Consider the following 288,358-nt stretch of genomic DNA (forward strand, 5'->3'; position numbering starts at 1 on the left):
TATTTGGTTGATATTTTTAATAAATTAGTTCAATATGATTTTAAGCTTTCTACTTTGGTACCTATTTGATTGAAAACATAAAAAAATCATCGAATAAAATGCTTTTCAAATGAAGCGAATAAAAATCAAACTTCGAACACTAAATCAAATTTCGGACACTTTATTTTGTAATTTTTTGAACAAAAATTACATTGCACTTAATTATATTTCATAATCAACTGCGAAACACTTACCATGCAATCACAGTAAACTGTTAACGGTGGTGAAAACTGATGAAACACGGGAGAAATTTCAATATTTATGAACGGGTAAATTCTACGTGCTCACGCTAAGCAAACGTCACATAAACGATAATGAGTAGTGTTGATAAATTTTTGCCGATTATGTTATAATTCAAATGTAGTTCTCATAAGAAATGATCGTGAAACCAAGGGATTACTCTAAAGAAGCAATTGTGATATTAATTTTATAGTTATATCATCAATGCATTGAGCATTTCAAGATATTAGAACAAAGTGTTCGAAATATGATGTTGTCCGAAATATGATTCAGAACGGTAGTTTGTTCCCAGCTTTTAAAAAAACAATATCAAGCTCAATTGTCCCATGTTGATATTCTATTCTTAACTGTCCCACCATGTATTTTTTTGTAAATCCTTATCGAATAAATCGGTTCAAGTGAAAGAATTCCATGTTACACTTTCAGCAGGGCTAATGCACTCATTCCTGGTTTTGAATAACGAACTAATTCTCAAACAAATAAGAAAAAAATTACCAGAACACATTGTTAGTGAATTCTGCGAGGTGTTGCAGATCACTCATTTTTTCATAAAACGATGTTTCTATGCATAATCTTTCGGAAAAACACAAAAAAAATATTGTATATCAAAAAACAACATCAAGCTCAATTGTCCCATGTTGATATTTTATTCATAACTGTCCCACCATGTATTTTTTGTAGATCCATATCGAATAAATCGGTTCAGGTGAAAGAATTTCATGTCACACTTTCAGCAGGGCTAATGCACTCATTTCTGGTTTTGAAGAACGAACTAGATCTCAAACAAGAAAAAGTTTACCAGAACACGTTGTTAGCGAATGCCTCATAACAATAAGATTTATATTCTGCAAGGTGTTGCAGATCACTCATTTCTTCATAAAACGATGTTTCTGTGCATAATCTTTCGGTAAAACACAAAAAAAATTATAGGAGGTTGTGTCCAAGATACGACCGCATTGTTGATGTAGAACTACGCTGTTATTTTATATAAGTCGCTTGTTTATACCTTCGGATATTATTCTATAGTAGAATAATCTCTGAAATGATTTTTTCATTGTAGAATCAGTTGACGATAATTGATTGATGATTCATTCTTGCCCTCGCAAAACAATCGTATGTCACAATTTATTTCATGTCAATGCATTGAAAATTTACCTCGAAGGCTATTCCGGTGGCCTTTTTCGAAATTGACATAGACTCGGCTAAAGTCAATTATATACATGTTGCACCAGCACCATTATTCTATATCCCATAACTACATCAATATATCTTTGGCACCGCATGTAAACAACAACAATGACAACACTTGCAAGTATCAAATATCATGCTACATGTTATTTAATATTGCCTCAAAGGAATCGCACCTCTAGATATCGTTCGTACAAACTAAGCGTAAACCAAGTACCAAACAAGCGTTCACCATAGCATGCATACAGAGCCATATACTGGTGGCTTGAAACTACTAGCAATAAAAACATTTCTCATCATTTTGCGCTATTCTCAAAAGAAACGCTTCTGTTAATTGTACTGGCATCGAAAAGAGTTGCATTACTTTCTCATGCTCGAGATAAGCGCAGCTGTCTTCCTTAGTGGAGGAAGTTTTGCTACTGGCAAGCAAAACCTAATCACATACAAAATTCCAGAACATTTACTTTCTTGATGACTAAACAAGAGAAATAAACTCTTTTTGTTAATAACAACCTCGAAAACAGTAGCAATGCTTCATTTTGATCAATATTAGCGCAAATGCAATCCTAGTTGAAGGCAGTTTTGCGACTGGCACGCGAACCCAAATAACTTATAACATTCCAGTAAGACATTCAAGATGCTTGGTATTCCCAAATATTTTTTTGGTGCACAACCTTACCGTCTGCTTCGCCATAACGTCAGTTTAATGCATTGATGCATTCTCAAAGGCACCAACGAAGCCCTTATGAAGACGGAAAATAAACAATGTTAACTGCTTGGAAAAAGACTGAATTATGCCACACAGCTTGTAACACCCATCGATGCGTATTCGCTGATGAGTTTGTCAAGAGCGACCGCCTTCACCACCAGCGGGGGGAGCTTGATTTTGGTTGCTGCCTGGGCGTTAACATTTTCGACCGACGCGCCGAAATCGCCTACTTCGCTGTTGTTCGGTGCGGTGTCACATTCGCGAAGGCTCGGTTCAGTGCGAGCGCTATTCACTGCACCAACACCGCGTGCATCATTAGATGACGCTTACCTCGAAATTTTATTGCCCCTGGCAATGCGTTCGTTTTTTGCAGGGCTCGAGCCTGCCTTCTTCTTCTTCTTGCCCATCGCACACTACGCGAAGCGTCCAATTTATGACGCGGAAAGAAGAACACACGATACGAATAACGCGAAAAACGAACAGAAAAATCAAACGACGATTTCCAAGTTGGATTACCACTGGTGGGGTCCAATCTTAGAAGTTTGCCTCAACGAGATCCACTGTTTATACTCTAGGCAAGTATTCCCCTTCATTCTTCTTCTTTTCCTTTGTTCACGGAGACTTTAAATCCTACAATTTCCCCTTCCGTTGGTCGTCGATAAGTTGCTCGTTATTGAGAGCTCTGTTCGGGAAAGCACTCAAACGGACAGAACAAATGTATGGGGAAATAGAAACACTTAAAGTTTTCATGAATTTTAACCATTTACTAACAAGGGGATTCTAATGTATGGCATATTAAACAAATCTTACGGAATTTCCGATTCGTTTAGTATGTAAATCGCCAAAATCCGTTCGCGGCAAAAATAGTTATTAACGTTAACTTTATTTCATAAAAACGTGACCAGTTTCCTGATTTGACACCCTTAATGAAAGACGTAGTTCTACGTCAAAAATCTATCCACGCATATGTTCGAATTTCAACAATGACAGAGTTATAGAACTTTTTTCTGTTTCGGACTCTGTTGCCTCAAACTGGCTCTACATTCAAAAGTACGCCACGGAAGACGATTCTGTTGATTCTGTAGTGGATTTTAATAACATTTTGGAAGCGAAAAACTTAAAAGTTAATAATTTGTATTGTGTTATTATAAATTTTATCCTAAAATATATATTGAACAAGATTGTTTCTACCAATTAAGCTCTCTAGCCGCTCTACAATTTGTTCTTTGACACCCAACTTCTATCTTTGTTAATTTAGCTGCAATTTTGATATAAAAATTAAAGCAAATCTTCGGAAATCACTATTTTTACCCCACTGTACATGTAATAGCCACTTAAATTTCACCTTAACGTGGAAAGGTTACATTTCTTCTTGAAGTACATAAGTCATATTTGAAATATAAAAAAATATTTTTTTTTCCAAGCTGTATATAATCGAGTTTAAAACTGATATAATCGAATCACATATAATCGAGTCCGTCCTGTATTGAAAAGTTAAGCGTGATTTGATTCCTATAACGTTCCTGTAGGACCTTTCAATACAGAGATATTTTGTTTGAATACAAATTTACCCTTTGTCCCCTATAATTGTACACTAAATAATGATCGCATCGCAAATCGAAAGACAGTCTTGAAAACTTTTTTGGAATCGATGCAAAAAAATGACATAATTTGAATGAAAATTTGAGCAACAAAACGAGTCGAAATCACAAAAAACCACGTCAAGGTCGATCAAAAGTGAAGGTAATGCAGATTGTTTTCATGGATATACGTGGTGTTGTTCATTCGAAATTCCTTCCGGAGGGCCAAATGATCCATTGGCGTTATGAAGCGTTTGAGAGAAAAAAATCGTCGCAAAAGGCTGGGTTTGAAAAATAGTATAAATTTAGATGATGAATAAAGCATTTTCTTTAAAAACATATATTCACGGTATATATTTGATAGAATGTATGTTGAAGTTCATGTGTGTTGATGAAAACGTTCAGAACGTTCGTTTCAACGTTATGAAAAAGATTCAAAGATTCTGCACGATTAACGCATTTTGGATTCTCTGAAAATAACAGAAGCCCTTTTCTAAAATCCTATCTGAAAATATACCGTGTGGCACCACCACTCGTATTGACACTGCTATGCTATGCTTTCATCATCTGAGGCAACAGCGAGCGAAGCAAAGTCTACCATGTAGTCAGGTTGTTACACGTGTTTGCACAAATTAGGCTAATTTTACTGTGAGAAGAACAATAATTGAATATGTTTATTTTGCATGCTTCACGCACACACTGTTAGGACAATAGAAGTCCCATCACAGGGCTTTCCAAACAACTACCAGGCATCATCCGAGCGAGTAGGAACACGTCTAGCACATCGACTTACATCTGCTGTCATGGGAATCTGAGATTTGCGTCTCAGATGGGAACGAAAATTCGGGGCGTTACAACGCGCGAACTGAAGTTTACACAATCCGTACGCTTCGTACGCTTTCCCACGCATGGCAGCGGTACATTGAATTTTCCGCTCGAGTGCTCAGTTCCTTATCGACGATGATTGGATATGAATCACTCGGAGCAGTACTTACCTTTAGCTGATCCGTTTTTTTTCGTTCGAATAAAAAACGAAGTTGAATTGTTCGAAAATTAAAACATGCGGATTTATTGAATCGATTCTACGTTTATGGCGGCTGCTGGTGAATTCCCGCCGTCACCGTGATTGGTGTGCGAAATTTAGCCAACAGCCTTGCTTTTTAAATCTGTTTCATTTAAACTAACAACAAGCATTACTTTGGTTTATAATTTGCTTCATTTTATATCAGTGTATATTTTCAATGAATTACTGCGGTTTATATTCATCATGCAATTTGAATCTTTTGTATTGATAAATCCATTATCCAAGCGGGTGGTGGAAGTTGAACCAGATTCACCAACAACAACTGGCAACACTGATTCCATTCTCCCATCTGACCTACTTGAATGATGTGTAATATTGAAATTTAATTTTATGACTATCGTTTGTATGTTTTCCGTGCTTGCATTTCTGCTGTTAACATCCTATCGGATTAATCATTTATTTATGGGCTACATGCTCTTTTTTTGGCTACTTTTTATTCATGGCGCACACATATACATACCCCATCGAACAGGTTTTTTTCGGAATTACATTTACTGATTCTCATTCTCTCTCTCTGCCGCTGTTATTTGTTGCTGATCCTGCCGAAAGGATATTCTTTTTCGTTCTGCATTAATTGACATTTATTATTTTTTGGCTTCGGTATGCTCGTTTCACCTTTTCACTGCAATATTCTTTTTTCCAGCATGTAAGGGATATATTTTTAATAATTAATTTATTCATTTCCTTTCGGTGATTTTAATTTCAATTAAATATTCCGTTTCCATTAAACAGCGGCGATGTGTTCCGAATCAGCGGTATTTATCGAAGTGTTCCGTTTACGATTTATACAATTAGAGACACAGCTTTTTTTTTTTTATTACTCGACAGACACTAATAGTGAACAGATTGTTGTTGTTGTTGCATTTAGGTGCGGATTTTAATAGGTCTTTTTAATGGTCATGATCTACCGGAACACACTTATTTTTTTGTCATTAGTATTTACTCAATTGGAATGTTATCAACTACGTTATTATTGACCTGCTCGTTACGCACATTTAAGTTTAAGCATAATTTTGAATTTAATGTGTTTTGTTCGTATTTTTTAGATTATTGACAAAAGCGGAGTCAGGTTTCCTTGATATACATGTTGTTTTTCTTTTTACCGTCGATTCGGATTAGGAGTGGTGGGAGAATTCGATTGCACTGCAGAAAACATTGGGTTTTTGTGTTGTTCTTTATGGGTTTATGAATGTAAAAAACATTAAAAAACAGAACTTGAATCCGCATGTCGGAGAAGTGAAACTCATAGGAGCATCGTTGGGGATGAGAGAACTAAGTTGGCATATACAAACACGCGTGGAAAATCCTGTTTTGTTTGTTTCCCAACAATTTGATTCTCCGGTTTCGTAGCGTAGGAAAATAATTAAATGCAAATATTTGATTGGTTCCGCTCTGAAATATGATAAGCTCTGTTGTTTCTTCCAGCTGCTGGAATTTTCATCCTTCCTGGCGGGGACTCCGAATACAGCACACATTGATGGCGAACATGTAGATTATCTCATTTATTGAATTTTCCGCCATAAAAGACATTGTTTGGGGGTAGACGTACCGCGAAGTGATATACCACCCTGGCATCTCTTGGAGACGATTTGGTTGGAAAACTGTCAACGAATTCCAATTAAATTTTAGGTTTAAGTCGATTAGTGTTATGAATGTTAACCCTGGAAACTGCGATATGTTATCATTGTTGACAATATTAGTTTCTTAATTAAAATCAACTGAAAGCAGTTGGTTCCAATTAATTATGCCCGATTTTTGAAGTTATTCGTTCATCAACTAATCGAATATTTTTCAACTATTTGTGATTCGATACGACCCAGATTGAAATGGATGATCAATTTATCGACCTAGTATTGACCAACATTCCGGGCCTGCCTTCCCTCGCCTATAGTTTATTGGTTGAAAATACGGAATAATTTGTGAAAGGAAACTACATCACTGTTGATTCTTTTTTCTTTTCCGTTAAACTGTCGTCTCACACCAAAATAACTTGACCATCTAATACTGCTTTCCACTGCAAGGGGAAAAATTATCCGCGGCAAGGAGGTATCAACGTTCTACGCTGAACTCGAATCGTCGATTCGAACAACTCGGATTTACTAATTCCGCTGTATTGTAATTATATTTATTTGTATCTAAAAGACACATAATAAAAACAAAATTATTCATGTATTTTTTCTTTTTATATTTCATTTCATTTCAATAACAAACCAATAACGTTTGCATTGAAAAAATGGACAAAAATTGCCGCTATTTCATGGGTTTACGCACTGAAGAAACTACCCAATCATAGTAACCCATGAGTCAGCTGAAAAAAATTGACAGCTCTATCAGTCGAACTCTAACCGTGATGGCGAAAACAGTGACGCCACTCCGTTCAGAAGTGTACGCGTTCAAAGAACGGTACCTCGCCGCGTCGAAAATGGACATCGTGCGGCACATTGTGGACGCCGGATACGCCCGTTCTGGCATCTACAACATCTTGGAACTATTGGACAACAATCAGAACATGGACATTAGGGTGCCAATGAATGTTGGGAAAAAATCGACCCTAAAATTTCAAAAAATTACCCTATACAAAATGTTCACCATCTTGAAAAAATACCCTATGCCGAATTTCAGCTCAATCGGACTCAAGGGAGAGTGGCGCAAAGCGGTCAAAGTTTGAGTTTTTTTTGAAAATAGAAAAACCAGCCAAGGGGGGAGTAAAGTGGGGAGTTTTCGAAAGAAATGTTTTGATGCAAAATGTCCTAAAATTGCATGAAACGCCGAGATGTAGTGTCATCTCGAAAAAATTTTTTTTTGTCAAAAATCGGCATTCTGGGACGAAAAGTATGATTTTGGGTGCCAATGAAAATAGTTATCTCGATTTTTCATTCGGAACTTGCTACGAAATGTTGATTTGCACGATAATATACCCTATGCAAAATTTTAGCTCATTCGGGCTTCATTTACTGGTGTCACAAACGTTGAAATTTGAGTTTGTTTGAAAAACGAAAAATCACCGAAAATCGAGGTTTTCAAAGAAAAAAAGTGATGCCAAATGTCTTAAAATTGCATGACACGTCGAGATTTACAGTTATCTAAAAAAATTTTATTTGTCAAAAACCGCATGTAAATAACAACAATGACAACACTTGCAAGTATCAAATATCATGCTACATGTTATTTAGTATTGCCTCAAAGGAATCGCACCTCTAGAGATCGTTCGTACAAACTAAGCGTAAACCAAGCGCCAAACAAGCGTTCACCATAGCATGCATACAGAGCCATACATTGGTGGCTTGAAACTACTAGCAATATAAACATTTCTCATCGTTTTGCGCTATTCTCAAAAGAAACGCTTCTGTTAATATTACTGGTCTCGAAAAGAGTTGCATTACTTTCTCATGCTCGAGATAAGCGCAGCTGTCTTCCTTAGTGGAGGAAGTTTTGCTACTGGCAAGCAAAACCTAATCACATACAAAATTCCAGAACATTTACTTTCTTGATGACTAAACAAGAGAAATAAACTCTTTTTGTTAATAACAACCTCGAAAACAGTAGCAATGCTTCATTATGATCAATATTAGCGCAAATGCAGTCCTAGTTGAAGGCAGTTTTACGACTGGCACGCGAACCCAAATAACTTATAACATTCCAGTACGACATTCAAGATGCTTGGTATTCCCAAATAATTTTTTGGTGCACAACCTTAACGTCTGCTTCGCCATAACGTCAGTTTAATGCATTGATGCATTCTCAAAGGCACCAACGAAGCCCTTATGAAGACGGAAAAAAAACAATGTTAACTGCTTGGAAAAAGACTGAATTATGCCACACAGCTTGTAACACCCATCGATGCGAATTCGCTGATGAGTTTGTCAAGAGCGACCGCCTTCACCACCAGCGGGGGGAGCTTGATTTTGGTTGCTGCCTGGGCGTTAACATTTTCGACCGACGCGCCGAAATCGCCTACTTCGCTGTTGTTCGGTGCGGTGTCACATTCGCGAAGGCTCGGTTCAGTGCGAGCGCTATTCACTGCACCAACATCGCGTGCATCATTAGATGACGCTTACCTCGAAATTTGATTGCCCCTGGCAATGCGTTCGTTTTTTGCAGGGCTCGAGCCTGCCTTCCTCTTCTTCTTACTCATCACACAGCGTCCAATTTATGACGCGGAAAGAAAAACACACGATACGAATAACGCCAAAAACGAACCGAAAAATCAAACGACGATTTCCAATTTGGATTACCACTGGTGGGGTCCATTCTTAGATCGAAGCGCAGCGAAAGCAAAGTGAACTGGATTACTCAACAGTCCGATGCCGAATGAAAGTTTGCCTCAGCGAGATCCACTGTTTATACTCTAGGCAAGTATTCCCCTTCATTCTTCTTCTTTTCCTTTGTTCACGGTGACCTTAAATCCTACGATTTCCCTTCCGTTGGTTGTCGATAAGTTGCTCGTTATTGATATCTCTGTTCGGGAAAGCACTCAAATGGACAGAACAAATGTATGAGAAAATAGAAACACTTAAAGTTTTCATGAATTTTAACCATTTACTAACCAGTGGATTCTATTGTATAGTATATTAAACAAATCTTACGGAATTTCCGATTCGTTTAGTATGTAAATCGCCAAAATCCGTTCGCGGCAAAAATAGTTACTAACGTTAACTTTATTTCATAAAAACGTGACCTGTTTTCTGATTTGACACCCTTAATGAAAGACGTAGTTCTACGTAAAAATTGTTTTGCTAAAAAAAGTGGAATTCATGCGTGACTCCTTACGGAATTCATTTCATTTTCTAATAATTATATTTTTTGTAAAGCAAATTGTTCCATGAAGTCATTTTTATTACACATCCATGCATGCATTACACCCATTAAGCTTCATTCGTAGAGGGAATATCAGTTTTCTCCAAAACATTAACCCGTTTTATGCCAAGCGTTCGAAAAATCGAACAGTAACTTCGATAATTTTTCATGGCTTTGGAAAGCAACTCTATGGTAAGGCTTTGGCATCAAATGATAGCTTAATCTATTAGCTACCACTTACTATCAATTTCATTCAAATTTGTATCACTTTATTGGGCATAAAAATCGATTCGAAGCAACTATGTGTGGACTGACGGCGCCAGTGGTTGTGTGGTTAGCGTAACAGCCTCACAATCCGATCGGCCCGGGTTCAATCCCAGCTGGCGTCGTTGGGATTTTCTGAGGCGAAAAATCTCTGGTTACGTCTTCCTTCGGAGGGGAAGTAAAAGAAGTTGGCCCGGCTCATGAGTTGTTGAGTCTGATAGGTAGGAACAGGTGGAGTCGCCTCCCTGATGTCGGTGATTGGCACTGAAGTGGCGGAAATAGGCCGACGAAAAATAAGCGAAGATAAAAAAAAAAAAACTATGTGTGGAAAGTACATAACCTCACATATCCTAACAAAAAACAAAGCCTTACCAAATATGAAAATATGTAAACTTTTCTAGAATATTACTTTGATAAAAGATCACACATTGTGTTGTAGGAATAAAAGCATTGGATTGAACCTCACATAGGAACAAAAACGTAGGTATTGGCCAATGTTTTTGTTTGGCGTTTTTTGATTTTTTGTCATTTTCCGGGAAACGGAAGAACGGAAAAAAAATAATTCTTGAAGATTGGGGTTTCTGTAACGTCAATAATCAAAATTACACCAATGGCTCTCGTTAAAAAAAAATGTTTACCGCTTGGTCGTTAATGGGTTAACACTTTTGGAAATACAGATATTTAAAATTTTCATAGCCGATGTCTCAAAAAAAGATTTGGCATCCTTTCCGTAGTGCTTTGTGAAACATTTCAAACTCGTTTCAAAATATTTCATTACTGCCACTGACATTCGAGCAGAGTAACGAATCGAGCTGTTTTCCTCGATTTCTATAATTCCAGATTTTACTCGGTGTGATAGTGATAGTGATTGTATCGAATCCTCGATTCGATTTCTATAATAGGGCCCATAGTGTCGCAAATATAGAGCAAAATAAAGAGAAAATCCGACATATTTTACAGTACTACTATGATAAAGGCAAAAATGCATCTCAAGCTGCCAATAAAATTTGTGCAGTTTATGGACCCGATACAGTTTCCATTTCCACCGCACAACGATGGTTTCAACGTTTTCGTTCTGGTGTAGAGGTCGTCGATGATGCGCCACGCTCCGGAAGGCCTGTCGTCGAAAATTGTGACAAAATCGCTGAATTAGCCGAGAAAGACCGGCATAGTAGCAGCCGTTGCATCGGCCAAGAGCTGGGGATAAGTCATCAAACCGTTATTAACCATTTGAAGAAGCTTGGATTCACAAAGAAGCTCGATGTATGGGTGCCACACACGTTGACGCAAAAAAACATCTTTAACCGTAACGACGCATGTGAAACGCTGCTAAATAGCAACAAAAACTACCCGTTTCTGAAGCGGATGGTGACTGGTGATGAAAAGTGGGTCACTTACGAGGACGTGAAGCGCAAACGGTCGTGGTCGAAGTTCGCTGAAGCGGCTCTGACGGTGGCCAAGCCCTCATTAACGGCCACGAAGGTTCTGCTGTGTGTTTGGTGGGATTGTCAAGGAATAATCTATTATGAGCTGCTTCCCTATGGCCAAACGCTCAATTCGGACCTGTACTGCCAACAACTGGACCGCTTGAAGGTAGCACTCATGAAGAAGAGGCCATCTTTGATAAACAGAGGCCGCATTGTCTTCCATCAGGACAACGCCAGGTCATACACTTCTTTGGTGACGCGCCAGAAGCTCCGGGAGCTCGGATGGGAGGTTCTTTTGCATCCGCCGTATAGTCCGGACCTTGCACCAAGTGACTACCACCTGTTTTTATCCATGGCGAAGGAGCTAGGTAGTCAGAAGTTAGCCACAAAAGAGGTCTGTGAAAATTGGCTATCCGAGTTTTTTGCCAATAAGGAAGCGAGCTTCTATAACGGGGGTATTATGAAGTTGGCATCTCGTTGGGAACAAGTCATCGAACAAAACGGCGCATATTTGACTCAAAACAGATGATTGTAACTAATTTTATGAACAAATGAAAATTCAAAAATAATACCGCAGGACTTTTTTGACAGCCTAATATATTCAAGGTGGTCTTATAGAAGTTGGTCAGAGTGGATTGTGTAAATGATCTTGATGAATTATTCGTTCGCTTCGATTATCGGTTGCATAGTAATCGTTCGATTAATAATAGATTTTTGTAGGAAGTATTCGAGGATTAGATTAATCGAATGACTACCAGACATCTCTAGTTTCAATCATTTCTGTATATCTATACTGTTAGTCAACTGTCTGAAAAGCCACATTACATACGACTCAAAACAATATAATTGATTATAGAACACTTTTGGTTTGCCCAAACATTTGATCAAGCATTCGGTTACGCATCAATAAAAAGATATGGATAGTGAAAACACATAATATCGTCAATAACTCAACCACATCTCTGACCTCAACCAATCAGAGCGCGCACACAGTCCATCACGACTCACAATCATAAAAGACCGCAAGATCCATTTCCTTCGTCACCGACTTTCCCCACTACTAGGACAAATTTTATTGACCGAATAAAATCATGACTTTAGAAAAACACCCACCCCATCATCAGCAGCAGCCGTCAGTCTTCGTAGCATCGAGGAGCGATGGTAATAAAAGAAAATAATATTTTCCCCGAACAACATCGTAACGAAGCGAGAATCGATTTGTACGTACCGCACACAAGTCCTTTATCCCCACCACTTTTTTCCGGCCGTGTCAGCAATTGCATCTGTGGAAATGTTCCTCTCGTCTCGTTTCATTTTAACGATATTGTTTTTGTGATCCACTTTCGGTTCGTCCCTTCCGTCGATGACGTGCGAAAGCTTTCCTCCGCTTTTGTCGTTTATTTAACCGGAAAATATAACGATTGATTTACATCTAAAATTACACTTTGTTAGTTTAAGCCAAGTGAAGTTAGGTTTAGATTTGGGTGAGTTTAAATGTTGCCTTTCTTCAATGAGTGCTTGTTTTTAATGTTGTGTTATAGTTCCAGTGTTTTTAATTTGAGCAAGTAAACATGTTTCTCAACCTTATTGTTATATTAGCTACTTTTGTCAACACCAATCTGAAAAAAAATCTGGCGTCGGTGCAATTTACGTTTACTTGTTTATACTCTGTTGTTATTCTCTTCCACGTTCTTTGGTTAATTACATCTCGGTTTGCAGTATGTCAATTTTCATATAAAATATAATGTTTAATATTGCCCATATAAAATTCATAACTATGATTCATTTACTCTGGTGGAGTTTGTTTTTATGAATATTCTTGCTCGTTGTTTGATCACTGTTCATTTAACAAAACGAGCTTCCCTTTTGACTAGTTTTTTTTTCTTTATCTATAAAATACTCAATTCTTCTCAGATCCATTAATCAAACTTCAACATATTTTAGCTTAAACTGTTGGTGCCAATACATTTAAAATGTTTCCCTACCATTCCCCTTCCTCTTATTAAATATGCACTCCACCCCAACAAGGTTAAAATTCCTTTTTAATATTGACTAAAATTTGCATTATTTAATTTTTTTCTATGCACGCTTCTGACTTCTGCGTCTTTGGTTCAGGAAGTTTAAAAACAATAACATGCGTCGTCGTCGTTGTGAGCGGTGAGTGGTGTTAATTGGTTGTCAACGGTCTTGACGCTTTGCATTCTGGGTTATTTTATGGTACACTGTTTTTTTCTTGCCTGACTGAAACCTTTGAAAACATTAAAAAATGTGTCGTTTGTGATTCTTCCGCTTGCGTTTTTTTGCCTTTGTGAGTCGCCTCTTTGGTGCTTGTTTAGGGTTGCATCCCTTGTGTTTTGGTGTGGGTGTGTGTGTTGTGTTTCGTAAATGTACACGGTTTACTACTATTTGTCAGTATTCTGGTATATACTTTATTCGGGTTATTCGGGTTCTTTATCTATCATTGATCACTGTTGCTAGCATAGCTCTGTAGAAAATATGCCTGAAAAAAGAAACAAAATGTTGAGATGAATAATCTGTGGATTTGCTTTTTTGTAGATCAAATATAATTCTAAAATTTTATACAAATGTTTCTCTTCGACTGAAAATTTCTTCGTAGAAGCACAGAAGTACAAGATTACACTAAAACTCCCGATTGAAGAGAGCTGAGGAAAAAATGCTCAGAAAAGTTTATGCGGTAACACAGTAAAACTATTTTTTTGCAAAATTCAATTTTATTACTCAACATAATTGCCCTCGAGGGTGATACAGCGATTATAGCGATCTTGCAACTTTTCGATACCATTTTTATAGTACTCTTCCGGTTTCCCTTAAAATAGACCTCAGACTCGGTAATCACTTCATCATCGGTCTTCAATCTCTTGTCAGCGAGCATTCTCTTCAGGTCTGTGAACAGAAAATAGTCGCTGGGGCCAGATCTGGAGAATACGGTGGATGCGGAAACAATTCGAAGCCAAATTCATGCAATTTTACAATCAATACATGAAATTCGTATTTTTCCATTTTTTTCACAATAACAAAAGTTGCTTCACTCTCAATGCTGTAACTCACGAACCAATCGACCGATTGCTGTCAAATTTTGACACGTATCTATTGAAAGATGGTGCTTTGTGATAGTCAAGTAGGTTTTTGCAAGAGGCGCCAGACTTCAACCTTATGAACTTTTCAGCCGAACTGTTAACTGGTAAGTAAAGTTGGGGGCACAACCAGAGAGATGTTTCAACTAATAATTTCCCATCAGAGAGACGTTTTTATGATACTTTTCTTCAGTTCTATGCCATCATTTATCGCTCCCAAAGACACAATTCTCAATTGAATATTTCACAAATTATACTACGCAGCAGCTTTCACATAGCGGCAACAGAAAATCCGAACTGAGTCGTTTTTGTGGTGACAGCGAAGGCGTTTGCTACCTCAGCAGAACGAAGGTTCATCTTCAGTCTTCAACCGAAGAACATAGCTCTCACCGCTGGAAACTACCTTCTTCCCATTCGACTTGAAATGTGCAGCTTTTTGACTCCACTTTCAGCCCGGAAACACTGCACGAAATCGCAAAAATTGAATGACCGACCGGAAAATATCACCAAAAAGCCTAAACTCATTTCTATATTCACATAAGCTCTCTCTCTCTCTCTCTCTCTCTCTCTCTCTCTCTTTAGGCAAAAAAACGGTGTATGTCGAGAAAAATGGACGCGTCTCTTCCTTCTCTGCCGCACGGTGAAAGTCCATCATGAGATCTATACTGATGGTCGGTTTTGCTCGTTATAAAACGGTAAAATTGGGGAGGCAAAGACCTGTGAAAACGCTTGATTTCCGTTTCGATAAGGCTTGATATTTCACAAATGTTCGATGTTGATGTATATGAAATCACGAAGAGTAAGCATTTGTCCTCTTCAGTAGAATTATTTTACACAATGGATGGTTTCGGACAAATGTGAGCCAACTTCATATCGCGATTCCATGATTGCACGTGAAGCATGAAAGGAATCTCTTGAAGAGAGCGCGTACTAAAGATAAAGATTTGCATCGACAAACAAATTTACAAATACGCTCATGCACACTAAAATAATTAAATGACCAACCCCTACAGTGGCTACGTGACATTTTGAATGTTTTGAATTATCTTTCAAGCCGGCTCGATAGCCGGATAGAGACTAGAATTAATAATATCCATATGGAAACGAAGTGTACGTAAATAGTGAACTTCAGATTTCTCCTTTGTTTTTCTTCGAATGCAAGCTCAGTACTGTACAATATTCTTTGTGCACATTCTGAAAATGCATTGTGAAGTTAATAGCTTTGCGTGTTCGTTCAGCACGATAGTAAAACATGAACTGAAGAATTGTATGGTATGGTATGGTATTGAATTAAAGAGACTTTAAACTCTGAGAGTTCATTCGTCTCTGAAGAATTGTTGTTGTTGTGTTGAATTATATAGACCCAATGAGGGAAAAAACTAAAACGGGAAATATATGAAAATTGAAAAAATTGGAATTAAAAAATTTTAAATTGAAAATATACAGCATTGCCTTCAAAACTACGAAAATTTAATTCAGTTTTGAACTCAAAATTGATGCTTCATTAACTAAATAAACCCCGCGTTACACGCATTTAGCTTGTAAATAAATGACAATATCGTTATATGTTTTAGTTAGTTTACAAGCGTTCTCGTTGTATTTATCCATTCCGTCCAGCACAATCTGCTTTCCACCTCTATTCAGTTCAGCTGCACTCATTCGAAAACAGTTCGCTCGCAAACAGTTCGTTCGGAATCAGTTCGTACGGGATCAGTTCGTTCGCAAACAGTTCACTCTCAGTCAGTTCGTTCCTGAACAGTTCACCCTCAATCAGGTCGTTCACAAACAGTTCATTCCACTCGCAAACAGTTCGTTCGGAAACAGTTTGTTCGCAAACAGCTCACTCTCAGTCAGTTCGTGTGGTGAACTACCGTTCTTTAAAAACGAACGACCGTTCGTTCGCTCTTTTTGGCGAATTAGTTCTTTCGTACCGTTCGCGAACGGCTTGCCCATCTCTAGTTGGAGCAGACACTGCAGGCCATCCGGAAAAAAATGAAACGTACAGACAACGTTCGAAAGAAATTAGAGGCCGGACAGTCGGACTGGAACCAAATAAAGAACACGGACTACACTCAAAGTTAATTTTAAGCACAAGTCATGGCATCCCGATTTATTATATTAAATGAGCTGAAAAATAACAGAAAATGATTTACTCCCACATACATATATAACATTTGTTTTATATATATATATATATATATATATATATATATATATATATATATATATATATATATATATATATATATATATATATATATATATATATATGCTAGAGCCAATATGAGCGAGCGAAACAGGAGACACATATAAATGAAAGCATATGAAAGCTTTTCGTATGGTTTGCCCAGACAGAGGAAGATATATTCTCGTTCATGTTCTTCTTTATCCACTTAGAAAACACTTTCCAACTTCATTTTATGATGAGGTGTGATATTATCACGCTTCAATATAACAGCGCTGACAGCTACATGGATAGCGTGGTCGTGTGAAATAGCTTTGCTTTCCAGCCGGCCTTGGTTCGATCTCCATTGACGTCTAATGGACTTTTTTTGGCACAATTCCAAATGAAATGAGAAAAGAAAGCAGAAAGAGATGTCTGCTCGCATACATACAAACCGTTTTTAAGTTTTTAAAACAGCTCATTATTTGCGCATTTGACTCTCCAGCACACGAAATGCCATCATTTCTGCCAAAGATGAAATGTTTTCTGCCAACGCTAGTTTGGGTGTAGGGATACCATCTACCAGAGCTGCGGTAACACACACGAGCTGACGGTGATGCAGAAACGGATGTCCCAAATATAAAATCCCTATTCAAAATATTCACTGACCCTTGCCTAAATTCGTTTTCCTACTAGCACACAATAGGGAAAATACCGACAATATCCTCCTTCCCCAAATTACATAACAACCCAAAGCTGATCACTAAAATATGCAGTACCAGCAGTACTAAAACATTTACTTTTCCTCATTCACGATCTTCCGAAAGTGCTGCGCGTATGCATGAATGTACCGTGACAACATGTGTTAATGTTTATAAACAGATGTTCACCATAACCTCGCCTCGGTTGGGTAGACGGGTAAATTGTTAAGCTAACTCGTAAAATAATTGGTAAGCTAGAACACAGTTAAAGTTTAACCAGAAACTGAGTAACGTCGTTTCTCACCATCCGAAACGCCGTGCCCATTATATGGCGACCATGACAAGAACCTGTCGCGGTCCGCGCGTCCGCAGTACGTAAGTCATTAGTGATGCATAGGAGAACACTTTTTACGTTGTGTGTTAAAAAAAAGAACTTGTTAATATCACCTCGATCCCATTATGGAATGGAATGTTTCATTGCATTATATGGCGACCGTGACAGGACTCTGCCACGGTCCGTTCATGAGTTAATCAAAATTGATCAGAGATGAATTCTGATAGTGAAATTTATCAAGTCATGAACTACACCAGTGCAGAGAACAACGACGAAATGGGTGCAGTGAAGGAGGCCATAATTCAGCTTAAGAGCCACCACCGCTGGTAAGGTTTGTCCCGCAGCGGAACTTTTCGAAGGAGGTCCGGAAAAACTTGTCGAGTGTGTGCCCCGGTTGTTAGTCAGGATCTGGAATATGGAACAGCTACCGGAGGAGGGGGAAGATGGGGTAATCTGTTCCATATATGAAAAAGAAGCTGGATTGTGGGAACTACTCTTTCGCCGTCTATCGCCAATAGCAAACAAATTTGTGAGAAGTCCATCAGACCGGTTTCATGCCCGGTTGTTCGGCAAGGGACCAGATTTTTGCACTGCGGCAGATCCTTCAAAAGTGCACGGCTTTCCTCGAATGCTGACAAGACTGATTCAGGCAACGATGAACCATGTGCGGTGCAGTGTACGGATCTCAGGCGATCTGTCGAAATCGTTTGAGACTCACAGATGACCTCGACAAGGCGATGGACTCTACTGTCTGCTCTTCAACGGGGCGCAGGAAGGTGTTATGCGGAGAGTGGGCTTCAACATACGGGTCACGATCGTGAACACATCTAGTCAGTTTATCTGCTTCGCCGTTGTAGCGGACTTGTATACAAGACTGAAACACGGAGCAGCTTGAGATCAATACGTCCATGACTGAACACATGCTAGCAGGAAGGGCTGATCGTCACAGATTATTTCTTGGTAGTAGTGTTGACCAGATTTTTGCACTGCGGCAGATCCTTCAAAAGTGCACGGCTTTCCTCGAATGCTGACAAGACTGATTCAGGCAACGATGAACCATGTGCGGTGCAGTGTACGGATCTCAGGCGATCTATCGAAATCGTTTGAGACTCACAGATGACCTCGACAAGGCGATGGACTCTACTGTCTGCTCTTCAACGGGGCGCTGGAAGGTGTTATGCGGAGAGTGGGCTTCAACATACGGGTCACGATCGTGAACAAATCTAGTCAGTTTATCTGCTTCGCCGTTGTAGCGGACTTGTATACAAGACTGAAACACGGAGCAGCTTGAGATCAATACGTCCATGACTGAACACATGCTAGTAGGAAGGGCTGATCGTCACAGATTATTTCTTGGTAGTAGTGTTGCGATCGACGGCGAGGTGGTCGACGAATTCATCTACCTTGGCTCGTTAATAACAACTGATAACAACAACAGCCGTGAAGTTCGAAAAAGCATAGTCAACGGAAGTCGCACCTACTACGGGCTCCGCAAATCCTCGGGCTCCAACGAACTCCGTCCCCGTACGAATTGTACCATGTACAAATTCCTGATTCGACCGACTGTTCTCCATGAGCATGTGGATGCTGGGTTCGCAGTTGAATTGCGCCAGTTCGTGATTCATCCTCTTTCTCAATACTCCGTTTTCCTGTACACCGTATATTGTGCGAAAGAAGTGGTTGAACCAGGCGAATCAGGACTCGGCAAGAATCAGGGCGACCGGGAATTGGAGAAAGTGTTCCCGTGGCCGAGTGACTAGCGTCACACATTATCATGCTGGGAGTTCGGGTTCGATTCCCGTTTTGGCCGGGGGATTTCTCGTCAACGAGTTTTTTTCTCCAACTTTCACTGTCGTCACGCGTATTTTAGATCTTGCCACTCCAGAATACATTCAAGGCGTGTTATTCGGCATAGAAATCTCCACTAACTACTACTAATATAAATAACGCAAATAGTACCTACGTTGAGAAGACAAAAGTTCCACTGGGATCGTCCATCCAAGATGAGGAAGAAGGGAGTTGGAGAGCTGCAACTATAAATCGGGTGTTTCGACGGAACAATGTTATGAATAAGATCCAATCTCTCCATGGGATGTAGCATCATTACAAATAAATAAATAAAAATAAAAAAAGGCATTTTTTATGGGGTTCTATTCAGATGGGTATCCAGACTCAAAGTTTGAATAGATTTCTGTAGGAAAATTAAACCTCTATCTGGAAACCAATATATTGCATGTTGTTCCGATGCAAAATTTAAATACACTGATCGTGACATATGATCCCTTCCTGAACATAACTCCCCCGACCTCCATGACGGATTTGTCAAATTTTCGTCAAATATGTGGCAAATTTTGTCTTGTTTGATGATTCTGCGCTCCCCTTCTTTGTTCGACAGGATAATAATTTGTCCTCTTGTAACAGAAACAGTATGGCTTTTCTCTCCAGTCTGTTTATTTGGAAAGCTCATTAACTCGATGTTATAGAGACAAACCCCACAGGATAGCGTGTACCCAAATCAAAAAGAAACGCACAGCAATAATGTCCGGACGTGGTTATAATTTCTCGGTATTCGCAAGAAAAAACAGTTTAAATTTCTGCGCATAATGGACTGACCCCTCAGTAGCAGTAAACTTGAAGTGGGTGGGGGAAAATGAGAAAAATATGCAAATCGAGCGCTGTGTTTTGAATATACTGTTTTTGTTAGGAAGATGTGTGTGTGGGGGGCAAGAATTGGTTTTGTGGTAATTGATCCTGCCGGATCCCATTTCTTTGGCGGATGGATGGGAACGGACATTTGCATCTGTTAATGGAGTTTATAAGTATAACATTGCCGTAGATAAATTTGAATAGAATTTAATTATCTTGGTTTAGAGCAAACGACAGAGCTCTAGATCTGAAAATGATGATTATGATGTTGGATTACGGTCAGCGAACGAATCTTTTTATATTGAATGACTATAGATCATACTGCCCAAGAAGATGACGAACGTATAAGGTGCTGTCCACATACCACGTGGACAACTTTAAGGGGGGGGGGGTTGTTTGTGGGTACGAAAATGTCCACGCTTGTCCACAGTGAGGGGGTGGGAGTACAGGCAATTTCCACGTGGACACGTTCAACAGATGTTTTTTAATACATTCAGATCTGTTCAAATAAATTAATTTTTTTCTGGCATTTTCCACCCATTTTGGGAACTCTATATTTATCCATAAAATCCATAAAATCCATAAAAATCCATAAAATTATGTCGAATACTTTTCCATATCATCGAACTTTTTCACTGAAATATGTATTCTGCATAAAATTCACATGCAACATTGAGCCATCAAGCTTCCATTGGTAGTGGAGGATCTTTGTTTTCAACTTCTAAGCTACGTCATATTTGAGCATAAACTGAACTCTGTGTTCTAAATCCAGATCTACGTGAGAGTAAATTTGACATAGCGAACTGCTGATACATTTGTATCTGCAGAGTATATGTGGGATGTTGATAATACGATGAAATGACCGGAATATTATTAGGATTTTCCAAATAATTTGAGAAGGGCTTAGCGAAACGAGTGCGATCTAAATTTTATAATACAAGTTCAAAAAATAGAGTTCATGTGCAGAACTCTGTACTGAAAGAAGCAGATTCAGTCCACCTTTTCTGATGGGTAGTACCCAAATATTTCTCGAATTTTTAGCATCCATTTTGCGACGTTATCTGACGTTAATGACGCATTGATACAGCTGCGTAGCACCGGAGATCAGTTTTTTAACTTTGTCCTACCGATCGAAAGATTGTGATGTTACAAATGAAATTCCCGTGGTAAACGACAATCGTGTTTTTTTTCAGAGGGGCTTTGAATCCGGGATTAGATTACATATTCTACACCGCCGCCAAGAGGAAAACCCTATCAATACGCTTTATGGAATAAAACATTCAAAATATTGTTTTCTTCGTTCTAATTTTCGCTTCAATATATGAACTAGTATCTTGCAGTCAAAGTTAGTAAAGAAGTATGCCTAAATCCATTGGTTGTTTCTTCATTTGAATGCTTTCGACACATTTTCCTCAATAGTCCTCGATTAGCTTCAAATAAAACAACATTCAATCGCACTAAACAATTGCAGAAGTCTTCAGAAAAACTCAGAATCTTTTCGATAGACACTCGTTTCTCAGAGATTATCTGCAGGCGAATGATTTTATTGTTAAAAAAGTTTCTTCAGATGTTATGTCATGCTTAATTGTAAAAATATTCGCTTGATTATGCAGTTTTACTGTTGTACTGTCCTTTGAAGTCACCGAAGAAATGTTTCTAATTTCAGTTTTTACTTTTGCTTTGGAAACAATCTCCAAGTTAAAACCATTAGAAAAGCAGATATGTATTTGACGTTGATTCTCTCGAATGTTCTCGAAAAGTGCTTTGAAGAAGTAGCAGTTTCGGCAGTTATCATAGTGGGATTTTTACACAAATCATTAAATAGATTTCCATACGCATTCAAACAAATGGGATGAAAAAGAACGAATTTTGGTGGGTTATACAATTAACAGAGCGTTACCCTGAAGCCAACGATTTCACATATTTTAAAACTCTCAAATATATTGATAGGAAGTGGTATAAGAAATACTACATAAATAGAATTTGGAACAAACTGAAGTGCGAAACAAATAACTTTTTCGGGCAATGTTAATGAAAGAATCAAAGAATAAAAAACAACCGTTACTACTAATAAAGACCATTTGCATTATTATTTTTTTCAAAAAAGGTTATTTGATTAATTATTTCCTTTTTTGCAATTACAATATATGGAAGAATATTCACGTGGACAACTGAGAGGGAGGGGTATAGTCAATGTCCACGCTTGTCCACGGAGGGGTAGGGGGGGAGTCTAAAAGTTTACTTTTTCTGTCCACGTGGTATGTGGATAGCCCCTAATGTCCATTAAATATTACCATGGGAGCCAACCGAGAAACATCAAATTGTCAGTACCTCTCCGTGGGGTAATTAATCAACCGGGGAAACTCGGTGTTCCGTATAGGACGATAGATGGAATTGCGATGAAGTGAATTTGCATTCTAAGTTGCAGCTCAACCAGAACTTTGCACCTGTTGCTCAGAGTGTTTGGAAAACATTTTTAATTATCAAGTTTGTCGAGAAGTTTACCAGATGAAGTTCCTTTAGTAGAAACCTTAGTAGCATTTTTCAAATAGAAACAATCTGGTAGGAGTTTAAATTTAAGTGGAATGCAAAAAGTGCTTGTTCGACATGTGCTTTTGTAGTACTTTGAATTTAGGTTGAAGACCTAGAAATAAAATTCAGATCTCAGATTCTTATTCCAGATTTCAGAATCCAGAATCTAGATTCAGATTCCAGATTCAATTTCCAGATTTAGATTCCAGACTTCATGAACTATTAGAAAAACATATCGATTATTTTTTTGCAGTTCAAAGATACTCGTGAAACATTCAGAAATCATATTGCGTTCACAACCCTTGTTCCAACACTGGAAAAAAATGGGTGGGTTATATCCATGATATAACCGCAAGGTTGACGTGGGGCTACCTTAGCTTAGCAATCATTTGTTTGTATTGATTTAATTTTTGATTGAATGAAACAATTTCCGAATTCAATTGAATTCAATATATTTGCTTTGTGAGTGAAGAGATTGAATAAATGCTATGTAAGGTAAATTCATGCATTGTGATAGATTATGTTCTCTGACAGTCCTTTTACGGTTGGTATGTTGCCTAGGACAAAATATGTGAACGGAAGAATTATCAAATGATTATTTTATTTTACATTTCTCTGCATCAAAGTCAAAGCGTTGTGTTCGTACCCGCTTTCGTAATCCGTGTTAGGAAAACACTTTTCGGAGTGCAAAAAAAAAACATGTGGGTGCAGAAGTACCCCCGGCTTGCATGAATCAACAACTTCAACTTCTACTTTTTATACTATAGAGGCTTAAACTTGGAAGTTCACTCGCCTCAATTGGCTGCAGGATTTTCCCATGTACCTGAGTATATAAGACCGTGTTAAGGAAACATATTCTAGTCTGCACAAAGGCAAGCGAGTACAAAAGTACTCGCAGTTTACATTTATTTGCAAAGTCGATTTCCCCAGACACCTTGGTTTTGAAGCCTGTGTTAGGCAACACATTTCAGTCGGAACAAGAATACCCCCGACTAACAAGTATTTGCTATGCCGATTTCCCCACGCTCCTTGGATTTAACCCTTTAACGGGCCGTGAGAACTAGGCATGTAATCAAAGCAAAATCCATTACAACGACGTATTTACATGTTCAAAAACACACAACATTTTTTTTTCAATACGACAAACAATCAAAAACATTGAAAAAATTGGTGGCAATATGTTGGTCTCAATATAGCTGCCATCTGCCCGTAAAAGGGCTAGTGTTAGATGTACCATATATTTGCTACCATGTATTTGCAATGCCTATTTCCCCAAGGCTGCTTGGTTATGATGGCTGTGTTGGGAAACCGTAAATCGGGCCAATCAAAAGGAGGCAGTTAGGGCGTTTGGATAACGCTTAACATTTTACAGTTATTCAATAGTTTATCTAACGAAAAATAACATTTTATTAGTTGCGACAGATGCGTAGAAATATTCCCTATCAATTGATACAATCATCTTTCCGATCCAGTAAGAAATGTTCGAGTTATAAGCATTCGGAATCTTTCATTTTTTCCAGCATTTTCTGTGTTTAGGTTCGCTTAGAGGTAGTCCCACGTCAAAAACAATATAGGAGGTTGTGTTTAAGACACGACCGCATTGTTGACGTAGAACTACGCTGTGGTTTAATCCAAGCTGCTTGTTTATAACTACGGATATAATTTTATAAAGCTACGAAAATTTAGAAATAACCATTCTACCAGTTTGGTCGCCCGGAAGTGTTTTTTTTGTAGAATCATTTGACGATAAATGTTTGATGATTCATTCTTGTGCTCGCAGAACAATGCATGCTCGAGATAAGCGCAGCTGTAATCTTTAGTGGAGAAAGTTTTGCTACTGGCAAGCGAAACCAAATCACATACAAAATTTCAGAACGACATCTTGGTGACTAAATAAACGAAATAAAATCTCAACAACCTCGCAAAGAGTAGCACTGTTTCATCATGATCAAGATTAGCGCGAATTCAATCCTAGTTGAAAGCAGTTTTGCGACTGGCACGCGAGCCCAAATAAATGAATAACTTAATATAACTTATTGAATAACTTTGTATTCCCCAAATAGTTTTTTGGTGCGCAATCGTAAACATCTGCTCCACCATAGCGTCAGTTCAATGTATTGATGACAGAAAAGAAATAACGTCTACTGAGGCAAATACTCAGCCTTTTGCCAAGCAGTTAACTTGGCAAAAGGCTGAGTATTCGCCTCAGTAGAGGTTCATTACTAATACCCTAGAGTAAATGTGTCCCTCCCACTATCTCCCTTCCTTGTTTAAATTTATTATTACGACTGCATAATTTGCAACACCAAACAATCGTCAATCATAGTATAAAAAAATTAGGCGATTGTACACGGGACAAAATTCCAGAACATTTATTTTCTTGGTGAGTTAACGATAGCCTAGGTTGATGATTCCCCACACAGTTGTGTAGCTCAGAACCTTAATGCAATGGCGAGTGAGTAATTTGGTCGCGTCCACAGCTCAATCCGAAACGAAGACATGTTATAACGCAAAACAAGGAAGAACAAGCGATATTCATTGCTTTGAATACAGAACGATACTTAAAGTTTGCCTTCCTTCCTTACTTGAGGCTTTAAACTTCTTCAGTTCATTCTTCTCTAACCTTCAAAAAGACCCTTGAAAAACTCCGTCCGTCATATTACTCCTCCACCCCCATTGCCTTGAGAAAGGCATTCGATCCATCGCTGTCCAGCTCGCTCTCAGCGAGATCGACTATTTATACTCTAGGCAAATATTCCTCTTCGTTCTTCTTCTTTTCCTTTGTTCACGGAGAATTACCATCTCACGATTTCCCCTTCGTTCCTCGTCGATAAGTTGCTCGTTATTGACAGCACTGTCCGGGAAGCACACAAATGGACAGAACAAATGTATGAGGAAATGGGAATGTTTCAAATTTTCATCAATTTAAACCATGTGATTGGGATTGGGATTGTAATGTATAGCATATCAAGCAAATCAATCTTAGGGAATTTCCGATTCGTTTGGTATGTAAATCGCCAAAATCCGTTCGCAGAAAAAACAGTTATTAACGTTAACTTTATTTCATAAAAACGTGACCTGTTTTCTGATTTGGCACCCTTAATGAAAGACGTAGTTCTACGTCAAAAATCTAGAAAAAATGCCATCGGATTTTCATCCCCCCGGAGCTGGTACTTACCTCTAATGTAACCTACTAACACATTGAAAGCAGTGTCTTTTGTCGTTTCATTTGCTCCCATCTATGTAGACTATCTTTCTCTCTCTCTCATTGTCTCGCTCGCTCTCATTCATCCCGTGTGCGTCCACGTGATCTGTTCACGTAATGTTATCCGATGCGCTTAAGCCCCTTGCAGGATGTTTTCCTTCTGAACCGATCCGGTGCCACTGGTCTGCAGCAGATCGAGTGGAGGTTGGAGAATTAGTGGCGATGTAATCACCTGAATCGGTCTGTTGAATGGAGTTTATAGGGAGATAAAAAAACAGAAAGGAATGAATGGGGATGAGTGGGTGACATGGAACAAAACACTCACTCTCCTATGGGAGCATTCGATCGGCTTCCATGCATCGCTTGGGCGGTCCGAGCGCGGGCAATCAGTGTCATCACGGTTCGTTTGGTCGGGTTCATGCTGGACCTGGGACCACCGAGCAGTGGTCGTTTTCGGGCTGTAATGGTTATTGTTACCCAAAATATATTGGTTTCTGTAGAATTAATTAGATTGAAACTTACCTAAGCTCACCGTTTTCACACCTCGCAGCGCCGGGTGGAGAAAAGCGTTAGCAGATTCCACGAAAGCCAGGGTCTGTGCTTCGATATCTGTCGTTGGCAGGGCTGACGAAGAAATGAACGAGAATTATTTTCAACATGAATTATCGTAGCTCAGAAATAATGCTACGGAAGGAAAGTGATATTTTTGTCTGTTCAAAGAATGAAAGAATCACTACGTAATATCGTCTCTCTGACGTCTGGCATATCGTAATCACTCAGCATCCCCTTAATAATTGGTAGGTCACATTTTATGGCGCATCATAAATCGAACTTTCTGTGGGACAAAATCCTTTTCTTACGCAAGAAAATCCTCTTCGCCCAATCTCCTCTTCGCTTGGGTGAAATTCCATTATATCATAAAACTTACATGCCATACCGTCATGTACTTCATATATAATTCGTGTCGGTCTTCCGTACAAGGGAAATGCTGAAATATGGAGTGATAAAATGTGGAACTTTCTCCTTCATTAGTGAAGCAGCCCGATGCTCATTCCCAGTTCGAGCAGACCGACCACAAACGAGGAATAACTCATTTAATATGCAAACTGTGACTGTGAGAGAGGGGGCATCTTCCTACTGCCATTTGACCCGACCAAAAGGTAAAAGGTTCCGGAGGCCACAACATCATCGACATACCCACAGCCACACGCATGGGAGAAGTTCGTATCACTTCTTTATTGCCTCCATTTGAGCATTTTATCATCCTAGGCATTCATTCTGCCGCCATTCCGAGACGGCGAGACGGATGCGAGAGGTGCCGACATCCGGTGGCCGTCATCATGTTCAGTCTTTTATCCGCATCTACCGGTAGCTCAAGATGAAGATGGAAGTGTTGTAATCGATAGTGGTGGCATTCTTAAAAGATTCGCATGCTCCCTCGTAGGCTCGAAGGTATGCCATTTATGAGTGGCTTGATTATGCACTTGGACGTACGAAAGTTATTCGCTTCTATGAAATTCAAATATTTCTGTCTATTGATTCCGTAATAAATTAGTTTTCATTGAGCGGATGCCACATCGACAAGATTCAATTAGCGATTTCAACTATTTCCCGATGATTGACAAAAGGCAATAGACCCACATCTCGGTTTTGTGTCGGTCATCAATGTGGTCGACTCGACTGTTAGATGCTTATTAAGGGGAGTCATTGAAAAGTCATCGTTCGGTCTTAAATGGCTAACATCCTACCGAAGATCGAATGTGAAAGATAAGCAAAATCCTCGTTATTTAACTTATGTGACTAATTTCGCAATCATGTGAGGGTTCTGCCATTGGTGAAATATGCTCTTTTGGGAAATGTTTTCGATTTGACGTTTTGATTCCTCTGGTAAAATAATGATACCACCCGAAAATATCAACTATGTTTTGGACAAGTAAATTGCTACAAACGATTACTTCCTTCCTTCCTGAAAATATTCCTGTATTGATATATAGAGCTATCATCGACCTTCTTCAATAAAATATTGATATAATTCCGAAGAGTTCGATAGCTAAAGGGTGTGTCACATCAAATTGCATCACGGAAAAAACGCTGTAGAAATTCGCCCAGTAGACCGATCCTTTTGAAAATTTTAGACAGTAAAATAAGCCTGTATGCTCGCACCTTCCTCTTTACCCCGTCCATAAGGTTCTGTACAACGTCAGGTTGTAGTTTTTTTTTAACAGAAATCCATTTTCTCTTGAAGTCCGCCTCCGATTTGACAACTTTTGGGTTCTTCCGGAGGGCCTGCTTCATAATCGCTCAATATTTCTCTATTGGGCGAAGCTCCGGCGCGTTGGGTCAAACTGTTCAAGTTGGGTGGGTTCATTTCCTTTGGCACGAAGGTGACCCCACTGGCTTCGTACCACTCCAACACGTCCTTTGAATAGTGGCACGAAGCGAGATCCGGCCAGAAGATGGTCTAAACGTCTAAACTGCTTAACTACGCGCTTGTGATCTTTTTCACTGACGGAGCATCCATTTTTGCCGTTCTTCACCTTCCGGTCGATGATTAGGTTCTCGAAGTATCGTTTTAGTACTCTGCTGACCGTGAATTGGACGATTCCCAGCATCTTACCGATGTCCCGATGTGACAACTCCGGATTCTCGAAATGAGTGCACAGGATTAATTCACGACGCTCTTTTTCGTTCGACGACATTTTTCCAAATTTGCGAAAAATTTACAGTGAAGCATGGCCAACGTGATCTATACACTCTTATCTGATTATAAGCGAAAGCTGAAGATATAATTCCTAAAAATTAAATTTCTACAGCGTTTTTTTCCGTGATGCAATTTGATGTGACACACCCTTTAGTAGTGATGTGAGTTATAATTTTTTTGTTTACCATGTGTATAAATGTGGAGCCGGACTTTACACGAAAATAGTTATAAATATTAACGTGTGAGGTTGAAGTAATATCGATTGTCATTTTTTATGTTTTTGACATCTGTAAACAATATACAATTAAAAAACTCCGCCTGTGAATGACGGATCTCTATGGTAGCTTGTCCGAAAAAGAACCTAAAACTATTGAGAATCGCAGCGAGGGTCCCTCATAATTAAATAATAAATTCCTCACCACAGTGAAACCTCATTTTAACCTCTCCCCGCTAACAACTATCCCTTCCTTCATAATAGCTAGGGAACCATGCTCTAGAGGCGACCATATCTTCAGAGAATTGTTTTGTTTTGGTTTGCGTCCTTGATATTTTCCTTTGGGAAATATTTCAGAAACGCTTAAATATATGCAATTTTCGAACGAACACATGTTCGTTTGTTTTGATCAGTATTTGTTTTACGGCGCTGTCAGAATAGTCTATACAAGGTAACTGTTCAATTAAGCATTATTTATATCAATCACTAGCTGACCCGACGAACTTCGTCCCGCCAAAAATAGATTTTTTTGATTTGAATACTTTCAAACATCCACGTTTTCTTACTAAGTGAACGTTAGTGAGACCAATCACTGAACTCTTCATTGATTGATTACCCTGTGAGCCTTTACAATTTCCTTTTACTATAAATTGTCTAGTACTTCTACAAAAAATCGTCCTTATAATATACATTTTTTTTCAAACAAGATTCAAGTTCAAGATTCTTCAAGCATTTGGGAATAACATGTTTCCCCGTTGCATGGAATACATGTTTGATACAGAGAATATTACAAAATAAAGACAACTCAAATCGGACCATTCCTTCCTCTGGTTTAGGGCACACCAACACATTTGGCATTCCATTTTTGTTTATATAGATAGAAGATATAGGAATGCGTTATTCCGTCTGAAAATCCTTTTCCACTTTCGAACAAGAATCAATTTCGTTAGCGGCAACATCAAATGGACTAACAACGCTTAGCTAATTGTAGAACATATGCGAATTTAATTTTCCGAATTTTCCAATTTTTCTCTCCGCTATACTGATCTACGGGAAGAGACGAATACAACGAAATATAGATGACTCAAATTGAACCATTCCTTCCTCGGGTTTTCCGCTTACCAACAGATTTTGCCTTACATTTTTATTTATATAGATATAAGATATGGAAATGCGTTATTTCGCCTGAAAATCCATTTCCACTTACGAACAAAGATCAATTTCGATAGCGCAAACATCGAATGGACTAACAACGCTTATTATGATGCAATTTTCGAACATGTGGGAATTCAATTTTCCGAATTTTCCGACCTTCCTTCGGGATTTTCCGAAAATTTTCCGATTTTTCTCTCCACTATATTGATCTACGGGAAGAGACGAATACAACAAAATACAGGAGGCTAAAATCGGATCATCCCTTACCAACCGATGTTGCCTTACATTTTTATTTATATAGATGTTATAATTTAGAATGCAGAACTTACTTCCAGAGCATATTTCAGTGGCTGAAAATGAGTGGACAGACAAATCATCACCAGTTTGAACGACTCGTTGAACCAATGAAACCGAATGTAAACATTGCTCGAGGTATTTGTGGAGGCAGTTCAAATAGAATCCCGGTTAAGGAAAAGTGGAAGGAATTCATTGAGGATTAAGCTGAGACCATCAATGTGTCTCGGTTCAGAATGACAGAAAGTAAGTGTTTCTTCTATGATCCATATAACTTCATAAGTAAAAAAAAGAGAATCACATGCAAAAAAAATATTTTGTCAAGAAAAGTGGGATTCATGCGTGACTCCTTACGGAATTCCATAGATTGCAGTTGTGAAAATACATGAAAAAGTTCATTTTCTAATAATATTTTTTTTTGTAAAGCAAATCGTTCCATGATGTCGTTTTTATTACACATCCATGAATGCATTACGCCTATTAAGCTTCATTCGTTGTGGGAATACCAGTTTTCTCCAAAACATAACCATATTAACACTTTTGGAAATATAGATATTTATAATTTTCATAGCAGATGTCTCAAAAAAAGATTTGGCATCCTTTCTATATTGCTTTGTGAAACATTTCAAATTCGTTTCTAAATATTTCAGAACGGCCACTGACATTCGAGCAGACTAACGAATCGAGCTGTTTTCCTCGATTTCTATAATTTCAGATTTTACTCGGTGTGATAGTGATAGTGATTGTATCGAATCCTCGATTCGGTTTCTATAATAGGGCCCAATATTCAATTCAAAATATCAGAAGTTTCATGTTGCTACAAATTTTCGATGTAGGACTACGTATAAAAGGAATATGTTGGGGGTAAAATGAAAATCTAAAAACTGAACAAGATTTCGATCATAAATAACTCGATAATTTCTTAATAGATCGCCAAGATTGATTAGAAATCATCATTTGATTAGAAATATTTCTGCGCATCTATCACGATAAATAAAGTATTTTTTAGATTAACAATTGAATAATTGTAAAATGTCAAGTATTATCTAAACGCGTTAAATCCCACTCTTTGATTGGCCCAAATTGTGCTCCGTAAATTGTATCGACCAAGAAGGGTAACTACAGGAATAGAGGAATACACTTTGAATACATCAATGCTGTTGCGAAAACAAATGTAGTTATCCACCGTGCATAACATTCTACTCCAGGGGAATAACGAAGATAAGGGAAAGAACAAGATAAGGAACGTTGCACCGTAGGCTCAACCCCTGTGTGGTTTTGCTCCGAACCGATAATTCATTTTCTAATCGGGAAGCAAACCACTTTAGAAGAAGTGGTATCAGCAGCAACAACCCGACATTACCCATTCGTCTTTTTTTAAGTATAAAAAATAATGGATTTTATGTATGAAATCATTTTTTCTACAGGGAAATACATACAATTCAACTAAGCTTGTTAGTGGACTTGAAAAGAACCGAAGGTTTTGTAGAAACAGCTGAAGATGAATAGTACATGATTTATTCTTGTTCTAGCGAGAACAATACACGAGATTTGTTTCCCTATTACCAGCATTTATCCTTTCTTCTAGCAACGCACTGCCACCACAGGCGATAATATTCATGTTCCACCACCACCATTATCTATCTTTGCAGTATAGAAATGAAAGACGTAGTCCTGGGTCAAAATGTGAGAATGTGTCTCGATGTGCGATGGTTCGACCCAAAAAACAAATAATTTGTTGGTGATATATTCATGAATTGCGGAGACTGATCGGCTCGTGTATCTTTCAAAGGTTCGTCTAAACGGAAGGAAATGAATCCCTTCGTGACGACATAGAGGAAACGGTAATGTACAGTGATGTTTTCAACACGACAGACCATAAAACGACCCTTCAGAGAGGTTATACGTTAGTGGGCCCCAGGGAGTGCCTTAAATTACAGGACAAAGAAGCTCCCGTGGCCAAATGATTAGTTCTCTCTTATGTATTAAAAATAATTTAAATCCGCGGTTACGTTCAATTCTCGAATGATTTTTTTAAAAATAAATGTAATGGCCATTATTGTCTTATATCATTCGCTATTTGTTTGATAAGTTTAAAATACAATCCGCGTAACTTCATGTAATTTATCAGCGAAAATGAATACACACAGTATGCTCCCAGCATATCCCACATTTTACCCCACACAGTAATAGGCATAAAAAAGCACACCTTGGATGTTTAGAAATTTTTCCCAATTTCTGGATTATTGATTACTCAAAACCTTTGAGTAACCCCTCGATTCTTCATATGATGACATAATGAGCTGTGCGATATTGTGAGAAATCGATATTGAAGCGATATTTGAATAAAAAAAACAATTTTGTTAAGTAAAAATAGCAATTTCATGAGTCTTTATTATAAAAACAACAACAGCATCATATATAGCTGGATTCAATTCATAAAACTTAAACCAAACATTTTATTTCAAGGGCACGCGAAACAAAAATAAAAAAAAACAAGTGTAAAAGTCCGAGTTGGATAAATAACAAATCACACATTAAAAGCAAAAAAGTTAAAAATTGATGTTGAAGTTGAAGACGTTTGGGCATACTATCGACTAAGTTCTGGAGAGACGTTAAATAAGTGTCCTTATCAGTGATAGAGGAGATGTGTCTAAAACGCACCGGCCGGAGAATTAACCAGCAAGAATAGAAATGCAATGGTTGTAGGCAATCGTGCTAGTCAATGATAGAATCCTACCATGTAAGTTTTACTTCTGTAACATTCTTAAAGAAATATGAAAAATAATTTTCTTTGGAAGCGATTTTCGATGTAATTTTCTACATCATTTCTTTAAGGTTTTTGTTACTTGAAACCGATTCAGAGGCGATAACTGTGAATCATATTTATCGAATCGGGTTCCCAGTGGATATCTCAGATGAAGAAAACGGTAAGAAAGGATTCATTTACTTCTCAATTTGATATTTTCCGCATCAGATTACCATCGGGCAGTACGGCATACCCTCGATCGGGGCAATTTGTTCGCTTTCGGCCGGATAACATTCTCACGAGAGGAATAGTTTGTAAGTGAGGGATGCCACATGTTTTTTTCAAATATCTCTACATGACACGAATAAATGTCTTCAAATGTAGTCATAATGAACAAAAATGAGCAAACCATCACGATATTTCTAAATCATGTTCGATAAACGCAAACAGTTGTTTTCACATACTTTGACATGAACTCAGTATGTTTTCACAAAACTAAATGTCTTCAAAACGGAAATATGGCATCTATATTAGAGAGAGTGTAGGAAAAAAAAATAAAACCAGTCCAGGAAAAGTATCCCCACACCATTACATTGCCTCCTCCGGACTGCTCCCCGGCTTATTCCGAACTTTCCTGCAATCTTCCGCTGCGAAATCTGCTACAAATGATCCTGAACAACAAGATTTCGGACTTGCGTGCTGATTTTCTTTCCACCCATTTAGATTTTGTTGAAAACTCTTTGTGTAGACAACAACAATCGACTTTTATGTGCCAACGTTAATAACACTTTGCTCATACCGCATCAACTGAATCACTGAAAGGTTGTAAGCAATATTGCACAGCCTTGTAACATGTGGGAACGAGGGGTTACTGAAAGGTTTTGAATGATTCTAATCTCTCATCCCTATTTTTGGCAGTGGGCTTTAATTTTTGTCATCTCATATTTGCATATTTTAAAGAAGTTATGTAAGGAAGCAAACAAAATCTAACAAAAATAACAAATCTTTTTTTTGGGCTGCTAAAATGTGCGATATCAATTTGGGAATTATTTTTATGTAACAAAACAAGAAGTGGGTTATATCTGTGATATTACCGCAAGGTAGACGTAGGACTACCGTTAGCTCGGTAATCATTTATTTGAAATTGCATCTGAATCAATTCTTAATGGATGAATGAATGAATATTTCGAAAGATTGCTTTTTCTTGTTAGTGTGTGGGTGGATGAGTATAAGTATGGAATTGTTATCAACATAAAATTCAACTTTCTCGAACTTGTTGGTGGTCCCGAAACGAACCGATGGAATTTGAGTGGCCTTGTAAAAGCAACTGAAGATGTTTGATACATGATTCATTTTTGTTTTCGGTAGAATAACACGAGATTTTTCATGATCACTCCATACGCGGAATAGAAACTGAGGGCGCCATTTTACGGTGAAAACGAAATAAAGTCTATATAACCTTGCATAAAATTCATTTCGTTTTTATTGAGATGTGGCAATTTCATGACTGTTCCATGCAAAAGCAGAACAGAAACTGATGCTATTGGATTGCATCACGGGAACACCAAACCGAATGAGTAAATGGGTGCGAATATGCCTTCGCTCGGACGCATTACAAAAAACAATTTTTCATGACTGTTCCATGCGAAAGCAGAACAGAAACTGATGCTAGTGAAAGTACGCGCAAAACAAATCACAGCTTGTATGTATTCGCTATGACGATTTCTCCAGGTGTATAGATTTTGCGTTCGTGTTCGGGAACACATTGCGATCATCAATCATCATCAATGAGCTAGATTGTTATGATGAAATCATTGCTTGCTTTCAAAGCAATTTTTAAGCTATTGAAACGATTGTTCGGACCAATAAGTGACAATCATATAATTTGTTGATATTTTATCTTTCGGATGAAGTGATTATTATACCACTCCATTCAGCCGGTAATGAAATATTAATGTTCAAAAGCTTGCAGTCCAGCGTCACTTTCTCGTTATCGAAACTTTGAACTTACACCCCGGTACAGAAATGAAAGACGTAGTCCTACGTCAAAACCACGATTTTAGAGAGCCGGCGAAAAATTCTGTTTAAATTGGTTGAAAATGCATCATGTTGAAAAGTTTTTCACTGTAAATTTACTATTTGGGTTCTACTGTGTAAGATCACGTACTTTTTTCAATAAAATCAATAAAGTATTTGATGAATGTTTCAAAATTTGAATTTTTTCTTTTAAATTCTATATAAAAAAAAAGTTTTAGAAATATTGTAAATCGCTGAATTAATTGGTATCGCTGTACTAGAAATATTGTTTTGATTTTTGCATAACTAAAGGCGCAATAAAGTGTTTTTGGGGTTAACGGGCAGTGGCAACTATATTGCCACCAACAACAATAACTGTTTCAATAATTAAATTTTTTTCAAAGGTAAATATGTGTTTTTCCTCATGTAAGGATTCTGTTCTCTGAAGTTGAAGTCGATCCCTTGCCTGGTTCTCACGGCCCGTTAAAACACATATTCTATGATTCATGCATTCATGATTCATTGCCCATTACCGTTGACCGTATCCCTGTATTCTACTCATTTTTCATCGCAAGTGGTGATATGCTTCAGGAGGGGTTCGATTTCGTCGATCCTTGAAAATGGTTCGCTGAGGAAACTAGTTTACACAAGTTCCCTTGTATTAAGTTTTGCCCGATATACGCAGATTGTTTTTAAATGACCCAATTTTTCAATCGCTAGAAAATAGCTAGAAAAAATTGTCATCGTGAAACGAATTCCATAAAGCGAATTCTATCTATAATTTTTCAGAGCCACAAATTCCAACAGACGACAAGATAGCTAAGTCAAACGACCAGATTGCACGATCCAACTCAACATGGATGTAATTCCAGCTTCCACGAAGCGACCATCCCGCCCCCAGCTGAAAGCAAGCATCAGCATCAGGATAACTTACAGTTCACGAAGTGACTAGCCGACGTCATGTTCACGTCGACTGGCATCAGATTACTCAAATCGGTGGCGGCCGCTGCGACTGCATCCGCAGCGCTGCTCGAGAGGAACTGATGATGATGGTGGTGATGTTGCTGCTGCTGCTGCTGCTGCTGTTGATGCTGCTGCTGGATGTGGTGGTGGTGGGAGGAGGCTGAGGTTAAATTCGTGCTATGCTGGGAGTGGTGCTGGCTTGTGGAAACCTCCGAACCGCTGGTTGGCGGTGCGGTGGATGCCGCAGCTGCCGCCGCGGCCACCGTTGCCGATAGGATTCCACCACCGTTCGATACGATAGAATCCGCACCGCTGCTCTGGTGGTGGTGCATCATTTCCGGATTACCATTGATACTGTTTCCATTGAGTGCCACGCTGCCGTTGGTGTTCATGTGGCCGTTCGAGATGGTGGTACCGGAGGTGGTAGTGCCATTGCAGTTCACACCAGTGCCGTTAGTTGCTGCTGGTGCCGTAGGGCGAGGTGATAAGAGAGCAGCATTATTGAGCTGTGAAGTGATGGGGAATGGCTGAAATATCTCATCTTACCGTTCTGAGCCGAATTGAGTGCTTGCATTTCCCACATTTGCTCCTGCCGTATGTCGTCGTGGTAATCCTGTAAGAGATAAGGCGGGAGAAAGTGTCAATCAGCGACAACGAGAAACAACTTTTATTTCTGGTTCAGTAAGCTGGAGAAGAATGATTGAGAAGCTAGTCTTATAGGTATTTGTCTGTTTCAAATGGAATGATTCCAATCGGGTATAGTACTTTGGTAGAAGAGAGATGAGGATATCGCTAGAATGTTTCAAAACTGAAAGGCATTGGATGCTATCCTTCACCTATTGCCTTTGAACCAACATGTTCAGCTAGAGGCTAAGAAAAACGCTCTACACTGATGGGTCGAAAATGGGAATCAGAACAGGTGCCGGAGTGTACGGTCCCAGAACTAAAATTAATGTGGCTATGGGAAGCTGGCCAACAGTTTTTCAGGCAGAAATAGCTGCAATAATAGAATGTTTAAATGTCTGCCTCAAAAGGAAATACACTCTGTCCAACTTCTATAAGACCAGGTGATGATCTTGCTGCTTTGTGCCATTGTAAACAAACAATGCTTCAACTTATATTGTAGTGTATTGGTATTGGTGACTACCATACACTGTATTATTTTCATATGTGTGTGTGCTAGCGCTGAGCGTAAACGGTTTTGTATTTTTCAAGTGTCAAGTTTCTATAAGACCAGTTACATTGTTCCGTTGTTTTAAATATTTTGATCAATAAATCTGGAAAAGGTGCTCACAGAGGGAAAATAAATACAAATCCATGCATTTCACCAAGAAAATGTTGGTATCAGAAAAAATTCTCGTTGGATTGAACGATCCCATCAAGTAGTGCTCAATTATTTGACGAATCCTTTGACGGATACGGTAAGAAGGAGATTGCTCCACGTAAATCGAAGCCCTCTGACCGGGATAAGCGGGAAATAGCTAGAACAGCTTCGAATATCTCAAATTCGCTTATGCAAATAAAGCAATATTTCAATTCAAATGTTACTCGGGTGACAATTCGTCAAATTTTGGTAAAAAACCCTCACATAAAGAGGGTTTAAACGATTAAAGCTTCTCATCTTACACCATCTCGAATCGGAAGACGTTTGAGTTTTGCCAAAGCTCACATGAACCGACAGTGGACATGGTATGTTGTAACAAAGAATGTTTCCAAAAGAATACATTTTTCTATATACCATAACGAAAAATTCTTCAATGTATAGGTTATCTTCACTGACGAAAAAAAAGTTCAATTAAGATGGTGCTGGCGGTTTCAACGGGTACTGGTGTGATTTTCGGGAGAAGGAACAGTATTTTTCAACCAGGAATTTTGGTGGAGGCTCGTGCATGGTTCGGGCGGGATTCTGTGCAACCGGAAAGCTCAAGATAGCTTTCACATAATTCAAGGATTACGAGCATGTTCTGGAATCCTCTCTCCTACCTTTTTTGCGTGGATATCGTCACAAAAAAATCGCCTATCATATCATATTCATATCAGCAAGGAAACTAAGCAACGAGCGAGCAGATGAACTTGGCAGGAACGGCTTAAGCTCACCCTTCACTGGTCCAGAACCATTCTGTGGAATTTCTGACTGTGTGCTGAAAAGTGAGCAAAAGAAATGGGAAGACCGGGAAGTAACAGCCAACTGGATGGCTGTACAACTTAACCAGGCAAAAAAAAAATTATCATACGGAGTATTAAAATTACTCAACACCTGATGAGTCTTAATAAGAAAGACTTCAGCACATTCACTGGTCTTGTAACAGGACACTGTCCGAGTAAATACCATCCTCAAAACATAGGTTTAGCACATGATATGATATTTATGATATTTATCGCTTTTGTAATGCCGAAAGCGAAACCTCGGAACACTTGCTTTGTAACTGCGGAGCTCTAACAAGACGCAGACTTCAACACCTTGATAAGGCTATTCTGGAGCCCAAGGAAATTTGGTCTGCATCGCCGATCAGGATTATAACTTTTATCAAACAGAGTATTCCTGATTGGCACCTATCTCACCACAGCTTTCAGTCTACTCCTTCATCAATGAGCAGTAGAGAAGCTTGAAGAGTAGTACAAAAAATGGGGTATACCACAATAGTTCAAAATAATGGACGCAGTGGCTCACACCCAACAGGGGAAAAACATACAAAAACGAAAGCGAATCACTTAAGTCGCTTGTGTGTTAGGAAAATATTACTCAATAAATTTCCCCACATAAATTGTATAACAATAACAACAGAACCATATGATATTTAACTTTTGAAATTTACTTCGAAAGTTACAATGCACAATGGTCCAAAGAAGGAATTTATTTGGAAATTAGCATCTACAGTTCGACAATTATTCTCTAGACAAGAACTGTCTTCGACAAAGTTGTTACATATGATGGAGCGCTCATTTTCATGTTGTTCAAAATAGCGTTTTTTAAAGTTGATGAAAAAACGTTTTTTTGCTTTATCTTTATTTCTTTCAAATTCTATAGCAAAACTGTCTTAGGACGACTTTTAGAGCTTACCAAGACAAACATTTTGCGATAATTGATTGTTTTTCCCTCTGAATGTTGTCTAAGACAGTTTTGATATCTATCTATATATATAAAAATTGATTTCTGTCTGTCTGTCTGTCTGATTCTTATGGACTCGGAAACTTATACTATTATACTGAACCGATCGGCATGAAAATTGGTATGTAGGGGTTTTTGGGGCCGAGGAAGGTTTTCATGATAGTTTGAGACCCCTCCCCCCTCTCTAAAGGGGGGCTGCCATACAAATGAAACACAAATTTCTACATCTCTTAAGAATTAATCAAGCAAATGCAATCAAATTAGGCATGTGGAGGTTTTAGGGTGCAATAAATGATTCTATGATGGTAAGATACCCCCCCCCCCCTCTTTAAGGAGAGCTGCCATACAAATGACACACAAATTTCTGCATTTCTCGAGAATTAATCAAGCAAACGAAACCAAATTTGGCAAGTGGAGGTTTTAGGGTGCAATAAATGATTCTATGGTGGTGAGATACTTTTACTCCCTCTCTTAGGGAGAGCTGCAATACAAATGAAATACAAATTTCTGCATGACTCGAAAACTAATACCAAATACCAAATTTGACATGCGAAGGTTTTAGGGGACACAAAACGTTTCTATAGCGAATCGACACTCATCCCGTCTCTCTGAGGGGGGAGGGGTGCTGCCATACAAATGAAGCATACGTTTCCGCATAATTCAAGAACTAATCATGCAAACGGAACTCAATTTGGCATGTGGAGGTTTCAGGATGCCATAAATGTTTCTATGGTGGTACGACACTCCTCCCTTCCCCCTCTCTTGGGGTGAGCTGTCATACAAATGAAAATTGTGATTGGACCCATGAACTTGCTCATAGTAAAAAACGTGAATGTTTGAAGGTATTGATAACAAAAAACAAATTTTGGGAGGGACGAGGTTTGCCGGGTCAGCTAGTATATATATAAAAATGGATTTCTGTCTGTCTGATTCTTATGGACTCGGAAAATATTGAACCGATCGACATGAAAATTGGTATGTAGGGGTTTTTGGGACCGGGGAAGGTTTTCATGATAGTTTGAGACCCTTCTCCTCACTCTAAGGGGGGCTGCCATACAAATGAAACACATATTTCCGCATTACTCGAGAATTAATCAAGCAAATGCAACCAAATTTCGCATGTGGGGGTTTAAGGGTGCAATAAATGTTTGTATGGTGGTTAGATACTCCACCCCCCTCTCTAAGGGAGGGCTGCTATACAAATGAAACACAAATTTCTGCATTACTCGAGAATTAATCAAGAAAACGAAACCAAATTGGGTATATGGAGGTTTTAGGGCGCAATAAATGTTTCGATGGTGGTTAGACACTCGTCGCCTCCCTTTTAGGGTGGGCTGTCATACAAATGGAAAACAAATTTCTGCATAACTCGAAAAATAATCAAGCAAACGGAGCCAAATTTGGCATGCGAAGATTTTAGGGGGCACGAAACGTTTCTATGGTGAATAGACACTCCTCCCCTCTCTTTAAGGGGAGAAAAGGGGAGGGTTCTGTCTTCATTCTATCATATCTTCTGTTTCAAACATTTATCCCATTTAACGGAGAAACATGTTATATGCAAGTGGTTTAAAAATCTTGAACGAGAATTTCGTCTGAAAATAATCTGATATAAAAATGATGAGTTTTGGTAGAAGTACTAGGAATTTTTCAGTAAAAGTTAATTTTACGGGGTCGATAAGAAGATCAATCAATGAACAATTTTGCGATTGGACTCATGAACTTGCGCTCAGTAAGAAAACGTGAATGTTTGAAGGTCAATACCTTCAATAACAAAAAACGAAAAGTTTGTCGGGTCAGTTATGAAAAAAGAAGTTGTGAAAAAAAAATGTTTTTTTTCATGGTGACCCTAATGCAACTTCACTTCGAAACAACGAAAGTCACTATTTAAGTCACAACGAAAGTCACTATTATTGAGATATCCGAAAATTGCTTCTTATCAATTTAGATAATACATTTTTAATTGTTTTTACATGCATTTCAGCCAGATAGGTTTACTAGATTCTGAGAAAAACGAACTACCAGTTTAGAAAGAGCATCCACGCGCTCAGCTGCTAAAGGTCATAATAATCATTATATTGGCATCTAAAAAATAAAAAAAAAATCTTCAAATATACCTTAACCAATTACCAAAATATTCTAACACTCAACTTTAATTCCAACATTCGAAAAAAAAACATTCACAAAAATTCTTCAGTTTTCGACCATCCATATTAGGGTTCTCCCTTAAGTGACGCCTCTTTTTCAAACAAGAGATGATAATTGTTAAACTGTTTTCCTAGTAGGCCCGTTTCCAAACTCTTAAATGTTGATTTGGATCAGCTTTAGCTGAAAATAGTTTTATTGTGATATGTGAAAGAGGGGTCAGATTGTCGTGAAATTTTGGCGTTTATCGCTTGAAGCTAAGTGCAATTTTTCGAAAGTCTCCGACGAACAAAACTCTGTTGGCTTTCTGTATGAAAATTATACCTCGAAAAGTACTAATTGGCTCACCAAAATAACGAAGCAGACATGCCCAACATAAGTGGCCCGTTATTCCTGATTCACCTTTCAACTTCGGATAGCGGCCAGGACAGGTGCGGACTTTGTCGCCTGGAGAGATGGACCGTTGTAAAAAATTGTAGCAGATTCCTGTTTCTGAAACAATCCCACTTAAGCAGTGGAAAGAGTATTATCACAAAATGTTCAGTAAACGTTTCGTGGATGTAAACTTTCAACCTTTCATTGCTATTGCAGGCTCCGGTTAGAATCCAATGGATATACATATGTCTAAGAAAATTAACTCTTTGCCATATTATTTAATTCCAAACAGTATGAACCAAACACGAACACAACGAGTAGACCCCATACTATACAGTGCGTGCGTACCTAAGTTGTACCGGTGAATGAGACAAGTTTTGAGCCTTGCTAGGCTTCCCCACGAACACCCTGCGCCTGAAGCTATGCAATCATTTCACATCGATACATCACGAGTGAGGCTCGATGTTATACGTTCTGGCACAGTCTAATCGCCACGTGTGTCGTTCGACGTTGTACGCGAAAGAGTTAGAAGTATGAACCTTACAATCAAATAATTTATCCAGATTTCTGTAAAATTTCCAATGTATAAGCTTTAACTATTTCTGATAAGTTCGTTGGACTTGATCGTACTCGGCCCCATGTTATGAGAGAACAAACAAAACTTTGTATCAGCAAAGTCAGCACAAGTATAACTTTCCTCCAACTGTCATTTTTTAGAATAAAATGTTGCCTGAAGTCAACATAACTAAAACACTCCCAAACCATTTTTTGTAGCCACCCAAAACATAGACATGAGCTCGTCTCACTGTTCGTTCGCTTTTCCGGCACACATTTACCTGTGGTTACCATAGTTTGGCTAAAAGCAATCCGCCCACCTCCACTGTTTCGGGCACCCTTTTTTTTCGGACAAAGTTGCTCCCCATAAGCCACATTCTCTACCAAGTGAGCGAGACAATATCGGGTAGAGGGATCCCTCGGTTGCGTTTGTGTGGACCACATTGGCGGAAGATGCTGAGAAAAGCAAATTCTCCGATGAAGGGGAAAACTCGTTGATTAAAGACTGTTTTCTCTTGGTTTTCCATCTCTCTATTTCGGCCCAAGTGGAATCATCTGAAGTGTGGTTGTTTTTGACTTGTTTGTGTGAAGTATCTTTCCTACCAAAAAGCAAATATGCCACGAATCGCAGCTTGGATCGGTATCTCGGGATGGTCTCAAGAATCAATCAACGTGAATGAAATTTCCTTCTCGGAGGGTGACTTGTGCGTGAGTTTGATTCGGGAATTTCAATTAACTAGCGATATCGCCTGAAGGTTGTAGTACTGCGCCATCTAGCACTGTCAGTGCCATCAGTTGGAATCAATTACGATCAGAATGAGCAAACATCAAAACATGCTTCAAAGCAGTGACTTAGAATATCAACAAATAATCACGAGTAACGAATATGATTTTATTTCCGTGTAAATGACTTTTTTGACGTAGAACTGCGTCTCTCGGGAAGGGTGCCAGATCAGAAAACAGGTCACGTTTTTATGAAATAAAGTAAACGTTCATAACTATTTTCACTGTGAACGAATTCTCATGATTCGCATACCAATCGAATCGGAAATTCTCTATGATTCGTTTGATATGCTATACATTACAATTCGCTAATCTCTAAACGGTTTGAATTCATGAAAACTGGAAGTACATCCTTTTTCCCATACGTTTGTTCTGCCGATTTTGAGCCATTCCTGGCAAGTTCATCTGCTCGCTCGTTGCCCGCTATACCGCAATGGCCAGGAATCCAGTACAATTGTACCGAACTTATCTGACTTGATTGCCGTAAAAGGAAGATGCATTCCTAGACAATTTTTGAAGTGCAATTAAAGGCGTTTAAAGTTTTAAGTGCCGTTTGACTGTCTAAGAATATGCAGATGTTAGTATGTCTATATTTCATTTTGAGGCAAACATTTAAACATTCTATTATTCCAGTTATATCAGCCTGAAAAACTGTTGTCCAGTTTTCCATAGCCACAGAGATTTGTGTTCTGGGACCATACACTCCGACACCTGTTCTGATTCCCATTTTCGACCCATCAGTGTAGAACACGATTGAACCATTACGAACGTTTGGACCACCTTCATCCCATATTGAACGAGAATGTTCCGTACCTACTTACCTTTAAAACTGAATTTCATTCAATCGATAATGTATTCAATACAATACAAAATACAGTCAACCCTCCGGTGAGTGCGTACCGCGTTATATGGAAACCGCGCTATAAGAAACTCAGAATGAGTACAAATCACATCATTCGTACCGCGTAGTATAGAGACCAATGAGAGATCATAAAAGGAAATAATAAAAAAAAAACTTAAAGTAGATGGGTCTGAGCCTAGGGGCACGGGCGGATGTTTGACATAGGACTGTAACTGTTCAGAACAGTTGTTTTTCTAAAAGTAATTGTTTTCATTGTTCAGAAATCTATTAGTTTAATTCTTTTGAAACTCTAAATAGTAGCCCTGAAAAGTAGCTTTTTCGGTGGAATAATGTTCGTTTGCAGACTATCACAATCAAGTCGTATTGGTTCTACTTCTCAATCTATCATAGAATGAATTGAGTCATTGAGAATTATGAACATGAGTCATGAAGATATTTCATTTCGTTTAATTTTTGTGATGCAATGTAATGCCGATGTCAATAGCTCCTCGCATGATAATCGCTGCCATCCTCCTAGTATTGATATCATTTTTCGCTGTACAATTGCTCATGTTGCCGCAGCCCGGAAGACACTCGCTTATGGTGTCCATTACCCCGTCATATACAGAAGTCATTCCCTAACTGGACTATCTTCAACTGGACTTATCTGTAACAGGGCGTACCTTAACGGGGATGCAAACAGTTATGTATCAAAAATAGATGTTATCTTCAATTCGAAGTATTGCTTTTGCTGTTTTGCAGCCCGGTTAGCGAGTAAAATTCGATAATTGTATTGATTTTTCGGCAAACTTTGGGGCAAACTTGAACGCTTCATTTGTTCGGATTCCACGAATGAGATCGTTTCCTTCGATGTGGATGAGACGAAGGCGAGGCATCGGTAGGCCTTGTTAGATTCTTGGGAAACCAAGGATTTAACCTTCAAGTGTAGAAAACAGTGGTTATTTCGTGATCCATCAGTAACAGACGGAACGCGAAACACGAGAAGTCTCGTGAGCAGTCCGCAAATTTCCATAGATCTGCCTTGACTCACCGAGTAGTTCGATAGGTTTGGCAATGACAGCTAATTTTGCAGCACATTTTGACTTGCGAATCATACCCTCTAAGCCGGAGCTTGCCTGAAACCGATGTCGTAAACGGTTAAGAAATTATCTTGAATGTTTATATAAACATATTCAGTTCAAATCATGCATTGGTTGCCCGAAAAGAACTGATAAGACGTGGTTGAACGGAGACCGCGCTATAAGAGTACCGCGTTATAGGAGGGTTGACTATACTTACTAAGACAATGGTAGTCCCAATGGTTAACCCTGCCATTATATCATAGATATAACCCACCCATTTTTCCCACATGGGCGAAAAACAAAAAAAAAAAGGAATGGAATGAAACACAGGTGCGAGTGAGCGGATATCATTCATGCCTAATGCTGATCTCAAACACATATTTCGGAGGTGCGGATTATCCGCGAATGCCTAGTAATTTGATAAACCTTCCAGAAATTTGTCAATGGGTAGAGTCTTGCTCTTCTGTTTTGGTCATGGCTTTCACGTTGCCTGATCACTAATGTACACGACCTTACAGATGGATAGTTCAATAATTTATGTATTGTACAAACATAGTTTCATGCTAAAATACCTTTTTTCTGCTTGCACCTCATTTTTAGCTCTTTATTGCGTTATCCGCGATTTTCGTTATATGCGGTGATCTAGCCCGACTATTTTGCGGATAATCGGGGTCCTACTGTACTTCGAATATCGAAGGCAACAAATTGATATTCATCATATTCGAAACGATATTCGTTCTGGCATTGATTTTGAGTCAAAATTCAAAAACAAAAAAATTAGTCAGAGTGGACCATTTAGAGAACAAAAACGCCAGAGTTCGATGAAACGAACTTTGCAAGAAATCGCGAAGGATTTTGTTTAACGATAGCATCGGCATAAATGAAAACCAACCGCACACAGCTGCATCAGGTTAAAAGTAAACAACAGCTGATATTCATTTGGCTAAAATGAAATTCAATTCTGGCATTTTGAATAATCAAGATGAAAATGAGTGGAGAAATAACCTTCAAAACATATTCACTGGTTGTCTGGATCTGTCATTTTGATTTTCGTTTGGAATATACAGGTTTTCGATACAACCTAGCCCGAAAATCTGTGTATTTGAGCTTAGCAAAGATGATTTTTTTTTCAACACTGCTTCAAAGTCACTAAACTAGCATTACACGGCGATGTTGACGATGAAGATTTCGTCACAACTGCATTGGTTGGCTCCATCCCGCAGCTACAAATGATACACGAGAGTTCAATTCATCAATTTACTCTCTACTCGATACTCACTTATCCTTGTGAAGTTCAGTGATATCGATGGGAAGAAATTACACTACACTTCACCGCTGTAATGTAATGCAGCAGAACACAATGCTTTCTGGCGCTGCGAATGGCAAACGGAAGACTACCGTGAAAAGCTCCGAAATTTTCTCTATCCGGTTTTCAAGGGAAAAAAATACAACCGTGCGAGGTAATGGTACTTCGGAGCAGGTTCCACGGCGACAGGAAATCTGTCCATCGAGACACCCCGCTTCGGCAATTATTGGGTGAGCAGGCTTGTTATCAGCGTTGGTGGTAATGGACCGTGTGACTGTGCGCTTTGAACTATTTTCATATAATCTGGGTGAACGTGGGTTCATATCTTGGCCCAAATGCCGAGAGCATCCTATGAATGATGAGCCGGGGTCGTTTGGGTGAGGATTGTTATTTTTTGAAATTAGTCACAACGTGGCGACCTTTTTTGTCCCTCTGGGAAATGAATTTCGTTCGGGTTACGGTGGTCATTTTCTGAGGAAAAACAATGTTAGAGTTTTACCCCCTCAGAAATGAAATGTTTGGATGACGACAAATATAAACTTTTTATTTTACGTTCTCGGCTCCATTGGTAGAAAAAATTAGATTCCGTATTACAGTCGAGTATTGAACATCAATTCATGGGTACTTAAACCTTCCAGTGAAGCATCGAAAAAAAACAGATCTCTTATTAGAAATGGGCCCATTTGTATTACAACTTTCTCTGCAGTTGAATTCAAATAAAAGAAACTGGTTGTGAATGTATTATTCTGAAATGTCCATTTGTTATATTCTATTTATTGTCTGTTACAAATATGAAATACCATTATTATTGATAAACGAAACATTTCGAACTTTGAAAGGTACGTTTATATAATATATTGATAATCTGAATTGAATCAATTTTTATGCACGAAATTTTTTAAAAACTTCATTGCCTGCAGTGTCTATGTTGTGTTCAAAAAATGTTGATTCGTAAATCGTACTACCTTAAAGCATACAAGCTAACACAAAGATGTTTAAGAATACGATTTTATCATCACATATATAAAAGGGAAGCAACATGAGGTAGGTCCGGATTTCGTATCAAAAATTCACAGCTTTATATGAACGTGTATTTTTGTAGACACTTAAATTACTCAATTTATACTTCATACAATTTATACAATTATTCAATAATACATTATTGTACTCAAGCCCTATTACAAAAGGAAGACACAATCTGAATATATCAATGTCATGGCGAAAATAATCGTAGTTATTTGCTTCAATATACACTCTCAACTTATGCACAAAGCTAGCTCAGTGTAGAGCCAAGCTTAGCATAGCTAAAGAATTATCTATATTTCTATAGATTTGTAAGACTATTTTTCACCACAACAGTAAACTAACTAATGGTCGCAGTGGTTTAAGACTCCTACAGAAGAAGATTTATTAAAACCTGGAAACTATAGTTACATATTACAGATTTTTTTTGCTAATTTCTTTCCATTAATGTCATGACTCAATGGATATTTTTCAGTTCAATTCATTTCCTGTGTAATTTGACATGGGACTATGTCTTTGATTTCTATATAGGGGGGTAACTCTAAGTCTACGAAAAATGTATAACTCTTAATGAATAGTTTTCAAACGCATATTACTCAAAATCGTTATCGCGACATATGTTGTGTTATATACCATTGGACAGGAAATTTATCCAAAATTGTTTTGGCTCAAGACATGAACAGTGAATATAGTAAAAAAGTTAACAATTTGATGATTCAAATTGGTATGTTTTTTTCGATTTTACTAGCCTCGTTTTCCCCCCCCCCCCAACGCAACGAGCATAATGTATTATGAATTGAGGGACTTAGAATGCAAGGGGTGTAAGTGACTTGATCGATTTCTCTTCATCAACTTTTTCTTCAGTTAATAACTCAACGGCAAAAACGTTCCAATTTGAGTTTGCTATAGAATCCGATAGATGAGACTCTGACCTGTCTTCCGCATTGTCAAATAATGCTGGGAATGTATTTGCAGCTAAGTTATGACCAAAAGAGAGAGTCGATGTAGAGAAATCGATGAAATCACTTACACCCCTTTCATTCTAAGCCCCTCAATTATTCTCGATTTGCCGATATATCGATTTGCATATATCAGTTGTCAGAATCAATGGAGGGATGATTTAGGAATTTAGTGCTCCCGTGTCCGAGTGGTTACCGTCAAACCTAACATGCCGGGGGTTCGGGTTCGATTCCCGTTCTGGTCGGCTTGCACTGTGGTCACGCATATTCTCTAGAGCATGCCGCTCAGAATGCATTCAAGGCGTGTTACATTTGGCATAGAAATCTCAACTAGACGGAAATCTCGAAAAAAAAACGGCGAAGTTCCTCTAGGAATGTTAGCTCAAAATGTTAAACGTCGTTAGAAATTTTATGAGATTGAAGTTCAGGTTGTTGTCCAATCAATTCGTGCTCAATTCACGTTTGACGTATAGGCCTTGCTACTAACAATTTATGGAGTTGTGGTCCAGGATGTTATTATATCGAGCATGTTTTTTGGTTATGCAAAAAATGCAATTAATGAATTTAACCGGCTGCTGATTTAGAATTTCGAAAAGGTATACTCACGCATATGTTCATGATTTCCATTTGATGTATCAAAAAAGACAAAAGTACAGATTTTGAACAATGAAAAAACTCAATTCAAATGCAATTACTACACACAATCACAGTCCTATGTCAAGATCGCGTCTGTGCCTCTGGGCCCAGACCCATCAACTTTTTTTTTATCTGTTATAGATTCTATCTAACTACCTGCATTCATTCATCATAATGTTTGAATCGATTTGAATTCAGCCAAGAAAGAAAAATGCCTTCAAGAAACTGTCCTTTTCCTTAGCTCATGGCTTTATAGCCATTTCCAGTTCAATTTTGATGTAGGACTACGTCTAACCGGAAGATATAGGGGGTGAAATGGAAATCTAGGCACTGAACAAGTAGGAAAAAATGCAAGATTTGGAACGCTTACAACTCGAGCATTTCTCAATAGATCGCAAAGGTTTTTGCATCAATTGATAGGAAATATATCTACGCATCTATCATAACGAATAACATTTCATTTTTCTTGAGATAAATAATTGAATAATTGTGAAATATCAAGCATTGTCAAAATGCACTATGTGCCCATTTTTGATTGGTCCATTTTGTGCTCCTCAAATCGTACCGACCAAAACGGGCAACCAGAGCAGCAGCGAAATAGAATGAAGCACGATTGGAAGGAAAAAGAAAAAAATGAACGAAACATTGGTCGCAGTCTCACACATGCGTAATTCTCGAGCCAGCCAGTCAGCTTAAAAATCCCCGCTCCGCTGCCGTAACGATCATTCTTTGTGTGGACACCGACTGGACAACATCGTTGCTGGACGAGCTGGACGGCGAGGGATCGAGTGCCTTTCTCAAGGCAAGAGGGCGGAGGTGGTAGCGCTGAAGTAGAGTAGAGTAGAGTTTTCAAAGGGCCTTTCTCAAGGCTAGAGACGAATGAACTGCAAAAGTTTAAAGTCTCTGTAATACAATACCTTCCTTCCTTCCTTCCGTAACGATCATTCTCATTCAAACCGTACACCACATCGGTTCGCATCACAACACATCAACAAACCAACCCAAGTAGCCATGTCTGGACATGGCAAAGGAGGAAAAGTGAAGGGAAAGGCAAAATCCCGCTCGAACCGTGTTGATCTGGAGTTCCCCGCAAGGGTAGCTAGGCCGAGCGCGTTAGTACCAGTGCACCAGTCCACCTAGCCGGCGTTATATAGTTTCGGCCGCCGAAGTGATCGAGTTAGCTGGCAAAGCTGCTCGCGACGATAAGAAAACCCGCATTCGGAACAGAACACATTCGGTTCGGTGGACATCAAGACAACAGGCAGTTGCAGCGAGTGGCGAGTGGCAAACGCAATCGCAAAACGGCATCAGGTAGCAGAAGAAAAAAGTTTGTTCTTTATACAAACTGCTTTGGTGGCAAATCCAGAACAAGGGCGAGGGCGTTCGAAATGGTTTTTTTTCAAAACCACGAGTACTAAGTTTTCTAAATTGGAACCATTCCATAAAACAAGGCGCTTTTCAGGGCAATTAAACCTTCCAAAAAAGAGTTTAGGAGATACTGTTCAATGCTTTCTAAAACATTATCCAAAATAATAATAAAACACAAATTGATTTTTTCATAATTTGTTTGCCAGGATCTGATGAGTATGTGAATTTGGCAGTTGTTCTGAGCTTATTGATAGTTGGGGACTTTCCTGATTATTCAATTTTCACCAATTCTTAAATTGTTTCCAGATTGAAAGTACAGTAATTTACAATTAGTTCGACATTTAGCTAAATGGACGGACATGTAATGCGACTTATTTAGTTGGACATTTTTGTAAACATAGAGATCCAAATTATGACCCCACATTGAAAGTCGACACTGTACCACTGTCATCGCAAATGATCAATTACAGGTTAAAACCGCCTCCAATGCGACACTGAGTGGCGCTTCGGCACGTCGCATTGAATGTAATTTACTGTAAAATATGTCACAAGCTGGATGGGAAGAAATTTTCCAACTGTGAAAGCTGTGGCGAGTGGCAAATGCAATCGCTAAACAGAAAGGTTTAGCCGAACAAGATGGAGGTATCGAGTGATAACAAAACAATAAACTCTTTAGATTGAAGATAATGTTGTGATCCTGAAAAGGACCCTTTTTAGTCTGCATGTGAATCCAACGAGCGAACAAATCGTAATGAATGTATTTTTTTGCCATCGCTCCCTTTTAACGCTCATTCGTTCGTCTCGTTGGACTCGCCCCTCTGGCTGAGTCTGCCGATTTGTCTCTATCCTGTGAGTGTGTACCGCTAGAGTATAAAACACGCGGACCCCAAAAAATATCTTATTTTCTTTCAAACCGTAAACCCGTGAGGTTGTACGGCATCGGCACCGTGGACGTAACAAAGGAGGACAAGTTAAGGGAAAGGCAAAGTCTCACTCGAACCGTGCAGGTCTCCAGTTCCCTGTTGGTCGCATTCACTGATTGCTCCGCAAGGGTAACTAGGCCGAACGGATTGGTGTCGGAGCACCAGTATACCTAACAGCGATTATAGAGTTTCGGCCGTCGGAGTGCTCGAGTTGGCTTGCAAAGCTGCTCACGACAATCAGAAAACCCACATCAAGAACAGAGCAGCTTCGGTTCGGCGCTCATCAAGGCAACAATTAATTTCAGTGAGTGGCAAAGTGGTTCTCCGGCACGTCGCATTAAATGTAATTTACTGAACAACATGTCACAAGCTGGATGGGAAGAAATTTTCCAACTGTGAAAGCTGTGGCGAGTGGCAAACGCAATAGCTAAGAAGGAAGGTTTAACCGAACAAGATGGGGATATCGAGTGATAACAAAAACACAACACCAAAGGTTCTTTTCAGAACCATCAACATATTCATAAAGAGTAAACAGTAAACTAATCCTTTTTTCAGGTAGATAGGTAGGTATTCACGTAGGAGAAGAAAATAAAACAATATATTTAAAATATATATTTAACAAAAGCTGTCCCCTTTGTATAGTCCTACGTCACTCCGGTTATGTCCCCGACATTACCCACCCGTTTATTTAATTTTTACTTATTTTATGCTACCAAGATCAACCTAAATACGATTATCATAGTTAGTATTAAGAATTATTATGCTCACCAAAGTGAATTTTGACGTGGGCAAAACAAACAATATACCTCGATATTTATGCTTTGGGGCAATTATAAGATTTGTCAATTTTGATATTTGGCCGCACTGCAACGATGTTTGGTTCGAAACGTCACAACAGGAAGCACAATCAAATCTCTGAATTTGCTCTTCCAAAAATACAGAAAGTCGTGCATGATTTGAATTGGCGTCATCAATTGAAGAAAATATTTTGTAATAGTAATGTTCAGTAAACACTTTAAAAACAATTACAAACTAAATATAGAAAAACTTGAAGTAATCAAACAACCACTGTTTTATTTTAAGAAATCCGTCAGGAACTCAATCGAATCTTCAAAACCGTCATATCTCGAAAACCGGAGTCATATAGACTTAAGGTTCGTGAGTTGCATATATGAAAACGATACGAAAGGTACAATAGCGCAATGGACAAAATCTAGCGAGTTGAGTAAAAAATAATGAAGTTTTAAGTTTTAAATGATTTTAAGGTTTCCGATTTTCTTACGATCCAGGCTTTTTGGCTGTCAACAAACGTTTCCTAAACATTTTTGACGCAGGACTCGTCATTCAGTAAGAGTGTCAATTTGGAAAACATTTCATGTTTTAGGAAATAGTTTTAACGTTAATAACTATGTTTGCTGTGATCAGATTTTGATGAATCGAATTGGAAATCCGCTAAGATTTGTTTGGCATTCTAAACAGTAAGTTACATTTAATGCGACATTCCGAAGCACCACTCAGTGTCGCATTGGAGGCGATTTAAACCTGTAGTTGGACATTCGCGATGACAGTGGTACAGTGTCGACATCTGGTGGCGACTTTCATTGTGGGGCCATAATTTGGGGCCCGAGCTCGATGTTTACAAAATTTCCAATTAGAGGTTAAAATGTCCAATTGAACGTTTCGCATTACAGGGAGTGATCATCATTCTACGCCTTAGAAAGAGTAGGTTGTTGTTTTCACTTGTGCGAAATCAGTGGTAAAATTTGTGCAAACAAAGTGTTGTTACTTGATTTTTATCGCAGTGGTTAGCACTAGTGGATTACATCTATGTGTTCGGCGCAAGAAGGATAAGTTTGGATGTTTATTTTGTACTTGTAATTTGCGATCAAATTGATGTGTTAATTGGTATTCAAGAAAATCACAACACTTATCACTGTAGTAGTGGTAGTGTTGAAAGCAGCTTGAATACCTCACTCTTGATTTAATTTGCTGCTGATACATAGTGTGTTCTCCCAGCACTTTCTACCAGCACGCGCTTGTGTTGTTGTTTTTTTTATCTTCATTTGCCTCGCACGGCCCGGCCGATGGCCGGTGCACACGCAGATACAATTGAATGTATTGATATGGGTCTGGTTGATATGTGTAGCCGCTGCTGTGAGAAGATAGAAGATCCGAACACAGAAGCGATAGAGTGCTACGGTAAGTGTCATGAAACAATACATGTTGTATGCTTACCAAGCGCGGTGCGGGAAAATATCGATGTTTTGAGAAAAATAAAAAATGCCGTTTTTGTTTGTGATACTTGTCTCTTGTTACATGAAAATGGTTTCGGAAATAATCACTATGATGACTCCGTCAGTAAAATTTTGAGTAATATAAATGAGCTGAAAGGTTTAGTTGACTTGGCCAACAACTTTGAGCTCAAAGTCAAAGAGGCAGTACGGACGGAAATTGGTAATCTATTAAAAAACAATATTGATATTAACGCAGATGCAGAGGAAACACCTCAGCGGTACAATCTGCGTTCAAATTCGAAAAAGCGCCGACGTGACGAGCCAGCAAATCAAAATGAAAATACAACTCCATTGAGTTTTGCTGCGGTTTTGAAAGATGCTAGGAAAACAACAAATGAGAGTGTAGCTGATAAAAAAACTAGTACAAAAAACAAAATTTTGACCAGGGAAAAAGTTTTAATCATTTTAATCATTTAATCCGACCATTAAAATAATCGGATTTAGCGAGGAATTAAATGAAAATGATTTAAAAATAACGTTGATGAAGCAAAACCCTTTGTTGCATAAAAATAAGCATTTTCAAGTGAGAAAAATTTACAGTAACAACGCTATGAAATACAACAAATACAGTGCAATTATAGAAGTCGATGGCGATACATATAATAAAATTATGGAAGCCAAGTCAGTATTTTGTGGTTTCGAAAAATGTCGGGTAGTTGATGGGTTGATGGTTCTTAGATGTTTCAAGTGTTGCGAATATGGCCATAAAATTGTCGATTGCAAATCAGAGCTTAGTGTATGCCCAAAATGCGGTAAAAATCATCAATTCAAAGATTGTAAATCCGAAGAAATTCAATGTTCCAATTGCACCAAAATTAAAAATGAGCGAAGATTAGACATAGATACAAAGCATTTTGCTTGGAGTACTAACTGCCCTATGTTCCTTCGCAACTACGAAAGGAAAAAGGGGCAGGTGGATTTCTCCATCTAGCCATCCAAGAAAGGAGCATATGATATACTTTACCTGAATGTGGCAGGATTACGCACACATTTCGACGAAATTGAAATCTTGGTATCCAACAAAAAACCGAAAATACTAATATTGGTTGAAACACACTTGACGGTTTCAACCGATCTAAATGGATTCAATGTAGCTGGGTATTCAATGGTAAATTGCTTGTCGAGATCTGTACATACTGGAGGTGTATCTATGTACATTTCGAACCTTATGAAATTTAAAGAAATCTATAATGATACATACGGGGACAATTGGTTTCTAACTGTAGAAGTCAGAGGATGCAAAATGGCTGGGATATACGCTGGCATATACTATTCGCCTAGTAGTAGCGATAGGGACTTTTTAGAATTTCTGGAAGATTTGTGGCTGCAACACATTCAAATTCATGAACAAAAGAGAATAATCATTACTGGTGATTTTAATATTGATTGGGCCGAACGTAAGAAATCTCATGAATTGAAAGCAATCACACAAGCCGCTGGATTCAAACAGAGAATTGATGATCACACCAGAATAACAAGGACAACTTCGACGACTATTGATTTAGTTTTTACTAATTTTGACGATGGTGTTATCGAGATTCTTCATGACAGCAAAATCTCGGATCATGAAACAATTGGTATGATCTATAACTTCTCTGATGTTGAGTTTATCGAAATAAAGGACAAGTTATATAAGTGCTGGAACAATTATTCGAAACGCAAATTGGAATCTATTTACAGAACAAAATAATGCCGATTGGAGAACACTCCTCTCTTCATGATGTTGCAAAAAATCTTGAGGAAGCACTTTGCTCTTCAATGAAAAAGATATTGACCCCTAGAGGATCGGGCATTCCAGCACAAAGACAGAGCGGAGACAAAGCTTGGTATACCACTACGCTAGCTTCCATCAGAAGAAAACGGGATCGTTACCTAATAATAGCTAAACGTACAAACAGTATTAAATATTGGGACATGTACAAAGTATGGAGAAATATTTATGTACGTGAACTAAAGAATTCCAAAAATAAATTAATTCAAGTGAATTAATGGCAGTTCAACATGATCCAAAGAAGCTGTGGAAAAAAATAAAAGATTTGTGTAATCCATGCGGAAGTAAAGATATCGACATTGAATTTGACGGTAATACAGAATGTAATTTCATAACAGCTGAAAAATTGAACAAATTTTTCACGTCAAGTGTGGAGGAAATCCACAATGGTATTGTGCCTCCTACAAATCGACCAAATCTTGCTTTTCCTAGTTTGTCTTCACAATGGAGATGCTTTAGAACCATCAGTATGGAAACACTGAGGAAGGTTGTGATGGATTTAAGAAACTGTGCGGGTGTTGACGATATCAATAAAACGGTATTAGTAGATGCATTTGATTTAATCAAAGAGAATCTACTATATATAGTAAATGAGTCGATGATTCGAGGTGAATGCCCACATAGTTGGAAGAAATCCGTTGTCATACCGATTCCAAAAAATCCGAAATCGACCAAACCAGAAGACCGTAGACCAGTTAATATATTACCAATGTACGAAAAAATCCTAGAAATCGTTGTCAAAGATCAACTTCTGGAACATATAACGGAAAATGAAATACTGGTAGATGAACAGTCTGGATTTAGGAAAAACCACTCTTGTGAAACGGCTCTTAATTTGTTACTTCTAAAATGGAAACAGGCTATAGAGGAGAAGAAAGTTATTTTGACGGTATTTATTGATTTGAAAAGGGCCTTCGAGACAGTAGACCGGTGTAAATTGATAAAACTACTTTCCAGTTATGATGTAACTGGACCTGTATTGACGTGGTTTGAAAGCTACTTAAGCGGGCGAACACAAATCACTATTTATAGGGACAGTAAATCATCGGCGGGATCAGTGAATCTGGGTGTGCCTCAAGGAAGTGTTCTGGGGCCGTTACTTTTCTTGCTTTATATCAATGACATCAAACAGGTGTTAAATGACAGCGACGTGAATTTGTTCGCTGACGACACAGCTATATTTGTTGTGGCAGATACATTGCAAGACTGTTACAGAAAAATGAATCTTGAACTACAAAACTTAGATGACTGGTTAAAATGGAAAAAAATTGAAATTAAATATAAGTAAAACGAAATACATGGTAGTGTCGACACGCAGTCTTGATAGTGGCAATCTAAGTATAAGTATAGATGGGCAACCCGTAGAAAGAGTATCATCAATCAAATATCTTGGCGTTATTCTAGACGAAACGCTGCTTTTTGAAGAGAACATTAATTATACTATAAAGAAGGCAGCTCAAAAATATGGAGTGCTTTGTAGAATAAATCTTTTCTTGACTTTTGAAAGCAAAATAACGATCTACAAAGCGCTGATCGCTCCACATTTTGATTATTGTGCATCTGTACTATTTCTTGCAAATAAGAGACAGATGCAAAGAATGCAAATGTTGCAAAACAAGGCTATGCGCCTGATATTGAGATGTGATCGACGAACTCCGCGGAGATTCATGCTAGAATGCCTACAATGGATGTCAGTCAGTCAGCGTATTAAATATTGCACGCTCACGTTTATATACAAAATGACTAATAATATGACGCCGAATTACCTACGAAACACTATAATGTATGGAAGAGACATGCATCGATATAATACAAGACAAGCAAGCGACCTCAGAACCATGAACTTCCGAATGTCGTGTACCCAAAATTCAATTTTTTATAAGGGACATCGACTGTATAATACCTTACCCAATGAGGCAAAGACAGCAACAAGCCTTCGAATGTTTCGTAGTATTTGTAAAGAGTTTTTGAAACATGATTTAAATTTTTGACCTGGTGTGTAATCAATGTTAGTATGTAAGATGACGAAGCTATAACGGATTAATTTTTTTTTGTTGTGCTTTTGTCTTTTTTATCATTAGACTATGATGATGGTGGTATTTTATTTGTTTGTACTCGTTTTTAATTAATTTTTTTTTTTTTATACATTTCGAGTAGTCTACAACAGTTTGAGCATCGTGCACGTGAAACGGCATAGAGAAGCTTAACATTGAGCATTGGCTAAAAAAATTATTCTGTTTTTAAGAAAATCATATTCTAAGGGATTGAAAGTGGAAATTGCGAACAAGCTAGGGATAGCTCAACCGGAATTCTTGTAAATTTTTCTTTTTTTTACAGATGATTGACGAGATCTTTCTGTGTTGTGGCAGATCTCATTGCAGATTCTGATTGAAGCGATTATACCCCAATTTGAATGAAGGGCCTGAAGTATCGGCTGGAATTAGGCTTAGGTTTGCTCAGCTGTCTGGTCTCGAAAACGATTAACAGATCGTTGTCGGGTATCCAGTAAAGCGGGATTTCCTTTGTAAATTCAAAGCTGGTATGGATATAGGTATTAGGTTCGATTCCTGATCGGTCAAGGGTCTTCCCGGATTGGAAATTCTCTTGACATGCCTTGGGAGAGTTACTGGGCCTGAAGTATCGGCTGGAATTAGGCTTAGGTTTGCTCAGCTGTCTGGTCTCGAAAACGATTAACAGATCATTCTCGGGAATCTAGTAAAGCGGGAAATCCCTTGTAAATTCATGGCTAATGCTGATATAGGCATTGGGTTCGATTCCCGATCGGTCAAGTGTCTTCCCGGATTGGAAATTCTCTTGACATGCCATGGAATATTTAGCGTTTAGATAATGCCCTTACTTGTTCTTTTGATAAACAATCTATGCCAGTGGTACAACCGGACCGTTTTTTGTTTTTAACTAGCTTACTGGTTGATTTGATATTACAAAGAAACTCCTCCATATAATTATCCACAAGATAACTCGTCCAGCTCAAACCTATGTAGGGGAAAAAGGTGGGACCATCAATAAAAAAAAAAAAAAAAGGTCTGTCCAATTAGCAATTAGCTTAGGCTCCGCTCTTCTGCTCCGTGTTGCAACGAGTGAGAGTATGAAATATTGATTTTGCAATTTATATTGCCAATCTCGCTCCAGCCAACGAGCAGTCAACGGTATTTTTTACTTCGGTGGGACGATTGTGTGTTGTGAACGAAAGATAACATACACAGCGGCGCGTCTTGATGCACAACTTCAAACATGAGGGGAAGGTTCGATGAAATGATGCACCGCGTTCTATTATTATTCATAATTTAGTGCTTTGAGAACATGGGTAAGCTGAGAAACTGAGTGAACAGGAACAAGGACTAATTTTGGTCTGCTGGAAGACGGAATGGAAAAACAGTAAAATTGATCCCTGAAACCCATCAGCAAAAGAGTTCAGGACAAAATTAAATTGAAGGGTTTTTTGGCAAAACACGATCGCTTTGTTAACGTGGAATTGCGGAACTTTTTTTAAAATATTTTATCTCATTTCCTTTTTTTTCTTTCGAAGGACGGCAATAGAAAATCCTGTGGTGGTGGCGGCGATGACACCTTGAATTATGCCCTGAAAATAAGCACTCTCACCACTGGAAATTTTTTTTCTCCACATCCGGTTTGAAATGCACTGTATATTGATGCCACACAATCAGGAAACAATGCTCAAAATCACGAAAATTGAATGATCGATCGGAATACCAATCAGCCTGAAAACGTTCTTTATTTCAGAGAGCAATAAAATTATGAAAATCAAAAAATTATGAAAAATTCTGGTATGACTATAGAATACATTGATTTTTCGTAAAAAATACTCTTTAGGGGAAAGGGTCAATGGTTTACGTTGTTTTATGGAAGCCACTGAAGATGATTGATTCAACTAGTCTTCACCTCGTGTTTTAGAAAAAAATTAAAAGGAACATAATTTGAATCTTTCATTTACAACTCTACTTTCGAAGCGATTTCGCGATGAGAAAAACTTGTGCTCTTTGGCTGAAGAATAAATATTTTTCGCAAATGTGATTTATAATAATTCTCTTTTGCTTTGCTTCTGCCCGTCATTGCAAGCATTGCACTATGCTCGCTTTGTGCATGTTTTGAGAATGCATACTGAGGCAAAACTAATTGTACGTACGTTCAGCACTGTAGCGAAGTAAAAACTGTGTTTGACTGTTGTTTGTCTTTTTATAGAGGTTTGAAATTCTTTTGAAATTTTAAAATTTATTAGCCTCTAGCCTAGAATAAGGCCATTTCGGATAACTAGCCTTTAAATCATAACTCCCGGTCTTGAGAAAGGACATTTGGGTGTTTCACCACCGCTGCCATCCTGTCGTTAACCGGATCACTGATGAATCGTGAATGAGACACAGGAAAATTTAGACTCGTTGTTGTGGCTGCTGTGGGAGTTGTTATTGTAGATTTACTATCGCTCCTGTTACTGATGTTGGATACGATCACTTTGCTTCTTTTCCGGTTCTTCTTCCTTTTGTTTGATGGTGTTAACTACTTCACGGTTAGACAATGACTCATTGCTTCACAGCGGGACAGTTATTTTATTCTTACTGACTGACAGGAGAATAACACAGAGGTAGGACTTAAGACGCAATGTTTCGCTTCTCTTCAGGACTGAACAGTATGTGATATTTTTAATTCTTCCTTTGCATTGAAAAAAAGCCTGTAGGTGATACCAATATTAGGAAAGACAGTTGTCTGCTCGCTAACTGTTGTGATAGTGATAAGTGTTAGTGTAAGTGTGTATTTCTTTTCTGTATCATAGTGACTTCCAACACTTTTGGCTGCTCGCTAGCTAATGGGAGACTGTGGTTGACTAGATCACATGCAATATTTATATTGTGGCTTCTTTTTCTCATTTTTCTTACTTCCCTTGGATATAATGTTATTCAAAGGGGATTGCATCGATTATTTTAGTAGTGGATGTTTCTAAACGCAGTTTTCTGCTCGTTAACCACAGAAGACGCAATGCGAATCATATATTCCAGCAGGACAATGCAGGAATTCAGACTAACACTGAATCAATGATCTGGCTGAGGTCTGACAATATGGATTATTAAGACTGGCTGGCTTGTTCCCCAGATTTTAATTCGATTGCCAATATCTGGGGAATATTGGTCTGATGGATTTACACTGATAATCATCAATTTTCAACAATCCAGGAATCGAAAACTGCAATTTTTTAGTCATGTGATGAAACTACGTTGCTTTTAAAGGGTTTTTGTTGTTGTTTTTGAATCATTGATACACAATAAATTATTACATGTCATCAAAAAAAAAAAAAAAAATGTGATTTAGTTCAATAAATCGATGCATTTACTTGAAGTCATATTTTGGAACATCAGTTCGTGTATCATTAATTATGAATCCATGTATCAAGCAGTTATGAAAAGGGCTGTATTTATCGATGTATGAAAATAAAATAAAGAAAGCACATGTCGCAAGATGAAACGTCGGACATAAGACCCAATTCTGTATGACGAGACGAACAATTAGTCTCGTCTAGCCTCGGCTCCAGTTACTCTTGAGTCCAGCTAAATATACTATTCCAGTACACGAGTGTCATTGAAATGTTTTATTTGGTAGACAGGAAAAACTTCTATCACTTTTCATTGATAAGAACAGGGATGTCAGATGGTAAGATATGTTTTTATTTTGAGAAAAAGAACAAACATAGATAAAACATTTTTAAAATCGAGCAATTGAGATTCTTTTCTCAGTGCCAAAACCCTAAAATCATAACAAAAAGGAATAAGTTTTTAATATATTTTTGCTTTATTGATATTTTTCTTTTTAGTATAAAGCTTCATCATTCGGACATTTCGGTATTATGGAATTATTGAGGCCAATGTTTATTCAACTAATATACGCATGAATTTTCCTCAACTGTCTTACAATCAAGTAATATAGTTTTTGACGTAAAACCACGTCTTTCATTGAAAGCCAAATCGAAAAATAGGTAAAGTTTTTATGAAACAAAGTTAACGTTAATAACTATTTTTGCCGCGAACGGATTTTGACGATTTACATACCAAACGAATCGGAAATTCCCTAAGATTTATTTTTAATGCTGTATATTACAATTTCCTGATGTGGAACGGTTTAAATTGATGAAAACTAGAAGCATTTCCATTTTACGATACATTTGTTCTGCTCATTTGTGAGCTTCCCTACCCATGCCGTTTATGACGAGCAACTTATCGACGATCGACGAAGGGATATTATTTAAAGTCTCCGTGAACAAAGAAAAGCAGAAGAAGAACGAAGGGGAATATTTGCCTAGAGCATAAATATTGGATCTCGCTGAGGCAAACTTTCAGTATCGTTCTAGATACGAAGCAATGAACATCGCTTTTTCTTCCTTGTATTGCGTCATCACATGTCTTCGTTTCAGGTTGAGCTGTGGACGTGACCACATTGCTTACTCGCTAATGTTTCTGGCATTGCAATCATTACATCAAACTGACGCCATTCCATAAAGGTTCTGAACTACACATATGTGTGGGGAATCATCGAACTAGGCTATCATCGGCTTACCAAGAAACTAATTGTTCAGGAATTTTGTGTGTAATTTGGTTCCGCATGACAGTAGCAACACTATCTCCACCAAGGATGACAGCTAAGCTAATCGAAAGGACTTCTGTTGAGAAAAGCGCAAAGCGGAGATAAGTCTGTGTATATTTAGTTGCTTCAAGCCATCGATATACGGCTTTACGTGCGGATTCAGACTTCTTTTTTTATTCGAAGCAGTTAACATCGTTTGTTTTCCGTAGACATAAGGGCTTCGTTGGGGCCTTTAACATTGCATCAGTGCATCGATATGGCGATATGGCGAAGCAGGCGTTAAGGTTGTGCGCCATATAATTATTTGAGAAATATCAAGCTAAATCATAGTGAATGCCGTGAGTTATTTGGGTTCGCGTGCCAATCGCAAAACTGCCTTCAACAAAGATGGCATTTGCGCTAATCTTGATCATAATGAAGCAACACAGCTGTTTTCGAGGTTTTTGAGAATAACACACAGAATTTATTTTGTTTATTTAGTCACCAAGTAAATATCGTTCTAGAATGTTGTATGTGATTGGATAGCAAAATTTTCTCCGCCAAGGATAACAGCTGCGCCTATCTCGAGCATGAGAAAGTAGTGCAACTTTTTTCGAGGCCAGTAATATTCCCAGAAGCGTTTCTTTTGAGAATAGCGCCAAATGATGAGAGGTTTTTCATTGTTGATATTCTTAGTCGCTTCAAGCCACCAATGTAGGTCTCTGTATGTACGCTATGTTGAACGCTTGTTTATCGCTGATTGGGTTTCGTTGTACGAATGATGTCTAGAGGTGCGATTCCACAGGGACAACACTTAATAACATGTAGCATGATATTTGATGCTTTCAAGCATTGTCATTGTTGTTGTTTCCATTCAGCGCCAAAGAAAGTTTGATGTAGTAATGAGATGTGGAATAATGGTGCTGGTGCACTCATTATATAATCGCCTGTAGCCGAGTGTATGTCAATTGCGAAAAAGACCACCGGAATAGCGTTCGAGGTAAATTTTCAGCTTGTGCCGTGTTCTGCGAGGGCAAGAATGAATCATCAGTCAATTATCGTCAACTAATTCTACAATAAAAAAAAACATTTCAGGGCGACCAAACAATTCTAGTAAGTAATTATTTCTAAACATTCGTAGCATTATTGAAATAATATCCGAAGTTATTAACAAGCACCTTGAGCAAAATAACAGCGTAGTTCTACGTCAACAATGTGGTCGTGTCTTGTACACAATCTCCTATAATTTTTTGCACGTTTATGGCAGAAAATTTTGGAACATCTAGGTACAATGTTTGAAACGCATTATATAAAAAAAGTGGATGGGTCTGAGCCTAGGGACACGGACGGGATCTTGACATAGGTCTGTTATTGTGTGTAGTAATTGCATTTGAATTGTGGTTTTTCATTGTTCAAAATCTGTAATTTTTTTTCTCTTTCGATACATCAAATAGAAGCCCTGAAAAAAATGGTTTCCAGTACGAACTTGTATTCTTTAACGGGTTAGATGAGATAACGCGATAGAATCCGGAACCATATTCTGTTCAAAAATGTACACAAAATTACGTATGAAGCCATTACTACCCTTTTCTTTTGTTTATTCAATTGTGCAGAAGAAGACAAAGAGTCATCATGTATCATTTTTAAACAGAAGTCTAAATAGTTAAGATCATCATAAATATAAGCCTAAGTCAAAATAATCTATGACTACAGAAATATCTTATAGATAAATAAGCATTTTCTCTTACGTTGCTACGTTAGCGATTTATAACCTTCTTAGTGTAGAAAGAATACGTGAAACCAGGAAATTTGAAGATGAATTCTGCTTTTTTCTAAAAAAACTTGAACGAATTCCATACCAAAAAAACAAAACATCATCATTTTACTGGCTGCGCCATCTGGTTGTAAATCCAACGTAAATTCGTCAATAACTTTATAGGCCGGTGATGTATATTGAGTATTCTATGGCCATGAGTGCTCTCTAGAGAAGTTCGTGTAACTGATGTAGTGAATTTATTTCATTGGGTGCTAAGTTCTGCTTATGTATAGGAAAGGGAAAGGAGAATTGGCATATGAATAAGAGGAAGTGAAGCGGGTTCTTTAGGAAGAATTATATAGAGAACATACTCCTCATGGTATCATAATCTGATATACGTGAGTATACTCTTTCGATCTTTTAAATCAGCAGCAAGTTAAATTAATTAATTGTATTTTTACATAACCAAATAACATGCTCGATATTCTGACATCCTGGACGATGGACATGTCGGACCTGGATACATCAATTGTTAGCACGATAAAAACGTGAATTGATCACGAATTGATTGGGCAACATACAATACAATAACTGATATATGCCTATTATCGGTAAATGGAGAATAATTCATTATGCGCATCAATTCACATTGTGAACTAAACGCCCGAATTTAGGCAAAAAAAAAGCTCGTTGCGTCGGAGAGGAGTGCCATCGCAATCGAAAGAAAATATACCCAGTTTAATCGTCAAATTGTTAACTTTTTTCACTATATTCACTGTTCATGGTGGATAAATTTCCTGTCTAATGGTATATAACACAAAATATGTCGGAATAACGTTTTTGAGTAATATGCGTTTGAAAACTCTTAATGAATCGATACATTTTTCGTGACCCCCTATATATAGAAATCAAAGACATAGTCCTATGTCAATATAAATCAGTAGAGCAACATTGTTTTATCAAAAACTTCTAAAAAATTGTGATTTTTGTTTTGTTTAATGGGGTTGTGAAGACACTTTTCGTGCCATTTTACATTACATTCAAAATAATCACCCGGCATCCCTGGAAATGAAGTTCAATGTTTACATTTGATTGTGTTGTTTGGAAAATGTCCATTTGAAAATCTGTAATTTTTTTTCCAATTTCTGGATTGAGTTTTATAATTGTAGTTGAAAACATACATTGCTCATACAATTCTAGTTTAGCCGTATAAACATTTCTGAAAATGAAAGCGGAGCAAACAAACTGATTCATCATCGATCGCTGCCGAGAGGTCGAGTTAGAAGTCTGTTTTTAGTCGTGTTCCAGAATATGAAAACAAACGGAAAGAACGCTCGTCTTCTGGAATAGGGCCCAAGTGATCTGTTTCTATTGGAAAATGTCATTATCGAGATAGATTCAGCAGATCACAATTAATTTATAATAATTTGAGAAATGTAAACATTTTTTACTGGATTTCATATTGCAGTCCCTTCAAGGGAGTAAAACAGAATAAAACGTGGGTTTTCGACATAATTTTGTCGTTGAAAAAATAAATTGCCAGCAACGTGGATGTTATGTTGGCGTGCTTTTCCATCCTGTAGACTTCACGTTGATCGAGAACTGAATTGAGGTTGAGCTCCGCTAAACATTGCCATAATTTATCAATATCAAGTATGATCGCTTCTTCCGTCTCTTCCTAGAAATGGCAATGGCAATTCGAGAGCAAATTATCCCCTCACAATTGCGAAAAATTCCCAATTTTCATTCAATCTAAAATTCGACTGTCTGTCTAATCGCATCTTCCAAATGCCCACCGAAGCGACCAAAATTATGGCTCTTCGTTGGTGTTCCATCAATTCCGCTCAGCTCATTTACCAATTTCGTTTGTCACCGAAATTGCCTATTAACTTTCCCAATTTCCTCGAGCGAAATGTCTTCGTCCCAGGGGAACGACTGTCATCCTAAAGTTGAACTTGGAACTTAATCTTTTGCTCCACCCACATCTGCCCCTCCCCTGCGCGGGACGTAAGCCTCAAATTGATTCCATCTTGCACAACCATCCAAGACATTGCTTTGGCCCGAGATTATTGAACTTATAATCTCCGTTCCCTCTGTTCCCGCCGTTTCCCGATCGTATACGGTAATGGTCCGAGTTGACGGAATGGTTTCACCCGACGGATGCTTTTTGCTACTACAGCCTTGTCAAAGCAGTGTAGGAGGGGAGTTGATTTCGAAGTTTTCCAGGCCCCCATTGAATTGATAAAATCTCAGCGGCAAAATGAGCTATCAATGTTCGTTTTGGTTTTTTTTATTCCCCAAGTGGAGCGACTTGTTATAACTTTTTCTACTAAATTCTCGCTGGGAGAATCTGAGCTATTATAAGTGATTTTTCAAATTGGGCGGTTTTAATTTGCTCGCTGTATGATGCAAAGTAAACACTACCCCCATGGAAAAAAAACACCATCCGCCTCCAGCATTTGATAATGCTGCGGAAACCTGGTTCTCTGGTTTTCCGAAACGAACCTTGTTACTTTGTCCCAGAAGATACGACAGCAACAACAACAAAAAATGGATATCCTTCGGTCGGGATCGGGATCGGAAACAGCAGGTGGCCGAGCATCGAAACACAATTTTGCACCTGAGTGGGTTTGCTCGCGGCACCATCCTTTGGGCTAGAATCCGCTTCTCGGACGGATGGTTTCGCTTGCATGAACTTTGGATTTTTTTTCTTGTTTACTGGTCCGTTCCAACGGAACCAACCTAAAGTCGTTGATAGGGTCCATGTTTCATTTTCTTTTGTGGTTCATTTCTTTTGAATTTTGGACGCAGAATGGCAAATGGGATGGAGAGGAGAATGTTCAAGAGTGTCAAATGAAAATTGAGCTCCAATCGGTTTGTCCGCCAGCTCCTGGTGTTACACTCCCATACAAAGTATTCAGTGTGAACGTGACCATTGGACTAGGGCGAGTTAGGAGATTCCAGGTCAAACCACATCAATGTGAGAAATATAAGAAGTAACTATAAGAGACTGGTAAAAACTCTGTTTAATTAGTTTACTGTCAGACTACGTATTCTGTATCCTCTATCACCTTCCCATTTTGTTTCGGAATCATGTTGTGAGCATATTTTATGTATCCATCATTCAGATTTTATCTGTTTTGTCATTGTTTTTTTTATTTTTCTTTGTATTTAAGCGTGAATATATAATGTTTTTTTTCTGAAACTGCAATAATTCTTGTTTATACCGTTTGTATCAGCTGGAATGGAAAATAATTGATGTCAACAGGGAGACAGAGAGAGTAAAACATTTTAAATTGCTCTTAATTTCCTGTTTCTGCTTCGAGTACCCATTAAATCGGAGGAACTATTTTCAATACCCATCGTCATCATAGTTCTTACTTCGATCGCATTATCATGGGCTGGCGCATATTTCACATTTCATTTCGAACGATTGCAATGGTTCCAGCCAGACGAGCTTGACACCGACACTAAATCCCGCACGCGCTTCGATGATTAATTGAATGTGAACAGCATTGGGAAAAATTGACAAATCGGATCTGTTTTCTTCCACCAGTTTTCAGCGCTCCTCTCAGTAACGCTCCTTCCGGATGGTGCGCGAAATTCGAAGAACCAATTTCAATTACCATCGGCGGGAAGCGCCGGCATTACCGCCCCGAAATGAAATCATAATTTATTCTTCCTTCAATTATTGTCGCATAATGGATATCGCCATGGAAAGCACCATTGTTTATTAGCCGTCTCGAGAAAGTCTCCAGGCTCACGGTCCCACGGAGCTGTAACCGTTCGTTTTATTTCTGACCCTTCGAGTGAGTCGCACGGTTGGCACTTTTCCAGTGCACTGTTGCGCTGCTCATTTGTGCCTTGGCCCCACGATGGTTTTCCTCCGAACGGGAGATGATTTGCATAATGGGGAAGAGGGTAGTATTATGGCTGCCGGGAGTAAATTTTTGTATAATTTTGCAACAACCCTCCTGAATAAAGGAATAGTTTAATTGCGTTTGAGAGTTTTGCTTGAATCTTCTACGAAATGGTTCAACGCGGACTAATTTTTTGTTGACACTCTTGTTGTTGTCATCGATAAATGGAACACTGTGGCCATGGTGGAACTGGTTCTAACCTGCATCGAACTGAGACTCTGCCAAATTGATAATAATCGTCCAGATAATGTTTCATTCATTTCAATTTGGCTGCACTCGAGTCCAAAAGCTGCTAGGTGTTAGAGGACAGCTGTTCGAAAGCTTCCCCACGTGTTTATTGGCAGAGTAGATACAAAATGACGAAAAGTGATGATATATGCTCTAACGAAACAATAGAAAGAGACCACAATAAAGCTCAAAGATCCGTTCTCCTGGCTTTCTACAGAGTCCAGGTCAAGAACTAGCCACTATTAATTGATATTTTTGATGTGGAACTGCGTCTTTCAGTAAGGGTGCTGTTTGCGCTGATACGAAGTCTTGACCATCCCTAGCCAATCCACAACAGCGAAACAGCAATAGCTCACATAGTGCTTATGTCTCTTGGGAGAGCAGAGTTTTTATCGATTGCTTTGTATCGCTCTTTTATTTATTTATTTATTTATTTTTCACTTCGTCTTAGATTTGAAAAAAACATCTCACAGACTGACAAATCTTAAATACTACCTTATATTCCTAATTCTACGTTTAAAAACACATTTAGATACATTAAAATCGAAGTGACATTGAACTTCACTAAACGCACGGAAGCAGCTGGACAAAGGACAGTTTTGCCCGTACGACGTTGTATGCGGCCGTATCACCAATAGCTGTCTTTCGCGGAGCTGTCTGGTGGGAGCGTAAAACCGTATCTCGCTGATTAACTCCGCACAGTCGATGTTTCCGGACAGTAAATCGAAGACAAACAGACGTTGAATTTTCTTCCGCCTCGCCGAAAGCGTTTCTATGTCAATAAGCATGCAGCGACTTTCGTAATCAGGAAGATGAGCGGGATCATTCCATGGCAGTTGTCTTAAGGCGTAGCGAATAAAACAGCGTTGCACTTTTTCGATCCTGATGATGTGCGTTGTATGGTAAGGAGCCCACACGCATGCTGCGTATTCAAGGACACTTCGAACCATTGAGCTGTACAGAGCCTTCAGCGTGTACGGGTCACGGAAGGACTGCGTGTTCCGCCGGATAAACCCTAGAACAGCGTATCCTTTTGCGATGACGTTGTTGATGTGTTCGGTAAACTTTAGTTTGATGTCGAGAATTACCCCGAGAACTCGAATGGAGGTAACGCGATCGATAACAGCAGAACCGATTATGTAGTCATGGGACAGAAACGATTGGCGCCTTGTAAATGCGATTGTCTTGCACTTGCTGATGTTCAACTCCATGCCATTATCAGCACACCATGCAACCAATTCATTCACGTCAGCTTGTAGAGCATAGCAGTCCAATATGGAAGAGATTTTCCTAAATATTTTTAGGTCATTAGCGTAGAAAAGCTTACCAGACCTCAGCCGGCTGATTAGATCATTGACGAAGAGAATGAAAATCAAGGGCCCAAGAACGCTCCCTTGAGGGACGCCGGATGAAACTTCCAACTCTCACGAAAGCTTTTCTATCGATTAGATACGATCTGAGCCACTCAGTTATCCATTCAGGAAGTCCAATATGTTTGAGTTTCGCGATAGCCAGTTCGTGGGGGACTTTATCAAAAGCTTTCGAGAAATCAAAATAGATAGCATCTACCTGACTGCGACTTTCTACAGTTTCCGACAGAACGCTCATGTAACTCATCAAATTTGAAACGGTTGAACATTTCTTCACAAAACCATGTTGAGCATCAGTTATGAACGAACGAACCGCATTAAAGAGACTCCGGTGGACGAGTTCTTCAAAAACTTTAGCAATGCAGCATAGTATCGAGATTTCTCGGTAGTTACCAATGGCGTGAACATTACCAGACTTGTGAATTGGAGTGATCGATGCCATCTTCCACACCTCTGGAAACCTACGCTCGCTCAGGGAACGATTGAAGATTGTGCTGATAGGAGTTTTCAATGCATCTGCACATTCCTTTATAAATGCTGGAGGTAGACAGTCTGTACCGGCACCCTTGGAAGCGTCAAGGTTTTTTCTCTAGAGACAGACAAAAAAAGCTGATTGTAGACAGGATAGGACCGAGAATAGAATCAGAATCAGAACTATACGGCCGGAAAAAAAAGTCACAGGAGGGTTGTGTCCAAGACATGACCGCATAGTTGTCGTAGGATTCCGTTAGGCTATCTGTTGATTTTGGATTTGTTTGAAGAATTACAACGTTAAACTATTTGATAATAATTTTGTGGCCCTGGAAAGGGCCGTTTTGTGTGGTTGCTGGGTATTGTTTGTTCACTCCACCAGTGTTTACCGAATGATGATGACAGAAGGATGGTAAACAGTAGTTGGATGGTGCGTATCAGATAAAAGATACTGAAGGAACGAGATATGAAATAAAGAAAAAAAAACTCACCAATGTAATATAACATAATTAGCAATACCGAACACAATTATCAATTTTTCTCATCAGTAAAAACATGTTACTTTGATATAGAAAAAACATATTTGAAATGTAAAAGGTAATTTTCTTTTAAAATCTTTACTTTCTGAGTGTTTATTCAATCCAATGCGAATTTTACTTGGACTAACCACACCTAATACTATATGTAGAGCATATGGGAAGTCACTTTTTCTTCATTTTTCCACGTTTTCTCGCCGTATAAACCTATTTGGGGTGAAAATGAACACAACAAGCGGAAACGAGCGGGAACACACCTTGGTTTTCATTTATGAAAATTGAAAGAAATCGTCTCATATATCAAGTCATTTTAACACAACTGCTACCATATACAATTTTACACTTACACTTGTGCTGAATTTTTCACAATACCAACCAACATTAAAGTTCCAAATTTAAATTTTAGTTGCTAGAATTAATTGAATCATTCACCTTACTTGCAATAGAAAAAATCCTCCAATTGCATATATTTGCAATGCCTATTTCCCCCAGGCAGCTTTGTTTCGATATCTCTGTTAGGGAACACATTTCGAGGGAAGAAAAACTCCCCCTACCTTTATGTATTTGCAATGCCGATTTCCCCAGGCAGCTTGGTTTTGATGTCTCTGTTGAGGACTCACCGCATGTGTCGTCGATTTCGACCAATCAGAAGTGAGTATTTCCGTTAGGATAGGGGTTGAGATTTTTCAATTGTTCGATAGTTTCATGACATACATTATTTTCTTCAATAGAGAAAATTGTTATCGAGTGCCGAAATCGATTGATGCAAAAATGTCATCAATCCATCATGAAATGATTAAGCAACAAGCGTTTAAAATTGGAAATTTTCACGATGTACTCGATTTTTGATTTTCAATTTGTACCCCAATATGTTCCCGAAAGACGTAACCCTACGTCAAAATCTGAATAAATGTGTTCGCGTTAAGTTCTGTGTTTAAATTCTTCTGAACGGTTGCGCGCGAACAGGTGCCAAATCAGAAAACAGATTACGATTTTATGAAATAACGGCAACGTTGATAATGGGCCTGATTCTTGAATACACTTCACGGTGGAAACGAAATAAACGGCACGCCACTGAACTACGTTTTACGAGTCAGTGAAGTGTCGAAGATAATAATGGGTTTTCAGGCAGAGTGAGCACTTTTCAAATAAAAAACCATTAATGAAAATTAACTTCTTCGTATCAAACTGGTATTTAATGTGAGTGAAAAACTTTGTTTTCTTCATGTGATATAATAATCTCATACAAAAATTTCATGTGAAGATAATTTGATATTACAATGATAAGTTTAGTGGGAAACTAATCTCGTATCCAGATGTCGACACCTTACCGTTGTTATCGCGGATACGTTTCATTCCGTTGCCACCGTGAAGTGTATTCGAAGTGTATTCGAGAATCAGGCCCAATTATTTTCGCTACGAACGGCCTTTGATGATTTGCATACCAATAGAAACGGTATGCCATACATTGCGATTCCCTAATCCGTAAACGGTGTAAAATAATAGAAATTTTAAGCATTCCCATTCACCTATACATTTTCTTCCCATTTGTGTACTTACCAACCCGTACCGTAAATAGCGGTCAACTCGTCTCGTTTGAGTATAAATAAGCCATCTGCGATTTCAAATTACAGTCTCAATCCAGCTAGAGGGCAGACAATATTCTTTCCTAAGGATGCTCATACACTGTTTGACCGAAGCCAAATATTTGACTCTTTTTGACAGGTAAAATTTTATCAACGTGTACTGATCAAATATATCCGACAAGCAAATATTCAGTTACTGGATGCCTACAATATTTTTTCGGTCTGTTCGTCAAACCAGTCGGAACATGGTTAGGATACCTTAAATATTCCAGTCGAATTTTTCCGAAGTTCGATGTTTGACATTGTTTGCCAATGATGATAATTAACCCTCTACAATCTAACCCCGCCTTTAGATGGGCCTCACGCAGAGATGCCAACCTTCTTGATTTTTCAGGATTTCCCAGACTTTTTGGCTCGTATCCCGACATCCTGACAAACACTCGATTTTGCCTGATTTTTCTAGAGTGATTCTGATTTCCTGTCTTTTATTTCATCACAATAAAAAGAATCCTGGTTGGAAATGAGAACTGTCAGAATAGCCTACATGAAAAGCTCTCCTGTTCTACCTTGTATAGTGATTGCACTTTCTTTCGTTTATTATTTACTAGCTGACCCGGCAAACTTCGTCCCGCCCAAAATTTGTGTTTTGTTATCAATACCTTCAAACATTAACGTTTTCTTACTATGAGCAAGTTCATGGGTCCAATCGCAGAACAACCGCAGTTCATTGATTGATCTCCTAATCGACCCCGTTGAATTCACGTTCCACTATACAATTCCTAGTATTTCTAACAAAACTCATCATTATAATATCAGATTATTTTCAGACACTATTCTCGTTAAAGATTTTTCAACCACTTGCAAATAACATGTTTCTCCGTTACATGGAATAAATGTTTTATACAGAAAATATGAAAATAAAGACAGCCCCAAATCGGACAATTCCTTCCTCGAGTTCTGCTCTTATCAACACATCCGGCGATTCTTTTTTTTTTGGTATAGATAGAAGAAGACATAGGAGTGTGTTTCATCACATTAAAATCCATTTCCACTTTCGAACAAGCTGGTTTCTGCTAGGAGTGTTTTATGTCGAAAGTCGGAAATTCGAGATAAAAGTGGAAAAAAATATTTCGATTTCGGTCGCGCACTCCAAACGAATTCTCATTTAAATATTCATTTACCGAACCTTCGGACTGAGGGTGCGGAATCCTATCAAGCCCAGACGCTGCAAGCCCAGATTTGCAGAAACCCGGTATTCGCATCGGAAATGCAAGTCACATACCTTAAATGCGACATCAATTTACACCTGCAGCCAAACCAGAATTGGTTTTATGCTTTCCATCATAAGGAATAAATACTACGAGCAGGTCCAAAGAAAAAACAAATTTTTCCACCAGATACCAAACCCCGCCTTAAGGTGGATTACTGGTTTGTGGTATAAATAAAAAATCGTGACTTTAAAAAATTGTCGTTATGTTTTTCGATTTTTTTCAAAAAATAAAATAAGTAAAAAAAAATATTTTAAGTTAAACGGTTTCTTTGTGATTAAATATAATAATAATACAGATAATGTACTAAAAGCTAGAAAATAATTGGGCAATGAACAATTAGCAGTTAACATACCCCTTTCTTCATTAATCAAGGACATTGGTGAGACTAAAATAAAATCGCGAGGCCCGTTGGATTTCCATTACCCGCATTTTATGGTTTCATAATATGCCCCGCGATTTTATTTTAGTCTCATCAATGTTCTTGATTGATGAAGGCAGGGATATGATAACTGCTGAATGCTACTTGCCTAATTATTTTCTAGGTTTTAGTACATTATCTGTATTATTATTATGTTTAATCACAAAGAAACCGTTTAACTTAAAAAGTTGTTTTTACTTATTTTTTTGTATTCCATAAAAATCTGAGCTTTACAAAATAAATGATTACCAGATTCGGGGAGAATGGATAACGAAGGCTTGAAGAGAGAGATTCTGTAAGGTCTTGAAAACTATGTAGCAATCATTAGGATGTATGTTTTATCCATAAATGCCCTATGTTCTGAGCACACACTTAGGAACACATACGGTTATACGTTATTGATCTTGAAAAAAAAGATGTTTATTATTAGATTTGTTTTATTTTAACGTTAATTATTACACTTACTCACGTTTAACAAGTATTTTTCTTGATTCCTCCGACAAAAATGTAGAAGAAAACTAGAAAATTACTAAGCTCTGTAGGCTGTGCTACAATTCTTTCCAACCCAACTAATTCTTCTATTACACCGAAGCGCTGTTGGAGCTGTCGGAGTTCTAAAAACGATCTACACTCAAAACTACTCCAATGAACCAGAGATGATGCACATCAGATATTTCTGAGGTAGAGTGCGCATAAAAGGGTTTAATTGAGTGTTCAAACAGTTGTTTGTATAATATATACAGTATACAAAGGTCCAGAAAGCATTCCTCATTTCCAACAAAAAAATTTTTTTTTTTTGAAAACATTCAAATCTCTCGCATTACGGAATAGCGGGTATGAGAAAGTGAAAAAGTCTAGTGGTAAATTCTAAATTTATGCCGCATAGCGCTTGCCAGAATATACATGATAGGAAGGTATTTCTGAGCAAATTGGAACACAAGCATTTCAAAATACATAGATGGTACTACTCACCGGCACCAGAAATCGGCGAACCTCGGCCAGGGCATAAGCGATGCGGGCGTGTGCTTCGGCCGGGGCCGTGTAGGTGGAAATTTCGACGTGCAGATCTTCGGACAGATGTGCGTATCGTGGGTCGCCACCGAGTCGCAGTTCCTCTTCCTGTTTTGGTCGTTGTTGTTGTCATTTGTTGTTACAACGTCCGTGTGAGGGGGCGTGAAAGCGAAAGAAAAAAAAATAACATAAATAACGTGCATAACGTTGTAACAGAGGAGGGTGGATAAGAACAGAAAAACAAAACAGACAATGACAGCGAAAACGTCTGTTGAGACAGACGGATACAAACCTTCTTACGATCCCGCATTGAACCCTTGCCAAGAACTGCCATTTTGCACATCGTTTCCTCCTGGAGTCGCTTGAGGGAGTTTCCCTTCGGTCCGAGCAATTTTCCGACAAAGTTAAACTGTGGGATACAGAAGCGGAAAAAGGGGGAGATAATGGCGAAACGAGATTTGCGTCAGTCTTATGGTGGGTAGAATGACAATGGGGATATCATTAAAGTTAGTTTTTGCGCTGTTCTGCTATCACTGCGGTGTACAATAAACGTCTCCGCGGAATTTATTCCTAGGGATTTAATAACAGCTCATCTTGCCATATGCACGAGTAAAAGGCAAATAGAGCTGACTCGTCGTATTAAATGCTTTCGCTACAGAGACCAACTCACTCAATTCCACGGGTTCTCGTGACTACCACGGCACATGTTCAAAATGAAGCTGGTACTTGCTCAAACAACAAAGAATAATAAAACTATCGGTGATGACGATGATGTTAAACACATTACGATGAATTATAATCGAATAAGGTAGCTGTGGGAAATATGATTGATTCTCCAGTGTTGCTCTCGCTATCAATTTGACTCACCTTCGGGTGATCCCGGACCGGAACCTGAACACGGACGGCAATCTTGATTGGTTTGTCTCGCGTGATGTCCAACATTTTCTTTTTCTCGTGTATAACCGAGGGCGAACCTGGAAGCAGGAAAAGTGGAAGGAAAGAATAAATGATGAGTTAGGGAATTACCGTCATATTAGCGCAGCTATGATCTTCTAACATATATTTGGTCATTTTGCGTCGTTAGCTAGGCGATGATGGAATGAATGCAATTAGGTTAGACAGAGGATTTGATTCAGGTGACTAACGATGTGAAGGGAGTTTGAACGGATGACAGGATAAATATCTTATTGTCTGTAATGGAAAATTCCTATAGAAAACGTTTTTACGTCAAGTAGTATCCAATATGAAAACGGTAAACACTGTCGGAATCGTCCAAAAAAGAAAGCATGCTTTTTCATTCATTGAGCGTTGATGACAATTTCCAGCTAATTAAGAGGATGCAGTCTGGTCTGGCTGAAACAGTATGACGGCATCTCACAGAAGTATTCCGTATGCATAAAGTTGGCTACCATAGCGGGAGCATTTAGGAAAAGAGCGCAATGCAGACGTTTTAGGTTCACGCGCGCGTTTCTTCTCTGATGTGATAAGGATGACAAAGGGTTCACGTGGCGAATGAATGCCAAGGATGAAAACACAATAACTAGAAAAGAGATGCACGTGATTGTGTTGTGTCCTGGAAAGGCTTTGTGGTTGTTGTACCAGTTTCTTTTCTAAATGTTTGCGAGGGAGAAACTTAACACTGGAAGGATCTAAAGACAAAACATTTCTCAGATAGGTAAGAGGCAAATTCTACCGAAACGGTTTGTTTTCCCGGATTTTCCAATTAACGCGGATTTTTGAATTAACGCGGTTTTTCCTATTAACGCGGATTTTTTATGCCTTTTTTACGAGGTATATATCCCACGCGAAAAAAAAACCTTGGTGTACACCAAATGGCACATACCATGAACTTCCACGTTTGCCGAAAGTTTTCTGAGTAATGTGCGATTCACAGAGAACGTTACGGAAAGGAACGTCCACGTTCCGTCAACCTCTTCATCAATTCACATATGCAGTCAATGCTAACGGCAGCACAGTCGCGTCAAATGTCAAACGAATGATTTATTTAATGTTGTTCATAGTGTCGACACCTACAACTGTTCTAAATTGCAATGCCCTCTTCCGAATCAACATGCCTAGAATCATTTCTAAATTTTGAAAAAAACAATGAAAATCATTAAATTTTATTATTTCAACGCTTAAAACCTGTAGTTCCGACCATTATTCAACAATAAAAATATATAGACTGTTTTGCTCAGCTAGTCGCGAATGATTTTGACTGAGAAAATTGAAACTGGGAGATATGTTGGCATAAAAAATGCAACCAAAATCGAAACAAAAGTCAAGACACAAAGCCCAGACAAAAACCCAACGAGCCCTCTGTATCCGTCAATTATTCTTTTCTACAAATCCTGCCGGTTGTTTTCGTTGAACGTATGCTGACGGGTCGTTACGTTGCCGATGTGTGTGAATGTTTTCATAAGAATAGCGTGGGAGAATAATTGACGTAACGCGACGTGACGTGACGTGAACGTAACGTGGATGTTGTATGTGCATCGCACTTAACGCAATGCAATCTCAGCTTCGAATACTTCCCGTGCAAAACGTTCGGTACGTTGCACAGTGGGGCCGATCTGAAAAAAGGCGGTCAAAAATCTTTTAATTTTTACATTTACATTTTAGAGGTTGGGTGTCTTCAGAAATGTTGCTCAGAATGTTGATCTAGATAATTGTACGTTTTCATTCAAACTCTTACTAGTTAGAATAAAACTTGGAAAAACTAACTTTTTGTACTTGAGAAATAGTTGAGTTTTGACAACTAACAATTTTATATACACACACTCTTTACAGATGCACGGGCCAAAGGTTGTGCAGTCCACTGATCATTCAACAAGAGCCAAAGGTTGTACCGCTCATGACAACTCTACATGAACTGATGATTGCGCCGGTTAGTGACCATTCTATCCTAGATTCCTCGAGTCGAGAAAGACGCACCACGCTAGATATGAGGTACAGGGGGGCGTTGCTGATTAAGGGTAAGGGATTAAGGGTGATGCATCCCAATAGGACTAACCTCGAGCCAACCGCGAGTAATCGGTTACATATTACTAACATAGATAATAAGAAAAATTGTCAAAGTATTGAACTCCCGGCCCCGTGAGGCTAACGCCATATGAGCCTTGATAAAAATATATATTTTGGAAAAAAAAAGAACGAAAGCTCCCCCTACTTTAATTTATTTGCAATGCCGATTTCCCCCAGACAGCTTGGTTTAGATTTTTTTTTTATTCTTTATTTTTGAGACTTTCGGCCTCCTGGGCTGGTTCGTCTCAGAATCTTGGTTTAGATGTCTCTGTTAGGGAACACATTTCGGTAGGAACAAAAGTTCCCCTTTCATGTAATTGCAATGTCGATTTTCCTCAAGCAGCTTGATTTTGATGTCTCTGTTAGGGAACACATTTCGGTGGGGGCAAAAAGCACGGCCTACTTTTATGTATTTGCAATGTCGATTTCTCCCCAGGCAGCTTGGTATTGATGTCTCTGTTAGGGAACCGCCGCATGTGTCGTCAATTTCGACCAATCAGAAGTGGGTATTTCCGTTAGGATAGGGGTTGAGATTTCTCAATTATTCGATAGTTAATTTCATGACATATATTTTTTTCTTCAATATAAAAAATTGTTATGGAGTGCCGAAATCGATTCACGCAAAAATTTCATCAATCCATCATGAAATGACTGGGTAATAAGCGTTTGAAATTGGACAATTTTCACGATGTACTCGATTTTCTATTTTCAATTTGTACCCCAATATGTTCTCGAAAGACGTAATCCTACGTCAAAATTACAAAATGAAATGTCCGACATTTGAATCGAACTTTTTTCTTACGATTCATATTTCGGACAGTTGAGATTGGTGATACTACAATTTGATTTTTCAGGCTTATGATTGATGCAAAGCGTAGATTCATATAAAGCATCAAGACATTTTGAAATCAACTACAGGCCAGCAGATAGATATGAGGGAAACTGAATAGTTAGTAGACATTGTCAGTTATTTTCGCATGTTTGAACGACAAGAAACGTTATGGAAACAGAGTGTCCGAAATTCGAATTCACCCCGTCCGAATTTTTGATTTTTGACGTAGGACTACGTTTTTGATTTCTATAGAGGGGGGTCACTCTACGAAAAATGTAACGTTTATTAAGAGTTGTCAACGCATATTACGCAGAATCGTTCAAACGATATATGTTATAATATATACCATTAGAAGGCAAATTTATCCAACATTTTTTTCGCCTGAGACGTCAACAGTGGAACTAATAAAACAAGTGAATAACTTAACAAATAATAGAGGTATGTTTTGCGAGCGGATGCGAAGGTAAATCATGTATTATGCATTCTTTCTTTCAACTTCGTTCCCATGAATAGTGCATGCAACACAAAATTGTGTGCAATAATTCGTTCTATCAAACAAATTAGCAAGAACTTTTTAATCAGATGCAAGATTTCACTCAAATTTCATGCAAGATTTCATGAAAGGAGCGAGAAAGTGTCACCCATAATCAATACAATTGACGAATTTTATTCGCTAACTGAACTGCAAAACAGCAAAAGTTACACTTCAAATTAAAGCTGACATCTATTATTGATACATAATTGCTTTGCAGCCTAGTTAACGTATGCCCTGTTATTGATAAGTCCAGTTGAAGATGGTTCAGTTAGCAAAGGACTTCTGTATATGACGGGGTGACGAACATCTTAAGCGAGTGTCTTCCGAGCGAAAATGATATCATTACTAGGAGGATGGCAACGATTATCATGCGAGGAATTATTGATTTATATCGGCATTACATCACAAAAATAAAACGAAATGAAATATTAATAATCTTCATGACTCATATCCATAATTATCAATGACTCAATTTCATCTATGATAGATTGTGTACCAATACGAACCAATACGACTCTATTGTGATAGTGTGATTGTGATTGCGTGATTTCACCGAAACAGCTACTGTTCCTGATGCCTTAAAATAAGACTAATAATAAGAATAAGACAATGGAAAGAAATCACAATACCATAACTATCACATAAAAATAAAGCAACTTCATAAAGTCATGTGTATTTTACCTCAAAATATCACGAAATCGTAAGTATCTTCAACTTGTGTTTTGTTTCTTTCCCATAAACTCCATATTTAATGTAATCAATGAGGATATAATTGTTTTTGTTTACCCATCCACATATAGTTCATCTACCATTCTACCCTGTTATGTGTTACACTGATATTCATTAATCATTTTCAGACAGTTGAACTTCCTGCCAGAAACTTTTTCTTCTTTGTCCGTTACAAACCGTTTGACCGATATGAATTAAATCAACAGATTTATGAACAATGAATAGAATCACCTTTAGAAAAACAACTGATCTGAACAATCACAGTCCTACGTCAAACTTCCGTCCGTGCTCCTACGCTCAAAACCTTCTACTTTTTTTCATAAATAGTGTCCGAAGTTCGATACTAATTCGCTTCAATTGAGAACAATTTTATTCGATAATGATTTATGTTTTCAATTAAATAGGTAGCACAATAGAAAGCTTGAAAGCATATTGAACTAATTTGCTAAAAAACATCCACCAAATAATAGCTGTGCCTGAAGTTTAGATCTGTTTTCTGCATCAAATGCCTTGAGCGTCTGAAATATGATTCAGAACGGTATATAATTTCTATCTCTTAGTACTGCAGAGACATTATTGACCCATTCCAGCGTGACGTGACAACGTTTTGACTCACTAAAAACAGTTTTTTTTCTCGTTTTCATGTATAAATCATACGAATAGTAAACGATGTGAACGTTAAACTGAGAAAATTTTCCTATAAGAATCTTCAGTTGGAGAATATTTTAGAGTTGGATTCGCTTGTTGCCCTCCCAATACTTTTGTGACGTGACAACCTGTATTTTTGCGGTTTCCGACTTTTTAACATTAATGTTGTATTTTCAGTGCCATTTAGAAACATACAAATAGACTTTGTTCTATGATTTCTCAACAAAAGATGAACGTGGAATCCTGTATATTCAAAACTTATAGTAGGTTTGGTCCAAGACACGACCACATTGTTGACGCTGTTATTTTGTTCAAGTCTTTGCGCTCATCTCAACCGAAGCCCTTTCTATTAATATTTCCGGTTTCAATTAGCTTAGCTGTCATCCTTGGTGGAGATAGTTATGTTACTGTCATGCGAAACCAAATCACACTTCACCTGCCTCAGCGAGATACAATATTTATGCTCTATGCAAATATTCCCATTCGTTCTTCTTCTTCTTCTTCTTCTTTTTATCTTCTTTGTTCACAGATACTTTAAATCATTCTCCTTCGTTGATCGCCAATGAGTTGCTCGTTATTGACGGCATGGGTAGGGAAGCTCACAAATGACAAATGTATGGAAAAATTTGAATGCTTCTAGTTTTCATCAATTGAAACCGTTTACACACCAGGGGATTGTAATATATAAGATAAAAAAACAAATTTTAGGGAATTTCTGATTCGTTTGGTATGTAAATCGTTAAAATCCGTTCGCGGCAAAAATGGTTAATCACATTAAATTTATTTCATAGAAACGTGACCTGTTTTCTGATTTGGCACCCTTCCTGAAAGACGTAGTTTTACGTTTTATTTCTTGACTTGACAACACGCTCTGTGCGAAAAAACAGTCTCCACAAAGCGTTGTCACGTCACACAATCAATAAGTTGTTTTAACACTCCTATACTGGACTGTGCGCGTCTGTGTGTTATTGCTATTGTGTATTTTTAGGCGTTATTGGCATTTATTCAAAGAAAAGGATATAATTGAGTGAAAAAAACTCCAGAAAACATTTTTTCTTTAACTTCTTTCAGTTTTAATAGTCATTTAATTCAGCCACCTAATTGACGCTCGGTCTGTCAGACCTACACGCGAGTATAAAAAGGTTAACACGTTGAGTGTCACTGCTTTATAGCGACTCTATGGAAATTTTCAAAAGTATTTGAGCCATCGTTTCTGATCGCAATGGAATGTATTTTTGTTCGAAAGGGAATGCTTATAAGCTTATATGCTTCTACAAGTTACCTTTATTATCATATGTTATACTGTCAGTCACCGGTGACTGACGCAGCATGAGCGAAAACTCGGTGTCAGTCATCGTTGACTGACATGGCTGTCAACGTGTTAAATAAGAATTTCACCATATTGTAGCAAGCTATATATTATGTTTTATGTTTTTACTATTCTGAATACTTCTCACTTTCATCTGAGATCCCCCTTTCCCCTTCCAAAGGTCAATCCTATAGGTGAAGGTGGTCCCAACCCGACAGGTGGTCCCGAATCAACCAATTCTTTGTATCTCAGGAATGTTGCTTCCTACCGAATTTTCAGTAGTGTCAAACGCAAGGTGTCACAACGCTGACAATTTGATGATATGGTGACTTTTTGTGGCTCTCTTCATTCTAGCGTTTTAGCACCATTCTGCGTTCTCATTGTTTCATAAACATTATTTGGGAAAAGTCGGGGTGTTCCTAAACCGAACTACAAACGGTGGTCTTAAGCCGACCTCCAGTTTTTACATCGTAATTATTTAATACGTTCACTCAGGTGCGGGCCATCAATGGCTCGCACAAGCCTGGCTCATCGGGTGACACTCACTACCGGGGAACGCATTTGATTTTGCTATCAGAAACTTTTGATTAACTCTATGTATGCATCCGTTTGGATGTGCGCGTATTCGTGCAAGGGCGTTTATGTTTGCGTGTTGAAGATTACTTTAACGTTGACGTTTACATTTGCGTGTGCATTTGTATGTGTACCTTTTTTGTCTAATTCCACACGCGTCGCTCTAACGCTAAGTTCTTCCCACTCTAACATTATCTCCCTTTCGCTCGAATGCTATTTACTCACTATAAAACTTTATTCTCTTTTTTTTTCATTCTTCTTCTTCGCACCCGATTTTTCTTCTTCGCCATTTCCGATCTTTTAGAGCCGTTTTTAACAAACCGGAAGTCACCAACTTTGATGGCATCGGAAAACGACATTCGAATTCTGCTGGTAAGACACCTGCACCCAATGCCCATATCGAATGGGTTTTCCATATTTTTTGATGTTTAATACTATTACCAGAGGTTGAAACAAGGAATCTACGTTTATCTATTGTTGACAAATCCTAGAACATCATTCATTTGTATTTTGTATTTGTGTTTTAAAACGGAACTGCAATTAATCATGATTGTTCAACATTCCGAAACAGCAAAATGTCAGGTGTTGTCACGTCAAAAAAGTATTTGACTGACAATAAGCCAACCTAACTATAAAATATTCGCCAACTAATGATCCTTGTAGCAAATTTTCTCACTTTTACTACAACATCGTTTAATTTTGTGTGATTTATACATGAAAACGTAAAAAAAGGGTTTGTAGTGAGTAAAAATGTTGTCACGTCGCGCTGGAATCGATCGATCGGGTCAACTGTGTTTCTTGGAAGAGTGTCTTAAAACTAGTTTTTTGACCTAAGTTCTATCCAAAATAATTAAAAAATGTGCACGTCTGTGGATTCATACACAGCTTAATTTTTTTTCGTCAAAGTTTGGAGTATTACGCATACTACTTCTCGAACTCGGGAACTTTCGGGAACATAATTTTTTATGTCAATTTTTGCAGGGCTATTTACTCCATATTTTAATTTTTTTTCTCCATCTACTATTGATGTTTATCTACAATATATTGATTTACAATACGATTTCTGTTTCTAGTTTACTATCAGAGCTCAAATCTGAGCTTTTTTGTACTGCATTTAGTGGAAGAAATTGTATATTCTTTGATCTTTGCTTTCGCGAGTCGCTTACCAGAGGATCAGATATCATAACCAATCTTATGAAAACATTCTGAATGTTGACTTCCCTTCATATTGAAATTTGAAGATTTACAACAAGTATAGTATTGAAAAAAAATACATTTAACATATATTATTAAAAATAATACACTTTCACATGAAATTTTTGGATTGTTATTTCTCCACTCTTGATGATTCTTTGACAAACAATTGATCAGCAAATTTTCTGGGCCAATTATATCTGCTCCGTGAATGAGAATGCGATGCAGCGATGACGGCTTGTAATACCATCCGTAATGACTAACGGAATATTTCGTAGTCTCATAGCACAGCTTTGAATGCTTGTATACTCATGGGTTTACCACATTCCGAAACACTCAAAATTAATGAATATTTCTTGACCATATAGTAGTGCGGGGTAAAGCAGCGCATTGGGCTTTTTGAAGCAAAGAATTTAGACAACAGCGTTTGATACATTATTACACCAGCAGCTCACACATATGAACAAGATACATTTCATGAAAGTGGCAAAACGTTAAGAGGTAAAAAGTGTTTTGCGATGTATTGATCTATTTTTTTCAGTTTTGGAGATGACGATTAATTTACCTGGATTACTGGAAAGTTCGAAATTATACTTTCAATGAAACCTTCACTCTGTAGTAGATGATAGTGTGTATTCGTTTTTGTGAAAAAGTTCAAGAGCTTTTTTTTAATATTCGATTAGTTTAAAAATTTATTGTCTCCGTTGTCCGGTGGTCTAACTGGATAACGGAAGAACAGAAGGAACACTCCTACGCCAAACTGGCTAATGGGTAAATGTGTACCATATGCAATGGTATAGAAGGGAATACACTAACGACGAAAAAATGGCAACTGTGTAATGTGCTAATTAAAGATATGATAAACATGTGACATGTACACAATTAAAATTGGGCTCTGTTACAGCTAAAGTGCTAATGAGCCTTAAATAAACAAAAAGGGATAGTTCAAAAATTGCTTGTGGGGCAAAGGTGCGCAGTGGCTGTGGGGCAAAAGTTCGCACCAGAGTTTTGCCCTGAAAAAAAAAATAATAAAATTTTTTCAACAACATTTTTAACGGAACCCACAAGAAGAAAACTGATTTGAAGAATTGCACTCCAGAAATGCTCAAATGGCCCGACAGAGGCTTCGGGAGGGGGTCTCGAAGCGTCGGATTGCGGCAGACCTCGATATTTCTGAATCAGCTCTGAGGAAGAGGCTCATATCAGTGAGTGATTTATGATTTGAAACTTCTGCTCATTCTTATTCACGGAGCAGATATAATTGGCACAGAAATTCTGATGATCGTTTGTTTGGCAAAGAAACATCAAGCGTGGAGAATTAAAAATTCAAAAAAATTTCGTAAAACTAGACGTGGAAATAGTTCAAGGTATGTTGATTTTTTTAATAATAAATAAATGTTAAAAGTTATTTTTTTAATACTACACTTGTTGTAAACCTTCAAATTTCAATTTGCGGAGAGGTCAATAATGGAATGTTTTTGTAAGATTCCTTATGATATCTGATCCTCTGATAAGCAACTCGCGAGAGCAAAGATTAAAGAAAATCAAATTTCTTACACCAACTGCATTGAAACTTTTGCAAAATAAATCAAATTGGAGCTTCGATAGCGAACTATAAACAGAAATCGAATTGTAAATCAATATATTGTAGATTAACATCAGTAGTGATGAATGAAGAAAAAGAATTAAAATATGAAGTGAATAGCGCATCAAAAATTGAAATAAATATATGTTTCCGAAAGTTCCCGAGTTCGAAAGTAGTATGCGTTATACTCCGAACTTCGACAAAAAAAAAACACGTTGAGTATGAATGCACAGACGTGCACATTTTTGAATAATGTTTTAAGAAGAAGTGACATATTTTTTTAATATCACCTATAACTTTGTGGAACATATTAAATTGTCTGTATTGAGTTGGGTCAAAAAACTAGTTTTGAGACACTCTCTCAAGAAACACAGTTATATATCTGCAGTACTAAGAGATAAAAATTATATGTGTTAGGAAAAGTTTCATAAAATTGTTAGTTCTAATTTTTGACGTAGGACTACGTCTAACCGGAAGATATAGGGGGTGAAATGGAAATCTAGGCACTGAACAAGTAGGAAAAAAATGCAAGATTTGGAACGCTTATAACTCGAGCATTTCTCAATCGATCGCAAAGGTTTTTGCATCAATTGATAGGAAATATATCTACGCATCTATCATAACGAATAACATTTCCTTTTTCTTGAGATAAATAATTGAATAATTGTGAAATATCAAACATTGTCAAAATGCACTATGTGCTCATTTTTGATTGGTCCATTTTGTGCTCCTCATATCGTACCGACCAAAACGGGCAACCAGAGCAGCAGCGAAATAGAATGAAGCACGATTGGAAAGGAAAAAGAAAAAAATGAACGAAACGTTGGTCGCAGTCTCACACATGCGTAATTCTTGAGCCAGCCAGTCAGCTTAAAAATCCCCGCTCCGCTGCCGTAACGATCATTCTCATTCAAACCGTACACCACATCGGTTCGCATCACAACACATCAACAAACCAACCCAAGCAGCCATGTCTGGACATGGTAAAGGAGGAAAAGTGAAGGGGAAGGCAAAATCCCGCTCGAACCGTGTTGATCTGGAGTTCCCCGCAAGGGTAGCTAGGCCGAGCGCGTTAGTACCAGTGCACCAGTCCACCTAGCAGGCGACATATAGTTTCGGCCGCCGATGTTATCGAGTTAGCTGGCTTCGCGACAATAAGAAAACCCGCATTCGGAACAGAACACATTCGGTTCGGTGGACATCAAGACCAAGACGGGTCTATGGTACTAGGTGAGGCCGTTTCGTCACTAAGTTGGTTAGGGGAGCGGTATATGAAAACAGTACGGAAGAAAGCAGAAGGGGAATTTTTTCTTTGAAGTGTGAAAGAGACAGACTGATCACAAGCAAGCTTGGGCACAAGCGTATTGTGTTTTGTTTACAAACAAAACACAGTAGACTTCCAAGATGGCTGAAGAGTGGTTTTAGCAAGTTGGCCCACCTTAGGATATACTTCTACGCGCCTTGATCAAGACAACAGCGGGCAGTTGCAGCGAGTGGCGAGTGGCAAACGCAATCGCAAAACGGCAGCAGGTAGCAGAAGAAAAAAGTTTGTTCTTTACAAAATCTGCATTGGTGGCAAATCCAGAACAAGGCGGCATCGAGGGCGTTCGAAATGGTTTTTTTTTCAAAACCACGAGTACTTAGTTTTCTAAATTGGAACCATTCCATAAAACAAGGCGCTTTTCAGGGCCATTAAACCTTCCAAAAAAGAGTTTAGGAAATACAGTTCAATGCTTTCTGAAACATTATCCAAAATAATAATGAAACACAAATTGATTTTTTCATAATTTGTTTGCCAGGAGATAATTTGTTTGAGTATGAGAATTTGGCAGTTGTTCTGAGCTTATTGATAGTTGGGGAGTTTCCTGATTATTCAATTTTCATCAATTCTTAAATTGTTTCCAGATTGAAAGTACAGCAATTTACAATTAGTTCGACATTTGGCTAATTGGACGGACATGTAATGCGACTTATTTAGTTGGACATTTTTGTAAACATAGAAATCCAAATTATGATCCCACATTGAAAGTCGACACTGTACCACTGTCATCGCAAATGTTCAATTACAGGTTAAAATCGCCTCCAATGCAACACTGAGTGGCGCTTCGGCACGTCGCATTGAATGTAATTTACTGTACAACATGTCACAAAGCTGGATGGGAAGAAATTTTCCAACTGTGAAAGCTGTGGCAAGTGGCAACAAATCGCTAAACAGGAAGGTTTAGCCGAACAAGATGGGAATATCGAGTGATAACAAAACAATAAACTCTTTAGATTGAAGATAATTTTGTGATCCTGAAAAGGACCCTTTTTAGCCATCATGTGAATCCAACGAGCGAACAAATCGTAATGAATGTATTTTTTTGCCATCGCTCCCTTTTAACGCTCATTCGTTCGTCTCGTTGGACTCGCCCCTCTGGCTGATTCTGCCGATTTGTCTCTATCCTGTGAGTGTGTACCGCTAGAGTATGAAACAAGCGGACCCCAAAAAAATATCTTATTTTCTTTAAAACCGTAAACCCGTGTGGTTGTACGGCATCGGCATCGTGGACGTAACAAAGGAGGACAAGTTAAGGGAAAGGCAAAGTCTCACTCGAACTGTGCAGGTTTCCAGTTCCTTGTTGGTCGCATTCACTGATTGCTCCGCAAGGGTAACTAGACCGAACGGATTGGCGCCGGAGCACCAGTATACCTAACAGCGATTATAGATTTTCGGCCGTCGGAGTGCTCGAGTTGGCTTGCAAAACTGCTCACGACAATCAGAAAACCCGCATCAAGAACAGAGCAGCTTCGGTTCGGCGCTCATCAAGGCAACAATTAGTTTCAGTGAGTGGCAAAGTGTTTCTCCGGCACGTCGCATTAAATGTAATTTACTGAACAACATGTCACAAGCTGGATGGGAAGAAATTTTCCAACTGTGAAAGCTGTGGCGAGTGGCAAACGCAATAGCTAAACAGGAAGGTTTAACCGAACAAGATGGGAATATCGAGTGATAACAAAAACACAACACCAAAGGTTCTTTTCAGAACCATCAACATATTCATAAAGAGTAAACAGTAAACTAATCCATTTTTCAGGTAGATAGGTATATAAAATAAAACAATATATTTAAAATATATATTTAATAAAAGCTGTCCCCTTTGTATAGTCCTACGTCACTCCGGTTATGTCCCCGACATTACCCACCCGTCTTTTTTTTCTGAAGACAACACTCAACTTTTCTCAAAAACAACTTTTTTGAAGATACCCAAAAATGCAAGGTCAAACGAGAAAAGATTTTTGCCCATCTTTTATCAGAACGGTCCCACTGTGCGCTGTGTCAACATCTTTGTCGTCATTCATTTGCTTTCAGAAACCTCGACGGGTTTCAGCTCGAATGCTCGTATTTACCAATGACACGCAAGATGCCACTTGCATGCCTTGTTTGGACCAGATTCCAGCTCCTTGTGGGGACGGAACAAAAAAGTGAACACAGGATCTTCCAATTTGATGTCAAGTGCAAGTCAGTCGTCTGGAGCGAGCAAACTCTCGAAGTATAAAGTTAAAAAAAACATTACCCCCGCCACCAATGCGTTTCGTTTTTTTATTTCATTCGTTCACGAGATTATCTTTCAATGTTTACTCCAACGACACACGGCTCTCGCGCGTGTGGAAATTAAAACAATTTCCACACGTGCACAAAGCTCGCTCACGCTCAACAATCTCGTGCACATTTCAGTTTTAATGAACGAGATATGCGGAGAAATATTCGAATTTTTCCTCCTCGAATTTCGCTATTTCGCACACTTGCGGCACATTCAAAATATGTATCCTTTGATCCTTGAATGTGGAATATGCTCCCCTCATTTGTCGTTGCTTTGGAGTGGTGAATATTTGTCGTCACCGTGGAGCCTCCTTCAACGCTTCATTAATTATGGACTCTGATGGAAGCGTTCTATCTCACTGGGACGGTATTCATGGCAGGGACCCGGAACACATCTCCTTTATTGGACGAGATTTTCCACTTTGGGTAAGGATAACTATGACATCTATGGTAATGATGATGATTATCATTATGGTAATAATGGTGACGAGACGAACATTTGTTTTCACATGTTGGCTCTGTGGAATCAGAAGTCAAGAAGCTTCAAATTCCACATGATAATGTATTCCATCATTTTGACTTTACGTATGACAAAGTCAACATCCATTCGAGTCCAAGATTCACATATTTATTTAATGGTGTTTCTGAACAGAACAGCTGTTGATCACATCGAAACTAATGGATTGGAACTAATGTGAAAACCAAATTATTCCGCTAGATCTGATTGAAAGTTTTGTGCTTTAAGCGTGGTAATCAACTAGAACAATTTCCCCAACAAGGCTCCTGACGGTTGCTCTGACCCAAGCTGTCTGTACCAATTAAGTCTGACACATATTCATCAGTCCTGCCGCCGTGGCTGCGTCTCATCATTCATCTTTCACAAACAAGAATACCTTCATTTGAGATTGGGGGAAGAAATCCTGTGTGGAGAAAGTTTTTTTTTCTCCCGCGTGGTTTATCCATTCTGCAGACGGCTCACGCCAAATGCCAATCGCAGCGTTTCGGAAAAGTTTCACCTTATTTCCGGTGCAGAAAAGTCGGAACAAGAAAGAAAACACACCGTCAGAGGAAGTTTTGCTGCCGGGGCAATCTCTAATCTACTTTCGTCAAAGATTCAATATTTGCTTATGAGCCTGCTCGTTTGATAAATATATTTGTGTATTGGGGATGAGTCGGGCTGATTAAATGCTCGGGCGCCGTAAAAAGCTCGCTTTATTTGCCCCCAGAAAGTCATCTTTTTCGTGGATGTTCGTTCATCTGTTTGCTCAAGGCAAATGTCTTTTTGGTGATGGAAGATTACGCTGGTACAATTTATCGATATTAATTCGGATATATTGGGTTTGGGTAAAAAGACATCCATTATAGCTGTAATGATCGATATCTCAGCTTGTATGTGTGCGATCGGGTTACGTTAGGTAGCGTTATGAAGATGAGATTTCGCACAGACAATATTCTGACAATATTTTTTTTCGTTAGATATAGCAAAAAAAAAAAACAAACCGCGTGGCTGTATTTTCAAATAGAGTGTGAGACCTATTTCTGGGGTGAATCACTTAGGCTGACGTTCAGAGAGTCGTTTAAAAATGGACACTGGTCAATAGAAGAGCAATTGAGTTCATCATAATGCCAAATCACACTAAAAGATTAAAGATGACTCAACAGAAGTTCCGGGAGCTTGGTTGGGAGGTTTTTATGCATTCAGTTTATAGTTCAGATTGGACATCAAATGATGACCACCTGTTCCTCTCTATGGTGAATTATTTTGCGTGTCGAAAAACCCGTTAAAAGAGAACTTTGCGAAATCGTCTGTTTCGGTTTTTTCCTCAATGACGACAATCTAGAAGAGATGCATAACAATTGCCTTCCGAATCTAAAAATTATAGGAGATTGTGTCTAAGATACGACCGCATTGTTGACGTAGAACTGCGCTGTTATTCTATATAAGTCGCTTATTTATACCTTCGGATATTATTCTATAATGCTGTGAAATTTCAGAAACAACTGCTTAGTAGAATAATCTCTGAAATGGTTTTTTCATTGTAGAATTTGTTGACGATAATTCATTGATGATTCATTCTTGCCCTCGCAAAACAATACACTAGCTGATCGTAAGTCGCAATTTATTTCATGTCAATGCAATGAAAATTTACCTCGAACGCTTTTCTTCTTTTTTTTGCCTTTTTCGCAATTGACATAGACTCGAATAGAGTCGATTATATACATGTTACACCGGTACCATTATTCCACATCTCATAACTACATCAATATATCTTTGGCACCGCATGGAAACAACAACAATGACAACACTTGCAAGTATCGAATATCATGCTACATGTTGTTTAGTATTTCCTTAAAGGAATCGCACCTCTAGGCATCGTTCGTACAACGTAAACCAAGCGCCAAACAAGCGTTCGCCATAGCATGCATTCAGAGCCATACATTGGTGGCTTAAAACTACTAGGAATATAAAACACTTCTCATCATTTTGCGCTATTCTCAAAAGAAACGCTTCTGTTAATATTACTGGCCTCGAAAAAAACTTGTATTTCTTTCTCATGCTCGAGAGAAGCGCAGCTATCACCCTTAGTGGAGGAAGTTTTGCTACTGGCAAGCGAAACCACATACAAAATTCCAGAACGACATTTACTTTCTCGGTGACTAAACAAGTGAAATAAACTCTTTTTGTTAATAACAACCTCGAAAACAGTAGCAATGCTTCATAGCGCATAGCGTCTACGAAAAACGAACAGAAAAACCAAACGACGATATCCAAGTTGGATTACCACTGGTGGGGTCCAATCTAAGATCGAAGCGCAGCGAAAGCAAAGTGAACTTCCTCAACAGTCCGATGCCGAATGAAAGTTTGCCTCAGCGAGATCCACTGTTTATACTCTAGGCAAGTATTCCCCTTCATTATTCTACTTTTCCTTTGTTCACGGGGACTTTGAATCCTACGATTTACCCTCCGTTGGTCGTCGATAAGTTGCTCGTTATTGACAGGTCTGTTCGGGAAAGCACACAAATGAACAGAACAAATGTATGGGAAAATGGAAACGCCTCAAGTTTTCATGAGCTTTAACCATTTACAAACCAGGGGATTCTAATGTATAGCATATTAAACAAATCTTACGGAATTTCCGATTCGTTTAGTATGTGAATCGCCAAAATCCGTTCGCGGCAAAAATAGTTATTAACGTTAACTTTATTTCATAAAAACGTGACCTGTTTTCTGATTTGGCACCCTTAATGAAAGACGTAGTTCTACGTCAAAAAAAAAAACAATGCATAGGGGATGATAGTTCTAAAACGATCCTATAAATTGGAAAGGCCATAAATAATTTAAAATATGACTTTTTTCGATTTATATTTCTCCCTTGTTTTGATCGAAATAGAGTAATAGGGGAGAAATATAGATGCCAAATCAAAAAAAAAACTAGAAACTATACAATGGTTACACATCTTTTTCGGCCCATTTGTAAGTAATCAAAACATTTTGTCAATTGTAGGTGGTCGTTTCAGGTGTGTAAACGTCGCTTTTAATGCTGATACTTCCCAACCGAACCCTCAAGCGTTGATTACAGTATTAAATTACTTGAGTTAACTTGACGTCTTCAAGGAAATTCGAGACATAGTTTTTCTGTGCGTTGTTTTCTAAAATCGGTTAAGCCGTAGGTTCGCATTTTGTAAGAATATGTTCCACTGTCAGGCGTGTTGCTCAATAGCCCGAAGGTTCTCCTTTTTCGACTAGAAAAAGTTCAATATGTCCTAAAAGAAAGCCTATATGCCATAAACGAGTCGAGAAAGTACTCTCTGCTCATACGTGTTGACTCTGTCTTCCATTTTAACGGTTTATACATGTTCCTTAGGCGCCTCAGAGAAGATTCGATGAAGCACTTACACTTTCGTTTTCTTGGGACCCAGAATCCAACAGAAAAGAGCGTGTTTACCCCTCAGCGTATTTCGCATTTCCTGTATGACGGGGTGATTTATCTAAACATGATGTTCGTATACGACAAAAAAAAAATTCGAACATCAACCGTACCCAACTGTTAATAGTCGGCAGAAAATCGAGTGCTTACTGTATTAGGCATTGATTACATTGCCACATCGCGTCGATGTCAGCCACAGTTCTGAATTCCGGGACCCCTCTCTTTGGATGGAAGCAGCAGTATCTTTTACCACAGACTTGTTTTCATCAAACATACGGAAAATGATTGCTATACAGGCAAATCTTTTTTTGTGCGGGGGATAGGGCCCGCACAAAAAAGTAGCATAAAAAAACGTGTAAAACTTCACCAGCAGCCATAAAAAATCGTGTTCGGTACACATATTAAAAAAACTTTTTTTGTGCGGTAGATAGGGACCGCATAAAAAAAGCTTCCCCCGAGAAACTTAACTCAACATAACTCAAATCCACGCCATTCACCGTTCAATTTCCTTGTGTTTCCCTGCTTTGCGATGGGACACTTTGCTTTTTCGGTTGCGCGTGGCTGTTTTGTGCTTTTAGTTGCATGTCGAAACGTGTTGCTGTTAGAAATCATGTCATTCAAATACTTAGAAAAACTTAGAGCATTTGATGAGAGGAGGGGAATGATTTCAGAAGTGGATAATTGAGACGCAAATATACTTTTTTTCGCACTGAAATGCATATAAACCATCGAAAAAAAAACAAATGGACGATAACTTCGTCAAATATGCTTCTTTTCATACACCGCACAAAAAAAACCGCACAAGAACAGAAAACCGCACAAGAACAGAAAATCGCACAAAAAAAAATTCGCACGAAAAAAACCGCTCAAAAACAGGTTTTACTGTACTTTTTGTCGTTCCTAATTCTTTAGTTTAGTCCAATTTCGTTTTATTAGATCCTCGACTTATGAAAAATTTGTTCGGCCTACTATTATCATTGGTGAAATTTTTGAATCGAGGTCGAGTGTTTCACGAACATTAGTCAGCCTATTAACAGCCTCGAATGGGGTGTTGAGAATTTCTGCTCCATGCAGTTTGTCCCTAAGGGAGCAGTCTTCAATGTTCGAATTGTCAGAATCGAGAGTCGGCTAGCTCGGTTTTCTAGTTCGTGTTGGGGATACACCTCTCGGTCTACACAAATGTATTGGAAATTTGAGCTCTCCCTTAGCGATCTTACAATAGAAGGTTAGGGTGTGTCCAAATCGATTGGTGAATCCGTCGTCCATCCATCGAAATGACTGAACAATAAGCAAATTAGACAATTATAGCTATTTAGTTCTTCAATCTGTACTCCTATTATGTAGGGGAGGTAGGGGGAAAACGGACAACTTTGATGCAGTTTCTTGCTATTCAATATACTGTTTTTCTACCTAATTGGCCAAATATTTTACAAAAAAGTGTTTTTACTGAAACTGAAACAAACCGAAAAGTACAACTTTTTTTTTCGATGCTGGTAATATGGACATATAGTAGGGACAGGTTTGTAGTACATGAAGCGTAGAGGTTTATCGATCTCGAGACGAATAATTTTATTCAACCAAGGTCTGAATTCATCACGAATGTCCGTTAAATGATGAAAATCCACGTACAAATGATATCGTATAAATGGACAGGCCGTCAACTATTTGCTTTTGGTTCCCGTCAGCTTCTAAACACATTTGGTCCACATTTGGCGGTTTAATTTCCATTTATAGACATTTCTAGGAATAGATTAAACAGACTTTTCACACTCCATCTTACTCCCACTGGCAACTGTCCGTTTTACCCCACAATTATTTCAATAATTTAAATTTTCCACTCAAAAATGAATTTACTTTTCCGTACATACCTAATATCGTTTCTCTGTTAAATCACAAACCGAAATATAACCATTAGCGAATTGAATTTTAATATTAAACCCCTCAAAATGCTTAAAATCGAAGCAGCTAAAATTACATCCACACGCGGAATCATGTAAGATTTTCGGTTTTTGTTTCCCTTTTCCACTTTTGATCAGTATTCATTGCCATAGGGTGCCATAAATATTATAGAATGATATGCAGAAGATGTTCTCATTAACAGAATTCTGAAATTTAAAATGTAACTATACAAATCAAACACCTGTTCATTTTATCCCCACTATCCGTATTACCCGCGGTTCCCCTACTTGTAAGACGTAATCCTACGTCAGAATGTATCGATGATTCTTTTGGATATTCCTTACAACAAAAACTACCAAAGCAGCATGGAATTGCACGACTTGAATGATTTTGAATGAACTGAATGATCTGCTATGCTTTAGGTTATGAAGGTTATGAAATTTATTTTATGATTTATTTATAGTCGATACTCCACGATAATTCTTCGTAGAATGCTACTGCATCTTTTTTGTGAATGAGTTGTGTTCCACAATCCGATTTTACTGTGTGCTCCTTAGTATACCGAAGAGATTTGCTGTTTTCCGGACCGAAAATTTATGCTTTACACTTTCTATGGTTTGTAACATACTCGTGTGGAATTCTATCAATGAGAAAATTCAATCGTTGACTTTTGATTCATCCGGATTTACAAGCAAAAATGTTAAAATGTTGTTTCGGCATGATCTATATGTATGAAAATGGATTTATGTCTGTCCTTCTGTCTGATGGACTTGGAAATTCGTGAACCGATCGGCGTGAAAATTTGTATGTAGGAGTTTTGGGGCCGGGAAAGGTTCTTATGATAGTTCGAGACCCCTCCCCCTCTCTATGTGGTGGGTTTAGGGGGCAATAAATGATTTATTGTGGTATGACACTCCTCCCCGCTCTGTAAGAGGGAGCTGTCATACAAATGAACCACAAATTTCTGCATAATTCGAGAACTAATCAGGCAAATGGAACCAATTCTGGAATGTAGAAGTTTTAAGGGACAAGAAATGTTTTAATTGTAGTACGAAACTCCTTCCCATTATCTAAGGAGAGACAGTGATTCAAATGAAACGAAAATTTCTGCATAACACGAGAACCAGTCAAGCAAAAGAAACATATTTCGCATTTAGAGATTCTAGAGATGATGGTTCGACACTCCTCCTACCTCTTATTATGGGGGGGGGGCGTAGTCTGCATAACTTGAGAACTGATCAAGCAAACGGAACCCAATTTTGACATATTGACATTTTAGGGGTCAATAAATGTCTCTATGATGGTTCGACACACCTTCCCTCTCTCTAAGGGATGGAATCGTCTATTTTTAAACGGTTTTATTTAGCTTGCCCTGCAATCTGTTTGTATGTTTGTATGTTTGTAACGTGTTTGTCTGTAGTGCTGACCCACATTAATAGAAATTCGACCCCCTTTCTGTTGACCGATTGATCTGAAAATTGGAACACACCTTTATCTCTGTAGTCATTATAAAACTGCGTATTTCATTATCTTGAAAATTCAAGATGGCGGCCGCTACAAAATGGCGGATCACATATTTTCTCCAAACCTCATCGATAAGGGTTTTTCAAAACCCCATCAATATGGGTATCAAATGAAAGTGCTTGACTAGTACAACATAGTTATTTATGAAAAATGCAAATCCAAAATGGCTGCAACTACAAAATGGCGGACTACATATTTTGTTAAAACCCCGTTAATATGGGTATCAAATGAAAGTGCTTGACTAGTAGAACACAGTTATTTATGAAAAATGCAAATCCAAGATGGCTGCCACTACAAAATGGCGGACTACATATTATGTCAAAACCCTGTTAATATGGGTATCAAATGGAAGGGCTTGACGAGTAGAACACAGTTATTCATGAAAAATGCAAATCCAAGACGGTTGCCACTACAAAATGGCGGACTACATATTTTCTCAGAACCCTATTATTATGGGTATCAAATGAGAGGGCTTGGCTAGTAGAACATAGTAATTTATGAAAAATGCAAATCCAAGATGGCTGTTATCTATGAAAAATACAAATCCAAGATGGCTGCCACTACAAAATGGCGGACTACATATTATGTCAAAACCCTGTTAATATGGGTATCAAATGGAAGGGCTTGACGAGTAGAACACAGTTATTCATGAAAAATGCAAATCCAAGACGGTTGCCACTACAAAATGGCGGACTACATATTTTCTCAGAACCCTATTATTATGGGTATCAAATGAGAGGGCTTGGCTAGTAGAACATAGTAATTTATGAAAAATCCAAATCCAAGATGGCTTCAACTACAAAATGACGGACTGTATATTTTCTCAAAACTCTATTATTATGGGTATCAAATGAAACAGCTTGACTAGTAGAACACAGTTATTTATGAAAATGCAAATCCAAGATGGCTGCCACTACAAAATGGCGGACTACATATTATGTCAAAATCCCGTTAATATGGGTATCAAATGAAAGGGCTTGAATAGTAGATCACAGCTGATCATGAAAAATCAAAATCCAAGATGGCCGCAATCATAAAATAGCAACTCACTTTATTAAACATTTTCATTTAGCTTGAACTGTTTGTATGTCTGTAGGTTTGTCCCAAATTAATAGAAATTTGACCATTAGGAACTGAACGAATTTATAAAACACCTCCAATCCAATTTGGCCGCCGCTACAAAATAACTGATTCCATATCATCTCAAAAAAAGGATGATTAAGATATGTGTATCAAACGAACCAATTTGGCTTGGAGAACATACTACAGGTAAACTTCGATATAACGTACATTTCTCTTTCAAAATTGTACGTTGTAACGAATTGTACGTTATATGGAAGCAAAATAATGAACCCAGCAACACAGCTTATATTACTTTTTTGTGTTGTTTGGGTAAGGTAAATAAATAATGATGAAAAAGATAAACTAAAAGATGAAGCCAACCTTTCTCATGATGTTTCCGTTCATACTGCTCGATTCATTTAGAATCCAGACTCATAAAACCAGTTGTATCTAGAGACTGGTTAAAAGTACAGGGCACCAAGTTGCCTTCGTTGAACTTGAGAGATTGACATGAAACTCTCAGTACCTATTTCGGAAAATATTTTTTACACATTGAACATGTATCGAGGTAAAATGTACGTTATATCGTGTTCAAACCATATTTTAAAAAAAAATCCTAAAACATTATTGCCTCAAATTGAACATACAATACGATAATCGATATCCAATCAATAGCCTTTGTCCAGCACTATCGAAATCTATAGTTTTTTGCCGCACTTGACCACCAGCCACAAAAGGAAATATACGTTCACTTTGAACAAACCAGTTGAACCTATAACACGTTCTTTTGCTTCTCGTCATCTTTGGAAGAATACTGTCGGAATACGTGTCATTCTCGGTGTCGAATTAAGCCGCGAATTTTAGGCACTTTTACGCAAACGTTGTCGCGATTAGGCTCACCGTAATCTCGTCTCGAACAATCGAATGACGTTATATCGAGGGTACGCTATAACGATGGTACGTTATATCGAAGTTTCCCTGTATGTATTCTCTGCAATCCACTCAATATCGGTATCAAAAGAAATTATTTGACTGATAGAATACAGTACAATGGTTTTATTGTAGAGAAATATTCTAATGAAACAGATAATGTACTAAAAACTAGAAAATAAAATAAGTAAAAAAACTTTTTAAGTTAAACGGTTTAGTTGTGATTAAACATAATAATGTACTAAAAGCTAGAAAATAATTAAGCAAGTAGCAGTTAGCATTTATCACACATCTCCTTCATTAGTTTAGGGCATTTTTTTTTATTAATCCGATTATTTTTACAGGCTCAGTTACATAAGTTAAGTTTAGGGCATTGATAAGACTAAAATAAAATCGTGGGGAACGTTGAATTTCCATTATCCACAATTAGCGACTTCATCATATGTCCCACGATTTTATTTTAGTCAGAATTTTGACAAGTCTCTCGCGTTTCATCTTCGGTGAATTTCAAATACGTACATCAAATCAAAACGCTGTCATCAGTTTCTTAACACGGCAATTGCTCTGCAGTAACTCGAAAGAAGCGGCCAAATACTAATTGGAACAGATTTTAATGGAGGTAAAACGGATAGTGTAAAGATAGTGGTGAAAAGAGCATCTGTATCGCGCTCTTTTCTCTCTCTTTTCGTTTTTTTAAATTTCTTCTGCAGAAATGACATACGATGAGAGATGAAATGGCGATAAACTTAACACTTCTCGAGTTACACAACCTGTCCGCCTAACTCCTAATAATATCTCCGTTTCACATCATCGCATCATTTCACATCACACACAGTCATATCTCCACCCTGTAATAAATTTACCCTCGTGCTCATTTGGCAGGTGTTTGTTATGGTTTCTAAAATAGTTGTGCTCAACGTGGGTTGGTTTGGTAGTGAGATCAAAGTTTTCCTATGTCACTTAGACATCATGGGTCGATCAAAGCATCTAACGTTCGAGGAAAAGGTGAAAATTAAAGCCTAGAACGATGCAGGCCTCTCATATAGAGAAATAGGTCGAAAGATTCATCGGGCACACACGGCTGTTGGAAATTTCTTGAAAAACGGTGACTTTTTTAGCTTTCAGTGGCTAAAATGTAAACTGTCCTACAAAATAAACTAAATTTATCGTGGATTTCTAATGCATTTTCAATCATGTTGGAAAGAATCTTAGAAATTATGGTCAATCCGACAGCTTTTAAAACGAAAAAAAACTAAGAGATGCTTTTTTTGTTTCGCTGAGTGTCGAAAATTTATTTTCGATAAAACAAAATTTCATTCAAAAATTGAGTAAAAAACCGCGAATACTTTCGTTCCAGTTATAATAGTAATTATCTTTCAAGTCATAATACTACTACTCGAACGAGTTCAGGTCCTCGAATTTTGGACCATGGGAAAATACATTAAAACAATGAATGAAAATATATTCTAATTTATTGAAATTCCAATGTTGAATATGTAAAATCCATTATGCTCTAATCAACAGAAGCGAATGCTATTAACGCAGGCACCACTCACCCGAGCTGCTGTTGCTATTCCGTGAGGACCGATCATCGTGCAGCGCCATTGCGTTTTTCAGCATTCCGTCCATTACGGTGGGAATTTCCATTATTTTGCGCTGCACAATTTCCGCTGTGGTCAACTCGGACGTGTCGTTGATTGACACTCTTCGGTCGTTCACTCTTCCGTTTCTGTGCCTCAGTTTCAATCGTCACAGCCCAAACAAACAACCCAATAGACGGAGCCACGTGCTCACCGATGCACGGTTTTGAATGTTTTTGTTTTTGTTTTTGCTGTCAACCTCCCAGATATGTTCAATTCCGCCTGAAGCTACACATATAGGCACGTGGTTTTCCGCAGTTTGATACCTTGATACCCGAGGGGTCCCTTTTGTGTATTCAAGCAAGCAACATAGGTTGTTATCCTGGCAGACGCCAATGTCAACGGATGCTGCGACGTATTTCAGTTCAATTTTAATGATTCTGAAAATGGTAGAGAAAACATCAATATTAATTCTCGAGTTATGAGATTTCAAAATATCCAATGGCTCAGTAACGAAGGGTGGGTTTAGACTAGGGATATATTCATGTGAAGAAATATGATGAGATTTATAGAAATCGCATCAACCGTTTACACTAGCGCGAACTTATATAATGAATATATTCATATTTTCGGTGAATATATTCACCTCAAGTAGAACTGCATCCTACTTTAGTGATTTCTCACCAGTGAGAAATTCACCAGCGTTTACATATGCCTGAATTTATTCTATTCAAAGTGGTTATATATACCTCGAAGAAATGTATCATATATATTCTCACCCGTTTACATCTATTTTTGCGTGAATAAATCCATCTATAGCTATAGATCTCCCTAATGTAAACCCGCCATAAGAAACGAACTTCCCATGCGATAGGCCAAATGGAGGTCAGCAACTGCAGCATACGCAAACGAGAAAACATGAAAACCCACCGCAGGGTGATAGTGCCCATTAGTTCCGCCATTTGGTCACACTGATAGCGGCGAAAGAGTCATGTGATGTTGTGACTGCTAAAGTCACTTTGATTAGAGTTTCCACGTGGTTGGAAGACCTGCACAGAGACCGGAGCTCAGTTGCGGGTGGATTTTCGATGGGAAGGTATGCATGAGTAAAATATTTTAGATTTCCATTTGAAGTTAGCAGCCTATATTGAGGCCCAGGCTCGTCACTACCGTTCCAAATTCTACGCACTATGCCGTTCACTGCAGCGTCCGCATCCGCAACGGGTTTCGGTAAACATTCCAGCGGACGGTGAGCTGATAGAATCGTTTAGGCGGCAGCAAACTTACAGCGACGCGTTCACAGCTGCACTTCCTGTGGACCCTCGTGACTGCAGCACTGGTGTCCAACATCGCTAGTTAACAGAGGAAATGGAAGCGTTTGCGGGTGCCTTCCGATAAGGACATCCCATTTGTGTTTCATTCACGCCATTTGTAGAGCCGCACGATAGGGTTATGTTTGTCTTTTATGTCGTAATAGATAATAGTCAACGAATTTGCAGTGTATTTGATACACAAAACTCGTTCGAAACTTTTGTTTCATTCAGGTTATTACTGTTATTTTTTGCACATGATTGCTCAAAAAAATTCAAGTAAAGAAAGGCAATTTAAAAGAGCATATTTCCAATGGATACTAAATAATGAAAATCATTCTAAAATAGTCAAAGCAAATTAAATTTGAGAACGCTTCAAGGAAAAAAGTTTTTGAAGTTCTCAATAGATTTTTTATGTATCGCAATGCAGTTATTTCGCGAAATTCTTAAATGAAATGATGACAGCCCCTTAATGTACATTAGGTTGCCAATGAAAATGGTCATCTCTAATTTCAAAAAGTTACCCCACAAAAAATATTCACCACCTCGAAAAAAACACCCTATGCCAAATATCAGCTCAATCGGACTTGAGGGAGAGTGGCGCAAAGCGGTCAAAATTTGAGTTTTTTGAAAATCGAAAAATCACCCAAGGGGGGGGTAAATGAAATCGGAGTTTTCGAAAAAAATTTATTTGATGCCAAATGTCTCAAAATTGCATGAAACATCGAGATCTAGTGTCATCTCGAAAAAAAAAAAATTATCAAAAATTGACACTCTTTTTTTTGGAATACGAAACTAAAAGTATAGTTTTGGGTGCCAATAAAAATAGTTATCTCGCTTTTTCATTCGGAACATGTTGCATGTTGTTGATTTGCGCGATAATAAACCCTATGCAAAATATTAGCTCATTCGAACTCCATTTATAAGTGTCACAGACATTAAAATTTGAGTTTTTTTTTTTTTGAAAAACGAAAGATCACCGAAAATCGGGGTTCTAAAAAAATTGAAATTGCATTCCTTGTCGAGATTTACTGTTGTCTCGAAAAAATATTTTGTAAAAAAAAAATTTTTTTGGCACTTGGTCGTTTTTCCGTCTGAAAAGTCGATTTTTGACAAAAAAAAATTTTTTTTGAGGAAATTGTAACTCTCGACGTGTCATGCAATTTTAATACATTTGGCATCATGAAATTATTTTGATAACCCCGATTTCCGGTGATTATTTGATTTTCAAAAGACTCAAACTTTGACCGCTTTGCGCCACTCTCCCTTAAGTCCAATTGAGCTAATATTAATATAGGGTATATTATCGTGCAAATCAACATTTCGTAGCAAGTTCCGAATGAAAAATCGATAAAACAGTTTTTATTGGCACTCTAAACGATACTTTTCGTTTCGATTTTTGACAAAAAATTTTTTTTCGAGGTGACACTAAATCTCAACGTTTCATGCAATTTTAAGACATTTGGCATAAAAAAAATGTTCGAAAACCCCGATTTTTCTTTACTCCCCCTTTGAGTGATTTTTCGATTTTCAAAAAAAACTCAAACTTTGACCGCTTTGCGCCACTCTCCCTTGAGTCCGATTGAGCTGAAATTTGGCATAGGGTGTTTTTTCGAGGTGGTGAACATTTTGTATAGGGTAGCTTTTTTAGGGGCGATTTTTTCCATACATTCATTGGCAACCTAATTTACATACATCATGCCTCAAACTTGAGATTATTGTGTCGTCAAAACAAACTAAAACTTTACATCACTTAATTATCATTAAAAATTCGATCTGATTTCACGATCCGATTCTGCACATCGTTTGTCTAAAATCCAATTGGGCTGTATAAATGTGGCAACTTTGTTTCGATGCAAAACAAACGTCAATAAAATTTCTTAATGTATTTATGAAACAATTTCAGATTATAGGTTAGCTGACTCGACTATAAGAAAATAATTACTTGGCGTTATTTGAATATTTAAAACACGCATTGAATGACCCTTACTCTTACGTTTCTATGAAATATTTGGGTTTCCGCTGAAATTTTATCATTATGGTATTATAATCATCAGACAAAATTTTTGCTCGATTTTTTTAACACTTGCAGAACATGTGTTACTCTATTGCATAGTTAGTTATTTGATACGGGAAAGGGAAAGTTTTGACATAGGACTATGTAATTGATTTCTATATAGGGGGGTAACTCTACGAAAAATGTAACGATACATATTACTCAAAATCGTTATCGCGACATATGTTGTGTTATATACCATTGGACAGAAAATTTATCCAGCTTTTTTTTTGCTCAAGACATGAACAGTGAATATAGTAAAGGTTTTTTTCCACCGAAATGTGTTCCCTAACAGAGATTTCTAAACCAAGGTGCCTGGAGGAAATCGGTATTTAAAATTCATCCAAGTCGGGGGTATTTTTGTTCCGAATGAAATGTGTTTCCCTAACACAGACTTCAAATCCATGGAGCGTGAGGAAATCGGCATTGCGAATTCATACAAGTCGGGGTTTTTTTTATGTTCCAATTGAAATGTGTTTCCCTCTCACAAACTTCAAAACCAAGGTTTCTGGAGAAATCGGCTCTGCAAATAAATGCAAACAACGAGTACTTTTGTCATCGCTTGCCTTTGTGCAGACTGGAATATGTCTGTCCTAGCACGATCTTCTAAACATAGGAACCTGGGAAAATCGTGCAGACATTAGAAGCGAATGAACTTTCCCGTTTCAAGCCAATTCGCGGATCGAGAAGTACGTACACTTGAGAGATGTAAAATTCAGAAAGAAATGTAAAATAAAATAATCGTTTAATAATTCTTCCGTACATATATTTTGTTCTAGACATCATGCCAAACGTGGAAGGTCTGTCATTAAATTTACTTGTAACGAAGAACATAATCTATCACAGTGCATGAATTGATCTTACATGGCATTATACAATCTTTTTACTCACAAAGCAATTATATTGATTTCAATTGAACTTGGAAACTGTTTCATTCAATCAAGAATTTAATCATTACAAACTAATGGTTGCTAAGCTAAGGTAGTCCCACGTCAACCTTGCGGTTATATCATAGATATAACCCACCCATTTTTTGCCTACAATTAGGCTTTAGCTTATAATGTGATTAGATGCCTATTATGAATTATTCTCGATTTGCCGATAAAAGGTATTTATCAGCGGTCAGAATCAATGGAGGGACGATTGAGGAATGATCTTGAAGATGATATTGGATGATTTCAATCTAAACTCCCCAAAGATGTGACGAGTGCCTGACTCAAAAGGTTAAACGTTGATAGAAATTTCATTAGATTAAAGTTCAGGTTGTTGTCCAATCAATTTGTGCTCAATTCACGTTTAACGTGTAGGTCTTGCTACTAACAATTAATGGAATTGTGGTCCAGTTTAATACATCAACTGGAAGTCAGACAAAAATACAGATTTTGAACAATGAAAAAACTCAATTCAAATGCAATTACTACACACAATCACAGTCCTATGTCAAGATCGCGTCCGTACCTCTAGGCCTAGACCCATAAACTTTTTCTTGATAAATTCTATTTCAAAAGAGTGTGGAAACCCGAAAATCAAATCAATGATGGGATTATGCCTGTTTTGAAAATCGGGCGATTGTACGAATTTTAGCAACTATTGGCCGATTTGACGCCTAGAGTGTTCAATAGGATATTTGGAGAGCTCATTATTGTAATATTTCTTGATTTTCAAAATAAAATTGAAGTTTTATTCGAGCGGATTTAGGTATAGCTACAGCACTGGGTAAACTGATAGATTGAATCGATCACAATCCCATTCGATCCGCCATTCTATCTTTGACTTTCGTTACGACCAGTGTTGCCACACGTACAGATTTATCTGAAATGATAAAGATTTTTTTGTTATTTCTGGTGAAGATTCTGTACGGTACAGAGTACAGATTTTTGTAAAAAAGTACAGATTGGTACAGTTTTTTTCCATTTGTGAAATTTCCTATATTTGATCAAAGCAACATTAAGGTACATGACGATTTTTACGCCGCAGTATTGCTTGGTCCTGCTGATATTAAAAGCATTTACAATGCAATAATTGATCAGTTTCATAAAGACGACATTCCTTACAAGGATCGTCTGAAAGGACTCGCGTCGGACGGTGCTACACGATGCTACATGAAGAGCTGAAAGATTTTCATTTGATCATTCTCACTAATATCTACGAGGAATCTTACGTTGTTTCAATGTCTAATGCTATTTAATATGAAGATCATTTGAAAAGCTAAAATAATTTTAGGTTGGAATAGCAGCATAACAAATTATCAGAACAATGGACAGCGAAAAGCAGATCATTTCAAAGGATATTTGTCGCAGTTTTTTTTTCGTGGAGCTGATCAAACAAATGAGCATGTGTAGGGTTGGTGGACAAAAATTGGATGCCTAAAAAGAATTGACGGTTCGCTCGTCGTTTCGGTGCTTCGATGCCTTGTTTGTAACATTCCCACTATGCCTCACTCCTCGGCAACTGTTCAGCAATTTTTTTGAATATAGGGTAAATGATCTTGGTTTGTCCAGTCGAAAATATGATCATGGTTTGCCCACTTTTTTGAATGCTCTAATTCAGCGCTCCTGTGTCAAATAAGGCCTTCGAATGTTTCGAAACATATAAATGAAATTGCCTTTTACATGATTTATAGTAGTTTGATAGTATATTTTTACGAAATCACATGTTCCTTTAAGGATTATAAAATACACCTTCTATTTGTGTCAATGCGCAATATTTTTGATGGTACAGATTTTTGAAAAAAAGTACAGATGAGTAAGATTTTTGACCAGATTAAAATGTGCAACACTGGTTACGATCACTCTCATTAATTCTTCTTCAACTGCTTGAATTTCAGTCTATTCAATTTATCCATTTATCCACATAAACTTCCCTAAGGCAGTCCAAATAGTGCCTTGCAGGAAATGGAGAGATTTTTGCTTCTTTAGATAATTCTGTTCATTGATGAACCCATTTGATTGAAGATGGCAAGAACGTTTTGAGAGAAGCTCCTGCCCTCTCAATTTTGACAATCTTGAACGAAACAACTCCAGTATAGTAAAATGTACAATGAGATAGTTTTGTTTTTGTTCAGACTTAACTCTGACGAAGAATAATATAACATAGCGATTTCATTCGGGCCGTCTTTTCGGTGATTTTGAAAAAGTACGTTATTATAGGCAACATTGTATAATAACTGCGACAAATATATGGCAGAAATCATAAAAATGACATATTTTTTTGACGTAGACCTACGTCTTTCCGGAAGGGTGCCAAATCAGAAAACAGTTTCGCGTTGTTATAAAATAAAGTTAACATTAATTACTATTTTCATCGCGAACGAATTCTGGTGATTTGCATACCAATCGAAACGGAAATTCTATAAGATTCGTTTGATATGCTATACATTGAAATCTTTATCCCTAAACGGTTTAAATGATAGAAAACTGGAAGCATTCCCATTTCCCATTCCCCAGATTACGCCTGCTGCCATACTGCACATTCGTTCACATCGTCCTTTTGAACAGTTTCAGTGAATACGGTTCGAGCTCCAACGAAATTTTCCTTCGAAATAACTTTGCTTTAGTGTAAAGAATGAACGACATGAAATGAGAGTATACGATGGGGAAGTGATATTCTTTCTATTAAGCGTGAAGAGAGGGTAGCGCTATTTTCAACCTGCAGGAGTTTGCAGGAAATTGGAAGGCGGTAGACTCAAAATTGAGTGACGATGTGTCAATTGAAGTGAAATTGTAGGACCCTGATTGCCGCAGTAATCTGGTCCATCCTGTGGACCTGTTTTTTCCCCTTTTTTGTTGTGTTTACTTTTCTTTCATTTTTGTTATTATTTATTATTTATATTTCATCAAGGTTAGGTTGTATATTTGTATATTTTATATTGTATATGTGTATTAAAGGCACGAGTGTTCAAATTTTGTTAATTTTCTCTCCAACCACAACCGGGTTATTACGTTTGATTTCCGCAGCCCCGAGCTCTCGATAATCGAACGAGCAATCGTGCTTATCGCTGTATCGATGTACCGCGCAGAATAGACCACCACATCGGCACTCGAAGCCAGTCAATCCAACTTTTTTGCGGCAGATTACGCATCGATTCTTCTTCTTCTTGCTATCCTTATCGCCATCCTTGTCATTGCTGCAATCGGCGCCTATCGCGGGGTTTGTGCTGGAGGCACCACTGTTATCTTCGTCGATTTTTCTTTTTTTCGATCCACCACTATTATCATCATCATCATTGTCTTCAACGGCTTCATCATCTTCGGAGGAATCTGGTTGGGCTGCAGGTTGATCGTTCGAATGGGAAGCTGCTGAAGACGGCACACCTTCATTCTCAACTTCGCTGGGCAAATCTTCTTCCGTGCAAATATCTTCCCACTCATCAGCACTTTCTGTACCTTTAAAATCTTCATCGTCCTTATTTTTGGTTGCCGATGAGATTGAGGTGGCGGCGGTGACCACTGTGCTGGTGAAGCTCTGCGTCGTGATAACTGCCCCTATGTTTGTGGAGGAAGCGGAGGCAGACGAAGTCGGGGGCCCATTGGAAAATACTGGTGTGGTACTGGCTGGTGGTTGCTGCTTCTTCCGTAGCGAGTCCTTGTAGCACACTGAACATAGATCGTCTTGTGCTGGATTGCCGTAGAACCCACAACCTGATCTACACATCGGCGGCATTGGATTCACCTCGCTACCACCACTGAACTACTACTATTACAGCTATTGCTGCCAATTTGGTGCTCTCGTCCAGAATGTTGACGGCGAGCTTGTTCTCCCGGACAGGAAATTGTTCTGTCCGTCGTCACAAAATCTCACGGTTTACTTCGATATGCTCTTCTTTTTCGTTGCCAGGTTTTGGAACGACATACATTTTCAGAACTAGAGTTGCAATTTGAAATGAGTGCCATGATTCTAAAACTATGATGACCATGAATAGAGAAAATAATCTCTTTCATTTTTTTTTCTAAATTACTATTGAGAGCAGTGTTTCCACACGTACAGATTTACCTGGAATGGTACAGATTTTTTCGTTATTTTTGGTACAGATTCTGTACAGTACAGAGTACAAATTTTCGTCAAAAAGTACAGAATGGTACAGATTTTTTCCATTTGCGAAATTTCTTACATTTGAACAAAGCAACATCAAGGTACATGACGACTTTTACGCCGCAGTACCGCTTGGTGCTGCTGATCTTAAAAGCATTTACAATGAAATAACGAATGAAATTCCTTACAAGGATCATCTGAAAGGATCAATATCAACAACAACATCAATAGATTGAATCATTTGTTCCAGGTTGAAAAACCTGAATTTACGATGCTACATGAAGAGCTGAAAGATTTTTATTTGATCACTAGCTGACCCGGCAAACTTCTTCCCTTCCAAAATTTATTTTGACGTAGGACTACGTCTAACCGGAAGATATAGGGGGTGAAATGAAAATCTAGGCACTGAACAAGTAGGAAAAAATGCAAGATTTGGAACGCTTATAACTTGGGCATTTCTCAATAGATCGCAAAGGTGTTTGCATCAATTGATAGGAAATATATCTACGCATCTATCATAACGAATAACATTTCATTTTTCTTGAGATAAACAATTGAATAAGTGTGAAATATCAAGAATTGTCCAAATACACTATGTGCCCATTTTTGATTAGTCCATTTTGTGCTCCTCAAATCGTACCGACCAAAACGGGCAACCAGAGCAGCAGCGAATTAGAATGAAGCACGATTGGGAAGGAAATAGAAAAAAAAATGAACGAAACATTGGTCGCAGTCTCACACATGCGTAATTCTCGAGTCAGCCAGTCAGCTTAAAAATCCCCGCTCCGATGCCGTAACGATCATTCTCATCCAAACCATACACCACATCGTTTCGCATCAGATCACATCAACAAACCAACACAAGCAGCCATGTCTGGACATGGCAAAGGAGCAAAGGAGCAAAGGAGGATCGCGACGATAAGAAAACCCGCATTCAGAACAAACCACAATCGGTTCCGTGGACACCAAGTCAACAACAGGCAGTTGCAGTGAGTGGCGAGTGGCAAACGCAATCGCAAAAAAAAGTTTGTTCTTTATTCAAACTACTTTGGTGGCAAATCCAGAACAAGGCGGCATCGAGGGCGTTCGAAATGGTTTTTTTCAAAACCACGAGTATTGAGTTTTCTAAATTGGAACCATTCCATAAAATACGGCGCTTATCAGAGAAATTAAACCTTTCAAATAAAGAGTTCACGAAATACAGTTGTATAATATGCATTCTAAAATAATATCCAAAATAATAATAAAACACAAATTGATTTTTTCATAATTTGTTTGCCAGGATATGATGAGTATGTGAATTTGTCAGTTGTTCTCAGTTTATTGATGGTTGTGGACTTTCGCAATTATTCAATTCTTAAATTGCCTCCAGATTGAAAGTACAGTAATTTACATTTATTTCAACATTTAGCTAATTGGACGGACATGTAATGCAACATATTTGGTTGGACATTTTTGTAAACATAGAAATCGGGATCCAAATTATGATCCCACATTGAAAGTCGACACTGTACCACTGTCATCGCAGATTCAATTACAGGTTAAAATCGCTTCCAATGCGACACTGAGTGGTGCTTCGGCACGTCGCATTAAGTGTAATTTACTGTACAACATGTTACAATCTGGATGGCAAGTAATTTTCTAACTGTGAAAGCTGTGGCGAGTGGCAAACGCAATCGCTAAACAGGAAGGTTTAGCCGAACAAGATGGGGATATCGAGTGATAACAAAACAATAAACTCTTTAGATTAAAGATGATTTTGTGGTCCTGAAAAGGACCCTTTTTAGGGTTTGCTTCCGGATCAGCAGTCGGAAAACGCTCTTTACTTGGAGTAGGTATACTTCGTCACCGCTTTGGTACCTTCGGAAACCGCATGCAAGTTCACCGGGCAGCAACAGACTGATTGCGATCTGAATTTCCCACGCAGTAATGGTTGACCGCTTATTGTAGTGGATCAGACGCGGAGCTTCTGCTACGATACGCTCAAAGATGCATTGACGCTCATCGCCTTTGATGAGAAACCGGTGTCGGAATGATCCTGATTCTGCACCTTATGATGTAGATAGCATTTTTTTCCTTCTCCTTCTTCTTGTCGGTTTCCGAAATATTCTTCTGCGCCGTGCCGAACTTTTTGGCGGCTTTTCCACTATTCCACTAGTCTTCGGTGCCTTCGTATTTGTTAGAAACAACTGCATGTGAATGCAACGAGCGAACAAATCGTAATGAATATATTTTTTTTGCCATCGCTGCCTTTTAACGCTCATTCGTTCGTCTCGTTGGACTCGCCCCTTTGGCTGAGTCTGCCTATTTGTCTCTATCCTGTGAGTGTGTACCGCTAGAGTACAAAACGCGCGGACCCCAAAAAAAAATCTCATTTTCTTTCAAGCCAGTGTGGTTGTATGGCATGGTTTAACATCGCATCGCATCACATCATAAAAACAAAACACAACACCAAAGGTTCTTTTCAGAACCACCAACATGTTCATAAAGATAAACAGTAAACTAATTCATTTTTCAGGTAGATAGGTAGGTATTCACGTAGGAGAACAAAATAAAACAATATATTTAAAATATATATTTAACAAAAGCTGTCCCCTTTGTATAGTCCTACGTCACTCCGGTTATGTCCCCGACATTACCCACCCGTCTTTTTCGTTATCACACTCACATTTTCTTACTAAGCGCACGTTCGTGGGTCCAATCGCAGAACTGTTCATTGATTGATCTCCTAATCTACTCTTTAAAATTACCATTTTTTTTTTAGTTTTCCGAAAATTTTCAATTGTCATGTTTGATTGGAATATGCTGCCGTTCTACGCATAGTTTTCCCATGTTCCAAAATCAGCAACTGAGAAAAACGCAATCAAAGTTTTCTCGCATGTTTGTCTACCAAAAGCTTTAAGCATTTCTATTTAGCAATACACCGGGTTTTTTTTATAAGCACAATACTATTGTTTAATGAAATGTGATGAGATCCCCTCACTAAATCGACCATTACGGGGTTGATTACGGGTTTAAAAATTCATGGTGGGACTGTTATGCCTAGAATATCAACATGGGACAATTTAACTTGATGTTGTTTTTTTATATACAATATTTTTTGTGTGTTTCCGAAAGATTATGCATAGAAACATCGCTTTATGAAGAAATGAGTGATCTGCAACAATTTCGCAGAATATAAATCTTATTGTTATTGGACATTCGCTAACAAGGTGTACACGTGTTCTGGTAAACTTTTTCTTATCTGTTTGAGAATTAGTTCGTTCTTTCAAAGTGTGAAATGAGATTATTGTTCTTGAATTACTCGATATGGATTTACAAAAAATACATAAATACATGGTGGGACAGTTATGGACAGAATATCAACATGGGACAGTTGAGTTTGATGTTGCTTTTTTAAAAGCTTAAAACTATATGTTTTTTTGTGTTTTTCCGTAAGAGTATGCATAAAGACAATGTTTCATGAAGAAAAGTGAAAATCGTCAAAAAGTAACATGGGACAACTATGCGTAGAACGGCAGTATGTTTCATTGAAATATGTATTTCAATTTTTTGAAATTTGGTTTCGTTTGCTTGATTAGTTCTCGAGTTATGCAGAAATTTGTGTTTCATTTGTCCCGCAGCCCCCCCCCTTCGAGATGGGGGAGAAATGTCTATTTACCATAGAAACGTTTCTTGCCCCCTAAAACCTTCAGATGCCAAATTTGGCTCCATTTGCTTGATTGGTTTTCGAGTTATGCAGAAATTTGAGTTTCATTTGTATGGCAGCCCCCCCCTTAGAGAAGGGGTGGGGGAGTGTCTATCCACTATAGAATCATTTGTTGCACTCCAGAACCTCCACATGCCAAATTTGGTTTCGTTTGCTTGATTAATTTAATTTTAATTTTTTTAAATTTGTGTTTTATTTGTATGGCAACCTTCTCTCTTAGAGAGGGAGGAGGTGTCTTGCACTATCATAAGGACCTTCCCCGACCCCAAAAACCCCTACATACCATGTCGATCGGTTCAGTAGTTTTCGAGTCCACAAGAATCAGACAGACAGTGCGACAGAAAGACAGACAGACAACATTCTAGTTATATTATATATATATATATATATATATATATATATATATATATATATATATATATAGATTCTCACTAATATCTGCGAGGAATCTCAAGATACTATGAAATATAAAGATCATTTGAGAAAAGCGACAAGAATTTTAGGTTGGAACAGCAGCTGAAGAAATTATCAGAACAATGGACAGCGAAAGGCAGACCATTTCAAAGGATATTTGTCGCAGTTTTTTCGTGGATCGAACAAATGAGAAAAAGATTCGATTTTGAAGATTCGACGCTCAAGTCTACGATAATGTTAAATCCCAGAATTTTTTTTCAATTTGACGTTGTATTAGAAGCGTTTCCAGGATTCTACAATGGGAATGTTCAAGATGTGGGGAATTAATTCTGTAGCCAAAAGATAAAATTAGTTTGTAAGGAAATCACAACTTCAGAAAACGAGCATGTGTAGGGTTGGTGGACAAAAAATGGATGCCTAAAAAGAATTGACGGTTCGCTCGCCTTTTCGGCGCTTCGATGCATTGTTTGTAACGTTCTCACTATGCCGCACTCCTCGGCAACCGTCGAGCAATTTTTTTCTGAATACAGCGCGAACTCGATTATATACAGTTTTTGATTTCTTTTCACTGTAAATAATCGAGTCAAAAAAAATTTATATGTTCGAATTTCAACAATGAAAGAGTAATAGAACTTTGTTTTTTGTTTCGGACACTGTTGCCTATGTATAAGCATCATCAAACACACGAATGACTTGCAAATGCAGTAAATGTAGTATTTGTAGTGAATAAATGAGTATTTTTTTTCAATGCCAAGACATTATTTTTTTTCTCTACAACTAATATTTTCGATGGTACAGATTTTTGGAAAAAAAAGTACAGATGAGTAAAATTTTACAGATTTAAATGTGGCAACACTGATTGAGAGCAATTTAAAATATTTTTCCTTTCGAAATCTCGAATAAATTGAAGAACATCACTCACTAGGCCCTATGAATAAAAAACTGTATTTACTTATTCTGCCCGTTTCCAAGTAAAGTAAACTTTCGTAGTATTTACTTGAATCCGTATAAGTAAAAGTTTACTTTACTAATTTCATTTTAACGTATGTTCGAATTCGAACATAGTTCTTACTTTGTCAAACATCTGTCAACTGATTGTTTTTGTTTGGTTTCAAAACGTCACTTATCTCGCCCGTGTTGTGATCCTTTCATTGAAAAAAAAAATCTATAACAATGATTTTTGGCCACGAAAACATCGAGGTACTCGAAGAGATTGTTCTGGTAGATGATGGTAAGTTGAGTTTTTTAATTGTTGCTTAAAAAAACTAGTTTCCGATCATAAATTTACAGTTGAAGGATCTGCCGAAAAATCAATCAGCAGCGGTAGCGGAAGAAAGAGGAAGAATCAATCTAATCAGGAACAAATGTATGCTGTGTTTGTGGATGTACTGGAGGAAGTAGGAAAAATTTTACTTTCCAAATCGCAAACACCACCTGTGCGGGAGAAGAAAAAAATAGCGTTGGCGGCGATGCGACAGCAGTTGTTCATCCGATGTGGATTGGAGTTCTCTGGTGACCAAATATTGAAGAAAATCAATAACATGAAGACCGCTGTTAAAGAAAAAACGGATAACAAAAAAACAGGGAACGTTAAAATTGTGCTCAACCAACCGCAAGAAAAGTTTTATGGACTGCTTGGGGGTGTTGACAATCCCAGCATCATCAGCGTTCCGTGTAAGTAAAAATTATTCAATTATTTCAATTATATTGAAACTTATGACATGTTATCATTTATCATAACTTTTACAGATGGTCTGGAGTAGGAAGCAAAAATATTGCAATGGGAAAGGATCCACCGAATGAGGAGCATGATTCTTTTGATGATTATGATTATAACAGCTTGCAGAACGAGTTTTTGGCGCCGAATCAAGCGTGTCAAACACTAAAAACAAATCAAAAATCGGTATGTGTTTTATTTTAATTCTACTTTTACTTTTCATGCGCTCTCAGTTAAAATGGTATTTTTATTCCCATTTCTCTCCTAAAATTGTTCTTCAAAGAACTTTTATAGTTTTTTAATTCTTTTTTATATTCCAGACACGTGGCAAAACACAACAAACAGTGTGTGAGGAGCAACTTATGTTCCTGAAAAAGCAACAAGATTATACGGATGTATTGTAAGCCAACCAAGAAGAGCGACACCAAAAAGAAATGGAGTTGTTGGTTCTGAAAAAGGAAATTGCTGTCCTGAAAATCAAAAACTCAAAGAGAACATGATCATCTGAAAGTGTGTATATTTTTTTGTATATATTTTTAAAATTAAAGTTAAATTAATAATGTTTTAAAGGCAGAATATTTTTTATATTATAACTGATTTTTAATGTGCATCGCAATTGCATCTCGACGACGTTGTCCTCTATGGCGACTGTACATAGTTTGGCTGAAGTAACTCTTCCGGCAACGTGAAATCTTCATCATTCATTATCTTCGCCACATTATGGAGCACGAAGCACGCAACGATCATCTGTGGGACTCTTTCCGTTGATATGCGGACTTTTGATTGCAAAATGGGAAATCGTTGTTTAGCTTGTCCGAATACCCGTTCGATTATCACCCTTTCCCTAGTATGCATAATGTTGTAGCACCTCTGTTCTGCAGATGACGGGTTTTTAAATGGCGTCATTAGCCAAGGCGCTATAGGGTATGCTTCATCTGCTAGCATAACGGCATCGCTGTTGTTGTCGGAGAGTATTTCACGAATGGCGGAATTTCTCCATATTCTGGCATCGTGGACAGAACCAGGCCACCGACACTCCACACTCGTGAACATTTCTCGTCCATTGCACGTTGGCTGAACGTTAAAAGACGTCAATCTTTACGACTGACGAATTCATCGACAAAATGGTGTGGCCGTTTTATGAGCACATGAGTGCAGTCAAGAGCCCCTATGCAGTAAGGGAACTTGTACTTTTTGATCCATAATTTCTTTTCGTGTTCAAATTCTTCCTTCGTTGATGGGAATTTAATCCACTCGTGGGATTTTTCAACGATCGCTCGACACGTTTGCCAGACAGTTTTGCAAACGGACGTTTGGTGTAGACCCAAATCCTCACCAACTCCCACCTAGAAAATCGTATATCTGTTTTTTTTTTGCAATGCCAGAGTAAGTAATGAAGAGCATACCTGGAATCCGGGATCGCCCACATAACGCAGGAAACATTTCATCTTTGCATGTTTTGCAACGCTCCCCCTAGAAAGGTTCTTGCTAAGAAACCTACATTTTCGCGACTAAACCTGTACAACTGCTTGAAATTGTCGTCATCTCCCTCTCTGCGTATTTTGTATGTTTTGGTAGCCCGATTTTCTCAAATGAAGGACCGATGTCACAAACGAGCGGAAAAGGAATATTTGGCGCATCATAATACATTTTTCACTTGTTTAAATGTAAGATAGCAGCACTAAATATTAATCGCATAAGATAAACAAAAGAGTTTTCAGAAGCAAAGTACGCTCATGAGCATACTTGATAATAACAAAGTAAATACTTGATAAATGCTGTTTTATTCATACGAAATCAAGTAAACTTCCATTTTCGAAAAGTTCATACTCAGTTGCCAGTTTTATTCATACCAAACGTAGCAAATACTTAATGTCACTGCTCGAATGCGTGATTCAAGTAAAGTGCAGCTGAGTTTTGTTTTTATTCATACGACCTACTGTTGTCGAACAACAGCACAACGTTTATTTAATTGTTACACGTTGAAATACTTATCTGTTTTTCTCTGTTTGTGGAAAAAATGTTTAGCTGAATTCAATACAATTTCGAGCTGCTTGGAAAATCATAACTCTTTAGAGCATTTTATGGCTGTTCCACAAGCAAGCGGGTGAGGTGATTGGAAACCAGCATGTGCGCACAGTGTCCTCAAAGCCACTTGATAAAGTTTTCAATTGCTCGGTCGTAAAGCGGTCCTACTTTACTTTCAGAGATGAAGAGAAATTATTTTCCCTTATTCATCTCTTTTTTTTCTCCTTCGTGTCCAGAGTTACATGAAAAAAAGCGAAGCGAAGCGGACCCTATCACCGACCGAGGAGTTGATTCCAGCGAAATGGACGAGTAAACAACTCATGCAAGTGAATCAATCCGTCCGAGAAACGAATTCCCAGCCGAAGGATGGTTCCGCGAGTGAATCCACTCAGGTGTAAAATTGTGTTTTCGATGCTCGACCACCTGCTAGAACTAGATCCGAATGGGTGATATCACTTTTTTTTGGCTTATGTCATATCTTCAGCAAAAATGTAACAAACAAGGTCCGATTCGTTAGAATACCAGAGTATCTGGTTGTTGCGGCAATGTCGAGTGATGGAGGCGGATGGTGTTTTATTTTTGTGGGTGGAGGAAATTACTTTGAATCAAATCATACAGCGAATAAATTGAAATCCAGTGTTTGAAAAACCACTTCAAATTTCCAATAACATCCTCCTGCGTGCTAAGTCGGAGAAAAGAAATAATCCTCTCATGCTAGAGGCGATTAAAAACCAGAAGAACTTTGATAGTTTATTTTCTTCGTGTTTTTGTCAATTTGAGAGGGGAATTATTAAGTATTGAGGGAAGCCGGCACCGACAATAAAAAGAATGACTAGTGCTTTCAAGTGGAACTACAATTTCTCCGTCTACCTTTTTGTTGGGCTACCTTAAAGATTGTGTTTAGGATTCCTGAACTATTTGGAGAGTTGAAGACCGGAAGTTTCAAAAATAGCTCATAATTATAACGTAAGAATTGAATCTTGGAAGTATTTTTGTGTCGAAACAATTGAGTCATGTTGCATTCAGCATTTAATGACATAATTCAAACAATCAAACATAAGGCAATATATCCCAATCTGGATTATTCAACTATTATTTTTTTAAATTTTAGTTTAGTTAGTATAACAAAAAGTATGGTCTGTATGTGAAAATGATACCTCTAGTGCAAGTGTGAAGTGGTCAGTTCTCTTCTTCCGTTTATAATAATGGATCTTCCGAAAACAACATTAAATTAATGCTGCCCAAATATACATGGTTGACGTAACCACCGACATCAATCAGCGATGGAAAACACTTTTTCTTGTTTATTGCTGAATAATTATGACTGTGAACAATTTATATAGTATAATCTGTCTCTATTTAATAAATATTAAGGGTCAAAAGTTGGCCGGAGGCGTTTCATGATTTTTGTTATTTCGATATAATTGAAAAACACAGTTGGCGGTTATGTCAACCATGCATATTTGGGCAGTATGTCACATAAGACATAATTTTTGAAAATAATTATGTCATTAGTTGATAAGTTTCCTGGAAGATAATCTTCACCATATAAAGATTTTAGTATCAGAAAATTAGGAGATATGGGATGGGAAACTATATTACCTGCAACCTTATTGTTTACACAACGATTGCTTAGTATTACAATCTAATTACAGAAGAGTACCAATTATTGATAATTACGGTGCGGATTATTCGCAAACAAAAAAAAAATCGATCTTCAAAAATGGGTGGGTTATATCTATGATATAACCGCAAGGTTGACGTGGAACTACCTTAGCTTAGCAATCATTCGTTTGTATTGATTAAATTCTTAATTGAATGAAACAGTTTCCAAATTCAATTGAGTTCAATATATTTGCTCTGTGAGTGAAAAAAATGAACAAATGCCATATAAAGTCAATTCATTTATTGTGATTGATTGTTCTTCGTTACAAGTAAATTTAATGACGGACCTTTTACGTTTGGTATGATGATTAGAACAAAATATATGTACGGAAGAATTATCAAACGTTTGATGAACCAGCCTAAGGCTGAAAATCTTTCCAATAAAGACAAAAAAAAAATTATGAAACGATTATTTTATTTTACAATTCCCTCTGAGGTTTACATCCCAAAAGTGTACATACTTCTCGAATCTCGAATTTGCTTGATACTGGGAAGTTCATTCGCTTCTAGTGTCGATGCACGATTTTCCCAGGTTCCTAAGTTTAGAAGATCATGTTAGGACAGACATATTCCACTCTGCACAAAGGCAAGCGAGGACAAAAGTACTCGCAGTTTGCATTTATTTGCAGAGCCGATTTCCCCAGAAACCTCGGTTTTGAAGTCTGTGTTAGGGAAACACATTTCAATCGGAACAAAAATACCCCCGATTTGTATGAATTCGCAATGCCGATTTCCCCACGCTCCATGGATTTGAAGTCTGTGTTAGGGAAACACATTCCAGTCGGAACAAAAATACCCCCGACTTGCATGAATTTGAAATACCGATTTCTCCAGGCACCTTGGTTTAGAAATCTCTATTAGGGAACACATTTCGGTGGGAACAAAAGCTCCCCCTACTTTCGTGTGTTTGCAATGCCGATTTCGCTGCTTGGTTTTAAAGTCTGTGTTAGGGAACATTTTTCGATGAGAACAAAAGTCCCCCTACTTTCATGTATTTGCAATGCCGATTTCCCCAAGGCTGCTTGGTTTTGATGGCTGTGTTAGGGAAACCGTAAATCGGGCCAATCAAAACGATGCAGTTAGGGCGTTTAGATAACGCCTAATATTTTACAGTTATTCAATTGTTGGTTGCGATAGATGCGTAGAAATATTCCCTATCAATTGATGCAAACATCTCTCCTATCCAGTACGAAATGTTCGAGCTATAGGCATTCGAAATCTTTCAGTTTTTCCTGCATGTTCTGTTTTTAGGTTTTCATTTTACCCTCCATATATTCCGGTTAAACGTAGTCCCACGTCAAAAAAACCACTTTGCATGCAACAAGTATGTGAACTATGCGAAATTTTTATTTTAAATATTTATATTCAAAATGAAAAAAAAATCGCGCCCGATACGAGTTCATGCCACCTGTTTCGATAAAGTATGACGAGAATTTTCTATGACTCCATTCTCAAACACACTCTGATAATCAATACATTTATAGGAATACTAGCTGACCCGGCAAACTTCGTCCCGTCCATTTTTTTCTTACTAAGCGAACGTTCGTGGATTCAATCGCAGAACTATTCATTGGTTGATCTTCTAATAGCCCCTCTGCAATTTTCTTTTACTATAAGTTTCCTAGTACTTCTATCACAACTCGTCATTATAATATAAATTTATTTTTAAGACATAATTCTCGCTCAAGTTTCTTCAATTACTTGGAAATAACATGTTTCTCCGTTACATGGAATAAATGTTTGATACAGAAAATATGATAAAATGAACACATCTCAAATCAAACAATTCTTTTCTCGAATTTTGCGGTTACCAACACATTTGGCGATTCATTTTTGTTCGTATAGTTAAAAGAAATAGGAGTGCGGTTTTTTCACCTTAAAATCCAATCTCACTCTCGAACAAAGATCATTTTCCTTAGCGCAAACATCAAATGAACTGAAAACGCTTATCACGAGGTAATTGTAGAACATTTGGGAATTCGATTTCTTAAAATTTTCATTTTCTTCAGAGTTTTTCAAACATTTTCAATTGTCGTGTTTAGTTGTTAATGTGAGTGGTATGTGTAATATTTTTATGGGACCCTTCTTCTCCCTTCAGAGGAGGGAGGTATGTCGAACCATCAAAGAATCATTTCTCGTGCACAAAAATCCTCACACGCGAAGTTTGGCTCCATTCGCTTGATTAGCTCTCGAGTTATGCAGAAATTTATATTTCGTTTGTATGGCAGCCACACCTCTCAGCCAACACAGCAAGAAATCATGCTAATCTTATACTTCATGCAACGATTTCACTTTTTCTAAACGAATCTTAATGTGTAGTGAAGCTGTTCATTAGATAATATGGAGATTCTATGAACTATAGATAACAGTACTCACGATGTTGCGTAGCTACGATACATCGGACAAAATAACTATAGTAAAAAGAATAAAACGAGGCGGCACCGTTTACGTTAGCAAACCAAATTTTATTATAAATTACTATATGAATGTGGGAGGAGTACGAAAATTAGTTCGAAAATTTGTGGAACGACTTGTGGGTGATTTTCGTGTCATACACGAAAGTGAATGATAACATATATTGTTTATATAAAAACACATTAAACACGTTGTTCAGTAAATACATATCTAAATTTTACAAGAAATAAACAGATCTTACTTAGCTTCCATAAACTAACATGATACATTCAGTGAAACATGCTCTTTCAAGTGAAATTAATTCCGACCAGTACGATACCCATTTAAAATTCAATACGACGTAAAGGGTTAAAGTTTTCCGCTCATAATTTTACAAACTAACGTTTAAGGAATTTTTTCAACAAAACATTTCATAACGTTTTGTGACATTGGCACCAGTACTGGTTTTAAAAATAATTGGGTACAAACATTTCGGAAATACCTATTTACATTTTCTAATTGTGATCAATTTACCCTTGCTGTAAAACGAAAAACATTCTTGGTTTCTGATCCATGGCAATGGTTGCAATTATTGACTCTGAATTCAATTAAAGAAGTTCATCGAAAATATCAATTACCAATTGATTCATAATCTCACAGCGAATAAGATATCTGTATGGTAGTTCTGTAAATCGAGGTGGAAGGAGAAGTTCCAGAACCTCTAGACTCATCGTATGGGTTGATGCAACCGGAAGCAATACACAACAACGATATTGAATCCTCTCCATCTTTATAATATGAGTCTTAGCTGCCATTCGGAAGCAAAAGCTGCTGATCTCGATATCTCGTGAAGGTTCTCAATAAACATTGCCACAATAAATTCTACTCTGGGCGTAGATCAATGTAATGGTGAGAAAAATTGGAATTTATTTGGAAAATTATGAAGGGAAATGGAAAAAATCCGAAAAACTTGATTCCCATATTTTCTACAGTAATGAACAATTTGAAACTGCTTTCGAGCTAGCTGATTTGATAGAGTTAATTACTACACACCACCATAGATTTCGAAACTATACATACGTCATCGCGAATTATCGGGCCCTATTATAGAAATTGAGTCGATACGAATTCTGCTCGTTAGCTCTATTTTACTATTACAGATACCGAACATGTCGATAGCATCGACCGAGTGAAAGTTATCGGTGCAACTGTCAGATTTTTGACGTAGGACTACGTCTTTCATTTCTATACCGGGGTGTAAAATCAAAGTTTCGAAAACGAAAGCGTTACGCCGGAGACCGAGATTTTGAGCGTTAATAGCTCCTAAACAACTGAACGAAATGGTATGATAAACACTTCATTCGAAAGATAAAATGTCTACGCGTTATATACTTGTTACTTTTTGATCCAAAAACTTGTTTCAATAGTCTTAAAATTGCTTTCAAAACAGGCTATTGAAATCACCAATCGGTATATAAGCGAGCGGCGCTCGGAAATCCACTCAGTTCTAATTGAACAGCGATTGGAGCATGTTGTCGCTGTTGTGGTGAAGCTCTTCGTTTATCATGAAAGCGCGGATGAACGGTGTCACCAAGAGCCTGTTTGTGCACCCTAGGCCAGAAGGGAATCCATCAGGAGGAGAGTGATGCCACAAACGGTTCCCTGGGAAGACATCGCTACACACACATACACGCGCGGCTATTAACAGGTGGTTATCGAGTTGGCATTAACCACTGGTGGGCTTCCAGTATCGAGGAAAATGTGGAAATATCTAATCGTTACTGAAAATAATCTGCCAGTTCCTTTGGGAATTTTCAAAATATATTCACGTGAAAGAGTTTAATTGAATGTTTTCTATCCATGTTACACTGTGACCAAATATGTTTCAATCAAGTGCTATTAACAGGTGGTTATCGAGTTGGCATTAACCACTGGTGGGCTTCCAGTATCGAGGAAAATGTGGAAATATCTAATCGTTACTGAAAATAATCTGCCAGTTCCTCTGGGAATTTTCAAAATATATTCATGTGAAAGAGTTTAATTGAATGTTTTCTATCCATGTAACACTGTGACCAAATATGTTTCAATCAAGTGCTATTAACAGGTGGTTATCGAGTTGGCATTAACCACTGGTGGGCTTCCAGTATCGAGGAAAATGTGGAAATATCTAATCGTTACTGAAAATAATCTGCCAGTTCCTTTGGGAATTTTCAAAATATATTCATGTGAAAGAGTTTATTTGGATGTTTTCTATCCATGTAACACTGTGACCAAATACATTTGGTTTTGTGGTTTTTCAATCAATCGCAATTAACAGGATAGCTTCAGAAGATTATTCTTCCCCATCAGTAGGATATTTCTGTATCCAATATTGTATGCGCCCGCAATCGATTATTGCTCAGTCGCCGAAAGTTCCGAGCTCAGAGAGTTCATTCCCCTCTAGTTTGCCTTCCAAATTGCCATCGTAAACCACACCTTCTCTCGATTCAATCACACACAAAAAGCATACTTAAGCGATATTCTGGTGGTGAGACACATTCATTTTTCGTGAGGACATCGACAAGACAACATCGTTGCCTAACGTGCTGGAGGAGGTGAACGGCGAAGGATCGACACATACACGCGCAGAAATCTTTCCGTTAGGATGCCATTCAGCATCGAGAAAGTTCCGGAAAGATCTAATCATTGCTGGAAAATAATCTGCCAGTTCCTTTGGGAATTTTCAAAATATATTCACGTGAAAGAGTTTAATTGAATGTTTTCTATCCATGTTACACTGTGACCAAATATGTTTCAATCAAGTGCTATTAACAGGTGGTTATCGAGTTGGCATTAACCACTGGTGGGCTTCCAGTATCGAGGAAAATGTGGAAATATCTAATCGTTACTGAAAATAATCTGCCAGTTCCTTTGGGAATTTTCAAAATATATTCATGTGAAAGAGTTTAATTGAATGTTTTCTATCCATGTAACACTGTGACCAAATACATTTGGTTTTGTGGTTTTTCAATCAATCGCAATCAACAGGATAGCTTCTGAAGATTATTCTTCCCCATCAGTAGGATATTTCCATATCCAATATTGGATGCATAGAACCTTGTGCCTCCAACGTAACGCTCTCGTTTTCGAAGTTCTCCAAATATTCATTCATTCAGAATGAATTCAGATTCAACTTCATACAAATGATCTCTAAATCAACGATAGTCCTACGTCACCCTTGCGGTTATACCATAGATATAACCTACTTCCTGTTTTTCGAGTTAATTGGTTTGCTTGTCGCATTTTTTCAGAGAATTATTTTGTTTTGGTTTGCGTCCCTGATATTATCCTTTGGGAAACGTTTCAAAAACGCTTAAATCTATGCAATTTACAACACATGCTCGGTAAGAGATTATCTCGATTTACCGGATTTTTAAATACGACTTCTCGATTCGATTTATATAATAGGGCCCATTGAATGATTGATTTTTATTTTCTATTAGTTGACCCGGCAAACTTCGTCCCGCCCAAAATTTATTTTTCGTTATCACATCCACGTCTTCTTACTAAGCACACGTTCATGGGTTCAATCGCAGAACTGTTCATTGACTGGTCTTATAATCTACCCTTCAGAATTATTTTTTACTATAAAATGTCAGTACTTCTACTAAAACTCGACATTATAATATCAGATTTATTCAGACACAATTCTCGTGCAAAAATTTTTCATCCACTTACAAATAACATGTTTCTCTGTTACATGGAACAAATGTTTGATACAGAAAATATGATAGAATGAATACAGCCCTAAATCGGACAATTCCTTTCGCGAGTTTTGCTCTTATTAACACATTCGGCCATCAATTTTTATTTATATAGATAGAAGACGATATAGGAATGCGTTTTATCACTTTAAAATCCATTTCCAATTTCGAACGAAGATCAATTTCGTTACCGCAAACATCAAACGGAATAACAACGCTTGTCAATATGTAGTTGTTGAACATATGCGAATTGAATTTTTTAATTTTTCCCATTTTCCTTCAGAGTTTTCCGAGAATTTTCAATTGTCATGTTTGGTTGAAATATGTGCATTATTTTCATGGGACCCCCTCTCCTTTCCAGAGGAAGAAGGGGTATCATATTATCATAGAAACATTTCTCGTAGCCCCCCTTTAGAGAGGTGGGAAGAGTGTCGAACTACCATAAAAACATTTATTGCTCCCTAAAACCTCCATATGCCAAATTTGATGGTGGGTGGGTGGAGTGTCTAACCACCATAAAAACATTTATTGCACCGTAATACCTCCATATGCCTAATTTGGTTTTATTTGCTTGATTTATTCTCGAGTAATGCAGAAATTTGTGTTTCATTTGTATGGCAGCCCCCACACTGAGAGAGGGGGGAGGGGTCTCGAACTGTCATAAGAACCTTCTTCGACCCCAAAAAACCCTACATACAATTTTTCATATCGATTGGTTCATTAGTTTCCGAGTCCATAAGAATCACTCCATTATATATATATATATATATATATATATATATATATATATATATATATATATATATATATATATATATATATATATATATATATATATATATATATATATATATATATATATATATATATATATATATATATATATATATATATATATATTATATATATATATAGATTCTAGAAACTTCAACTACAAATTTCATTCGACTCTAGCTGTGAAAATTGCTGAAATTGCAAAAAATTGCATCAATAAATAATTTTGGAAAAGAACCAATGAACCATCGCTTCGTAAGAAAACGTGAATGTTCGAAAGTTTTCATGTCGACAAAGTTCACCGGGTCAGCTAGTTTGTATTTAAACCTTCTGTTACATTTCTAACGTTGCATTGCGTTTTAATGTATGAATAACCTAGTTATAGTACAGCGGTACATAACGAAATGAAGGGGCCATATAAGTATGAGCGTGACCGGAAAAAAAAATGCAAAGGTGATAAGCGTAACGGAAATAACCGCGGAGAAAAAAGCGTAATGTCACAAAAGCCTAATAGAAATATTCTCACGCGGAAAAAGGGCAATTTTTATCAATGGAATGGGGGCGAACTCTCCATCTAACGTCTCTGGGCAAAGGATAAGGATAAGGAGATTTGACAAAAATCTAAATCTGGTTTATGCAAATTTAGTTTGTCTGGTGTTTGTGACGGGTAAATGTGTTTCGGATGAATGGTATTCGAGAGAACATTAAGAATGAAAAGATTGGTATCTTAACATAACGGCTGTATAATTTCTGGAGAACTGCCAATTTTTGTTCATGAAATATATGATCCTTTCTGATATGTCTTATTTATCTGTTATCTGTACAGTCGGTTGATGTGGTGCTACGCTCGACCATCAATAATGATATTTACAACTTTCAAATGAGTATCCAACGAATTGCTTTGATTTTGTCCGTTGGCTGTTTACTGTATATGCATAAATCTGCTTCAAATGAGAGCTAGAATTTTTTTTTGACGTAGAACTACGTCTTTCATTAAGGGTGCCAAATCAGAAAACAGGTCACGTTTTTATGAAATAAAGTTAGCGTTAATAACTATTTTTACCGCGAACGGATTTTGGCGATTTACATACAAAACGAATCGGAAATTCCCTAAGATTTGTTTAATATGCTATACATTAGAATTCTCTGGTTTGTAAATGGTTGAAATTCATGAAAACTTTAAGCGTTTCCATTTTCCCATACATTTGTTCTGTCCATTTGTGTACTTTCCCGAACAGAGCTGTCAATATCGAGCAACTTATCGACGACCAACGGAGGGGAAATCGAACAAAGGAAAAGTAGAAGAATGAAGGGGAATACTTTCCTAGAGTATAAACAGTGGATCTCGCTGAGTCAAACTTTCATTCGGTATCGGATTATTGAGCAAACCAGTTCACCTTGCTTTCGCTGCGCTTCGATCTAAGATTGGACCCCACCAGTGGTATTCCAACTTGGATATCGTCGTTTGCTTTTTCTGCTCGTTATTCTTTATTCGTATCGTGTGTTTTTTTCCCGCGTCATAAATTGGACGTTTCGCGTAGTGTGTGATGAGCAAGAAGAAGAGGGAGGCAGGCTCTAGCTCTGCAAAAAACGAACGCATTGCCAGGGGCAATGAAATTTCGAGGCAAGCGTCATCTAATGATGCACGCGATGTTGGTGTAGTGAAAAGCGCTCGCACTGAACCGAGCCTTCGCGAGTATGACACCGCATTGAACAACAGCAAAATAGGCAATTTCGGCGCGTCGGTCGAAAATGTGAACGGCTTCTTTGGTGCCTTTGAGAATGCATCAATGCATTAAACTGACGTTATGGCGAAGCAGGCGTTAAGGTTATGCTCTAAAAAATATTTGGGGAATACCAACATCTTGAATGTCTTACTGGAATGTTATAAGTTATTTAGGTTCGCGTGCCAGTCGCAAAACTACCTTCAACTAGGATTGCATTTGCGCTAATATTGATCATAATGAAGCATTGCTACTGTTTTCGAGATTGTTGATATTAACAAAAAGAGTTTATTTCGCTTGTTTAGTCACCAAGAACGTAAATGTCGTTCTGGAGTTTTGTATGTGATTAGGTTTCGCTTACCAGTAGCAAAAATTCCTCCAATAAGGGTGACAGCTGCGCTTCTCTCAAGCATGAGAAAGTAATGCAACTTTTTTATGAGGCCAGTAATATTAACAAAAGCGTTTCTTTTGAGAATAGCTAGTAGCTTCAAGCCACCAATGTATGATTCTGTAAGCATGCTATAGCGAACGCTTGTTTGGCGCTTGGTTTACGTTGTACGAACGATGCCTAGAGGTGCGATTGCTTTGAGGCAGTACTAAATAACATGTAGCATGATATTTGATACTTGCAAGTGTTGTCATTGTTGTTTCCATTCGGTGCCAAAGATATATTGATGTAGTTATGAGATGTGAAATAATAGTGCTGGTGTAACATGTATATAATTGACTGTAGCCGAGTCTATGTCAATTGCGAAAAAGGCCACCGGAATAGGGTTCGAGGTAAATTTTCAATGCATTGACATGAAATACGATCAGCTAGTGTATTGTTTTGCGAGGACAAGAATGAATCATCCATCAATTATCGTCAACTGATTCTACAATGAAAAACCATTTCAAAGGTTATTTTAGTAAGCAGTAGTTTCGAAAATTTCACAGCATTAGAGAATAATATCCGAAAGTATAAACAATCGACTTATATAAAATAACAGCGTAGTTCTACGTCAACAATGCGGTCGTATCTTGGACACAACCTACTATATTTTTTTAATTTTAACGAGAACACTTGAAACAGGGATAAAAGAATAGAACGAAACCTTTTTCGAGAGAATTTTGGACGTGTCCAATTTTCCCCCCCTCATTGCAACGACTGGGATTTCGAAAATTGAATGGAATTTAATTTGGACGTAACTACTACAAAAACATCGTCCTCTTGAGAGGATCCACTCCTAAACCACCACTTAGCTATCGATTGAAGACGAAATGTCAACAATAGCAATAAAAGATGCGAGGCTACCCTCAGTCTGAAAAACCGGTGTAAAAAGTAAGGAAAATCGATTTGTTATCCGATGATTTTATTGACGAGAAAATTGAACAGGTGAAAACAACGTGAAATTAGAATCCACTGAGCTTCTTAATTTTTGAAATTTACTTCATTTAGAACAGACGATACGTTTTCTGTTGAAACAAAGGAGAAGTTCAGCTTTAAATCTCCATTAATAGTTTCATCTGGCAGAAGCCGGACAAGGACAGCTTTAATTGAAATAAATGCCCGGCGGTATTCGCCTCCCACAGGCAGGAACAAGACGACGGAATCGCTTCGTCTTCTACAGGACCGAACGGCGATGCAGTCGCCTTGGGGGGTCCGAGAGAGTGGTGAATAAAATACCATTCATCTATTCACGATGCAACTCGCCAGGAAATGAGTCTGCATAGCAACCAATAATTTTCAGCCTGGTTTAAAATTGATATGAATTGAAAAATGCTATTTTATAGTCCCCACATCTTTCGCCAGTGTTTTGCTGCCTGATGTGTCTGACAGCTTCTTCTCATCCTTTCGCTGAAACATGCGCCTTATTCACTACCCAACTGCTATGGCGTTTGGAAGAGTGAAAGTAGACGAGGAAACGGCACTTGGAGCGAATTCAACCATTGAATAATGATAAAGAGAATCCTTTCCTCATGAAGGATTTGAGTGGAATCGAATTCCTCGGGGAATACTTGTACCCGAAAGAAAAATTTGGTTTCGGCGAAAAAGGGTTCAAATGTTGCTCGAATCAAACAAATTTCCATCACTCTGGATTGGCTTCCAATTGAATTCCTGCTTCCTCGTTCGTTCACAGTTCGTGGGAATTAGGATGTGCTGTCTTCCTGAAAAGCTAATTTGCGATGGCAGAGAGAATTCGAAACCGTTAAGACCGAATGTTTACCAGTGTTCAATGTTGATATTCGATATCTTATGATATTTATGATATCATTAAGTCGACCAGCGACCGGAATGAAAATGAATAAAACTTCAATTGCTCGGTATTGATTTACAATTCACTCAGGAAATCAGTTTGCATGGATTGATGGTCGATTGCATTGCAGCGTAAAGAACCAGCAATACTCTGATGAAGACGTCTCGCATAAAACTCGCTATCAGATGGAGCGGAGGACATCAAGTCCAAAGTGTTTGCTTGATAATACTATGCTATTGCGTTGGAGAGGAAAAAAAACAGGAAGTGGGTTATATCTGTGGCATAACCGCAAGGTTGACGCAGGACTATCGTTCGTTTAGTGATAATTTGTTTGAAATTGAATCTGAATCAATTCTTAATCAATGGATGAATGAGTATTTTAGGGAATTCGAAAACGAGAGCGTTACGTTGGAGGCACCAAGTTTTGAGTTTCAATACCTCTTCGTCGATTTCGAATGAAGTGACATGATTATCACTTTATTCGAAAGATAAAATGTTTATGAGTTATAAGCAAATATTTTGCTGAATAAAATATTCAGTAAAAGATGCAATCATGCAAAATTGGTGCAAAATTTATTGAGAGGATCCTATCACTTTCTTATTTTTGTCCTGTACATAATTCATAATACATTGCTTGTCACTACTTCTCAAACAAAATTTATATTTTAAATTTTAAATAGAAAACAAAATATGCTGGTACTTTCTTGGTCGTATTTTTCCGATGGATGTTTGGTCTTGAGGGAAATCTTTGATGAACTCGGCGCTCCAATGCCATTTGTGTTTGCGATCACTATCTTCGCGTCCGCCTGTGGAGCGTTTTCTTCGGCCCTTCGGAGCTCCCTCACAGTTCGAAACATACTGAATGGTTTTCGTCACTAGACCATCGCATAGATATGCATCTGATTTGATGATTTTCGCGATGCGAAAGATTTTCCGTCTATCATTTTGTGCATCCAATAAGTACGAAATCTCACGTTAGAAAAATAGTTTGTTACACTATATAACACTCTTGTGTCACACAAACACTAACATTGTTCTTCTATTCAGAGAATATAGAATACGAATATATCTTAGTGGAGGGGACGATCAATCTTCAGAAGCTTTTCTATTAATTGCACTCGATTAAGAAATTACGAAGCCAAATGTATTTGGTCGTAGTATTACATTACAAAGAGAATACCAAGTAAACTCTTCCGTTTGAACGTAATTCAAAGTTCTAAGCAGAACTGAAAGATTATTTGTTTTGTTAGCAGATGATGACATCTTTTAGGTTTTTTCTCCTCGACCCTCGGCGCCCGCCGGCAATGTGGGTATCGACACCAAACGAAAAGAGTTGCGCGCGTTTGTGTGTGGCGGCTGTCTTCAATACCTCAAGCCTGTTTTCATGCTGGTGCTTTCTTGGTCGCCTTCTTAGTGGTACCATTCTCTGGTGGATTCCTTTTTAGTCTTAGGGGGAATCTTCAATGAACTCGACACACCAATGTCGTTTGGGTGCACAAACAGGCTCTTGGTGACACCGTTCATCATCGCTTTCATGATGAACGGAGTTAGCTTCGCCACAACAACGATAACATGCTCCAATCGCTGTACCAAAAAATATAGGAGGTTGTGTTCAAGATACGACAACATTGTTGACGTAGAACTACGATGTTATTTTATATAAGTTGCATATTTATAACTACGATTATTATTTCATAACACTGTGAAATTTTAGAAATAACTGTTAGTAGAATGGTATGATCGCCCTGACATGTTTCTTTATCGTAGAATCAGTTGACGATAATTGATTGATGATTCATTCTTGTCCCCGCAGAACAATACACTAGCTGATCGTATGTCGCAATTTGTTTCATGACAATGCATTGAAAACACATACACATACTTTCGACACATACGATGAGTCTCGAAGTCTTGGCAGGAGTACCTCCGCTTACTCTTCGGTTCACAGAATTATCCTACAGATTTCTCATCCGTTGCAAGATCATGAATCCGTTGGTGATTGATAACTTCGAAAATCTACTCCAACTGACTCCTCAGTCAAGTTTTATGTCTTTATACCATGAGTACCTTACACACGACGTGCTCCCTTCACCAGGCATCTCCAACCAAGTTTGCTTCCCATATTTTTGCAATTCCTCTGTCATTTTTTATCTGTCCAAGACAAAAAATCCATGTAATCCAAGATCATCTACGATCCAATGTTATTCCGTCGATATTTTCGGAAAAATATGGGAAAGTTAGATCTGATAAAATGTTCTTTACTGACGGTTCATTCATAAACGGGTCCACTGGCTCCGGCGTCTTCAATGAAAATTCCAGTGCCTCTTTCAAACTCAAAGATCCTTGTTCCGTGTATGTCGCTGAACTGGGTGCGATATACTACGCACTAGGGATCATTGAAACATTGCCCATCGACCATTATTTTATTTTTTCAGACAGTCTCAGCTCAATAGAGGCAATCCGCTCAATGAAAGTTGATAAACGCTCATCTTATTTCCTAACAAGAATAAGACATCTATTGAGTGTTTTGGTCGAAAAATTATTCAAGATTACCTTAGCATGGGTTCCCTCTCATTGCTCCATTCCGGGGAATGAGAAAGCGGACTCGCTAGCTAAGGTGGCCGCTTCAGGAGGCACACAAAAAAAGGCAAATTGCTTATAATGAATTTTTCCACATTCCTCGTCAGCACAAAAAAATAAAAAAAAAAAAAGGCAAATTGCTTATAATTTGAAAGGCAAATTGCTTATAATGAATTTTTCCACATTCCTCGTCAGCACACGCTCGTAAGTTGGCAGCGCATGTGGAGTGAAGATGAGTTCGGTCGTTGGTTACACACGATTATCCCTAAGGTCTCGACGAGTGCATGGTTCAAGGGATTGAATGTAGGTCGTGATTTCATTCGGGTGATATCTCGGCTTATGTCCAATCACTACAACCTAAACGCGCATCTTTATCGCATTGCGCTCGCAGCAAACAATCTTTGTGATTGTGGCGATGGCTACCACGACATCGAGCATGTTGTCTGGTCGTGTATACGGTTCCATGCTGGCCGCTCTCAGCTCTCCAGAGCATTTAGGGCACAAGGCAGACAATCGGATATCCCCGTCCGGGATATCTTAGGTAGCCGTGATACTGATCTTCTGCTCCATCTATACCTGTTCCTCAGAAACGCCGATGTCAACGTTTAATGATGTTTCCTCCGTTGTATCCCTGTATCATATCCCTCCTATCCGATCGATAAACTTATACTTAGTCGTGGCAATACATACACATACTCTTTACAGATACACAGGTCGAAGGTTGTGCAGGCCACTGATCATTCAACAAGAGCCAAAGGTTGTACCGCTCATGACAACTCTACAAGAGCTGAAGATTGTACCGCCCAGTGACTATTCTACCCTGGATTCCTCGAGTCAAGAGATATGCACCACGATTGATATGAGGTATAGACTGATTAATGATCAGTTGCACCCCAATAGGAAGTATCCCATGTCGGCCACACATACATAGTACTGGAGACTGCAACATCCCAATTATGAGAGTCTTTGTAATACCAACCTCGAGCCAACCGCGAGTAATCGGTTACATATTACTAAATAACGGGTGTTAAATAAAAAATGAGAATTTTTTCAATCACATATAAATTTTTTTTCATCGATTTCAGTATTTTTTATTAATAACATAATGTATTTTCTTCAAAAAAATGTTAGTGAATGTTTGAGTAAGGGTCGTGGTCTGCTGTTCGACGCAACTTTGTCGCGATGCTCTCACAAGAACGTTGTACGGTTCTACGAAACGCATTTCCAGCAAGGAAAAAAGCGGCACGTGGCACATTTTAAGGTCGGAAAAAAATATTTTTTTTTTATATGTGATTGAAAAAATTCTCATTTTTTATTTAACACCCGTTAGTCGTAAGACAAAAATTGTCAAAATATTGAACTCCCGGCCCCGTCAGGCTAACGCCATATGTGACTCAATAAAATATATATTTTGGAAAAAAAATGCATTGAAAAATTACCTCGAACGCTATTCCGCTGGCCTTTTTCACAATTAACATAGACTCGGATACAGTCGGTTTTATACTTGTTGCACCAGCACCATTATTTCACATCTCATAACTACTTTGGCACCGCATGGAAACTACAACAATGACAATACTTGCATGTATGAAGTATTATGATACATGTTATTCAGTATTGTCTCAGTGGAATCGCACTCCTAAACATCGTTCGTACAACGTAAACCAAGCACCAAACAAGCGTTCGCCATAGCATGCATACAGAGCCATATATTGGTGGCTTAAAGCTACCAGAATAAACACTCCTCATCATTCAGCATTATTCTCCAAAGAAACGCTTCTGTTAATATTACTGGCCTCCAAAAAAGTTGCATAACTTTCTCATGCTCCAGATAAGCGCAGCTGTCATCTTTAGTGGAGAAAATCAACATACAAAATTCCATGAATGACATTTATTTCTTGGTGACTAAATAAACGAGATAAACTCTTTCTGTTAATCTCAACAACCTCGAAAAGAGTAGCATTGCTTCATTATGATCAAGATTAGCGCAAATGCAATCACTTCTATCTCTCCTCCTTGTTTATATTCATCATTACGGCTGCATAATTTGCACCACCAAACAATTTTGCGCTCTTTTCAACAGAAACCCTTTCTGTTAATATTGCCGGTCTAGATTAGCTTACCTCTCATCCTTCGTGGAGAGAGTTTTGCTACTGTCATGAGCCGACGATAGTCTAGCTTGATAATTCCCCACACAATTGCGCAGCTCAAAACCTTATTGCAATGGCGTCAGTTTGATGCAATGATTGCAATGCCAGAGACATCAGCGAGTGAGTGATTTGGTCTCGTCCACAGCTCAATCCGAAACGAAGACATGTGAGACTTTCAACTTCTTTAGTTCATTCGTCTCTAACCTTCAAAAAGGCCTTTGGAAAACTTCACTTTTTCCTCGTATTACTCCTCACCGTCCAGCTCGCCCAGCAACAATGTTCAGTCGGTGTCCTCACGAAGAATGAAAGTTTGCCTCAGCGAGATCCACTGTTTATACTCTAGATAAATATTTCCCTTCGTTCTTCTTTTTTTCCTTTCTTCACGGAGACTTGAAGTCTTACGATTTCCCCTTCGTTGCTCGTTATTGACAGCTCTGTTCGGGAAAGCACACAAATGGACAGAAGAAATGTATGGGAAAATGGAAACGCTTATAGTTTTCATGAAGTTTAACGATTTACACACCATGGAATTGTAATGTATAGCATGTCAAACAAATCTTAGGGAATTTCCGATTCGTTCGGTATGTAAATCGCCAAAATCCGTTCGCGGCAATAATAGTTATTTACGTTAACTTTATTTCATAAAAACGTGACCTGTTTTCTGATTTGGCACCCTTAATGAAAGACGTAGTTCTACGTCAAAAAACTGGACCGACGTTTCTTTTCACTCCACAGGATGGGCGATGGTCAGAAGGATTGTTGCTTCACTGCGTTCATCGACAGAACTCATTTTACTCTGGGGAAAATTGCTCGACTAATTGAATTGTTGGCAGTTTGCAAACAGGAAGGACCGAGCGGAAATTCAATCATCTCGGATTGAATCGCATTTCACACATCGATGCTACTCGCTAGACTCGAGTCAGGATAAGCGGAATGCTCCATAGACGCGCGAAGGCGTCAATCAAAATTTTTATTTTGATTCAATTCGCGTTACAATGTGACACATGTTTGACAGCGCAAAAGTGCTTAGAGGGAATCAAAAAAATTCCACTCACTCTGACAACTTTATTTTATTTTGACATTTTTTGCGCCAATTTATTTTGTACAAACGTTCATGAGTAAACTTGAACTTTTCAACGAATATTCCCTGATAACGTTCGTACTGCTCACAATGAAACAACACACGAAATTTTGATTTCGTACTTGAGCTCTTGGCTTGGGAAGAGAAGCCTTGAATCATCCATCAACTGAAAGTTATCCCGTCTGCATGTGATAATTGACCAATTATCTGAGTATTTCACCCACTTAGTTCACCCATAGCGCAGAGCACTCACCATCCCGGGCTCTTTCGATTCTGTATGTGGGTGAATAGATGCATATACATCTCGGCTTAGCTTGATGGCGAATTATTGCCACCTAAACACACCCACACTGATCACATCTCCCGACTAAACACACCCACGCCGGTGGACAAATATTGGATCTACTCTGCAATGTTGGGCTCCATTTGATAATGACACTTTGCATGACACAGAAGCTGGCGCACATTCAACTCACATCCCATAGGATCTTGCGGTAATACATACATGAATCTTTGGATAGATTCAGCGGGAAACAATTGGTTTGCGAAGCGAAGATGGATCGCAATTCGATTATGCCTCTGGTTATTCCCACAGCCGATGAGAGAGCAGATGATGGTGATAATTAGTATCGTGCGCTTTTTATAGAGTTTGCTCGAACGCTGACGACGAAGTTCTACGAGAAGGAATCCTCAATTCTACGCAGTATGGCTTTCAAGTCAAAATCCAGTGTGGGTGTGAACTGAACAGCTCAAAGCCTCAGCTGAGGATAATTGACACGCTTTGTAAGTGGGCTGAAGAGGAGAAGAGCGTGGGAGTAAGTTTGCTATTGGGTATGAGCTGGTTTCGCACCTCAAATTACATGAATGTTGGATTGTGAGATAAATAATGAAGATAGAGTGCAATCAACCGTTGATTGTGAGTAATTTTCGTTGAGTGTTGAATGTCTGGTTTACATCAATTCAAGGCATACTAAATGTAATTATGGTAGAAACGAAACAGACAACGTTACGCAAAATGGTTACACTTTATCGGAAGAAGTGAGGGGGAAAAGAATCCTGGCTTTTATCTATTTCAATTTATATCAATTTAAACTTCATCTGTGCGATGGAGCTATGCACCATCCTATGGACATTCATATCCCCGGGTGGATTTTATCGAGAACTGATGGATGGATATTACTTCTGAGTATTCGTTTAAGTCTCCGTTCATTAAGGCTATATTGGAACCGTCTCGATTACTGAGAAGAAGAAATCATTACCTTTGGAAATTTACATCAATTACGTATCTTAGTTCTTGTGAAATAGTATTCACAATAAACCGATATTCAGACTATACGCCATCGTATCTTTTTGTTTGTTTAGGAATGGTGAGCAAAATTGTGTTTACCAAATGTGTTTGTGTTCTGTTCTAATTTGCGTTCTGTTCTAATATATTTTCAGACACAACAATCGCATGGTACGGAAATTTGATGAATATCCTTCATTGAAGATTCAATTTTAGTTTTCAATTTATTTTTTCACCTAAGTTGTGATGTTTCGCTATTATTCCCAAAAAATTAAATTCAATATGCTCCCTAAGCGTTAGTTCTCCAGGCTCAAATTGCAGACAAATGACCCCTTTAAAAATCCGTGGAAACTAGACAAGGAATCGACTCAAACTTCAGAGCACATAATCCTTACATGAGGAAGAACAGATTAAATACACCATTTATTTTATTGCAAAAATCGACATGATCTTACACAATAGATTCTATATAGAACGCTTACAGTGAAAAACTTATCAACTAGTTGCATTTTCAACGAATTTAAATCTAATTTTCTGTCAGCCCACTAAAATTGCGGGTTTTCTACATAGAAAAGACATTAAGACATTAAATAGATAACTCAAGAAGTCTTTGACTAAGCAAAACATTGAAATAATATTCCAAGTGCGGCGAGAAAATATTTTTGTGGTGGCAATATAGTTGCCACGGCATTATAAAGGGTTGACCTCTTGCCGTACGATTTAATTTCCAACAGTTTGGTCCAAATACAGCACATCGAGTCGTTCCGCTGCTGTGCTGAGCGTATGTACCTTACATGGGCGCCCTATTACTAGTTTTTTGTGCGATTTTCTGTTCCTGTGCCGTTTTTTTGTGCGTTATATGAGAAGAAGCATTTTTTTTACACCCTCCGCTATCCCCCACACCAAAGAGCTCGAATGAGCCCCTTGGTAGTGTACAGCAAAAAAATAATATGAATAAAAAAAAGCATATATACCAATAAAAATGAGCTGAGAAAAGAAAACTAAAAAAAAATAAAAATATTTGTGTGACAGCTAAAGTTATTAGTTTTATATGGGTGTGAAGTCCCAATCCTTCTATGGGACTCACTGGTATAAAACACATAAAATCATTACAAATTTACATTTATATTTATGTTCTTAACTAGTTATATATTTGACGAAGTTTCATCGATTTATTTTTTTTCGATGGTTTTTTACGCATTTCAGTGCGAAGAAAGCATATTTGCTTCTAAATTTTCCACTTCTCAAACCATTCTCATCCTTCCACCAAATGCTCTAAGTAGCGCATGACATGATTTCTAATGGATTTCTGTCTGTCTGTCTGATTCTTATGGACTCGGAAACTACTGAACCATACAAATGAAACACAAATTTCTACATTACTCGAGAATTAATCAAGCCAATGAATCCAAATTTGGCATGTAGAGGTTTTAGGGTGCAATAAATGATTCTATGGGGGTTAGACTATCCACCCCCCTTTCTAAGGGGGGGCTGCTATACAAAAAAAAACACAAATTTCTGCATTACTCGAGAATTAATCAAGCAAATGGAACAACATTTTGCATGTGAAGGTTTTAGGGTATGAGTAATGTTTCTATGGTGGTTAGGCTCTCCACCCCCTCTCTAATGAGAGGCTGCCGTACAAATGTAAAACACAACTCACTTCAAACATCACAAGTATAATGAAACTATATGCTTTATTTAACTCTTCATTGTACAACTTGTTCTCTACACTACTGACTTTGAACAGAGAGTCTCCGACTTAACTCTAGTTACATGCTTTTATAACTTAATTCCATCATCGAAGAGGAAACCATTCAAATAAAAATAAACATTCATTCAGCGTACTTTGAGTCGCTGTGAACGGGGTCAATATCGAAGTTGTGTTTACTCACACTTCCGAGTGAGCGCGATAAAGCGGGGTCATTATTAAAATTGTTTACTCGCGCTTCTTGAGCGAGCGCGATAAAGCGGGGCGAGTGCAATGTGTCATTATTTAATTTCACATAGCACTCGATTCATGAGGAAATAGCTGCGCGCGAGTGAAATAACAATGCAGCGCGAGCGTTCTAGATTTTATGTGATAATAAAGAAATGTGGGCAGCGCATGCCCGTTTCAGTTAAGTCATAGGAAAAATATAAAAAGAGGTATTGATGAGTTAGTCATATGGGAGTTACTTGAAGTTTATGTTTGGGTATGACTAATTTACTCATCGGGGAAACGATTTTGAAAGGATATTAAAACTGCGTATTGCTTACGCAAGAATGGAATAAAAATGAATTATAGAAGTGCGTATTGCTTACGCACGGATGCAATGGAATTCGAGATAGAAACAAAGGGGGTAATTCTTGGTATGCTACAAATGAAACAAATGTTTTTGCATTACTCGTGAATTAATCAAGCAAATGAAACCAAATTAGGCATATGGAGGTTTTAGGGTGCAATAAATGTTTCTATGGTGGTTAGACTCTCCCCCCTCTCTCGAAGGGGGGGCTGTCATACAAATGAAACTCAATTTTTTGCATTTCTCTAGAATTAATCAAGCATATGGAACCAAATTTTGCATGTGGAGGTTTTAGGGTGCAATAAATGATTCTATGGTGGTTAGATACTCCTTCCTTCCTCTCTTAGGTGGGGCCGCCATAAAAATGAAACACAAATTTCTGCATAGCTCGAGAATTAAAATGAAACCAAATTTGGAATGTGGAGGTTTTAGGGGGCAAGAAACCTTACTAAAGTGGTTCAACACTCCTCCACCTCTCTGAGGGGGGGGGGAGGTTCTGCCATAAAAATGAATCACAAATTTCTGCATAACTCGAGAATTAATCAAGCAAATGGAACCAAATTAGGCATATGGAGGTTTTAGGGTACAATAAATGTTTCTATGGTGGTTAAACACTCCACTGCCTCTCTAAGGGGGGCAGCCATACAAATGAAACACAAATTACAGAGGCACACAAACACAAACTTCTGCTTAACTCGAGAACTAATCAAGAACAATTTGGGATGTGAAGGTTTTTGGGTATGATAAATGTTTCTATGATGGTATGACACCCCTCTCTCCTCAGGAATAGAGAGGGGGTCCCATAAAAATATTACACATATTTCAACCATAAATATTCTAACCAAACATGACAATTGAAAATTTTTGGAAAACTCTGATGGAAAAAGGGATAATTCGGAAAATTAAATTCCTATGTGTACTACAATTACATTGTGCCAAGTGCTGTTAGTGCTGTTTGATGTTTGCGTTAGCGAAATTGATCTTTGTTCGAAACTGGAAATGGCTTTCAATGTAATGAAACGCACTCCTATATCTTCTTTTATCTATTCCAATAAAAGAGTATCTCCGAATGTGTTGATAAGAGCAACTCGAGGAAGGAATTTTCCGATTTGGGGCTGTCTTTATGCTATAATATTTTCTGTTTTGAACATTTATTCCATGTAACGGAGAAACATGTTATTTGCAAGTGGTTGAAAAATCTTGAACGAGAATTGTATCTGAAAATAATCTGATATTATAATGAAGAGTTTCGTTAGAAATACTAGGAATTTTATAGTGAAAGGTAAATTTGGCGGGGTCGAATAGAAGATCAATCAATGAACAGTTCTGCGATTGGACCCATTAAATTGCTCATAGTAAGAAAACGTGAATGTTTGAAGGTATTGATAACAAAAAACAAAGATTGGGCGTGACGAAATTTGCCGGGTCAGCTAGTATATTAATAAGATCTAAAACTTTGTCGAATACACTATAACGCTATCTTGACTTAAGTTGCTGTTAGAAATTTTTTTCCCCTGTAAAAATGCCAGTCTTCCGATGTATGGACGACTTATTGGAAATTGTACTGCACTGAATTTAAATTTTAAAATTTTTTTTTGAACGATTTTGACGTAGGACTACGTCTAACCTTTCAATATGGGGGCCCATTTCAATATTTCGGTGTGAAAAAGTGTTCAGTTTTTTAACGCTAATAACTCTGTAATTCAACGATGGATTTTGATTCCAAATACACGAATTAATAGGAAATATCCTCAGCAATTTTTTGTATGCTCTACTTTACCATTTTTCAGCTCAAATTGATGAAAATTGGAAGAAAGAAATCCCTACTTTCCCATACATTTTGTCTGCGCTATCGCAGCAAACAGCTATTCATTACAAGCAACCACAGGAACTGGCGAAACGTAGGGACAAGGTGAAGACGAGTGGGGAACGCAGAAGACATTATGTATATAGGCGGTCGCTATATGACTATATAAAGAAAGCGATGGTTGAGCTTTTCCTCATTCTATCGCCGGATGCCAAGCAGGAATTTATGTTCTCAACAATTCCAACTTCCCAAAACGACGATCAATTGCAGCATTCGTGAACATATTACATATTGATATGTAATATAATATCCACTTCGATAATATCTACATCATGTCATAATATATTTCGTATTCTTCATTATCAAATTTTATAGTCAACGGCGCCCATCGGTATCGAATTATCATCGACACCACGGTTTTCGCTGAATACTGCTTTAAGTTCGGACTGCAGAAACTTTTCTGAACTCCCCATTCATCAAATTTGGTGTCCCTGAAAAGGGCCGTTGATTTTAAACTAAAGTAATAATGACGAAAGCGGAAGCGCGGCTGTTTAAGCACTTTCTCCTCGAATACGACGGGCCAGCTGGATGTCCTTGGGCATGATGTGTCGCATTTTGCGTGGCTTAGCACACAAATTGGTATCTTCGAACAGACCGACTTAATATGTATCGCTTGCTTCCTGCAGTGCCATAACGGCGGAACTTTGAAAGAGCAAGTCAGTATTGAAGTCCTGGACAGTCCTGGGCATTTTCCATCCCACCCTTAATCAACGCGAGTGTGTTGTTTCATGCCGGGATGTAGTTTTCATGCCAGAAGAAGATCTTCTTACTGAACTATCTGAACAGAATGTGATCGGTGTCAAAAGAATTTTTAGATATGATTCAATTTAAAAAAAAAACGCAAAACTAAAACATCAAAGGTTCTTTCCAGAACCACCAATATGTTCATAAAGAGTAAACAGTAATCTGATTAATTTTCCAGGTAGATAAGTAGGTATTCACGCAGCAGATGAAAATAAAACAATATATTTGAAAATATAATTAACAAAGGCTGTCCCCTTTTGTATAGTCTTACGCCACCCCGGTTATGTCCCCGACATTACCCACCCGTCTTTTTATCCCAGAAAAAAAATTGGTATTTTTTATGAACATTTAAACAACTTCCTATATTTAATTCTGTGATCAGAATATTGAAGGTATTATAGTTCTCGAGTCATAATTTCATGTGAAAAATCAAGAAAAAAAAATGTGGACCTTTTCAAAAAGTAGTCGTATTCTTTTTTCGGATATTTCAAGTATGCAAAGTTGCTCAAAATACCCATGAGTTCACACCCACAACGTTTCACTGCTCTCTGAAATGGTGCTGTCAACAGCCAGTCGAGTTGGCATGAAATTCGTCTATTAGGCTAAGCGCAAATTGAGAAGCGTATAGCGCTCGTCAGCTTGTACAAGACGATCAACACGACTCATATGTACCACAAACGTAGCGTGGCAGTGCGCATATTGAGTTGCAGTTTCCTGTGAATAGCGTGCCACTCGCATGTAACTACCCGACCGGCACAACCATACAGTGCCAGCCTTACGGCGCTATATGATTGTTCACCAACACATCCACCACAGCCGGCACGACAAGCACGATAAACTGTGGCTCAGCCACAGCGTCACGCGAGTCGTCTCTCACGAGCGCTGCGCTATCTCGCGTCTTCTCACCAATTTGCGTCGTTCTATCTGTTTTCATTAGCCACAAAAACAGGTGCTATATCGCGCCAAGATACTCGCGCTATACGCGTCTCAATTTGCGCCTGGCCTTATACTATCCAGCACGCAACATAACCGACACGGCACGTTTCATGCAGGACAAATACTATTGCATGTGTTTTTTTATTTGTATGCGTATATACGAGGGCGGTCCGATAAGTACTTAGCATCATCGCCCGATGGTGTCAGTATCGCAAGAGAGATAACTTATCGTGTAGTACATTCTCGTAAAGGGCAACTGTCAAAATTTCACCCGAATCGGACTCGTAGTTTTGTTTTGACCGTGTGTAGAAGCGGACGTCTCCGCGGATTTTAGAAAAATGGAAAAAAAGGAAATTCCACCGTCGCCACGGCCAAATTGATCAAAGTGCACTACGACCTGCTGCCTCATCCACCGTATTCTTCAGATTTGGCTCCGCGCGACTTTTTTTTTGTTTCCAAACTTGAAAAAGTCATTCACCGAGCAGAAATTTGAGTCGAATGAGGAGGTCATCGCCGCCTACTTTGCAGACTCGAGAAAACGTATTTTTCAGATGTATTAAAGAAGTTGGAGCATCACTGGGTCAAGTATATCGAGCTAATAGCTCGAGCTATGTTGAGAAATAAATCGCAACTTTTCCAAAATTTTTGTTTTTTTTTTTGTAAGCTAGGTACTTATCGGACTACCCTCGTATAGCGGAACAGCTACGGTCATACACATCACGTCCCAGACAAAAACATGAAGGAGTTCTCAAAAAGAATATTTTGCTGGTGCCGTTACGTGCCGGACCGTGTCTTAGCTTTGATACAGTCTCGACATCTGGTGGCAATATTCATTTAGGGAGTTCACTCAATCACTATCAAATAGGCAGTATGAACAAACTATTCGCAATTTCACAGCATTCACGATTCATCTGCCATCTAGGTAGCTACAAGACGGCAGCGAGGGTTTCCCATTGATCTCAAGAGTTTAGTTTAGTTTCCAAAATGGTCTTTTTTAGGGCTCTAGGCGAATAAACTGAGGAATTTTAATGTCTCTATAACTCAAACCACGATCGTCATAATTCAAGTCACAGCCTTGATCCAGCTAACAATACTAGCTAGATATTTTCGTTAATTTTGGTACAGATTCTGTGCGGTACAGAGTACAGATTTTCGTCAAAAAGCACAGATTGGTACAGATTTTTTTTCGGGTGTGAATTTCTTACATTTGAACAAAGCAACATTAAAGTAAATGACAACCTTTAAGGTGGCCGTACACTGTTTGCCCGGAGGTCAAATATTTGTTATTTTTTGACAGATAAGGTTTGATTTAATATTTGTACAAACACTATTTTGTTTGCCACTCTTCAATTTTCAACAGTAGTAAACAATATCAAACACCGAACATGGAAAAAATCAACTGAAATATTCAAGGTAACCTGTGCGCATATGTACCGACAGGTTCGAAGAACAGACTGAAAAAATATTTTAGGCATCCAATAATTGAATATTTGCTTGTCGTGTTTTGTGTAGAATATATTTGATCAGTACACGTTGACCAAATTTTTTCTGTCAAAAAGAGTCAAATATTTGGCTTCGGTCAAACAGTGTATGAGCACCCTTAGGCCGCAGTATCGCTTGGCTTTGTGTGTTTTGGCACTTCGATGCCTTGTTTGTAACGTTCTTACTATGCTCCGCTCCTTGGGAAATGTGGAAAGTTTTTTTTTCGAACATAATCAACAACAAAAATCGGCTCAGCAACGATACGATGAACGCTATTTTGAGGTCAAAAGGTTTTATTAAACATGGCGCCAGTTCGAAAATTTTAATAAATGATGCAGTCTAGATTCAGAAAAAAAAACTATGTGCGAGCATCATCAAACACACGAATGACTCGCAAATATAAATATAGAATTTGTAGTAAATAATAAAGTATTTTTTCATGCTAATATTTTTTAAAAGTACAGATGAGAAAGATTTTTTACCCCTCTGGTACAGATTTAAGTGTGGCAACACTGGTTGTGAGACCTAATGTCCTAATATGAAAACTAACAAATATACTTTTTAACACTCCTATACTCGCGCATTGGTCTGTCAGACCGAGAAATCAATAATTCGTTCATTTCTCAGAAAATATCAACACTACGAATTCGATTCTCTCTAGCTTCGTTATTCGTCGTTCATCATCGTTTAGCGTATCGCATGTTTTGGTGCAAAGGGGACGTGTACCACTTTTTTAACACATTCGGTCTGACACACCGACGCGAGTATAGGAGTAACTTTTTTGGACAAGTGCCTTTTTTCACTTTCTAGAATACTGTTGAATGAAATGTATAAATTAATGTTAGTGGCGTGGAATATTTATTGAATATGATGCATGATATCATTACCGGACTATTCTTATTTGATTTCAGTCCCTTTTATAATTGGATTGAACGGATCCATAAATTAACTATTCGTAGTTAGATTCATACGTTTAAAAGCAAAATATAAATGTTTGACTTTCGTATAGTTATTCGCTAAATATAATGGTCATACATATACACACTTGTGGAAGAATTGTAAACAGTAAACTATAAACTAATCGGTGGCTTATGGTAATTTTTAACAGTTACAGTTTCGGGGATATTTTTTTATAATGAACAGTATCGACAAGAAAACAAGAAAAAGTAGGAAGTTCCTAGAAATCATTTTATATCATCTTTTTATGTCCCATCTAAAAAGGCATTAATTCTTAGTTTATCAAGAATACAGAGACAAAGAATATGCAAACTTCATATTCCAGAACCTTCATCATCTGGTAATTATCTAGAAGGTCGATATACATTCTTCTCTTCGATAAAAGACCCGAAAAACACGTAACAACTGCATGAAATGTAAAAAATATGTTTGTTTCGACCATGCAGTAAAGCTATGTTCTGATTCTTACTCCAATGAAACCACAATCGATTAATACGTTTTTATGTTATTTTATAACTCTTTATACTTCCATTAACTATATTCAGTTGCTTCTTCTTCTTCTTATATGGCACTAACGTTCCTAGAGGAACTCCGCCGTCTCAACGTAGTATTACTTGCGCCATTTTCATTAGTACTTAGTTGAGATTTCTATGCCAAATAACACGTCTTGAATGCATTCTGAGTAGCAAGCTCTAGAATACGCGTGACCACAGTGCAAGTCAGAGGAAATTTCTTTGAAGAAAAATTTCCCCGACCAGAACGGGAATCGAACCCGAACTCCCGGCATGTTAGGTTTGACGCTAACCACTCGGCCACGGGAGCACATATATTCAGTTGCTTAATTTTAATTAATAACAGTGAAAAATTATAATTTCGTTATTAGTGTTGGAGTATCGAAAATTACTCTGTTCAAACAGAGTCATCATCATCATCATCATCTCTCCTCAAGGAGGCTGAATTAGATGACTATTAAAACATAATAAAGACGAAGAAAACATATTTTTTTGAATTTTTTCATTCAATCATACCCTCTTCTTCAAATAAATGCCAATAAAGCCTGAAAAATGCACAATGACAACATTACTGAGAAGTTCAATTTTTCGGTCTGCGACACCGTGCGCAAGTATACGTGTTATGATTTTGCACGCGAGTACAGGAGGATTAAAGGTTACGAGAAAGTTACAGCAAATTCACGCATCAGGGTCACCAAATAATTTAACTGAAGAGTTAATGAAAGGAAATTTGACCATAAGTAACATAATATCGGAGTTCAATGCAATCATTTCGATGTTAAAAGTGCGGTCATCACCTTCTATGATTATTTTGACGTAGGACTACGTCTTTCATTTCTATACCGGGGTGTAAAATCAAAGTTTCGAAAACGAAAGCGTTACGTCGGAGACCGAGATTTTGAGTGTTAATAGCTCCTAAACAACTGAACGAAATGGTATGATAAACACTTCATTCGAAAGATAAAATGTCTACGCGTTACATACTTGTAACTTTTTGATCCAAAAACTTGGTTCAATAGTCTTAAAATTGATTTCAAAACAGGCTATTGAAATCACCAATCGGTATATAAGCGAGCGCCACTCGGAAATCCACTCAGTACTAATTGAACAGCGATTGGAGCATGTTGTCGCTGTTGTGGTGAAGCTCTTCGTTTATCATGAAAGCGCGGATGAACGGTGTCACCAAGAGCCTGTTTGTGCACCCTATGCCAGAAGGGAATCCATCAGGAGGAGAGTGATGCTACAAACGGTTCCCCGGGAAGATCTCGAAGCAGCCGCTACACACACACACATACACGCACGGAATTCTTTCCGTTTGGATCGAGAAAGATCCGGAAAATAATCTGCCAGTTCCTCTAGGAATTTAAAAATACATTCATGTGAAAGAGTTTATTTGAATGTTTTCTATCCATGTAACACTGTGACCAAATATGTTTCAATCAAGTGCTATTAACAGATGGTTATCGAGTTAGCATTAACCACTGGTGGGCTTCCAGTATCGAGGAAAATGTGGAAATATCTAATCGTTACTGAAAATAATCTGCCAGTTCCTCTGGGAATTTAAAATTACATTCATATGAAAGAGTTTATTTTAATGTTTTCTATCCATGTAACACTGTGACCAAATACATTAGGTTTTGTGATTTTTCAATCAATCGCAATCAACAGGATAGCTTCTGAAGATTATTCTTCTCCATCAGTAGGATATTTCCGTATCCAATATTGGATGCATAAAACCTTGTGCCTCCAACGTAACGCTCTCGTTTTCGAAGTTCTCCAAATATTCATTCATTCAGAATGAATTCAGATTCAACTTCATACAAATGATCTCTAAATCAACGATAGTCCTACGTCACCCTTGTGGTTATACCATAGATATAACCCACTTCCTGTTTTTTTTTGAAGAAACACAGGTTTCGCATCGTTTCGTCAGGTCTTTTCTCTTGGCACTACGAAGAATTGGCTCAGTAATATTGCTAACAACGTGCAAGTAGTACTTAACAACCTCCATCCGGTAAATTAATGTAAAGCCTAAAACCAAAAAATAAAAGACCGCGGGCCTGTCATTTACTGGCAAATTTCGGGGAAGTCTCTAAAATTGCGATGGAATCCATATAGCTGCCAGCGCTATTATAAAAGAGCGTGATAATATTACACCTCATCATAAAATGAAGTTGGAAGGTGTTTTCTAAGACGATAAAGAAGAACATGAACGAGAATATATCTTTCTCTGTTTGAGCCGTGTATTTGGGAAACTATACGAGAAGCTTTCATATGCTTTCATTTAAATGTGTCTCTTGTTTCGCTCCCTCATATTGGCTCTACCATATATATTATACAAATGATATACACCCAGGTTATTTTACGCGGTTTTTTTACGAGGTTTTTTTACGCGGATTTTCCAATTAACGCGGTTTTTTTTTTACGAGGTACGTATCCCCCGCGTACAAAAAAAACCTGGGTGTGCATGTATTGGGGAGTAGAACATTTTATGTTATCTTTCAGCTCATTTAATGTAATAAATCGGGATGCCAGAACATATGCTGAAAATTAACTTAGGGTGTAGATACATTGTTTCACAAAAAATTAAATCGGAACAAAAAAATGATTGGGTTATATCTATGATATAACCGCAAGGTTGACGTGGGACTACCGTTGGATTAGTAATCATTTGTTTGTATTGATTAAGTTATTGATGGAGTGAAACAATTTTCGAATTCAATTGAATTTAACCTATTTGCTGTGTAAGTAAAGAATTTGAACAAAAGACATGTAATGTAAGTCACCTTGGTTTAGATGGCTGTGTTATGGAATAAACTTCAGTGGGAACGAAAATTACCTCAACTTGTATGTATTTGCCATTTTCCCCAGGCACCAGGCACATCGATTTTGATGCCTGTGTTACAGAACATCCATCGATGGGAACAAAAAAATCTCCCCCACTTGTTTTTAGTTGCAATGGCAATTTACTCAAGCAGCTTTGTTTTGAGGCTGTGTTAGGGAACATACTTCGATGGAAACAAAAATCCCTCTTCCCCACTTGCATCTATTTGTACAGCGGTTAGCCCCAGGAACATAGATTTTAAAGTCTGTGTTGGGGAAAACGTAAATTTGACCAATCAGAACGTGGTAGTTGGGGCGTTTAGATAACACTTAACATTTCACAGTTGTTCAATTGTTTATCTCATGAAAAATAACATTTTATTCATTGTGATAGATGCGTAGAAATATTTCCTGCCAATTGATGCAAACATCTTTCCGATCTATTGAGGAATGTTCGATGTTGATGTTATAAGCATTCGAAATCTTTCATTTATTCCTGCATGTTATGTGTTTAGGTCTTCATTTTACCCCACATATATTCCGGCTAGACGTAGTCCCACGTCAATAAATAAAAATTTATAATAAACACTAAATAGCCCAGTATCAATCCATCAATTCCACCAAAACCGCTCACTAAAATTCCCGAAAGTACGAAGAACATCAAAACAAGTCAAACAAAGTGAAATAAAATCCGCACTGATGCCTCCTGCGTGTCTGTGTGTGTTTTGGTTTGTTTGTGTACAAACAACGCGGTGGCTTTGGTTTGACTTATATCCACCATCTTTCAACCACAGCACATACCGGGTGGCACTTGAGGGGGAGGGGGAACCCAATGGAGCGCACGGTTCAAATTAAAGCAACACAAGAGCTGATGTTTGTGATCCGCCCGCAGGTGTACTCTCCGTTCGATGCTACCCAAATCATATCCTCGATTTCCCGGATGGAAAACTTTGCTGTGTATTATACACGGTGTTTCCTCACCGTGGAAGCCATATTCCATCAATCCACTTACGTTTGGTCGTAATTTTCATTACCCATCTTTCACCATTCGTTTCACTTCACGTTTCGGCGTTTGCTAGCACGAGAGTGAACATTATGCCCAGTCAATAACAGTAAATTGTTATTGCATGTCACTAAAAAAGCCTCATCACAACGATGGACACGTAATGTTTTACTGTGTCGACATTTTCCAACCCATCGGTTTGCATTTTTACAGGACTTTTGTGCCCGGTTCCTTCGCTCCCGGGAGAACGGAATAAGCTGGTAACTGGCGTGATTCATGTCGTGATTTATGGCCTGTCAATAAGTAGCCAAGGAAATCTTCGAAGAAAAACCGGAAGATGAGATCGGGAAGTAAAAGTTTTCTCGTTTACAATTTGGGATGCGATTTTTGGTAATGTTGAGCATTTATTGTGTTTAATGTATAAATTCGTAAACAATATCTTTTTTGTGTACCCATATCATAACTTGGCGGATGTTCCCCAAATCCGAAAGGATTTCGTGAAAGCAAAAAGTTACTTAAGGCAGAGTTTTCTAGAAATTTGATTACAACCCACTTACGTCCAATTTACGTAGTCTTGCCTCCCGCCGATGAAATGAATATCTCGGAAATCCACCCAACGGTTCGTTTTACTCGCTCCCGCTGGCTATTCCTCCTCGTAGTTATGTCTATTTAGTATCCCCCGCTGAGCGGTATTCAATGTGTCAAACTACAGCTTCTGGTTGTGACAGTCGTTATCCCTCTTATTTCTCCGAAACCCCGTTTCGGAGGCCAGCAGACAATCGTACGCACACAATCACAATCGAGCGGGAAAGCACATCCATTCACATATCCATCGGAATTTTTCCTCTTTTTATTGGTGACACTCCGACCGGCCGAAACGAACCACCGTTGGTTACGCTAACGATTTTCCACTTCACCCCCACAATTCCATTAATCGCACAAATCAATTTCTCACCACCGTGCTCGGAAATCTTGCAACGCAATCAACTAACACAGACTCTGCCACCGACTCAAAAAATCGCTCTCTCTAAAAAGCAACACTTTCAAATTTATTTATATATCTCCTTGCTCCGCTTGCTATTCACCACCATCGAGGTAACACTCATTCAACAATCGAATCGTAACACTTGTGCCACTCCCGGAAGTGACGATGGCTTTAAAAACAGTGCTGATTTCTTTTTTTTTTTTGGGGGGCTGGATTCACACTTCAACGCGACGATACCTCGGACTCTCGGACTGATGCTGCTGCTCCCGGAAAGTGCATCCGAAACGCTCGGAGGATCAAGATGAACTGACACGCCGTTGTCAGGATACTGTGGCGGATTGTTGCTCCAGGAATTTTGGCTACGGGGGAGTGTGTGTGTGTGTGCGTGGGTGATTCGTGTTCTGCTCCATGAACGGATGCTGTGGGAGCTACAGAGAGGGATATAGACAGAGAGAGACCAGCATAACGGCGCTCTTTGTTGGAGGATTCTCAGCAATGCTAGGATTCACTCAATCGGTGGTGAATACTTTCCGTGGGATTCACTGTGTTGTAAATATTGTTTCTTGTTCATCTACTTCAAATGAAGAGAACATCGAATAAACCGGCGAGTGATTCTGGATTCGTAAAAATGTTTATGATACAGAAGTCGCTTCGAGGCTCTAATGGTTGCATTAAAACTGTTCTCGCATTTTTGAATTTACACACAACTCCTACTCAGAATTATTTTCATAACTCATTGATAGGTTGGCAATCTCACGATCAACCAAAGTTTTCAAACACAATCAAATCCATTGAACTTTAACAAACAAACCACAAAAAATGTAATTCCAAAGTTTGATCCTAAAACAAAGAATCTCAAACCTTGCATCTCACATGCGAAGGCAATAAAATTCATATGCGCTGTTGGCCCCATTCCACAGGCCAAACCACACACATTTGGCTGGGGTTACAAAAGCAGGGATATAAATAAAACAGTTCACGATAAGCGCCACCAGAACGGAAAAATAAAACACCAACAACAACTGCCTCCCACTTGGCGGCTGTGCAAAAAGTGGATAAGACAAACCAGCCTGTCCGCCCCGGGATGAAGGATGAAGCGGTACCACCCTTCTTTCCTCATTGAATCATTGCCGAGAACTGCCATTTAGCACATCGTTTCTTGCTCAGAGACCCCCCCCCCCCCTCGCGTGTTGTGTCAGGATGCGGAAGTGAAGGAGTGGTTTTGCTTCCAGCCCGGGGGGTTTTGTTGCTAACACAGCGAGAAATGGTGAGGGTGAAACAAAAACAAAAAAAAAAAAACAATATTCAATGCGGATAATGGTAAAGGTGTTTCTTGTTGTTCAAGCAGATGTGCGTAAATCTGGCTTGAAATAAGCCGCCGAGCTGTGCTCGAATAAGTTTATTATGCATTATTTAGGTTATAGAAGATTTTTAATACGATCACTACCTTACCTAAAAGGAGTCTTAGACAGATTCAGTCCACTGTCAGACTGAGGTCCTATATCGTGTTTACCAGTACTTTGAGAGGAATAACATAACTTAATAATTCAGATACAAAACAAGTGAAAGGGTGGGCATAGAAGAAACTTCCTTGGATGAATTATGCTTCATTCCTTACAGCTTTTCTGTCAGCTCCCGAATGAGTTCAAACATATTAAATGCTCATTCTTGTTTTGTATCCATGATTAGGGTATCTGATGTTGGTTTGTCTAGTCGAAAATATGATCTCGGTTTGTCCTTTTTTATGCTCTACACTCTGTCTAACTTCTATAAGGGGCTGTCCACATACCACGTGGACAACTTTAGGGAGGGTAGGGGGTACGAAAATGTCCACGCTTGTCCACGGCGAGGGAGGAGTGGGTTTAGATAAATGTTTTTTTCCAAAATATATAGTTTTATCAAGGCTCATATGGCGTTAGCCTCACGGGGCCGGTAGTTCAATACTTTGACAATTTTTCTTATTATCTATGTTAGTAATATGTAACCGATTACTCGCGGTTGGCTCGAGGTTAGTATTACAAGTGTTTTCGTAATTCGGATGTTGCTGTCTCCAATGCTCTGTACGTGTGCCCGACACGGGATACTTCCTATTGGGATGCAGCTGACCCTTAATCAGCAACGCCCCCCTAGTCTCTACCTCATATCTAGCGTGGTGCGTCTTTCTCGACTCGAGGAATCCAGGATAGAATGGTCACTAACCGGCGCAATCATCAGTTCATGTAGAGTTGTCATGAGCGGTACAACCTTTGGCTCTTGTTGAATGATCAGTGGACTGCACAACCTTTGGCCCGTGTATCTGTAAAGAGTGTGTGTATGTATTGCCGCGACTAAGTAAAAGTTTATAGATCGGATAGGAGGGATATGAAACAGGGACACAACGAAGGAAACATCATTAAACGTTGACATCGGCGTTCCTGAGGAACAGGTATAGATGAAGCAGAAGATCAGGATCACGGCTACCTATGATATCCCGGACAAGGATCTCCGATTGTCTGCCTTGTGCTCTCAGTGCTCTAGAGAGCTGAGAGCGAGCAGTATGGAACCGGATACACGACCAGACAACATGCTCGATGTCGTGGTAGCCATCGCCACAATCACAAAGATTGTTTGCTGCGAGCCCAATGCGATAGAGATGCGCGTTTAGGTTGTAGTGATTGGACATAAGCCGAGATATCACGCGAATGAAATCACGACCTACATTCACCTACATAGGGATAATAGTGTGTAACCAACGACCGAACTCATCTTCACTCCACATGCGCTGCCAACTTACGAGCGTGTGCTGACGAGGAATGTGGAAAAATTAATTATAAGCAATTTGCCTTTCAAAAAGTGTGCCTCCTGAAGCGGCCACCTTAGCTAGCGAGTCCGCTTTCTCATTCCCCGGAATCGAACAATGAGAGGGAACCCATGCTAAGGTAATCTTGAATAATTTTTCGACCAAAACACTCAATAGTTGTCCTATTCTAGTTAGGAAATAAGATGAGCGTTTATCAACCTTCATTGAGCGGATTGCCTCTATTGAGCTGAGACTGTCTGAAAAAATAAAATAGTGGTCGATGGGCAATGTTTCAATGATCCCCAGTGCGTATTTAGTATATCGCACCCAGTTCAGCGACATACACGGTTTGTTTTGCTGGAATATGATTTTTTGTGACGATATCCACGCAAACACGGTAGGAGAGAGGATTCCAGATCATGTGTGTAATCCTTGAATGATGTGAAAGCTATCTTGAGGTTTGCGGTTGCACAGAATTCCGCCCAAACCATGCACGAGTCTCCACCAAAATTCCTGGTTGAAAAATACTGTTCCTTCTTCCGTTAATCACGCCAGCACCCGTTGAAACCACGAGGACCATCTAAATTGAACTTTTTTTCGTCAGTGAAGATAACTTACACATTGAAGAACTTTTCGTTATGGTATATAGCAAAATGTATTTTTTTGAAAACAATCTTTGTCACAATAATATCCCACTGTCGGTTCATGTGAGCTTTGGCAAAACTCAGACTTCTTCCGATGTGAGAAGGTGTAAGATGAGGAGTTTTAACCTCTTAAGCACTCTTAATGTGAGGATTTTTTTACAAAATTTGACGAATTGCCAGTCGAGCAGTTGAGTAGTTGAAATATTGCATTATTTGCACATGCGATTTTGAGGTACTCGAACCTGTTCTAGCTATTTCTCGCTTATCCCGGTCAGTAAGCTTCCTTCGATTTACGTGGAGCTCTCTCCTTCTTACCGTATCCTTGAGGATTCGCCAAGTAATTGAGCACTACTTGATGGGATCGTCCATTCCGACGAGAAATTTCTCTGATACCAACATTTTTTTGGTAAAATGTATCGATTTGTCTTTCTTTTCTCTCCGTGAGGACTTTTCCCTTCGGCATTTGCCAGATTTAAGGTGAGGCTAGCCACGAATGGCTGCCACAATGGCGCTCATTTCTTTCATCTTCCTCACCCCTCGCCCGAAAATCAATAATTTTGAAAAAAAAGTGTGAAGAAAATGATCGTTTTCGCATATTTCCCATCAGGTAATGTCAACCAAACTCTAATCGATTACTCATAAGATATTAAATTTGTATCTGCTGTCGCACTGTATAGTGAAAAACGTCGGAAAACTCGAGCTAGTGTTCTGAAAGTTAAATTTTCATTTTTCAATTTTCGGCAATGGTTTTGTTTGTATTGATGAAAGTATCGTTATTTTTTCGACACTGATGCCAGACAACATCATCGAAACAGATATAAAAACCACTCAATAAAATGTTATTCCTGAGTCATAGCGTTTCATGTTATGAAAATCAATAGAATAAAATTGTGTTGATATCAATACAATTATTATTTTTACGTTCAATGGTCGTATTGTCGTTTAATGGTCACACACATATATGAAAATCATGCAGTGTATGGTAGACACCAATACCTACACACTAGAATATAAATTGAAGCATGGTCTATAATGTATGTTTTAGCAACTTTAACATTGGGTAAGAAAATTGTATTGCATAGCTCGGAACACTACCACGGCTGCCTATGCTTTCAAAAACAGTAAACGGAAAAGTATTACATTCAACCAAAATGCCTCGGACAACGAAGAGAAGGGTTAAGGTTCTCCAACGTGAATATGTGAAAACAATACGACCAACGAAGTAAAATATTAAGGAATTATCGACACCGAGTTACTATGCGGAAGAACTTGTTAATACCAAAAGAGCCCCAATTCGCATGTGTTATAAATTTGCTCATGTCACGATCGCGTATAATCAGAATTTTATTTCATATGCAAATACACCTTCTTTATGCATTTATATTTGCAATTGTTCATCGGAACATATCGTAACTACATTTTACTTTAGTATTTAATTGTTATTTTTTTTTCAAATGTATTCAAAGACTCGTGTCAATGAAGCGCCACACAGTCTGATAAATGAATTGATCTATTTACGTGTGCTTTGCTCTTCTCTCACAAACACTATTACCCCATTTTTACACGTAGGCTTAGCAATACTACTACAATGGCTAGCTTCCACCTTCACCTTAATTGATCAAAACAACTAAAATAACGATAAATGTAACTGGTCTTATAGAAACATGACAGTTGAAAACACGAAAACATTCGTTTACGCTCAGCGCTTGCACACACACATATGAAAATCATGCAGTGTATGGTAGACACCAATACCTACACACTAGATCAGGGGTTTTCAAATGGTGCTCCGCCGGAAATTTGTGCTCCGCTAAGTTATAGCAAATGCTCCACTTGAAAACCCACCTTGGAATAAAACAATCTTTAATTCGATTTCACAGCGCATACAGTGCTTTATTTTGTTTACTTCGGGTAAAATGCCGTGTAACTGCGGCACGCAACCGAAATATAGTTGTTCCCAGTTAGGTAATGTCAATGCAAGTAGGATTTGTTTTGTTGATGGAAAAATGTAGGTGCTCCATCTATTTTTTTTGCTATAAAAAGTGCTCTGCCATAAAAAAAATCTGAAAACCCCTGCACTAGATTATAAATTCAAGCATTGTTTGTTTACAATGACACAAAGCATCAAGATCATCACCTGGTATTATAGAAGTTGGACAGAGTGTAGTTCAGTGCACCTGTATCACCTGTATGGTATTCAAATGTTTCCAAACATATAAATGAAATTGTCTTTTCCATGATTTGCAGTTATTTTACAGGATATTCTCACGGATTCACGCGTTTTGAAGGTTTATAAAGTCCACCTTCCATTGGTGTCAATGCGCCCCTCATTCGAACTAACTTTTAATCATTTTAATCATATAAACCATCGAAAAAAACTAAATGGACGATAGCTTTGTCAAATATGCTTCTTTTCATGTTCCGCACAAAAAAATCGCATAAAAAAACCGCACAAAAACAGGTTTTACTATATGTTTTATTTTGATAGCACTAACCATTCCGTTTCCTCTTGTATTTTGTATTTTGCCCAATCAATTCGTGCTCAATTCACGTTTTTATCGTGTAACAATTTATGTAATTGTGGTCCAGAATGTCACAATATCGATCATGTTGTTTGGTTATGTAGAAAATGCAATTAATGAATTTAACTGGCGGCCTATTTAGAAGATCGACACGGTATACTCACGCATATAAGATTATGATACTTTGGGTAATCGCGATCTTAATAATTTGCTCCCCATATATGGTTTCCTAAGAAACCCGTTTCACTTCCTCGAATGGACATGCCCATCCTCCTTTCCCTTTCCTGTACAAAAGGAGAACTTAGCACCCAATGGGATCAATTCACTACAGCAGCTACACGAACTTCTCAAGAGAGCACTCATGGCCTATATCCTATTTCCCCCCCCACAAACAATGTTTCGGACAACGTGGTAACGAAGGAGAAAATGCTATTTTAATCTATAACATACTTCTTTGGTCATTGATTTATTTGACTTAGCTTTATATTTATGTAGATCTTAACTATTTTGACTTGTGTTTAAAAATAATACATGATGACTGTTTGTCTTCTTCTGCTTAATTAAATAAACAGAAGAAAAGGTTAGTAGTTGCTTTAATGGTATTTTCGTACATTTATGAACAGAATGTTGCTCGCTCCGGATTCTACCACGATATCTCACCTAACCAGTTAAAAGGATACAAGTTCATACAGGAAACGGGTTCTTTCAGAGCTTCCATTTGAAGTATCAAAAGAGAAAAAATGACAGATTTTGAACAATAAAAAAACTCAATTCAAATGCAATTACTAAACACAATCACAGTCCTATGTCAAGATCCCGTCCGTGCCCCTAGACCCAGACCCATCAACTTTTTTCTTATAAATCGCGAACAAAATAGGAATTCTCTTTCCTAGCCGCTCGCATTGTCTCACGATTTTACAAGTTAAATTTTTCATACAACTCGGACATCAAATTGTATAACGATACCATTTCTTCTTTTTATGTTTTCCATGAGGGCGCCATAATTTTTAAACTGAAGAATAAACCTTCAAATTTTATTAAAAATAAACCAAAATATCAGTTGAAGTAGTGGATGAGTGAAATAAACGAAATAATTTCCTAGTCCTACGTCAACCTTGTTTGAATAATATGCATGCCAAGTCTGGAAAATAGGGAATCGATTGCGAATATCACTATTCTTTAAGATGATAAGTGGAAATGCCCCTTGGTTCTGTGCATGCCGTACAGCATGAAACAAAGTTTTCTTTCACTCCATCATCTGGGACCAAAGTGCTAAGACAGCAACAGATTCATTTTCCTTCTCCATTATAACTACGATGAAAACATTGTCTTTTTTGCTTGGTGAACAGAAATGTATCTGTCGCAATGATGGTCCTGTGGTATTTGCTTTTCAAAAAGCGAAATGTTTTGTCGTCTTCAGGATTAAACCAAGACGGGTCTATGGTACTAGGTGAGGCCGTTTCGTCACTAAGTTGGTTAGGGGAGCGGTATATGAAAACAGTACGGAAGAAAGCAGAAGGGGAATTTTTTCCTTGAAGTGTGAAAGAGACATACTGATCACGAGCGAGCTTGGGCACAAGCGTATTGTGTTTTGATTACAAACAAAACACAGTAGACTACCTTTGGAGACGTATTTATAGAGTGTGTCCAACAAAGTGCGATCTCGACTTTAAACAATAGCCTTCGGTGGCTATTGTTTTTTGCGATAGTGATAATTTTTTTTAAGCGGAATCTTTCTACTAAGGAAGAGTGAAAATGGCAAATAGCGTGCGAAAGAACACGGTGAAACTTAATTTCGGACCGGGAAGCAAGACACCTTCGTATTTGGAAGTGTTGAGATTTTCAATGGATAATCTTCGAATTTCGGCAGCGAGCATCCACAGCATCTACAAGGATGAGAATGGTGGCCAGTTCTACATTAAATTTGTAGACGAAAATACATTTACGGAGTTCATGGCGGAAACGGAAGAACATTACGTGTTCTGGTACGAGGACAAAACCACGGCACAAGTTTCGATTGACCAGGCTTCGCGGATCTTCAGGTACGTGCGAATCTTTAATCTTCCTCCGGAGATTGATGATCGTGAGATCCAGCACGTACTGGGACAATATGGGACAATCCGACAACACGTGCGAGAAAAGTTCCCCAATGAGATGAAGGTTAACATTTTCACGGGAATCAGAGGAGTCCACATGGAGGTGTCGAAAGAAATCCCAGCGCATATTTACATCGGTCATTTTCGAGCCCGTATATTCTACGACGGGCTGAAAAACAAATGCTTTTTCTGCAGGGAAGAAGGTCATGTGAAATCGAAATGTCCAAAACTGGCGGCCATCTCGAAAAACAGTGAGAAAGCTGATGGATATCAACCCACTGGAGTGTCACGAAGAAAACCGATCATTGATAACAGTGAACCCCTTTCGCTTACAATGACTCCGCTAGGTCAAAAGAATGGAAGCGGTGCAATGACCGACAGTAACAAAGCATCGTCAAGGTCAAACTCACCACTACCATCTCAAGCGTCTACGTTGGCCATCCCGGCTACCCCGTCAACCACCCGTAATACACCCATCACAGCAACGCAGATAGCCGTAAACGACATCAATGAGAAAGCAGTCAATACAATTTCCGATGAATCGAACGAACACATGAACGAGAATATTTCCGAAACGGATCGACAAACGAAGCTGAAGCGAGCGAAGGAAGCATCGGTCAGCGACGACGACCGTAGCACAACGGAGAAGAAGCAGGACAACAAAAAATTGGCGACCGGCGGTCAGCAGAAAGGTCACACCGTCGAGAAGATAGTGAATTGCAAGAAGCAAAGAAGACAAAGTAAATAGTAAGTTTTGTTGCTGTTCCTATTTTATTAGACAGACATGTTTTCAAGGAAAATAGCTACCATTAATATCAACGCAATTACGTCCGCCGTTAAGCGTGGTTTATTGAAAGACTTTGTTTGGAACAATGACATTGATTTTGTTTTTCTGCAAGAAGTTGCATTTGAGAACTTTGCTTTCCTGCCTAGCCATCTTTCCATTGTCAATTCGAGTGATGAATGTAATGGAACAGCAATTCTTATCCGAAAAAATTTTGAATTTTCTAATGTTTTGATGCATCCTAGTGGGAGAATACTGTCTGTATCAATAGAAGGATTGAACTTAATTAATATATATGCTCATTCTGGCTCGAAATATCGTAAAGAACGCGATGCTTTATTTTCAGAAGAAATAATACCACATCTCTCAACTGAACAACCGAACATAATTTTAGGAGATTTCAATTGCATTATTTTGAAGAGTGATTCCAATGGGGTGGTGAAAAATATATGCTATGGATTGAAAACATTGATAAATGAGCTTGATCTTGTCGACATTGGAAAGATTAGAATGAAAAAAACTGTTTACACCTTTTATAGAGGTGATTCCATGTCGAGACTGGATAGAATATATGCACCAGAAGATTTTCTGAATTGTGTTGATACTATAGAATCCAATGCTACGAGTTTTTCTGACCATCACGCATTATTATTAAAATATAAAGTTGATTCCAATTCAGAAGTGACACCTATTGGGAGAGGGTACTGGAAGATAAATCCCTCGACTCTATGTGATGAGACCATTTACGATGAGTTTTTACCCGTGATTCGCGATTTGAGAAACAGAACTGTGTACTTAGAAAACTTTTCTAGGTGGTGGAATGAACATTTCAAACCAAAAGTCAAATCCTTTTTCAAGGCAAAATCCTTTGAAATAAACCGACAGATAGAATCATCCAAAAGTTTTCTGTATGGCTGTCTGAAGGAAATATCAGAAGAGCAAAAGAATGGGAGGGATGTCTCTGGGGAACTTTCATTTATCAGGGTAAGATTAATGAATATTGAGCAGAATCGTACCAACAATCTCAAACTTAAAGTATCAAGTGACTCAATATTGAATGATGAAAAAATTAGTCTTTTTCAAATATCAAAGAAGATTGTTAATAACTATGGTAAAAACACAATGAAACTTGCAGTTGATGGAGAAATTACATCAAAGCCCAGTAAACTCAAACCATTTTTAGAGGAGTATTTTTCAAAACTTTTCAAAAATGATAATACCTTTCATCCTGCAGTAGAAAATGTTTTGAGTTTCATCAACACTCATATTACCATGGAGGAAAATCTGGAGATGTGTAAACCAATTGAGTTAGATGAGTTGTCCCATGTCCTACAGCAGACTAGCAGGAAAAAAAGTCCAGGTCCAGATGGACTTACGTATGAATTTTATTCCTTGTTTTTTGAAGAAATTAAATATGACCTGCTCAATTTATTCAATTTATATCTGTCGGGTGCATTACCTCCACCTAGTTTTGTTGAAGGTATTATTACTTTAATACCAAAAAAGGGAAAATCATTTGAGTTATCTGACAGAAGACCAATTAGTATGTTGAACTGCGATTACAAGCTTTTCACTAAAATTCTGATGAACCGACTTCAGTCTTTGTTGCCTAAATTAATCGGACCAGGCCAAGCAGCTTGTTTACCAGGGAAATCTTGTGTTTCTAACATCAAAATACTTAGAAATCTGACAATCAAAGCAAAACAGTCAAAAAGGTTCAAAATGCTTCTTGTTAGCTTAGATTTAGATAAAGCTTTCGATCGAGTTGATCATAATTTTTTGTGGCTGGTACTCGCAAGATTTGGTTTACCTCAAGTTTTTGTGACGTGTATCCGTAATCTTTACAAATATTCTTCTTCAAAAATTTTATTTAACGGGTTTTTGACCAGCAATATTCCAGTTAGCGCATCCGTACGACAGGGTTGTCCCCTTAGCATGGCTTTATTCGTACTTTATATTGAAGCCCTGATTCGAATACTATATGACAACGTGCAAGGAGTGCTCATAGACGATAGTTTTGTCAAGGTTATTGCCTATGCAGACGATATTAACATAGTTATTCGAAACAACCACGAATTCGATAAGGTGCTGGAGCTGATCAACTATTTTAGCATATATGCTAGAATTAAGTTGAACACAAGAAAATCCGCATATATGAGAATAAACAACTGTTGTTCAGGTCCACATGTTCTCAAAGAGGTCTTATCTTTGAAAATTCTAGGAATAGACATACATGATAGTTTCAAAGATACTGTCGATCATAACCACTCTTCGATTATTCAAACAATAAAATATCTTATTGTGATTCATCAGAAACGAAACTTAAACATTTTTCAGAAAGCTTGGATATTGAATAATCTGATTCTTTCGAAATTGTGGTATTTGTCGCAAATCTATCCTCCAAATAACTGTCACATTGCGGAAATTAAAATAATTTGCCGTAAATTCATCTTCAAAGGTCTGGGGTTATATAAGGTAGAAATGAATCAACTATATTTAGATGTTGCTCGAGGTGGTCTGTCCTTGGTAGATGTAGAAAGCAAAACAAAGGCACTATTTATAAGAAACATTCTTTCGCATCAAAACAGAGGAAAAGATAATTTCATGTTAGCTCAAAATAACCGAACAGTGACAAGAAATGCACTAGAATGGGTTGCAAATTCTCTTGAAGTGGCCGAGCAGGATGGGATAATATCAACTAAATCGATATATTCCTTTCTTCGTAGCAGTAAAAATACTGTCCCAAATATTCAAACAAAATTCCCAAACATTCCTTGGGAGATGATGTGGGGAAATTTGAACAAATCATATGTCGATTCGAATACCAAAGAAGCTCTATTTTTAATGTTCAATGACATTGTTCCAACCAAAGAGAAAATGTTTAAGCACAATATTAGAGGAATTGATAATAATTTATGTGCAACATGTGGTCTGATAGATTCGGTTAAACATCGAATGCAAATGTGCAACGGAAGTAGAAGTATTTGGGAATGGGTTGCGTTAAGAATTAAAAACAGATTAAAACTGAATATTAGTGATCCTGGAGAAATAATAACAAAAGATATACACTCTAAGAGTTTCCAGAGTAAAACCTGTTTGTGGTTAGTAACAGTAGCTGTCGAATACAACATCAGAAATTTTTCTGAAGGGAATGTGGCAAATTTTCAGAAACTGTTATACGATAAAAGATGGAATTTAGGAATATTTAATAAAAAAGAGTTTGGTGATTGGGTGAATGTGTTGTAATGGATGCCTGGATGAGCGTATGGTTGTGTGAGCGAGGAAATGTCAGTGTGCTGTAGGATTAAGTTAGGTTAGTGTAGACTAAGATCCCTTCCCAACTAACGATTAACATTTTAACCCCGAGACAGCCGCGGGAAAACGGCATCCTGTAACATGTAGAATTAGGTAGCGGTATAAAGAAAAGGATAAAAAAATTGTAAAACGTAAACAAATTGTACAATGTATCTGATGTTTAAAATTGAAATAAAAACCGTTTAATTGAAAAAAAAAAAAAGATGGCTGAAGAGTGGTTTTAGCAAGTTGGCCTACCTTAGGATATACTTCTACGCGCCTTGGATTAAAAATGCCTCCGATGGTTTAAAGATTTGCTGTAATACAAAAGGCTCGAGCCGCGGCCCCAAAACGGGTGCTTATCTGATATTTCTGTTGCGTTTGAGTTTTGTTTCGGTGTCTCTGAGGGAAATGTTCAGTGCTAATCCTGACAGTTGATACATTTTCTTTCACCCTCGTTTCATTCAGTGGCATGTAAACATGACGGTTGGGAAAGATTGAAATCTACTTTTTAAGAAGGCGAACAGAATCGGTAGTAATAGCTTGTTTGTAGGGATTTGGCACAAATCCACCATTAATGGAAAAGTGTGACAACTCGGGGGACTGCTCTGTTTTTTTTTCGAAATGTACAGGGTTTTCCAACTTTAAATTCCGAAAGTAAATTGAAATAAAACACACTTAGAATTCGAATTTCGATGAAACTTTTATTTCAAACTAATGTTTGGTTTATGCCATTATGTGTGAAATACAACATCATTCAAATGTCCACCTAGGGCTTCCTCGCACACCTTGATCCGGAACAGGTAATTTTCGATGACCGAAACATATGGGGCGGTATCTCGGTCATAACTTCACGAATGTTGTCTTTCAAATGTTCAAGAGTTTGCGGAGAGTTGGCATAGACACTTCAATTTGTGGCCAAAAAAAAATCGGTTAAAATGCGGCCATAGCGCTCACCATTCACAGTTACCGTCTCGCCGTCCTCATTTTCAAAGAAATACGGCCCGATGACTTCACCAGACCATAATGCGCACCAAACAGTGACTTTTGGCGGATGCAATGGCCTTTCAACAATCACGTGTGGATTTTCTGAGCCCCATATACGGAAATTTTGGGTGTTCACATAGCCACCGAGCTCGAAATGTGCCTCATCGCTGAAGAACATTTGATGCGAAAATTCAGCATTTTGCTGCTGTTGTTCGTTCACCCAATCGACGTATGCCCGACGCATTCCATGGTCACCCCGCTCTAATTTTTGTACCAGTTGGACTTTATATGGATGTAGGTGCAAGTCCAAATGCAAAATTCGCCACGATGATGTGTTTGGCAAGCCCAATTGCTGAGCACGCCGTGTAATCGAAACATTCGGGTCATCCTCCACACTGGCAGCAACAGCAGCAATATTTTCGGTCGAACGTACATTACGATGATGCACAGGTTTCATAACATCCGCTACGGATCCAGTTTGTTCGAATTTAACAGCATGTAGCGATTGTGTGCTCTGTAGGCCGTCCATGACGACCAAAATCCGTCCGTATTGCTCGAAAAACATTTGCCGGTTTTTCGTCATTTTTATAGTATAATTTAACAAAATTAACACGTTGTGCGATGCTAAAACGATCCATAATGTAAAATGGCAGACATTCAACTAACGATATGACGCTTTGGTTGACAGCTATGTCAAACGGTTGTCAGCGCAGGGCTGTATACTTTCGGAAGCCCGAAATGGAAAACCCTGTATATTGTCGGGGCCCAATAAGGATAGTCGAAAGATTTGTTTCCACTGGATGGAATCAAAACTCGTAACTGAGACTATTTTTTGCGCGGTGCGAGCTGGCTGGTATCACAATATACCTAAAGGCTAAGAAAGGCGTAACTATAGTTAATCATTAAATGAGATTTGCAATCGTGAAATGAATTTGCAATCGACTCGGTTATAAAATAGGAGAACAAAGTTGAAACGATTTTCAGAATCCATTCGTTCCATTTCTATCACAAAAATTAGAATCATATACAAAGAAAATTATTCCTATATGCCTACATTCCTCTATAAGCCTCATTATAACACAAGAGCATATTATAATCCTCTAAACAGATTGTGTTTGTGTTAGAGTGACCAAAAGAGATATAGGAAGTTGAATTTGAGACAACAAAATATTTTGAAGGTAATAAAGGGCGAACACGAAATTATTGCGACACATTCAACAGGGCATAACTTTTCTACCATTGGGTAAAAATCAACCAAATTTTGCACACTTTCTCATTGATGTGTGTTGTCTACATGCTGTCAAACTCGAAGTCGTGTTTTTCGATTCAACGAAAATGGAGGTGAACCAACGCGAGTCGAGAGAACAAATTCTTTCCAAACACCTGGAATTTCCTGACCTGTCGCACCGGCAGTTGGGAAAAATGTTCACCATTCAACCGTTTCCAGAGTGTTGAAGCGGTTCCAGGAGCGGTTGACGTTGGACCACGGCAAAGGAGCTGGAAGAAACCGGGACCGGAGAACAAAAAGATGGAGGGAAAGGTGAAGCGGGTGATTAAAGCAAATTCCAACGTCTCAAGCCGTGATTTGGCGAAAAAGATCGGCATGTCGCAGAGCTACGTCCAGAATGCAAAGAAGAGAGCTGGACTACATACATACAAGGTACAGAACTTCCCAAACCGCGATGAGCGGCAACAATCGACAGCTAAAACTCGGGCACGGAAGCTCTACGAGAAGATGGTTACAAAATATGGCTGCTGTGTGATGGACGACGAAACGTATATAAAAGCCGATTTTAAGCAAATTCCGGGGTTGGAGTTTTTCACCGGCAAGAGCAAGTTCGATGTGGACGACAAATTGAAGAAGAAGAAAATCTCTTGCTCTTGCGGACTGAGGAGTGAGCCTTTCGTGACAAAGGGCACAGTAAATGGCGAGATCTACAAATCTGAGTGCCTCGAGAAGGGCCTTTTGCCGTTCTTGCAGCAGCATGACGAAGCTCCGCTATTTTGGCCTGATTTGGCATCATGCCACTATTCTAAAAGTGTCCTGGAGTGGTATGAGGCCAATTCTTTCCATTTTGTTCCAAAGGACATGAACCCGCCAAACTGTCCGGAGCTGCGCCCGGTGGAGCAGTACTGGGCAATAATGAAGTGGGAACTTCGGAAGAGCAAGAAAACAGTGAAAGACGAGAAGGACATGTTAAGAAAATGGAAAAAACAGAGAAACTGGTACCGGATGACACTGTAAAGACTTTGATGGAGGGCATCAAGCGAAAATGCGTTAAATTTTACACTCAAGGCTCCATCGATTATCTTTTCTTTTGATTTTTGTGGTAAATATATGTATAAAACTACCCTAAAATTTTGGTTTGATTCTAAACATTATAAGAAAATTGGCATGACATTTTCGGTGTCGCAATAATTTCGTGTTCGCCCTTTACTTCCATTTGCCTACCTTCTTTATGGCGCTGTTTTATTTTAGAGACTTTTGTTTGTTTGTTACAATCATGAACAAAACTTTCACGTCCAACCCACAGAACTCCTCTATGGCAGTAGTGAGGAAAGTTCCTCCGTTCAGTTATGCTAACAGAAATTTCAAATTACAGGATATTGTTTCCTTGAGTTACACTATTCTCGGATATAGGAGGAGCAAAATTGAAAAGAAAAACGATAAAAGTTTATGATTTTGTTATTAATAGTCGTTTGCAGTCAGGTGAAACACTGTTCTGCCTTGCTTCCTTCATATCCTACATGCGCAAACTTTTTTCATTCCGGAATATTGGACATACGTTTCAGTGGTAATGCGATAGAGTTGGGTATCTAATACAAAATTTAAGCCTACGAGTTTTGAGATTCGTCAGAATCACAATGTCAAATAAGGAAGGTATATCAGAAGACGGGTGGTCGAGACTCGAAGCCTGATGAAAAAAAAATTTGGAAGCTTTAAAATTGATTTGATTAATTAGAGATAATATAGAACACCTGATTAAATAGGCCATAACGTATATTAAGTAGAAGACGGTTGTAAAATTATATTGAATGGAATTTGATCTGACCACCGGATAGATTCCACGTGAATATTGTGAATATCGAGCAGATACGTGAAGGTTTGATTGTGTATTGCATTGGACCGTGGGAAAATGGACTTCCCGTGATGTGAAGATGGAGATGAGATCTATGATATCCAGAAAATGAAGCGCTCTAGACGATGACCACCAACAAAAATTGAACAAAAAGCAAAAAAAAACATTTTCATTTTCATTTCATCACACCATTTTCGTTCATGAATTGTGAAACCAAAAATACGCCAGACAACTTCATTGGAGCTTATGTACAGGCCAATTCGGTACCTCATTATTTCGTCGTAGTGATTCAATCGAGGAATATTCAAATCGGTATACTGAATTCGAAACACTCCCATATTGTTTCCTTTTTTCACAGACTTAAAAATGTCTTTGTTGCTCTTCACCGAACTGCAGAGCTTGACATTAATATGTACATTGAATGTTTGTTCAGCTGAGGCGAATGTGGTACTACCCAACGATTTGGGATGTCAATGATATTTGTTGATATTTACCATTTGTGCTTCACAGAAATAGCTCAATGTCGAATTGCATGGCCAGGCTGTCACCTATGCACAACTCAATTGAACTTGAGTTGCGATGCTTCGTTCGGGTAGTTCTGATTCGATTGGATTTTAGAATACAGGTGTATAGTTGATCAGTAGATAGATCTAGAATTGCCGAGGAAATTACTCTATCCCTCTGCTCAGAGCGTATTCTGTCGACTAATCAAACTAAAACAATGCGTATAATGCAATCCTCACTTTTGTCATTCAACCGAATACATCCAGCAACATGTTGAATGAAATACGTGTATGCATTTCTTTTGTTTGAACACACGTGCACACGTTTGAACAAAGGCTGTGTAGGTGTTGGCCATGATAGCGTCTCGCAAGTGAATGTATTCTTCCTCGAACCGCTTCTGTTGATTGTGTCATTGGAAAAGCAAACGTTCGCTCTTTACCTTTGCGAGTATGTTGACCATGGATTATTGGCACGGCTCAAGACATCGTAGAATGAAGTTGTCCTGACTGCGTCAATTCATCAATCGACACACAAAAGAGTCCATCGAGCGCACTATTTTGTTTATTTCGTCTCCTCCAACCAAATGTTCAAAAATATTAATTCAAAATGAGTAATGATGTTCATAATGATTGAGCTAGCTGTAGCGCATTGGATCTACACACGTGCTCTCCAGCCGTTTTTTTTATCAGAATTGACGACAATAGCGTGATTGTTATTCTGCATTCCGAGCATTTGTGTGATTAGATTAATTTCAATAATTCATTTTGCTCATCTAAAAAGGCTTCCAGCTTGTCGGCGATGTGCCTAGCTTTAGCCGAATCAAGGTTACTTGCGTATGTATGGGGTGAAAATTGGATGAAGAGGACGAAGTGCCATCTGGCATTCAACAACGTAACTAAATTCGTCCTGGTTAAAAAACATACGACGGATCAATTATTTGGTATTGTTTATATTGTTTATATAGAAATACAAATATCGCGATTAAATATAGAAGATAGGGGTAGAAATTGATTATATATGATTATATGTACAGTAGAACCCCGATTATCCGCGGAATAGTCGGGCTAGCTCCCCGCGGATTACGAAAATCGCGGATAACGCAATAAAAGGCTAAAAATAAAATGCAAACACAAAAAACAGGAAATGGGTTATATCTATGGTATAACTGCAAGGGTGACGTAGGACTATCGTTGATTTAGAGATCATTTGTTTGAAGTTGAATCTAAATCCATTCTGAATGAATGAATAAATGAATATTTGGGAGACTTCGAAAACGAGAGCGTTACGTTGGAGGCACAAGGTTTTATGCATCCAATATAGGATACGAAAAACCTTGTTCTGAAGAATAATCTTCAGAAGCTAACCTGCTAACTGTACTTGATTGACAAATCACAAACCCAAATGTATTATATGGATATTTTATGGATAGAAAACATCAAAATAAACTCTTTCACATGAATGTAATTTTAAATTCCCAGAGGAACTGGCAGATTATTTTCAGTAACGATTAGATATTTCCACATATTCCTCGATACTGGAAGCCCACCAGTGGTTAATACTAACTCGATAACCACCTGTTAATAGTACTTGATTGAAAAATATTTGGTCACAGTGTTACATGGATAGAAAACATTCAAATAAACCCAGCAATGATTAGATCTTTCCGGAACTTTCTCGATGCTGAATGGCATCCAAACGGAAAGAATTCTGCGCGTGTATGTGTCGATCCTTCGCCGTCCACCTCCTCCAGCACGTTAGGCAACGATGTTGTCTTGTCGATGTCCTCACGAAAAATGAATGTGTCTCACCACCAGAATATCGCTTAAGTATGCTTTTTGTATGTGATTGAATCGAGAGAAGGTGTGGTTTACGATGGCAATTTGGAAGGCAAACTAGAGGGGAATGAACTCTCTGAGCTCGGAACTTTCGGCGACTGAGCAATAATCGATTGCGGGCGCATACAATATTGGATACGGAAATATCCTACTGATGGGGAAGAATAATTTTCAGAAGCTATCCTGTTAATTGCGATTGATTGAAAAACCACAAAAGCAAATGTATTTGGTCACAGTGTTACATGGATAGAAAACATTCAAATAAACTCTTTCACATGAATGTATTTTTAAATTCCCAGAGGAACTGACAGATTATTTTCAGTAACGATTAGATATTTCCACATTTTCCTCGATACTGGAAGCCCACCAGTGGTTAATGCTAATTCGAAAACCATCTGTTAATAGCACTTGCTTGAAACATATTTGGTCAGAGTGTTACATGGATAGAAAACATTCAAATAAACTTTTTCCCATGAATGTATTTTTAAATTCCCAGAGGAACTGGCAGATTATTTTCAGTAAAAATTAGATATTTCCACATTTTCCTCGATACTGGAAGCCCACCAGTGGTTAATGCTAACTCGATAACCATCTGTTAATAGCACTTGATTGAAACATATTTGGTCACAGTGTTACATGAATAGAAAACATTCAAATAAACTCTTTCACATGAATGTATTTTTAAATTCCCAGAGGAACTGGCTGATTATTCCCAGCAATGATTAGATCTTTCCGGAACTTTCTCGATGCTGAATGGTATCCAAACGGAAGGAAGGAAGGTATTGTATTATAGAGACTTTAAACTTTTTCAGTTCATTCGTCTCTAGCCTTGAGAAAGGCCCTTTGAAAACTCTACTCTACTCTATTCCAGCACTACCACCTCCACCCTCTTGCCTTGAGAAAGGCACTCGATCCCTCGCCGTCCAGCTCGTCCAGCAACGATGTTGTCCAGTCGGTGTCCACACAAAGAATGTCCAAACGGAAAGAATTCTGCGCGTGTATGTGTCGATCCTTCGCCGTCCACCTCCTCCAGCACGTTAGGCAACGATGTTGTCTTGTCGATGTCCTCACGAAAAATGAATGTGTCTCACCACCAGAATATCGCTTTTTGTGTGTGATTGAATCGAGAGAAGGTGTGGTTTACGATGGCGATTTGGAAGGCAAACTAGAGGGGAATGAACTCTCTGAGCTCGGAACTTTCGGCGACAGAGCAAGAATCGATTGCGGGCGCATACAATATTGGATACGGAAATATCCTACTGATGGGGAAAAATAACCTTCAGAAGCTATCCTGTTAATTGCGATTGATTGAAAAATCACAAAACCAAATGTATTTGGTCACAGTGTTACATGGATAGAAAACATCCAAATAAACGCTTTCACATGAATGTATTTTTAAATTCCCAGAGGTACTGGCAGATTATTTTCAGTAACGATTAGATATTTCCACATTTTCCTCGATACTGGAAGTCCACCAGTGGTTAATACTAATTCGATAACCATCTGTTAATAGTACTTGATTGAAACATATTTGGTCACAGTGTTACATGGATAGAAAACATTCAAATAAACTCTTTCACATGAATGTATTTTTAAATTCCCAGAGGAACTGGCAGAACAATCCGATCGGTCTGGGTTCAATCCCAGCTGGCGTCGTTGGGATTTTCTGGGGCGAAAAATCTCTGGTTACGTCTTCCTTCGGAGGGGAAGTAAAAGAAGTTGGCCCGGCTCATGAGTTGTTGAGTCTGATAGGTAGGAACAGGTGGAGTCGCTTCCCTGATGTCGGTGATTGGCACTAAAGTGGCGGAAATAGGCCGACGAAAAATAAGCGAAGATAAAAAAAAAAAAAAAAAAAAAAGGAACTGGCAGATTATTTTCAGTAACGATTAGATATTTCCACATTTTCCTCGATACTGGAAGCCCACCAGTGGTTTATGCTAACTCGATAACCATCTGTTAATAGTACTTGATTGAAACATATTTGGTCACAGTATTACATGGATAGAAAACATTCAAATAAACTCTTTCACATGAATGTATTTTTAAATTCCCAGAGGAACTGGCAGAACAATCCGATCGGTCTGGGTTCAATCCCAGCTGGCGTCGTTGGGATTTTCTGGGGCGAAAAATCTCTGGTTACGTCTTCCTTCGGAGGGGAAGTAAAAGAAGTTGGCCCGGCTCATGAGTTGTTGAGTCTGATAGGTAGGAACAGGTGGAGTCGCTTCCCTGATGTCGGTGATTGGCACTAAAGTGGCGGAAATAGGCCGACGAAAAATAAGCGAAGATAAAAAAAAAAAAAAAAAAAAAAAAGGAACTGGCAGATTATTTTCAGTAACGATTAGATATTTCCACATTTTCCTCGATACTGGAAGCCCACCAGTGGTTTATGCTAACTCGATAACCATCTGTTAATAGTACTTGATTGAAACATATTTGGTCACAGTATTACATGGATAGAAAACATTCAAATAAACTCTTTCACATGAATGTATTTTTAAATTCCCAGAGGAACTGGCAGATTATTTTCCGGATCTTTCTCGATGCTGAATGGCATCCAAACGGAAAGAATTCCGCGCGTGTATGTGTGTGTGTGTGTGTGTAGCGGCTGCTTCGAGATCTTCCCGGGGAACCGTTTGTGGCATCACTCTCCTCCTGATGGATTCATGTCTAGCCTAAGGTGCACAAACAGGCTCTTGGTGACACCGTTCATTAGCGCTTTCATGATAAACGAAGAGCTTCACCACAACAGCGACAACATGCTCCAATCGCTGTTCAATTAGTACTGAGTGGATTTCCGAGTGGCGCTCGCTTATATACCGATTGGTGATTTCAATAGCCTGTTTTGAAATCAATTTTAAGACTATTGAACCAAGTTTTTGGATCAAAAAGTTACAAGTATGTAACGCGTAGACATTTTATCTTTCGAATGAAGTGTTTATCATACCATTTCGTTCAGTTGTTTAGGAGCTATTAACGCTCAAAATCTCGGTCTCCGGCGTAACGCTTTCGTTTTCGAAACTTTGATTTTACACCCCGGTATAGAAATGAAAGACGTAGTCCTACGTCAAAAATGGTATTTATGCATGAAAACTATGTTTCATCAATACACAAATCATTAAACTATCCATCTGCAAGGTCGTTTACACCAGTAATCAGAAAATGTGAAAGGCATGACCAAAACAAAAAAAAAAACAAGACCCTACCGCTCACTGGCAAATTCCGGAAAGTTCTATAGAATTACAAATGAACTCGCTTTCGCGGATAATCGAGGTTCTACTGTATTTAGCCAAATTTATGCAAAAATGCAAAAACAATTTTTTTCAGATTTTTTTTTGTATAGGACCACCCTAATCGGTATTAAATATAAAGTAATGGGTATCCTAGCGGTATCATATATAGTTTACGACCTATTCTCATGCAAACTAAGTTTTTTGAGTATAACATCATAAAATCGGTCGAGCCGTTTCGGAGGAGTTCGGCCACGAACGTCGTGTCTCGAGATTTTTATATATTTAGATTGTAAGGGGTTGCATCTAGGCCACGATCGCATTTTTGACGTAAAACTAGGGAATTATATTATTCAATCGGATATCATTTTAGAATACATCGACATTTTTGAAGTAACTTTTTGATTATTTAGTTATTTTTACAATTATTTTAACAATCTAAAACTGCATACGGGCCTGGTAAGCTAGTCGAGAATAATATGTCTCCCTAAATGGACATCGCTACCAAATGTCGACACTGTAGATTCACATATTAGATATATAGCAAATTAATATTAGATATAGAAAAGTTATCCTTCTTTTATAATTTTCATCTTTAAAACGTGTTCATTCCACCTTAAACTCCATCAATGTCGTCAACGCGAATTGACTTCTCGCTCCAAAAACAAATACCATTTTGTCTCATATTCCGAACACTTCATTTTTAAATGTAAATTTACTAAACTTTTATGTTATAAATAATTGAATAATGAAAACACAGACATTCTTGGTGGTATATACTTTATTTTGACATCATTTACAGGTATCGATACAGCCTATAATTTATAATATTTGACATTTGCAAAAAAGTGACAGTCAAAACCAATGATAAAATGTTTGCGTTAGCAAATTCCGTAAAAAACAAGCATCGTTCATTTTTCAGTTTCTGTAGTTGTTTCAACTATTTTGTTTGTTGTTTTCATGTTAAGTGCTAGAGAATGTATGAACCTACAATAAATGGTTGAAAAACAGGAAGTGGGTTACATCTATGGTATAACCGCAAGGGTGACGTAGGACTATCGTTGATTTAGAGATCATTTGTTCGAAGTTGAATCTAAATCCATTCTGAATGAATGAATAAATGAATATTTGGGGGATTCGAAAACGAGAGCGTTACGTTGGAGGCACAAGGTTTTATGCATCCAATATAGGATACGAAAAACCTTGTTCTGAAGAATAATCTTCAGAAGTTAACCTGCTAACTGTACTTGATTGACAAATCACAAACCCAAATGTATTATATGGATATTTTATGGATAGAAAACATTAAAATAAACTCTTTCGCTTGAATGTAATTTTCAATTCCAAGGGGAACTGGCAGATTATTTTCCAGCAACGATTAGATATTTCCACATTTTCCTCGATACTGGAAGCCCACCAGTGGTTAATACTAACTCGATAACCACCTGTTAATAGTACCCACAATCCAATCGACGAAAAAAACATCGACCTAACAACGACCGTAACGCTGTTACCTATTCACGATGATGACGATTAGGAATCGACATCTGGATACAGCATTAGTTTGTATGAGGCAAACTATTCTCTATCATATTAGTCGGCCCGAATCAGTTTATATTTGCTAAAATTTGTATGAAATTTTTTTCTTTGCATAATTTTTTCTACTTAAAGTACGTTGTCATGACCCTAATTTGAATTATTTTCTATAGACGTTCAGATATTCTCAAAAAAAACTTGTCATTATAATATAAAATTATCTCAAAACATATTTTTTTATGACGTTTTTTCACCACTTGCAGGCAATGGTGATTTTCACTTACATAGAGTACTAATTTGATTAAGGAAAAATCATGTTCATTCATAATTTTCATTTTAAAAGTGTATTCATTCCTTCTGCAAATCCTTACTGTCATGCCTATTCCCCAATATCGCCAACGCGGATAGTTCGTTAGTCGAAAATACTGAATAATTAAACAAACCAAATGGCATCACTGGTGGTTCTTTTGACGTGGGACTACGTCTAACCGGAGTATATGGGGGGTAAAATGAAAACCTAAACACAGAACAGGCAGGAAAAAATGAAAGATTCCGAATGCGTATAACTCGAACATTTCTTACTGGATCGGGAAGATGTTTGCATCAATTGATAGGGAATATTTCTACGCTTCTATTGCAATTAATAAAATGTAGTTTTTCAATAGATAAACAATTGAATAACTGTAAAATGTTAAGCGTTATCTAAACGCCCTAACTGCATCGTTTTGATTGGCCCGATTTACGGATTCCCCAACACAGCCATCAAAACTAAGCAGCCTTGGGGAAATCTGCATTCCAAATACATGAAAGTATGGGGACTTTTGTTCTCACCAATATGTGTTCCCTAACACAGACTTCAAAACCAAGCAGCGTTTGAGGAATCGCATTGCAAATACATGAAAGTCGAGGGTATTTTTTTCAGACTGTAATGTGTTTCCCTAACACAGACTTCAAATCCATGGAGCGTGGGGAAATTGGCATTGCAAATACATGTAAGTCGGGTGCATTTTTGTTCCGACTGAAATATGTTCCCGTAACATAGACTTCAAATTCATGGAGCGTGGGGAAACTGGCATTGCAAATACATGCAAGGGGGTATTTTTGTTTCGATTGAAATATGTTTCCCTAACTTCTTCTTCTTCTTCAATGGCACTAACGTTCCTAGAGGAACTTCGCCGTCTCAACGTAGTATTACTTGCGTCATTTTTATTAGTACTTAGTTGAGATTTCTATGCCAAATAACACGCCTTGAATGCATTCTGAGTGGCAAGCTCTAGAATACGCGTGATCACAGTGCTAGTCGGAGGAAATTTCTTTGACGAAAAATTCCCCCGACTAGAACGGGAATCGAACCCGAACACCCGGCATGTTAGTTATGACGTTAACCACTCGGCCACGGGTGCACATGTTTCCCTAACACAGACTTTAAATCCAAGGAGCGTAGGGAAATTAGCATTGCAAACACATGTAAGTCGGGGGCATTTTTGATCCGGCTGTAATGTGTTTCCCCAACACATTGAATTCGGAAATTATTTCATTCAATCAAAAATTTAATCAATACAAACAAATGATTGCTAATCCAAGGTAGTCCCACGTCAACCTTGCGGTTATATCATAGATATAACCCACCCATTTTTTTTCCACTCCGCTAAACTGTCATCTCAAACAAAAACAAATGGATCATACAACTGGTGAGTATGAAATATATTTCGGCTTTTTAATTATTAATTATTTTATCTTGTCTTATCAGCTATGAATACATTCGACTCGTTTGCTTCCATCAATCGGTAAGTGAGAAAGATGATTTCTCCCATCACCACAGTGCGGATTTCCACTTTTATCACAGCAGCCAACAACATCCGTTTTCCTGCAGCAGTAACCTCCAACCCCTGTTGGAAATGCCGGGGGACAGCATTAACAGCAGCAGCAGCAGAATTTGACCATGGTATGGTATTGCGAAGAACTTTCCCCATTAGAGGTTCCGTGCTTCGCGCACATTCAAAAATCCTGTTCAGACACGAAAACTCAACAAGGAGGTATTTATCAACTTGCTCAGCTGAATTACCACCCGGAGGAACCCGAATACACTGATTCCGTTGTATAGTAGAATGAAAATAGGCGAGGTAAGCGAACATAATCGCATGATATTTTAATGTTCGCATTTTTATCCGGATCATACAACTGGTGAGTAGGGAATTCATTTCTGCTTTTCACTTACTAATCATTTTATTTTGTTTCAGCTATGAATACATCCGACTCAATCAATCGGCGAGTGAGAAAGATGATTTCCCTCATCACCACATTGCTTATTTCCTCTTCTGTCACACCAGCCAACAGCATCAGCTTTCCCGCAGCAGTATCCTTTAAGTCCAGGGTGCTATTCCGGGGAACAGCATCAACAGCAACAGCAGCAGGACCTGGCCATCGATAGTATTTCGAGCAATTTTCCCCATCGGAGATCCCGTGCTTCACGCACATTGAAGAATCCTCCTCAGCCACATATCTGTGTCATCAAGGGCAAGGAGGTATTCATCAATGTACTCAGTCGGATTTGAATCGTCAATCCAGACAACCTGGATGCATCGATTCCATTATATACCCTATTTTTATTATACATGGTTTTTTATTATTTTTTTTTTTCAATAAAATGATTAAAATCGATCAATGTATTTCCTTTTCATTTTCAATAACAAACCAATACAAACAAGCAGCAAGCAGTGCTGGAGGCAGCGCTGCAAGCAGGTCGACGCCTTGCACATGTTGGCGAAAAAGTGGCGTCAAGTTGTTCGATGAATGCATATGAAAGGTCGATAACTCGATTGCAAGGTGGCAGCATTTGAGGTCGATTGTTGACATTTCATCGACCCGATCTTGGCAGGCAAAACGGAATGTGGGCCGTCTTTGTCGCCGTTCTCACTGACGCATGTCAACAAAGAAACAAAACCCAGTCTACATTGTTGTGCCAAATCGGTCCCAACAAATGGTATCGACAACGGTGCCGATATCGTGCCATTTTGCAATGATTTTGTCGACCTATCCTTCATATTTGACAACCAATTACGAGCCAAATTTGTGCCACCTCGTCGACCAATCGCAGCACTGTTCGACCGTTCTTATGGCTCGGTTTGTTTCTAAGAAAGTTGAAATAAAAAGAGAGTGTTGATTTGATAATCAGTTTTTAACGAATATTTCGATTCAGAATAACATATAATCCATTTTCACTTTTCTTAAACATATGACTAAAATTATGAAAAATGACATCCAGGAGAATTGCGCTACGATGATTTCTGTTTAATGTTATTGCATTCGTTTTGCTGGTGGATTTTCCTTCAGATTGTTGTTTCCAAGCAATACACTAGCCGCATCCCTTTTCTCGCTGTGCTGTAATATAACATTGTTTTCTGCCTTATGGATTTTGAGAAAAATATAGGGTTCTTACCACCAAATTCAACTCATCCACTGAAACTTTATTTACGTCTGTCTCTTCCTTCACTGGAAATCAGCACAACAGTATATCACCATCATCCTCATAACCAATTATGAACTCCAGGAACTCCACCATCGCTCCAATAAACTTGAATCACTCGTTTCAATACTCTGCTGTTCAATACGTGTCGATTAGAAGAAATCGTGTAAGTGTCCATCTGAAAATAACATTCAAATAGTTTAACTATTTATTTGTATTACACATTACTTACTATGATTTTCCCATGCAGCGTTTTTAGCCATTTTAGCCATTGTGTTTGAAGACGATCGCAGGTTCGCAGCTGAAGAAACATGCAGACATGGTTTCCGTGTTTTGAAGAATACAAGACAACATCATCCATTCGCTCGCTTTTATTTTGGATGACAGTCTAGTGGGAAAGAGAAGAAATACAATCGCTGCAGTGATGCCATTTCGCTCAGTACAAGTAATCATGTAAAATTATGGCTGAAACTTTAGGCCGTGCTGCCTGTGGGGGGCAAGACGGGGTTGGATTCCATCACTTTTGTAGCACTTTTTGTCGCTCGATCGACGTGATGTCGATAATCACTCGAAAATCATTTAGAGCGGGAACGTGTAAACATATTCCGTCAATCATGCATTTATTACGTTTCTCATCTACTATTTTGGCACGCACGTGATTGAGTGGAATCTCAGCAACTAATATGATTACAAGGAAATGTTTTTAGCTGATATTCGGATTTTCTAGCTTCTACGGTTGCTACGGTATAGGCTAATTCACTTCTTGCATGTTACTAGTCACGACAAAAACCCATTATTTCGTGACAACCTTCACAACGTCACGCTGTCGGATCGTGTATTCCTTCAGGTCGGGGAGCACCGTCCCAACTGCGATAGGGATTCCGAAATCGTCCTACTTGTAATAGCCGAAGTTTCCTCGAGAGAGATGAAAAATAACTGTCGGTGAAATTGTTATTGGGCTCCAACGTCGTAAAAGCTGGCGGTCATCACTCCCAAAGATACAAACTTATTTAATTGGCTAGATTCAGATTTACGAGCACTTGCAATAGAGAAAGTCCGCTCCATGGGACATGTTTTGACACATTACTACCTAGGTTCCGTACACTTTTGGGAGTTTCATTCGAAAACATGGTCTCGCATTTGATTGTTCCGAGATTACACATACAAGAACATCTTGCGCATTCAGTATGATATGAGTGGCCTTTGTCCTCTCGGGAGCATGAAGATTCCAAAATGACAATCACTTCTCGCTTCGTCACCGTCACTCTTGATTATCTGAATAATTCATCTTTGTCCTAGTTGTACTTTTTCCCCGTATCGTCAATAGCAACGAGAGGATGCAGTGTGCGAGAATGGCGATAAAAATGAAACGATGGGCGCAGCAATTCGTTAAGCTGGTAATTCCATGTACTATACGGGGTAGTAAACCGTCTGTGCACTCTAATGGAGAACAAATTATTCAAAGGTGCCGTTTCATAGCTACCTTTTTTACCTTTGATATTAGAGAGTCCGGATGGATTTTTAGGGGTGTATGCCAAAATGAAGCCACAGTCGGATATGATAGGAAATTCTAGAGATTTGTTTTTGTCAGTATAAAGATATTACAATGCGCTTATGGAATTCTTTTCTTTTCCTTTTTCCCCATGGCGGTTGACGAAAAGCTCGTCAGCTAATACAAAATAATTATATATGCTAGCGAAAGCAATTTTTTGTGGTTTATGCAGTATCGAAGACGGTAAAACCAGAGAAAATACCATAACGCCCACAATTCGAACTCGAAAAATAAACCATGTGTACACTCGTGTTCGTTATTTTTAACATAACACCAAGGAATGTTTTTAATGTTTGGCAAAAAACCCACCGAAAATTTTATTCCGACATCAACCACATCCCCAAAGAAGAACAAAGCGACAGAAACCGACAGTCTAGGTTTTTCTTGTATTTTCCAACAAAAACAGCTTTTTAATATACGAGTTTTCCGACGGGGGACGAACGTTGTAAGCCTCCAAATAGAGATCCACCCACGCACCACGAATTCCGCAGGGCTATGTGTTAGCTAACGATGAGGGTTTGTTTTTATTTACCGTTTTTGATCATTTGGTATGTCGTTTGAAATATTATGTGAACTGGAAATAATGACGCCGAAGGAGCCAGAGGAAAAATAATTACCAGAATCTGCACGAACTTCACGGGTGATGAAACAATTACTTCGATGTTTTACAGTGTCACGCTTTGATGAGTGGGGCTTTTGTTGTTTGTAAAACTTCTCGAGTTTTTTCCTCTAATATATTCATATTTATCCAGTAGAGTTCCGAGGATAGAAAAAGACATTAAAATTATCATAACTTATCGATCACAAATGAAAGTACTCTAAGCTACACTTTCTAATAGAAACAGCAAACAATTTTCCTTTCCCTATTATCCAATTTCAATCTAATTACTTTCCAATTAAATTTTTCAAAAACCACGAGTGCATTTGCGAGAAAACAGAATTGAATACAAATACATTCCAAAAATATGTTACCGGAATGTAAACTGATGAACTAAATGTTAATAATTTATAACTATTTTCACAATGAACGAATTTTGATGATTTTCATGCCAATCGAATCGGAAATTTTCTACGATTTGTTTGAAATGCTATACATTACAATTCTCTAATCCTTCAATGGTTTAAATTAATGAAAACTGGAAGCATTCCCATACATATGTTCTGCCGATTTGTGTGCTTACCTTCCCTTACCGCCAAGAAAAACGAGCAACTCATACATCCGTTTCTGCTCGTTTTCAACTTGTTTGGTATAAATGGTCAGTGTTAAGTCAGACCGGACCATGTGACATTTTTCTGATTTCGAGAAATACGAGTTTGAAGCTTGGCGCTATAAGGGACTTTCATTGAGCATTCAAAACAATTTCGATACGTTATTCTTGCTATACGCGTGATTTCCCAAATCTAGTAAGTGTATCTGTAGTGTAGTCTAGTATGTAGCTTACGTAATGCTCAACCAAATGCAATCAATAACTCGAAATTTTTAATTTGGCGACTTGGTCCCCTCTGACTCAACACCGACCAAATAAGCCATCCGCGATTTGAAACTACACCACCTCTTGTTTGGTAGTCATCAGAGCAACATCGTTGCCGGCGAGCGTCGAGCGAGAATTGATTGTCTGGGTCTTATTCCCGTACACACTTCACGGTGAGAACGAAATAAACGGCACACGATTGAACTACGTTTTCGAGTTATTGAAGCGTCAAAGACAACTATGGGTTTTCAGGCAGAATGAACACCTTTCAAATAAAAATTTTAAATGAAAATTAACTTCTCCGTATCAAATCAGTGTTCAATGTAAATGGAAAACTTTGTTTTGTTCATGTGGTAAAATAATCTCTTGCAAAAATTGTATCTGAAGATAATTTTTAATTATAACTAGCTGACCCGGCAAACTCCGCCCAAAATGGATTTTTTTTTGTAATCAATACCTTTAAACATTCACGTTTTCTTACTAAGCAAACGTTTTTCAGTCCAATCACAGAGCTGTTAACTGATTGATCTTCTGGTTGGGCCTTTACAATCCATATAAATAAAAATGATTTGGTGTCCGTTCCTCACGATTTAACTCAAGAACGGAGCAACGGATTTCTGCTTCAGGTGTATATGCCGAGAAAGAAATTATATACTGCGAATATGGACCGCGCACAGAAAAATAATTTTCGGTATTACTATAAATTCACTAGTACTTCTACCAAAACTCAAACTGAAACGTTTTTATAATATAATTTTTTTTCAGGAATAATTCTAAAATAATCGAATCCTGTAGGGGAGAGGGAGGCAAGTTGGCGACGTTAAGCTTTGGCGAGCCCTGGATCTTGGAATTATTATTCTTTTTTTTTAATGTTGATGCTGATTCATATAGCCTGAAGTGTTTTCTATCATATTATCTATTGGATGGGCAAAAAAACTAAAAAACAGTCCCCCAAAAGCTTTGCGCAAAAAGCGTTGAATTCGCCATCTTGCCTTCACGTGGAGGCAAGATGGCGAATGCCTGGAGGCAAGTTGGCAAATATGGTTTGGTCACCTAAAAATCAACAAAATGTAATAACAATGATTTATTTATCCTTGGTTGGAACAGTGGAAATGCCATTTTCATCAACACTGTAAATGTCACACGCAGGACAACGATACTGAGCTCGTATATCTCCCAAAGCTCGAAAAAATAAGTCACAATTTTCTTTATTGAACGTCATTAATCGAGCCGCTGAGGTATTTTCTGGCTTTCTCAAAGATAGCTTATGAGCCTTCATAAACATTTCAACCCATGTCCGCCATTTTTAACCGCAAACGAATAGGAAATTCTTCGAAGCTGGACCTGAATGTGGCTTTGAAGCGGCCTTTATTGGACGACGTATCCTGAAATTGATACAGATTTAATATTTCTTGCATAAAGAACATGGAAACGCAAATGCTGAATTGAAAATCTAACCTCCATGTCTGGATATTTTCGTCGATAGCGTCTCAAAGTTGGTTCTGGCACACCGAACTGTTTTGAAGCACCCAGAACAGACAAACCTTCTTCTATAGCTTTCACAACATTCTCCAAACTGGTGTCCGACCACTATTGGTCTCTTTCTCGCTTATAAGTTCTAACCATCTGCAATAAAAAATCAAAAATTAACATAATGTTGCAGTTCGCCAACTTGCCCCCAAGCGACTTTTTCAATAAAAAATATTAGCTGAAAAAAATTCTTGATTGAAATTCGCCGGAAACAGATTATGTACAATAGAGTACCTTTATCATGTATAAAATTGTTTTGAAATTTTAACTTTTCTCACAAAGTGGATAATAAAATTAGAAAAAACGGAAAAAATAACAAAATTACGATTTTTCTCATTTTTATTTTTCACATTTTTGTGATAACGTTTTCGGCAGAGTTACCGAGTACAAAGTTTGGCCTCGCTATGATCCATCTTCAGTAAAAAGTAGGTGGCGTTACCTTCATTACAACGGATCAAATTACCGATTCGTCATCGTGCCTCCCTCGCCAACTTGCCTCCCTCTCCCCTATATAATCGAGTCAAAAAATTTTTTATTTGTTTATTTTTGCACGTTTTTTTTAATATATAAGAGGAATTTGATTTTTGATTCATCCCCTAAAAGTCAGAAAACACCTTTCTCATATGAAAAAATAAATTTATCCAGATTCCCTCTGATGATAAAAATCCTTCTACGCGTATGTTCGAATTTCAACAATGACAGAGTTATAGAACTTTTTTTTTTTGCTTCGGACTCTTTTGCCTCAAACTGGCTCTACATTACAAAGTACGCTACAGAAGACCATTCTGTTGCTTTCATTTGAAAGATGAAAATTTTGTACAGGATATAGTAGTGGAACATGTAAATTAGTGGATATTAATAACCAAAACGAAGTTAAAAACTTTAAAGTTAAAATTTTTTAATGTGCTATGATTATTTTAATCCTGAAAATTTATATTAAACTAGATTGTTTCTATCAATTAAATTGAAGCTTTCTAACCACTCTACAATTTGTTCTTCGATACCCAACTTCTGTCTTTCTAAATTTCGCTGCGATATCGAAATAAACAATTCCGGGTGAAAAATTCAAGCGAAATCTTCAAAAATCACGATGTTTACCCCACTGTACATGTAATAGCCACTCAAAATACACCTTAACGTTGAAAGATTACATTTCTTCTTGAAATGAGTCATATTTGAAATGTAAAAAAAATATTTTTTTTCCAAACTGTATATAATCGAGTCCAAAATTGTATATAATCAAATCACATATATCCGAGTCCGACTTGTACTTGCAAATAACATGTTTCTCCATGTTTGATACAGAAAATATAATAAAATGAAAACATCTCGAATCGGATGATTTCGAGTTTTGCGCTTACCAACATATTTGGCGATTCAATTAGCGATCCTTCCAGATGACTGAGCTTCGCGACATGTATGAACATGTTGAATAAAATATGCGGCTCCAATAATCACATCAACAGCGTTTCAAAACATCGGAAATATCACTTTTTCACACTTTCCTACGAGATTGGAAAATCATCACATATCTCATGACAACCGAATGCCTTCAGTAAAAACCTGTACCGAACGTATAGCGGATTGAGCTATAACATTTTGGGACACATAAGACGACGACGAACGATGCAAATAAAACCCAACGCGGAGCAAAAATAATAACGTCCGTACCCGATGACTGCCGGAGTCTTCTCGATGCTTCCCACATTCCGTTTTGCCTGCCAAGATCGGGTCGATGAAATGTCAACAATCGACCTCAAATGCTGCCACCTTGCAATCGAGTTATCGACCTTTCATATGCATTCATCGAACAACTTGACGCCACTTTTTCGCCAACATGTGCAAGGCGTCGACCTGCTTGCAGCGCTGCTTTCAGCACTGCTTGCTGCTTGTTTGTATTGGTTTGTTATTGAAAATGAAAAGGAAATACATTGATCGATTTTAATCATTTTATCGAAAAAAAATAATAAGAATCCATGTATAATAAAAATAAGGTATATAATGGAATCGGTGCATCCGGGTTGTCTGGATTGACGATTCAAATCCGACTGAGTACATTGATGAATACCTCCTTGCCCTTGATGACACAGATATGTGGCTGAGGAGGATTCTTCAATGTGCGTGAAGCACGGGATCTCCGATGGGGAAAATTGCTCGAAATACTATCGATGGCCAGGTCCTGCTGCTGTTGCTGTTGATGCTGTTCCCCGGAATAGCAGCCTGGACTTAAAGGATACTGCTGCGGGAAAGCTGATGCTGTTGGCTGGTGTGACAGAAGTGGAAATAAGCAATGTGGTGATGAGGGAAATCATCTTTCTCACTCGCCGATTGATTGAGTCGGATGTATTCATAGCTGAAACAAAATAAAATGATTAGTAAGTGAAAAGCAGAAATGAATTCCCTACTCACCAGTTGTATGATCCGGATAAAAATGCGAACATTAAAATATCATGCGATTATGTTCGCTTACCTCGCCTATTTTCATTCTACTATACAACGGAATCAGTGTATTCGGGTTCCTCCGGGTGGTAATTCAGCTGAGCAAGTTGATAAATACCTCCTTGTTGTTGTTTCTTTGTTTTTAAGAGGCTTTAAACTTTGCAGTTCATTCGCCTCCAAGCTACCTCCTTGTTGAGTTTTCGTGTCTGAAGAGGATTTTTGAATGTGCGCGAAGCACGGAACCTCTAATGGGGAAAGTTCTTCGCAATACCATACCATGGTCAAATTCTGCTGCTGCTGCTGTTGATGCTGTCCCCCGGCATTGCCAACAGGGGTTGGAGGTTACTGCTGCAGGAAAACGGATGTTGTTGGCTGTTGTGATAGAAGTGGAAATCCGTACTGTGGTGATGGGAGAATTCATCTTTCTCACTTACCGATTGATGGAAGCAAACGAGTCGAATGTATTCATAGCTGATAAGACAAGATAAAATAATTAATAATTAATAAGCCGAAATATATTTCATACTCACCAGTTGTATGATCCATTTGTTTTTGTTTGAGATGACAGTTTAGCGGAGTGGAAAAAAGAACCACCAGTGATGCCATTTGGTTTGTTTAATTATTCAGTATTTTCGACTAACGAACTATCCGCGTTGACGATATTGGGGAATAGGCATGACAGTATGGATTTGCAGAAGGAATGAATACATTTTTAAAATGAAAATTATGAATGAACATGATTTTTCCTTAATCAAATTAGTACTCTATGTAAGTGAAAATCACCATTGCCTGCAAGTGGTGAAAAAACGTCATAAAAAATATGTTTTGAGATAATTTTATATTATAATGACAAGTTTTTTTTGAGAATATCTGAACGTCTATAGAAAATAATTCAAATTAGGGTTATGACAACGTACTTTAAGTAGAAAAAAATATGCAAAGAAAAAAATTTCATACAAATTTTAGCAAATATAAACTGATTCGGGCCGACTAATATATAGAATAGTTTGCCTCATACAAACTAATGCTGTATCCAGATGTCGATACCTAATCGTCGTCATCGTGAATAGGTAACAGCGTTACGGTCGTTGTTAGGTCGATGTTTTTTTCGTCGATTGTATTGTGGGGGTATAGAAAACGTTAAGGCGCGTCCACATTATGCCGGATAATGCCGATCGGTCTGTACCAGGCGGCATATTCGGTTCGTCATGTGATGTGGACGTCCCATCGGTTGTAGCGCGTCATTGTTTTCGCTTCACAAATTGAGCACACGAAGCACAATGCCGTCAACACGAATGTACTTCGTTTTTGTTTTGTTCGACTTTCTTCGATCCGGACCCACTCGTTTCGGGTTGGGTTCGGTATGATTCGAGTCGGTTTTCGGCACTTCAGCAAGCCCGGGTGGCACGTCCAAACTTATTCGTCTGTACCGGGCGGCTAAGGTCGATTGCCGTAATGTGGATGCGTCTTTAGGTTCACCGGGATTGATTTTTCATATCTTGAATTAACTTTATAAGCATAACATGATTACCATACTCACCTACCACAGTTTTTTGAGATCTTCTCCATGTTCCATTTGACATTAACCCGATATTTCTATTGGGAGAGCGAAGATGGTGAGAAATCACATTCAACGACCTCTAGACGGATGTTTTTAAATCACCCCCAGCAGACGATGCTCTTTCATTCTTCATATGTACACCGAGAGAATACTTGTAACGCTGAACTACAAAGATCTCAAAACAGCAATATGAAAGAGGAATCCCCCCTGCGTGCACTCTCGAAGCAATCATTCTACGACTTAAGCGGACCTTACACGGTCAAATTTATTGACAATATGATGACATTTGAGAGCATAATGACAGCTAAACATGGCCGACAACGCAGAAATCCGGATTTTCTGATTTTCGGGCATCAATATCGTGACATTTCTTATGGATGCATGATGTTGACGTTTTACCTCACGGACTTCCAGACTGAGTTGCCAGATTTGGAAGCGGACATTTAATGTTTGTTAGTCTTTTTTGCGATTGCAATTAAAATTTATAAACTTCTGAAATTGTAGGAATCATAAATGAAAGATTTTGGTTTTGAAAACTGATATAGTAATTTACATTTAATGCGAAATGCCGGAGAACCACTCAGTGTCGCATTGGAGGCGATTTGACCTGTAATTGGACATTGAAGATGAGAGTGGTACAGCGTCGACGTCTGGCGGCGAATGTCAATGTGGGGCCATAATTTGGGCCCGAACTCGATGTTTACAAAAATGTCTAACTAAACGTGTCGCATACAGGTCTGTCCAATTAGAAAAATGTCGCATTAAATGTAAATTACTGTACCTAAAATAGCAAAATACAGTACTTTTCGCGATACAAATCAAAACCTCAAAGTAACTGACAATGTGATGGTGAGAGAGTGAATGAAAATTAACAACGTCTTAGGAATGTTTTTAACATTGAACTCGGTCATTCTTTGCGCTAGCGAGCGGGGCAGCCACTTTAGTCTAAGTTGTGTGTTTCTTCACACTCCGCTATAAAATTTGGAGAATGAGAAGATCTGGGAAAATCACAGGTGAAAAAACATCACGTGTTATTCAAGTTACAGTAGAATCCCGATTATCCGTGAATAGTCGGGATGATTTTTAAACATAGAAACTATGTTTTATCAATACAGAAATAGATACAGATACAGATAATCGGGGTACAGATACAGATACAGATAATCGGGGTTCTACTGTCATAGTCTTATTTATCGAATAAAAACATTTGCTTGCAGATAATATAATTTGCATATATTTTCACAATCTAAAATAATTTGGCATCCCTGAAACTGAAAGGATCAGTCTGTTTTGTGAAACGAGTATTATGATGTGTTTTTGAGAAGGAAAAACGAGTTTTAAAGTGTAAATTATGAATGAAAATTAACTTTTCCAAATCAAATTAGTATTCTATGTGAATGCAAATCACTTTTTTTCTGCAAGTGGTGAGAAAATCCCATACAAAAATTGTATCTGAAACTGACGTTATATAATAATAATAAATTTTAGTAGGAATATCTGAAAATTCATAGAAAATAGGTTAAGTTAGTGTTAGGACTACGCGCTTCAACTAATTAAATAATACCAAGTAGATATTTTCATTCAAATTTTACCAATTGAAAATTGCAATTTAGCCTTCTAATCTGATGGAGAATAGTTTGGATCCCAAACTCGAATGTCACCACTAGCCATTGCGGATATTTTCGTTGTCTTGGGTTGAGGGCGATATTGACCGTGTAAGGTGGCAAAATATTGATTGAGGTTAGATCAGATGTCGAAAGCCTAGCTGTCACGATATTGAAGACACTTATTGTCAATCAGTTTGATCGTGTAAGGTGCCCATTAAGGTTTATCGTGAGGGCAAGCTACAAACAATTAATCCCAATGAGATACATATCGAGGTGGAGCAGTAGACGAAGTACATATATCTGTATTGGCAAGCAAAATATCGTGTAGTCATTATTTGCATTTAACCCCTTTCCGTATTATTTAATAAGTCACACATCAAGTAATTTCACTCCTCTGCTGAGCGTTCTAGCGCCCTATGTTATGCAAGTACACCACGAGCGAGACTCGATGTTATACGGGAAAGGGTTAATATGGAAGAAACAAAACAATATTCAAAGTTGCATGATAATTTGAGCCAAAATTCTCATGAAATCATTCAACTGTATTGTGGCTTATTTCGGTTATTTATTTGGTAAAAAGGTCAAGAGAGCAGTCGTATGCTAATGCAATAACCTTTTTGGGAAAATTTTGATTAATTGACGATTATTTTCTCACAACATACACCCCGACACTGAGAGCCTTCGAAACATCAACTTCGTAATATTGAAATAATGAAACTTCGCTTGTTTCTATGAACGTGGGGGAGTGAAAATGACACATAGAAATATCATTTTTATTCGTCTTTTTCGACGTGTTTTCACAAGTATTCACTGCACACTATTACATTAGCCTCATATTCAGCGGGATCTTTAAAAAATGTACGTTTTAATTGGTAAAATACTCTCTGAAAATAGCATTTTCACATGGATGCGGTGGGCAATCAAAGATAAACACAACGACTGACGTCACTATTTGAGAAATACGAGGGTCGCACAAAAAATAAGTTTCAGTGCCTCAGAAATCGCGGAAAAATCAAGTTAGGACAAAAAACAAGGTGATTTTCTTAATCTACGTTTTATTTTCTATTTTTCTACATAATCGCCGTAACGTTCGAGGCATTTTTCATAGCGTGGCACGAGTTTTTCTGTTCCGAGCGAAGTGCATAGCGTCCAACTTTTTGAAGTGCGATGTAACTGCGTCATAAATTTCTTAAGTGTTATCGAATCGTTGATCTGCCGAACGCCTGTTTCATCACCGGGAATAAGTGATAGTCGCTATAGAGGATGCTCGAACACAGTCCATTTGAATTTCTTCAATTGCTCTTGAGTTACGCTTGCAGAATGGAGCCGTGCATTGTCGTGGATGAGGAACACTGCTTTCGTTAATAAACCTGGCCTTTTGTTCTTAATCGGTCTAAAACTCCACATTAGTACGGTGATGAAACAGGCGTTCGGCGGTCAACGGCGGTTATCGAATCACTGAAGAAATTCGTGACGCAGTAACATCGTACTTCAAAAAGTTGGACGCTACGCATTTCGCGCTCAGAATAGAAAAACTCGTGCCACGCTATGAAGAATGCCTCGAACGTTACGGCGATTATGTAGAAAATTAGAAAATAAAACGTAGATTAAGAAAATCACCTTGTTTTTTGTCCTAACTTTATTTTTCCGCGATTTCTGAGGCACAAAAACTTATTTTTTGAACGACCCTCGTAGTTACGGCGCTCGAAGCTTTACCATCATCATTACCTTTTTTCCAGGACATCAGTCTTCAGAAAACAAACGCAGCGCTGCGCTTGAGTTTAATTTTCATCAGCGCGCGCTCAAAGAAAACTCGTATTCTCTCTTGGTGCGAAGAGCACAAAATTCATAAGCACGACAGCGCAAAATGTACCCGGCGCAGAACTCAGATACTAAACATTTCTTCTCACTTGTGCGATGCGCGTCTCATTCTATACACATAAACATACACACACATACGCATACACATCAAATTCAAGCGCCCGCTTTGTTTCCGTTAGTTCTAAGCAAAGCATAAAAACAACAGCGCGCTCCCATTTGAACCGTATACGCTTGTGTGAAGAAAAATATATCAACAGAGAGAGCAATTCAGATTAAAACTCAGCTTAAAACTGGGCTTGCGCCCAGGGCGCTGACAACCAAACGTTTCATCTGTGTTTCGGAGCGTGCTCATTCGCCAGAGCGCATGTGTGCACAAGGAGTGGGAGCTCAACTGGGTACAAAAATCTTGTAGCGCATCAGCACCGAGTTGCATTCTGAAGACTGCAGGACATTGAATTAATCCCATTGCATAGAGCAGATGATGAGAACTTGTTCGGAATATGTACAATAGACGATCTACTGAGATCTCATGACATTGGTCGTGGGATTTTTTATTCTCTCTTGCACTGACCGAAGTGAGGGGTTGACTCACTCTCGTGTCGATTTTATGTTGCTGTCGTCTCCCGCCCGATAGACAGTAGACGGGTAATCGATGCAATTGAATAATTTCATTACCAGCAGTTTTGGGCGAATCTCATCTCGCCCAAAATTGTATTTTAGATTCCAGTAATTCTGAACACTCACATTTCTCTCCAAATAGTTTTTCTAATATTGATTCAATTAGTGATTTCACGAAACACTTTTCGAATTCGATTGAATTTAAGACCCTTTCTTATTCTGTAGATAGAACGGATCACATATTTGATTTATTCAATTCTGTGTGGTTACGTTCTTCGTTTTTATGCGTTGCCATTTGAAGATTAAAATAGTTACCATTAAGGGGGTATTCTAGTGTAGAGACACGAATTTCGGACGTTTTTTCGAACTCCGTAAAAATAAAACAAAGAATATTTTTACTATCCATTATATCATTATTCGTTTATCTATCTTTCAACAATAAAACACGGACGGAAAAAAAATATTCATAATTAGAATAGTTACATGCTGGTGAAGTGAGGGTGTTCAAAAAAAAGTTGTGCCATGGCGTACACGATTCCAGTCCTTCTGGTTATCTGAAACAAAAAAAATCGAACAGATTCTGAATCAGTAAAGATATCGCTATGGCATGAACCTCGGACAAGTCAAAAACATGGGTTTTAACAAAATGGCGGCCGTTTGAAAACAAAAATGCTGTTTAAAAGGTTTTTTTTTTGCGTTTACCGATTTTTAAAAAATAGTAAAATTAAAAAGTTATAATTTTTTATTGGTTCATGCGATAGAGAGATGTATGCAGATTATTTTCATATAAATTTGACATAAATCGGTTCAGTAGAACTTGAGATATCGTGTACGCCAGTTTGAAAAAACTAGTTTCGAGAAAAACGCGTTTGAAGTTCATTGTTATGGCCGTACCAGGCTAGATACCGCATCACAAAAATGGCTCTAACTCGGTAAATAATATGATTTTCGATATGTCCTTTCTAGAGTATATTCTTGAATGTCTAAACTACAGAAATATGAAGGAAAAAAAATTAATTTTTTTCAAATTTCTAGACTAGAATACTCCATTAATGGGGTATTTTAGCGTAGAGATTCATATTTTGGACGTTTTTTTTGTGCCTTGAACAAATAAAACAAATAACGTTTTTACTATCTATTATTCCATTATTTGTTTATTTTTTTTTACACATAAATATTTCTAAAAATTCAAAAAAAACCCATCCAAGTGTATATTCTTGAATGTCTAAACTTCAGGATTATGAAGAAAAGAAAACGTATTTTTTCACTTTTCCAGATTACAATACTCCCTTAAGCGGTTTTGATGTTTTGTTTATTAAAAGTTGTAGAGGGTTGTAGCCAAGACACGACCGCTCAGGACGTAAGACTACGCATTTGTCTTATTTCATTTGCTTGTTTATCCTTTCGGCTATTATTCATGAAAAATTTCATAAACCACTCTATATTAGATTAGTTCCGTTGAGCCTTAAAGGGGTAAATCATTCATCCTTGGCATCGTAAAAGCAGTTCTAGGAGCAGCGATACTCTCTTGCCTTTGCCAGAACAATACACGAAGTGATCATACATCGCTATTTGTTCCACACACTCGGCCATATACGATTAAATGTTTGTTCCATCAGCCCGCACCGTTATTCCAGATTCGTTAATCACCTCAATATATTTATCTTTGCAGCCATTCCATGTCAAACCGATATAGTGGTTCTCAGATTTTCGTGAAAAGTGGTAGTTTTGTTCTTTACCGCAAAACATTAGACCCGTATTTTTTTATTATTTTATTAGGTTGCCCATTTTTATTTCAGGGTGGTCCGAAAAATCAATTTTGACGTGGGACTACGTCTAACCGGAATATATAGGGGGTAAAATGAAAACCTAAACACAGAACATGCAGGAAAAATTGCAAGATTTCGAATGCTTATAACTCAAACATTTCTTACTAGATCGGAAAGATGTTTGCATCAATCGATAGGGATTATTTGAACGCATCTATCGCAGTCAATAAAATGTTATTTTTCATTAGATAAACAATTGAATAATTGTAAAATGTTAAGCGTTATCTAAACGCCCTAACTGCTTCGTTTTGATTGGCCCGATTTACTGTTTTCCCAGCACAGCCATCTAAACCAAGCAGCCTTGGGGAAATCAGCATTGCAAATACATGGAAGTAGGGGGACTTTTGTTCTCATCGAAATATGTTCCCTAACACAGACTTCAAAACCAAGCAGCGTTGGAGAAATCGGTATTGCAAATACATGAAAGTAGGGAGAGCTTTTGTTCCCTAACTAAGGTGCATGGGGGAAATCGGCATTGCAAATACATGCAAGTCGGAGGTATTTTTGTTCCGACTGAAATGTGTTTCTCTAACACAGACTTCAAATCCATGGAGCGTGTGGAAATTGCCGTTGCTAATTCATGCAGGTCGGGGGTATTTGTGTTCCGTTTGAAATGTGTTTCCCTAACACAGTCTTCTAATCTATGGAGCGCGTGGAAATTGGCAAGGTGTCCGGGGAAATCGGCTTCAAATGCAAAATGCGAGCACTTTTATACTCGCTTGCTTTTGTACAGTTTAGAATATGTTTCCTTAACACGGTCTTCTAGACTTAAGAACCTGGGAAAATCGTGCAGACACTAGAGGCGAATGAACATTCAAGTTTAAAGCATTTGTAGTATAAAAAGTAGAAGTTGAAGTTATTGATTCACGCAAACCGGGGATACTTCTGCACACGTATGTTTTGTTTTGCACTCCAAAAACAGGAAGTGGGTTATATCTATGGTATAACCACAATGGTGACGTAGGACTATCGTTGATTTATTGATCATTTGTTTGAAGTTGAATCTGAATTCATTCTGAATGAATGAATAAATGAATATTTGGGGGACTTCGAAAACGAGAGCGTTACGTTGCAGGTACAAGGTTTTATGCATCCAATATTGGATACGAAAATATACTACTAATGGGGAAGAATAATCTTCAGAAGCTATCCTGCTAATTACATTGCATCACAGAACTAAATGTATTTGGTCGCAGTATTACATAAAAAACGACCGGGACTTTCTTTTTAGAGTTTTTAAAAAAATGCGTCGATTCGATTCGGTCGTCTAATTGAAACTGATTTCTTTATTCAATTAAAAATGGAATGGTGCTCCTGATGTTCTGCTGCTTCCGCAAATTTGTTTGTTGTTGACCGGATGTGTTCTGCTTACTTCGGCGGTTGTGTGCACGCGTGGCTGAGTTGTTGACGCCGCGATAATATCCAGGTCGCCGCTGGAATTTGATGGTGCGTCGGACTGCGATGTTTCGCGGGCGATTTTGCTGACGGTGTTTATCGATTGGGTTGTCTCGATTTGTGTAGGGCCAGAATGGGCCGTAACTGCTCCCCCTTTAAGATCGAGCCGTCCCGGTTCGATGGATCTGGTTGAAGTGTTTGGTTTTGGTTTGCATGATGTGTAACGGGTTTTCATAAGTCCAACTGCTATTGCTAGGAATACTACGAAAGTCCATGTTCCAAAAGTGAGATGCAATTGTTGTTTATGCAAGACTTCGAGCTTCTTTCTTGTTAAAAAATGTGCTTCCTCCAGTTTTTCGAGGGTAATGGTTTCATTGGTTTCTAAATGGGATTCGACAATGTCTAATCCGTTTAGTGGAATCATTAGAAGTGGTTCCTTGCCGGATAATTCAATGTTATTGTATCTTGTGTTGTTGATAGTAATAGTACAGTTCTGGAAGAATATTAACGCAGTTCCAGTAATGTTCCTGCTTGTCATTCCACAATTTGTGCTCAATGGAATATTGATAGCTCTTTTGACGATGATATGATTATCATCAATTCTTTCGACTTGTGGTTCGTTAAGGGACTCGACGAAACTACATTGTCCTGAGAACCCTTTCAGTAGCTTTGAGAAGCAGTTGTCTGCAGAGACGTTTATCGGCTCGTTTGATCTGCAGATGGTTTCTTCTTCGACTTCGTAGCAATTTCCAGTTATGAAATAGGTATCTTGATCGGAGATGATGGCTCTCTTTGACGGCAGTTTCAGCATTTTACCATTCTTCGCAACAGGTTCCAGAAGCAGGCGGGTGTAACTTGAACTTTTAAAACTAGGAATCATAACAATGAATATAATTTTTGTATTTTGAATTATAGCTGCTAATTCCAAATATTCGTATGTTTTTTCAAAATTGTTGATTGTAATGTTATCTTTTCTCAAGATATGTGTTGCTTCCACAATTTCTTCTGTCGTCAGAATGTTTCTTGGTATAATTTTAACTCTAGCTAATTGAATGGCTTCCGCAATGTTCTCTATTTGGTCTTTGAGTAAGTCTAAACTGAGATTTAGGTTGAAAATTTCCTTCAGTACATTGATTTGGTATGTGTTATTTTTTGTGTTAATTATTTCTTCTCTAGGCTTAATCAGGTTTTTTACAATTGCTTTATGCTGCTCATTTATTTGCTTAATTATAACATTTATTCGTTCTTGCACTTGTTTGTTAATGCGGACTTGTTCGTTATTCTCTGTTATGAGCTTATTACTTCCTTTGTATAGTGCATCAAGTTGTTCATTTATTTTAATTAAATCGTTGTTGTCCAAATTACCTGTAACTATTTTAATAGTGCTTCCTAACGCATCGAATAGTCCTCTTTTTTGTCTAGCTTTTGGTAATAAATTATCGTATGTTATTTGTATTCTAGAAAATTTCTGATTAAGCAATTCTGATAGATCTTTGTATTTGAAAATTTGTAAATCCTGAATTATTTTATTAACTTTTGAAAATGTTGGTTCGAATTCAAGCAGCTCTATTGAATGGAAGATTCTATGCGATCCGGTTCTAATTCGGGCTATACCTGATTGGATGGGGATGAGTCCTGGGTTATTTGTGAGGTCTTGAATTTGGAGAGATGAGCTATGGATGGATGGGGTACTATAAAGGAGGGTTACCAGCACTATCAGTTGAGTCCTCATTCTGTGAAAAGAGAAATTGGAGAGATTATTTTCTTTTCCTTTTTAGTTTGTTTTTGTGCAGTTTTCGTCCTTTGTGATCTATTATGGTTTTGATTCTGTTTTGTCGCACTACTGTTTTCTGAAATTTCGGTCTTGTCTTTGATTTAATACCTTGAGTAGTTTTGAAGATAGGTTCGTCTTCCTCGAAATGGGGTTCGTCTTCCTTATTTTTATTATTTGATTCCAAATTTTTCTTTGCTGTTTTATTGAGTGCTAAGGTAACTTCGTCTGCGATTTCCTGTCTGTTTTCAAATATTCTTTCAATTTCTACTGGTAGCCTTTCAAACTCTCTGTGCCCAAAGAGTATTTCGAATGGTTTCATATTGTGGCTTGTATGGACTGTTCGATTGTATAGATTCGTGGCTATCTTGTAAATTTCTTTTGTAGATAAGTCTTTATACTTTTCCCGAATGCATCGGAAGATTTCACTCAATGTTGAATGGAATCTTTCGACGATTCCATTGGTTTCGCTATGATCTGTGGGTGTGAAGTAGATGGTGGTTTCTAATCGTTCAAGGAGGGATCGGATTTCAATAGATTTGAAAGCAGGTTCATTATCACACACTATGTGTTTTGGTGTGCTGTATAGAGTCATTAATTTGACGAATCCTGCTCGCACATCTGGTATTGATCTGGATTTAATTGGAATTAAGGTAGCAAAACGGGAAAATTTATCTACGGCGGATAGGAATAGGTCGGGTTGTGAAATGAAAATATCTATGTGGACTATTTCAAACGGTTTGGTTGGGATGTCAGTTTTGGATAGTTTGATTTTGTATGGCCTTCTCTCGTACTTGTTTTCAAGACATGTTTCGCACATATTCACATAGCGTTGAATTTGTCGCTTCATGCCTGGAAAATAATACTGGCGTAAGATCTGGACTTGGTTTTCTTTAGCGCCGCGGTGGGCTCTATCGTGAGTTTTCCTGATGATCTCGTTCTGCTCTTCAGCGGTACGAAGATCTGTAAGGAGTTTTTGACTAATTTTTATCTTGAATGTTTTCGAGCGACTGAAATAATTTCTGTAGACTATTTGCAGAATATTTATCAGAGACTCGTCGCACATAATACAGTTAATCTTCTTTGGATTCATATATTCCTTGAATATATCTAAAACCCTGACTACTGTGAAATCCGTGCGAGTAATTGTTCGTCGATGTACTCTAGGGAATACTTCTTCGTATTCTGTAGAGTCATTCGTGCCTTTCTTCAGTATAATCTGATTACTAAAGAAATTGATCGGCGATTCGGTTGACGTAATAAATTCGCTATCATCGGTGTCTGCGGAATGACATGTTCCGGACTCTGATGATGTGTCGTTTACGTTTATTTCGTTGGTCTTGATTCTTGATAATCCGTCGGCAACAACATTTTGTTTGCCCGGACGATACTTCACTTCGTAGTCGAATTCCTCGAGACGGAGCCGCCATCTGACCATTTTGTCGTTCGGATCCTTCAAGCTAAACATATATGTTAACGGTTTGTGATCCGTGAATAAGGTAAATTTCTTTCCATACAGGTATGGGCGGAAATATTTGCATGCCCATGATATTGCTAGGAGCTCTTTTTCTATAACCGAGTAGTTTTCCTCGGTTTTAGTCAAAGTCCTCGAAGCAAATGCAACGGGTCTGTCTTGTCCGATTGGTCCTTGCGAAAGCACGGCCCCAATTGCAAACTTACTCGCATCCGTTGTGAGTACGAACGGCTTACTAAAATCGGGATATTGTAAAACGTGGCTACTAGTGAGCAATGTTTTACATTTGTTGAAGGCCTGAATAAAATCATCGGTGTGAGAAACGGTGATTTTTTTTGTATCTCCTTTGCGGAGTTGTTTAGTTAAGGGTTTTACTATTCTTGCAAAGTCCCTTATGAAGCGCCGATAATAACCAAGTATTCCCAGGAATCCTCGTAATTCTGTTTCGGTTTTTGGTATGGGCCAGTTTTTTATTGCCAGAATTTTATCCGGATTGGGTTTAACACCTTCCGGCGTAACGATATGACCAAGAAAACCTACTTCTTTACGTAAGAATTCTGACTTGTCCAGCTGAATCTTCAGATTGAACTTTTGCAAGGCATCAAACACCTTTGTCAAATTAGTTGTATGTTCTTGTAGTGACGTGGAAAACACTATTATGTCATCCATATACACCAAGCAAATTTTGCCTACTAGGTCACGTAGCACGTTGTCCATGACTCTTTGGAAAGTAGAAGGGGCATTCTTCAGTCCAAAGGGCATTTTTACGTATTCATATTTGCCATATTCTACGCTGAACGCAGTTTTAGGAACATCCTTTGGCTCTACCTCAATTTGGTGGAAACCGGATGCAAGGTCAAGTGTAGTGAAATAATTACATCGTCCAAGTCTATCAAGAACTTCGGTGATGTTCGGAATGGGATATTTGTCGTCTATTGTTTTGCTGTTAAGCTTCCTGTAATCGACGACTAATCTCCATTTCTTCTTTCCAGAGGCATCCATCTTCTTGGGCACAACCCAAATAGGAGACGACCAAGGGGAGTTTGAAGGTCGTATAATCCCTTGCTCCAATAGCTCTCTAATTTGCCTTTGGACCTCCTCCTTAAGATGGTAGGGGTACCTATAGCTTTTAGAGTGGATAGGGATATCGTCTTTTGTCTCGATGTTATGTTTTACCACATTGGTAAAACTAAGTTTTTCAGGTTTAAGGTGAAATATTGAATGATAGCGCTGAATCAATTGGAACAGCTTTTTCTTCTCTTCTTCGTTCAGGTGATCCGTCCGAAGCTGGGAAAATAATTCACTGCTTCTGGAGTTCTCGGTTGAATTATTTTCGGAAGAAATAAATTCAAAATTATTCAGTTCCGCGTCAATATTTCGGGGAATTTTCACTTCCACCGCCTCCCTACTGTAATTAGTTATAATGACATTTGTTGAAAAGTCATGTGAACAGTAAAGTCCAGAATGAATTTTGACAAATGGATGAATTTCTACGTCGTTTTCCAGTAGAAAATCGCCTTCCTCAAAACTTGTTCCTATTTTTACTATTTTTGTTTCATTGGAATTCAAACAGACAGAAGAAGGTTCGGGATATTTCCTAAACATTTGGACAGTGGTAGAGGGGAATTTTAACTCGTTCGTTGTGGTTAATATATCGATTTTAAGTTCTTGGAGTGATTGGTAGCCAATCAGGCCGTCAAAAAAAGGATGGAACTCAAAAACGTGGAAGGTGAGAGGTTTTGTTTGTGGGATAAATGGGAAAGGATTAAATTTTGTGTATCGATTTATAGTGTGGGTCCCGCTAACATTCCGAACCTTGTGTGGTTTACTATATCCGCAATATTCTATGTTGATGTGTCTGGGGCTAATATAATTTTGATTTGCTCCAGTGTCAATCAAAAATTTAAGGGGTCCCTTGGATGTATTTATTTTAATATATGGGATAAAATTACTCATCTGCCTATCTGAAAGCTTTGAGCTAGATGAAAATTTAGATCATCTGTAATTTCGTTTTCCTCTGTTTGTTCATGGTTGTCTTGTATTGCAGTTGTTTCATCCGTTTGCGTATGCGCGAAACGGTCGTAATACTGAGCATCTTCGTCGTAATTCTCGTTATACTGTTCTTGCTCGTATGTGCCCTCGTGATAATTAATCGGCCTCTGCTGTGGCCTGTTCATATAATTAACCCGCCTCGATTGGATGGAAGGATCCACTTCCATCGGTGTGGGTTTGGGCATGTGCATTGCTCTCGGCGCGAAAACGTTTTGGTAGGTCTGTTGATAATTCCGCGGGGGAATCTGCGGTCTGTTAAAATTATTAGCATTCGGTGGGGGACGAAGAGGTTGCTGCAAATTTTGGTGTGGATAGTTTCTATGTTGAGGTTTAGGGTATGAGTTTATTTGTTTTGGTATGAATGGTGGTTGTGGTTTGGGTGGTCTGTGAAAATCTGGTTTCGTCAATCCGTGTCTCATTTGGAAATTTCTTTCCTGCACGCAGGCATCAAACGCCTCTTTCAACTTTCTAGGCTGACGGGCTCTCACGTTACCACCGATCGGTTCCCTGAGCCCTGCTAAAAATACTTGTAAAGCGTTTTCAGTGTGAGTGCGGATGCGATCTTCTTTCAAATCAGCATCTGTGGTTGAAATATTCGTGTGGTTCACGAGCAAAGATAATATTTGCTGAACCGACCCGAAGAACTCTTCAATCGTTCCAGTTTGCTGCAACTGGAACAGTTCTCTCGTTAATGTGACCGCATCACGTTTATCGTTGTAGTGTGCGATCAGATTATTTTTCATGTCACTCCATGTCAAAGGAGTACCGTTTATCTCTAAAATTTGGTCTGCATCACCCGTGATTTTCGCACGTATTGATTGCAGCCACACTTTCTCGAATGGGGTATTTATCATGGTATTAAGGAACGGCATTAGATTTTCAACCGCTCTAATGAACGCGTGTAGTTTGACGGGGTTACCGTCAAAACAAGGCAGTTCCTTTATGGCTTGAGGCGTTTGCATCGCCTTTAGCACTTTTTCAGCCCTGTTGAACATGTCAACGGTGGACTGAATTAATTCCTCTTCAGGAATGTTGGTATTGTTAGTTTCTGTGGGGTTCATTTTTTGGCAGACTTATCTCACTTCTTAACTAGGCGAACCTAGCCAGAATTTTCACCTGCCCCCGGGCTTCTGAATGCCAAAGGGGGACTAGGCTCTGCGGAATGCACGTATCTGCATGCTCGTGCTGTTTTAGTCCTGACCGAGGAATTGTCGGACAATCGCGCAGGTGCTAAGGATGACCGACTTTTGGATGCCGGCCAATTCCTTCTCGATGTTCAACACCTTTAGCGCTTCCAGAAGTGTCTTCGGGATAATTCCAGTTCCAGAGAGAACGACTGGAACAATTCTTGGGACCTCCCTTAGCCCCCACAGTTCCTTGAGCTCCACGGCCAATGGTCGGTACTTGCAGATTTTGCGACCGTGGGTCTCCTCCAGATTCTGGTTCAGTGGAATAGCGACATCGATGATGGTGACTTTGCGGTCGCTCTTGTCGTAAACCATTATATCTGGGCGGTTGTGGTGGATCGAGAGGTCGGTCAGAACAGTGCGATCCCAGTACAGCTTGAAACGGTCATTTTCCAGGACAGGTGCAGGCAGGTACCGGTAGTTTGGTACGTTGTCTTCCAGTAGAGCACATTGGAGCGCCAGTTGTCGATGAACAATACGGGCCACGTTGTTGTGGCGCTCGGTGTAGGCTGCGTTGGCCAAAACGGGACAGCCTCCCATAATGTGCTCTATGTTTTCACCTGGTTGATGGCACATCCGGCAAATGTCATCAACGTCTTGATGCCAGACGTACCGCCTGCAGTTTCTCGTCGGCATTATCCTGTCCTGGATGGCTATCATGTCGGCTTCTACTACTGAAGAGAGTTCACCACGCGTTAGCCACAGATTAGATGCGGCCTTGTCGACGTGTGGCCGGTCCAGTTGATGGGGGTGGGCACCATGCACTGCCTTCTGCTTCCAAGCTGCAATCTTCTCCTCCACTGTCTGCAGATTGCAGTTGAGTTGGTACTCCGCTTGCGCCAAGTGCAGAGCGCTGTATCCTCTGTCGGCGGCGCAGACAGCCCGGTATAGCGCGTTTTGGTTGGCGCGTTCTGCGAAGTACTCGCGCAGTTGTCGTACCTGGGCAACACACAGTGCAGAAATGTCGACGATTCCAAGTCCCCCTTCTTTGCGTGGTAGTGAAACTCTCTCCAGTGCCGATTGAGGATGGTGCATTCCGGCCTCTTTGAATGCTTTCCTCATCCTCCTCTCAAGGTCCTCTAGGTCAGTTTTGCTCCATTTGACTACACCAAAACTGAAGGTCAGCAGGGGAACCGCGAATGTGTTGATCGCGCGTACCTTGTTCCCCGCGTTGAGGAAAGTCCTCAGGACACAGTTCACTCGACTCAAGAACTTGTCTCGCAGCTCCGTCTTGATGTCGGAGTGGCGAATCCCGGTGAGCTGTCGGAATCCAAGATATTTATAGGATTCGCCACGTACCATGTCTCTTATAAACTCGCCGTCATAGACCTCGTAGCCTCCGGATTCGGTAAGTTGTCCTTTCAGCAGGTGGACACAGCGACACTTGTCGAGGCCGAACTCCATACAGATGTCCCTGCTTATGTCTTCGACAACCCGGATAGCTACACCTAGACGCTGACGTGAATCAGCGTAGACCTTGAGATCGTCCATGTAAAAGGTATGGGTCACTTCTTCGTGGGCGCCGTCGCCATACCTTATTTTATAGCCATGACCGTTTCTATTGAGCGTCCTACTGAGGGGGTTCAGTGCCAGACAAAACCAAAGCGGGCTGAAAGAGTCGCCTTGGAATATCCCCCTCTTTATCTGCAGCGTTCTAGACTGCAACACATTTTCCCCATCACTAAGGTGCAGAGACGTGCTCCACTGCCTCATCGCATGCTGCAGGAACCTAACGACGAAGGGATCAATTTTGTAGAGCTCCAATACCCGGACGAGAAACGAGTGAGGTATGGAGTCATAAGCCTTCCTGTAATCGATATAGGCCATGCTTAGGTTCCGCTGATTATAAACCGCCTGGCCGACTATGGTTGCGTCGATGATGGCCTGGTCTTTGCAGCCATGCGTATTTTTTCTGCATCCCTTCTGCTCTTCTGCGATGATATGGTGTTGTTCGCAGTGGGCAGAAACTTTGGCGGTTATGATGCTGCTTAATATCTTGTACAGACTCGATAGGCACGTTATCGGCCTGTACTTTGATGGGTTCAATGTGTTGCTGTCTTTCGGGAGGAGGAATGTGACGCCACGAGTGGCGAATTCAGGGAGGTTGTGTGGGTCACGTAGCACCTTGTTGAAGCACTCAGCTATCTTTTGATGTGCGACGGTCAGCTTCTTGTGCCAGAAGTTCTGAACACCATCGGGGCCCGGTGCTGCCCAGTTCCTCAGGTACCGCGAGGCTTCGCGGACATCGTTCTCTTCGACGATGATAGCTGGCATCTCTCCAATTTCACCACAACTCTCCTCCTCCCGTCTTAACCACATTTGCCCGTCGCGATGTTGTACTGGGGTCTCCCAAATACCAGCCCAGAAGTTCGTCACATCGCTAATATCTGGCAAACCTTCGCGGTAGTCGGGCTTCTCGTCGCTAATGTGGTCGTAGAACGCTTTTTCGTTATCTCTGAACATCCGATTTTGTTCCTGGCGCTTTGCAGAGTCAGAGTAACGTTTCAGCCGTTTAGTTAGGACGCTCAATTGCTGTACCAGTGTGTCGAGTTTTTCCGTCAGCTGGTGAGCTCCCAGCTGGCGAAGTTCAGTAGGCCGCACGATCACAGCAACTTGGCGACATAATTTCGCCGATCTGCTGCCTCTTTTGTACGCCATCAGTCTTCCAATTGCGGCGCGCTTGTTTAGGATCCGTTGCTCCAATCTCCTTCGCCATGGAGGCTCACGCCTTTCACGGAGATGTTGGAGCAGTCCGCCTCTTGGCCTAATACGGTATCCTAAACTTTTGGCGGTCGCCACAGCAGCACAGTAAACTTTCAGTTGCAGCTCCTCCATGTTCTCAGCATCAACCAAGTGCAGCGGAAGAACGTGCTCGTTCATGAGCTTTACTGCACTTGTCAGCCTGCGGGAATGCTGCAACTTCGGGATCCTGGGGCGCGACAATGGGTCTGTGTCGCGGAACTGTGAGATCGCCTCGTCGTAGTGGAAGACCAGATCGCGTAGTAGTTGTTGATCTGGCTGTGGGTCTTCCGGCTCAGGGGGTTGTAGTACTGTGGCCTCCACTGGTGCTGATTCGCGTGCCCCACTCGCGAATGAATTGCTCAGCCGTACTGAACTTCGTCTCGACACATCGCTTGCTCTGTTGTTCCTGGAGCTTATTTCTCTCTGCACGTGCTGCTTGATCTCGTCGATTTGCGTTTGGGAGAGCATGTTGTTGCGTACTATCGCTCTACGCCTCGCGTTCATCGCGTTCTGATCAAGCCTCCCGACGAACTCTGGATACGCTTCCTCGAACATTGTTAGTATTCGAGGGCGACCACTCATGTCCGTCTCCAAAGCAGTGCAGATGTAATAGGCGCGGATCACGAATTCATTCATTTCGTGTGTCCACATGATCCGGCGCCTAGTGGTACCCACAAGTGTGGACGACTGTCGTCTGGCAGTCGCAACACGTCTCGTAGGCGCAGCGTTTCTTGGGTGATGTCGATGGCTGCTGTTTCCGTGTGGCGGTAGCTCTTCGGGTTGAACCCGGCTGGTGGCCCGCTCTTGCACATCGCCCTCCAGCCGCTGGCCGCTCGCTCTTACGCCCGTTCCAGGACCAGCTCCAGTTCGGGGACCCTCCTCGGGTGATCGCATTCTAATTATTCTTCGTGATCGTAGCTCCATTTTATTGGGTGTATCTCCTTTGCCCGGGAGACAGCGGGTTGGCAAGGCCTCCATGACCCGGGAGGCCTTCCCCGGGAGAGATATAGCGCTCTGACTCGCTCGCACCCCCTCACTTAGCCACTTTCGACACCCGTTCTCGGAGCCAAGACCAGGTGTGTGTTTCCAGTTCACGCCCGATCTAAAAATGTCGTCATATGATCTTCGTGGAGGCGTGAGATAGGAACATTTGAGACCAACAGGCAGGCTCCTACCCTATGTTGATCCCCATTTGAGAACCAATTTTTTTTTTTTTTTTTTTTTTTTTTTTTTTTTTTTTTTTTAATAGTATTTGTTATTTTATTTATTTTAAAAGGGGATAATGTTTCTTTTAGTTTTAATAGTAGAATTGCCACTCACCTCAGCTCCGCTCGTAAACCGCAAGGGAGGATCTTCTCGGATGATGTGGGGGGGGGATGCGCCTGGTTTCTTTTTTTTTTTTCGGTGAATTCGTTGTTAGCACTGTGTTTGTTCTATCACTTAGTTCGGTCCTAAATATGACAGTTCATGCACAGATTTTGATTATAATTCACTATGTTTGTTCTATCACTTAGTTTGGTCCTAAATATGATAGTTCATGCACAGATTTTGATTATAATTCACTACGGAGAGAAAAAAAAAAAAACACTTAGCGCATCCTACCGACTGCGCCAAAAACGACCGGGACTTTCTTTTTAGAGTTTTTAAAAAAATGCGTCGATTCGATTCGGTCGTCTAATTGAAACTGATTTCTTTATTCAATTAAAAATGGAATGGTGCTCCTGATGTTCTGCTGCTTCCGCAAATTTGTTTGTTGTTGACCGGATGTGTTCTGCTTACTTCGGCGGTTGTGTGCACGCGTGGCTGAGTTGTTGACGCCGCGATAATATCCAGGTCGCCGCTGGAATTTGATGGTGCGTCGGACTGCGATGTTTCGCGGGCGATTTTGCTGACGGTGTTTATCGATTGGGTTGTCTCGATTTGTGTAGGGCCAGAATGGGCCGTAACTCATATAATACTGCGAAAGAAAACATTACATAAAACATAAAAATAAACTCTTTCGCTTGAATGTAATTTTCAACTACAAGGGGAACTGGCTGATTATTTTGCAGCAACGACATCTTTCCAGATTCTCCTCGATTCTTCTCGATATCCACCAGTGATTAATGCTAATTCGATAACCACCTGTTAATGGCACTTGATTTAAAAATATTTGGTCGCTGTGTTATATGGTTAGAAAACATTAAAATAAACTCTTTCGCATGAAAGTATTTTTCCATTCCCAGGGAACTGGCAGATTGTTTTTCAGCAGCGATTAGATCTTTCCAGAATTTTCTTAATGCTGAATGGCATCCAAACGAAAAAAAACTCCGCGCGTGTATGTTTGTGTGGCGGCTGCTTCGATGTCTCCCCGGGGAACAGTTTTTCGATGCTGATACTCTCTTGGTCACCTTTTCTTCTCCTTCTGATGGCTCGGATTTTCTGCCTCCCCTCACAGTTCCAAACAAACTGCATCTCTTTCAGGTCAGGTCAGACCAGGTAATGAATCCCTCGATCCCTCGCCGTCCAGTTCGTCAAGCACGTTCAGCTCGTTCAATCATGATGTTGCCTTGTTGATGTAAGGTAAGGTAAGGTATTGTATTATAGAGACTTTAAACTTTTTCAGTTCATTCGTCTCTAGCCTTGAGAAAGGCCCTTTGAAAACTCTACTCTACTCCAGCACTACCACCTCCACCCTCTTGCCTTGAGAAAGGCACTCGATTCCTCGTCGTCCAGCTCGTCCAGCAACGATGTTGTCCAGTCGGTGTCCACACGAGTTGATGTCCTCACGAAAAATGAACACGTTTCACTACCAGAATATCGCTTAAGTATGCTTTTTGTGCGTGATTGAATCGAGAGAAGGTGTGGTTTACGATGGCAATTTGGAAGGCAAACTAGAGGGGAATGAACTCTCTGAGTTTGAAACTTTCGGCGACTGAGCAATAATCGATTGAAAATTATATAAATTTCGCGATGCGAAACATTTCCCGTTGCGCGCGCATAAAATATTGGATACGAAAATATCCTACTGATAGGGGAAGAATAATGTTCAGAAGCTGTCCTGCTAATTACACTTGATTGAAAAATTACAAAATCAAATGTATTTGGTCGCTGTGTTATATGGTTAGAAAACATTAAAATGAACTCTTTCGCATGAATGTATTTTTCAGTTCCTAGGGGAACTGGCAGATTATTTTCCTGCAACGATTGAATCTTTCCGGAATTTTCTCGATGCTGAATGGCATCCAAACGAAGAGTTCCGCGCGTGTATGTGTGTGTGTGACGGCTGCTCCGATCTCTTCTCGTTTGTGGCATCACTCTCCTCCTGATGGATTTTCTTCTGGCCTAAGGTGCACAAACAGGCTATTGGTGACATCGTTCATCCGCGCTTTCATGATAAACGAAGAGCTTCACCACAACAGCGACAACATGCTCCAATAGCTGTTCAATTATGACTGAGTGGATTTCCGAGCGGCGCTCGCTTATATACCGATTGGTGATTTCAATAGCCTGTTTTGAAAGCAATTTTAAGACTATTGAAACAAGTTTTTGGATCAAACAGTAACAAGTATATAACGCGTAGACATTTTATCTTTCGAATGAAGTGTTTATCATACCATTTCGTTCAGTTGTTTAGGAGCTATTAACGCTCAAAATCTCGGTCTCCGGCGTAACGCTTTTGTTTTCGAAACTTTGATTTTACACCCCGGTATAGAAATGAAAGACGTAGTCCTACGTCAAAAGCGTTCTCCTAACACGGGTTACAAAAGCGGCCACGAACACAACGCTTTGGTTTTGTTATTCAAGATTGCATTGAAGGATATGCATTCATATCCTCTACTCACTGAATTTCTACGCATACCATTTGATGATTAGGCAAAATGTTGATAACCATTTGCTGCGATAACGCCTATTGATTAAAAAATATGCGTTCGACGTACATGTCAATATCGAAACTGAGTGCCTGAAGCTCATCAAATCCAGCAAATTAGCGGTTCGAGAAGTACGTAAACTTGAGAGATGCAAACTTCAGAGGGAAATGTAAAATAAAATAATCGTTTGATAATTCTTTCGTTCATATATTTTGTCCTAGGAATCATACTAAGGTAAGGTAGTTCCACGTCAACCTTGCGGTTATATCTTAGTTATAACCCACCCATTTTTTCATTTTTTTTTCACGAAAACAAGCAATACACACAAAGCCAAACACTGATGGCTAGAAGCGACCTATAATCATTTGCACTCTTCTCTTTTTTCGCCTGCTTTGTCATGGCTCGGATGGTTGTTTTAATTGCAATGCCAGATGCACCTCAAGTGAAATATTCGTTAGCGTTCACAGCTCGAGGGGGAACATAAAACACAAAACGAGCAGAATAGCGACCTTTGTTGTTTCGGGCACAGAAAGATTCTGAGAAGAGATTCTATTCTAGCGGCTGCATAAGTTACCCGTTATTGACAGCTCTGTTCGGGAAAGCACACAAATGGACAGAACAAATGTATGGGGAAATGGGAATGCTTCCAATTTTCATCAATTTAAACCATATACAGACTATGAGATGGTAATGTGTAGCATATAAAACAAATCTTAGAAAATTTCCGATTCGATCTTAGAGGCGAATGAACTGAAAAGTTTAAAACCTCTATAATTCATCACGTTCGTTCGTTCCGATTCGATTGGTATGCAAATCGTTAAAATCCATTCGCAGTAAAAATAGTTATAAACGTTAATTTTATTTCATAAAAACGTGACCTGTTTTCTGACTTGGCACCCTTAATGTAAGACGTAATTCTACGTCAAAAAAATACGGGTCTAATATTTTGCGAAAAGGAACAAAACTACCACTTTTCACGGAAATTTAACAACCATTATATTGGTTTGGCATGAAATGGCTGTATATGTACACTAGATTCTTTTCACAGTGTACACATTGTTCGCACCATTTGTGAATTTATTTTGGACCATTATTTATTACTATTTCTAGTTTTCATGAACATAAAGCCATGCACATAAAGATTAAGAAGTATAATATGGCCTAAGGGGCATGAATGTATGCCCCTTAGGCCATATTATATACGACATTGTTAACACTCCTAGAATACCGTTATTGCGGTATATGTTTATAGCCAACTCTAAGAGCACAGATAATCTGCCTGATACATCTTTCCAAACATTACTACCAAGTTACCGAGTCCGCATTTACATTTATATTCTGCGGCACCATGTGACCATGATCAATGCACTCTCCGTAATCGTTCAGTTCATATAAAATTTATGTAAATATGGGTTCCGCTGAACCGTGTGAATGAAAACTACGGTAGACTAAGTGGGATGCTATTACCCTAAAGTGACCAGATGGTCAGAGGTTTAACGCGGGACACAAAAAACAAAACGTTATATATATACCTTATGTGAACATAAACCATAGTTTAGCGAGTCTAAACTGATCAGTATTATTTCTTTCTGACTATCGGCACACAGTTGTGATTTTTCGGTGGTTTAGATTTTGTTTACGCCCGAAAATCACTCGCTCAATCAGAGCCTTTACGCCTGGCAAGCACGATTCAAATTCTACAATTTTCTTCAAATTACCGAATTTTTCATCGATTTTAATGTTAACGTATGCTTTCAAAAAATGTACTAATTACGAATGGCGATGACAGATAACTTATAGGAAATTTTGACGTAGGATTACGTCTTTCGTGAACATATTGGGGTACAAATTGAAAATCGAAAGTCGAGCACACCGTGAAAATTGTCCAATTTCAAATGCTTATTGCTCAGTCATTTCATGATGGATTAATGAGATTTTTGCGTCAATCAATTTCGGCACTCCATAACATTTTTTTACGTTGAAGAAAATAGTATATGTCATGAAACTAACTATCGAACAATTGAAAAATCTCAACCCTTATCTTAACGGAAATACCTACTTCTGATTGGTCGAAATCTACGACACATGCGGCGAGTCCCTAACAGAGACATCAAAACCAAGCTGCCTGGGGGAAATCGACATTGCAGATACATGAAAGTAGGGGGAGCTTTTTTTCCCACTGACATGTATTCCCTTACAGAGATTTCAAATCCAAGGTGTCTGAGGGTAATCAGCATGTAAATACCCTCGTGGCCGATAGTTTAACTAACGACGCGCACAAATGGATAGTGCTCATTGTAACTAGTGTGGGCATTCTGATTGCATACGTGCTGGCGAATAAGTTGGGAGCGATGAACGAGTGTTTTTATTTTGTTATTTTCGTTCCAATAAGAATCTTTCGATGGGTTGATTGAAGAATGATGTTTCAATGAACTGAATAGAACTTATGCTTGACAGAATTAAATAAAATTTTAATTTGGAATTTTTATGTTGGTTGCTTCGTGAAATTTCATATCTATGACCGATCATGTATTGTAAAATTTTTAGCACAACTGTAAGAGTAAAATTGTATATGGTAGCTATTGTGTTAAAATGACTTGAAATATGAAACGATTTTTTTTCTCCCAAGGAAAGTTCATGCGACGAGCAAAATTGGAAAAATGAAGGAATATTCGAAAAAGTGATTTCACATATGCTCTACATATCGTATTGGGTGCTGTTAGCCTAATTGAAATTTGTATTGAGGCAAATAGCATCGTGTTCCGTTGGGTTTAAAGCGAAAAGAAAATGGGTTGTATATACACTCAGAAAATAAAAATATAAATGAAATTACCTTTTCCATTTCAAATATATTTTCTCTATACTAAAGTAACACTTCATTTCTGGTGAGAAAACTTGTGTTCGATAATGATAATTATCTTATATTACATTGATGAGCTTTTTTTTCTTAATTCCATCTATACATAACATAGGAGCCATCTCTTCCAGGACCACAGAGGGTGGCTTTAGTTCGTGATACGCACCATCTAATGAATAATCACCATCTTTCTAGCATTATCACTCGGTTATGGACACTGGTGGAGTGAACAAACAATACCTTACAACCAGATAAAACGGACGCAAATCATTATCGAAGAGTTTAACAATGTAATTCTTCAAACATATCAAAAATCAGCATGCAGCAGATAGCCTAACGGAATCCTACGTCAACTATGCGGTCGTGTCTTGGACACAACCCTCCTGTGACTTTTTTTTTGAATCTCACGTTTATTTGTAGAAAAATGATTCAAGGATGTTGATTCGCAGTAGCAGCACTGTCAAGCAACTTGATGATTTTTCCATACTGCAAGCTCCACCCCACATCTGAGCAGCAGGCAATCACCCAGAAGGAGTAGCTTGAGGTGCTGGTAAAAACTTCTTTCCGGCGAAAGAAGTTAAAAACTTTTTTTCGTACTCATAATGATAGACGAGACGAACTTGATGCTAGAATTCAACGAATGGCAGGGGACCGGGTACTTTACGTTCCCCAGGTAAGCGATGACGTCGGGTCAGTTTATATTACCCACTGGATCACATTAAATATTGGAGGCACTTTATCTTGGCCTGAACCTCGCATAACGATTTTGAGTGATATTGGCGAACCTTATTTGCCATAGCGATGAAAATCGGCCGGCCACTGTTCGATTATTCATAGTTTTATTTTATTAAGCCGTAATTGTGGAGTACAAGTCTTGAGATATTTGTACCTTCAAAAGATATTTGTGGACAAATGTAAGCATTCAACCCATACTTGGAACGAATTATGAGGGGAGCTTCTAATTATATGGACGGGGGAAAAACATTGCTCAACTTTTTCAAACCATAGCGGTTACAACTGAAACAGAAATGTCAGCACATTTTCCACATTATTTGAATAGGCTTACATCAAGCACTCAGAAGGTGGCCAGCGCCATTAATATTTCATATTCCGCCGATTGAACATCACGCTTGTACGATAAATAATTCAATATTGAAAAGTCCACCAAAGTGCACATTGTTATGCGCACAACATCCACCAAATGGCGTCAGTTCTGTGTGGGTAGCGTCCGGGAAAGCTCCCAACAAAATGTACGCCCACCCACCCATGTAAACGAAGCGGAAGAATCCCTTCGCCCATTCGATACACGAAACTAGCCCACTGTGTGTGTTGGATAATTATTTTAATTACGACATGACAATGCAGTACGTAGGTGTTTGTGTTTGTACATGGGGGTGGGGGTGAACGAGATTGCAACAGTAAATTGATGGCTTCGAAAGAGGTCAGCAGCATGAGAAAAAATAATGACTCCCAGAATAATGAATATTCGAACGCAATGGATATTTTCGGGATAACAAATGTTTGCAATTTGTTCACTCAAGCTGGTGCGCCCAGGATATTTGACAGTATTGTTTTCATTGTGTTAATTTAAAAGGCACCTTGTCGAGGTGGGTCCTAGAGAAATTAAAACAGCAAAAAATTATTTACCTGAATGTAGCGATAAAAATTTGCTGTTTCAATCGAAACATTGCTGGGGCTTAATTATGCTTATTAGGTCAGTGTAAATTTTGACGTAGGATTACGTCTTTCGGGAACATATTGGGGTACAAAATGAAATTCGAAAACCGAGCACATCATGAAAATTGTCCAATTTCAAACGCAAATTGCTCAGTCATTTGATGATGGATTGATGAAATTTTTGCGTCAATCGATTTCGGCACCCCATGAAAATTTTTTATATTAACGAAAGTAATATATGTCATGAATCTAACTATCGAACAATAGAAAAATCTTAACCCCTATCCTAACGGAAATACCCACTTCTGATTGGTCGAAATTGACGACACATGCGGCGGGTCCCTAACAGAGACATCATATCCAAGCTGTCTAAGGGAAATCGGCATTGCAAATACATAAAAGTAGGGGAAGCTTTTGTTCCTACCGAAATGTGTTCCCTAACAGAGGCATCAAAACTAAGCTGCCTGAAGGAAATCAGCATTGCAAATACATGAAAGTAGGGAAAGTTTTTGTTCCTTCCGAAATGTATTTCGGAACAGAGACATCAAAACCAAGCTGCCTGGGGGAAATCGACATTGCGAATACATGAAAGTAGGGGGAGTTTTTGTTCCTACCGAGATGCGTTTCATAACAGAGACATCAAAACCAAGCTGTCTGAAGGAAATCGGCATTGCAAATACATGAAAGTAGGGACAGTTTTTGTTCCTTTCGAAATGTATTTCCTAACAGAGGCATCAAAACCAAGCTGCCAGGGGGAAATCGACATTGCGAATACATGAAAGTAGGGGGAGTTTTTGTTCCTTCCGAAATGTATTCCCTAACAGAGACATCAAAACCAAGCTACCTGGGGGAAATCGGCATAGCAAATATATGAAAGTAGAGGGCGCTTTTGTTCCTACCGAAATGCATTCCCTTGTAGGGACATCAAAACCAAGCTGCCTGGGGGAAATCGACATTGTAAATCAGGAGACGAATGAATCACTAGATTTAAACTCTCCGTAAATAAAGGAAAAGAAGAAGAAGAAGAACATTGCAAATACATGAAAGTAGGAGTAATTTTTTTTCGTACCGAAATGTGTTCCTTAACAGAGACATTAAAACCAAATCATTATCAAAGAGTTTAACGATGCAATTTTTCAAACATATCCAAAATCAACAGATAGCCTAACGGAATCCTACGTCAACTATGCGGTCGTGTCTCGGCTACAACTCTCCTGTGACTTTTTGGTGTTAAACATAAACAAATGTAACATTTCTGACTTCCGTTTATGAGATAGTTGCGGCTTTACACAAGGGATATTGCGACTTAAATTATTGTCAATACATACTCGTTATTTGCAATCAAAACATATATTTATTTTATTTCTTAGTGATGGTGTAATAACCTAGCGATTATTTATATAGTTGTACTCGGCGGACAACGATGAGGATGGCATCATTAAGGACGAGATCATAAATAAGGAACCAGCACCGAATGTTAGTTTCCCTGGAGATCTCACGTCAACCGGTACCGTTAACGTTTTGCACGTTTCAGCAGTACCTTCCAAAATCTACTGTTAGTAAAACTTTACGACACGACTCAAACTGCCTCTCTGTAATCATAGGAAGGAAATGGGACGGAAAACTCCATCTGATTACGTTACCGCCATCTTCACGTCCACATCGCACTTCGCTTCCGAACGGAGCGGACTGACACATACTGTCTATATGTGTGGCACTAGGATGCTCCCTGCCTAGATTGAACGATCACAAGCAGAGTCTCATAAAAACCATTACTATTAGTCCCTGTCAGCGAAAAGGTAGCTTAGTCTCACGGGAGCAACAGGTACCAAATGTGACGAGCGGAGGGAAGCTTTGACACACGTTCCGAAGAGCAACTGGTTGTGATCCCACGACTGCTAGGTACCCTAATGAGAATAACGAAAATAGTAACGGAATTTAATGAGTGCGATAATCGTGTACGTGATAATGTTCACTCGGTTGGATGGCTGCCATGTCATGATTTTGTGATATTTTTACAAATTGTCTGCCGTACAAAGCAATTGGCTGTTTTTGGTGGACGGTAATTGCAATGTGTTTCGAGCTATTGAGTTGTTTTTGCCATTTGTATTTTTATTGTCGTTTGTAAAAACGGTAATTCAAACCTCATTACACTGAATTCACATTCAATACATGGGCTGAAAAGTCCCGGGATTTTTCAACAGATGGCGCCACTAAAAATGAAAAAGATTTATTTTGAGAGGTCCATCTGTCATTAGCTCATGTGTGAAGTTTTATGACATTTCGTTTATTTGTTCACAAACTACAGTTGTTTAGGTGTCAATACCTGGGCATTCGCATAGAAAAATAAAATTAGTAAAAAACACTTTTTAAGTTAAACGGTTTAATTATGATTAAACATAATAATGAACTTAAAGCTAGAAAATAATTAGGCAAGTAGCAGTTATCACACCTCTCCTTCATTAGTCTAGGGCATTTATAAGACTAAAATAAAATCGTGGGACATACGATGAAGTCGCTAATAATGGAAATCCAACGTGCCCCACGACTTTATTTTAGTCTTATAAATGCCCTAGACTAATGAAGGAGAGGTGTGATAACTGCTAACTGCTACTTGCCTAATTATTTTCTAGCTTTTAGTACATTATTATGTTTAACCGTTTAACTTAAAAAGTTTTTTTTACTTATTTTATTTTCTAGTTTTTAGTACTCTATCTGTTTAATTAGAATATTTCTCTACAATAAAACCGTTGTACTGTAATCTATCAGTCAAATAATTTCATTTGAAACCGATATTGAGTGGATTGCAGAAAATACATAGAGTGTTCTCCAAGTCAAGTTCGTTCGTTTGATACACATATCTAAATCAATCTTTTTTTTGAGATTATATGGAATCAGCTATTTTGTAGCAGCGGCCAAATTGGATTTTTCAAGATAAGCAGTTTTAAAATGACAGCAGAGATAAAGGTATATTATAAATTCGGTCAGTTCCTATTGGTCAAACTTCTATTAATGTGGGACAACCCTACAGACATACAAACATACATACGAACAGTTCAAGCTAAAGAAACCGTTTGATAGAGTAATTGGCCATTTTGTGATTGCGGCCATCTTGAATTTGGATTTTTCATGATCTACTGTGATCCACTATTCGAGACCTTTCATTTGATACTCATATTGATCGGGTTTGAGAAAATATGCAGACCGTCATTTGATAGTGGCAGCCATCATAGATTTGCATTTTTCGAAAATAACTGTGTTCTACTAGTCAAGCCCTTTCATTTGATACCCATAATAATAGGGTTTTGAGAAAATATGTAGTCCGCTATTTTGTAGTGGCAGCCATCTTGGATTTGCATTTTTCATAAATAACCGTGTTCTACTAGTCAAGCCCTTCCATTTGATACCCATAATAATGAAGTTTTGAGAAAATATGTCGCTATTTTGTAGTGGCAGACATCTTGGATTTGAACTTTTCATATATAAATGTGTTCTAATAGTCAAGCCAATTCATTTGATACCCATATTAATGAAGTTTTGAGAAAATATGTAGTCCGCCATTTTTTAGTGGCAGCCATCTTGGATTTGCATTTTTCAGAAATAATTGTGTTCTACTTGTCAAGCCCTATCATTTGATACCCATATTAATGAAGTTTTGACATAATATGTAGTTCGCCATTTTGTAGTGGCAGCCATCTTGGATTCACATTTATCATAAATAACCGTATTCTACTAGTCAAGCCCTTTCATTTGAAACCCATATTAATGAAATTTTGAGAAAATATGTAGTCCACCATTCTGTAGTGGCAACCATCTTGGATTTACATTTTTCTTAAATAACCGTATTCTACATATTGATGGGGTTTTGGAAAACACATATTGATGAGGTTTTGAGAAAAAATATGAAATGTCAACAGGAAGGGGGTCAAATTTCTATTAATGTGGGTCAGCGCTACAGACAAACACGTTACACGTTACAAACACACAAACATACAAACAGGGCAAGCTAAATAAAACCGTTTATAAAAGAAAAAGAGGAATATAGTATTTTGATCAAATATTGTTTTTTGATGAGAAATTTTCCTGCATAATCAATGCAGTGGTTGACGAAATGTTATTCCACTCCTGCTCCTTCGAGAACAACAGTTTATCAATAGTTTAGTGAATTTAAAATAGGCCGTTTAAGCGCTCTGGAAGGCCAAAAGCGACTACGAATCCAGAAATCGAGAAAACAAGTGCATCGACTCGTTTTGAACGATCATAAAGTTAAGTTTCGCGAGTTAGCTGAGGCCGTAGGCATTTCAAAATAACGAGCGGGATATATTTTGCACGACATTTTAAACATGAAAAAGCTATCCGCGTGATGGGTGCCGCGTTTGCTGGCCGTTCACCAAAAACAGCGGCGCATTGATGATTCAACAGCTGGTTTGGCGTTATTGAGGCGTAATTAAGGGGACTTTTTCGACGTTTTGTGACAATGGATGAAAAATGATTGTTCGTGAACGTTCACTTCTTCTGATTTCATTAGGAGTTGCGATGCTTTAGGCTCACTATTTCCGAACATGTCGAGAGAAGACATTTCTGTTTTGGTCACGATGTTTCTCTTCCATTATACACTCTGTCCAACTTTTATAAGACCGGGTGATGATCTGGCTGCTTTGTGTCATTGTGAACAAACAATGCTTCAATTCATATTCTAGTGTGTAGGTATTGGTGACTACCATATACTGCATGATTTTCATATGTGTGTGTGCAAGCGCTGAGCGTGAACGAATGTTTTCGTATTTTCAACTGTCAAGTTTCTATAAGACCAGATACATTTTCCGTTGTTTTAGTTGTTTTGATCAATTAAATCTGGAAAATGCCGAAGGGAAAAGTGCTCATGAAGAGAGAAGGGAGACAAATCGATGCATTTCACCAAGAAAATGTTGGTATCACTGAAATTTTTCGTCGGATTGGACCATCCAAACAAGTAGTGCTTCATTATTTGGCGAATGCTCAAGGATACGCTAAAAAGAAGATAGCTCCACGTAAATCGAAGCTCTCTGACCGGGATAAGGTTCGAATACCCCACAATCGCAGATAAAGCAATATTTCAACTACTTAACTGCTCGGGTGACAATTCATCAAATTTTGGTAACAAATCCTTACATAAATAGGACTTAAAAGGTTAAAACTCCTCATCTTACACCATCTCACCTCGGAAGACGTCTGAGTTTTGCCAAAGCTCGCATGACCCGACAGTGGGACATGGTATATTGTGACAAAAAATGTTTCCAGAAGAATACATTTTGTTATATACCATAACGAAGAGTTCTTCAATGTATAGGTTATCTTCACTGACGAAAACAAGTTCAATTTGGATGATCCTGATGGTTTCAACGGATACTGGCGTGATTTACGGAAGGAGGAACAGTATTTTTCAACCAGGAATTTTGGTGGAGGCTCGTGCATGGTTTGTGCGGGATTCTGCGCAAACGGAAAGCTCATAATAGCTTTTACGTCACAGCATTACCCACATGTTCTGGATTCCTCTCTCCTACCGTTTTTGCGTGGATATCGTCACAAAGAATTCACATTCCAGCAAAGCAATGCTTATATTCATACCAGCAAGTAAACTAAGCAATGGATTATGGACCAAAAACCTATTTTTTTTTGGACTGGCCGGCTCGCTCTCCAGATTTGAATCCTGTTGAAAATTTTAGGGGGGGGATCCTTGTACGCAGAATCAACACTGAGGGAAAACGGTACACCACGATTGAAGAATTCAAGGTTGCAATTTCAGAAAAATGAAAAAAATATCGAGAAACCCGTTCAGCAGAATTTGGTAAATTACATTCCAACACGAATTTTCAGGGTTATTAGTCGAAATGGCACGGTTACCAATTATTGACATGTAAAACAGCCTATCGCTTTGAATTTTTCATTGATAATACTTATGAATTTTGAAATCGTCTTATAGAAACTGGACAGCTGAAATAATCATATTTAAGCACAATAAATTAGCAAACAACTCTTTTGAACGGAATTGATGTTAAATATACTTTATTCTAAACTGTCTACAATGTATGAATGTATCTTGTTGAAATTCTAACTGTTTGTGTTGCAACGAAATAGAATCAGGGTGGTCTTATAGAAGTTGGACAGAGTGTACTCACGGACCACATAAACTGGTAGAAAATATGGTCCAAAACTGTTAATATACAATTCAGTATTTAAGTCGTCAAAAAACTAATGTTTAACGTACTGTATTGCCTTCACAATTTAGAAAAAATGGTTCAGGATTATACTCCTCGACTGCTTTGAGTGTTGCACAGGACTGACGGATTGTCGCAGCAAAGGCTTGGATTTAAATTAGGTATGATGATGCACGATGCTTATTTACGATTCTACTTTTGGCTTTGTTTTTCACCTTCAGTTCTCCATTTAAGTTTCCATCGCATTCTGAAACAAAAAAAAAAAGAAATCTCGCAACAGCGATATTTTTCATGTAACTTTCCCTCTTGGATAGATTAATACTCGATGGTTAGCTACGGTTATTTTCGCAATGGTATAAATATATTCAAATTTTATTTCGCTGTCGCTTAAGAGTTGCTGCTAAAGAGTTGCCGATAAAGAGTTGCTGCTTGGTTTGATTTGCTTTATTAATGGTTTTGGTATATAGAAATTATTAGAGATGAAACGTATATCCGGTAACTGTCCGGTATCCGGCCTATCCGGCCAATATTTGCTGTGCAGCCGGATACCGGATAGTGGTACCGTGTCGGACTCACCATAATGGAGATAAATTTTATTGAAATTTATGAAATTTCAATACTTTGTGAAATCGTAACCATTCAAGAAAAGTAACATTAAAAATAGAATGTACATGCGATTCGACATGAAAAATGATATACAGGTTGGACTCGATTATCCGGAGACTCGATTGTCCGGAGACTCGATTATCCGGGATTCGATTATCCGGAATTTTAGACTCGATTATCCGGAGTATTTTATTTTTGATTTTCGGAAATTTTGAATAATTTGTATAATAATTCCATATTGAATAGCTAATATGGGTTTTAAATGAAAGGGCTTGACTAGTAGAATACAGTTATTCATGAAAAATGCAAATCCAAGATGGTGGCCACTACAAAATGGCGGATTACATATTTTCTCAGAACACCATCAATATGGGTATCAAATGAAAGGGCTTGACTAATAGAACACAGTTATTTATGAAAAATGAAAATCCGAAATGGCCGCCGTCACAAAATGGCGCCATTTTTTTCAAAGCCCCATCAATATGGGTATCAAATGAAAGTGCTCGACTGGTAGAACACAGCATATCATGAAAAATCCAAATCCAAGATGGCCGCAGCCCCCAAACAACTCATTACGTTTTTCAATAAAAATAATTTAATTTTAAAACTTCATTCAGCTTGACCTGTTTGTATGTATGTTTGAATGTTTGTAATTTGGTACAGCGCTACACACAAAGTTACAAAGTTACAAGGTTACAAAATCACAAACATACAAACGGGTCAACCTAGATAAAACCGTTTAATAAATAAGTGCAAATCATATTTATATTATGTTTACCGAGAGAAAATTGCTTTTTTTTTGACTCGATTATCCGGAGGATTCGATTATCCTGAGTGACAAAAAAAAATCAATACTCCGGATAATCGAGTCCGACCTTTATAACGTTTTGTCGTAGGGCTAATCGTTCTCGAGATATAATCAATTTTATATTAGGTGTACCGGTAAGTTTTTTCGGTTTCACAACAGATGGCGTAACTTCATTATTATTTCAGTGAATTAAATTTCCAGACATTCGTTGGGAAGCTACTGTCATTGCGCGTCATTTTCAGTGTATGACAAAAAGTTGAAGCGCAAAAATCATAGTTCTTTGCCGCTTCGAATATGTCGAATTTCGAACCAACGAGAGTGTTTTTGTGTTACTTCATTACTTCAATTTGAAGAAAAAAGCTGCGGAAAGTCATCGCATTTTGGTGGAAGTTTATGGTTACCATGCTCCAACTGAGCGAACGTGTCAGACGTGATTTGCACGGTTTAAAACCCTGGATACCCTGGCCATGCATCAACATCGACGGCCGCGCGGAATATTCACGGCCAGAATGTTATGCTGTCTATTTGGTGGGACCAGCTGGGTGTGGTGTACTACGAGCTGCTGAAACCGAATGAAACCATTACGGGGGACCTCTACTGACGACAATTGATGCATTTGAGCCGTGTACTGAAGGAAAAACGGCCACAATACGAACAAAGACACGATAAAGTTATTTTGCAGCACGACAATGCTCGGCCGCATATCACAAAATCGGTCAAAACAAACTTGGGAACGCTGAAATGAGAGGTCCTATCCCACCCGCCCTATTCTCCAGACATTGCTCCGTCCGATTACTACCTTTTTCGTTCGATGCAACATGGCCTGGTTGTCCAGCATTTCTCCAATTTTGATGAAGTCAAAAATTGGATCGATTCATGGTTAGCCGACAAACCGGCCGATTATTTCCGCAAAGGGATCCGTGCCAGAACGATGGTAAAAGTTGTGACTAGCGATGGGCAATACTTTGAATATTAAATTTGTAACCATTTTTGCAGAATAAAGTATTAATTTTTGTAAAAAAACACGAAAGAACTCACCGGTACTCCTATTATAATGAAAATCATGCTCGCAAAATATTCGAAAATGTACCCTGCTGCTGAACATTTTACTAACATTATTTTCATTATAAGAAATTTATTGTATCTCGCAAACGGTTGGTCCTAGTATAACAAGTATATATCGTTTCATGTAGAATCGCATGTAGATTCTATTTTTTATGTTACTTTTCCTTAATGGTTACAATTCCACAAAGTATTGATATTTAATAAATTTCTTCCACTATTCTTCAAACTTTGTGAAATGAGAAGTGCTTTCCAATAAAAATATGCTAAAAAATATCGAAGGACCCCCTGTTTTGAGATATGAAAGTTTTCAATATTAAATCCAATATTAAATTCAATTTTCAACAAATGTTATTTTTCCTAAATAGTTCATTGATTTTTCAACAACTTTGTCAATTATCATATTTCAATTATCCATCTGGATTTTGAGTTACGACGAAAAATTTTTTTTTTTTGTAAAGAAAGATCAATGATTTTGAATACACCTTTTCAAAAATCGCCGTAATTAAAATTGGTCATATGACAACGAAAATTGTGTTTTTGAAATTTTAGGGTCGATTTTTTCCCATACATTCTTTGGCACCCTAATGGCCGTACACTGCCATTCCATGTCAAACCGATATAGTGGTTCTCAGATTTTCGTGAAAAGTGGTAGATTTGTTCTTTATCGCAAACAATTATACCCGTACTTTTTTATATTTTTTTTAGGGTGACCATTTCCGTTTTAGGGTGGTCCTAAAAATCACTTTTTTCACTTTTTTCCTAATTTGACTTTTTTCAATAATTCATAACTTTTGAACTACTGGACCGATTCTAATCATCGACATATCAAATCAAAACCAATCACTTCGTTTTTTCTAGGAAAAATACTCTGCTTTCAGAAAATTTAAATTTTGTTTCCGTTATTATTGATTGTATTTGTTTTTTAAGGTTTTCATGGTTTCGGGACCAAGAGTGCTATATTTTTTTATATTTGTTTTTCTACAAAACTGAGGATTTTCTACGTAAAATATCTCTGTTTTGTTTTTCGTTTTTAGGTTATAATTTTTCAGTTTGATTGACTTTAATTTGTTTTGCTGCATCAAATTGTTCCTCTTCTATAGGCGAACAGAACTTCACTGCACAATACACGAAAAGTTTGTTTAATCAGCGGGAAAAACCTTCAAACAACGAACAGAAAACTCACTTGACAATCAAAGTGCTTGTTGTGTTTATGCTACCGTTTCCTTCCACCTGTCGAATATTATCATTTTTTTTTTACTTTAGGTACATACGGTTCAACAATAAAAGGAGATGACATCATAAAAAAATCCAAGTTGAGCAGGACTTTTTGAGTGTTCCTACTCACCCCGTGTTACCCTACATCCATTTCATGCCAAACCTATATAGTGGTTCATAGATTTCCATGAAAAGTGGTAGTTTTGTTCTTCATCGCAAAATATTAAACCCGTTTTTTTATTAGGTTGCCCATTTCGATTTTAGGGTGGTCCGAGAAATAATGTTTTCCACTTCTCCCCAAAAATGACTTTTTTTCAAAAATTCATAACTTTTGAATTACTGAACCGATTTAGATGATCGGCATATCAAATTAAAGCTAGCTGAGCTAGTTAGCCTCTTATGAAAAAAATATTGAACTTGCAAAAGCAATGGATTTTATTTTCGTAATTATTGATTGTAGTCGTTTATATTGTTTTCATGGTTTTGGACCAGAGGGTGCTATTTTTTATATTTTTTCTTTCTTTTGATGTGACATATCTCGATTTTAGAGATGCTTTTTTCATCGTTTTTGAGTTATGATTTTTCAAAGTTACCCGGTGGTTTGAAAGATCATTATTCCCCCTTTATCCGAAAATGACTTTTCGCAAAAAATTATAAAATTTGAACTACTGAACCGATTTAGATGACAGACATATTAAATTGAAGCCTGTAAGCTACCTTTTTGAAAAATATCACACTTGCGAGAAGATTAGATTCTAGTCGCACAGGTCTAGCCACATAGGAATTTTGAACAAAGACTGAAAACATGTTGAAATGAAAAAAAGCACTTCCCTTCCCAGAAAAAATATCCCAGAAAAAATATCTATGATATAACCGCAAAGTTGACGTGGGACTAGCTTAGCTTAGCAATCATTTGTTTGTATTGATTGAATTTTTGATTGAATAAAACAACTTCCGAATTCAATCAAATTCAGTATATTTGCTTTGTGAGTAAAGAGATACATTCCATGTAAGGTCAATTCATGCATTGTGATAGATTATGTTCTTCGTTTCTAGTCCTTTTACGTTTGGTATAATTATCAAACGAATATTTTATTTTACATTTTCCTCTGAAGTTTGCATCTCTCAAGTGTACGTACTTCTCGAACCGCGAATTTGTTTGATTTGATGAAATTCAGGTACTCAGTGCCAGAAATTCAGTTAGTAGAAGATATAAAGGCATATCCTTCAATGCAATCTTGAATAACCGAGCCAAAGCATTGTGTTCGTACCCGTTTTTGTAGTCCGTGTTAGGAAGACACTTTTCGGAGTGCAAAAAAAAAACATGCGGGTGCAGAAGTATCCCCGGCTTGCATGAATCCACAACTTCAACTTATACCGTGTTCAGGAAACATATTCTAGCATGCACAAATGCAAGCCGAGTACAAAAGGTAAACGCAAAACCGATTTCCCCAGACACCTTGGTTCTGTGTCTGTGTTGGGGAAAGTCGGAACAAAAGTGCCCCCGACTTGTTTGAATTTGCAATGCCAATTTTCCCACGCTCCATGGATTTGAAGTCTGTGTTGGGGAAACACATTTCAGTCGGAACAAAAATACCCCCGACTTACATGTATTTGCAATGCCAATTTCCCCATGCTCCTTGGAATTAAAGTCTGTGTTAGGGAAACACATTTCAGTCGGAATAAAAATACCCCACACTTTCATGTATTTGCAATGCCGATTTCCCCACGGCTGCTTGGTTACGATGGCTGTGTTGGGGAAACCGTACATCGGGCCAATCAAAACGAGGTAGTTTGGGCGTTCAGATAACGCTTAACATTTTACAGATATTCAATTGTTTATCTAATGATAAACACCATTTTATAAATTCCCATAGATGCGTAGAAATATTCCCTATCAATTGATGTAAACATCTTTCCGACACAGTTAGAATTTTTTTTGGAATCTTTCATTTTTCCTGCATGTTCTGTGTTTAGGTTTTCATTTTACCCCCCATATACTCCGGTTAGACGTAGTCCCACGTCAAAATTAGGCGTTTTTAATTTGGGACAGAACGGTACGCTTTTAAACGCCGCGTCCTCAGCGTGAAAACAATTGATGAAATCAACTACGGAATACTTCAGCTCGGAAGCAAAATGATAGAGAAAACACCATACGAGTGCGAACTCACCGCCCCCCCCCCCCTTGCAATTGTGGTTCATTCGCTTCTAGTCTTTAGAAAGGCCATTCGAATGATGGTATATGGATCGAGATTGCGCTCATTCGATCAGTAATCGGATGCGCCGCAATTCGATTATATTGCCAAATTCTTTACTGTAGACACGATACTGGAATGTCACTCTTTGCTATTTCCACTCACTTTCAGTTCACACGCAGTAGTCTCATGCAAAAATGTGACCGCACAATCATCATTTTACCGGATTTCTGACAAGAAGTAGGCGACCGAAAATTTTCTCCCGTCTGTTGCGAAAATGTCTCGAGGGTTGGAAACGAAACCAATAACGATGATGCGAAAGAAGTTCTTTCGCTATGTGTTGAAGGGAGCCCATTTTTTCATAAAAACGAGAAAGCAAAAAAGGTATTTTAAAATAGCATCTGTGTTTCGTTCGTAGATTGATTCAATGAAAATTTCCTCCACAGATTTACACTGCCCGATTTGGTGTCCTACGTCTACCTCAAAAACCAACGAATGGACAGACTGGAATTCGTGGAATCAATGGTTAAACTGGCGGTGGAAAGATACAAAAGGCTCGACCTATTGGCAGAAACTCCCAGGGGGAAATTTCATCTTAAGCCAAAAATTTCCCATTCAAATATTGCCCCGCCACTAGAACCCTTCCAAATTACCGATGTGGAAGCATCGGAAGAGGAGATTCAAGCGGAGGAATCACCCATCCAAATTAACAATGTAACATCTGAAGAGGAGATTCCACCGGAAGCGTCTACATCCCAATCATTGGGAAATGAAGCCCTTCGGTACAGCAAAGACGACAAAAATATTGTAATTCCGCCACAAAGGAAGTGCTGGTTTTGTAATATTATGTAATGTATCTATAGTGTATTTATATTTATTAAAATCTTTATTTTGAAATAGCGTTCAACAGTTTACTGACTACCAATATCTCATTTTGCCCATGCTCACATTATAAGGTTTTTTTTTATAAATATTCTCTTCTGTTTAGGTTCGCTTAGGAATTTCTATTCGTCATTTGTCTTATACTTATCAGCATGTCCTCGCATTATTTATCTGCCTTCGCTGTTGCTTCGTTGGTGGTTCTCGTGGACAAGTGGTTTGCTTTGCATATATCGTGATATCGTGATATGTGCACAGCAAAACTGCATCTTGTCCATATTATATCCGTGTAACCAAACCCAATAACAAAGGTTTTTTTGTATGTGTAACGTCTTACAAATATGTTTTGTTTGTATTTGTGCATTGTTTTGAAAAAAGAGGCAAGGCTTGCCGCAAATTCTGCACAAAAGAGTTCAAAATACATCTGTGTTGCCTCATGGTAAAGCCTTCGGTAGATGAACAATGTCTGACGGAGCAACCTCGAAGGAACGGCTTGCGGCCAGTGTCCACAGTCTGGTCAGCACAGTCAGATTGGGTTTGGTGGTCACCCAGCTTTGGGTTCCTGAACGTTCACTTCTTCCGCTGTCATTAGGGGTTGCGACGCCTTAGGCTCACTATTTTCGAACATGCCGAGAAAAGATATTTCTGTTTTGGTCTCGGTTTTTCTCTTTCATTATGACCACGCAAACTGGTAGAAAACATGGTTCAAACTGTTAATATACAATTAAATACAGAAGTCGTCAAAACAACTAATGTTTTACATACAGGCCTACTGCACGGTTCAGGCTAATCCTCCGTAACTGCTTTGAGTGTTGCACAAGACTGATGGTTTGCTGCAGCAAAGGCACTCTTTATGCACGCGCTTCTCTTTTTGTTCTAGCTTGGGTATGATGATGCACGATGCTTACGATTCTAATTTTGGCTTTGTTTTTCACCTTCAGTTTTCCACTGAAGGGAACAGCCCTCACTGCTGGAAAATACATTTTCCAAATCCGACTTGAAATATGCCGTGCTTTGGTGCCACTTTCAACCCGGATACAATGTTCTAACTTACGAAAATAAAACGATCGATCGAAAAAGTAGATGGGTCTGGGCCTAGGGACACGGACGAGAACTTGACGTAGGACTGTGATTGTTTGTAGTAATTGCATTTGAATTGAGTTTTTTCATTGTTCAGAAATCTGTAAGTTTTACTCGTTGGATGGATCAAATAGAGGTTCTGGAAAAACAGTTTCATATAAGAATTTATAAAATTTGAATGGGTAGGATAAGGTAGAATCCGGAATCACATTCTAACATGGACACGAAAAAAACCTGTTCAGTCTGGGAACAAAGACGACAAAGTTTTGGTGGACTGTATTTTCGGGAACTTCTGAGCTCGGGACCAATTGGCTGAACGGGTGGAACTCTCGTCGATGTTTGCATTCGTGTGCGGGTTGATTTGTTGGATCGGAAGCCTTGAGAAAGGCTGTTACTCTTTCGGAATCTATGCAAAGAAGAAAGATGTCGGAAAGTGTAAACTATAATGCATATATTTCTTTCTTCCTCTACACCTCTTCCTTCGTCGCGGTGGTCGTTGTAACTGTTGATGTTTTCGGGCAGCACGCCTCGCTTTTATAGCGAGCGCGATTGTTGTTGTTGTTGATTGTCTTCGTTGGTGACTTCTGATAGGCATGGCGTACGACGGGGTTTTTTACTTCCGTTTAAACGGAACAACATCATTTGATTTTTATTTATATCGATGTTCAAAAATGTGCACAAAATACTTTAAAGTCATTACCACACTTTTCTTCCATTTATTTTTCAACGTATATACATTGGAGGAACCAACAAAGACGAATCATCAGCAGTAGAATATTGTTTGTAGAAGGTTGTAATAACTTTATAGCCATGTGATGTATATTAAGTATTCTATGGCCATGGGGGCTCTCTTGGGAAGTTCGTATAGTTGCTGTAGTAAATGGATCTCATCTGGTGTTAAGTTCTACTTATTTATAGGGAAGGGAATGAAGAACGGACAAGTGAATACAAGGAAATGACATGTGTGTATACCCTTTCAAACTTCTAAATCAGCTGCCAATTAACTTCTTTAGTTTAATTTTTTTTACATCTCCTAACAACATGCTCGATATCATGATGTCCAACAACAACTAGCAATATGCATGTAACGCGTGGTGCTCCCTTGGCCGAGTGGTTAGCGTCATAACTAACATGCCGGGTGTTCGGGTTCGATTCCCGTTCTGGTCGGGGGAATTTTTCGTCAAAGAAATTTCCTCCGACTTGCACTGTGATCACGCGTATTCTAGAGCTTGCCACTCAGAATGCATTCAAGGCGTGTTATTTGGCATAGAAATCTCAACTAAGTACTAATAAAAATGACGCAAGTAATACTACGTTGAGACGGCGAAGTTCCTCTAGGAACGTTAGTGCCATTGAAGAAGAAGAAGCGTGGTTTATTTTGTCAATTCAATTTTGAATTTAAATTTAGAATTGGTTTCATCATGTCGTTATGGGATTTTTTCTCTGATTGAACTAATATTAAATATTTTCTTTGATGGACCCTAGGTTGAATCCCAACAGAAAATATTATAAAATTGCGCGAATCAAATTATTACATAAAGTATTATCAGGTGAGAAACATACTCTTACATTCAATTTGCGAGAAGCACCTTTTTCTCCAGTAATTAACAGAAAATAAGTTTCCATACAAAATAAAAAGTATCCTTTCTAATCTAATGATATCAATGCCAGGTCATAAATAGCTGTAGAACTAGCTATGCACTGTAAGATTGATGGATTCGTATCATATTCAGCTAAATTAAATAAATGAAAGAAAAAAGACGACCGATCGATATAATATTTTTATGTACATTAATGAACATCGAGACAACAAAACAAGGGAACGTCGAGTTGCTCATGATAATGTTGGAATGTTTATCAGATTGTTTTTTTAATAGTTTGCTATTGAAAATAGTAATTATTAATAATTAATGGTTCCGAATTCTTTCTACCACTACAACTCATCAGTCCGTTTAAAGTACATATGGATTTCTGAACTGCACGAAAAACGCCATTCAAAAGCATTTGACCTTAAAGTCTTACGTCTAGTTCCCATCCGTGCCTCTAGGCTCAGACCCTTCTACTTTTTTTTCTCTGTATTTTGTAAACAGCATTTCTATGTTTCTTGTTCGTGATCATACATTTTAATATTATACTTTTGTTTCACATATTGTGTCATTGTAACTAACTCTGACTTTTTTTTATGGTATTAGAACTCCTCGCATAGTTTTTGTTTTCTTTATGCTTCTTAGTTTGTATTCTGAAACCAACCGTTCAACATTGCTGAAAATTGCGACAGAATCAGAATTGTTGTAATATTTTTTCTTAATCTGGGAAAAGCAAAATTATTGTGATACCTTTTAGTGATAATTTTTTTTTAATCTATATATTTAAAAATGGATTTCTGTCTGTCTTTCTGTAGGGGTTTTTTGGGGCCGGGGAAGATTTCGTGATAGTTTGAGATCCCTCCACCCATCTAAGGGGGGGGGGGGGGGGGCTGCCATGCAAATGAAACACAAATTTCTACATTACTCGAGAATTAATCAAGCAAATGGAACCAAATTTGGCATTTGGAGGTTTTAGGGTACAATAAATGTTTTTACGGTGGTGAGATACTCCTCCCATCTCTCTTAGGGGGGGCTGCCATACAAATGAAATATAAATTTCTGCACTACTCGAGAATTAATCAAGCAAATGAAACCAAATTAGGCATATTGAGGTTAGAGGCGAATGAACTGAAAAGTTTAAAGCCTCTTTAAAACAAAGAAGAAGAAGAAGCATATTGAGGTTTGAGGATGCAATAAACGTTTCTATGGTGGTAGACTCTCCACCCTCCTCTCTAAGGAGGCTGCCATACAAATGAAACACAAATTTCTGCATTACTCGAGAATTAATCAAGCAAATGGAACCAAATTTCGCATGTGGAGGTTTTAGGGTACAATAAATGTTTTTACGGTGGTTGGATACTCCTCCAATCTCTCTTAGGGGGGGCTGCCATACAAATTAAACTCAAATTTCTGCATTAGACGAAAATTAATCAAGCAAATGAAACCAAATTAAGCATATTGTGGTTTTAGGGTGCAATAAATGTTTCTATGATGGTTGAACTCTCCACCCCCTTCTCTAAAGGAGGGCTGCCATACAAATGAAACTCAAATTTCTGCATTACTCGAGAACAAATCAAGCAAATGGAACCAAATTTTGCATGTGGAGGTTTTAGGGTGCAACAAATGATTCTATGGTGGTTAGATACTCCTCCCCCTTTCTTAGGGGGAGCTGCCATACAAAAGAAGCATACATTTCTGCATAATTCAAGAACTAATCAAGCAAACTGAACCAAATTGGCATGTGGAGGTTTTAGGGGACAAGAAACATTTCTAAAGTGGTTCAACACTCCGCCCACCTTTCTGAGTGGGGGGGGATGGTCGTGCGCTGGCTAAATTAATGAAGCAAATGGAACATAATTTGGCATGTGGAGGTTTTAGGGTACAATGAATGTTTTTACGGTGGTTGGACACTCCACCCTCCCTCTTTAAGGGGAAGCTGCTATACAAACGAAACACAAATTTCTGCATTACTCGAGAATTAATCAAGCAAGTAATACCAAATTAGGCATATGGAGGTTTTATAGGGCACGAAACGTTTCTATGGTGAATCGACACTTCGACACACAAATTCCTGCATAACTCGAAAACAAATCAGCTAATGAAGCCGAATTTGGCATGTGGAAGTTCTAGGGGGCACGAAACGTTTCTATGGTAGATAGACACTCCTCCCCTCTCCCTGAAGGGGAGGGGGAGCCGCCATACAAACGAAACACAAATTTCTGCTTTACTCGAGAAATTATCATGCAAGTAAAACTAAATTGGGCATATAGAGGTTTTAGGGGGCACGAAACGTTTATATGGTGAACCGACACTTCTCCTCCCTCTCTAAGGGGGGTTGCCATACAAAAGAAACACAAATTTCTGCATAACTCAAAAACTAATCAATCAAATGGAGCCAAATTTAGCATGTGAGGGTTTTAGAATATGAGAAATGTTTCTATGATGGTATGACACCCCTCCCTCCTCTTAAATGGAGAGCGGGTTCCGCAAAAATAATACACATATTTCAACCAAACATATTCCACCCAAACATGACAATCGAATTTGTTTTAATGTGATAAAACGCACTATATCCTATATCTTCTTCTATCTGTATAAATAAAAATGGATCACCGAATGTGTTGATAAGAGCAAAACTCGAAATAGGAATTGCCCGATTTTGGGCTGTCTTTATTCTACCATATTTTCTGTATCAAACATTTATTCCATGTAACGGAGAATCATGATATTTGCAAGTGGTTGAAAAATCTTGAACGAGCATTGTGTGTGAAAATAATCTGATATTATAATGACGAGTTTTGGTAGAAGTACTAGGAATTTTATAGTCAAAGATAATTTCAAAAAGTAGATTAGAAAATCAATCGATGAAAAGTTCTGCGATTGGATCTATGAACGTGCGCTTAGTAAAAAAACGTGAATGTTATAACGAAAAATAAATTTTGGGCGGGACGAAGTTTGCCGGGTCAGTTTGTTTTCATATAAAAAAACTTCAGTATATTTCATCACAAGTACATATTGTTGTTGTTTTTATGCTTTGCCATAGGAAGATTTAAGGTGGTGAAAAGATTGATAACAATGGTGCCGGTTGAACAAAACAAAATCGCTTCATTCCTGGTTCATCGATCATCCAGCTAGCGACTGGACGGAAATGGCGGTGCTCAACGCGTAATCTCACTTCGGAGGGAGAATTGTGAATTAAAGATGTCATACCGCATTATTAGTCTGATTTTTTTTCAAATTGCTGTTCAAAAATCCGAACTGAAAGCTCCATGAAAAGATACTCAACCGCGTCAGTTTCCATACCGTTAGGTGGAGTGTGTTTGTTTGTGATTGAATCACACGTAAACATTTTTGAATTTATGCATTGTTGCCTGTGATAAACTGCGTCATGCTCAAACTGTGTCTAGAAGAAAAGATGCATCACGTGCATTAGCAATGAGAACACTACTTCCAACATAGCTTGCTTGCTTGTGTATTGTTCTGGTGAGAAAAAGAATGAATCTTGACACTAATGTGTTGAATGGACGTGCATAATTTTCGTCTCAGAACCCATTCGCAGAATATGCACGAAGAAAGCATAGAACAGAGCTTGAATTTTTCATGAATATTTCAAAATATCAATTTATTGAGAATTGTTCTGATGCAACCTCAAACAAATGATTGCTAAACCAACCTATGTCAGCCTAGCGGTGGTATCACAGGTATAGCCCTTCTATCATTTTTTGATAACAGCAGGAACATTAATCAGAAATGTTTTCCAAAGTTTTGGAAAGTGTGATGCATTTTATTTTATGAATTCACTCGTTATGAATTATTTTAATATTGGTAGGATGAATTTCTTACAATGTGATCTCTTCAAAATACAAGAATTATCGTTCAAAAATCTTCACCCACGTGACAGCTGCTCGAGTAACTCAAGTCTTGTTATCTCTGTTCATTGCTCTCGATGCTTCACTTTGAGAAACGACTTCATCTCCGTTACCTATTTTTCCTCTCCGCTCTAGCAATAGATCACTATTCAGCTGTGCTTCCAAAAATACTAGCACCTCGAACGAATGCTCCAAGATGCATCTATTCGATATAAACTGCTAGCAGCGATAGCAACTTGGGCAAGACAAATGTCTGCTGTATTATCTGATGCATTAGAGGATGAACTGTTCGAATCGTTCGACTGAAACCGCGTGCAACTTTCTGAAATAATTTAGAGCTTGGGCAGTTCGCTCGCTTTTCACCGGTGGGTTCTTTTGGATTATCGGATTATAACAATATATGTGTCATATCGTTAGATGCATCAGTTATTTTTTCTATGTTCATAATCTTAATAATTCGAGTACGCTATACCAGTGAATGTTGGAAAAGTTGTTTGGAATGGAAGAAAATGTTTTCGGTTGTGATTCAAATATGAAGAAATGGTTTTTATAGAGATTATTATAACTAGTAAATTGTTTGGATTGCTAGATTCAACATTCAATTTTCAATGCTTCGAATAATTAAATCGAGTCGATTTGATATTTCTTGATTGACACAGTTCTTCTCAAGTGATGTCACTTCTGAGAAATTTCACCGGCCACAATAATCGCTCACGAACAAAGGCTCTTCCGGTCGGAAACAACCACTCGGTCACATCTTGACAATTTGTGTCCTGTGTGTCCCATGGTGATCCCTTCCGAAACATCGCATTCCCAACCTGAATCGAGAGGAAAGGTACTCAGAAGATAAATTATGTATTTGCTTATGGCTGCCAGCAGGATCCATAAGTTAAGAGCAACATGAGCTGTTATGGTTTGACTGTGGGTCAAGAAGGTATGAGGTGAAGCATAGAGTCTTAAGGAAGATTGCGATAAAAATGGGGTGGCAAAATTCGATCGAACAAATCATACTTGGATAAAGTGTCCAATTCAAACGGAATGAGGGGACCGAATCAGGTCAAATATTTAAACTCATGGTTTGAGTATTTACGTCGGTAGCTGTGTTATAAATTTTTGGTTGACTCGGTCCAGAACTCGAACAAAATAACAAATTCCATCCACACATTTTACATTATGATTCACTGAAGAGACAATTAATCTTTTCGGTCGAATCGACTCCAAGAAAAGGGGAAAGCGGAAAAACGGTCCAAATAATTATAAACATCGCTGCATGATGGTAAATGACAAACCAAAATCAACAGCTTCGACAAAGTTTTCGGATTAATTTCGTTTCTTGTAACTTTCGTGGTATAAATTTGATAATTGATCCGCTTGCAGCCGGGTTGGGAGGCACTGCAGAAGTTGGGAGATTTGGGATAAAACTTGGAACCGTGAACTAATTGATAGTCATTAGATTACAAGGGACGATGTAAAACCGGAATCGAAAGCATATTTCGTTCATGCCTTTGAAATTATTCACTGTCATGATCATTTCAAACTGTAACTTGTCAGGCGAAACAGATTGGATTGCAAATGAAAAGTTGATTTCGCACAAAATCAGCTATTGAAAAGCTTTAATCAAATCAACAACACGAACAATGCACAAGTAAGCTTGATTTCATTTTTGTCCGTTTCGGATAACCAAAGCTGTCTTACTTGCAGGGAGGGATTTTCGCAATGCAAAAATCCCTTTTTAGCGTTGAAAGACGGAGAAATACTTTCCGGCACCCGAATGTGCTATTTTTCGAATGTTGCCTTCCGCAAATAGGCTCTCTTTAGAAAACAGCGTCATTTATCGATTGTCATACCCGTGATGGAGGTGACCAGAACCAGTCAGAGGTTCCTCGCATTTATCTGATTGTCACTACATTTCACTACATTTTCCTTGCAGAGTTTTCCCTAAAACTGGGTCGTGCGGGTTAATACTCCTATATCCTATATTTGTTTATTCACAACAACAAAAAATATTGGTTTACTGTTTACATCACTTTTTTTCTTCTTTTAATTAAAACATTTGTTAAAACAGGAATATAGGAATTTATGGTTCTTTACATCAATTCATACAGTCGTTCCTCTTGTTCCTCAGCTGCCCCCGTCTTCCGTTGTGACTCATCTATTGGTAGGTCTCTGATACTAGGTGTGGGTTGCTGCTTGTCTTCTTCCGCGTTGCGCAGTCTCATCCGTCTTTCTCCACCAGATACGTGTATTTGCGGTCCTTCCCTGAACGTTCCAACGGCCCAATAGTTCAACCGACTCATAAAGTTTTATTTGATTCTTTTTTTCGGTTGTAGTGTTTGCGTTCATTTTATTCCATGTCACCATTTTTGCCCCATTGGGTTGCATCCTTTCCTTCTCCAGCTTTTTCTTCAATTATACTGAAGTTTAGGTATATCGGCAGCAATCTTAGCTTTCAATATAATGTTATGTCATCTCTTCTAGTTTATCTTCGATCCTCATTTTAGTATCATGTGATTTCTGTTTATCTTCAACTTCAGATTTTTCGGCGATAAATAATCTTTATGGAGGTAGTTGTAGTCTTATTGCGTCAACCTTTGCATTACCTCAATTATGGAATTTAGTTGTATCACGTTCTTCACAGCTTTTATTCCAGATTTGTTAGAGCCAGATTGATCACTCCACGTTTCCAATACTCTCGAATTGCTTATTGTTGTTTTTTTTCTCCATCATCCTACAGTACCCGACACCTTCGATCATTGACCTTCCGCATGACTCGTCGTCCTCTTCCTTCCTGTGACTATCCGGCTGGGATGCCGAATCACTTCTCTCCCTTTCAGCGGTATGCTGAGTTTTGACCTTGGCTCGCCTAGCCATGTATCGCTCCTCGTCGACAATCCATCTCCAACGTTCCAGGGAGATCATTTTACACTTTTTTTTATTCTATTTTCATTTACACTTTTTTTTTTATCCCTTTTGTTTATTTTAGGCTCATTAGCATTTTAGCTGTAACAGAGCTGAATTTTAATCGTGTACATGCCACACATATTTATCATATCTATAATTAGCACATTACACAGTTGCCATTTTTCGGCGTTAGAGTATTCCCTTCTATATCAGTGCAATGGTACACATTTACACAGTAGCCATTTAGGTGTAAGAGTTTACTATCTGTTCTTCCATTATCCAGTTAAGACTGGACAGCGGAGACAGTCGTTGATCCATTGTTGAGTTATTTATAGAACAGCAGCCCGATGTTTCTTGCAGAGCAGAGCAGTTGTATGAATGAATCGATCTTATTTCGACCGTGGATCGATCTCCATCGCTGATGATTGTTGCGTGGACGTAGTTATTCTGTAATAACACAAAGATGGTCAATGGGGGCCCTGAGTTTTGAACTCACGATCGATCGCTTACTAAGCGAACGGGCAACCAATGTGGCTACGGAGACCCCCGTTTACACATTTTTTTTTAACATAATTTTTTTTAAACAAATTTTTTTTCTTAGAAATCGTTTCTTAATTAGAAAATTTTCGTTCGTTTTTAAACAATTTTTTTTTATTTTCTAAATCGAACTTCTGTTCTGCTATTTAGTTTGCTCTTCTTCCCTAGTTTGGGTATTCCTCTTATATTCTTTTTTTTTCTAAAATGATATATTTGAATAGAATGTTCTCTTCCACACATGACCCCTGTATATTTAATCTGAGTTTATTTTTTTTTTAAATGATAAAACCATTGAAATAAAGCAAATTAAAATCATTAATCATAAAATGATGATGAATGATGAATAAAATCATAAACTAAAAAAAAATCATAAAATCATAAAATCTTACAGGTGTGTGTGCCTGTGCCTAAAAAAATCTGTGGATAGTGCCTGTGCAGGTGTGTGTGCCTCCCCTTTTATTGACCAGGTTGAGGTTTCGGTTGTACGGTCTTCCTCTCCTTCCATTCTTGTATCTGTATCACTCTAGCGCGTTCATTCCGGGTCATGACTCCTTGTCCATTCTGTCGTTCCGCATTCGAATACCTGTAAATATACTCTGTGGAGAGAAAAACTCGCGAAACAAAAAAAAAGTCGGAAAAGAAAAGAAAAAAGAAATAAATTACTTTTTTTTTCCCGCAATTCTGCATAACATTACATCATCAGTCCCCTTATTTTCCTCTCCTCTTTTCTGCTCTATTCTTCGATTTTAATTATTCTTTGATATTATTTCATGTTCATGTATTTTTTTTTTGTATTCCATTACTCTCATTCCTATTATATATTATTCTTTATCAAGTTTACTTCGTTTTTCTTTTTTTTCTCTTTACATTTATTTTTGTACTCCTCAATAAATAGATTCTTCTTTTATTCATTTCCACCCTTGGTTTTTTCTTCTTCATTTAGTATCATAACCCTTTTTTTATATTGCCTTGCTTTTCTCTTACAACCTTTTTTTTATATAATCGATTATTCTTCGATTTTTCTTTATTATCTCTTACTTTTTCTTCTTTATTCTTCTTCTTTTTGTTTTTACTCTGTTTACTCGTTTGTTGTATTTCCCACTTTAGAATGAGTCCAGTGACAGCTCTTCGGTTAACTCAAAAGTTAATTGCTAACGATTGGAGAACACATTTATTGTTATATCATTAGCTGTAGACTCAAAAGTTATTTTGCTTGTTATTTCCTTTTTTTTCTCTGCCATAATTTCCCCTCCTAGTATTCCCTTAAGCTCTTCGGTTCATTCAAAATTGTTCTGCATAATAATGCCAAATTGATGCACGCATCAGTTGTTATAAAATAGCTGTCAAAAATTCATATCCCATAAATCTTTTTATATGTATATTTCATTTTGCCTTGTCCTCTTTTTTTCTCTCTAGGTTTATTTATATTATATCTTATGCCTGATGCACTCTTTCATATTTTTCTCTTTATTTACTTTATTGACTTATGCTCATTTTTATCATTTGTAATTCAATACTCTCTTAACATTGACCTCCCAGCTCCTCGGTACATTCAAGGACGTTATGCGTAAAAAGCAATAAATAACTTAGTACGCCGTCTTGATGGACGCATTATTTGTTATAAATTAGCTGTAGGCATGACGGTCTCCTTTTTCATTTTTTCCTTTATTTCATTTTCTTCTCATTCTGTCTATAGATTCCTCTTTTTATTCCCTTTGTCTTTTATCGTTTTCTCTTCAAACATTTTAATACTTTGTATTCATCTTTATATCCTTCTTTTATTTGTTTTCTTAAAATCTCTTATTATATGATTTCTATACCCATTTTTCCTTCCTTTCTTTTCTCTTTTTCCTTTGATTCTTCCATCTTAATGCAGAAAAACATTGTTTCATTTTTTTTGGCTTTACTATTTCTTTGCATATTCAGTTCGATACTCGTGCTTTTTTTTTGTTCATCTCTTTGTATTTCAATACTCTCCTTAATTTTCTTTTCATTATAATTTTTTGTTCCCTTACAAAAAAAAAAATGTTTCATTTGTTTTTTAATGTTTTATCATGAAACATTTTGATACTTCATTTTTTTCTTTTATTTTGGATTACACATTTCTAGTTGCTATGAACTAGTATGCAACTATTGAATTTAATTGTTGTTAGAATCCCACATTTATAAATTCTTGTTATTTTTCATTTATCATTTCTCTTCATTTCTCTCTTCTGTATAAGCTCGACTTGTCACAAAAAAAAAACCAAAATTTAGGTTAATTTTTTTTTTGCACAAAATATCGCAAAAAATGTAGTTTCAGTTAATGTTCTTTATTTCCGGTTGTAATTAAAAATTAAAATCCTTCAACTCTGTAATCCCCCAATTCTAAATGGGAACAAAAAATGGTCATATCTCCTTAAAGCTTCCCCAAAAGTCTTATCGATCATTATTGATGAGCTGTCACAGCTTCATTAAAATTTTTCTTGGTGCAATATGTTTATTTTCATCATTCTTGCTAAATATATCTCCCTCTTATCAATTCTTCAATCTTTAATCTTTCATATTCTTTTAATCTTTAATTTTTCATCTTCTTCAATATTTAGTTTTCTTTATTTATATCTTTATTGTTGGAGGTAAATTCATCTCCCATGATTCTACTTCGCTTTCGTAGCGCTACTTCGTTTTATTTTTCTTTATCATTCGTCAATATCATCTTCATTTTGTTTTATTTAATTAATTGCTATCATCGGTATATCCCACATTTCTAGTTTCTCGTGAACTTTTATGTAAATATCGATTCATACATGCCCTTACAGGAATTCATTCCTGGCCTTCCAGCCCTTCGGTACATTCAACAGCTATTTTAGCGGTTGTTGGACTCGTTCTCGTTATTAATTGGCTGTAGACATATACGATTCAATATCTTCATTTTTCTAAATAAAATCCCACTTCAAAGCGTGTGTGAAAGAAAGAATCACGCATTTTTTTAATTCGATAAGTACTTTCCCCATATTACCCCGTTCATACAACTAAAGTATGGGAGACATGATTGTGTTTTCCCAAACAGAATAATCAGTGCTTACAGAACTGATGGAATATTATTAATTAATAATTTTTATTTATGTTTTTCAAGACTTTTCTCTGGTGGGTCGAATAACTCAATTAAGCAGAAGTAAAACCGTTGACTAAAATCAACAGTTTATAGAAGCATTTATCCTTACAAAATGATAACGATACAACTTAATCCAAATATGCATAATATTATTGATTACTTAGGGGTTTATCAAGATATACTGTTTCAACGCAAGAATTAGATTGTACAACTTTCTTTTAGGTACATAGTTTCCCTTCACATACCATACCTTCTTCCAACAGTTGATGTGAATTCATTTGGAAAAAGCTTTTTTTTGTTCCACTTTTTAAAATTTGGTTGTTTTGAGTGGAAAAAAAAATAATTGGTCCTATTCAATTTCTCGCTGTTGTCGCTGAACGCATATCCTTCAATGCAATTTTGAATAACCGAGCCATAGCGTTGTATTCGTGCCCGTTTTTGTAATCCGTGTTAGGAAAACACATTTCGGAGTGCAAAAAAAAAAAACATACGGGTGAGGAAAGTACCCCCTCCTTGCATGAATCAATACTCCGGTTAGACGTAGTCTCACGTCAAAATTTTGCTCTTTTCACCTTTTTTCCGGACTAAATACAAAAAAAAATATATATTCTAGCAATTGAAATAATCAAAAGGTTATAACTCTTGGGTATCAATATCAACAGTTTCAAATGTCAATACCGTTTTATAAGCTTTTTTTGGTTCTTGGTTACACGAAAGCTTTGTGCAACCGATATAAATGTTTTTTTTTGTAAATACATTGGGACACGAAACGCTGTGCGAATTCGATGGTATGCATTTTAATAGCAGGGATAGAGTTAAGATGTTGATGGGACCAAGATTTTTCACTCTCTATCCTTTTTTATACAAGATTCAAAGTTACTTATTTTCCACATTCCTTTTCTAACTATTTCTTGTCAATAATGCTCTAACAAGTTAGAGGGTTGCAAAATAAAAAAACCTGATGATTATAATTTTGCACATTCGTTCAACACGGTAGCAAAATGGAAACTACGGTTGGCAATGGCAAACATGGCAAACACAATATTAGGCTGTCAAAAAAGTCCTGCGGTATTTTTTTTTGAATTTTCATTTGTTCATAAAATTAGTTACAATCATCTGTTTTAAGTCAAATATGCGCCGTTTTGTTCGATGACTTGTTCCCAACGAGATGCCAACTTCATAATACCCCTGTTATAGAAGCTCGCTTCCTTATTGGCAAAAAACTCGGATAGCCAATTTTCACAGGCCTCTTTTGTGGCAAACTTCTGACTACCTAGCTCGTTCGCCATGGACAAAAACAGGTGGTAGTCACTTGGTGCAAGGTCCGGACTATACGGCGGATGCAAAAGAACCTCCCATCCGAGCTCCCGGAGCTTCTGGCGCGTCACCAAAGAAGTGTGTGGCCTGGCGTTGTCCTGATGGAAGACAATGCGGCCTCTGTTTATCAAAGATGGCCTCTTATTCATGAGTGCTACCTTCAAGCGGTCCAGTTGTTGGCAGTACAGGTCCGAATTGAGCGTTTGGCCATAGGGAAGCAGCTCATAATAGATTATTCCTTGACAATCCCACCAAACACACAGCAGAACCTTCCTGGCCGTTAATGAGAGCTTGGCCACCGTCTGAGCCGCTTCAGCTGGCTTCGACCACGACCGTTTGCGCTTCACGTTGTCGTAAGTGACCCACTTTTCATCGCCAGTCACCATCCGCTTCAGAATCGGGTCGATTTTGTTGCGATTCAGCAGCGATTCACATGCGTCGATACGGTCAAAGATGTTTTTTTGCGTCAACGTGTGTGGCACCCATACATCGAGCTTCTTTGTGAATCCAAGCTTCTTCAAATGGTTAATAACGGTTTGATGACTTATCCCCAGCTCTTGGCCGATGCAACGGCTGCTACTATGCCGGTCTTTCTCGGCTAATTCAGCGATTTTGTCGCAATTTTCGACGACAGGCCTTCCGGAGCGTGGCGCATCTTCGACGACCTCTACACCAGAACGAAAACATTGAAACCATCGTTGTGCGGTGGAAATGGAAACTGTATCGAATCCATAAACTGCACAAATTTTATTGGCAGCTTGAGATGCATTTTTGCCTTTGTCATAGTAGTACTGTAAAATATGTCGGATTTTCTCTTTAATTCGCTCCATATTTGCGACACTATAACTCACGAACGACTTAACCAAACAAAACACTGTCAAGGACTATATTATAGCTATATTATAGCAAAAATACCTTTCCAACAAGCAATAGTATGACTCGATACAATGAATACAACTAAAACTACGCGCTTACAACGACATCTCGCGGAAATACCGCAGGACTTTTTTGACAGCCTAATAATTATAGTTCCTTCACGATTATTCGACGGCATACATCAACCGCAGACCAATCTCGATATCGGTGGAATTTCAAGCATATTTATAGATTTTTGTTATTTTAATAGATTTATATATTACGCTCAAAACATCGCCGCCCAAATGTGACGCTCTCGTTTTAGAAATCCTAAATTCACACTCCAGTACAGATGTAAATATAATATGGTGCAAAAATGCTGAAGCTCTCTCCACTCGACGGCACGAAAATCGACGCGATACCTCCATTACTATGTGCGATATTTATCTTCCGTTCTCACTTTGTAACAGCAGTGTCTAACAGCATTGAGAAAGACTGCTTCCTTCTACTTGGAGCGAGACTGTCACTTGAACAATAATGAACATGGTTTGACTGATGGATCGTTTATGCTTTGCAATCGCGAATAGCTTGTTTGTATCAGATCGATTGAAGAGAGCGGATCTTAGATTGACATATTTTCTCTACCCACATTGCCCTGTTTTCTGATTTGGCACTTTTACTGCTGGAGGTAGTCCTTAAAAATAATGTCGTGGACATAACCGGAGAGCCGTGGGACCACACCTTTTGATTATTCTTCTTTTTGGTTTATTATATTGAGTTATATTGAGGTACTTAACATTTTCATTCGGTGGAAATATATTGATGCTGATGATGATGGACACCATGGCCGCACCCGACGAATGGTTGCTAGCTCACTGACTGTCGAATTGTAATTGTTATTGAAACTTTAAACCACAAAATGGACAATGTATACATCTATTACTCTCGATGCAACTTATTCCATTTGATCAACGCATCCTTAATTGTACAGCTTTCACTGAGCGGGGCGATCAATGGACACAGCAACAAAATTCTCAAATAAACTCCCAACGTCAACACATCATGCTGGTCGGAGTGTGACTGAATGTTATAGGTAGGTAGGTATTGCATTATAGGACTTTAAACTTTTGCAATTCATTCATCTCTAGCCTTGAGAAAAGCCATTGGCGAAAACTCTACTTTTCCGTTACTCCTCCACTCTCGCGCCTTGAGAAAAGCACTCGATCCCTCGCCGAGGCTCGTCCAGCGAACGAGGTTCACCAATCGATGTCTTACGAAGAATAAGAATGTTGTACAAACGAACGTGATGAATTATAGAGGCTTTAAGCTTTCCAGTTCATTCGCCTCTAGCTTAGAATGTTGTATCTTCTACCCTTCTTTTATATATGGATCGCACTTCGATGCAACATGATTCTCTGAGGGACGCAAGAGTGGGTATAGCAGCCACGTTCTTAGAAGCCATGCCATGTAAGCTTACACTCGAATTGAATAGAATGGAGGAATGTGCTTGTTGCATTAGGAAGCTTGTACGAGTAAAATATTAGAAAGATATTGTAAATTAAAGCAGGAGAATAAAACTCCGATCATTTCTAAATAGTTTCATTTCAAATGTTGACATAATATTGAAATGCAGAAAGGAAAAGATGGGTACATGCAAATTCTATTTTGGATTGCTGGAATTGCCACTTGAAACACACGCAACTAACTTCTTGTGTATTGTTCTGGCGAGAACGAGACTGAATCATGAATCAATTATCTTCAGATGATTCTACAAAACCACGCGAAATAATTTTGGTATTTTGCATCATTTTCTTTCGCATTTTTATTCTAATAAAGTTCGTATAAAAAATATGAATAATATTCTAGTTGAATTATTTACAATTAGCACGGGCACTTTTCGTAAAGATTCGAGAGTATGAGTTGAAATATGGTGAACAACTCATCCTAGGATCCGAATATATTCTCCGCAAATCAAGCGAGCTCTAAGTGAACGACCAGTTGCTAAATTCCAAGAACTAGATCTGACATCAAAATATCCACAACGGCAACAAAAATCCGAAAACGATTGTGTTGGTGGTAACTGCAGTAAACCTTCTTCGAAATCGACTTGCAATGTGTTGTACTTTGACGTTACTTCTAACCACTGTTTCCGGCACAAAATCGTAGAAATTTAATGATCGACCAGAAAGTTCCTAAGTACCAATAAACCCAAAAACTCTCCAAAATTCACTCAAGTACTTCTCCGACAACAAATTATTAAAGACTAAATTGCTTTTTATTTTTATTATTTTGAATATTACTTAAGAATGTATCAACTGTTGCAATGAATTGTTTTGAAATAACTCTTCCTTGAGTTCGGTGGTCCTGACGGCTGACGCCAATGGATTCATTCTTGTTCTCGCGAAAATGGACTGCCCATATATCGAAATTTGAGCCCTTCTCCTGCCAATGCACTATTCTAGACAAACTGAACGAAGTCACTTTTTATTTTGATTTGTTGTGCAACGTAAAAACTTCACGACATTCACTAAGACGCGACGCGAGACAAGACAAACACTTATTGTTTTTACTATTAAACGGTTTAAAAATTACCTTAAGTGTCGACCGGTTTCGGGCGCGAAGCTGCCCATCTACGGGACAATGTCCGACTGATTACTCGTTGTCTTCGTGCGTGTTGTGCAGCCGTCCGAAGGTTGTAACCTGATTTTCAGGTTCCTCGGCGACAGATTGAGGAAGTCCGTCGATTGCCATATAAATACATCACACTTACACAACAGAACAACAGAACAGAACATACCTTGGCTGGGGCAAGCTGGGAAGAGAATCAGTAGTGGTCAGTGGGTATAATTTCATCTTCTCTACTTTCTATTGAAAACTGGAACCCAAGAAGGAAGCTGGTCACACAATTTCGAGGATATAAAAGGAGCCAGTGCAGAAAGACGAGGCCTCTTTTTTTGCTGGATCAAAATTTGAAAACCGGCATGCTGCGCGCGCACCCAATGGCTGAGTAGACCAGCTAACATCAGCCTTCTTCCATCCTGGCCACGTTCCGTTCCGTTCATCGAAGAGAGGACCACATACCCAGCCCAGCCCGATTGGAGACACACTACACAGACATTCATACACTGATACACTTTACATGAATTTTAAATAAATATTGTAAGTACATTTAAATCCCTTGTCATCATTGTATGGTATCGCACAGTTTTCCCTTTTGTGTGGAGTGACGTAGGAAATCATCAACAATTCCCTAGACTTCGGACCTGGACGTCGTCTCGTAGAGGGCACCTGGGTCGAGTGACCAGGTTCTTCGCGACGCCCGAACAATTTATAAATTTTTTGACGTAGGACTACGTCTTTCATTTCTGTACCGGGGTGTAAGTTCAAAGTTTCAAAATCGAGAGAGTGACGCTGGACTGCAAGGTTTTGAACGTTCATACCTCTTTACCGGCTGAATGGACTGGCACAATAATCACTTCATCCAAAAGATAAAATGTCAACGAGTTATATGATTGTCACTTATTGGTCAAAAAAATCATTTCAATAGCTTAAAAATTGTTTTGAAAGCAAGCTATTGAAGTTATAACAATCTAGCTCATTGATGATGACTGGTGATCGTAATGTGTTCCCGAACACGGACGCAAAATCTAGGCACCTGGAGAAACCGTCATAGCGAATTCATGCAAGCTGTGTTTTATTTTTCTCGCTTGCATTAGTGTTTGGGAAACCATAGCGGACACATGCAAGGCGTGAGTACTTCTACTCGCATCAGTTACTGTTCTGCTTTCGCATGGGACAGTCATGAAAAATTGTTTGCGTGTGAATGCGTCCGAGCGGAGGAATATTCGCACCCATTTCCGCATTCGACTTGATGTTCCCGTGATGCAATCCAATAGCATCAGTTTCTGTTCTGCTTTCGCATGGAACAGTCGTAAAAAAATGTTTGCGTGTGAATGCGTCCGAGCTGAGGAATATTCGCACCCATTTACGCATTCGACTTAGTGTTCCCGTGATGCAATCCAATAGCATCAGTTTCTGTTCTGTTTTCGCTTGGAACAGGCATGAAAAATTGCCTCATCACGATAAAAACGAAATGAATTTTTTGCAAGGCTTTATTTCGTTTTCACCATGAAATGGCGCCCTCAGTTTCTATTCTGCGCATGGAGTGATCATGAAAAATCTCGTTTTATTCTCAAGAAAACAAAAATCAATCAGTTATCAAACATCTTCAGTTACTTTTACAAGGCCACTCAAATTTCATCGGTTCGTTTCGGGACCAACAACAAGTTCGAAAGAGTTGAATTTTATGTTAATAACAATTCCATACTTATACTCATCCACCCACACACTAAAAAGAAAAACTTTCAGCAATCTTTCAAAATATTTATTCATTCATTAATTAAGAATTGATAAGATGCAATTTCAATTGAATAATTACCGAGCCAACGGTAGTCCTACGTCTACCCTGCGGTTATATCACAGATATAACCCACTTCTTGTTTTTTGTCTCCATCTCATGCGCTTCCGGGCAAGGAGGTGACAAGGTTGAGTTAAGTTAAGTTAGTTAAGTTACTGAATTCTCAGCTCCGTTAAGTTGAACAAACATGATGTGATGGGAGGATCATCTTCATTCATCAGCGGCTTATGGGAGTTGCTGATGAACATTGATTCCCATGCGTTAAGTTGTGTTGACTTTCGGACGTATTTTGACGTAGGACTACGTCTAACCGGAAGATATAGGGGGTGAAATGGAAATCTAGGCACTGAACAAGCAGGAAAAAATGCAAGATTTGGAACGCTTATAACTCGAGCATTTCTCAATAGATCGCAAAGGTTTTTGCATCAATTGATAGGAAATATATATACGCATCTATCATAACGAATAACATTTCATTTTTCTTGAGATAAATAATTGAATAATTGTGAAATATCAATCATTGTCAAAATGCACTATGTGCCCATTTTTGATTGGTCCATTTTGTGCTCCTCAAATCGTACCGACCAAAACGGGCAACCAGAGCAGCAGCGAAATAGAATGAAGCACGATTGGGAAGGAAAAAGAAAAAAATGAACGAAACATTGGTCGCAGTCTCACACATGCGTAATTCTCGAGCCAGCCAGTCAGCTTAAAAATCCCCGCTCCGCTGCCGTAACGATCATTCTCATCCGAACCGTGCACCACATCGTTTCGCATCACATCATATCAACAAACCAACACAAGCAGCCATGGTGTTGGATATGGCAAAGGAGGAAAAGTGAAGGGAAAGGCAAAATCCCGCTCGAACCGTGTTGATCTGGAGTTCCCCGCAAGGGTAACTAGGCCGAGCGCGTTAGTTCCAGTGCACCAGTCCACCTAGCCGGCGTTATATAGTTTCGGCCGCCGAAGTGATCGAGTTAGCTGGCAAAGCTGCTCGCGACGATAAGAAAACCCGCATTCGGAACAGAACACATTCGGTTCGGTGGACATCAAGACAACAGGCAGTTGCAGCGAGTGGCGAGTGGCAAACGCAATCGCAAAACGGCATCAGGTAGCAGAAGATAAAAGTTTGTTCTTTATACAAACTGCTTTGGTGGCAAATCCAGAACAAGGCGGCATCGAGGGCGTTCGAAATGGTTTTTTCAAAACCACGAGTACTAAGTTTTCTAAATTGGAACCATTCCATAAAACAAGGCGCTTTTCAGGGCCATTAAACCTTCCAAAAAAGAGTTTAGGAAATACAGTTCAATGCTTTCTAAAACAATATCCAAAATAATAATAAAACACAAATTTATTTTTTCATAATTTGTTTGCCAGGATATGATGAGTATGAGAATTCGGCAGTTGTGCTGAGCTTATTGATGGTTGGGGACTTCCCCGATTATTCAATTTTCACCAATTCTTAAATTGCTTCTAGATTGAAAGTACAGTAATTTATATTTAGCTCGACTTTTAGCTAATTGGATGTATCTGTAATGCGACATTTTTGTAAACATAGAGTTCGGGGTCCAAATTATGACCCCACATTGAAAGTCGACACTGTACCACTGTCATCGGAAATGTTCAATTACAGGTTAAAATCGCCTCCAATGCGACACTGAGTGTTTCTCCGGCACGTCGCATTAAATGTAATTTACTAAACAACATGTCACAAGCTGGATGGGAAGGAATTTTCCTACTGTGAAAGCTGTGGCGAGTGGCAAACGCAATAGCTAAACATGAAGGTTTAACCGAACAAGATGGGGATATCGAGTGATAACAAAAACACAACACCAAAGGTTCTTTTCAGAACCATCAACATGTTCATAAAGAGTAAACAGTAAACTAATCCCTTTTTCAGGTAGATAGGTAGGTATTCACGTAGGAGAAGAAAATAAAACAATATATTTAAAACATATATTTAACAAAAGCTGTCCCCTTTGTATAGTTCTACGTCACTCCGGTTATGTCCCCGACATTACCCACCCGTCTTTTATCAGCTTTGCTTTCGTCCAATCGATGTTGTGGTCAAGGCTGGTGGTGTGTACCGCTACTGCTGAGTCATTTGGTTTGCTGTTATCTACGCCGACACTTGGAACGAAGTCGTGCGCCACATCATCACATTGAGGCTTCCGCATGCTGATAATTCCTTCATATTTTCCTCCGTTGATCGTATTGTTTTCACATATTCACGTTGGAGAGCCTTAACCCTTCTCTTCGTTGGCCGAGGCATTTTGATTGAATGTAATACTTTTCCGTTTACTGTTTTTGAAAGCATAGGCAGCCGTGGCAGTGTTCCGAGCTCTGCAATACAATTTTCTTACCCAATGTTAAAGTTGCTAAAACTCACATTATAGACCCATTAAACATAAAAATAATAATTGTATTGATATCAACACAATTTTATTCTATTGATTTTCATGACATGAAACGCTATGACTCAGGAATAACATTTTATTGAGTGGTTTTTATAACTGTTTCGATGATGTTGTCTGGCATCAGTGTCGAAAAAATAACGATGCTTTCACCAATACAAACAAAACCATTGCCGAAGATTGAAAAATGAAAATTTAACTTTCAGAGCACTTGCTCGAGTTTTCCGACGTTTTTCACTATACAGTGCGACAGCAGATGAAAATTTAACGTCTTGTGAGTAATCGATTAGAATTTGGTTGATATTACTTGATGGGAAGTGTGCGAAAACGATCATTTTCTTCACACTGTTTCGCAAAATTATTGATTTTCTGGCGAGGGATGAGGGAGGGAGATGAAAGAAATGAGCGCCATTGTGGCAGCCATTTGTGGCTAGCTTCCACCTTCACCTTAAGGTAATTTTTAAACCGTTTAATAGTAAAAACAATAAGTGTTTGTCTTGTCTCGCGTCGCGTCTTAGTGAATGTGAACGAAGTCACAGACAATTTTGCATCAGTATCATCACTGTGTGTTGGATCGGTTATACGAAAGCGATGAGTGACGGTTGTCCATTGGTGAGTAGGGCAATCAAAACTCGTTGGCCGCTGCTACCGCTATCTGCTGCTGATAATGTTGGTGGTGTTGCTTCTGATATCGGTGGTCCTGCTGGAATGATGGCCTTAGGGTGGGACCAGAATGCCGCGCTATGCGTCGCGTTGCGACAATTCTTCTTCTTTTTAGCTTTAAGAGGGTTTAAACTTTTCAGTTCACTCGCCTCTAAGATTGCGACAATTGTGCTTTGACACTGATATGTGTGCTCTCATTTAGTTGAACACAATAATGCGTTGCGTCGTTAGCATCGTTGTACTAAACGCTAACGCTAACGCTAACAATTCGCGATAACAGTGACATGGTGTCGACGTCTGGTGGCAACTTCAAATTAAATTACTTGAAACACGTGTTTCTGACTTTCATTCAACCATATGGCTAAACAATTCTCGCGTAACTTTTGAAAAGGTCCTATGTAACAAATGTAAACAAATCGAGTTAATAGATGCACGCTATTAGTTTTCAATCATTGAATGCATTACAAAAACAATCGTTCACGTATCTATCTTCTTCATCTTTTTATCGCTGATAAAAAAATATCCAATGTACAGATTCGGATTTGAAGCACCCGGCTGTTACTTCGGACGCCACTTTCCTCCGACGCCCAAAACGTCCGAAGTAACAAAGCAGTCAAAACAACACGAAGTCGTATTTCGGTCGTTTTGAGTATTTGTTTCTTGCAGGTGTTGTTATCGATTTCAGTGCAATTCAACGAGTGATAACAATAATAATCTGTCTTTAGAACGAAACGCTGATACTTGGATTGTTGTTCATTAGTTAGCTTCAAATTCTAATCGTGCAACGTAATATGTCCAATGTGCAAACGCGGGCAGTCAAAACGTCCAATGTAACATTTTTTGCTCCGAGGCTTCAACTTTAATCTCAAATCACGGAACAATAGTTACAATTGGTTTTATGGAGTTATTCTTGACAGCTAGTGGCGAAAGCAGCGATAAAGATTGATAGCTTTTAAGACAATTCGGGAAATAATGTTCGGGTCTTCAACTCCGTTTTTCTCGAGTTGACCAAAATGTTACATTGGACCTTTTCAAAAGTTACGCGAGAATTCCAACATTGTTGCTGAATGTCATCATCATGATATAGAGTTGTCTCCATAAACAATTTTCCTATGAGACTTTTTCACCTCCTGCAAACAAAAATGTTTTTCATTTAGACAGAATACTAGTTTGATATGAAAAAGCTAATTTTCATTTATAAATTTAATTTTTTAATTTCCCACTGAAAATCAGCTATTCTTTCACGCTCCCCTAAACTAGTAAACGAAGTTCAATGCCGCCAGCGCGGATATGTCAATGTGTTGTTTTTAAAAACATTCAACTGATCCGTGGACCCAACAAGAACAAGATTTTCATACGAATTTTATTTTGTTTTTGTTTACATGAAGAGTGGAGACGCGAATGCTAGACTGTGACTGCAAATCAACAGACTGCGTCGGGCGAATGTTTTAGTACAAAACGCAAGCAATGACAGCTGATGAGAAGCAACGTACAACGCGGCATTTTGTTTCCACCTTTAGTGTATGAGCTCTGCTTCGTGGTTAGAAAATGAATGTTCGTTTCGGAAAGCAACTGCAACTGCAGATTTTCATTTTACCCCTTATATCGTCCTGTTAAATGTAGCCCTAGGTCAAAAAGCATCACATAACCTATTTGTTGGAAAATTCCACTCATTTTGAATTCGAATAACTTTTGACACGTTGGTGAATTGCCAAACTTTGTTTACAAAGAAGTGACCTAAAATGTCTCATTTCAGGCGGGCGTCCATTTGACGCATACGGATAAGTGTTGCATGGTATATGACTATTAACACATTTTGTGTTAAAAAATCGCGGATACTCTTAAATGACCCGATGTTGTAGCATGTTTGAAAAGAAAGATTTCCAACATGAGTAATCATCAACTAATTGGCATTTGACGTGACAACGCATCGAATATTATAATATGAACGCGGTCAATATTGAACGATACACAATCAATATATTTTTAATAAACTTTGACTCACTCCAAAAATATACTTTGAAAGCTTTCCTGTCAATAAATTCGTGTTTTAATCTGTAAACAATGACTCAGTGGATCTTACAGATGCTGGTCAGTAAGTTGCCGCAAGATGTTTGCTAAAAATATCGAGGCTGATTCTCCTAAATCTTTTGTTCCTACTTCAAAAACCCACGCTGTTCTTTCATATAAAAACAAACATTGCGTTTTTCCGCGTTACAAACCGTCGATACTCTCGAGCTTCATTCAATTCTCTGGTGAAAAATGTTTCCGGGGAAGCACACTGAATGAGGAATATAATCCCTAGCTCTAGGAATAACATATTTGCAACTTTTGACGATAGAAAAAATGCACATTATTGGTGTGTTGATGAACTGATGATAGATGTGCGAAATAATATCTTATCGCCATACTATGATTAATAGAGTCCTAGGTATAGTCTTTGTAGTTTCCTGAACGTGATTTGTGTTGGTTTAGCAGCCGCCAAGAGAAGAAAACACGATGATAAGCATAACAAATACAATCAGTGGAATAGAACGAAAACGTCAATCTTTATAAATTCGATAGTCAATCGATATCGAAATCTGCATGGTTCGATGGGAAACCCTTGAAATTGGATGCGGATGTTGAGAACAACCCTCTCCAGCTAATGTTGCCTCTTCTGAATTAGGGGTTTTTCCTCGAGGAGATGATATTGATGAAGGTACATCACACGCTCGGAAAATTCCAACACCGTGATAAAGTTTGCCTCAGATAGAAGACGAAAATGATGGAAATTCGATACGATTACCTTAGCTTTTCTCATAACAATATTTTCTCGTTTGGTTTAGATTATGCTTTGAGTTTGGTTTTGAGCAGGCCTTAGCTGTTATTCCTCATTACTTTTCAATTGAGGGGCTCAGAAGGAAAGGGGTGTAAGTGACTTGATCGATTTCTCTTCACCAACTTTTTCTTAAGTTATTAACTCAACTGCAAAAACGTTCCAATTTGAGTTTGCTATAGAATCCGATAGATGAGGCTCTGACCCATCTTCCACATTGTCAAATACACCTGGAAATGTGTTTCTAGCTAAGTTATGACCAAAAGAGAGAGAGAGAGAGTCGATGTTGAGAAATCGAGGATGTCACTTACCCCCTTTTCATTTTGAGCCCCTCGATTAAGATTGAAAATTCTTAGGTTCGTGGGAATATTTATTGTACACTGCAGCTGTCGGCACCGGAAGTTAATTTGGAATAACCAGTGGGCTCCGAGACGAATCTTTTTACGTAATGGAAATAAAAGAAGCAATATTTTCAAGCAACCGTTAAAGTTCATCTCTTTGTCCTTAAACGCCACAGAAGATGATAATGTTCCGCAAATGAGCTCCACATAGCAGAAAGTTAACAACTCGCATTCAAAGTTTGTTTACTATCCAATCCACCAAACCAATCAAACAGAATATAAGAGTCAAGCAACGCACGGTAAAACAATTCCTTTTCACGCATCCAATACCACATCAATTAAACGCCATGAATTATTAATCAATCGTTTCGCAATTCAAATTTTCCAAAGATAACTCGGACGAGGAAGATGTTCAGCGCTGCCAGAGGCAGTACACACGCGAATAAACTAAATGATGGATGGAACCCGGGCTGGATCCCAGCTCCCGCCCATTGGCACTATTTGTTGGCAGACGAGATGATGAGGAGCCTCGCCTACCGGGAAGGAAATTACTGATTACTGCTCGCAGCGAATATGAAAGTCATTAATATTCATGAGAAGTCTTCCACGGTTTGAAGAAGCCGCTTGGTATGGATGGTCGACAACAATCACCAGAAGGTCTCGATTGGAAGATGCTGCGAATATTTAGTTAGAATGGCAAGGTTAGCAAGTTGTTTTGATTTTTTCGTATCCACTGCTAGCCTTGAAAACTAATTAAATCTGTGTTATTTTAGTGAGAACATGTTCATCACCTATAACCATAAAAATAATGATATCTATGGTTTGATAATTTAGAAACTAAAAGATGAGAATGACTGAAATTACATATTATGTTCTTTTCAGTCAGAATCATTTTCGATTGACTGTATTCTCTATGAAAACTGGAACGTCGATTCTTCTATTTCGATTCTTCCTGCTGTATTCTCCTATGCCATAAAAAGAATAAAAAATGAGTACAATCAATAATTACGAAAATAAAATCCATTTTTGTGCAGGTTTTTTAATAAATTGGCATCAATTTGATATGTCGATCATCTGAATTGGATCAGTGGTTCAAAAGTTATGAATTTTTGAAAAAAGAGGTAAAAAAATGTTTTTTCGGACCTAATGAAAAAGGACATCCTAATAAAAAAATGAAATATACGGGTCTAATGTTTTGCGATAAAGAACAAACTTACCACTTTTGAAGAAAATCTGAGAACCACTATTTCGGTTTGGCATGGAATGGCTGAATAAGAAAAATGGCAAAGGAACACGGAATCCACGATTTTACAGCATGGAACATCGTTACCGTCCATCCCGCATCAAATTCAAGAACCGTTCGCTATATTAACTCTCTCCCGGTAAAAGATGTCGCCGTCGAGTATAGAAACGTGTTCCTGATCAAGCCTCCTGCTAGCGTTTTGGTGTTTTTGGACTGGTGGCTTCCGATGGCAAAAAATGAACCCGATGTTCATTTCAGGAGGCGGCAAAGTAAACACAGAGTTCTGCATCGGGGTTTCAAGATTTTAAATTTTAACCTGCACCCGAAGAGAAAAGAATCCAGGATACATTATTAGGACCTGGTGTGCGTTCCGAAAGGGCGATGAGGCCGTAATTACAGCAAGTGGAAACTCGATCGATGATCAACATAGTTTAAGACTCTCAGACACTCCTTTGAATAAATAAAAAAAAATAAAACCGAAATTTTTGAGATTTTTTTTTGACGATTGAAACTGCACGAATGGGATATATTCCAATTTCATTTCACATGCGAAATGATGCTCGCTGCTATCGATTGAATGATTTGATTTCATTAAATTGAATTGTGCCGGACCGTATTCCGAAAAGAAGTGGAATTAATCGATTAACGATAAAGCTATACAAATATTTTTTTGACGAAAGCCATTGGTGTAATCTTCCAATTTGTGGAAAATTTTCGTTCGAGAAATCGAACATTGCCCAAGACCTGCATTTTTTTTTTGCAAGTACGAACAACTTGCGAACAAAAGTCACTTCAATTAGTGAATATAAGGTATTCATCAATGCACAAGGTTTCCATTTCGAGTAATTATGTAGAAAGATTTACATATGTTTGTATTTTATTAGGTTTCTTTGGAAATTGAAAACACATTCTGCACACCATTGCTTAAAACCGAATTTCCCGATAAATTTATACTAAATTGAGTTAAATTGATGGTAAGTAGTATCTAATAAAATCATTTGGAGCGAAAACATTACCATAAAGGGCGTGTTACATCAAATTGCATCACGGAAAAAACGCTGTAGAAATTTAATTTTTAGGAATTATATCTTCAGCTTTGGCTTATAATCAGATAAGAGTGTATAGATCACGTTGGCCATGCTTCACTTTCAATTTTTCGTAAATTTGGAAAAATGTCGTCGAACGAAAAAGAGCGTCGTGAATTAATCCTGTGCACTCATTTCGAGAATCCGGAGTTGTCACATCGGGACATCGGTAAGATGCTGGGAATCGTCCAATCCAGGTCAGCAGAGTACTAAAACGATACTTCGAGAACCTAACCATCGACCGGAAGGTGATGAACGGCAAAAATGGATGCTCCGTCAATGAAAAAGATCACAAGCGCGTAATTAAGCAGTTTAGACGTGATCCGAGAAGTTCGGTCCGGGATGTCGCCAATAAGCTGAATTTGTCAAGTTCGTTCGTCCAGCGGACCAAGCAGCGGGAGAGCCTGCGTACATACAAGGTTCAGAAGGCTCCTAACCGCGACGAAAGGCAAAACATGGTGGGGAAGACGCGAGCCCGGAAGCTGTACACCGAAATGCTGACGAAGCTGCATTGCCTGGCAATGGACGACGAAACCTACGTCAAAGCGGACTTTCGTCAGCTGCCGGGCCTGTTGTTCTTCTCCGCAGAGGAGAAATTCAGCGTTCCGGATGAGATTCGCAAGCAGAAACTATCCAAATTTGCCAATAAGAACATGGTGTGACAAGCGATCTGCTCTTGCGGAAAGCGGAGCGCCCCCTTCGTGATGACCGGCATAGTAAACTGGCAGGTTTACCTTAAGCAGTGCCTACAGAAGCGCTTACTACCACTATTGAAGCAGCACGAGGGCCCGACCATCTTCTGGCCGGATCTCGCTTCGTGCCACTATTCAAAGGACGTGTTGGAGTGGTACGAAGCCAACGGGGTCACCTTCGTGCCAAAGGAAATGAACCCGCTCAACGCGCTGAAGCTTCCGGAGGGCCTGCTTCATAATCGCCCAATATTTGGGCGATTATGAAGCAGGCCCTCCGGAAGAACCCAAAAGTTGTCAAATCGGAGGCGGACTTCAAGAGAAAATGGATTTCTGTTCAAAAAAAAACTACAACCTGACGTTGTACAGAACCTTATGGACGGGGTAAAGAGGAAGGTGCGAGCATACGGGCTTGGGCTCGAAGTATGAATAAAAAGAAAATGTCCAAAGTTGTTTAATAGTTTTTATATTACTGTCTAAAATTTTCAAAAGGACTGGACAAAAGGAAAGGATTCGGTCTACTGGGCGAATTTCTACAGCGTTTTTTCCGTGATGCAATTTGATGTGACACACCCTTTATGGTTGCTTTTTGAAGATATGAAAAATCATCAATGTTTTTGTTCGATTTTTCGATCAGTTGATTATTAACGGATAACAGCGGTTTTGTACTATCCAGTACGTAACGACAGTGAGCTTCGTGTCACAAGTTTGGAAAGCGTCAATGACAATAACAGATTTTCAGGTGGACTGAAAACACCTTCGAAACAAAAATTATGAATGAAACATAACTAATATAACCACATTTTTTTGGCATGTGAATAAAATATCTTGCACGAAAATTACGTCTGCAGATAATATAATTTTATAATGACGTGTTTCAGTGAATATATCAGGAAATTTATATGAATGGATTGAGTAAGATACAGTACTACGTGTTTTCAATAGTAACACAACATGAAATTTTCGGTCAGCTTTCGCGTTCCGTCTGTTACGGATGGATCACGAAATAACCCGTGTTTTTTACACGCTGTTTTAGATGTCACCTACATTGTATCCTACTTTGTGTATTTAAGTATTTACATCAACAGCCAAAAATATCAATATCATACTTTAAAAATGTATTAGAAACTTCGGTGAAATTTATATTTAAATAAAATTTTATAATAATTACTAGCTGACCCGGCAAACGTTGTTCTGCCAAATAAATTATTTCTAGTGAATATTTTTGTGATTGAATAAACAATAACTAATATATTGTAAGTATGTTTGAATGGTTTTACGTTTTTGATTCATTCGTTGATAAAGATCAAACGAATATGTGGCGATAAGAGTACTGACATACAGAGGAACTGAGCGCTTTTGACGATGATCGCCGACAACAATAAAAAAATTGAATCATTCAAATCATCTTATTTCAATGTATTTCATTAACGTAACTGATGAGTTTGATGAAAAGTGTAAATATGTAAAAAAGTAGGAAATAAATAATGTTAATAAGCAAAATGTGAAGTGAATGAAAGTAATATATTTTTGTCTTAACACATTGCGGACCGCTCACGAGAATTCTCGTGTTTCGCGTCCCGTCTGTTACGGGTGGATCACGAAATAACCTGTGTTTTCTACACTTGAAGGTTAAATCCTTGGTTTGCCAAGAGTCTAACAAGGTCTACCGATGGCTCGCCTTCGTCTCATCCACATCGGAGGAAACAATCTCATTCGTGGAATCCGCACAAATGAAGCGTTCAAGTTTGACCCAAAACGTGCGGTCCTTAATGCGTTAAAGTAGAAAATGAAATAAAAAAAATCAATATTAATTTTGTTCAATTACGGTCTCTGGAGGCGATCTGGCGTAGTGGTAACATCCATACCTCTCACGCAGAGATCACGAGTTCAATTCTCACTCCCGACATTCTTCCAAAAATGTAAGTAAAAGTGAGGAACCAGCCGAAATGTGTTGAAAGTCACTATAATAGAACAAAAAAAAAACGGTCTCTTTAGTGAAAAATAGGTTTTTTGAATGGACAGCCAAATTCATGATTGATGGGTCCCGTTTATGAATTGTGAAACCAAAGATATGACAGACTGCTTCATTGGTTCTGATATACCGGCCAATTTGTTGACGTATCACTTCATCGTTGTCATTCAATCGAGAAGTAGTCACATCGATATTCTGAATTTGAAACACAGCCATATTGCTTCCTTTATTCATAGACTTTTATTTGTATTTACTGCTTACAGCGAAACTCAACATTAATATGAACATGTGAATGTTTGTCAGCTGAGGCGAATATGGTACTACCCAAAGATTTCCAGTCCGTCAACGTCTGCGTTACTGATATTTGTCAATGGTTGTCCGTATCTTCGTTTTTATATTGGATATCCACCTACCCTTGTGATCGTGTTTTCCATCTGCAACGCAAGGCGGTAGAAGCTTCAGATCACCGCATGGGCCAAGAACCATATTTGTGGGAACAATATCAACCACAAACCCATATCCGGAATCCGATTGGTCTGAAAGCCGATCGAATTCCACGATTCGAACAAAATCGATTTTCGCATTCTGAAATCTGTTCGACTCAAATTTGATCGACATATGGAAATGTGGTGTAGCGGACCGAGCGTCCAAGGCACTTTCTTTTATGACAAAATAACAACACTTTTTTCTGTTTCCGTCAGGAGGCACGTTTGTCCTCCCGCGTAGCTGACGATCGACTCCCTTTTACTTTATTTTTTATCCTTCTCCCTACTCCTTCACAGAGGATGTACAGTGCTCTAACAAAACTAAAACTATCTTATTCGCTACGTGCCACGAGTTTTTGGGTTTTTTTTCCATTAGTATGGAAGATTCCAACAATCCTATTGGAAAATCCTTGGTTGGATTTTCCCTATCTCTAGTAGGAATGTTTCCCATTAAAAAAGATAAATTCTTATTATACATATATCCTATGACATGCTTCTTCAGTAAAATTCTACCTCGGGAAACCAATGTCAGGTCACTGCAGTGGCAACCTTGCCTTGTTGGAAAGAAGAAGTTGTGGAGCATTTCACTCTTTATCAGATTAGCAGATTATTATTTCATGTTATTTGAATACTTAGTTGACATAGTCGTGACCCTAACTCACCTTTTTTTTCCATATTTTTTAACTACATTTCCGCTAAAGCTTTATCAATAAAATACATATAACATATTTGAAGGGGTATAGCTAATTTCCATCAATATTTTTCGTTTTGAAAGCGTGGTTATTCCACCCGAAAATCCGTTTCTATTTTTACAGAAATAGTACACGAAGCTCAATGTCGTATATGTCAAAATGCTATGCATTATCACATTATCACAACTTGATTGGACTTGAGTCGAACGGATTACAGAATGAAAAATGCAATTCGTTCGAGTTTTTCTGACTCGATCGTATTTCAGAATACGGGTGAGTAGTTGATCAGTAGACGGATCTAGAATTTTTGAGGCAATTACACTATCAAATAAATTATACATTGCAGCCTGACAATAGCAAAAGCTGTATCGGTGTTGCTTTTGATAGCTTCTCGCAGGTGAATCTACTCGCCTTCAGGCTGCTTCTGTCGATTATGTCGTAGGAATCGCAGTCGTTCGCCTCCTACCTTTGCGTACATGCCGACCATGAATTGTTGGCACAGTTCACGACATCGTAGATCGTTGTCCTAGCTGCGTTTAATCATCCTTCGATAATAATAATCCATCGAGTTCTCTTGACTGTTTCGTTTCTTGTAACAACATATTGGGGAACCACGGGTAAGATGGACAGGTGGTTGATTTGTATAGTTGCATTATGAATTTTAAATTTCTGTTCATGGGAACCTCTTCTATAAGTTATTTTATAATATTTAAACCATCCTATGATAATGATTACTGATCAAAAGTGGAATGGGGAAACAAAAACCGAAAATCAAACATGACTCCGTGTGTGGATGTAATTTTTGTGGCTTCGACATTAGGCGTTTTGAGTGGTTAAATTGCAAAATTGAATTCGCTGTTGGTTTTATTTTGGTTTGTGAGTTGAGAGAGAAGCGATATTAGGTATGTACGGAAAAGTAAATTCATTCGTAAGTGGTAAATTTAAATTACTGAAATAATTGCCCTGGTTGGGTTGAAATGGACAGGCACATCCATAATCACATCCAATGCATGATGGAAAGTGAAGGAAAGAATATTGAACTTTTTTTTATATTGCTTTCTCTTTTTGTTCTATTTCAGCTACTGGACGCACAAACACTGAGAGAGAGCGAAATTATTTCTCTCGCGAGCGATAAACCATACATACATTATACCCGCATCGATAAAAATGTTCTACTTTTCGGCTTGTTTTAATTTCAATAAAAAACATGAAAAAACACATTTTTTTAAAAGCATTTGGCCAATTATTTCGAAGGCCAGTATGTTGAATTGTAAGAAACTGCTTTTATATTTTGGAAAACAATTGAAGTTTTCCTTAACATGTCCGTCTTACTCCCATCTCCCCTTCATAAATATTAATTCGAATTATTGAATCAATACACGTGTTCTCCAACTGATAATTTATCAGGATTAGCGTGATTATCATTTTGCTGTCAGAGCATGTGTGATCTGAAGGATTCCAGTAATTCATTGTGCATGTTCGATAAGGTTTCCAGTATCTCATCGAGGCCGCTATCTTTAGAGGAATTGAAGTTACTTACGCATGTGTGGGTGAAAGTTCGCTGAAGCGTACGTTACGCAATTTGTCATTCAACAATGTAAATAAAATGGGGGGGGGGGGGGTCTTCGTAGCCACTTGGTTACGCGTTCGCTTACTAAGCGATCGATCGTGAGTTCAAACTCAATTGAGGGACCATCTTTGTGTTGTTATAGAATAACTACGTCCACGCAACCATCGTCAGCTATGGAGATCGATCCACGGTGGAACAAAGATCGATTCATCCATACAACTGCTCTGCTCTGCAAGAAACATCGGGCTGCTGTTTTATAAATAACCCAACAATGATCAATATCAACTGTCTCCGCTGTCCGGTCTGCTGAACAGTGGAAGAACAGAAAGAATACCCTTACGCCTAAATGGCTACTACAGTGTAATTTACCATAATGTAATGGAACAGAACATCTAACTCCTAAATGGCTACTACTTCTACTGTGTAATTTACAATTTATAGAAACATAAACATATGTACATGTACACGATAAAAACCCGGTTCTGTTACAGATAATGCTAATGAGCCTGATAAATAAATAAATGGGATAAAAAAAAACGTAAATAAATTGTCCGGTTGGAAAATAGAGCGGCAGTTATTTTTTTTATTTGGATATTGTGTTTACAAAAATACTGAAATCGTGAAATGAAAAATTAAAAAATGGGACGGGGTTGAAAGGATGAAAATTTGTGTTCTTATGTTTTTTCTGAAACCAAATTTAAAAAAAAATAACAAAAAAATACAATTTATTCAGAAAAAATGATTTTTTTAATGCATAGTGTCAACCTAACCGGTATTAAATATACGGTAATCGGTATCCTAGCGGTATGTTATATAGTTTGCGACCTATTCTCATGCATAACAAGCGTTTGTGCATAATTTCATTAAAATTGCTCGACCCGTTTCGGAGGAGTTCGGCCACGAACATCGGTACACGAGATTTTTTTTGTATATATAGAGATTATAAAACAATTTTTTTAATAATACATAAAGTGCATCCTATTTTATAATTTCTAAAAGTTTTGTACAGATTAATTTTTCAAAAATTAAATGTATTAAAATTATTTAAAACATTTTTTTAAAATAATATCTATAATGCATCTTATTGTACAATTTAGGTAAGTTTCACATAATTTGCTTCATAAATAACAAAATTATGATGATTTTAGAACGTACAAGTTTGCCCCTAAACTTGCGGTCCCAGACGTATGTCTTACAGATTTCTTTGCGTCCTTAATGTGTTAATGGGGGAGATATACGCCATTTTGAAAATCTGATTTTGAGAGGTTTTTCTTTATGTTACTTGAGGCAACCATTTTTCTATAAGCAAAATATCAAAAACTGAAAGGGTTACCATGTGGAAACAGGTTCTTGAAAAGCATCGCTATGGAAAAATCCGTAATTGGTTCAGAATTTTGCCCAAACGATGCTTTCCCAAGGCGATTTTATAGTGACTATTATAAAAACTTGCGAAAAAAAATATTGATTTTTCATGTGGCGAGGCGTTCATGAATGCCTGACAGATGAGAATAATGTGCAACTTACAATAGCTATAGCTTTGAATAAAATAATTCAAACCATTCGAGAACAATGAACGTGTATTTCTAATAATAAAAATCTGGTTTCATATTTACACACGAGGTATTAGCTTCTGCACTCTCTGTACTATGTTTTCTATATGCATATTTCAAGAATGCATTCTGAAGCAAAAATAAAACGCATATCCGTTCAACATGGTAATGAAATATGAAAAGAGGCTGACCTTTTTCCTTTCCGTTCCTCCTTTTGTATTCTTTTTCTCCCACTTGTTTATTTACTTGGGCTCATTAACATTTTAGCTGTAACAATCGTGTACATGTCGCATGTTTGTCATATCTATAAAAAGCTCATTACAGAGTTGCCATTTTAGACGTAAGAGTATTCCTTCTATACCACTGCATATGCTTCATTACACAGTAGCCATTTAGCCGTAAGAGTATTCCTTCTGTTCTTCCATTGTTCAGTTAGACCACTGGACAGCGAGACAGTTGATATGATCATTGTTGTGTTTTTAATAGAACAGAGCAGAGCAGTTGTATGGATGAATCGATCTTCATTCGACCGTGGATCGTTATTCTGTAGCAACACAAAGATGGTCAATGAGGGCCCTAAGTTTTGAACTCACGATCGATCGCTTACTAAGCGAACGCGCAACCAATGTGGCTACGAAGACCCCCATAATGGGTCTCCTTTTGTATTAAAGCAACTCAAAATTTCAATCACCTTGAAGCCTTGAAAAGGGTCATTTCGAAAAACTATATCTAACTCACTCCATCTCGGCCTTGACAAAGGTCATTTGGGTAGGCTCGGGGATCGTCGCCGTCCGGTTGCTCGCCAGGTAACTTAAGAATCGACGGGAGAGAACGCAATATTTATATCTAGTTTGCTTTCTTTCTCTTTTTTTGATAAAATAATGCAAGATGGTTAGCTAAGATTGTTTCAGTAGTGATATTAATATAGACGGATTTCATGCCAACTCGTCTCAGGAGTTGGCAGTATTATATCAGATAGCAGTGAAACGATGTGGGTGTAAATACATTGGTCATTTAAGCAACTTTGCATAACTGAAATATTCGAAAAGCAGTTAGACTGTTTTTTGAAAAGGGCCAAATTTTTTTTTAAATTTTTTTACGAAAATTTCAAACTCAAAGAATATAATACCTACAAAATTTTCATCAAAAGATGAAATGCTGGAAATTGTTTATGTTTTCATTAAAAATACCAAATACTCAAAAAAAAATTACGCTGAAAAAAATATTTAAAAAATTAAAATTCACAGGAAAAATATGAGAATGGCCCTTACAATTTCCAACAAGTCAGTTATACATCGGAAGATGTGCTCTTTTATAGGGAAACAGTTTTTCTAACAATGAATTTTTCATGTTTTCTTTGAAAAAATTACAACTAATCTTAATTTTGTTATAAGTCAATATAGTTCGACAAATTTTAAATCTTATTAAAATATGAACTTTTGTCGAAGACATAAACTTTCTATCTTTTATAGTTTCTGAGATACATGACATTTTTTATATGGAGACTCCTGAAAAAAGTAATCTTTTACTCGTAACATTTAGTGTGTGTGCAAATTCTCGCGTTTGACATGTTTTTGAATAGAAAAAAAATTGCTGTAAAAGTGCTCATCTTCCAATGTATGAGAGACTTGTTGCACATTGTAAGGGCTGTTCATGTCTATTTCTCCAGGATTAAAAAAATACACTTTTGAGAAAAATGAATTTCAATTTTCTAAATATTTTTTTCAATGATTTTTTTTCTAGAAAAACAATTTTTCTATATTTTTTAATGAAAACTCAAATAATTTCCTACATTTCTACATATTCTCTGACCTATATTTTGCAGGTTTTATAGGTTTTATAGGTCTTATAGGTCTTATAGCATAATGAAGGATATGTCGGACTGAACCATCAGTTTAACGTTTGCCTTTAACCATTTGGTTTTGCTCAGTATTTTTGGTTACCTGTTTTCGATTCATTTTTCCACACTGTGGCGTAGATAAATATTCCCTTACCTTGTCATCGATGCATCAATTCTGGGTTACGAGGTCTGTTCAAAAAGTATCGCGACTTTCGATTTTTTATTGGTATTATGTTGGTACTCATGTCTTTCACCCGTGCTGACAAGTACGGCTATTTTGAATGTTCAGTTAATTTTCGACAACTGCTTTTCTTTCACGTATTTTATTCGTGTTCGATTTTTGCCTATTGCCTATCTCTAGAGAAATCCCTTCGTAGTGCTGAAGCAAAATCGGTTATGGCTATGGAAATGCTTAACGGAATGGGTTAGAGTAGACCACTCTATCTACAAGAGCTGTTCTAAAAGTATCACGATTTTTATATACCCACGGATTACTTATAAAGGGTGTGTCACATCAAATTGCATAAAGGAAATTCGCCCAGTAGACCGATCCTTTTGAAAATTTTAGACAGTAAAATAAAAACTATTAAACAACTTTTGGCATTTTCTTTTTATTCATACTTCGAGCCCAAGCCCGTATGCTCGCACCTTCCTCTTTACCCCGTCCATAAGGTTCTGTACAACGTCAGGTTGTAGTTTTTTTTGAACAGAAATCCATTCTCTCTTGAAGTCCGCCTCCGATTTGGGTTTTGGGTTCTTCCGGAGGGCCTGCTTCATAATCGCCCAATATTTCTCTATTGGGCGAAGCTCCGGCGCGTTGGGCGGGTTCATTTCCTTTGGCACGAAGGTGACCCCGTTGGCTTCGTACCACTCCAACACGTCCTTTGAATAGTGGCACGAAGCAAGATCCGGCCAGAAGATGGTCGGGCCCTCGTGCTGCTTCAAAAGTGGTAGTAAGCGCTTCTGTAGGCACTCCTTAAGGTAAACCTGCCCGTTTACATGCCGGTCATCACGAAGGGGGCGCTCCGCTTTCCGCAAGAGCAGATCGCTTGCCACACCATGTAGTTTTTGGCAAACTTGGATAGTTTCTGCTTGCGAATCTCCTCCGGAACGCTGAATTTGTCCTCTGCGGAGAAGAACAACAGGCCCGGCAGCTGACGAAAGTCCGCTTTGACGTAGGTTTCGTCGTCCATTACCAGGCAATGCGGCTTCGTCAGCATTTCGGTGTACAGCTTCCGGGCTCGCGTCTTCCCCACCATGTTTTGCCTTTCGTCGCGGTTAGTAGCCTTCTGAACCTTGTATGTACGCAGGCCCTCCCGCTGCTTGGTCCGCTGGACGAATGAACTTGACAAATTCAGCTTATTGGCGACATCCCGGACCGAACTTCTCGGATCACGTCTAAACTGCTTAACTACGCGCTTGTGAGTTTTTCACTGATGGAGCATCCATTTTTGCCGTTCTTCACCTTCCGGTCGATGGTTAGGTTCTCGAAGTATCGTTTTAGTACTCTGCTGACCTGGATTGGACGATTCCCAGCATCTTACCGATGTCCCGATGTGACAACTCCGGATTCTCGAAATGAGTGCGCAGGATTAATTCACGACGCTCTTTTTCGTTCGACGACATTTCTCCAAATTTACGAAAAATTGACAGTGAAGCATGGCCAACGTGATCTATACACTCTTATCTGATTATAAGCGAAAGCTGAAGATATAATTCCTAAAAATTAAATTTCTACAGCGTTTTTTCCGTGATGCAATTTGATGTGACACACCCTTTATTAGATTTCAGTTCTTGAAGTGTTCGGGCTTTCGGCACGCTTTGCGTCGTTTACATCTTTTCAACGCGTAAATTCGAAAGTCGCGATACTTTTTGAACTGACCTCGTATATCCAAGTCTAATATAGAACGATATCGGAAAGACTTATTTAACTGAAGATATCTTTCGTATTTTTTTTCTCTATATTGAATCTGCTCTTCCGAAATAAATATCATGAGGAACAATAAAATAAGAACAAAATCAAAGTACTGTTAACAAGCAAATTCATGGAACGTTGTAATCTTATTACTTTTCCCATTTTAGTTCTATTGTAAACGTGACATAAAGCAGTGAAGAGAATTATTTTCAGACAGACGCAATCTTTCACACGAGCATTGAATAGTGTTCTCCGCTTCGTGTATTCATATGCTCCACACAAAGATGTATTCGCAAAATTATGGAGCAAGTAAATCGGATGAAAGAAAAATCCCAGCAGATTTGTTCGCGTGATCATCTTTTCACGCTTGTTCACCGGCTGAGAATGGATTCTTGGGAACAAATGCATACCCCGGAGGACATTTTGTGCGGGACACAGAACTATCTTCTCGTAACGAATAAGACCGCATTCATTTCTTCCTTTATTCCAAACCAAAAACAACTATGCTTGGGGATTTACGTGCGCCAGGCGAAAAATTATGTCTTTGATAACGTTCGAAATAAAAGTTGGAAAAACTCAGTCACAGTGTGAAAAAAAAACTCAAGCGTGGTAATAAATCATATTAGCTCATATCACAATCCATCACGAGGCTTTCTTCTTCGTGACATCGTGTCGTGTAATCTTTTTTTGACGTAGAACTACGTCTTTCATTAAGGGTGCCAAATCAGAAAACAGGTCACGTTTTTATGAAATAAAGTTAGCGTTAATAACTATTTTTACCGCGAATGAATTTTGGCGATTTACATACAAAACGAATCGGAAATTCCCTAAGATTTGTTTAATATGCTATACATTAGAATCCTCTGGTTTGTAAATGGTTAAAATTCATGAAAACTTTAAGCGTTTCCATTTTCCCATACATTTGTTCTGTCCATTTGTGTACTTTCCCGAACAGAGCTGTCAATATCGAGCAACTTATCGACGACCAACGGAGGGGAAATCGTAGGATTTAAAGTCTCCGTGAACAAAGGAAAAGTAGAAGAATGAAGGGGAACACTTGCCTAGAGTATAAACAGTGGATCTCGCTGAGGTAAACTTTCATTCGGCATCGGACTATAGAGTAATCCAGTTCACTTTGCTTTCGCTGCGCTTTGATCTAAGATTGGACCCCAACAGTGGTAATCCAACTTGGATATCGTCGTTTGGTTTTTCTGTGTGTTTTTCTTTCCGCGTCATAAATTGGACGCTTTGCGTAATGTGTGAAGAAGAGGAAGGTAGACTCGAGCCCTGCAAAAAAACGAACGCATTGCCAGGGGCAATAAAATTTCGAGGCAAGCGTCATCTAATGATGCACGCGATATTGGTGCAGTGAAAAGCGCTCGCACTGAACCGATCTTTCGCGAGTTTGATACCGCTTCGAACAACAGCGAAGTAGGCGATTTTGGCGCGTCGGTCGAAAATGTAAACGCCGTTACCTAGGCAGCAACCAAAATCAAGCTGCCCGCTGACCGCTGGTGGTGAAGGTGGCCACTCTTGACAAACTCATCAGCGAATTCGCATCAATGGGTGTTACAGCAGAGTAGCTGTAGTAACTGTGTGACATAATTCAGTCTTTTTCCAAGCAGTTAACATTGTTTTCCATCATCATAAGGGCTTCGTTGGTGCCTTTGGGAATGCATCAATGCATTAAACTGATGTTATGGCGAAGCAGGCGTTAAGGTTGTGCGCAAAAAAAAAATTTGGGGAATACCAAGCATCTTGAATGTCTTACTGGAATGTTATAAGTTATTTGGGTTCGCGTGCCAGTCGCAAAACTGCCCTCAACTAGGATTGCATTTGTGCTAATCTGGATGATAATGAAGCATTGCTACTGTTTTAGAAGTTGTTGATATTAACAAAAAGAGTTTATTTCGCTTGTTTAGTCACCAAGAAAGTAAATGTCGTTCTGGAATTTTGTATGTCATTAGGTTTCACTTGCCAGTAGCAAAACTTCCTCCACTAAGGGTGATAGCTGCGCTTCTCTCGAGCATGAGAAAGTAATGTAACTTTGTTCGAGGCCAGTAATATTAACAGAAGCGTTTCTTTTGAGAAAAGCGCAAAATGATGAGAAGTGTTTATATTTCTGGTAGTTTCAAGCCACCAATGTATGGCTCTGTATGCATGCAATGGCGAACGCTTGTTTGGCGCTTGGTTTACGTTGTACGAACGATGCCTACAGGTGCGATTCCTTTGAGGCAATACTAAATAACATGTAGCATGATATTTGATACTTGCAAGTGTTGTCATTGTTGTTGTTACCATGGGGTGCCAAAGATATATTGATGTAGTTATGAGATTTGGAATAATGGTGCTGGTGTAACATGTATATAATCGACTGTAGCCGTGTCTATGTCAATTGCGAAAAGGCCACCGGAATAGCGTTCGAGGTAAATTGCATTGACATGAAATAAATTGCGACATACGATCAGCTAGTGTATTGTTTTGCGAGGGCAAGAATGAATCATCAATCAATTATCGTCAACTGGTTCAACAATGAAAAAAACATTTCAGAGATTATTCTACTAAGAAGTTGTTTCTAAAATTTCACAACATTATAGAATAACATCCGAAGGAACAAGCGACGCATATAAAATAACAGCGTAGTTCTACGTCAACAATGCGGTCGTATCTTGGACTCAACCTCCTATAATTTTTTTCTCATCATTCAGTAAGATGATGAATCAGATTTTCGCGTTCAGGTTGAACTCATTTTTCAGTGTGTTTTTTGTACATGAAGCGTGATTCTCTGCTGGAATTTGAAATAATGCCGAAATTCAATTGCTTGCACAGTAGGTATATATTTTTCGAAATATTATTATGTCTATTATGTCTTGTTTTGTCATAACATTACCAGGTAACTCCATTGGTTGAGATTATCTAATATTTTTTGCTCTCTTATTTTATTTATAAGTCAGTATAATTTCGATGCTTAAATCACTGAAGCGAAGGAAAGGGGAGGAATTGACGGAATAAAACTGGTTTCATAACATGAAGATCAGAAGTGATCGTTTCAGGGAAATTGATTCATTGATTATTGCGAAATGTTCCATATCCAGTGATGCAGCGAATCGTCACAACAGCCTGATTTGAATTTTTTTATGAAAATCAGGGCTAGAATACTACAGTCCAGTTTGTAGATGCTAGATTTTAGAGTTGCGAGAACTCATGTCGAGCCACGTGCATTCTTGTGTGAGAGCTAAGTGTGATAAATTAGGAACCAATTTACTTGAGTGCTTCTCCATGAAATACCTGACTGGGTGTTGGTTTGATTAAAATTCAAGAGCCGATTTTCGGTGAGGATCGGCAAATTGATTAAACAATACGGTTACCTGGTAGCACTTTAAAACTTGTTCAGAATGAGGTGAAATTGAACTCTTTCAAACCGCCATCATCGGTTGTTGTTTGAGGATGGTTTTGCGTTATCCACTGTTTGATTGCTTCCATCCATACTACCTTCATCTGAAACAGCAGAATCGATGCCGTTTATTCGTAATTCCACCGTTTCCCATCGCTAGCAGCAGCACCGACTAATTTATGGGCCGTGAGTGATTGATGAAGTCCACTTGTTGTCGAGAGTTAATGAACTAGAGGGTTTGTGTTGGTGGTCGAGTTTAATCGGAAGACTTTGTAAATAGAAAGAGGTTACATATGAGAAGCTCAGTTTCATGATAGCATTACGCTTCTGGGCTTATTTGCCATTGTTTGTTATGATGTGGTCTCATCTGTCATGCAGATGATGAATAATTGAGGGGTTGACATTGGCGAGAAATGAGCGTGGAGAACTGCGGACATAATTTTAATTTGAGAGACCTTCTTCCTATTCATAAATTCTCAAAATCAATAGCAGATGTTGTTCCATGCACTAGAAAAAAAATACTGCAAAAAGTTTTTTTTTCATTCTCTCTTTTCGTTGCACTCACTATTTGCAAATGACTTAAAATCGCTTTTTGCAGTAGACTTGCATGCGGGTACTTTTTGTGATGCAGTTTATTTTCGTTGATATTGCACCAATTTATTTCTTCAATTTCTTTCTCATCCAGCTGTGGATCGATTTTGTTTTCATATCACATGATAAGTTCGAAGTGCGAACAAATAAAATTCCATTTCACTGACAGGGACGTGATTTACGCGAAGCAATATTTTTCATTCATGTTCTCTAATGGCGAAAATGCACTCTGTGCAGTTTGTCGAATCCTGGAATAAAAAAAGGTTATCAGAAAAAGGATGAAGCAAAACACCACTCGTTTTCTTAACATAGCCACAGGTGGGTGGGGTGGTAACCTTTTTTTATTCACCACGCTGGCAGTAAATTCTTAAGAACCCATTGGAGAGTTATGACTCTTTCACAACCAATGCTATTCGTGCCGCTCATAATGTTCTCTTAAAATATGACACTACGTTTTCCGCTGTTAAAAACAATACTGGAATTTTATGTATTTGTCGTTGCTTCAGGAGACAGAGAACGAAGGTCTAATTAGCCCGCAAGAAGTTCCTTCATATATTTTTTTGCGTTGAAGAATGTGCGTTGAATGGTTTTGATATTTTTTTTTTTCAAATAAAACAACACTGTTACTGTAACAGTTCGGCTAAAAGGTTCATAAGGTTGTCGTCTAGATGGCGCCTCATGCAAAAATCTACTTGACTATCACAAAGCACCACCATCCAATAGATACGTGTCAAAGTTTGACAGCAATCGGTCGATTGGTTCGTGAGTTATAGCATTGAGAGTGAAGCAACTTTTGTTATTGTGAAAAAAAGGAAAAATCACAAATCAATCTAAACGATGGCAAAATTGCATGAATTGGGCTTCGAATTGCTTCCGCATCCACCGTATTCTCCAGATATGGCCCCCAGCGACTATTTTCGGTTCGCAGATCTGAAGAAAATGCTCGCTGGCGAGAAATTTAAGACCGATGCTGAAGGGATTACCGAAACTGGGGCCTGTTTTGAGGAAAACCCGAAAGAGTACTATAAAAATGATATCGAAAAGTTGCAAGATCGCTATAATCGCTGTATCGCCCTCGAAGGCAATTATGTTGAATAAAAAAATATTGAGTTTTGCAAAAAAAAATAGTTTTACTGTGTTACCTTATAAACTTTTCAGCCGAACTGTTAAAGTACAATCATTTCAAAACTAGACTCCCTTAAGAGGAAATATCATTTTTATTTTTATGCCAATGAAAATGGTCATCTCGAATTTTCAAACTGGAATTCCTGCAAATGTTGATTTCCACGATAAATGACCCTATGATAAATTTTTAGCTCAATTGGATTTAATTTACTAGTGTCGCAAGGCCGTCAACATTCAAGTTTAAGAAAACTAACCCAAGGGGGGAATACATGAAATCGAGGCTTCGAAAAATTTGTCAAATGTCTTCAAGTTCAAAAATCAAATTTCTGGAACGTTATCTTTTTTTTCGGGATACGAAATACTTGGAGAAACTTGTGGGTTTTTTCGGCGCTTTGAAGCAAAATAACACCAACTTTTATCTGTGCTTGTGGCCAATGTTTCTACGATATCGAACACGTTGTTTGGTCGTGCGAAGTGTATGTTGTTGCCAGATCGAATTTAGAGAACTCTCTTCGGGCCAGAGGAAGGCAGCCCAATGAGCCAGTGAGAGATGTGTTGACTAGGTTAGCCCTTGATTACATGTCCCAAATATATGTCTTCCTAAAAGTTATCGATCTTCGTGTCTGATAGTCCTTATATCCTTATATCTTATATCTTTTTCCTTCTCCTTCGCGAGAATTCAAATCCCTTCTTACTAACAATAGAATAAGGTAAAATTTAAATACATATCAGATGTAAGATAGGCTTAGGAATTAAGTGTGATGAATGTGAGTGTGAGCATTGTCAACATATCCCTATATCCCTTCCTTTTCCTGAAGAAAATATGTCACCCGTCTAAACTCGAGTAGACCGTGAGTAATCGGTTTTCTACATCATTAACATTAGAATTAAGGAAAAATATTTATATATACTTGTAACAATACAGTGAGGAGTTTGGCTCCTTTAAACTTATGTAACTGATTCTGTAAAAAAACGATTAAAAAAAATCACCAACCTTGACCACCAAACTTTCCAGACAACTGTTTACATTTGAGTGAGTGACAGATACGGCGTTGTACACAACAATAAGGTATCACGCATATTTGGGTATATATGAGTGAATAATTTTTGTTGCAGATTTTTGTATTCGCGTGACATAATTTCTTAAGCATAACTTCAAGCACATCTCACATTTTGAGTACTAAAAAATATAAATAACCGAATAATTATAGTTTTGAAACAAACAAAGGAGTATGTGCAAATTAAGAGCAGCGACAAATAAGCTTTTTTACATGTATTATATCGTTGATAGATCAAAAAATAAACATTCAGATTTTCAGCGTTTCAGAAAATTACCCTTTGAAAATTTCAGCTCATTTTTATTGGAGATTTTTGATGAAATGTATAGAGAATCGTCCTACTTTTTTTCCACTAAACAATAGTTTTCTCATTATGCCTTAAGACTAAAAATTTGATGTTTTGTGGCAAATACAGTGAAAATCAACTCTGCTTAGGTCCATTTTTCGATACCAATTGATCTTGATGACGAAGCCACAGTTCTAACAGGGCGATTTTTTAATTACTTCCTAATTGCACTTTGCTAACGAAAGTGATTATGTTTTTCAATCAACTACTTCTCTGTTTTTCGCTTCTAACAAACCTTGCTGCGCCCACATGTTTTGGCATCCCGATTTATTACATTCACACATTAACACTAGGGACTCGTCATTTTGACGCATTTCGAATTTGGTAAGGAAAATTACAAAATTCGTCTGCATTTTTATTCCATCTATTGTAATGACTTTTATGTATTGATCGAGGTAAATATATTTTGATCGTAATGTAGACCAAGATGGTAGAGTTAACAGGTGGCTCGTAATTTACACTAATTAGAAAAGACGTATGAGGAATGGCAAGACGAAAAGTTTGGATTTGTTTATGTTATTACTTACGTTGGTATGGTTACATTTGATTTCGTCGAAGGTATTTGAAGCAGTATAATAAATAAACAGTTGTCGTTGAAAATAGTAACCAAGTAACCTTTATGCATATGCTTCCGCCAGCTGGCTCGGCTAATGTGATATGATTTATTCAAGGAATGCTTTGATCGTGGTACCGCCACTGGGGTATAATTTGCAGCTTTGTTTTTTGTGCTAGTTCATAACGGCAATCAACCGTGCCGGCGAAACTGTAGTCAATGTTTAGTGCTGTTTGGATACCATCTATGTAAATAAGTTCAAACTTACGGGATACGTCCGAACGGCGATTCTGACATTACGTTTTACCTTCCACTTCACTTACCTTGATGTAGACCAAATTTAGCGTAAACATGCAAACATCACAGCAATAATAAATAGGAATGTACTTCGATCCGTTATCTCAAATGAAACAACTGTTGTCGAGAAGCAACAATAGACAGAACGAAATACAGAATATCAATTGATGTCAGAGTTGCTTAGCTCGAGCATTGAAAAATGAAATACAGGCCGGACTCGATTATCCGGGATTCGATTATCCGGAATTTTAGACTCGATTATCCGGAATTTTAGACTCGTTTATCTGGAGTATTTAATTTTTGATTTTTGGTAATTTTGAATAAATATTTCTATATTGAACAGCTAATATAGGTTTCAAAAGAAAGGGCTTGGTTATTAGAATACAGCTATTTATGAAAAATGCAAATCTAAGATGGCGGCCACTACAAAATGGCGGATTACCTATTTTCTCAGAACGCCATCAATATGGGTATCAAATGAAAAGGCTCGCCTAGTAGAACACAGTTATTTAGGAAAAATGCCCAAAAATGTATCAAAAGAAAGTTCTCGACTAGTAGAACATAGCAGATAATGAAAAATCCAATTACTTTTTGAATGGTTTCATTCAGCTTGACCTGTTTCTATGTATGTTTGAATGTTTGTTGGGTTGTCCTACATTAATAGAAAATTGACCCCGTTCCTGTCGAATGATTGATCTGAAATTTGGAACATACACTTAATTCTACTGTCATTATAAAACTGCGTAATCCATGGTCTTGAAAATTCAATTTGGCCGCCGCAAAAAAATAGCTGAATGACTTGATTTGGAGAATACACTACACTGTGAACAACATAAATTCGATGTATTTATGTATTTTTTGCAATCCCCTCAATATTGGTATGAAATAAAATGATTTGACTAATAGAATACAGTACAAGTCGGACTCGATTATATGTGATTCGATTATATACAATTTTGGACTCGATTATATTCAGTTTGGTTTTTTTTTGTATATTTCAAATATGGCTTATTTCATGAAGAAATGCAACATTTCAACGTTGAGGTGAAGTTTAAGTGGCTATTACATGTATAGTGGGGTAAAAATCGTGATTTTTGAATATTTTGCTTGAATTTGCACCAGAAATTGTTTATATCGAAATCGCAATCAAATTAAGAAAGATAGAAGTTGTGCGTCAAAGCATAAATTGTGGAGCGGTTAAAGAAATTCATTTTAATTGATAGAAACAATCTAGTTTAATAAACATTTTTGGGATAAAATTAATAATAACACATTAAAAATTATTAACTTATAAGTGTTTCACTTCCAAAATGTTATTAAAATTCACTAATTTAGTTGTTCCACTACTATATCCTGTACTAAATATTCTCATCTTTCAAATGCAAGCACCAGAATCGTCTTCCGTAGCGTACTTTTTAATGTCGAGCCAGTTTGAAGCAACCGAGTTCGAAACAAAAAAAAGTTGTGTAACTCTGTCATTGTGGAAATTCAAACATATGCGTAGGAGGATTTTTTTCATCAAATATGATCGTCTATCACTTCCTGAGAGAATCTGGATAAATTATTTTTTTTCATGTGAGAAAGGTGATTTATGACTTTAAGGGGAAGAATCAAAAATCAAATTCCTCTGTTATTTTTAAAAAACGAAAAATACATGCAAAAAAAATTGATTTGACTCGATTATCCGGAGGATTCGATTATCCGGAGTGAAAACTCCGGATAATCGAGTCCGACCTGTACTAGAATATTTTTTGAATCAATATCAATTATTATGTACTTGTGAACCTTAATTAAACATATTTTCATTTTTTTATTATAGTATACTGGGTGTTGTTGTATGTATTCATCCACGCGTCAAATTGACGCGTTTTAGTAGAGAGTGATATTTAAGAAACGTCCGTAAACCTAGTGTTAAATGAGCCTAAAAATAACAGAAAATGCCCTACGCCCCCATACTAGTATATCATTTGTATAATAAATATGCTATAGCAATATGAAAGCAATATGAGCAAGCGAAACAAGAGGAGACACATTGCAAATATGCACGCATTAAAGCTTCTCGCATACTTTGCCTCATATACGGCTCAGACCGAGAAATATATATTATATATTAGGGTGCCAATGAAAGTATGGGAAAAAATCGACCCTAAAATTTCAAAAAGTTACCCTATTCAAAATGTTTTCCACCTCGAGAAAACACCCTATGCAAAATATCAACTCGATCGGATTTAAGGGAAAGTGACGTAAAGCGGTCAAAGTTTGAGTTTTTGGAAAATCGTAAAATCAGCCAAGGGGTGAGTAGAGGAAGTCGAGGTTTTCGAATTTTTTTTGATGCCAAATATCTTCAAATTGCATGAAACGTCGATATCTAGTGTCATCTCGAAAAAAAAATGCTTTTGGGTGCCAATAAAAATAGTCATCTCGATTTTTCACTCGGAACATGCTGCGAAATGTTGATTTGCACGATAATATTCCCTATTCAAAACATTTGCTCATTCGAGCTTCATTTATTAGTGTCGCAGACGTTAAAATTTGAGTTTTTTTTGAAAACCGGAAATCGGAGTACAGGCGCGTTGGGCGGGTTCATTTTCTTTGGCACGAAGGTGACCCCGTTGGCTTCGTACCACTCCAACACGTCCTTTGAATAGTGGCTCGAAGCGAGATCCGGCCAGAAGATGGTCGGGCCCTCGTGCTGCTTCAATAGTGGTAGTAAGCGCTTCTGTAGGAACTCCTTAAGGTAAACCAGCCCGTTTACCGTGCCGGTCATCACGAAGGGGGCGCTCCGCTTTCCGCAAGAGCAGATCGCTTGCCTCACCATGTACTTTTTTGCAAACTTGGATAGTTTCTGCTTGCGAATCTCCTCCGGAACGCTGAATTTGTCCTCTGCGGAGAAGAACAACAGGCCCGGTAGCTGACGAAAGTCCGCTTTGACGTAGGTTTCGTCGTCCATTACCAGGCAATCCGGCTTCATCAGCATTTCGGTGTACAGCTTCCGGGCTCGCGTCTTCCCCACCATGTTTTGCCTTTCATCGCGGTTAGGAGCCTTCTGAACCTTGTATGTACGCAGGCCCTCCCGTTGCTTGGTCCGCTGGACGAATGAACTTGACAAATTCAGCTTATTGGCGACATCCCGGACCGAACTTCTCGGATCACGTCTAAACTGCTTAACTACGCGCTTGTGATCTTTTTCACTGACGGAGCATCCATTTTTGCCGTTCTTCACCTTCCAGTCGATGGTTAGGTTCTCGAAGTATCGTTTTAGTACTCTGCTGACCGTGGATTGGACGATTCCCAGCATCTTACCGATGTCCCGATGTGACAACTCCGGATTCTCGAAATGAGTGCACAGGATTAATTCACGACGCTCTTTTTCGTTCGACGACATTTTTCCAAATTTACGAAAAATTGACAGTGAAGCATGGCCAACGTGATCTATACACTCTTATCTGATTATAAGCGAAAGCTGAAGATATAATTCCTAAAAAATAAATTTTTACAGCGTTTTTTCCGTGATGCAATTTGATGTGACACACCCTTTATATAATCGAGTCCGACCTGTTTTGAAAATTTTTTTTCGGTGCTAAATGTCATAAAATTGCATGAAACTTCGAGATTTACAGTTATCATTAAAAAAAAAAAATTAATTTTATTTAATTTTTCAGACGGGAAAACGATAGTGCCAAAAACTTTTTTTTTATAGAAATTTTTTACGAGATAACAGTAAATCTCGAAGAGCAATGCAATTTTAAGACATTTGGCATCAAAAATTTTTTTTTGAAAACCCCAATTTCCGGTGATTTTTCGGGTTTCAAAAAAACTCAATTTTTAACGTATGTGACACCAATAAATGAAGTTCGAATGAGCTAATGTTTTGAATAGGGAATATTATCGTGCAAATCAACATTTCGCAGCAAGTTCCGAGTGAACAATCGAGATAACTATTTTTATTGGCACCCAAAAGCATATGTTTCGTCTCGTAGTCCGAAAAAAAGTCCCAGTGTCGATTTTTGACAAATTTTTTTTTCTAAACGGCACTAGATCTCGACGTTTCATGCAATTTTAAGACATTTGGCATCACAAATTTTTTTCGAAAACCTCGATTTCCTTTACTCCTCCCTTGGTTGATTTTTAAATTTTCAAAAAACTCAAACTTTGACCGCTTTGCGCCACTCTCTCTTAAATCCGATTGAGCTGATATTCTGCATAGGGTGTTTTTTCGAGGTGGTGAACATTTATTATGAGGTATCTTTGCGAAATTCGAGATGACCATTTCCATTGGCACCCTAATATATATTCACGTTCATACTCTCCTTTTTACGCTTAGAAAAAGGTGTAATATTATCAAACTTTAAATATAGTTTTTTTTCTCATATAGAATTGCATGAATAGTGGAGGATCGGACCGTCGTCGGGTGTAGACATAATTTTTCTTCGCTCCGCGTCAGCTGGTGTGCAATTCGAAAATCGGCGAAAAAGTGATCTTTCCAAAATGGAAAAAGCATTGAAAACATTGTGTGCCTTTGCAAGTGACGTTCATATTTCTGAAGGAAAAGTTGTGCGCGTTTATTCACGATTAATTATAATGCGTACGGGATTTTGTTATCGTGTGTTCTTTTTCCTCCATTTTAATACGAAGTGTGTGTGTGTTTGTGTGCCGCAGTGAATGTATCACCGAGGGAGAATCTGCAGGCGTTATGCGATGGCCAAATCGCGCGCTAAGTTTTTTTTCTTTGTATTCTCTTAAGCAGTATTTCAGATGAAAGTTTGGAAACGATATGAGGTGCAAGTCTCTTTGATTCTCGCGTACCACGGACACTTCGTCTTCGACACCTCGACCGTTGGGTGGCGTTCATGGTCAGGTCCAGGGTTTAATTATGTTAGAGATTTTAAATTTCAGAATTTCATAATTTGAGTCAGAAGGCTCTAATTTCAGTTTTCATTTGGAGTGAGTTAGTTAGTTGAAAGCATTTATATATTTATATTAGTTTTTTGGTTCCTTGTTTTTCAATTCCAGGCACTAGAATGAGTTTATAAACTCAGATTAGAGGTTCTTCATCCGTTGTTGAGTAGTAAAATGAAAATATGTACGGTTTGGTTTCGGATGTTTTACAAAATATGACTACTTTCTAGTCGAATTGCTGAGTATTTTTTATTTATTCAATAAATATCTTTGGGAGCTGGGACCGACACTGATGTTGTGCGGACGCTCTTGATGCGCACCGTATGGAGGGCTCGGCGGGAGAAAGTCGGGGCATAACGTGTTGAAATCTAAATATTAAAAATTCAAAAACCCAAAAATAAAAATTGTTAAAATTCTAAAAGTCTAAGAATCAAAAAATTAAAATCTGAAAATCTGAGAATTTCAAAAAAAAATTTCAAAATTCTAAAATTTAAAAATTTGAAAACTTTAAAATTGAAAAATTTTAAAAATTGAAAATTAAAAGTTAAAAAATTTAAATATTAAAAAAAAAAAATTTAAGATTTTAGAATCACATCACTTACCGCAGTGAATCCTGATTTTTTCTTAACCATTCCCACTAACAACTATCCCTTCCATGATAAACGCTAGGGAACCACGCTATAGAGGCGACCCTTCTGGCCTTCGGGCGGCGAATATCATACTAACATTCCTTCCCTTCACCTGGTGACTGTAAGGACGTGGCCGGCGTCGTTATTGACCATTTAAAGCTTGAATCGCCGAAAATTGCACAACGAGAATGATTTGCTAGTCCCAAGCGTCATTCTGTGTGTTCTTTGTGCAATTTGGTTGGTTCAGGTCAATCACGGAGAGCAACTACGAATTGTACAGTCTACCCAAGCTCAAGTTCAAGCTCAAGCTCATATAGAATTGCATGAATAGTTACACTTTTACTTTGAGAATAATAATTTGACCAACCACTGAAGATAATCATCGTCGATCATTTCAAATTGAACAGTTTTCATCACTATTGTTTACTCATATGGAGGACATATACATATATTTACATATATTTACCTTTTTTAGATTATTTAGAGAGACAACAACTTTATTTCTAGAGATACTTTCATAATAAGCAATAGCGATACAATGGTTATACACGTAATGCACGGCATTCATCCGCCCGAAATACTACCATCATACGATACCTGGTATGATGGTAGTTGAATATCCCATAGTAATATCACCTCCTATTCTAAGCGCAAATCTGTGTCTAGAAATCGCTTTCTCTCCTCCTAAGGGGAAATCTGTGTCCGGAAATCGCTTCCTTATTCGCATCGTCTTTCTCGGTTTGTATTTGAAAACACCCCGCCAACCTTCCCTAGTTTATCTTTCTAGACAACAGTGAACTCTGCACGGATGCACGTAAAAGTAAACTTCAACCTGAATGGTAGGAATAAACAATCCCTCGAATAACAAAGTGCAGCATCGAAATACAATTTAACACAGTGTTGTTTCCATCTTCGATCGAATACAACTGTGTTGGCCCTTCGATTCGATAACAATGTAGAAAAGTATAACCAGTACTTAAGAAAGGTTTTTATATGTTAAATATTTATGAAAATACAGTTTCTGAATGGGAGAAATTTCGAAATCGGGATACGGTTTTATATCAACACGCGCAAAATGCTCAAATTGATACTGAATTTTTCGCATAGTAGCACGTACTTTTAATATCACGATTAGTGGTCACACTACTACTTTCGGTTGTGTACTCACAGATAAAGTGGATTTTTCGTGAATATCCTAACGAGAGTGTTAAAAAACGACACTCGCCAAGTGAAAATATCACGCGGTAATTGTAGCTCATAGGATCACTAATACACACAGGTGCGATAACACAATCGGAACGTGTGAGTTGAACAGTGCGTCCCGAGTAACAGAGTAAAGTAAAAAGAGACCAAAATCGGTTCATGTCTGCGGATCTTGAACACTCTGTAAAGTGAAGTGCATCAAATAAAATGTCACTGAGCACCGGTCAAATGACCGGTAGCTCCCCCACTCCACCTGGGCTTCCCCCAGAAGAACCTCCTGGATTCCAAGACCACGGGATAATCCCGCATTATATGCGGGGTGATAATGAGTTGAATCAAACTATAGTTCTAGTTTTGCAGCGAAAAATGGAAGAAGATAAAACAAAAAATCCAGAGAAGAATGAGAGGAAGATGATACCTCGCCTCCCTGAACCATTCATCATCGAAACTTCAGTTGAACTAGCAGTAGGCAAAAAAGAAGCTAAAACTATTAAAGCCTCCCGCGAAGGACGTCGATACCTTCTCCGTACGAAGTCGAGAACAATTCTTGAAAAGCTGACTAAAATGACGGAACTCATAGATAAAACAGAAATTGAAATATTCGTCCATCCTACTCTGAATACGGTACAGGGAACGGTGTATGAACCGGTCTCCATCAATACCGATGTGAATGTGTTAACTGGGAAGTTGAAATCGCAAGGTGTACAATCAATTCGACGTATAAAAAAACGAATAAACGGAGACCTACAAAACACCCCTTTACTGGTCATAACGTTCAATGGCTCGGTTCTACCCAAGTATGTATACTTTGGTATGCTACGAATTGCAGTACGCCCATACTATCCACTGCCCCTGCTCTGTTTCAAATGCGGTGCTTATGGTCACCCACAAAAATTCTGCCCACAACAAAATAGTATCTGTATGAGATGCTCACAGGCCTCTCACCTTGCTGATAGAGAGCGGTGTGAAAATCCCCCTCACTGTTTTCATTGTCAGAACGGGCACCCAACAACATCTCGTGACTGCCCAAAATACAAGGAGGAGAATCAAATTGTTCATATCAAAGTGAACCAGTGTATCTCTTTCATTGAAGCAAGGCGTATATATAACGAAGAAAATAAAAAGGAAACGATTGCGCGAGTTATCCAGAACCAACTGAAGCAAGAATTAACGGCCAAGGACATATTGATAGCAAATCTGCAGAAGCAAGTAGACCTCTTAGCAAAACAAGTTGCCCAACACAAATCAGCTTTGAAACAACGTTCTCAAAGTCGTCCTTCAACCCCAAAAACCCCACTCACCCAACCAAACTCAGTAGCCAAGACAGGATCTTCACCAAGCCAAAAAACTACAGCATCGCAGCAAAACAACACTCGTTTATCAAGAAAAGACCAAGCTTTCATTTCGCCATCAGCTAGTTGGAAAAACAATTCAATCAGCGATCACGAACAAGAACCGGACTACGATACTCGAAATCGGAGCAGAAGTGGAAAAAGACCTATGGATATATCACCAACTGACTCACACAAAACTGGGGGCAAGCGTACAGTGATAAAACCATGTACAAGGAGCACTACCATTAACTTGGACGATTTATGGATCGAAAACTCATCAATAAATCATACTTAACACACCGTGTTACTGACTCTGCGACGGACATGAATATGAAAACGGACGAACAACGTACACCACTTGCTACACATTTACGCAACAGCAACACTACCATGAAACATGACTCAAGACCACCCTCTAACATAATGCCAGATATCAACAATGAACTAGACACTCGGTTAGAAGACGTGGAACATGGAGTATCCTTTCCACATTCAGTAAAGGAAGCAACGATTGAAATAATCCGGCAAGTTAACACCCAGTCCGTTCATCACCAATCTTCCAACTCGGTCGCACCTACATTGCAGTTAAAACCTCCACCATTTACAACAATACTCGATTCCGAATCATACGATTATATCCGAAAACAAACCAGCGTTCCATCATCCAGCAGGTCATCCGAACCTATATCATATCAATCGCCAATCGCGAAGCCTTTCACGTCGACCCTGACCAGGGAAGTTCCTCATTTTCACGATGAGCCCCCGGCGGCAGTCGGCGTGGACAGCTCGCATCTCCGGGCAAGTATCCCTACACATAGTTTTTCTAAAAAGCAGTCAAACCCCAAACACGTCCCCTCCTATTCAGGTCCTGACAAATCCCCAATAGGAACAGTTCGATCAAACTACCAGCGATCGTCTTCACAGTCCTCGAACGATTCATCTGTCTCCAGCAACAAGCAATGTAATGCTACACCCTCATTTGCAATCGAAGTGGAACATATGCGGCCTTCGTTCACACCAAAGTGAGCTGCAGATCCTAATCGCAAAGTACCAGCCTGATGTTATATGCCTACAAGAAACGAATTTCGATTATCCCAGGAAGAGCGCCGGGTTTCTTGGAAGTAAATACGAGCTTCTATTGAGCCAACACTCAGTTCATGGCAGGCAAGGTGCAGGTATAGCCATCAAGAGGGGAATACCCTTTCAGCAGATCCAAATACAAACCAATATCCAAGCTGTTGCGATACAGCTTTGCGCCCCACTCAAGATGTCAGTGGTATCAGTTTACCTACCACCTAAGGACAAAGATAGTGCAAGACTGCTATGTGAATTACTAGACGAACTACCAAAACCTATAATACTCTTGGGTGATCTGAACGCACATCACATAGCCTGGGGCAGTAGGATTTGCCCAGCAGCCTCCGAAGCTAGACAAAGAGGTGAAAAAATTTTAGAATTAGCGGTGCAACATGATATGCTAGTGCTCAACGACGGTTCCCACACTCGAATAAATCCAGCCACCGGAGTTTCACAGGCTCTTGACGTCTCTATCTGCTCAACATCGATAGCATCCAAATTCAACTGGAAGACATTACCGGACTGTTCTGATAGCGATCACCTACCCATTCTTATTGACGCTCCTAGAGTCTCAAACGAACAGAGTCATCGACCTAGATGGATTTACGACAAAGCTAACTGGAATCTATACGAAAATCTCACTAACATATCTCTGCGTCCTGGAGACACACTGACGGTCGAAGAATTCACAAGAAGGATAATTGCAGCGGCAGAAGCTAGTATTCCGAAAACTGCTGGAAAGGTCGGACCGAAAACTGTTGTATGGTGGAATCCAGCAATAAAGGAAAGACGTAAGCGACTTCGCATTCTTCGCCGGCTGAGCCCAGACGACTCACGAAAAATCACAGCACTAAAGCAATTCCAAGAAGCGCGATCAACATGTCGTAAAATCATTCGAGAAGCGAAGAGAAAAAGTTGGGAAGATTTCGTTGAAAGTATGAATCCAAATAGCTGCGCCAGCCAGGTCTGGAGCAACATAAACAAATTGCTTGGTAAAAGAAGAAATAATACAATAACTCTGAACCTTCCAACGGGCATGACCAACGACGGCCAAACGGTAGCTAACGCCCTAGCAGATGATTTCCAAAGTAAGTCATCCGATGCCAACTACCCAGAAAAATTCCAAAAGAAGCACAAAGCAGACCTCCGCACGTTCACGAAATCTCAGCGTCCAAACCTGCACAAACTCTATAATGCGGACTTCTCGATGGAGGAACTGTTATGGGCTCTTGAACGTAGAGGAGGCTCATCAACCGGAGCTGATAATATTAGCTATGAGCTTTTACAACGAATATCATTTTCTGCAAAAGTTGCCATGTTAGAGCTCTTCAACAGAGTATTGGACGGTGGCTCGTTCCCGGAGCAGTGGATGCTAGGTACAGTAATACCCATTCCCAAGCCTGAAGCGGACCGAAGTAAAACAGATGGCTACCGACCGATAACGCTCCTGAGCTGTTTTGGCAAACTTTTCGAAAGATTGGTGAATCGTCGTTTTATCACTGAGCTCGAATCTACAAGAAAGCTTGATTCACGTCAACACGCTTTCCGTGCGGGCAAAGGAGTCGACACCCACTTAGCAAATCTAGAATCTCTCATTACTCTCGAAAACGATGAACACGTAGAAATTATATCTCTCGACATCTCGAAAGCATACGATACGACGTGGAGACCCGGAATTCTCCGTACACTGGTAGATTGGAAAATCTCCGGGCGTTTATTGAACATTCTTTCGAGCTTTCTTTCTGATAGACACTTTCAAGTAGCTGCTAACGGATGTATTTCAAGCCTCAGAAAAGCAGAGAATGGTGTGCCACAAGGATCCATCTTATCTGTTACCCTATTCTTGGTAGCCATGCAACCTATCTTCAATAAAATACCCCCTGAAGTCAATATTCTTTTATACGCCGACGATGTGATCCTTATAGTCAAAGACAAAAATCACAGTGCAATACGGAAGCATCTAAGGAAGGGTGTTAAAGCCGCCACCGATTGGGCATTGAGCGTCGGTTTTGCCATCGCTCCAACCAAATCCAAGCTGTTACATGCCTGTTTCCAACAGCACCGAAAACGAGGACGAGCCATTAAAATAAACGACGCGCCAATACCACGAGTAAGAAAAATAAAAATTCTCGGAATCCTTGTCGACGCAAAGCTCAACTTCAAACAACACCTAAACTCTATCAAAAATAGTTGCAGTAGAAGAATACAAATCCTGCGAATCCTAGGTCGCCGATTGAAAAGAAGTAGTCGATCTACTCTGTTAAAAGTGGGCTCAGCGTTGATCATCTCCAAGCTGTTTTTCGGATTACTAGTCTTAACGTAGATGATATTGAACGAATTCTTGGACCAACATACAACGAGGTAGTGCGCCAATCCTCTGGTGTATTTATAACCAGCCCAATCAGCTCTATCATGGCTGAGGCGGGATGCCTTCCGTTTCGACTAGCACTAACTCAACGCCTGTCGCAACTGGCAGTGCGCCTCCTAGAAAACAATCCGGAAGCAATCGACTATCCGGTGGTTGAACGATCAGTAGAACTACTTCAACAATCTACAGGATTTATATTTCCGAAGGTAAGCTGCATCCAACGAGCTAGTGATAGACCATGGCATGCTCCACCACCGAAAATCGATAACCAACTAAGAAACGCAATCAAAGCTGGCACAATAAAAAACATCGTTCTGCCACAGTTTCAAGAGTTTATCGCGAATCGTTATAACTCTTTCACTCACGTTTTCACTGACGGCTCTAAAGACGGAAACTCCACTGGTGCTGGAGTGGCTATAGGTAGGGAAAATTATAGCTACTGTTTACCAAGTATCTGCAGCGTTTTCTCCGCGGAAGCATTCGCCTTGAACGTTGGTTTGTCAAAAACGGGTGAGGAACAAAACACACTGGTACTGACAGATTCTGCTAGTTGTCTCGATGCTTTACATGGTGGGCGATCGAAACACCCATGGATCCAATCTGTTGAAAAACTGATCGGAAACCGAAATGTCCAATTCAGCTGGATTCCAGGGCATTCTGGTATTCCGGGAAACGAACAAGCAGATCACTTAGCCAAACAAGGATTAACAGAAACTCAACTTAACATCCCAATACCAGCCCAAGATGTCACACATGCTATCAAAAGCAACATCTGGCAGGCGTGGGAACTGGAATGGAACCGAAGCCGAGTACAACTCAGGCAAATCAAAAACACACCTGGAAAATACCCGGATCGCACGTGCGCTTCCGATCAGCGTATCTTATCACGAATACGAATAGGGCATACTCGTCTCACTCACTCCCATCTGCTAAAACACAACCCTCCACCGATTTGTACATGTGTGGAATACGACTAACAGTGCAACACATTCTAATCGATTGCAGAGCATTCGCCCAAACACGCAGTGCTTGCGGGATCAACGGAACTTTAGCTGATATCCTAGCGTACAATCCACAGAAAGAAGAATTAGTTATTAAATTCCTCAAAGACAGCAACTTGTATAACGAAATTTAACCGAAAACAATGTTAAGTCACGTTATGTAATTATCTTTCAAAGCGACACGAATGCCATAGTAATGGTAAAGTGTCTTTAATAAACAAAAAAAAACAGGAAGTGGGTTATATCTATGGTATAACCGCAAGGGTGACGTAGGACTATCGTTGATTTAGAGATCATTTGTTTGAAGTTGAATCTAAATCCATCCTGAATGAATGAATAAATAAATATTTGGGTGACTTCAAAAACGAGAGTGTTACGTTGGAGCATCAAGGTTTTATGCATCCAATATTGGATACAAAAAACCTTGTTCTGAAGAATAATCTTCAGAAGCTTTCCTGCTAACTGCACTTGATTGACAAATCACAAAACCAAATGTATGTGGTCGCAGTATTATATGGATAGAAAACATTAAAATAAACTCGCTTGAATGTAATTTTCAATTCCAAGGGGAACTGGCAGATTATTTTTCAGCAACGATCATTTCTTTCCAGGTTTCCTCTCGATAACCAGCAAACGAAAAGATTTGCGCACGTGTATGTGTGTGTGTGTGGCGGCTGCTTCTATGTCTTCCCGAGGAACCGTATTTCGATGCTGATACTCTCTTGGTCACGAGAGTATCAGCATCGGCTTTTCTGCGCTCCCTCACAGTTCAAAACAAACTGATTGCATTTCAGGTCAGGTCAGGCCAGGTAATGAATCCCTCGATCCCTCGCCGTTCAGCTCGTTCAGTAACGATGTTGTCTTGTCGATGTCCTCAGGCGTCGTGCACAAATTACGTAACGCTAAAAATCCGAATTCTGAACCACCTCTCCCCCCCCCTTTCGTAACGCAATTTCCTATCTCTAATAAACAGAAAGTAACGCAACATCTACCCCCTCCCCCCTTATCGCGTTACGTTTTTTGTGCACGACACCTCACGAAAAATGAATCGGTTTCACCACCACAATATCATTTCAGTATGCTTTTCGTGCGTGATTGAATCGAGAGAAGGTGTGGTTTACGATGGCAATTTGGAAGGCAAACTAGAGGAGAATGAACTCTATGAGTATGAAAATTTCGGCGACTGAGCAATAATCGATTGAAAATTATATAATTTTCGCGATACGAAACATTTTCCGTTTTTCATGTTATGCATCCAATATTGGATACGAAAATATCCTACTGATGGGAAAGAATAATCTTCAGAAGCTTTCCAGCTAATTACACTTGATTGAAAAATTACGAAATCAAATGTATTTGGTCGCTGTGTTCGCCATATAATTAGAAAACATTAAAATAAACTCTTTCGCATGGATGTATTCTTCAATTCCCAGGGAACTGGCAGATTATTTTTCAGCAACGATTAGATCTTTCCGGAATTTTCTCGATGCTGTATGGCATCCACACGAAAATTCTCGTTTCAGTTTGGCCTGTAAAAACTTTTCTAAACTCTAATCCATCAAATTTGGAGCCCTGAAAAGGGCCGTTGATTATATGCTAAGCTAATATAGCACCCTCTTCTTGGGTTCGATGGGCCAGCTGAATGTCCTTGGGCATGATGTGACGCGTTTTGCGTGGATAGTACACAAATTGGTATCTTCGAATAAGCCTCCTGCAGCGTCATAACAGCGGAACTTTGGAAGCGCAAGTCGGTTTTGAAGTCCTGAGCAATTTCACGATCCAAAAGCTGCAAAGGTAGCTTGCGGATTAGCAATTCGGTCGACTGCCGATAGCGATGAATTTCACGCAAAGTTCCCGGTCGATAGCGATGTGGCTTCTTCACCTATCCTGCGGCTGGTGCGCTTATCCGAGCTGCTTTCGTGGTGCCTTACCACCGAAAGACTAACTAGCTATCTGCTTGGTCCCAAACAAACGAGTCGTCACGGTGCGAGAGTAGAGTAAGAAATGGACGAAAGCAAGGGAAGTGTCATTTTATAAAACATAAAAGAATCGAATGTAAACCCCACCCTCTTTATTGTATAAGCTTACTGTATACTCACGAATATAATAAGGGTGGGATTTAGATTCTATACTTTTATGGTTTATAAAATGACGCTTCCTTTGCTTTCGTTCATTTCTTACTCTACTCTCGCACCGTAAGGACTCGAGCTCGTTAGTCATTCGGTGGTAAGGCACACGAAGTCAGCTCGGATAAGCGCACCAGTAGCAGGATAGGTGGAGAAGCCACATCGCTATCGACCGGGAACTTTGCGTGAAATTCATCGCTATCGGAAGTCGACCGAATTGCTGATCGGCAAGCTACCTTTGCAGCATTTGGTTCGTGGAATTGCTCAGGACTTCAAAACCGACCTGCGCTTCCAAAGTTCCGCGGCTATGACGCTGCAGGAGGCTTATTCGAAGATACCAATTTGTGTGCTATCCATGCAAAACGCGTCACATCATGCCCAAGGACATCCAGCTGGCCCATTGTATCCGAGGAGAGCGTGCTATATTAGCTTAGCATATAATCAACGGCCCTTTTCAGGGCTCCAAATTTGATGGATTAGAGTACAGAAAAGTTTTTTACAGGCCGAACTGAAAGGAGCATTTAGCGAAAATCGTGGTTTCGATAATAATTCGTTACCGGTAGGTGCCATGGATATGGATTTCTTAATGAAGAATATGAAATACATGACATGATGTAGTGAATATATCCGAAGAAATCACTTTGGTGAAACTGCATTATAAAATTATTTGTGTACGAATGCCGCAATCGATAGTCGACTCTAATTTGCGCTGGGTAATTTCCTCGGAGGACTCGATTCCTCCTTTGAGCATTAATAATCTCTTTCTGGCAAAACGATGTGGTATGAATCACATTATTTGAATGATAGAATGAAGAAGTTTTCTGCCAATTTCCTTCAACCTCCAAACGTATCTTTCTCCCGTTTGTCGTTTTCGCGTTCGCTAATCCTTTCTCACAACACCCATTTCTAGTTTGAGAAATTGTTGAGTAAACATTGTTTGTCAGTGCGCGTAGAGCGGGAATTCCTAAAGATTCATTGCACCTCTAGTAAATTGCCGAAAGACGTGGTCTTACGTTGATCGCACTTGATTGAAAAAATCAAAAACGAAATGTATTTGGTCGCAGCATTATATGAGTAGAAAGCAAATAATCGCTCGAAAATGACTTGATTTTCGCGATGTGAAACATTTTCCGTTTTTCATGTTATGCATCCAATATTGGATATGAAAATTTCCACTGATGGGGAAAAAAATATTCAGAAGCTTTCCTGTTAATTGCGATTGATTGAAAAATAACAAAACCAAATGTATTTGGTTGCAGTGTTATATGGATAGAAAACATTAAAATAAACTATTTCGCATGAATGTATTTTTCAATTCCCAGGGGAACTGGCAGATTATTTTTCAGCAACGAAGATAGCAACGAGAATTCCGCGCGTGTATGTGTGTGTGTGTGTGGTGGCTGCTCCGATGTTTCAAGCGGAACCGTGGCATCACTCTCCTCCTGATGGATTCCCTTTTGGCCTCAGGTGCACAAACAGGCTCTTGGTGACACCGTTCATCAGCGCTTTCATGATAAACGAAATTAGCTTCACAACAACAGCGACAACATGCTCCAATCGCTGTTCAATCATAACTGAGTGGGTTTACGAGCGGCGCTCGCTTATATACCGATTGGTGATTTCAATAGCCTGTTTTGAAGCAATTTTAAGACTATTGAAACAAGTTTTTGGATGAAAAAGTAACAAGTATATGACGCGTAGACATTTTATCTTTCAAATGAAGTGTTTATCATACCATCTCGTTCAGTTGTTTAAGAGCTATTAACGCTCAAAATCTCGGTCTCCGGCGTAACGCTTTCGTTCTCGAAAGTTTGGTTTTACACCCCGGTATAGAAATGAAAGACGTAGTCCTACGTCAAAAAAAAAAAAAGAATGGGAGAAACTCAATTCTTCCATCAGGTGTTGTGGGGAAATTTTTGATTGACCAACAAAATTGTTTTCTTTCAGTGACCTGTGAAGTAGCAACATCTGAGCATACTTTTTTTAAGAATGAATTTTCTATCGCAAGAAAGGTTCTTGATTAGTTTTATATTTGTTTACCAGTTATTGAACTTCCTCGCTGACTCTCTTCATGATGTTTTGCACGCACTTTTTTGAATGGATTTTGACATTTTCGTCCAATATAATCATATCGATTACTCTGGAGCAGGCGTCCCAAAAGTACTGCATTTTCATTACAGTCGGTATGAAATAAAATCGAGACTCACTGTGTGCGCGCTACATTCGCATACAAGCGACAGAGCACGAATGAATAAAATAAACCTGTACTATAGCAGTCGGTGCTTCGTCGAATTTGTCTGATTCGTCGGGCCCGATCGTAGTGAGCCAAACGTACTGTTCATTTTCCATTTTTTCGTGTCTGCTACTCCATTAATTCTGACGCTGTAACAGTCGCTCACGATGCGATGAATATCATCGGTTTACCCGAGTTACTGTCAAATTTGACTGTCGCAAGAAAAATGTCATGACCAAGAAATTGCGATCGTAAAACAAGCCTTTATTTTATGCGTTTGTGCTTTTTCACCAGTACGCTCTGGGATGTGGTTGTGAGCACAAGTTACGTATATACAGAGACAGCCGGTTCAATTTTAGATCGGCTGTATCGAGAATGATGTACTGCTGGTATGGCCGAATCAAGATAGGTACACAAATGAGCAGCAATTCATAGGAGAAAAAAGCACGGATCCCTAATGATTCTAAGCGAGAGTTTCTTTGTTAATATATTGATGACATCGGGAAATACTCAGTGTTGGGAATGTTTAGATTTATCCTCCAAGTAGGAAACTAATAATTGTGGTGACAGATTAATATATAACAATGCATTTTTGGCCTTATTTCGATCAAATCAATTTCAAATCGACTCAATAAACACAAATGAAGCCAACTTTAAACGTTCGATCTACGCTAATTCCACCCACAACACTTCCTCTCGCATTTCTTTCAACAGATTCTCCCCTGTTGCTCACACTGCTCACAAATATTTTTTTTTCCATTTCGGAATATGCTGCAGAATTCACCTGAAACTGAAAATTATCTTCCGTTTCAAAGCCTACAACCTATAGTTTGCGAATGAGAAAATGAATAAAATACTGGTGAATAAAGAACACACTTTTGTAAGCGAACGACGTTGCATAATATATACAAAGACACCCGACATCATCAGCACGAGGGAAAAAAATCATTCACGACAGTAGCAATGCATTTACGATTGCATTCCGAATCTACAAACAACATGACTAGTTAGCAACCAGGCCTGTCGCAGACGAACGAACAAAATACTCACATATGGAAATGCAGCCGTGTACAGCACACGACAGTAAATATAAATGTCGCACGACATTTTCACTGTGTGATTGTCGTTAATAGATTGATCTAACGACTGTTACGGGCCAATGATGGTGACAGTCGTCAGAATACAGTCGTGGTGCGGTACATTTGGTACCCCTGCTCTGGAGAATATCATCGCTTCATTCATCCACAACAAACGCCATCAGTCCCTTCGGTAGAATAACTGGAGTCCTCAGGCGGAAGGATGACTATTCGAGTAAACAACAATCACAAATGTAAATTATTGAACATGCGACATGCGATGGCCCGGCGCTGCTTCCCAGTCCCACTTCGCTCACTCGTTCATGCACTATTCATGGTGTGATAAATTGCAGCTATAAATTCATGCAGAACTATGGAATTAATATTTAAAGCTTCTGGCTACTCTCCCATCACTCTCCCACACTGTCCCCCAACGAGTCACCGATTGGTGCTATCGAATGTTGTCGTTGTCCATGCAGGGACACATTGTAGGAGTTGGTGTCCGTTGAAATTTGGAAGGTTTTATCGATAAAGTTTCCAATTTACTTTGTGGCAAGTTTATGCCTCTCGATTTACATCTGTTGGAGGGATTCGGGGGCGCAGTTCCGAATGCCGGCTAGTCCCCGGATGTGCGGTTCGTTTTGATAAACTATAAATTTTGAATCACTGCGGGTAGTTCAAATTGTAGATAGATGAGTGGAATAATCGATTTTATATGTAGAGAAGGATAAGAGTTTATGGTGGAATCTGAAGAATTTTATATTAATACCTAATTCCTGGACGCTTTCCAATTGTAGGCATAACATAACATTGGGGTTATTTTCCGACAAGAATGACATCGTTATTCTTTTTCATGTTTCCATCTAAGAAAGTAACTAGCTTGATGTTGGTTTTTTTTGTCTTTTGAATCCAGCCGTAGATGTTGCAATACAAATTCCGATGAAACCAACGCAAAAATCCAATTTACCCTTTGGGTAAATGAAATGCGTAACATGCCTATCCATGTTGACCACGTTGGATCAAAGACTGATATTTTTTTGGATTTAACAAACAAGAAAGGTTTGCGTGTTTCGTATTTTTCCCTCCAACGGAGGAGACAGCAGTGGCGGACAAATTATCCACGCAGAGGTTTCCGGTTGATGACCAACCGAGAAAAAAAAACATGAAAAAGGAATGAAATTGTGTTTCGGTGAGTGAATTGTTTTCCGTCTCTTGTTTACCTGAATTCATGAACCCAATCTCAATCTTTCTGTCGTCCTATATCACAGGTTGGTACGACGAAGAGCTACGGCCCCTCTGGACCAGCATGTCGTTACTTGTTATTCCCCTGATTAATATGTCCCTTTCGGACGCTTTGTTTGGTTCTGCCTTTAAAAACACCAAAACGAACAGGAGAGAAAAGAAGCCATACAGTATCATCTAAGCCGCGCTCGAAGGCGCAAAAGAAAACATCCGTTTAGTCGGCTCATGGCTCAACTCACCAAGGATATTCGCAACGTGCTACGGTAGACGTTGAATGGCTCCTTCCTTCGCGATAGGCTTCTTTGAACACTTTTTGACGTAGAACTACGTCTTTCAGGAAGGGTGCCAAATCAGAAAACAGGTCACGTTTTTATGAAATAAAGTTAACGTTAATAACTATTTCCACTGTGAACGAGTTCTCATGAATTGCATACCAATCGAATCGGAATTTTTTTTATTTGTTTGATATGTTATACATTACAATTCGCTAAACGGTTTAAATTCATGAAAACTGGACGAATTTCCTTTTCCCCATGCATTTGTTCTGCCGATTTGTGTGCTAACCCTATCCGCATTTCGAATGCTTATAACTCGAACATTTCTTAATAGATCGGATAGATGTTTGCATCAATTGATAGGAGATATTTCTACGTGTCTATCACAAATAATAAAATGTTATTTTTCATGAAATGAACAATTGAATAACTATAAAATGTCAAGCGTTATCTAAACGCCCTAACTGCCAAGTTTTGCTTGGCCCGATTTAAGGTTTCCCCAACACAGACTCCAAAATCAATGGGCCTGGGGGAATCCGCTTTAACAGAACATGCAAGTCGGGAGTATATTTGTTCCCACCGAGCTGTGGTTTCCTA

At 38.4% G+C, this 288,358-nt stretch overlaps 4 protein-coding genes, 3 long non-coding RNA genes and 1 pseudogene across 9 annotated transcripts; 3 read left to right on the plus strand and 5 right to left on the minus strand.

The window, feature by feature from the left end:
- Positions 1–4,793: 4,793 nt before the first annotated feature.
- LOC129775843 (KH domain-containing, RNA-binding, signal transduction-associated protein 2) lies at positions 4,794–149,131 on the minus strand. 3 transcript variants are annotated; one of them, XM_055780988.1, is made up of 11 exons: positions 148,417–149,131; positions 99,329–99,792; positions 75,284–75,390; positions 74,709–74,825; positions 74,378–74,524; positions 36,644–36,710; positions 36,069–36,557; positions 26,528–26,629; positions 26,331–26,463; positions 25,979–26,247; positions 4,794–13,828 (listed from the first exon to the last, which is right to left on the minus strand). In XM_055780988.1, exons 2-10 carry the CDS (start codon positions 99,417–99,419, stop codon positions 26,139–26,141), a joined length of 1,362 nt encoding a protein of 453 aa, XP_055636963.1. In that variant the 5' UTR covers positions 99,420–99,792; positions 148,417–149,131; the 3' UTR covers positions 4,794–13,828; positions 25,979–26,138. The 3 variants fall into 3 exon arrangements, with proteins under 3 accessions (XP_055636963.1, XP_055636961.1, XP_055636964.1); XM_055780986.1 differs by having other exon boundaries at positions 36,069–36,560; XM_055780989.1 differs by lacking the exon at positions 99,329–99,792 and having other exon boundaries at positions 36,069–36,560.
- Positions 106,570–107,573, minus strand: LOC129774394 (AN1-type zinc finger protein 6). Its single transcript, XM_055778126.1, has 2 exons — positions 107,526–107,573; positions 106,570–107,407 (listed from the first exon to the last, which is right to left on the minus strand). Exons 1-2 carry the CDS (start codon positions 107,571–107,573, stop codon positions 106,616–106,618), a joined length of 840 nt encoding a protein of 279 aa, XP_055634101.1. The 3' UTR covers positions 106,570–106,615.
- LOC129775844 (uncharacterized) lies at positions 112,987–114,012 on the plus strand. Its single transcript, XM_055780990.1, has 4 exons — positions 112,987–113,103; positions 113,163–113,546; positions 113,622–113,775; positions 113,910–114,012. The coding sequence occupies exons 1-3, from the start codon at positions 113,046–113,048 to the stop codon at positions 113,633–113,635; spliced, it is 456 nt and encodes a 151-aa protein (XP_055636965.1). The 5' UTR covers positions 112,987–113,045; the 3' UTR covers positions 113,636–113,775; positions 113,910–114,012.
- LOC129774395 (putative nuclease HARBI1) lies at positions 114,229–115,239 on the minus strand (annotated as a pseudogene).
- Positions 149,132–173,710: 24,579 nt separating the features above from the next.
- Positions 173,711–174,739, plus strand: LOC129779354 (uncharacterized). Its single transcript, XR_008743633.1, has 3 exons — positions 173,711–173,823; positions 173,883–174,316; positions 174,373–174,739. It is a non-coding gene; the product is annotated as an uncharacterized LOC129779354 (long non-coding RNA).
- Positions 174,740–175,395: 656 nt separating this feature from the next.
- Positions 175,396–176,226, minus strand: LOC129774690 (uncharacterized). The gene is made up of 3 exons (XR_008742754.1): positions 175,831–176,226; positions 175,572–175,776; positions 175,396–175,513 (listed from the first exon to the last, which is right to left on the minus strand). It is a non-coding gene; the product is annotated as an uncharacterized LOC129774690 (long non-coding RNA).
- A 5,861-nt stretch (positions 176,227–182,087) lies between these two features.
- LOC129779520 (uncharacterized) lies at positions 182,088–183,328 on the minus strand. The gene is made up of 4 exons (XR_008743687.1): positions 183,122–183,328; positions 182,777–183,062; positions 182,562–182,709; positions 182,088–182,505 (listed from the first exon to the last, which is right to left on the minus strand). It is a non-coding gene; the product is annotated as an uncharacterized LOC129779520 (long non-coding RNA).
- Positions 183,329–221,349: 38,021 nt separating this feature from the next.
- Positions 221,350–222,020, plus strand: LOC129772854 (uncharacterized). Its single transcript, XM_055776369.1, has 2 exons — positions 221,350–221,503; positions 221,566–222,020. Exons 1-2 carry the CDS (start codon positions 221,397–221,399, stop codon positions 221,969–221,971), a joined length of 513 nt encoding a protein of 170 aa, XP_055632344.1. The 5' UTR covers positions 221,350–221,396; the 3' UTR covers positions 221,972–222,020.
- Positions 222,021–288,358: the final 66,338 nt, after the last annotated feature.

Source organism: Toxorhynchites rutilus, chromosome 3, assembly GCF_029784135.1.
Source record: "Toxorhynchites rutilus septentrionalis strain SRP chromosome 3, ASM2978413v1, whole genome shotgun sequence".
Lineage (NCBI taxonomy): Eukaryota > Metazoa > Arthropoda > Insecta > Diptera > Culicidae > Toxorhynchites > Toxorhynchites rutilus.

What these genes read in the sequence shown, in the direction of transcription:
- LOC129775843 (XM_055780986.1), bottom strand. Translation starts at nt 99,419, where the DNA reads ATGGAAATTCCCACCGTAATGGACGGAATGCTGAAAAACGCAATGGCG. An exon ending in ACTCAATTCGGCTCAGAACG is followed by an intron (nt 36,561 to 36,643) that starts GTAAGATGAGAT and finishes CTACGGCACCAG; the next exon opens with CAGCAACTAACGGCACTGGT. An exon ending in GGCTAGTCACTTCGTGAACT is followed by an intron (nt 26,630 to 36,068) that starts GTAAGTTATCCT and finishes TTTCTTCGTCAG; the next exon opens with CCCTGCCAACGACAGATATC.
- LOC129774394 (XM_055778126.1), bottom strand. Translation starts at nt 107,573, where the DNA reads ATGTATGTCGTTCCAAAACCTGGCAACGAAAAAGAAGAGCATATCGAA. An exon ending in AAAAAGAAGAGCATATCGAA is followed by an intron (nt 107,408 to 107,525) that starts GTAAACCGTGAG and finishes TAATAGTAGTAG; the next exon opens with TTCAGTGGTGGTAGCGAGGT.
- LOC129775844 (XM_055780990.1), top strand. Translation starts at nt 113,046, where the DNA reads ATGATTTTTGGCCACGAAAACATCGAGGTACTCGAAGAGATTGTTCTG. An exon ending in GATTGTTCTGGTAGATGATG is followed by an intron (nt 113,104 to 113,162) that starts GTAAGTTGAGTT and finishes ATAAATTTACAG; the next exon opens with TTGAAGGATCTGCCGAAAAA.
- LOC129772854 (XM_055776369.1), top strand. Translation starts at nt 221,397, where the DNA reads ATGTCTCGAGGGTTGGAAACGAAACCAATAACGATGATGCGAAAGAAG. An exon ending in AAAACGAGAAAGCAAAAAAG is followed by an intron (nt 221,504 to 221,565) that starts GTATTTTAAAAT and finishes TTTCCTCCACAG; the next exon opens with ATTTACACTGCCCGATTTGG.